General features: G+C 58.2%; 11 protein-coding genes across 25 annotated transcripts in view; 4 read left to right on the forward strand and 7 right to left on the reverse strand.

Annotated features, from left to right (window-relative positions):
- DNAH17 (dynein axonemal heavy chain 17) overlaps nucleotides 1–26,018 on the reverse strand; it is a 29,969-nt gene extending 3,951 nt beyond the window's left edge. The window contains 76 exon segments of the mRNA XM_030461906.1: nucleotides 89–316; nucleotides 440–567; nucleotides 687–835; nucleotides 943–1,136; nucleotides 1,328–1,450; nucleotides 1,624–1,794; nucleotides 1,921–2,061; nucleotides 2,194–2,358; nucleotides 2,477–2,681; nucleotides 3,153–3,275; nucleotides 3,388–3,623; nucleotides 3,738–3,930; nucleotides 4,021–4,136; nucleotides 4,418–4,625; nucleotides 4,811–5,028; nucleotides 5,107–5,202; nucleotides 5,312–5,476; nucleotides 5,641–5,874; nucleotides 6,154–6,315; nucleotides 6,768–7,034; nucleotides 7,409–7,600; nucleotides 7,715–7,879; nucleotides 7,989–8,150; nucleotides 8,328–8,419; nucleotides 8,569–8,716; nucleotides 8,845–8,947; nucleotides 9,144–9,309; nucleotides 9,393–9,600; nucleotides 10,185–10,358; nucleotides 10,489–10,771; nucleotides 10,868–11,016; nucleotides 11,103–11,230; nucleotides 11,494–11,626; nucleotides 11,883–12,020; nucleotides 12,144–12,371; nucleotides 12,844–12,982; nucleotides 13,076–13,233; nucleotides 13,649–13,753; nucleotides 14,144–14,300; nucleotides 14,406–14,566; nucleotides 14,824–14,955; nucleotides 15,093–15,200; nucleotides 15,294–15,419; nucleotides 15,619–15,771; nucleotides 15,997–16,123; nucleotides 16,286–16,377; nucleotides 16,457–16,804; nucleotides 17,033–17,155; nucleotides 17,349–17,518; nucleotides 17,521–17,596; nucleotides 17,905–18,057; nucleotides 18,281–18,367; nucleotides 18,462–18,578; nucleotides 18,658–18,880; nucleotides 19,086–19,255; nucleotides 19,345–19,614; nucleotides 19,689–19,871; nucleotides 20,037–20,180; nucleotides 20,542–20,682; nucleotides 20,786–20,889; nucleotides 21,127–21,235; nucleotides 21,562–21,708; nucleotides 21,845–21,859; nucleotides 21,861–22,041; nucleotides 22,166–22,193; nucleotides 22,196–22,421; nucleotides 22,581–22,697; nucleotides 22,920–23,087; nucleotides 23,198–23,281; nucleotides 23,361–23,513; nucleotides 23,759–23,884; nucleotides 24,015–24,100; nucleotides 24,178–24,277; nucleotides 24,353–24,574; nucleotides 24,797–24,955; nucleotides 25,674–26,018. Of these exon segments, the coding sequence (XP_030317766.1) occupies nucleotides 89–316; nucleotides 440–567; nucleotides 687–835; nucleotides 943–1,136; nucleotides 1,328–1,450; nucleotides 1,624–1,794; nucleotides 1,921–2,061; nucleotides 2,194–2,358; nucleotides 2,477–2,681; nucleotides 3,153–3,275; nucleotides 3,388–3,623; nucleotides 3,738–3,930; nucleotides 4,021–4,136; nucleotides 4,418–4,625; nucleotides 4,811–5,028; nucleotides 5,107–5,202; nucleotides 5,312–5,476; nucleotides 5,641–5,874; nucleotides 6,154–6,315; nucleotides 6,768–7,034; nucleotides 7,409–7,600; nucleotides 7,715–7,879; nucleotides 7,989–8,150; nucleotides 8,328–8,419; nucleotides 8,569–8,716; nucleotides 8,845–8,947; nucleotides 9,144–9,309; nucleotides 9,393–9,600; nucleotides 10,185–10,358; nucleotides 10,489–10,771; nucleotides 10,868–11,016; nucleotides 11,103–11,230; nucleotides 11,494–11,626; nucleotides 11,883–12,020; nucleotides 12,144–12,371; nucleotides 12,844–12,982; nucleotides 13,076–13,233; nucleotides 13,649–13,753; nucleotides 14,144–14,300; nucleotides 14,406–14,566; nucleotides 14,824–14,955; nucleotides 15,093–15,200; nucleotides 15,294–15,419; nucleotides 15,619–15,771; nucleotides 15,997–16,123; nucleotides 16,286–16,377; nucleotides 16,457–16,804; nucleotides 17,033–17,155; nucleotides 17,349–17,518; nucleotides 17,521–17,596; nucleotides 17,905–18,057; nucleotides 18,281–18,367; nucleotides 18,462–18,578; nucleotides 18,658–18,880; nucleotides 19,086–19,255; nucleotides 19,345–19,614; nucleotides 19,689–19,871; nucleotides 20,037–20,180; nucleotides 20,542–20,682; nucleotides 20,786–20,889; nucleotides 21,127–21,235; nucleotides 21,562–21,708; nucleotides 21,845–21,859; nucleotides 21,861–22,041; nucleotides 22,166–22,193; nucleotides 22,196–22,421; nucleotides 22,581–22,697; nucleotides 22,920–23,087; nucleotides 23,198–23,281; nucleotides 23,361–23,513; nucleotides 23,759–23,884; nucleotides 24,015–24,100; nucleotides 24,178–24,277; nucleotides 24,353–24,574; nucleotides 24,797–24,955; nucleotides 25,674–26,018 (12,024 nt within the window).
- A 699-nt stretch (nucleotides 26,019–26,717) lies between these two features.
- Nucleotides 26,718–38,681, reverse strand: CYTH1 (cytohesin 1). Its single transcript, XM_030461910.1, is given in 14 exon segments — nucleotides 26,718–27,942; nucleotides 28,198–28,352; nucleotides 28,484–28,555; nucleotides 28,816–28,892; nucleotides 31,581–31,692; nucleotides 31,781–31,929; nucleotides 32,000–32,112; nucleotides 32,237–32,317; nucleotides 32,620–32,681; nucleotides 32,683–32,739; nucleotides 32,975–33,041; nucleotides 33,641–33,705; nucleotides 34,377–34,459; nucleotides 38,442–38,681. Coding segments are annotated over 14 exon segments (1,245 nt in total). The 5' UTR covers nucleotides 38,515–38,681; the 3' UTR covers nucleotides 26,718–27,863.
- A 3,897-nt stretch (nucleotides 38,682–42,578) lies between these two features.
- Nucleotides 42,579–52,492, reverse strand: USP36 (ubiquitin specific peptidase 36). Its single transcript, XM_030462053.1, has 20 exons — nucleotides 52,467–52,492; nucleotides 51,957–52,230; nucleotides 51,652–51,873; nucleotides 50,807–50,917; nucleotides 50,448–50,550; nucleotides 49,793–49,860; nucleotides 49,323–49,393; nucleotides 48,906–48,988; nucleotides 48,492–48,603; nucleotides 48,112–48,252; nucleotides 47,717–47,817; nucleotides 47,293–47,431; nucleotides 46,422–47,075; nucleotides 45,642–45,769; nucleotides 44,566–45,090; nucleotides 44,143–44,309; nucleotides 43,627–43,782; nucleotides 43,398–43,513; nucleotides 43,172–43,304; nucleotides 42,579–43,096 (listed from the first exon to the last, which is right to left on the reverse strand). The coding sequence occupies exons 1-19, from the start codon at nucleotides 52,467–52,469 to the stop codon at nucleotides 43,173–43,175; spliced, it is 3,306 nt and encodes a 1,101-aa protein (XP_030317913.1). The 5' UTR covers nucleotides 52,470–52,492; the 3' UTR covers nucleotides 42,579–43,096; nucleotide 43,172.
- A 402-nt stretch (nucleotides 52,493–52,894) lies between these two features.
- Nucleotides 52,895–61,560, reverse strand: TIMP2 (TIMP metallopeptidase inhibitor 2). The gene is made up of 5 exons (XM_008494557.2): nucleotides 61,175–61,560; nucleotides 55,485–55,585; nucleotides 55,298–55,406; nucleotides 54,853–54,977; nucleotides 52,895–54,515 (listed from the first exon to the last, which is right to left on the reverse strand). Exons 1-5 carry the CDS (start codon nucleotides 61,299–61,301, stop codon nucleotides 54,315–54,317), a joined length of 663 nt encoding a protein of 220 aa, XP_008492779.2. The 5' UTR covers nucleotides 61,302–61,560; the 3' UTR covers nucleotides 52,895–54,314.
- A 2,792-nt stretch (nucleotides 61,561–64,352) lies between these two features.
- Nucleotides 64,353–68,943, reverse strand: CANT1 (calcium activated nucleotidase 1). 5 transcript variants are annotated; one of them, XM_030461836.1, is made up of 4 exons: nucleotides 68,867–68,943; nucleotides 66,075–66,714; nucleotides 65,655–65,858; nucleotides 64,353–65,197 (listed from the first exon to the last, which is right to left on the reverse strand). In XM_030461836.1, exons 2-4 carry the CDS (start codon nucleotides 66,691–66,693, stop codon nucleotides 64,827–64,829), a joined length of 1,194 nt encoding a protein of 397 aa, XP_030317696.1. In that variant the 5' UTR covers nucleotides 66,694–66,714; nucleotides 68,867–68,943; the 3' UTR covers nucleotides 64,353–64,826. The 5 variants fall into 5 exon arrangements, with proteins under 5 accessions (XP_030317696.1, XP_030317697.1, XP_030317698.1 ...); XM_030461837.1 differs by lacking the exon at nucleotides 68,867–68,943 and adding an exon at nucleotides 68,598–68,672; XM_030461838.1 differs by lacking the exon at nucleotides 68,867–68,943 and adding an exon at nucleotides 68,506–68,560.
- C1QTNF1 (C1q and TNF related 1) lies at nucleotides 68,742–73,398 on the forward strand. Its single transcript, XM_030461840.1, has 4 exons — nucleotides 68,742–69,103; nucleotides 71,217–71,387; nucleotides 71,507–71,646; nucleotides 72,048–73,398. Exons 1-4 carry the CDS (start codon nucleotides 68,757–68,759, stop codon nucleotides 72,596–72,598), a joined length of 1,209 nt encoding a protein of 402 aa, XP_030317700.1. The 5' UTR covers nucleotides 68,742–68,756; the 3' UTR covers nucleotides 72,599–73,398.
- Nucleotides 73,399–74,320: 922 nt separating this feature from the next.
- ENGASE (endo-beta-N-acetylglucosaminidase) lies at nucleotides 74,321–79,373 on the forward strand. Its single transcript, XM_030462105.1, has 15 exons — nucleotides 74,321–74,427; nucleotides 74,641–74,717; nucleotides 74,851–75,052; nucleotides 75,355–75,503; nucleotides 75,590–75,747; nucleotides 75,858–76,006; nucleotides 76,189–76,354; nucleotides 76,485–76,588; nucleotides 76,796–76,904; nucleotides 76,984–77,156; nucleotides 77,366–77,517; nucleotides 77,604–77,706; nucleotides 77,801–77,915; nucleotides 78,030–78,436; nucleotides 78,605–79,373. The coding sequence occupies exons 1-14, from the start codon at nucleotides 74,321–74,323 to the stop codon at nucleotides 78,432–78,434; spliced, it is 2,169 nt and encodes a 722-aa protein (XP_030317965.1). The 3' UTR covers nucleotides 78,435–78,436; nucleotides 78,605–79,373.
- Nucleotides 79,374–80,711: 1,338 nt separating this feature from the next.
- RBFOX3 (RNA binding fox-1 homolog 3) lies at nucleotides 80,712–183,886 on the reverse strand. Of its 10 annotated transcripts, none has more exons than XM_030461727.1 (12): nucleotides 183,769–183,886; nucleotides 152,909–153,009; nucleotides 87,607–87,858; nucleotides 86,854–86,991; nucleotides 86,358–86,411; nucleotides 84,760–84,820; nucleotides 84,595–84,648; nucleotides 84,301–84,433; nucleotides 83,729–83,768; nucleotides 83,065–83,126; nucleotides 82,689–82,767; nucleotides 81,446–81,853 (listed from the first exon to the last, which is right to left on the reverse strand). In XM_030461727.1, exons 3-12 carry the CDS (start codon nucleotides 87,823–87,825, stop codon nucleotides 81,809–81,811), a joined length of 885 nt encoding a protein of 294 aa, XP_030317587.1. In that variant the 5' UTR covers nucleotides 87,826–87,858; nucleotides 152,909–153,009; nucleotides 183,769–183,886; the 3' UTR covers nucleotides 81,446–81,808. The 10 variants fall into 10 exon arrangements, with proteins under 10 accessions (XP_030317582.1, XP_030317587.1, XP_030317584.1 ...); XM_030461724.1 differs by lacking the exons at nucleotides 152,909–153,009; nucleotides 183,769–183,886 and adding exons at nucleotides 106,417–106,730; nucleotides 108,770–108,814; XM_030461726.1 differs by lacking the exons at nucleotides 152,909–153,009; nucleotides 183,769–183,886 and adding exons at nucleotides 106,413–106,730; nucleotides 108,770–108,814.
- ENPP7 (ectonucleotide pyrophosphatase/phosphodiesterase 7) lies at nucleotides 118,089–212,286 on the forward strand. Its single transcript, XM_030462106.1, has 8 exons — nucleotides 118,089–118,166; nucleotides 131,396–131,873; nucleotides 206,675–206,872; nucleotides 208,614–208,759; nucleotides 209,531–210,151; nucleotides 210,755–211,170; nucleotides 211,357–211,462; nucleotides 212,083–212,286. The coding sequence occupies exons 1-8, from the start codon at nucleotides 118,089–118,091 to the stop codon at nucleotides 212,284–212,286; spliced, it is 2,247 nt and encodes a 748-aa protein (XP_030317966.1).
- A 5,258-nt stretch (nucleotides 212,287–217,544) lies between these two features.
- CBX2 (chromobox 2) lies at nucleotides 217,545–221,521 on the forward strand. Its single transcript, XM_030461936.1, has 5 exons — nucleotides 217,545–217,616; nucleotides 217,709–217,752; nucleotides 218,253–218,318; nucleotides 219,673–219,742; nucleotides 220,208–221,521. The coding sequence occupies exons 1-5, from the start codon at nucleotides 217,545–217,547 to the stop codon at nucleotides 221,519–221,521; spliced, it is 1,566 nt and encodes a 521-aa protein (XP_030317796.1).
- A 7,036-nt stretch (nucleotides 221,522–228,557) lies between these two features.
- On the reverse strand, nucleotides 228,558–231,339 carry CBX8 (chromobox 8). Of its 2 annotated transcripts, none has more exons than XM_030461831.1 (5): nucleotides 231,218–231,339; nucleotides 230,756–230,799; nucleotides 230,467–230,532; nucleotides 230,302–230,368; nucleotides 228,558–230,141 (listed from the first exon to the last, which is right to left on the reverse strand). In XM_030461831.1, exons 1-5 carry the CDS (start codon nucleotides 231,284–231,286, stop codon nucleotides 229,305–229,307), a joined length of 1,083 nt encoding a protein of 360 aa, XP_030317691.1. In that variant the 5' UTR covers nucleotides 231,287–231,339; the 3' UTR covers nucleotides 228,558–229,304. The 2 variants fall into 2 exon arrangements, with proteins under 2 accessions (XP_030317691.1, XP_030317690.1); XM_030461830.1 differs by having other exon boundaries at nucleotides 230,302–230,392.
- Between the last annotated feature and the right edge of the window lie 17,309 nt (nucleotides 231,340–248,648).

A 248,648-nucleotide genomic window follows, 5' to 3' on the forward strand; every position in this document is an offset into this window, starting at 1 on the left:
CATGGCTCTCAGCTGCTCCTTAAAGGAACATCAACAGCTGATAGCAAAGCAGTGAAGGTTCTCCCCTCGGCATGGAGGTGGAGGGTACCTGGTTGAAGAGGTCGAGGGCTTTGTGTAGGTTGGCATACATGCCCGTTGGTGGCTCGTTGGTGATTTTGATGGAGTCTTCCAGCAGTCCCTGGGGGATGATGTGTGAGTCGGGGCTGGGGGCTGGCTCGGCGCTCATGAAAACCCGGTAGTCAGCATGGCTGCCCAAGCTGTGCTGCTCCAGTGTCTTCTCCAGCTTTGGCAGCCACCGGGCCACCAGGTGGATGTTCTGCAAAAGGAACCACTCCTCTGGTACAGCCTTGGGAGTCATGCATCCCCCCCCCAAATTCCTGCTGCAGGTGTCCAGTGGGGCTGAGCACTCTGTAGGGCACCCCAGTGCCCCCCAACCCACCTGCAGGATAACCCAGTGCCCCTTCCTGGCTGCCAGCTCCAGGGCCCGTTCTGCCACAACCTCCTGGCCCTGTCCCAGTGACACGTTGTGGATCTTCCCATTGTCGATGGTGAAGTTCAGCTTTCTGCCTGGGGAGGGGAGAAACCACTGTGGCATGAGACACCTTTTTTGTTGGCACTGGTAGGCACATGGGGCTGTGCCACTCCCCTGAGGTCTGGTGCTGGCTGAGGAGGGGGCTGCAGCTCACCCAGGGCCTCCACATCTTTTAGCGGGTCAACACCAGGGGAGAGAATGAAGAACATGGGTATGGAGGGGCTGCTCTCCTTGTACACTTCAGAGAGATCAATGCTCCTTCCTTCCACATACTTGCTCCCCATTTTCTCTTCCACAAAGTTCCTATGGAAAAAAATAAAACCATACTGTGAGCTGTGAACAAATGTGGTCACTGGGTGCAGCTGGTGTGGTGACACCATGGGGCTCTTGCCAGCAGATGGCCATGGCACCTGATGGCATAGGTCATCCTGTCCGGCCGCATGCACCGCAGCATGCACAGCTTCTGCAGGGCAGTCTTGTTCTTCCATTCTTTGGGGAACACCTCCTTCTCTGGCACCTCAGACTCCACAAACTTTTTCCATCTCTTTGCTGAGCCCTCAATGTCACCATCCAAATTCTTGAACTCATCCATTTCTGAGAGCACCTTCAGGTTCAACAGAGAAGGGTGATATCACCCCTGGGCTCTGCTCGCCTTCAGGGACCCCAAGGCTGCCAGACCTGGTGGGTCTCATCAGCTGCAGGGGACAGGAGGGCTTCGCTGCAGGTGATACCAGAACCCACCATGCTGGGGCTCTGCTGGCATCACCTCGGCAGTGTGTGACCACATGGACCAACCTGGATGGCTCCCCAGCCCTGGGACTGCAGGAAGTCCACGGGGGATGTGACGCCGGACTTGGATGGGAAGCGCAGAAGAAAGTCCAGCTCCACCGGGTCCACTTCTTTCTTGATTGCCAGGACCTGGTGAGCCAAGAGCAGAGTGTCACAGGTGCCCTGGCATCTGGCAGGGCTGCAAGCTGGGTGAGAAGCTACCAAGCACCCAGAGCAGCCAGAAGGAAGTAACCTGAGTAACCCAACATGGACTTGCGTTCAGTATTTTACAACAGAAGCCCCCAAACATTTGCAAACATTACCTGGAAGACAACTTGGGCAATGAAAATGAGTTTGTCTCTCTCAAAGAGGCCCCGTGTGGTGTACATATAGACCGAGTAGGTGATCTCATCTGTCAGGTTGATCACCCTTTGCTTGATGTCATCGTCGGGGGTTGTGCGCTGGATGGCTGTCTCAAAGACCCCGTTGAACGCCTGAGGAAAGGGCAGCTCAGCTCCAGGTGTTTTGTGGGCAGTGTAAATGAGGCAACACTGAATCGCCAAGATCCCCCAGCCCCGTCCTGCCCGTACAAACCAATTCCCTCCTTGCTCCACATTTACCTTGAGAGAGAACTGGTAGATGGGGTCAATCTTGTTGAGGTCACTCAAGATGAAGTACAGCAGGGACGCTCGCTCTGCCGCTGGCCGGTAGTTTTCTCTGGCAATGTTTATTTCACCTTCGGTGACTTTAGCTTCTTTCACCTTGACACACAGGGCATGGGGTTACCCAGCATCCTGCCCCACGCCCAAGCAGCACCCAACCTCCTGCTGAGAGCCTGGTTCAGGAGCTCTCCTGCTGCCTGTAGCACTGCAGTGCTGGAGCTGCTCACTTACTTTTTCCTCAATTTCTATGGCTGTGCGCTTCGTGGTTTCCAGGTTCTCCACCAGTGCTGTGTCCTCCAGGAAACTGCCCCCAGCAGCAGACAGCCGAGCAAGCAGGGAGTCCTCCAGCTCCTTCAGGTGAATCTTGAACTCATTCTGGCTCTTGGTGAGGTTTGCCTACAACACCAGTGCCCCAGAGACATGTGTTGTTCAGATCTCACTGCTCCTGCCAGCAAAGCCACCAGAGCTCCCCAGAGCTCCTCTGCCACTGCCTCACCAGCAGACAGGTCCATACCTTCAGGGTCTCCAGGTCTGGCCGCTCTTTGGCCACCACAGCAGCCAGGAGCTGGTCCTCCAGTCCCTCCCGGGTCACCAAGAAATTGATCAGCGTGCACTGAGCCTGCACCTCTGGCTTGTAATGAGGGTTGGAGTATTTGGTGTGCAGGATCAGGAGGAAGCGTGGGTTATATTCCACTTCTTTATCTCCTATCCTGATGTACCTGTTTGGTTAATTAAACAAATTAATTTCTGCACACTTGGCAGTCACTTGTCACAGACAGAACCCCTCATCCCCGGTGCTGTATTTGAGGTGTATTTTCCCGGTCGGGAAAAGGCACAGCAAGGGCAGGAGTACCCAAAGGCCCCAGCTGGGGAGCAGGAGGAGCTGGAGGCTGCTGCAGCAGTGTCTGCCAAGAACCCTCTGGTTTGTCACGCCTTGTGGCAGATGCACCAGGGAATGGTCCTAAATCACTCAGTGAACTCGACTCAGCAGACAAGAACAGTCCAAGAAGTTCAACATCAACTATGAGTGTTCCCACTGGGAAATACCAGAGAAAGCTGAGGGATGTGGCCAGGGGAAGGATCAGATCCCAGCTGCTCTTGTGCAAAGGGACATAAATGGACATTTCAGGGCAGTGGTGGTAGCTCAGAGCAGCTGAAACTCCTTGGGTCCAGGGATAGGGTGTGCTGACCTGCCCTTCTTGGTGGTGTTCCTGCCCAGCAAGTGATCCAGCACTGGCTCCACTGTCTCACCAACATCCTCTATCAGTAGTGTCTGTCCATCAGAAACCGCCCGCTCAATGATGTCCAGGTAGCTGCAGCCGAGAGGGGAGGGGGTGTTCTGGCTCTGACAGGAGATGTGGGTGCCCTCGGAAAGGGAGATCAGTCCAGCCCAAGCCTGCAGCCACCCCGCAGCACCTAACCTACCCCTTCTGGCCCAGGCGGATGGCCTGCAGCTCCTTCCCGTATTTGTTCTTGATCCACTTGATGCCCTGGAGCTGGGCGTCTACCACCAGGGGCCAGCGCTGGGTGTTGCAGAGGATGGTGGCATTCTCGATGGAGGTGCGGTCGCTGGGCAGACCCTGGTTACTCCAGGCAGCCACGTCGGCATCATCGGTGAGGAGGCTGAGGGGGTCCAGCTCCGGCGTGATGGGGATGGGCACCTGCAGGGAGGGGCTGGTGGGCAATGGTCCACGGAGGAGCTGGAGCCCCTCTGTGCTGGCAGGACTTGGGGGGAAGGAGCCCAGGCACCCTAGGACAGGACCGTGGCCACTCACTTCCAGCTGGCCAAGGAAGGGGACCCAGAACTTCTCCAGCAGCTCCACCCGGTACTTCTTGGTAAAGTAGCCAACATAGGACACGAAGGCACAGACCAGCAGCACATCCCCACACAGTGTCTTCTCCTGCTCTCTGAACATCTCCACCGACTCAGCCCAGCGGACGTTTTCGGACGCCAGACCCCCAATGAGCCTAGGGGGGGTCAGAGGAGATGCTGGTGCCTGATGCTGTGCAGGGGGGACTCAGGACTCCTGCCCAGAGGACTGTCACCAAACACAGTACCTGTTTGCCAGAGTGATGACTCTGTTGGTTGCATCTGCCTCCTGCTGACATTTGAGTTTTTCAGATGTAGCTTTCTCAAATTCCGCAGTGAGAGCTGCCAGGTTGGTGTTCAGGTCCTTTAAAAGACAAGACAGAGCCATTGCCTCCCTCAGGCAGTGGGGTCCTGCGAGGCCAGGAGAGCCCTGCAGCCCCCAGAGCTTCTCTGCAGCCCCTCTGGCCACGGAGTGTCTCTTGTACTTGGGCTCTGGGTTATATGAATTACAAGAACTGTTCATTTTTGGGTTATGCCTGTGACCCACAGCCAAATGGCCAGTGGCTGGTGGGGCTGGGGTGGCAGCCAGGGCACACAGCAGCTGGCTCCAGCAGCCCACCCTGCCCGGGGAGAACACACACTTACAGCAACTTTCTGCTTAATCTGACTGAGTTTTTCTTGTGCCTCTGCCAGCTCAGCGTTGGCCTCCTCCAGCGCCAGCCTCTTGGGCTCCACGTCGCAGTACACCTCGTAGAAGCGGACGATGTTGAGGCACCAGGAGCAAAGTCCTGCAGCAGCTGCAGACTGGGTCTTGATAAACTCAGGATTAAAACTGGGGTCTGACTGGTAGGGTCTGGAATGGGAGAAGGTGACACCATGCTGCCCTGTCCTGCTCCTCCCAGGGCTCAGAGGCTGGGTAGGAGAGCAAAGCAAACGCCTGAACCCTGTTCCTGCTCCAGGACCCCGCTGTGCTCACTGGTGAGGGTCTCTCCAGGACCTTCTGCCCAGCACAGGACCAGGGGCCAGACATAAACTCACTGGAAGGCCTTGAGGCAAGCCTCAGGGATGTGCTCCTTGTCAAAGTTCTTCAAGGCATCAAGGAAACTGTCTACTTTCCCCATCATGACTTTTGCTGCCTTCCAGCTCCTGTCCTTCGGGATGATGCCCTTGGGGGCCGTGAGGACCATCACAGCAGCAGTCACATTCACCACTGTTTCAGGAGGGGACCCAAAGGACTTCAGCTCCGTCAGGTTTTTCTGGGAAAGGATAGAGGAGCTGCTGAGCATTGCCCCATTGCCAGCCAGGGACCAGCTTCCCACCAAGGGGTCACTCACCTTGTTGAGTGTGTCAAGGGCTTCCTGGGCAGCTACGAGTGCTGGCTCAGCTTTTGCCAGGTCGGTCTCGCAGGCTTGCTGCTTCTCAGTCACCATCTGGAGTGGGAGGGGACAGGACTGGTGAATGGCTGAAGCCAACACAGCTTGTGCTGCCCGGTCTCATGTTAGCCCTTGGCATGGTGGGCACCAGCTCAGCACCACGCACCTTGTTGATGGCCTGGACCTTCAGCTCCTCTTCATCAGCAATGGCTTTCTCCTTGCTGACCTTCTCTGTCTCAACACCCACCACATGGATCAGTTTATCTGCATCCTCATTCTTCTGCTTCAGTTCTACCTCCTGGATTGCCAGCTTGGCCTTCAGATCATCCACCTTGATGGTGAGAGAAATGGAGAGGATCAGAGTGTTGCTCCTGCCCAGCCTCACAGTGGCAGTTCGAGGACCTGTGGCCACCCCGAAGGACACACATCCTCTTGTTGCCCCCCCTGTCAGCCCCATGGTGGGCACGGTGCACAAGTGATGCTGTGGGCAGGCACCTGTGATGTTGTGCTCTGCAGCTTCGTCAGCCCCTTCTCCAGCCTCTCAATCTTGGCAGTGAGCTCGTTCCGTTTTTGCAACAGCAGATTTTGGTAGAGCTTTATCTGCTCCAGGAAGGTCTTTGGTGTGGTGTAATTGTAGCGTCTCTCCACAGCCAGGTAAGTCTTGGACATCTCCTTAACACTCATATGAACGTAGGACATGAATTTGCTGATGGAGACCTTGACCTCGGGCTGCATCAGGAACACAGACAGTCAACTGCGGTGCCATGAGGACACAGTGCCAGTGCTGGGGCAGAGCTGAGGTTCATCCCCACAGGAACGGTGTGGGGCTGCAGCCCCAGCCCCAGCTCACTGCCCCGGGGTCACGCCAGACCCCCTCCCTGGGCACGTTGCAGAAGGGACAGCAGCAGCAGTGAGGGTCATTCCCAGAGGCAGCCTCGTTTCCCCCATCCCTGGGGACAGAGGGCTGTGGATGGGGACAGTGTGCAGTGATCCAGAGTCCCAGCTCACCTCAATGTCTGCTGTTTCCTCCAGGAACCTGCTGCTAACAGACACGAGTGCATCCTCTGGCCACTCGTGGAACCAATCGATGGCTGTGCAGTTGACCACGGCAGGGAACCTCCTCGCCCGTACCCGCAGGGTTGAGCCCACGGGGGAGAAGCAGAGGATGACCTAGGGCAGAGCAGCATGGTGAGCATCCTTGCTGCTGGCAGCAAGAGCATCCCTGCAGGCCCCTCACTGCTGCTGAGTTCTGCTTGAGAGCAGGACTTGGCCCAAGTATGGGGAGATGGTCCATGGTTGTGTACCCTGTGGCTCTGGATTGTCCCCTTGGTGGCAGTGGCTGAGAAGGGTGCCCATGTGGCTGTCCAGTGAGCAACTAGCACAATTCAGCCCCAGCTCACAGCCATGGAGGCTGCCCACCCCCTGCCCAAAGGAGGTGAAGAGGTGGGTGAAGAGATGCAGCCCTGGGCTGAGGAATCACCCAAGGAGCCTTTGTAAATATTTGTCACTCAAACTTATCACTGTTGTAATGAAACCAGGGTGTTCTATGTTCTGTCTGCAAATACCTTTTGGATCAGGCAAGTCAGGAGCAGTGACCAATCCCCCTCCTGGGGAACACTCACCTTGAGCTGACGCCTGACTTTTTCTATAAATAATTTCCAGCAGTTTTCTCTTGTATCTGGCAATCCAAGGAACTTCACTTGGGGCCTCATGGCACTGATAATGTCTTCCAGCTCATCATCCTGAAAAAGCCCTGGCACCTCCCCAGATGCCAAGAAGTCGTTGATTATGACCAGGAATGATTCTTCAGCCACCTGGGAGTCCGTCATCAGGAACACGGTGGGGATGTTCTTCACAGCTGCCTTCATGTACTGGGAGGCAAGGTCCAGCTGGGGCAGAAGAAGAGAAACCATCACCTCCCCTTCATCCACCCCCCCAGAGCTGCTTACAAAGTGACCCATCTGGCACAGCCTAGTGCCCCTTGGCTGCCCTGGGAAGCCAGGAGGGTGCCCTTGGGAAGCAGCTCTTGGTCCAGCTGCTCTGGGGCTGCTGTCCCCTGGCTGGGGAGATTCTTCAGCTCCTCAGGGCAGGACTGGTGGGTGTTAAGAAGCACTCTGAGAAGCCCACATTGTGCACAGACACAGCCATGAGGGCCCAGCAGAGCCCCATGTGCCCACCACAGGCACCGGGGCCACCGCAGGGTTTGGTACTGTTCTCTGTTTGCAGGACCTGTCCTGGGGGCCCGGAGGAAAGCTGCTCTCACCTTCAGGTCTGGAATGCTGTAGCCTTTCCTCAGCGTAATCTGAAACACGTTCAGGCTGCTGATGAAGGCTGCCAGCCGTGCCAAGCTCTGCTTCCCACTGCCACCCACCCCCACCAGCAGCGCGTTGCCCCGTGGAGACTCCAAGATCCGATTAATTCTGCAAACATGAGACACTGCATCTTCGAAGAGCACCTGAGGAAAACAGGAGGGGAAGCTTTGATGTTCTGAACCACAGCAGGAAAGGCAGTGAATGGCCCATGATGTACAAACGCAAACGAGGGCGATGCCGCAGCCGCGGGCACTCACCAGGTTCATGGCTGCATTCATTTCATTGTAGCCGTCCAAGGCTTCCCCCAGCAGCTTGTTCAGGGCTGGCCAGCTTGGCACTGGCAGGTACTTGGGGTCCCCTATGCCATGGGCGAAGTGGCAGTAGATGTTTGGCTTGGCAAAGATCAGGTCTTCGCCGAGTTCCTGGGAGAGGCAGGAGCAGTTGTGGGGCACCCGGCGGGTACCCCTCCCTGTGCCACGGAGCTCAGTCTGGCAGGGCTGGGGCACTCCTGCATTTTCCAGCACAACTTACAGCAAAGAACTTTTTGCAGGTGTCCACCAGAATCTTCACAAAGCTGTTTTGATCGTTTTCATCGATGAGCTTATCCCCATACACCCTCTCAGCTTCATGGAGCCAGAGACGCACCAAGTCCACGGGAGTTTTCAGGCATTCAGGGGTGGAGAACAACAGGCCCTGGCAAACACAGGAATTCCTCAGAGCTTTCTTATACTACTGCTGAGAGCTGAAGTTAAAAAAGTTGGGTTTGGGAAGAGGTTGTGGTACTTTGCAGGGACATTGTGCACTGCAAGGATGCATGATGAAAGAGAAAGAGGAATGAGGATGTCTTAGAGAAAACAGCACTCCCACTACCTGGAATATGTTGGAGAGGTCCCGGAGGTTGAAGAGGTAGTGGAACTTGATGGCTGTTGGCAAGAAGGTGGAGGCAACCTTCTGGTGGAGGGCTGTGGGCAGGAAAAGAAGGTGAGTTGGTGGGCAAGTGTCAGAGACCACAGCATCCTCCAGAGAGACCCCTGTGCTGGGCTTACTCTCCCCTCCCTGAGCTTCTCAGCAGGTGGGACAGGGCTGAGGTTTTAGTTGGACCATTTCTCACCCAGTGCTGCTGCAATCAGCTGGGGCTGCAGCTTCTGCACAGGCGCTGGCATCTTCTGCAGGTCCAGGTGCTGGGCCAGGATGGTGCTGTACACCCTCTGCAGGGCCTCCTGGCCTGGGAAGCTCATGGCAAACACACAGAAGTGGCGCTGCAGAAAGGGGCAAAAATTCAGGCAAGAGCATCTTTGCCTTCGGGGCCTGATGGTCTCACTCCATCCCACCCATCTGGGCTCTGGTCCCAGGAGAGCAAACCCTCTGGGACACTGCTGCTGCCTACCTGCAGCCTGGGGTCAATGGTGAAAGACCCTGCGGTGGGGTTCATGCAGGCCACGTACTGGCAGTTGTGGATGTCCTTCAGGGTCAGCTTGTTCCTGTCGTACCTGTGCGGGGACAAGCACTGTGACGTGTTCCTGGGGATGGGATGCCGGGCTGTGCCCCATAGAGCTCCACTGGGAGGACACAGGAGTGGGGATCCCCCTTTCCCAGTGCTTGGCAGAGCCTGGCACTGATCTCAGTGATGCTGCATGGGTCCTTCCCATGCCAGCCCTGCAGCGGGGCTGCTGGCTGGGCACCTACCAGTGCCCGTGGTCCATGTGCTGCCGGATGAGCGTATGTGGTGCCACAGTGCCGTACTTGTCCACCTCTGGCATGTTCATGTCATCAATGAAGTAGATCAGCCTCTTGTTCCCGGGCGGGCCGTAGTTCCTCCCCGATTTCTTCTCCAGGGGCTTCTCGAGGACAGCTGGGGCGAGAGGAGAGGGTGGGCAGTGAGGCAGCATCATGGGGCTGTGGGGCACAGCCAGGGACAGCTTGGGACAGCCTTACCCTGCAACATGGCTGAGGTGGTGTAGAAGTTAAAGGGCACGAACTGCAGGAGGTATTCATCCGTGCTGAGCGCTTCCAGCTTGTCCCGCATCAAGACAGATTTTCCCGTCCCCGTGTTCCCCACCAGCATCACGGGCCTCTGCTTCTCCATCAGCAGGTCCATGAAGTATCGGATACGAATGGTCTCCATCGTGTGCACCATGGAGGCCTGGGGAAATCACAGCATCAGTCCTGGAGCTCCACCCTCACTGCCAGGGGCAGTGTGCAGGCACAGGTGGGATGTCCTGTCAGAACCAGTGCCAGCTGGTTCAAGGGAAGATGCTCTCTGGTCCCTCTCTAAAGAAAAGGTCTGAGGTGATTGGTTATTCTAATGACTTTATGACCACAAATGAGACCTGTCAAGAAAGTGAGTTATTAAAACAGAACAAAAGTGACAATGTCTTGGTATCTGCTCAGTCAATGCACTGGCCAAACCCAACCTCTCTCTTTCCTTGACATCTTTGACACCACTGCCCTCCCTCAAGACAGCATTTCAGGACATGCAAATAGAGGTGTAAAGTACGTTTCTGCTTTCAGGCAATGGTTACAATTATTTCATGAGAATCTACAAAGCCACAGGCTAATCTGAAATGACAAAAGCAGCTCTGCACCTTGCAGCTCTAGCTGAGGTTTCTGTGGAGTCAGGCAGGACCACAGGGTCTGATGGGTGCTTCTGGGGCTTGGCCAGTGTTCTCAGGGAAGGGCCATGGGGTAATAAACACAAGAAACAAAAACAGGGCCTGTGGGAAATACCTGTAAAGGGACATCAGGATCGAGTTCGAATTTTGGCACTTTTTCAGTCCAGGGCATGAATTTCTTCGTTTCTGGGTCAATGTAATAGTCAAAAACTGTCCCCTGAGCAGGAAACTTGACGTTTTTGAACTCGCCCACCCACCACTTGCTGAACTCCAGGCGGTAATCCATGAGCTGGGAGGAACCAAACAGAGAATAACTCAGAAACTAACTCAGGTCGTTGTTTTAGTGTTTTGGGCAGGACTGGAGCTGGGCAAGAGCTCAGGCAGGGACAGGTGTCGGGTGATTGGTCCCCCAGCCCTACCTGGTCCTGGAACATGGCCCCACCGAAGGCCCAGGTGCAGGCAAAGACAAAGTAGAGTTCATAGAGCTCCCGGGGAGAGTCTGGTGGGACGGTCTGGGGTGTCAGGAGGCACTCCAGCAAGTACAGCACTGTCTGTACCACCGTCACCTCAGGGACTGGAGTGATTTTCTTGAACCCAGACTTGACCTTCTCCAGGCACACTGGCAGGTAGCTCTCAAACAGGATGGTCAGATGGGCCTTCTCGGACTGCACTGTCCTCTTCTCGATCCAGCTGGTCACAATGCTGGGGGGGGTGCAGGCTGTGGGTGAGTGAGGGGGGCCCCAACACTCATCCTGTCCCATCCCACTACACCCCACCCATCTCCCTTCCCAGGCTCACGGGTTCCAGCCCAGGTCCGAGGGGTTGATGTAGAGGATCCCTGCCCGGGACACAGTGGCCGGCGTGGCAGTCCGCAGGTGGCTGATCTCAAAGAGGAGCCGCATGGTGGGGTTGAGGGGGATGCGCTCGTTGCTGGCCAAGGTGAGAACCTGGGGGAAGCAGCCCATCACTGGGGGATGCCCTGGTCTTGGGACCCAGGCATGAACACAAGTTGCTGGGGTGTGATGGCACCTACCTTATTGTCATCCATGACCGTGTTCAGGGACTCGATCCACATAGGGTCAATGTCTCCATCCAGGATGATCCACTTGGGCCCCTTATGTGTGATGTTGGCCAGATCACGCATCGCTGTAGAAAACAGACCTGCCACACAGAGACACATGGGTTTATCCTTGCCACTCATGGCTCATTTGCTGAGGGACATGTGGGACTGGATGTTTCCCTGAAACATGTTCCTCCTCTCTCACACTCTGGTGGAAAGCCCTAAGGAAAGGTCTTCCTTTTCCACCACTACATCACAGAGTGTTTGTACATCCATGTTATATGGAGGTATTTGTCTACATGCCAGCTGCTGCTCCAGGGCAGTTTGAGCCAGGTCACCCCATGCACAAATGCTGGTGTCTCACCATCCCTCCACTCTCGTGTGGATGGATGAATAACTCCAAAGAGCTCATCACAGGTCACAGCCTTTGGGTCAAGGTCCACAGTGACGGGCCTCTTCTTCATGTTTATGTACGTCTTGTTGAGTGACCTCAGCACCTGCAGAGATGGAGACAGTGTGACTGGAGCTGCTGCCCCTACAAGGGCTCCTGTAGCCTTTGGCAACCCTTTTCATGGCTGTGGACACAGGTCATGCCTCCCCCGTACCCTGCTGCAGCTGCTGGTGCAGCCAGGGTCTGCATGGTGGCTCAAGGCCAGTGGCAACATCCACACCAAGAGGCCGGGGAAGGCCAAGGGACATGCTTGGCTGGGGGCAGGAAGGAACCTGCAACCTTGGGGATGGTTTGACCTCTACCTGAGACTTGCCACAGCCAGCATTGCCGACGATGAAGACGGAATGTCTCACTTGCAGCAGCTCCTCCAGCTGCACCACCTTCAGCACGAAGCTCTCCTCTGCCTGCAGCTTCAGCTGCAGCACCGACTGACGAATGATCTGAGGGAGGGAGCAGCTGCTGGTAGGCAGCTAGCACAGCCTCACCGAGACACACAGAGGTGCCACATGGACCCTGTCAGGGTGGGGATGTCACCAGTGCTGGCACCGTGCATGGGCTCACACCTCCTCAAAGTTGAGGTCCCTCTTCCGGGGGACATCCAGGGCTGGGAACAGGTCTCCAATCAGACCCATGAAGACAGGCAAGTCATCTGTCACAATCTTGGGAATGTTGAAGTCTCGTAAAGCTCTCATCAGAATTTGGTCCTCAGCACGGTCAGGGTCCCCTCTCTTCAGGGAGCCAGCTACCACCAGTACGGACTTGATAGCCCGCAGCCCCCAGTCATAGTGGTCCTGCCAATAGGCAGCAAAGTGTTACAGTTCCACTTTTGTAGGGGAGAAAAGCTTTAAACACCACCACAGAGGAACACCCTGCCCATAGCCCCACACCCAGGTTCCCCTGGTTCTCCACACACATGAACACATGGGCAGGACAAGCCCCAGACAGCCGTGGGGTGAGGGGCAGGACACTGGCTGCCTTTCAGCAGTGTCTGCTGAGGTAGATGGCAGCTGGATGCTCCCATCTTAGCTGGCTCAGCTCTGTTCTGTTCTGTTCTGATCTGTTCTGAACTTCCTGATTTTCTCCAGAGGGCAGAAACAAAGGATGCACCCGTGTGGAAGGTGAATTTGCCCAGCCATAGCCCTGAACTAGGCAGCACATCAGCCAGCATGTTCCTACCATCAATCCTACTGAGGTTTGACCCTGAGGTTTGAAATCCACATGGACTCTTCCAACCTAAAGAACCGTGTAATGCTCTTAAATTACCTGTTTAGACAGTAGCTCTTTGCAGAGTGTGTACAAAGTAATGAACTTCCTCGCTAGAAGCTTGGCACCAAGAAAACCTTCTGCGACAAGCATGATTTCACAGATCAGTTCAAAATCAGGGACCACCATGGCACAAGGTCTGGAGACGAGCAGCAGCAGGTTAGCAGAGCTGAGCACAGACATCCACAAACCCCCACACTGACTGACTGACTGACTGACTGCCCACAGGTACCTGAACAGAGCTTTCAGATTCTCAGGCAGCTCTGTCCGCCCGGCATAGCCCGGGTTCATGGTAATGAAGAGCCCAACTGATGGGACCAGAACGATCTCCTCTCCAAGGAAATTAAATCTTTCCTTCTTGGCACGAATTGCATCTTGAATACTTTTCACCTGGGAATGGGGAGGTGTGGGTGCTGGCAGCCCAGCAGCTCCCTGCCCACCTGCAGAAGGCGAGCTTGGAGGGTTGGTCATGCCACCAGCAATGCTAAAAATGACATGGCCAGGGAGCAGTGCAGCAATCCCTGTGTTCAGAGCTGCCTCATCAGTGTCTTCCCAGGCACTGTGACTCCCTATCCCTGGGGTGGCAGACCTAGTGGGGGGTGGTGGGACACAGCTGGGCTGTGACATCTTACATACATGCCCAATGCCTCCATGCTGCCATGTTTCCCCTCCCAGCATGACTGGAAAGAGCTGCAAACTGGCCCCTCGAATGTTGGGTTTAACTCAGACAATACCCACTATGAGAATGGAAACTCGGAGGTTTGTCCAGGACCCACAGCACAAAGCCACTGCTGTCTGTACATACCTGCACAGCAATCACAGACAAAACCTCCACTGCGATGCGATTGAATTCATCAAAACAGCCCCAGGCACCGGTCTGAGCAAGGCCCTTGTAGATGTTGCCACAGGACTGGAGAGAAAGTGCCAGAGGTGGACTTCAGACACTGAGATTTGACCAAGGGGCTGCAGCATGGGGATTTGAAAGCCCAGGTGCTGGGACCTGCTCCTGCTTTTATGGCTCAGGAAATGCTCCACAGCCCCCCTCAGACTCCCTCAGGCTTCCAGGGACCTGATCTGGATGGAGCCGTGGTGGGAGAGAGTGGGGTGGGATGTCAACAGGAGCTGGACCTACAGGTTTCTTGCCAGCTGCTGAGCCAGAGAGGGGAGAGCATCTCCAGGGCTCCAGCTCCAGACACTGCTGCTGAGTGTGGGGGGACATCACAGGGCTGTCCTCCAAAAGAGGGTCCTGGTTGTCCTGGCAGACACCCCATGGCTCTCACCCTGGTGTCCCATCCCCTACCTTGTAGTCCATCTGCTCAGAGCAGTTGAAGACATAGACCATTATTCCCACTGCCCGGCCCAGGTCCTTGGTGGTCTCCGTCTTCCCGGTGCCCGCGGGGCCGGCGGGGGCCCCTCCCATGTAGAGGTGGAGGGACTGTGTCAGGGTGATGTAGCACCTGTGGGAGGGGTGGGAAGGGCTGAGCGGTGCCGACAGCACCGAGGGACCCACCATGCCCACCACAGCTCTGTGGCTGGGAACTGGGGGGGGTCCCAGTGCATACCGGTCAGTCAGGGGGGTGATGACGAGGCGGGGGGTGTTCCCCAGGTACTCGTACGAGTACTGGAGCTGAGCATCACAGATGTTGGCATAGCAGTGCTGCTTCTCCTCGTCCCAGCGGTGCCGGAGCTGGGACTGCCAGGTGAAGGCCTGGGCGCTCTCCACCTGTGGGCAGTGGCTGTCAGGGGTGGGCAGGGACCAGGGATGCCCTCCTCCCCCCCCACTGGCATCTGGCTCCTACCCCTCCTGGACCTGTCTGCCCCTGGCCACGCTGTCACCTCCCTGCCTCTCTGACACCCCAGGTGTGCTTTCCTCACACAGCTGGGATAGTTTGAAAATAATGGAGAGCAATAAAATAACAGGAAATCTTTGATCAGAAGTACCAAGAAATAAAGCAGTAAAGATGTCCTTCTGTTGAATACCTTTGCAAGGATCATTTTGGCCACAACGTCCCTGGCGTGTACATCAATGGTACAGATTGTCATGATCTTCATCCTGTCGCCAGGAGTCAGGGTCCCAATGAGCAGTGAAATTAGTGCATTTAGCTGATTAATCTGAGGAAGAAACAAAGTGATGAACAGAAAAATGATGTTGTACTTCCCATCTCCTGGAGACCTCTGGGAACAGACCTCTCCTCTTGGGAGTCACGGGACCATGGCACAGCTCCAGGTCAGCTCCCAGGGATGCCAACCTGCTTTTTGTTGTAATCCTTCAGTGCATTCTCATAGCCCTCCTCCAGCCTTGAGAAGGCAATGCCCACTTCTGTGGTCCACCAGATCTGGGAGCATGTTAGAGCCACCTGCAGCAAAGCACAGGGACAAGATGGGGCCATAAAGGGACTGTGCTGCCCCTGTGGCTGCCCAGAGCTCTCTGCCCCCTGGGGATCTCCCACCTGTGCCGGGTAGTCAAACACCCACTGCTCCCGTGGCTTCTCCTCGTAGGTGCCCACAGCCTCGGGGATGAGGTGCCGCAGGGTGGAGCGCATGCAGCCCAGCACACGGTTCAGCCAAACCTCGACCTGCAGGGACACATACAGCTCACCCTGAGCTCCCAGACCATGTCCTCATTGCTCCCTGCACCTTGGAACAAGCTGAAGAGAAGGCCCCAGCACAGGACCCGTGGTTGTGCTTTAAGCCCTCTGCCAATGCACACCAGGCATGAGGCTCCCCCCTGCCCACTCGGCCCCTTGTATGGTGGCTCCACAGAGCAGGGCTGACCTGGCCAGACAAGTCACAGTCTCTGTCCAGGGCCACGTATTCCTCGTCACTACTGAACATCCCCAGGGCAACCTTCAGGGGCTTTTTGTCCCGGCTCATCTTGAATTCCAGTCTGGCCAGGCTGTCAAACAGCTTGGGCAGGTGACGGGACACCTGAGGACAGCGGCAGAACAGGGGGTCAGGGACCCACCTCTGGTGCAGGGGGCAATCACTACATGGATCAGCTCCCACACAGCCCTCAGAGTGCCACATCCCTGGTGATGGGGCACCAGGGACCCTGTTCTGTTCATTAGGATGAAAATTATTTAAAAACTGCTGTAACAAGCTAGGACACAGGAGAGGCAGGACTTGCCTCCACACTCTGCACTCAACTCATACCTCAACTGGCTCATTCCCATTTGATAAAATATCAAGCAGGTCTGCAGAGGAAACAAAGTAGAACCTGGGAAAGGCCAGCCTTTTGGTCTCGAGGTATTCAGCCAAAGCCTTCTCACAGACTGCCAGTCTAAGAGGGAACAAAGGAGAAAGCCTGCTGTTAAACCACACATATTGATTTTCACTCTCTGCACTCACTGCCATGCTGAGCAGATGCCACTTTGGAGAAATCCCTCTCCCTCCTGTCCCAGAGCAGCTGGTGAAGATCTCTCCACAGCAGCTCCACCCTCACCTGCTCTGCAGTGCTTCCAGCTTGTCATACAGACCAGGCTTGTTCGTAGCCTCAACCACATTGGGAGTTTCTACCATATCAGACATTAATTCCTGCAAGAGGAAAAATGCTCCAGCTCTACCCAAACCACCAGTGAGCTCTCAGGGTCCTGGGGGGTGATGGGCTTCGCACTTTGAAATCTTGATCGATAGCATCAAACTTCTTTGATTCCTCTGGCAGCTGATTGCGGATGTCTTCAGAGCCAATGAAGATGCTTTCCAGGTGACTCCATGTCCTCTGCACCTCAAACCAGATGCTGATAACAGAGTCGGTGGTAGACAGCTTCTGCTGCCAGCTTGACACCTCCTGAAGGAAGAAGGACAGGTACTTGGAGGTCATCAGGTTCTGCAGCTGCACTTGGTTTTCCTCCAAGGTCTCGATGAGCGTCTCGTCCGACTTGAGGAGCATGATGCCTGTCCTGGTGTGGGTCTCGTACTCAAACTGCATTGTCTCCCAGGTGGTGTCCAGGGTGCTCAGCACCTGCAGATGGGGCACAAGAAACAAGCTGGACTCTGCAGTGCCGAGTGCCAGACCCCACAGAAAGGCACAGCAGCACCAGGAATGGCTGCTCTGGGGCAGGAGCTCCAGGAGTGCCATACTGTGCATGGGCTCCAGCCCCTGGGAGCAGGAACATGAACACTAACAGCCGCAGAGCCGTGTCAGAGCAGGGCTCTCAACAAAGCAGGGTAAAAACAGAGTCTCACTTACCTTCTCCATCCCCAGCTCTTTTGTGGCTTTGTCCACGATGTCACGAACCTCATCCTCAAAGTTGTGCAGGTTCAGCTGCAGCAGATCCGCGAGGGTTGTGTCCTCAGACATGGTGAAGTTCACCTGGAGCAGAACCAACACCGTCAGGGCACGGTCTCTCCTCTGTGGAGAGGCAGCCCTAACGAGCTCATCAACATCCATGCTGAAAGACCCTACAACAATATTTGTGTATGGGCAGCTCTTAAACCAGGCTGCATGGTGGATGCAACTCTTGGGACCCTCCTGGGCCAGGGAAGGGTGGGAGGGCTGGGAGCACCTTGGTTGCCTCCATGAGCTCCTGCCAGTGCCGGTCCCTGATGGCTGGGTTCTGCAGCTCATTCACGGAGCGCAGGGATGTGATCATGTTCTTCACAGTGCTGTCCAGTCCAGAGAATGCATCCCAGCTCTGCATCTTTTTGTCCAAGCTCCGAATATCTTTAGCAAATTCTTACAATCAATATCCATCTGCTCCACATTGATATCCTTCCACTTGGTGGTCTTCCAATCGTCAATGGTTGCATTAACCTGAATTGGGGAACACATTTTCACAGCACGTCATCAGCAGCTCTGTTCCTGCCCAGCTCTTCATACCCCATACACCTGCCATGCCTCCCGCATGGTCACCAGGATGTTACCCATTGTAATGGTGAGGCTTACACTGGAGACTGTGGTTTTATACTTCATTTTTGTACCACTTCTTGAGAAGTACTGGTAAGGAGGTTGCTTTTATACATATGCATAAAAATATATTAAAAAGGAGACCTGCTCTACTGCTGTGACAACTGTCCCACATCTCACCCCACCCCTCATGGCAGCAAGACCATGACAATTACCAGGACGATCATGTCCCAGAGGGTCTTCAGCAGGAGCACATCCCTACGACATGCTTTGAGCTGTTTGTATGCTGGGACTGACACCTCAAACAGCCCGGCTGAGGTGGACAGGGCGGACATCTCATTTTCCATGGCCGTGACGCGCTTTTGTTGCTGGCAGGCAGAAAAAGAAAAGGTCTCAGACAGGAACCATGTGCCAGGGACTTGTCTCTTACCCCAGAGATGGCTCCATCCCTGCTGCAGTGTGGTGGGGATGGGAGAGTCAGAGGTCTCCAGACCCTCCCTGTGGGGCTGGGAGCTGGAGGGGCTTCCCCTGCCTGGCACCCAGCAGCACCCAGGGGGCAGCCTGGGGCTGCCCAGGCACCAGCACACGTACCTTGTTCAAGGACCTGTAGGGAGCTGGGTCACTGTAGGAAAAAGGGGCTTTTTCACGGAACTTCTCCCGGAAGATGTGCTGCTGGAGCTGTGTGTGAGGCTGGGGTCAGGGGCCAGCCAGGGAGGGCAGCTGGGAAGCTGCTGGCTCACCCCACCCCATCCCCAAACCCCAGGGAGGGCACCTCAAAGTCCTGGCACTTCCTGCAGATGGTGTTGACCTCGTTGGCTATCAGGGGAGCTGCAGTGTTCTTGGCATGCAGGGAGAGCTTCTTGGTGCCATCCCAGAGATCAGGGAGGTCCTGTGGCCCACAGAACATGGCATCAGCTTCCTGACCCCAAGAACCCCGTGCCTGGTCCCCCATCCCCCAGGCATCTCACATGAAGCTGCTGGTGGATCTCCTCTGGCATCTCCTCTCCATAAGTGCTGAGCAGGGCAACCGTCTCCTTCAGGGGCTCAAACATGGTATCAGTCATTTCCTGCCTCTCCTTGACCTGGTTCAGGTAGCCCATCACCTCCACCAGCCCATCACAGTCTCCCTCCTCCAGAGGTTTACTGAAGCTAGCGTTTGCCTCTTGGATGAAATTCTGCAGGTCCTGGAGGCTGGGAGAGAGGTGATGGCACTCACCTGGCATCCCCAACCAGGCTCATGGCCACCCTGTGCTTTTTTGGGGCTTGTTCTGTAGGGAATGGTCCCCTGGGACTCTCCCCACACACCTGCACCCCAAGAGATGGCTCCATCCCTCTCTCCAGCCCTGCCCTGGCACAGCGGTGCCATTGCCACAGTCCAGCTGGGCACAGCCCCTACCTGGTGGTGACATGATTGAAGAGGTACTGCTGGAGCACCAGGGCCCTGTTCCTGATGGCAGCTGACAGTGCCTGCTTGAAAGGGCGGCAGTCGCTCCGCAGCCAGCCCCCAAACACCTTGGTGTTGGAGAACCTCGACACCTCCTTGCCCATTTCCATGTATGTGTCAATCTAGGGGTGAGAGCTGGTCACAACCTGTGGCCAGAACCTCCCTGGGCACTTGGGGTCCTCCTGGGCATTGCCAAGCATCCACCCCATACCTCTGTCTGAAATTGCTGAAGGGATGGGGTCCCAGGGGCCAGGGGCTCCTCCTCTGGCTGTGGCTGTGGCTGTGGCTCCGGCTCCTCGGGGCTGGGGACATGGCCCAGGGTGAGAAATTGCTGCAGGAACTCCTCAGGATCCTGCAGCCACAGCTCAGATTGCTCCTCAAAGTCATCACTGAACTCCTTGCCGTCCACCATGGCACTGACCACCAGCGACACCACCTTCTCCCGCATCTTGCTCAGCTCCTCGTGTTCCTCTAGGGTGGTCTGAAGGGACAGTCTGAGCTTGGGGGGCCCAGCTGAGCTGGGAGATGCCACCCACCATGGACCCACCCACCAACCTTGTAGCTGAGTTTCCCTTCCAGCAGCCGAGGTATGCATGCTGCAGACTTGTAGGTATCGTGGAAGAGGCTCTCAATCAGCTTCAAGAAGCTGTCATCCTCTGTCACCTCCAGTGAAGGCTGAAACTGCACTCTGCCATCACGCAGCTCCATGCGCACCTCAAACAATGGGGCCTCAGCCACCTGAAATGGGTCAGTGCCCCATGTGCAGCTCCACCTCCCATGTTCCCTCGGTCCCCAGCTCCCGTGGCAGGGACGAGGGGGGATGCTGGCTTCTCTGGTGCTCAGGTGTGCTGAGGAGCACTGGAACGGGCACATCTGGCCATCAAAAAGCAAACATGGACCTACGTTAGGGGACATGTTGTTGAGGAGCAGCTCCAGAGATTTGTGGATGAGTTTGAAGAATGCATCCAGCACGATGCCATCCAAGTATTCCACATAGTCCAGCCATATCTGTGATAACATATCAGCCTGCAAGAGACTTGCGTTCTCCTGCAAGCAGAAGAAAACAAACAATACTTGTCAATAAATACCCAGCTCCTAACACTGCAGGTGAGCTCCTTCCTGCTCATGGCCCCTGTGTGTTGTCCTGCCTGGCTGTCACCTAAACCCCACATCCTTCCCTCCTCCCAGCTGTACAGCACCAGAAACTGCCCTGGGAGGGCAGTAGGTTTTTGGGTAAGCTTTTATGGACCTTCTCTGGAGCCTTATTGCAGCAGAGACCAGGGGAGCAAGATCAGCACTCCCCATTACCAAAGGGACACCTCGGAGCTTGGGGCATCACCACACACCAGTGCCAGACATGATCCCCATTAATCCAGCTCCAGCTGAGGTGTCCTGGAAGGTGTCTTACATTCACCATCTTGTGGATCTTTACTCCCACGGCTGTGATGGATGAATAGCGGGTTTTTAAGTTGTTTGCCTTCCCATCCAGGTCCAAGAGTGCTGTCTCCTTCTTGTCCTTCCTTTCAAACATGGGAGCAGCTGTGCATTTCTGCAGGGAGGAGACCATGGGGCTTCCCTGCTGTCCTGGGCAAGGGTAAATCCCCACCAGAGGCTCCCTGGAAAGGCCCTCATGAAGCCCCAGCAGAACCTACCTCCATCAGCTGGGTGATGTGTTTCACGTTTGACTTGGCTTTCTGGACCCTGCTGTGCAAGTCGCCCAGGGTATCTCTCATCTCTTGGATATACTCCATGACGCCTGGTGGGGAGGAAACGTGTCCAAGCTTAACAGATCACACAGACACCTCCAAGGAGCTGTGGTGGGGACACTTGGGGGCCCTTCCGTGGGTGGGGGCAGACCCTGCCCACTCCTCATGCCTGTGGGGCAGGGGTCTTCATTCCAGGTGCCGTGGCTGTTGGGACCTGCAGCCAGGTGATGGATGGGAGGTGGGACCAAGGGAAACCCTGGGCTGAAGCAGCTGTGGGGGGTTCCTACCTTCATGGCACCAGTAGAGGCTCTCCTCAGCACATGCCAGTTGGTTGTCCACAGCCTCCAGTTCCCCGGCCACCAGCGGCAGCTCCACCGGCAGCAGCTTCTTCTTCACCTGGGGTTGGGAGATCCCTGGTGAGCGTTGGGGGCACCCTGCTCCAGATGTGGAGACCAGATGTGCACACTGGGTACTGGATTTACAGAGAAAGGGGGTACCCCCACCACTGATATGGAGCTTGGGGGACAGGAGGAAGCCGGTGTGGTGGTGGCAGCAGCTTGGCTCAGCCAAGGTACCCGCAGGCATCTGGGGTGCCGGTGATGTGCCCAGTGTGCCCCAAAACCCATAGGTTGCAGGACCCACTTCAAAAGAGTCTCTGCCCTTGGGGGCCCCAAGCCTGGGTGGGTGAAAAGCAGCCAGGTTGTCTCCCTTTTTCAACCTGCCTTATTGTACCAGCCAACAATGAGGTTCAGGTTGTCCACAAAGTTTTGGAAAGTCTCATTTTGAGCAAAGAGGCTCTCAGCACTGTCGGGGATATCCTTCTGCTGCTGGAAGTTCATGTACTTCACCTCCCGCAGAACGGCCACAAGCTGTGAGACATGATGGCAGGTGAGCATCTTGCTAGTGACACCTGGAACGTCTCACCTCTGGGAAAGCTGAGTGTACCCACAGGAGAGGGTCACTGCATTCCCCTGCCCCCGGCTGGCCACCAGCCCCAGCACAGACCTGTTTGCTGAAGTTTGACGCCGAGGAGGGAGGATTTGGGGTCCCTGCGTATGAGGGGCTGCTCCAAGCTGAAGTAGCAGTCCCTGCCAGCACCACCTGCCCATGCCCCGTAGATCTCCTGACGGTAACCTTGCAGCAGCTCCATCATCTCCTCGTACTTTTTGGACACCAGTTTTGCTTCATCACTGACCATGACCCTGTGAGGGTGACAAGAAAGAAGCAGCTGCTGTGGCAGAACACAGGAGGAGACACACACAGGGAGAGCCCCTTCCCTGGCTGCTGCCCAGTGTCCCCGAGGGGTGACTGCTGACCCACACGTACGGGTGGTTGATGGCGAACAAGTCCTTGTGTGCACCTGCAGCTGGTGCTGCAGATCCAGAGCCCACTGCAGCCGCCCAGCCACCGGTGGCATGTTTTTGCTGGTGGTCAGGCCCTCCTTGCACTGTGTCTGAGCATCGTACAGCACCTCTGCTTTCTCCAGCTCAGTGCTGAACATTCCCAGCATGGCTGAGTAGCAGGAGGAAATCTCAGCCTTCACCAAAGGTCGCTCCAGCAGGGAGCCAAACATGTGCACCAGCTGTGGGAGAAAGAGGAGCTCATTCATGAGCATGACCCAGGGACACCCCCAGGGCCACTGCCAGGTGGGTGCCCCATGCCTGCTGCCAGCCTCTGGTACTCAGGTGAGGACACCCCATGTCCATGGACAAGACCCATAGAGCCTGGGGGACATGTATACCTCCAGAGCAGCTACCAGGCAGCTGCAGCTATGAAAACCCTGGGAGAAGATGGTGGCCAGCCACCTGTCCATGTCCTGCATCTTCTTCTGGAACTCTGCAAAGTCTTTGTTCAATTGCTGCCAATAAGAACAAAATGATTTAAGCTGGTGCAGCCTCTGTGCTTCCTTTCCAAATCCTTCCTGAACAATCTGCTGAGCTCCAAGTCTCATGGGCTGCCCAGAGGCAAGCACATGTGCTGCCATGGGACAGCTTTACACGCAGTTTCTTGCCTGTTCTGGCAAGAGATTTTGTGGTTTTCATGAGCAAATGTCCACACCTCTGCACCAGCATTCACTCACCTCTTCTGCGGGGTCTAAGGGATCGTATTTGCAGTCACCAAAACCTGCAATGAGTTGAGAGACCTCTTCGTAGACCTGAAACACTTGGCTCCCAAGGATGTTTCCTCTTACTCCTCCCAACTCTGCCTTTTCCAGCTTCTGAAACTCCATTGCTGTCTCATAGATCTCCTGGAGAGCACAAACCATCATCTCACCAATCTCTGCTGGGTGCCAAGCCCCAGTGTACCCAGGGCAGGGGGAACCCACATGGGCCCTGCCCCAAAACACTGGGCTGTCACCTCAATCACTCTGAGTCTGCGCAAGAACAAGTCCACTCTCCAAAAGGCGAGGGCTGGGGGGATCTCAGAGATCTGTGGTTCCTCCTGAGGTGGAGAGGGGCTGTCAGCCAGTGCAGACAGCATGGATGGGGCTGGGGGGACCCCTACAACACCCTGTACCCACCGGGAACAGCGTGGACATAAGATTGGAGCAGTAAGTGCTGTAGGACTCAAGAAGCTTCTCTATGGTGGAAATGGCCAGTTTGATTCCCTCGAGGGTCTCGTCAATTTCTCCTTGCAGATTCATCATGTCCTTGGTGCTCAGGAAGGCACGGGTCTAGGACAGGCAGATGCAGAGCCAGTGGGCAGTGGAAGTGTGGGGGATGCTCCTCTTCCATCCACCCTCTGGCCCCATGGGATCACTGGGGATCTGCAGCCCCCCTGCCCCAGTTCCCCCAGCCCTAAAGGGAAACTCTGCTGAGCCCCTGCCTGGAGCGTCCCTTTGTCATTCCACACTGCCCTGTGTCCCCCCATGCCAACGCTCCAACTGTGCTGGAGCAACCGCCAGCTCTGGGGCTCTACCATCTCAATCAGGAGGTTGCCAATCTCCTGCAGGATGACGAGGATGCGGGCAGGAGAGCTGTAGTGCTGGCAGTGAGTGGCGAGGAGGCGGATGGTGCACAGTGTCTCCTCCAGGAAGGGCTGCAGCTGGGGGGGCAGAGACTCATTGGTACCGGCAACAGTGCTGGCTGCGGCCGTGCAAGTGCTGGGCAGAGATGGGGTAGATCTGCACGAGGGGCCCTGGTGGTGCACAGGTATTTTGCCATACATAACTTACCTCAGAGTAATCCACTTGTTCCACCTCTCCCAGCAAGATCTGAAGCGGCTGCAGGTGGAGGCAGATGTCCTTGGCTTCCTCCAGGCCTTGGCCATGGGAGAGACAATGCTGTGGATGAGGTGGTCCCAGAGGAGAAGGGAGAGGCATCTGCCCCCCATCTTACCGGCATCAACATCCCTGAATATCCTCTGGAGCTCGGGCCAGTAGCAGCTGTCAGCCTTCTCCAACATCTTGGCCAGCGCTGTCACTCGGGGCAAGAGCAGCTGGCAGGGGAGAGGTGACAGGATCAGCACTGGGGCTCAGCACTGGGGACAGGTGGCCACTGGCTGAGGCAGTACCTGGTCTTTCATGCACTGCAGGTTGACCTTCCTGGTCTGCCAGAACTCAAACTCAGTCCTGGGCAGGGGGTGCAGCCCCTCCAGCAGCAGCTGCTCTGAGTCCTTGCTCAGGATGTCCCTGATCTGGTGAGACCACTCAATAACAATGGTCTCCATGGTGTGTAGCACCGAACCGTCCACAGGCCCTGTTGAGCTGAAGGGCAGAGAGGTTATGGCCCAGCACTGGGACTGGCCCTGAGCAACTCCAGGGGAGCCCCATGTCCCTGTTTGGGGCCTGTCAGGAGCCTCTCAAAGCTGCTCCTCTCCTGAGGGATGGCTGTGCCCAGGGACTGGGGCCGTGTCCCAGCTCCTGTCCCTCCCAGAGGGACTCATGTCTCTCTCTGGGCCCCTGCCAGGCTCTGCTGGCACCGGCAGCACCCACCAGGGCACGGCGCTGCTGGAGACATCCTGGTCCAGACTCTCCGGCAAGGGGAGCCACTGCGTTTTCCCTCCCATCACAAACATCTCATTCTTTAGCCACTGGGCTCGTTGCACCATGTCCTCCACCACCACCCTGGGCCAGTCCTCCACGTTGTCCTCGCTCCGGAGCTGGGGGAAGATGACCTAGAGGAGAGGTCTGAGTCGGGCTCTGGGCCGGGCTCTCCCCTTGCCGAGGAGCGCGCAGCCGCCCGGGTTTGCACGGTCCAAAGCACGGTCTCCGCCCGCAACCGCAGCTCGGGCAGACACCGGTGGGTTTTGCTGATGTTTTTATCCTCAGCGCACCCCACAGTCTCCCGTGGGTCTCCAGCTCTGGTGGGCTGGGAAATTCTGGGGGCAGCACAGTGCGGGTGCCCGCGGGGCCAGGGCTGGTGCAAGAGCAGAAGCCCCGAGCACCGTGGAAGAGGCATCACAGGAGTTCCTGGGGCCTGACTCATCTGTCGGGTGCCCTGGGCCGTTCCCTGAGAGGGGACAGTTATGGTAAGTTTGAGAGAAATCCACTCAGACACTTCCCAGCCGCGGAGAAGGGCGGAAATCTGCTGAGTTTTTAAAACCGCAGGGAGGAAGGGAACTGGGAGAAAACCAGGTTTGTCACCTGCACCCAGCTCCACGTCCTGGTGGGGCTTGGTCACCCATCGGCACAGCTGGGTGGGCAGCCAGAGCCACCATGGGCCGGGACAAGCACCCGGAGCAATTTTTCTTCAATGAACCTAACTTGCTTTCTTTTTGAGCCCACCTAAGGTATCTCCCCAGCAGCCTGCAGGGGGTGTCCGGACACCACCGGGATGCGAAGGGAGAACGGCTCCTCCCCCCTGCCCCGAGCCCGCCCGTGTGGGCAACCCACCTCCTCTAACACGATGTTGAGATGTTCCAGCGGTGAGGAGTCGAAGTCCCCCACCATCAGCATGCTCCGGCAGTTTTCCTGGGTGATCTCCTCCTCCTTCTTCTTCACAAAGCAGATGCCCTTGCCCTTGAGGGTGTCCGGGAAGTCGGTAGTTAACAGGAGCTTCCCGGAGGGGTCCAGCCTCAGCACCAGCTGCTCCTCACTCCGCTGCTTGAAGAACCTGTCCAGCTCGGCCATGGCCTCAATGTTGTCCATAAACTCGCTCCACTTATCTGCCCGGACCCGCAGCAGCACCGTGGCAAAGCTCTCCAAGAAGCTGAGCCTCTCGTCCGGCCCAGACGCCATCCCGCGACACCAGCCTCAGCCACAGCTCCCCAGACCTGGGGGGGTGGGCTCAGTAAAGCCCCGCTCATCCCGGGACCGTGCAGATCCTCCCCCCCCCTCACTGCCCCCTCCCCACAACCTTCCCTCTCCACGCTGCAGCATCCCAGGGAGCTGCCCCATCCCTGCCTGCTCCCATCACCACCCCACCTCCATTGCCCCCCAGCTTGCCCCATCCTTGCCTGGCCCTGCCTCGTTGCACCCTCAGCCCCCTCCAGCAAACTCAAGGCACTGTCAACAGCCCAACCGACACCAGCCCCAACCGGTACCAGCTGCACCCAACCGACACCAGCCCCAACCGGTACCAGCTGCACCCAACTGACACCAGCCCCAACTGCCTCTCACCTGGGGGGCTGCCCCTCCTGCCCCTAAACCCATCCCTGCCCATTGCTCCTCAGTGAGGGCTGTTTGCAAAATCCCCCAGGCCCAGCTACCAGAGGAGAGCCCAGGGGTGCCCCATCACCCACACCATCCCCGGCCCCTCACACCACTGCAGTGTGTGCTGCTATGCATGGTCCAGCCCCCAGATCCCTGTGGGTAGGCAGCTGCCCCCCCATCCAGCCAAGCTTGGTGCCAGCCCTGAGAAACATCAATCTGGTTGCAAAGCCAGGGGCAGGGGGCTCCTGCCCATCCCAAGCCTCACACACAACACAGGAGGCTGAGCGCAGTTCAGTGTTTATTTGCTGCAGATCCTCAGCACTAGATTACAAGGGCCGTGGCAAACCAAACAAAACGAAACAAAAAGGTTAGAATAAAAAATCCTGCCACCCCCGCCCTCCAGAGAGGCCTCTGCACAGAACAACCCAACATACAAAATAATCTAAAAGGAGAAAACTATACAGGAGTATTTACATCTCTGATAAATAGACTAATACTGATCCAGGTGCCTCTCTCTAGACTGTCCATGGTGCTCGGGGAACAGGACAAGACACAGGTGTTTGCAAGGCAGAGGCAAGGGGGCTGCAGCCCCTGGCCCAGCTGAACCCCTCAGGAGCAGCTGTCCCTGGGCACATCCTACCAGCCACCAGGGGAACAACTCTCCCCTGCCCCTCACCACAGGGATAGCACTGAAGGGACATGACAGGGGCAATGCCACCTGCTGCTGCTGGACTGGGGTCCTCATCCGAGCTCTAGCACCCCATGGCTGGGCAAGGACATGTCCATCCCCCATGTGGCACCACTGTGACAGTGACAGCTTCCTGCGCCCACAGGGGAAGGCCCAAGGCAGCAGCATGGGGACACCCAGGACAGATCCAGGCCCGCTACAACGAGGGCCAGGAGTCACAGAATCACAGAGTCCTGTCCCCACGGGCTCCCTCTGGAGCTGTCACCCCTCACACTGATGCCTGCAGCACCCCAAAACCTCCAGTCGATACCCACCAGCCATCCACCTTCTTGACAGGACACCCAAGTGCTCCAGGACACGGGTGCTGGGGAGAGACACAGACGCTGCATGCCTGTGCGTGGGATCAGGGCAATGATGGTGTCTCCATGGTGCCCAGGGAGGGGTGAAGGGCATGCACACTACCCATCCTGCAGCCAAGCCCGGGGCAGGACAAGGCTCCGTGCACACAAGGGTGTCTGTGTCCCAGCTCCACACTGTCCTGGAGATGAGGCAGTGACAGGGGCACAGAGCCACCACAATGCCTGTGCTCCCTCCCTCCCCCCAAGGTGAAGAAACTGCGAAGCTGAAGCTGAGTCCTGGTCCCCTGGGGTAGGCAGCAATGCAGCCCCAGCCCTGCAGTCCTCCCAGAGGGGAGGTACTGGGGCTGTTGGGGTCATGCCAGCCCCCAGGGCCAGCAGACCCAGCTAGTGTCTCTTGGTGGAGGACACCTTCTTCTTCCTGGCAGCCAGCATCTCATAGAAAGGGTCCCGGCTGATGGCTGCCCTGGTGGAGGAAACAAGGGCTCAGGTTAGTCTCACAGCCAGGCAAAACCTGCTGTAGGGGGGTCTGTCCTGCCTAGCAGGGCTTCAGGCAGCTCCCTCTATGCCCCTGAGAAAGCCTGCTTCCCCCTATCATTGCAGGGTGCCCTGGGAAGCATTGCCCGCCTTAAGCACAGTAGGACAGGTCCCCACCGCACCCCTGCCCAGTTCCACACCCCCTCTGCCCAGCATCCTGCCACCTGCTCCTCCCAGAACTCACTTGATGCACTTGATCCACTCCTCCTTCTCCTCGGGTGTGGGGGCTGAGATGCGGTACACTGTGTGGTTCCCCTCCACCACCCGCCCATCCGCCTCTGTCTTGCAGGCCTTGATCACCTGGTCCTTGTTGTCAGGGATGTAGAGCTCGAAGCAGTTCTGGGAGAGAGGAGACCCTTCAGAAGCAGGCCCCACCTCCAAAGGGGACTCCAGGCTGGGTGGGACAAGGCAGAGCAGCGAGGCTGCAGGTTCCCCACCCCACACATAGCAGGCAGGGATAGAGCACTCACAGGCTTCTTGGAGTCCTCTACCTCACGGATGCTCAGGTTCTCCAGGGGGATGATGCCACGGGGCTCTTTATCCTGGTGAGGAAAAGAAGAGGTTTTAGCTGCAGGCTGGACCCCTCTGAACCACCCCCCCCGTGTCCCTCCAGGCAGGGCTGGATTCTGGCAACACCCCTCTGTGCAGACTGGTGCTGCCTGGGCCCACAGCCACCAGCACCCCAGCATGACAGTAGGCAGGGTGCCAGCCCTGCTCCGGGATGCTGTGCCCAGTCTGTGCCAGGCTGGATCCAGCCCCCTCCCTGCTGCAGCTCCATGCACCCTGAGCAAAGGCCACTCACCGTCGTGTACTCGAAGTAGTAAAGGCAGTTGTCAGTCAGGATGAACCAGCGTCGCTTCCACGTCTTCACCCTGCCTCCTGGGAGCAGAGAGGGACAGGTTGGGCACAGCCCCAGTGCAGCAGAGCCAGAGCACACGGCACATGGAGGCTATGGCAGAGCTGGAGCCCAGACGGACACAAAGACAGCAGCACCGGCACCGGGCACAAGCAGAGCCAGGCAGGGGGTGGGCAGCAGCAGGCAGCACGCACCAGGCAGGGCGCGAGCAGCAGCGGGAAGCAGACGGATGAAGATGGAGGTGGAAGGTGCCAGGGGTGCCAGGCCAGGAGCGCTGCACCCCTTCCCAACCAAAACATGGATTTAGTGTGGCTGGAGGATGCTGCAGCCAGGCAGCTCCTAGGGGGATGTGGGGATTTGCTCCTCACAACAGCCATGGTCCTGCTGCATCCTGGTCAGCACAGCCCAGTGATGGGGCAAGGCTCAAGCCCAGGACCATGGCTCACAGACTTTTGGTTGGAAGGAGCATCATAACTGCCCCCACAGAGAGAAGCTGCTCTCTGGGCTCAGGGACCACTCACCCCCAGGCTCAGCTCCCCATCCACTGTACTGGTGTGCTGCAGTTATGGCAGAGGTGCTGGAAGTGCCAGTGTGGGATGAGCACCCAGGCTGAGCTGCCTGGGCTGGCATGGACATGAGGATACATGGTGTGTACCAGGGGCTGTGCCCATCTGCCCCCATGCCAGCTGTCTGCACACCCCAGTCCCTGCCCAGAGCCAGGCTAGGGCCAGCACTTCCTCCAAAAAGCTCCTCAGCCTCCCTCCAGCCAAGCCCACCCCAAAACCCAGGGCTTATCCCTTTCTGGCACTCCCCAGGGCCACCTCCTCCCCCAGGGCTGTGGGTGGCTAAAAGGCCACATGCCAGGGCAGGGAGATGTGGCACAGGGAGTGCAGAACGAGCCAAAAGTTTTGGGTCTGCAGAGCCACACAGGACCAAGGGCCAGTGCAGTCCTGGGGTGAGCGCTGACACCCCCAGCTCCTTGGGGCTGCAGGTGCTGGAGCCACGGTTGGGGCTCCATGGGATTGTCATGAGCTACCCAGCATAGCACAGGACACCACACAGACATCTCCTGCCTGCTCCCATCCAGCTCCAGGCACTCAGCACCCCCCACCCCCTGTGCATGGGCTGGGGTCCCTCCTGAAGACACCTCAAATAGACCCTCTATGGCTTGGCTGAGCTACCTGAGAACATGGTGAAGCACAGACTGGCAGGTGGCCCAGCGGCTGTGGCCTCATCCCTCTGTCCCTGGGCCATGGGTGCACCAGGGCAGCAGAGGGGGCCGGCAGGTCTCGGGGAGCATTTGGCTTTGGCAGGGCTGGTACCTAACACCTCTGCCCTGGGGGTGCTGGGATCGGGGCTGTTCCCTGGGCAGGCAAGGTCCCCGGGGCAGTGCAGGTGGTTAGCAGCAGCAGCAATGAGACTAATCACCAGCAATTAAAAACGAAAAGGAAACAAACAAAGCCCCAGCGGCGTGAGCACAGCAGGGAGAGGGGTACATACCTCCTGGAGTTGGGGGCAAGGAAAGGAAGAGCCAAAATCATGGAAACATACAAAATGAGGGAGAAAAGAAAATTAAAAAAAAAAAAAAAAAAAAGGAAAAAATAAAAATAAAAAGAGGAAACCCCCAAAGAACCCCCCTCGCCCCGCGTGGGTCAGTGGGGCAGGGCTGCAGCAGGGAAGCTGTGAGGGGCTGGGCTGGCAGCACCGCCATGGGGGCAACCTGCCCTGGCTCACTGTGGCTCTGTGGGATGGATCTCCTTGGCTGGGGAAGCACAAGACTTGCCTACCCCCCACCATGGCCTCCCTGGGGGGTCCCTCCCTGCCCCGAGTAGTTGGCAGGTATGACCTGCTGGGTGCTGGGCTCACTCAGGGTCAGGAGAGGCAGGTCTGGGGCTGTCCCCCAACTCCCCCTGCCCCTGAGACAGGGGACAGATTACTCAATGCCAGAACCAGGCTCTGCACTGGTCACAGCACAGTGGGGGGAATGAGACCCCTCTGCCATGCCGAGGGGGTGGCAAACGGCAGAAAAACCCTTTGGTGAGAGGACAGAGAGCAGACCCCCACAAGAGCCCCGGGGACAGGCCCCCACCAGACCCTGCTCCTGCCATCACCCTGCTGTTCCCCCTCATTTAACCCGGGCAAAGGATTCCCCAGAGCTGCTGAGAGGAGAAGCCACAGGAGCCAGGGTGCGGGGGGCTCCTGGCTGGAGCCGGGCGGTGCAGCGGGGATGCCATGCACGCTGCCTGCATGTGGAGCCAGGATGGGGAGGTGATGATGCTGTGGGGGGTGAGGCAGGGACTGGGCTGTGGCATGAAGGGGGGATGCACGCAGCCTGGGGCAGCTTGCCGCTCGCTCCTGGGGACCTGCTCCAACAAGGCCCTGCTGTGTCTCGGTGACAAGAAGGGCCTCATGCTCTCTGTGCTCCAACCCCTGTACCAGCTCTGCACTCTGGGGCTCGTCCAGCCGAGAGGCATAGTCCCCTGGGATGCCCACCTGGCTGCACTGCAGAGCCTTGTGAGCTCCAGGTTCACTCCTGCCACCCAGCCCAGGGAAGATGGAGAACTGCTGGATGTATGGACACCTTCCCCATGGGGGCAGTGCCCTTGTCTGCAGGCTCCTGCCCCTCCACAGGGCCACGCTTCAAGGAGCAGACCAGCAGGCGAGGTACTTGCACCCACAACCCAGCTCCTCCCCAGGTGGCCAGCACTCACCTAGCTTCAGGAGCCAGCCCTCCCGGTCGGGGTTGAAGAATGTGTGTGTGAGGTCATTGCCATCGTCCTCGGGGATTTTGAAGGGTTCGTTCTTGATGCTCTCATAGAGATTCTGGTTGAACGATACACAGTGTCAGCTCTGCTCCACCCAGGAGCCCTGCCATGGGACCGGATCCACGGCCCAGCCCCGCGGTGCTCACCCGTAGCAGCTCCTCGGGCAGATCCCCCCCATCGTTGATGCCGCGGTTCATGGCGATGAAGCGCTCTGCTGTGGGCTTGTCCTTGACATTGGGGTTGTGCAGGCTGGTGTTCAGCATGATGATAGCAAAGGAGAGCACGTAGCAGGTGTCTGCAGGAGCAGAGGGGAAGTCAGGGATGAGGCAAGAGGGCTGGGGAGAGGGGCCAGGGCCGGTGCTCACCTGTGGACTGGAAGACGCCGGGGTTGCACTGGCAGTACCGCTGGGCGAAGGCCTCCATCATCCGGTCGATCTTCTGTGCCTCCCCAGGCAGACGGAAGCTCCACAGGAACTGCCTGCAAAGAGCAAGGCCTTGCACTGCTCCATGCATCCTCCAGCCCCCCTGGGGTGACTGCAGCCCCCGCCAGACCCCCGCCTGTCCCCACGGACAGGAGCCAGCTCCCAGCCCCCCGGGCTCACCGCAGGGCCTGCACCAGGTTGAGGTCAGTGAACTCGTGCAGCTCCACGAAGGCATGCAGGACTTGGATGTTGAACTCGTCCCTGTGGGAACAAAGCCAAAGCACGAGGGATGCATGATCAGCAAGTCCTGTGACTGCCGAGCAGCCCCACACCTCCTGCCCTGCTCCAGACTCTGATTGCTTGTAGAGGGAAACTTGCAGCTACCCCTGGGCTGGAGCCCTGGGCTGCTTTGCACACAGCGGCCCCTGTCAAGTACCAGCCACGGACTGAACAGCCCCACTGGCCTGGCACCCCATGTGCCCCACAGAGCTGTTCTGGGAGCTCAAAGAGCTACAGCACTGCATCCCTCAGGGGATGACCTGAGCCCACCCAGGCCAGCGTACCTCTCGCCCAAGTAGTCACCGATGGCTGTCTTGTTGAGGCCCTCTCCCTTGTACAGGAACTGGGGCGATGTCCTCACACGTGTTCTTCAGCAGGTCGTTCTCAATCAGGAACTGGATGCCCTGGAGGGTTGCAAGGGGCAGCTCTGGCTTTGCTGCTGACCCCACCCGCCTGCCCACTGCCCCCGCAGCCCCTGCCCTGGCTGCTGACTCTGCCCAGGCCCTGGTAGGCAGCCAGGAGCCTGACAGCAGGGTGGCAGAGCCCAGCATGACCCCAGAAGTGCTGACAAATGCCCCCTGAATGCAGCTCTGCCAGGAGCCTGCTGCCCCGGTCTCTGCCTGGGCCACCCCATGTTACCTTCTTAGGATCCATGTTGAACTTCTTCCTGCCCATCGCGACCTGCTTATTCCTCTGCATGTTTTTCCTGTGAGACACAAAGCAGCTCTGAGCACCCAGGAGGGACCAAATGGAGACCAGCAGCTTGGACTCGTCCAGGCCCCCTGCACTGAACCTGCAGAGGGTGCAGCTGGCACATTGCCCCATGGCGGGTGGCTGCGGGCAGCCTGCCGGGGTCACCCTGTGCAGAAGGGGAGGTCAACACTGCAAGGGGGGAGGCCAGGGCAAACTGGGTGCTCTGGGAAGAGCAGCCTTCAGGCCCCAGCTGGGCCAGCGTGAGGATGACAGACTTCATGCCCCACTGGCTGACTGGAAATGATGCTGGGAGTCAGCTCCCATCAGCTGCTGGGACCCCCTAATCCCAGGCTGGCACTGCCTGCGCCAGTTCAGAATAACAAACTCTGGGCTGTTGCTGCGGCCAGACAGAGGGGCTGAGGCTTGGAAAAACAGGACCCTTGGGGCAGCAGTTCACACCAGGAACCTGCTACTGCTCAAGGAATTCAGAGTGCCTGGGAAAACCATCAACACCCACAGGGGCTGCAGCTTTTGGGTTCTCACGGCTCCCACCTGCAGCCTTTCTCCAGGGAGGGGGCTCAGGGCAGGGCCTGGGGTGACAGCAGCACTCACCTCTCCTCTGTGGAACCAAGGTTCTCGATCTCATTCGTCACTTCTGCTATCTCATCTTTCAGACGCTGAAAGGAGAGAGGACTCTGAGACAGGGGGTTCCTCCCTCCCAAGCCCCCAGCCCTGACCACAAAGGGTCCAATGACCCCTGGTGCCATTCCCCCTGGGGCGGCCACTCCTTCTTTCCCACCCCGGGTGCTGCCCTGGGGCTGAACCAGCTCTAGGGGGCAGTGGCACAGAGGGTGGCTGCACCCCACTGCTAATCCCCCTGCAGCATCACCACACTCCCCGTGTGCAGGAAGGAAGAGATTCAGAGGTTAACAAAATTACCCCCTAATCCCCTTAGATCATGACCAGCATATGGCTGTAATTAGCCTCTGCTGCCTTAATCAGGGATGTGACTGACGAGTGTCCCAGATGAGCACTGAACTCGCTGGTGCTGCAACCTGGCCCAGACATGGTCCTGCCTGTGTCAGACACACCCCACAGTGGCCTGGGCCCCAGGAACCAGCACAAGCGTGGCCAGAGCTCTGTGGCAAAGCCACTGCTGATGGCCCAGGGCCATGCCCCCTGCTGGGACCCCCTGCCTAACCCGGGCTATCCCCCTCTTCCAGCACTGTGTTGAGGGACCCCGGATGGGGCTGCATCACTGCCCACTCAGTGATGTGGGCAGGGAGATTGTCCCCTGCCATATCCAGGACAGGGGGACAATGAAGGCCAGTGGCCCTCAGCATCACACCTGTATGTCAGCCAGCAGCTCCTGCTTGCGGCGCCGGATGTTCTCCAGCTCCTGGCACTCCTCCGGCGTCAGGTCACTGGGCACTGAGCAGAGACACGGTCAGGTCAGTACATGTGGCCTTGGGCATCATCCCTGCCAGGCTCCCAGCTGGCAGCCTGGGGACTGTCAGGAGCTGGGACACAGAGCTGGGTGCCCAGAGGAGCCAGGCTGGTGAGCAGTGCCCCCGGCCAAGTGCCACCAACAGCATGTGAGGAATGCAAGTGCCAGGGCACCAACCCCCCAGGCAGTGGCTGCAGCGGGGGAGCGGGGCGCCGACAGCTCCTGCTGATTCAGCCCAGGGTGGCGGCAGCGAGGACCAGCGCAGCCCCTGGACCAGCTCCAGCATTCCTCCTCTCCACTGGCCCAGGCCTGCCAAGTCCCGTTTAACTCTGCTGTGCCTCAGGCAGGCTGGTGTTGGTCCCTGTCTGGTCCCTCCATGGCTGGGTGGGCTCTGCATGGACCTGGAGTCCACGGAGCTCTGCTGTGCTGTGCCAGCCCTGGAGGAAACCAGCTCCTGGTTGTCCTCACAACCCCCTCTGTGATGTCCTTCTGAGCCAGGGCCCAGAGCTGGCACACACTCGGGACAAACCTCACCTGCACAGCGTGACATCTGCACTCCTGTCACCCACAGGAGACAGGCACTCCATCATCCCCAACACCATCCTTGAAGCTCAAGCCCAGGGCCCCACAAGTTCCCCTCGCTCTGGAGCCCCACAGCTCCCAAGACATTCCTAACACTCCCCAGCGTGTGACCTCCTGCTCCGCAGCCACGCAGTTCCCATTCCCGTTCCATCTCAGCCCAAGGTCACCCTTTTGTCCAGTGGTGCTCCCAGCCCCTGCCCACAGGTCGCTCCCTCACACGCCACGCCAAGGTCACCGGTGAGAACACCACAGCACCATCCGTCCCAGCACTGTCCCCAAGGGAGGCAGCGGCAGCACCCGCCGCCCCTGCCAGGGGTGCCTGGTGGCGGAGCTGCCACCACCCTCCTCGTCCCCACACATCACGGCTACGTTCTGCATAGGCCTCACGTGCTGCCGTGGTCTCCAGGCCGTAACCTGGACTCACCAGAGCATCTCCAGCATGGCCATTTGCCCCCCGCCCAGGGACACCGTGAGCCACTGGACCGGCACCATCCTCAGCTGCGCTTCGTTCCTCCCCAACCCGCTGCCTGCTCCATGGGAGCCGTGCTTGCCCCTGGTGTGACTGTGGCCACGCAAACTGAATCTCTAAACTCAGCACTTCCCTGGCCCCACTGGGGCTCTCTGACAAACTTCCTCCTTCCCAAAAATCCCCCACTGCCAAGGTCGGCGGCAGCCTCTTCTTGCGACACCACCCCTCCAGAGGCCACGGCAACACTTCCCAATACTTTCAGCCTCTGACGCTAGGAACCATGAACCAGACAACCCACCTCGTGGCACCAGATTAAAAGTTATTTACAGTCAAAATCCCCGAGGCTTGGCCTTATCAATACGCCCCACCCCCCTTGCACACCCCAGAGCGGCTCCAGCAGGCACCCAAGTCACCCGTTGAGCCCTGGCTTGCTGCAGGAGGACCCAGCTCCATCACCAGTGCAATGCCAGGGACAAAACACCTCAACCCCTGAGCAGCACAGTGCTGCAGAATCCTCCTGCCCAGCCATGGCTGCAGGGGAGGGGAAATTCACTGCCAGGGTTGGACCTGCTGCAAAGAAAGGGCAGGGGGCTGGAGCCTACAAAGACATTGGGAGCAGCTTTGGGAGCGGGCAGGGGTCCTGGCAGACCCCAGGCAGGGCTCCCAGCAGGGCAGATGCTTCACAGAATGAGGGACTGCAGAGCAGAGGGTTCCAGTGGGTCTGTACCGGAGCCCAGGAAGGTCCTCCCTGCCTGTGAAGACAAGCACTCGTGACACTGGCCCAGCCGTGTCAGCAGCAGCCAGAGGAAGAGAAACCCCAGACGCAAGAGCTTTTCTGGGGAAGGAAAAGGGTGTGAACCCTTCCCCTGCTCTGCACCGGCTCCCACGCCGCAGTGCCGAGCAGAGCCTGATGGTTCTGTGGGCCCAATGAGCCCTCACCTCAGGCTGCAGCAACCCAGGGGACAGCAGTGCTGCCCCAGCCCCGGGGGGCTCCTGTGGCTCCTACTGCTGACAGCCAAGCCCGAGGACCCTGCACACTGCAGCAGGACAAGGGACACTGGCAGTATTTGTCCCTCTGTCCCAGGCTCCAGGCTGCCCAGTACCTGCAGCAGCCAGGGGCAGGGTTAGAGGCAGCAGCTTCCCCCCCACAGCAAAGCCCCCCATCACATACAGGGACCACACTCTCCCCCAGCTCCCTGCTACCCCACAGGTGACACACTGCTCACCCCTTCACCCTGACCCCACCAGCCTCACTGCTGCCCTCCATCCTCAGGCCCATCCTGGCCAGCCACCCCCACCAGCCCTGCCCATGCTGCCAACAGCTCCAGAGAGGTGCTGCTGTTTCGGGGTGTGGACACTTGCCCACCCTGGTGCTTCCTGGGGTGACTCAGGGCCATGCCAGGCCAGTGAGCTCCAGGGCAGCCTGGGCATCACCCTGGCCTCACCAGGAGCTGGCACCACCAAAACCCTGTTCCTGCTTTGGCATGGCCAGGGCTGCTGGAGCCCCAACTCCTCTGCTCACAGCCTGGGGGGAACTGGGGAGCCAGGGCCCTGCTCCTCATCCTCCACCCCTGGGTTGGTGAAGTTATGTGTTGGGGCCCCAGCCAGGTGGCACCAGGAGGTGGCCAGCAGAGCAGGCCCTGGGCAGGACTGGGAGGGCTGTGGGCACTACCGGTGCCTGCTGATCTCCAAGCCCATGGCAGCTCATGGGGCCAGATGGGATCAGAATGGAGATCAGGAGCAGGGCCAGAGCCATGCTGGTCCCCCTGGCAAGTTACTCCCCACTGTCTCATCCCACTGCTCTGTACAGGACTACTGCATAGCAGGGTCTGGGGGCTGTGGGGCTGCACCTGCAGCACAAGCAAACTCCCAGCATGTCCTCATCCTGGGGAGGCGGCGTGAGCCTCAGCTGCCTTGACTCAGCTAAATCCTGCTCGTCAGCATGAGATGAAGACACAGCACCAGAATGCCATCTCTGGAGAGGGGAGGGAGGGCTGTGGGGGCCTCGCCTCAGCTGCCCACAGCCCTCCCACTGGCTGTGCCACACCTGCACCTAACCGTGCCGGGGGGCAGGGGCACCGCCTTTGGGCAGATCATGGGTCAAGTCCAGGATGCTGCTACCCCCTCCCTCCATATCCTGCACCCAGGGACCCATGGGGCCCCCAGAAGCTTCCTGCCCATCTCAGTGCACCACATCCTGTTTTCACTGCGCTGCCAGAGCATCCTGGGTTGCGTCAGCCCTGCCCTTCCCCAAGGAGGAGTGGCAGGAGAAGGGGTTGGGGACAGGCGGCTCCAGACAAGAACCTCCCAGGTGGCTGGGCCAAGTGCTCAGAGCCAGCCAGGACCTTTGTCCTGACAGGGCCTTTGTCCTGCTTTGGCACAGCCCTAATCATCACCCCTGCTCAGCGAGCCTGACAGGGAACCCATGTCCACAGCCATTGCCTCATTCCCCTGTGGCTCCGTGTTCCTCCACCCCAAGGACAAAGCTCCAGCCCACAGTGCAGCTGGGCAAGCACCAATCCAGCCATGGCCACACATACCAAGCAGGTGCTGGAAGCACCGTCTGGCAGGCACCATGCCCGGTCTCCACACCATTTGCCAGGCCCGAGGTGGAGCAGAGCCCAGAGCCAAGGAGCTGACCAGAGCAGGTCTCACCTTTGTGCCCCATGGCATCACCATCCCATCCTGGCACCGGCACAGGGCCATGGCATGTGAGGCAGCCCAGTGCTCGGCCATTCTGCCGGCGCTAAGCACCCGCAGCCTATAGCTGGAGGTGCGTGGGGGAAGGAGGCGGCAAGGACCGTCTGTGCCGCTGCTGGCAGGAGCCATATGGAGCCGGAGCTCCAGGCACCGCCATGTCTGCTGTGGGGACAGGAACCCCACGGAGGGCAGAGGGGAGGGCAGGAAGTGCCTACCTGCCTTGGCGGCCACCGAGGGGCAGAGGAAGGCCTGGAAACTGGAGGCACAGAGCTCGCTGACTGTCCCCATGCTGCGGAGGTCCTGTGACAGACGCCACCAGCTCCGGTGGGGCAGGCGGGAGCAGGCAGAAATCTGGCAGGCACCGTGGGGCTCGGCGGCAGGCTCCCCGGTGCCGGGCCCCGCGGGCAGGGTGCAGGCAGGGGAGCTGGAGGAGTCCCCACTCTGTCTGGAGCCGGGGAAGGCGGCTCTGGCAGGGCAGCTCCAGCTGCAGGAGCCCACGCACCAGCCCCAGCCAATCCTCGCCGCTCCCGCACACCAGCCCGCTCCGCTCCCGGCGCTCCGGCCGGCGGCTCAAAGCCACTTAGAGGACGGGGAGTTTGGGAAGTCCCTGGCAGCCCCCCCTTCCCTGAGCCATCTGCCCCCCACAGCCCCCTTGCCCCGCGGGGGGGCGGCAGGGGGGTATTTTTAGAGCGGTTTTATCCCTCCGTATTAAAGCGTTAAGCATCGGGAGCTGGCGGTCGCGTAGCAACCAGCGCTGCACGAAGGAAGGAAGGAAGGAAGGTGCACGGAGAGACGAGACGGCTCCGGGGAGGCGTGGGGAGCAGGGGGTGCAGCCGCGGCCCCCGCTTGTGAGGCACAGGGCCCGGGCGTCGATCCCGGCACAGCCCCGACAGGCTGAGCCTGCCCCACGCCGTGCACGGGCAGGCCCGCGGAGCTCTGGGCATGTCCCGGCGGCACGGAGCTGCCTCCCGCAGCGGCAACTGGGGGGGCCCTGCCCCAGGATCCTGGTCTTGGGGACTGCTGGGGGGGAAATGCAGCCCTCCCACCGCCCAGCCCCACTGCACCTGGTGTCCCCCAGACCCACAGGCGCCGCACGAACCCAAACCGGACCGACAGCTCTTTCCCTTCAAGCAGGAGCCATCCCCCAGCACGGGGCACGGCCGTGAGTAACAAACCCCACAGAGCCTGTCGGGGCAGGAGGCAGCGTCCTGCGGACGGCCCCGCTGCCGGCTCTGGGCTGCCCGGAGCCAGCAACCTCTGCTCGCCCACACCGGCAAGGACTGGGATGTGATGAGCCAGGAGAAACCGGACCTGGGCAAGCAGTGAGGAAGGGCACCCCGGGAGCAAAGTGCCCTTAGAGGCAAGGTGGTGAGGGACAAGAAGGGGACCCCGGGTCCCAGGACTGCTGCAGGCAGGAGGGTGGGCAGAGGAGGGCAGCTCCTGGAGCTGTGAGGGCAGCCTGGCACCCTCCACTGATGTGACTGACGGGGTTTGGACACCACTTCCCCATTCCCAGGGGCTGTAGCAGTGGTTGCTACATCACTGGGAGGCATAAGGGCGGGTGAGGATGGAGCCAGACACATAGTGAGGCAAGTGCTTGCCCAAGGTCTCTGCCAGCATCTGTAGAAACCCCTGTGACAAGGGCACCCATGGGTAATCCAGATGACCTGAAGAAGGGACAGGCACATCTCCCATGCAGAGCGACCTGGACACCCAATTCAATCCTTGTACCCTGCCCGGGCCAGGTGGGGTGTTTATAAACACCCTGGGGTTATGTTAACCATAGCTCTAGCCCTTTGTCTGCCAGAAAGGGGGGGCCCAGGGACCACACCACAACAGCCCAGTGCCCAGATGGGCTGCAACAGCCTCCTGGAGACACATGGGCACTGCTGTGTCCCCGCTCCATAACTGCTGAGTATCAGCAAGGTGGCACATCATTCTCTGCTCACAAACAACTCAGGAGAACCGGCTCACTGCCTCTGCCCCATGTGGTGCTGCCTGAACCCTGCTGAGCCCAAAGCCATCTCTCTGGGGGGACCTGCAGCCTGCCAGGGGACCTGACACCCCACCCTCCAGTGGGGTCCTCCCACACCCTGTGCAGCCCGCTCGTGTCCAGGCACTGGCCATCCCACCCCAGACAGCAAGTCCCCCAGCACAAGCTGCTTTGCTGGAGGCTGCATCAGCCCCGCTTAGAGAAATCCCTTAATCCCCCATATACCAGAGCGAGCAGTAATCCTTCGGGTGCTGCAGGATTACCAGCACTACCCAATCCCCCTCACCCTGGGGCTGGGCCTGAGCCCAGCTCGGGATAAGGTGCTGTGCTGGGACCATGCTGCCTGTGGCTGCTCACCGGTGCTGCAGCTCAGTGGGGCAGGAGCAGCTGGGCCGGTTCCTCACCATGACACCGCCGCTCCACCAGGCCAGAGGCGTTTGCCCCCACACCCTCTTGCTCAGTAGCTCTGGTCCGATAGGTTTAGTCTCACTGCTGTCCCTGAGGGGAGATGCTGCGGAGGGGGTGGGAGCAGGGGGAGCCTGCATCTGTGCCACCAGCTGCTTGCTCTGGGATTTGCTCTCTGCTGAGGCAGACGGATAGAGAGGGGCCACGTATCGTGGGGCAGACACTGCTGTCAGCACAATCCCACCACCAAGAGCCTCCATGTCGGGCTTGCATCATGCTAAGGCCTCACCAGACTGTCCCCTGCAAAACCAACAAGAGCTTGAAGGCATGAGAGTTGCAGACCATGAGGCCCTTGCAATGGGGACAGTGTCTGGGTTGGGAAGGTGGCTGTGCTACCCCTTCTGCTGTCTCATGACATGGGTAGTGGGCTTTTTCTGATGCTGACAGACAACCTGGGACATTTTCTAGGTGATTCCAGGAAGCAGCAAGAGGCTGCTCACAGAATTGCTCCCTGCAGTGCCTCCTGCCCATGGTCTGTATCTGACACGCCCATGCCAGGCCACGCACCAGCACCCAGCGCTCGCACCTTATCTCGCACAGCAAAGTCCCCACTGCCAAGCACACTCTCTTCTGGGACGGAACAGCAGTCTCCTAATCAGCTGGGTTGCACAACAGTGGAAGTGGGCAGGCAGCCCGTGAGCCAGCACTGCTGGCAGCAGCGTCTTCACTGGCATGGGCAGTGCCTGTGTGACCACGGCTCCTGGGAAGAACAACCACCAGCATCGGGACCTTGGTTTCACATCTCACCCAAACTCCATCCTTCCTTCAGCAAAGTCCTCACTCAAGGAAAACCCACCTGCTGACCCCCAGGAACCTGCCTCAGAGGGCCGAGGCACAGGCAGTGCCTTCCCACCCGGTGCTGCTCCTTGGCACCGCACAGGAATGCTCTGCGGGCACAGAGGATGAAGGGAAGTGGGGAAGGAAACACGAGAGAGGGGACTTGCAGCCCCTGTGCTGCCTCTCCCACCCTGGGAGCGTGGTGCTTCCAAGCCCAGCAGACATGCTCGTGAGCCAGGGTGATTCGTGAGATGTCCAACATCTCTGCAGGTGTGCAGGCTCCCCGTGCTCAGCTCACAGCGCTGGGATTCAGCAGCTGAGCATAAACGGTGAGAGGCAAAGAGCAGACATGCAGTCCTAGAGGCTACCGGCAGGTCCCACACTGCAGGCAGCTCACGAGCAGCACAGCGGGAATCACGCTGAGCCCCCGGCAGGACCGAGGCCGCGCCTGCGACCAGAGGGGGCTGCGGGGGTGCTGCGGGCCCTGCTCCCCGCCCTGCTGCGGTTTCCTCCCGGCTCTTCCCCCGCCACCCCCTCGCCCGGCCCCGCCCGGCACACGCCGCCAAGGCCGCGGCCGCTCCGTCACCTGGGGGTGCGGGTCCCACCGCCCCCCAGCCCTGCCCGCAGCCGCCGGTCCCGGTTCGGCACCTGGGAGCGGCCCAACCCAAACCCTCCCGCTCGCCGGGGAGAGTCCCTCCCGACCCTCCTCCTCCCGGATCACGGACCTCGCCCGGCTACGTGCCCGGGACCGCCGTACCCCTCCCCGCCCGCTCGCCCGGCCCTGCCGAGGCTTCCCTTTCCCCCGGGCGCTGCCCCGGCCCGGCCCCGCACTGACCGTACGCTCCCTCCTCCTCCATCCCGCCGCTGCCGCCGCTCCGGCCCCGCCCGCCTGACGACGGCGCCGAGACCGACACGGGCGGGGACACGTGACAGGAGCGGGCGGGGCCTCCAGGGCTCCTCCCCCCGGTTCCCCCCCGGCCCGGTCGGTGCCACCCCCGCCCCGGTGTCCCGATCCGGTCCGAGCCCTTTGACAAAGCACCACGAGTTTATTGCCCGCGGTGGCGGCAGCAGCGCCCCGTCCCCGCCGGGACCCGCCACCTCCTCCCGCGGCCAGCGCGGGGCCGTGGGAGGGAGCGGGGCCCTGCCCGGGTGGGGGGGTTTAGGGAGGGGCAGCGAACGGTTCCCGCTGCGGCTGGCACCGGGGGAGGGGAAGGGAGCGGCAGAAGAGCTGGAGCAGCCCCGGGCCGTGTCCGGGACAGCAACACCAGCCCCCCGCACTCCTGGTTCTGTGGCACGGGCTGGCGCCCTCTCCCCGAGGGAGGACACGCACTGCAGGCACTTTTTGGGGGTCCCCCCGAGCCCCAGACTGGGTGGGTGAAGGGGCTGCTCCAGCCCCGGCCAGAGGCACAGTGAAGCCAGAGTCTGTACGCGGCTGGGGAGGGGTTCAGGCTCCTGCAGGGCTGGGGAGCAGAGGGAATCAGCCCCAATCCCCAGGGACACCACAGGACACCCAGGGTCCCGTGTCCCCTCCCCTCGGCAGCAGGATCCCCCAGCAGCTCCCAGGACAGCACTCCTGGACGGTCCTTCCCCGGGCACCGCTGCTCCATTTGGTGGTGGGGGGATGCAGATGTCAACCTGGGGGGAAAGGAGTGCTGTTAGTCCCTCACCAGGCAGCTGCCCCCCCCATCCTTGCCCCCTGGACTAGCTCACCTCAGAGCCGGTGGCCAAGGCTGACCACCTTAGCAGGATGTGTCACCGACCAGAAGTTGCGTTTGCTCTGCAGCTTCTGGAAGGGATTGAAGTGTCTCCTCCGCTCCTGCTTCAGCTTCCTAATCTTCTTTACCTGTGCAGAGGCAAGAATGCTCTTTGGGTCAGAACTGAGTGTCCCCACCACCTCTCCCCACCCACTCCAGCTTGGGATGCAGCCAGCACCCACCTTCCCTCTGTCAAACTCCTTGTCCCACTCATCGATGATGGTCTCGCTGCAGGCCCAGGCTGCATCTCGTATGGCATCCTGGCTGACAGCAGAGATCTCACCCTCCCAGGTCAACACTGTGGGGCAGTACAGTCAGACCAGAGCACCCCACCATGCTCTGCTGCACCTGCCTGTGCAGGCCACCCCCCCAAAGAGGGGCTGTTTGCCCACCCAGGCCAGCAGGGATCACCTTGTTTGCCATAAGCCTTGTCCAAGGAGTTCCTGAGCAGCTCCTTCACCACATTGGGCTCCTCCTGGTTCATGGGTGCTGTGCCAGCCCCACAGCCATGCTCAGGGCTGTGCCTGTCCCTGTCTTGAGCCCATCTGTCCCATGCACGTGCTGCCACTGCAGAAACAGGACGAGTGACGACACACATGCCAGAGGAGGCAGAGGCAGCTCCTGTGTTGCTCCATTTCCAACACAGATCCCACCCCAGGAGACACTGTTGAGACTAACAAGGTCCTGATGGCACAGTGTTTGGACACACTGGGGCCTGTCCTGAGCAGAGAGGAGCAGGAGGGAACCTCCACCCCAGGTGGTGGGTCCCAACCCCATCAGGCTGTACCCTCACCCAGGGTACAACCAGCAGCTCAGTGGGGACAGAGATCAGGATGAGCACCATCAGGCAGTTGGGACTGGACACTGGTGCTCCATGGGGCACACAAGAAAACAGCTCTGTCAGGGCAGAGGGGGCCATGCTCATACCTGAGGTGCTATCTGTACTGTGGATGCTGTCTGCAGACGGCTGCTCCTGGGCTGGGCTGCTGAGGCTTTCCCTCCGCTTGTGCTTGCGGTGCTCGCTGTCCCCAGCCCCAGCCTCCTTGCTCCAACGCTGCTTTGGGCTCCAGGGCTCTGTTGCAGCCCTCCTAGAGCTGGTAAAGACAGGAGGGGTCAGCTCGATCCAGCCAGACCATGGGGAGGAAGAGTCTGAGCTGCCCACAGGGCAATGGGACACAGGGACACCCACACCCCAGGGCTGTACTTGGGGTAAGGTGAATGACCCCCTGGTAACCCAGTGCTTCAGCTGGCTCCATGGCAAAGCTCATCCCACTCACAGAAAACAAGCAGCAGACCCAGGAGCCTGGCTGCAGGCAGAGCAGAGCATGGAGCCTGACCCTACTTCCTCACCTGCACAAGGACAGCATCCCAGAGCAGCGTTCTTCTGTCTCCTCCATTCTCCTCTTTTTTTTCTTCTTCTTGAGGGGGGAGATTGGTGCTGTGTCCAGGCAACTACTGGGTTCTGACACTTGCTGCTTGGGCATGATCTCCAGGTCCTGACAGCCTGGCTCCTGACAGCCACTGTTGGGCCCCTTGCCTGCTGCCTCTTTCCACAAAAGGGACTCTGAGCCCTCCTGGGTGAGATTCTTCTTCTTTTTCTTCTTGGGGGGACTGGAGATTTCATCCTTTTCTTTCATAGTCAGAGCATGAGGGCTGCCATTTGCTCTGTGATGATGCCTTCGACGCTTCTTTTTGGAAGAACCATGGGTTACCTGGCTGGGCCCTTCATCCTTGCTGCAGGGAGGATGGTGGTGTGAAGGGTGGGCAGCAGAACCATTGGTCAGGGGAGAGGCTGGGAGCTGAGGGGCTGAGTTGGAGATGAAGCTAAAGGCAGGTTTTCCAGAATTTGGCAGTTTGAGAGCAGATGAGGACAGCCTGAAGGACAGGAGAAGAGGCTGACGTGATCTGCAAGCCAGGCTAGCAGCCAGAGCTCCCTTTTTTGTCCCCATCCTGAAGTGTCTGAGCACAGGACCCAACTGCTACCACATCAGCCACAAGATCTGGATCAGATCCTGCTCTTAGAGCAGCTGCAAGTGTGCAGTGACACTGCACCTGCCCAGTGCCACATCCAGGGCACACGCTGTCCCACAGGGGATTAGGAAAGAGTGAGTGTTGCTGCAGCACATGCTGAATGTGAAGGTTACAAGGGAGACGTGAAGCCAGATCTAGATCCAGGCTGGTGCCTGGATCCCATGGGACACTAGTACGTGCTCAGAGCCTGAAAAGCTCTCTCCCACCCTATGCTAACAGTCAAACTGCCCTGCTTCTAGGATCCAGAGCAAGCTCTATGAGCCCAGGAGAACCAGCTGCCAAATCATCCTCCAAGACAGCTGTGATGCCAGACAGCTGCTTTGTGGGGAACCCCAAGGCTGCTGCTACTGGCCTTGCTACTGTGCAGGACCCTGAGAGTGACTGACACTGCTTACCTTGACTTTCCAAAAGGCCAGGGAGTAGAGACAGGGTGGGTGGTGTTCATGGGGGAGGTGTGCTCAGCAAATTGTGGGTGAGGTTGTGCATGGTGGTCACTTCTGCTCGCCTTCCGTGGGATGTTGCCCTGCAGTTATTGACATAAATAAAAACTTGGTGGTCTAAAGAAAAGAGGATTCCGTGAGCCAAGAGGAGAAAACAAAAAGGGGAGCCCAGAGAAAAGGGAGGGGAACAGACACAGACGGGGGGAGGGAAGTGAGGGGTGGTAGAAGAAGAATCAGAAGTGTTTTCAGTTAGAAGCACAAAGGAAAAAAGGAAGGAAGGAAATTAAAAGAACAGAACCCCCCATGCACCATCCCAAGCCCTGGCTGCACAGCAGCACCCAGAGGGTAAATCCCAAGGAAGCAGCAACTCCACAGCACTCCAGCTGCATGTCACCTGCTCCCACTTGCCCCAGGGGACACACAACACAGAGAAGGCTGGCGAGGCCACCTCACTGCAGGGAGTAGGGCACAGCCACCTCTCTCACCACCTGAGCAGGAAGGCAGGTGCCATTCCTCCTGCATCACTCAGGGATGTCAACAACAGCAGGGCTCTGTCCCTGCACCCCAACCCAGAGGGAGAGCAGAGCAACTTCCCATGACTGAGGGGCTCTCCCCACCCACCTCCAGCTCAGCAGGACACCCATCAGCATTAGCTCTGCTCTGGTCCCCAACACAAGCCCCAGCTCAGATGGCACAAGGCTTCTTGTCCCCTTACAAGCAGAGGCTCAGACTCACCTTTTTGGCAGAGAGTGCCAATTTCTTGGCTGGTGGTGGTGACATGGTGCTGCTCAGCTCCAGAGTGGCACTGCCCAGTGGGGATGATTTCAGCTTCACCAGCTTCTGGGTGTCTTTGGGAGCAGCCGGCTTGGTGCCGGAGCCAGCAGGTGGGTCGGTACCACAGTCTGTTTCCTGAGGAGTGCTGCCCTTTAGAGGTGCTTTGGCTGGCTTCCCCGCTGTGTCGTGTGCTGGGCTGCCAGCACAGCTGCCACAGGAGCCTCTCTCTTGGGTCTCGGCGTTCTCCCCACTGTCCCCAGGCTCCAGGCTGGATGAGGTAGGTGGCTGCTTGCTCTCCCAGGAGCTTTGCCGGGGCAGCTCTGCTTTGGCCCCACTGCTGTTGGTGGTGTCACTAAAGCCCTGAACTGCTCGGGAGGTGGGAGGCAGCTGTGGGAAGGTGAGTGGCTTCTTGGGCCTGCGGGCTGTGTCACTGGGCAGTGCTGTGGCTGCGTGGGTGGCTTTCAGGGGCAGTTTGGGTGATGGGGACCCAGAGGGTAGCTTAGGTGAAGCGGTTCCATTGAGCAGCTTTGGCCCAGTCCCAAACATGTTGCGGGCCACAGGGACCCCAATCTCTTCTGGCCCTGGCAGCTTCTTCCCTGGCAGCATGTCTGGTGTCTAGACAATGAGAGAGAGTTCAGTGAGCAGAGAATTCAAGGAGCCAAAGACAGAGCCACACTGCCCTCCCTGCCCCTCTCTGGCTCCACATGGCAACCCCTGGCTCATCAGGATCCCCCCTGCGAAGCCACAGCCCTCCTGTCCTGGCAGAGTAGGTGGAGGGGCAGCAGTGCCCCACTGGGGCGAGCACTGGCCAAGAGCAGCCCCCAGGACTCACCCGGCCCATCAGAGGTGAAGACAGGGGCCTGCTGGTCACAGGTTTCTTGACCTGATCGGAGCTGCTGCCGGTGCAGCCAGGCAGGCTGTAGGCAGCTTTGGCCACGGGCCCCTCTGAGCTCTTCCTGGGGCTGGGGATCCTGTTGGAGGCAGAGGCACAGACGTTAGCTGCAAGGGGCTGAGCAACTGGAATTCTCTTGTCAGAGACACACAAAACATGGGAGTCAGAAGGTCTGTGGAAGTGAGGGGCTCTTGATCTACAAGAAAGCCACAAGGGGCTGGGCCTCACCCCGCCACCCTCCACCAAGCCACCAAATGCACATGGGCACTGGGGCTACTTGGACCAAGCTCTTTCCTACCCCTGGAACAAGGTCACAGCCCTGGCCCAAACACTGTGAGCTGGAGGGGACACCTGGCACCCTCACCTCAGGTAGAACAGCAGGTAGGCCTGCTGGTTGAGGACCACTTTGATATTGCTGCAGCGGACCAGGTCATCATTCATCTGATACCACTGCCCATTGCTGGCCTGTGGAAGGAGAGAGAACAGGGTCAGGCTGTGTCTGAGGACCCTCCTAGCCTGAAGCATAGCAGAACAATGCCCATCAGCAGAGCTTCTCTCCCCAAAACCCTCAAGTGACCCAGGGAAGGCAAGGGTACTCTGCAAAAGTAACCTCCTGTGGTAGAGCACAGCCTGTACCCCCACTCAGTGCTCCATACCCTGCACCTCTGCTGAGCACCCTCCCTCCTGCACACTGCAGGGACCCATGAGCACCCACCAGCACCCAGCCCAGAGCAGGTGCCAAGAGTGCCCTGGGCTCACCTTCACGTAGCAGTAGTAGTGCCCTGCATGGCAGCTGTACCCTGAGTGCACCAGCACTGCATAGAGACCATACATAACAGCATCCCCGTTGTTCTGAGACATGTATGGGCGGATGTTCAACAGCTCGGGGTACCCCACGTCCTGTGGGGAGAGGACATCTCAGGAGCCTGCAGAGCAGCAGGCTTTCTTGCTTGAGCAAGAACAGCTCAGCTGCCCTGCAAATCCCATGTCTGGAGAGAAGGTGACACTGAGGAAGATGCCAGATGAGCCAAACTCCCACCACATCACTGGGGAAGGGCTGCAGAGATGGTGCAGCACACAGGGCCACCTCCCACCAAGGGCCAGGACACAGCCTCAACTCTGGACTGCTGAGCACTCACCTTTGTGATTTTGCCTCCACCAAAGTCAGCAAAGCGCTTCAGTGAGAGTGTGAGAACATTGGAGGCTCGGTGGATGGTGAAGCGTTTGCTGGCTGTCACTTTCTTTCTGCATCTGCAGAGCAAGACCTCAAGCTATTCAAGCTGTTCCACCACCCAGATGATTGCCAGCCCTACCCAAGCAGCAAACCCCAGGGAAATGGCCCTGCTGTCAGCAGGCCCTGCTCCAGGGCTCAGGGCTCTATCTGCTGACCTTCCTCACAAGAGAGGTTAGCTCAGGAGCAGCAGACTCCATCACAAGCCACGAGCCTCACAGTGGAGCCACGGAGCAGGCAGAGGATCACCCTGATATCACAGCAGGCTTTCCATCTGCTTCCCACCATCCAGCCCCTCCCTGCCCACAGCCCCCATGCTCACTTGGCACACATGTAGGCGTTCTCCCCGCCCAGCACCTCGGGCCTCACAAACAGCTCCAGCGCCCGCACAATGTTTGCGGCGTGCTGCAAGGACAGAGGAGAGGTCAGGGCAGTGCACAAAGCAGGGGAACACAGCCCACACCAGCCCTGCCCACCCTGCCACCAGCCAGCATGCTGCTGGGGACAGCTGTGCTGCCCCCCAGCACCATGGAGCCCCAACCAAGGACCTGTGGTTCACACTTGGCAACAAGCACTGCTGCCAGACAGAGAGGGCAGCACAACAACAGAGCCTGTGTCCCTCTTGCCTGAGGTGCTGTGAGACCAGTGGGTTACAGAACCTCAAGAGCAGTCAGGGTGCAGCTGTAGGAATCCCCCCCCCAGAGCAGAGCCCGTCCTGTCCCCAGCCCTGCCCTAGTACCCTGATCTCCAGTGCCAGGTCCAGGAAGGGGTCATAAGTGTCCGAGACAGTCTTGCACACCGAGCACTTCACTGCAAAAGGAAGAGCACTGAGCACATTCCACCACAACCCCTGCACCCCCAGTAGAGCACAGGCAGCTGCAGCATTTCCCCCTCTGGCTTTGGGAGGTCAGCACCATGATTCACAGCCTGGCAAAGAGGAAGGTTGGCAATTCCACCACTTGCTGGGACAGCAAGCGTTGCCAGATAGCTGCCAGTATGGGTGCCTTTGCAATGGCAATGGGCTGGGGACCCAGAGCCAACAGCTCTTTCCATCACTACAACTGGGATCAAGACCCACAGGTACCACAGTGCTGACCCACTGTGGCTTCGGATCACTCAGTCATTTTCCCAAAGATTTTTACTGCAAGGCTCTCAGGGCAACAGCAGCCCTGAGAGTTCCAGGCTCAGGACCTGGCAGCCAGCACTCACCACGGGACCGCAGGTAACCCCCAAAGATCTGGTGAACCAGTGTTGTGGCCTGGGTCTGGCGATCCAACCTGGAGAGAGCAGCATTGGGTCTCACACTGCCCCTCTGCAACAGACACCCCCAAGGGCCACCACTGTCCGCAGGACAGCTTCCCTACACACTGTGGCCAGCAGAACTTTGGGAGCAGAGGGAACCTGCAGCCTCTGAGAGTGCCAGAGCTCAAGGGGTGGCACCAGGCTTCAATCATACCTTCCTTTGGAAGGAGCAGAAACTCCTGGCCAGAGCTGGCACTGCAGACAGAGGCAACACAGGCTTCCTGGGATGGGGAGTGGGGAAGCTGCTCACCCACAGCCTCAGATCTGGGGCTGAGGTAACAAGCCTGCCTTGATTCCTTGGCAACAGGATCCAAACCCACAGCAGCCTCAGGATTTGGGGACAGAACTAGAGCTGTGCTGGGGCGGAGGTGTAAGGAGAAGGGAGAAGCCCAGAGCTGTGTCACGGAGCATTATGCCATCCACCTGAGGCCCCTAGAGCTGTCACCTCCCCCTGAATCCAACCTGGCAAACACATTCACCCCACAGTTCCCTCCTAAGGGCACAACAGACCAGCACGGGGACAGCAGGTGAGCAGTGATGGGCTACCAGAGGCCCCAGGTACCTGGCGCAGCCGTTCAGGCAGGCCCTCTGCATGGCGTCGATGGTGTAACGCAGGAACTCGTGAGCATCCTCCTGCCTGCCGAAGTGGATGTGCCGGGCAATCTCTGCAGGAGAGGGAGGAATCAGCCTCAACACGTGCTGTGACAGACACTAATGCTTCCTCCCTCCCTCGGGACAAGGATTCCAGGATTTGAGCCCACTCAACCCAGACGTCAGACTCACGCAGGCCACGGGGGAAGCCCCATGCAGCCCCCTGGCAGGCTCAGTGAGTCATTTCAAAGAACCCGCCTGCCAAGACCTGCCCTCATCTCAAAGGCTCTGCTCCTGCATTAGTCACTGCTCTCAAACAGCCATCCTTACTCTTGAGGTCTCTGATGAAGGACACTGGCTTTATTGCGTTGCCGCTGTTGGCAAAAGCCTGGATCGTGTGGTTCTGCATAACACACATCATGCAAAAGCCTCCTTGGCCACCTGGAGCAGAAGAGAACACAGGACATTGGGGACAAAGCACGAGAAGTGGAGGCAGTAGAGGAGACGGGGGATGGCTGGTCCAGCACAGCTCAGCCATTCTCAGCTCTCCCCAGGATCCCTGTGCTGCAGCAGCAGCTCTGGGACACCCAGGGCACAAAGGACACACAGCACCTCAGCTGGCACAGCCCTGCCACAGCACCAGCCCCTGCAACCTCCCCAGGTTCCACACAGATGGAAAACAGGTCACAGGCACTGTCTGGAGCAGCCCGAGGCACAGATTCCACCAGAGCCCTACGGGGGGGGGGGGGCTGTGAGCCCCATGTCCTCCCCTGGGTCACAGTTGGGAGTACGAATCCCTTTCCAAGCCACCCATAAACAGAACCCACTGCCTGCACGCAGCCTTCTGCCCTGCCCACACACAGCAGCTGTTTGGGACCCCCAGCTCAGCCCCAAGACCCTCTTGGACCCATCCTAGCCCCTGGCTATACCCAGAAGAGACAAAGCCTCCGCGGCACAAGGACACAGAGCTCAGGAAGGCTGCTAGGGCTGGGAAAAGAGAGCTGTAGGCAGGAACGACCTCCCGATGGAGGGAAGGGCAGAAAGGAGCAGGGAACGCACATCCCGACACCCGCCCAGCCCCGGGCTGAGCCGCATGCGGAGGTGCTGAGCACAGCACCGGGAGCAGGGCAGGCAGGCACCGCTGCTGCTGCCCCGCCGAGCCCCTCCCCACTCACAGCTCCGGCTGTGCTCCTTGGAGAGCAGGTAGTTGGCGAGCGGCGGGGTGTAGGTGAGGCACTGGACGGTGGAATTGAGGAAGCAGGTGTTGCCGAGGTTGTGCAGCCCGGCGCCCACCCGGTAGATCCGCTCCCACTTCATGGAGAGGCGCTCGGCCGGGAAGAGCACCTTCTGGGGGGCGGGGATGCCGTCCGCCGGGCCCCGAGGGCCATGGTCGCTGCCTAAGGGCAGAGGGGCGGTGAGGGGCGGTGAGCCGAGGGGCTACGGGCCAGGGGACCCTTCCCTCCCGGCCCTCTCTACCTACCCTGCTTGCCGGGCAACCCCTCCTGGGAGCCGCGGGGACGGCTGGAGCCCTCGGCGCCGGGGTTGAGCAGCACGTACTTGCCCCGCAGCAGCTCCAGCTGCCCGGAGAACCCGCGGCTGGCGGGCTCGAACTCGATCTTCTGCAGCAGAACCTTCTTGGCCGAGGCGGCCAGCAACCGGCCCAGCTCCGCGTCCTCCCCCGCCTCCCGCCGCCCAGCCTTCAGCGCCTCCTTCAGCCGCTCCACGATCGGCATGGCGGAACCCGGCGGCCCCGGCTGCGGGGAGGGGGCGGCCGGTTGAGCGAGGGCACCGGGGCCGTTGCGGTCCCGGTGCGGGGCCGCTCGTTGCCAGGGCAACAGGCCGCGGTGTAGGCCCGGCCCCGCCGCCGCCTCCCACCTCGCAGGCCTCAGCGGGTCCCCGCCCGCCACCGGTACGGCCGCCCGCACGCTTGAGTCCCGGCCGGTACCGGGGACGGGTCGGGAAGCGCGGGGCCCGGCCCGGCCCCACTCACCATCCGGGTCCCGCCGCCGCAAGCACGTGTCGCCGCCGCCACTAACGCCTTCCGCCGCGCGCCCTAGGGGGCGGTGCCCTCCCAGGCCCCGCCCACTGCTGCGGAGACAGAACCCCGCCCCGCCTTCAATTGGCCCCGCCCACCAACAATTGACTCCGCCCCTCGCCCAGGGGGCGGGGCCTGCAGGGTCTGTGGCGCGAATCCGCGACCCCGCCCTCCCCTAGGCGCAGGGATCCCCGGTCCCGGTCCCGATCGCGGTCCCGATCGCGGTCCCGGAGGTCCCAGGGGCTGAGAGCACCAGGGGCGAGAGACTGGAGCCGTACAGCCCAGGCAGAGGAGCGGGTTCCCCCCTGCCCCCGCCCTTCCTGGGAGCTCCTGGCGCAGCCACACGATGAGAAACAGAAATTACAGCACAGGGACCGCACAGCCGGTGGCAAAACAAGTGGGAATATTAAAACTCAAAGATAAAGACTACCAGCAGAGACAGGAGCAAATGGCACATATGATATAACCATACAGTAAGCGAACGGGAGTCGTATATGGGATTGATTAGAGTTGGGGTGGTTTTTGTTGTTTTGGGTTTTTTCTTATATTTTTTTTTTTTTTTTTACTTTCTTTTTAAAATTGTTTCTCTTTTTAATAGGTTGAAATGGCCCAGACTGGTCCAGTACGACATCTTAAACCTTACAGGGACGCACAGCATGAAAGTGCCCCCCGGAGCAGGGGAGGGAGAGATCGTTCCCGAGGCTGCGGGATGCGGGTGTTGCGGGATGCGGGTGCTGCCCGGCACACGCCAGCGCCGCTGCGGCCTGGGGATGGCTCAGAGAAAGCGGGGCCCGAGGTGTGCGGGGCTTAACATCACAGGGGGACGGGATGGGGGACGGGATCCGTCCCCAACGCCGCAGAGGGAGCAGCTGCACGGGACAGTGAGAAACACCCTGTGCCCGCACAGCCGGAGCTCCTACCGCAGTGCCCGGCCAGGGGGGTCCCCACCGAGCCCCGCTACCGGCAAAGGCTGCCAGGCCTGAGACTGTCCAGCGACAGTGGCTGCAGAAGGGTCTGGCACTGGTTCTCCATCTTTGCAGAAGGCTGTGGTGGAATCAGTCTCCCCTCTGCCACGCTGGGGAAGGCGTCGAATCCCGTGCTCACCTCCATGTCCCCAAGGGGAGGAGAGGATTTGGAGAGGGGCAGCAGCGCCCGGGTGCAGGCAGGGGCATCACCCCAGCTGTGCTAACGTGCCCCTCCGGCTTTTTGGGACAAGGCACCTGTGCGGGAGCTGTAGCCCCTGGCCCAGAGCTGGGGGCTCTGCTGAATGGTGAAGTCCCCCTGAGCTGGAGGAATGGACCCTCCCTGCATTCCAATGGGAAGGATGGGTGGTGGGTGAGGAGGGGCAGTGGGGTCCCTGGCTCCAGAGGGTGGCCGGGGACATTGCGGTGGGGAGGGCTGTCTGCGAGAGCTGCTGGGGGTCTCCCACGCTGGGGGCACTCGTAGACCAGCTACACGGAGGGGGCAGCTCCCACCACCCACGAGACTTTGATACCTTCACAGCTGCCGGGTCACCAGGGCTGGGCATGGCCTGATGGGGACACGGCCCCAGCGTGGGGGTCCCCCCACACCCTGCTCAGCCCCACCGCCAGCACAGGTAATGCCTGGCACAGCTGTGGGCTGCCAGGTGCCTGTGGCACAGCGGGTCCCCGTCCCTGCACATGCGTGGCAGGCACCGCAACCCGGGGACCCCTGCGGCCGAGCAGGTTTTCATGCTGTCTCCAGGAATTGATATCAGCGTGGACCAGTCTAACATCTCGCAGGTTTTTTTTTCTACTGGCTACTGGAATGCACTCATTTGGCTTAGGGGTCCTCAATGTCGAGAAACTCTTGCTTGGGGGGGGCCATGCCACGGTACCAGGCGCACGAGCCATCGCTCCTCTTGATGCAAGCGTAGTGCTTTGCCTGCCGCCCATCCACGTTGTTCTTCTCCATCGCCCAGTCTGTCCAGAGACACTCATCCGAGGAGGAGACAAAGCAGGGGATGGAGAGGCAGCGCGAGATCTGCACACAACAGGGAACGTCACCAACCACCCCGGGGGGAATGCTGGGGTTGAGGGGGAAGCAGTGTGGGGCAGCTGAGGGGTCCAGGCTGCCCCATCCCTGCAGGCCCTGGTGGGGATATGACCCCCAACTGAGGGATCCCAGGGTGCAGTTCCCAGATGGAGAAAGCCAGAGGCTCAGCCACCCTTCTCATGTCCCCAGGCAGTGCCATGCCCCTGCACAGCATCATCCTTGAAATTAGGGAGGGGCATCTCTCCACGCAGCCCACCCCACCTTGGGGCTGCAGACCCCTGTGAGCGTGGGGAGTGAAGGCAGCCTGTGCCGGGGGGCTGCTCACCTTGCACTCACAGCCCATCTGGTACCGCTGGTTTAGGCTCTTCTTCTGGGTGGGGGTCAGCGAGTCCCAGGTGGAGACCAGGTCGCAGAGCGTGATGTGCATCTTCCCATTGCCCTCTGACTTGCCTGGGGAGAGGCCGGACAGACCGCTCAGGGGGCCCCCCAGGACCCCACATTGACACGGGGTGCCTGGGGTCAGCAGGCTGCTGCAATCTGCCCCCCTGCACTGTTCCCCAGAGGCTCCCCCCTGCTGCCCCTATCACAGCCCAAGGCTGCTGAGCATGGCCAGGAACCTGCTGGGGACTCCACCGGGGGCTGGAGGTGGGAGAAAAAAAAGGAAGGGGGAGGGTCCCTGTGCCCAGGGAGTGGGCACACACATCTCGGACGGTGGCAGGGCCAGCACTGCCACCAATGTCCCCTCAGGACCCTCCCTCAAGGCCACTCACCTGCAATGAGATATTCCTTCTTCCCGCCGGTGTCCAGCAGCCGGCCACACACGGCAGTGGATGGAGCCGTGTAGATGAACTCGATGTCCTTGTCAGGGCCCTTAAACATCTGGGGAGCAGGAGGGAGAGTGAGTGACTGGTGCCGAGGCTGCCTTGTCCCCCCACACTGTCCCCTTCCACCCCTTACCTTGATCTGCTTGATTTCATACTGGATTCGTTTGATCGGATTCCCATATATATCATTCCCTGAATCCACCTCTTTCGCAGACACGGCCTTTGCTCGGATCACTGCAATGGAGAGGTGCTGGGGTCAGCAGGGGTGGAGAGGGACCAGAGGTGCCACCAGCACCACACAGTGCTGCCCCGGTAGGACTGTCCCACTCCTGCCTGTCACCCAGATGGCACCAGAACAGCTGAAACCTGCCAGCAGTGTCCTGGGAGCACCACAATGTTTGTCTCACTGTCATTAATTAAACTAGGCTTTGACAACTGTCCCAACCAAATGCCTGCATGGCCTGGAGGGACAGAGGGAGACCTGGAGGGTCCCCATTAGGTGCAGGGAGGTGGGGGCCACAGGGTCCCTGTCCCACCACAGAGGGATGAGCCCCAGCCCCAAGCACCTGGCCAAAGGCAGCAGCCCCCCAGCCCAGGGTGGTACCAGCACTACTGAAGTCAGGTGTCCCAGGGTGAGTGAGGCTGTGGCACCCCAGAGCCTGGGGACAGTGACACAGGGACAGCTCTGCTGTGGATGGGTCCCTGCAGTCAGGCTGCCAGCACAGCCTGGGGACACACAAACCAGCACAAGTGCAGGGCACGAGGCAGGGACCTGGGGCACCCGAGCGGGCAGAGCCAGCTCACCCTTACTCACCAGCTGGAGATGTGGCAGCCAGGTTGGTGCCGTGCTGGGCTGGTGGACACGGCTGCTCTGGGACCTGCAGCTCCCAGCCCTGCACAGCTCTCTCTGGGAGGATGGGGACTGGCTTGTGTCCCCCAGTGAAGGGTGCCAGGGTGGGAGCAGCTGGGGACACGCAGCTGGCACAGAGGATCTTGCCTTCCTGGCCAGGCAAGGGGAATCTGACCACACTCTATAAATACTGGGGGGCACGTGGGTGGGCTATTTGAGCAGAAGGTCAAGGGGGCACGGCCCCATGTAGCTATCAGGAACAACCAGCGGAGTTTACTCGGGAAGGAGAGGGTGACAGAGGCAGGGGCTGGGGAAGAGACTTCCCAAAACAGCCATCCTGGTGGATGTGGGCACCTGCTGTGAGCGGGCAGGCGGCCGCAATGCCTGCCAGTACCGGGACTGCACCAAGGGCTCAGGGCCCCGGCACACCGGCAGCGCCTCAGCAGTGCAAGGAACCCCTTGCCCTCAGCACACAGCCCCCCACCCTGGTCCCTGGCCCTGGATGCAGGAGCTCTGCTTGGCACACACCAGCTTGATCCCTGCCTACTGCCAGCACCCATTCCCTTGCCAGGGTCACCACAACCACAGGCCAGCAATGGCTCCCCAGATCCAAAGACTCCACGTCCCCACGTGTGCCAGACCCTTCTCTGCCCCACGTCTGGCTGCAGCGTAACCTGGGTGCAGCCAAGCTGGGATAGCCGTGCGCCGGCCCAGGCCCTGTGGCTCCAAGAGCGGGGAATGGTTACTGGTTCAGTGGGCTCCAGCCTTTTCCACTCACGTGCTGATGAATCACTTGACAAAAATGCAGCCCAATTCTAGGCGGATTTGTTCTGAACAGTGCGGCTTTGTGGAGGGGACGGCTGCGCTGCACTTTCCCCGCCAAGACCCCTCGGTGCAGCCAAGCTGCTCCACGGCAGCCAGGAACCGGAGCCGAGAGGAGGGCTGCCCCGGAGCAGAGCCCGGCTGAGCCCCTGTGAGCAGGAGGCAGGGACAGAGGGAACCCCTGGGTGCTTCTGGGTGCTTTCTGACAGCAACCGGCTCTCAGACCTCCCCAAATGCCAAAGGCCCCATAAGCCACGTCACCCACCACTCCTGCCACCAGCCTGCACAGCCAGCAGAGCCCAGAAGGTGTCCATGAAGGTGAGCTGAGCACCCACACGGCAGGCACAGCACCGAAGGCAATGCTGGAAATGCTCCTTTCCCAGGAAGGACCAGCTGGAGCAAGGAGTTGCACGGTGGGGTGAATCCCCCTCAGCAGGGTGGGAGCCCAACCTGTGACAAACCCTGTCACCCCTGTAACGAGAACCTCAGAGCACTCCAGGGTCAGACCCCTGCAAGGCAGTGGGTCCTCTCCCTGACCTCTGCCACCACGGTCCCACTGTCCCGGCAGGGCAGGGGCTACAACAGGGCTTTTGGCTGGCTGCTTTCTGCCTCTGCACTGGGACAAACGCCAGTGTCTGCTTTTAACTCTGCACAGAAGCTGCTGCATGAGGGGGCTGCACTGCTCACCCCAGCTGGCGACCAGCACACGACTGGCTGGGACAGACTGGGGCTGTGGATCAGCTCCAGGAGCAAAGCTAGGGCAAAAGAGAATCACCCACCCAGCACCACAAACCCACCAGGACATCTCTCAGGGCTTGCTGGTGGGATACTGTCCTTGCTGGCCCCCACCATATGGCTGCCCTATGGGGGTTTTACCCCATGTTTCTGGCTGCTGAGCAGGGGTTAACCATTGCTGCAGGAGTGGCCGTGTGCAGCCAACGGGGTGATGCTGCAAGACCCTGCAGGGAGAGATGGCAGCCTAAGGTTCAGCCTGGGAAGGAGGAAAGAAGGTCTGGAAGAAGTGACCCACCCTGGGGAGACCTGCCAAGGGGGCAAGCTGCAGCTGGGGTGGGTCCTGCCATCACCCACCCCAGCTAGGGGCAGCCACCCCATGGGCAGCATCAAGACACTTGGCCCCAAGACTCCCTCCCAGCCAGGGATGTGCTGAATGGTCACCCCTTCCTCTGCCATCCCACCCAGACCCCACCACGCAGCTGCCCGGGAAGTGCTGGTGCCTGCTGACCATGGGGGCCAGCACCAGGCTGAATGGCCAAGGAACAAAGCTCCCTTCTCCAGGGCTGCTGGCAGCAGCTGAGCCAAGGGGCTGGCTGCCAGTGCCAGTGCTGCCCACCCAGCACCAGCAGCCTGGGCGCCTGTCCCCATGTTGGGGGCAGCCCCAGGGTGGCTCCAGCCCTGCTTGTGGCCAGCAGAGATGGAGAGACAGCAAAACCATCCCCGGGTGCCTGCCAGCAGCTGTGAGGGCAGCGGAGAGAGGCACCCCACACCCCGGAACAGCAGCAGGGCAGTTTTGGGGATGTGCAGCTGAGTACCCCTGTGGGAACCCCACGGAGAGAAAAGGTGGAGGCCACAGAGGCTCCCCCCAGTGCACAGCAGCGCCCATGGGGAGGCAGCACCCAGGCCCCAGGCCCAGCTCACCACCGGCCTGTGCCGGAGCTGCGGGTTCCGCACTGCCATGGCCGCCCGCGTCATCCCGGCGCTGACGGGAGCAGGACCCAACCCAATCAGCAGCAGCCCCAGCAGTCAGCCCACGGCCCCTCCGTGACAGCAGCACGGGAAGGGCTCCAGACACCGGAGCACTGGCCACCAGCAGCTCCCCAGCCTCACCGGGGCTTGGCGGGGGCTCCCTTCCTGGAGTCAGCGCTGCCACACAATGCGAAAGCCAAAGCTGTGCCTGGAAGGGCTGAGCATCACCTCCCTCACTCTCCACATCCCCATGCTGCTCCAGGGGACACCAAACCCGCTCCAGCGGCCACCAGCCCCTGCTGCCCAGGCACAGCCCTGGTGAGGAACAGCAAATGGGGCAGCCTTGACCCCTTGTGCCCTGCAGAAAACCACTGCCCATCTCACAGGCCAGAAAACACAAGTGGAGGCAGGGTAGGTCATGCCCAGACTCCCTGTGACCCCCAGACCCCCTGGCACCCCATGCCTGAGGCAGTCACATCCACCTCCCGCTGCACCACCTGGAACTATATCCCTGCACTCCGGCTGCTCCAGGGGAAAGCCAGCTGCAGGGACACAAGAGTGGGGAGAGGGGACATGGGGAGGTGCAGATGGCTGTGGCAGGTACACCCCATGCTACATCCCATCCCCATAGTGCCAAGACACCATGCTCACCCAGTTGCCAGCACATCATTGGCCACCCCGGATGCACCCAACACCAAAGAGTGACAGCCATCACCCCCCCCCACCATTGAGAGGCCAGCATGAGCACAGGCTGCTCCACACAGGGCAGCTGGGGACGTTCCAGCAGCACCCAGATGCCCCAGGCTCTCCCTGGACTCCCTGTGACCGCAGGGATGGAACTGGCAGAGGTGCCGCCCAGCTCCAGAAGGTAATATGAGGAGCACCAAGAAGGCCAGGGATTACAGGCTGCAAGAGATAGCTCCATGCTGTGTGGGAAGAGGAGGCTGGGGAGCCCATGTCAGGATGAACCCTGCTGTCCCCACCTGGGGTCACACAAGACAAGACCAACCCAAACGAGTTGCACAGGGGACTGGGACCCGAGAGATGCTCTGGGGGGAAGCTGCCCTGGCACGACAGGCTCTGAGTGCCTTCAAGAACAGCACCTGAGGAGGGCAGCAGGTCAGCCAGCACTGCCCGGCCACACTGAGCCCTCCCAAGGATGGCAGAGACAGCCGGGGCCACCAGACAGATGGTGACTCAGCAGCTGAGTCAGGGATGAGCCAGCACCCCAGGACGGGCAATGAGTCACGAGTGCCCCAGGGAGCTGAGCCCCAGTGGAGTGTGACGGGAAGAGGCAGCCCCACTCCCGGAGCAAGCGTGGGGGATGCTGCAGTCCAGATGCACTGGCTCCAGCAGCAGCAGCTCAAAAATTCTGTGCTCCATTTTGTCCAGAAGCCTCCCTGTTCCCCAACGTGCTTGGCAGCACGCTGTGCCAAGCAGCGAGGCCAGGCAGAGCCGGGGCACACGGGGCAGCAGCCCGGGGCTGCCGGAGCTGCTCCCATGGAGAAGCCATGCCAGGAGCAGGGCTGGAATGGGCGAGGGGAGCCTGGAAATCCATCCAGAGCATCCTGGCTCAGAAGCAGGGGATGGGATAGAGCCGTCCGGAGGCTGGAGCTGCCTAAGTGTTTGGGAATGTTACCTCTCCAGCTCAGGCTGGGAACAGCCCTGCAAAGGAGAGCGTCAGGAGCTGGGGCTGGCCTGTTTGTTTAATATGTTAAAATTTAATAAGGGCATTATTCATAGAAAGAGGAATCCAGATCCCAGCGTTGCCAAGCCCTGCCTTTCAGCAGCATCCAAGCTGAACAAAGTGGGACGGGGGAGAGGAAATGCTTGGAAATAAGGAACAGACGGGAGGTGACGGGGCCCGCAGGGCTGGCTCTACCGGGCCGGGGCTGGCCCTGCGCTCCAGGCCGGTACCGTGTGGCTGCGCTCGGCGGGCCCTGGGTCCCCCCCGGGGCCGCCATCCCCCGCGCTGCCACGTACCATCGTTGTTTAACCGGGCCCACCCGTGTCACTGCGGAGAGCCCGGCCCGGCCCCGGGTTTCCGGCGGCTCTCCGCACCGCTCGGGACTGTCCAGGGCAGCGAAGCCGGGCGGGGCAGCAAGGCTCCCCCGAAGCCGCGCGGGGAGGGACAGACACACCCCGGACAGACAGACAGACAGACGGACGGACCGCGCCCGGCCGCGCATCAGCTCCCGCCGACACACCCCCGGGGCGCGGAGCCCGCACCCGTGCGGGAACTGCGGGCAGGTGCCGGGGAGAGGGGCGGCTCTGCCCGCCCCCTGCCCGCCCGACGATTCCCCCCCCCGCCCCGCCACAACTTTCCGCCCCTTCCCCCCTTCCTGAAGTTCGCGTGGGCTGGGCCAGGGGTGCAGGGCTCTGGGGGTGCTGCCGGGGCCCCGGGAGTGCCGAGCCCCATGGGGACAAAGCGCGGGGGCGGCGCTCACCTACGTCCGCGTTGCAGAAGGCCTGTTGCGGGTGGATGGGCGAGCAGCTGCAGGCGTCAGCCGGGCGGGCCCTGCCGAGCAGCAGCACGGCCAGCCAAGCCAGCAGGCTGGGCAGCGCGGCCGGCATCTTGCCGCGGGAAAAGCCGCAGCCACCGCCGGGCCCGCCCGAGCCGCCGCCGGAAAGTTTGGCTCCGGCAGCCGCGGCCCCTGCGCGGTGTCGCGGGCGCTGCTGCCGCCGCTGCTCCGCTGCCTTCTATGGGGGTGTTTTCCTCCTTCCCCGGCTGCCGCTCAGCCTCGCTTTTTAACGTGCTCCGGGGATTTGCTGCTCCTCCTCTGCATGGCGCGGGGCCAGCCCGGCTGCTCCCGCCCCTCCGCAGGATGCGGCTCCGCTCCGCGCTCTCCCCCCGGCCCGCCCCTGGGACCCGCCGCCCCCTCACCCGGGCGGCACCGGGAGGGGAAAGGCCTGGCGGGGGCAGGGCGGGACCCAGCCCCCGCCCGCTAACCTGAAGCCCGGCCTGCGCCCAGGAAGAAATGGCGAGGGGAGCGGGGGGGGCTGCAATAAAGTCCGTGCCCCAGCACTTCCTCTCCCTCCAGCTCAGCTCATCCCACCACCCGTGTCCTCGCATCTGCTCCCTCTCCCGCCCCCGTGCCAGGGACCACGGCCGCGTCATGCGTGGTCCTGCAACGTGGAACCACAGACTTGGGGCCTCTCCCCCTTGGCCTTCAACCACCAGCCACACAACTTGTCACCTAAACCCCACCTCGTCCCCAAACCCCATACCTTGTCCATCTCCTGGCTGCACCAGCGCAGAGGGTGTCAGCATGACCACACGGCAGAGTGCTGCATGCCCAAAATGTACCTGCATGCCCATGCCCAACCAGCTCCATCCATCCATCCATCCATCCACCCATCCCTCCCTCCAGTGGTGCCTTCGTGCCCGGTGGGCAGAGAGCTCAGCTCTGCCTCTGGGCAGGGACATGGTTCCTGATCACAGCTGAGCCAGGCACCGCAGGCACACATTGGCAGGGACAGACAGCACCGCAGCCACACAACCTGCTCCTGAGCTAGCCTGCTGCCACCGCACTGCCCTGCTGTGGCTGCTCACCTCCCAGGGCAGTGGCAGAGCTGTGTGCCCTTTCGGATGAGAAGGAACAGCTGAAACGTGGGCAGCTGAACCTGGTCCAAGCCCTGATTAAGCCTGCAGGGAACTGGTGGGAGGTGACCGATGATATCTGGAGATGTGGCTCCAGGTCCCCAAGTCCACTGTGGGGAACATGATTTGCAGAGGCTTGGGCAGCAGTTGCCAGGAGCCCTGCCAGCCTGGCTGCTAAGGCACCAGGTGTTTCTGCTGCTCTGACAGCACTGCAGGGCTGAGGATCTGGGGGTCCAGGGATGGTGCAGCCTGCTCCTGCTTTTGGCAAGGCAGGAGCTGATGGTTCTGCTGCCACACCACTCTCAGACCCCTGATATCCTGCATGATGGGCTCCTGCCAGATCCTGACAAAAAGGGCTGGGAAAAGGGCAGGAGGACAGGGCAGGTGGTGGGACGATCTACAGGGGCAGGGGACACAATATGGGCAGGCCCCTCTCCCCAATGGGGTGCAGAACTCCCCGCCTGGCTGAGCCCAGGAGACAAGAGGAGCCACACAGCAAGAACAGCCATGGGGACAGCCACCAGCACAGCCCCGGGTCCAAGACAGGTGCTGTGGTCAGGCCGGGAGGGCAACTGAGGCCAGGAGAGGCTCTGCCAAGCGCAGTGCAGGTGAAGGCAGAGTGGCCGACATGGCCCATGGCCAGCTGGCGCCTGGCACAGGCTGGGGACGTACCTCGGGTGCCCTGGGCCAGGTGCTGCATGGGCCCCATGGCCACGTGCAGGGGCTGAAGTCAGCTCTGCCCACGGTGCTGGGGACGGCTCGGTGCCCGGTGCAGAGCTGCCTGCAGAGGAGATGAGTGCACTGCTCACAGCCCAGCACCGCCGTGAGTCATTGTCTGGGATAAACGAAAACACGTGTCCAACCTCAGACAAGCTCCTCGCTCAGCTTGTGGAGGTGCTGGACACTGTAAACACGGGTGGGAGAGGGATGGCAGTCTGGCTGGGCTCTTGGGAGGGTCTCCATCCCTGCTAGCTTCCTGGCCACCTCATCACCAGACCCCTCCCTCCCCACAGGAGGGGGTGTCAGGTTGGGAAGGCATGGGGGCCCAATGGCCTCCTGGACCCGCAGCTCTTTGAGCCCTTGTGAATTTGTGCTGCTGCCCTGCAAACTGGGGCAAACTGGCAGAACTGGGGGCACAGCCCAGGAGCTGCAGTCCTTGTGGTTAGTGGCTGGGGGGGAGGAGGCCCCGGGGGCCTGCAGATGCCCTTGTTTCACACTCACAAGACCTGTGCAAGTTCCTCTTGGGGGGACGCAGGCTGCTGCCGTGATTTCACAACCCTGCTGGTGAGCTGGGGAAGGGCTCCCCGGCCAGCCAAGCTGGGGCTGCTGTGAATGCTTCCCAGCTGCTGCTGGCCCTGGGAAGCCAAGCTGGTGCTCCTGGATCTGCCTCTTGTGCTGAGTGCTGCAAGCCCTTGGAGCAGGAACAGCCATGCTGCCAGGAGCTTTTATCTACATCCTGGCTCTTCCCAGAGCCTACAGCTGTAGAGGGACCTCCAGGGTCTGAGCCATGCACAGCCAGGGCTGGGAGAAGACATGCAGGCAGCAAACCTCGTACCTCATCAGGGTGCTGTCTGGGAACGGCGCAGGGATAGACACAGGGATGTACCCACCCTACACCCAGCCACAGCTCTTGGCCCAATTAGTCACTGTCCCCTCGGTGAGAGGGGCAGAGGGACACCACTGCAGTCCTCTCACACATGAGACCCTTCTCAGGAAACTGCCGAGGGTCACCCATCAGCCTGGCTGTAATGTCACCCAGCTTACACGAAAAGGGAAGGAAAGCCAGTTTCTGGGGAAAAAGCCTGATGAAATCCCCCAGAGCTACGACATCATGGGCAGCCCTGACCTGCCCTGGCTGTGACACCCAGCTGTGGCCCTGTCCCTCCAGTCACCCTGACCCTGGGAAGGTCAGGAATGGGACAGGATCCAGTCAACTGCACCCTCAAGGATGCTCCTCCCCACAGGGATGCTTGTCTGCATGCCTCTGATATGTTCCCAATCAGATGCTAGGGACACGGATCAGAGGTGATCCCATGCTACAGGGACGGGTCTGGTGCTCCAGCTGGACACTCACCTCCCTGGGGGGGGTTGTGACATGGTGGGACATGAGGCAGAGCAGCAGAGCTGGGGCTCAGGCTCTTCCTCATCTACAAACCCAGAGCCCAGATGTCACCAGCGCCACAAGCACGTACAGAGTTTCTGTTGCAATTAGGGGCTGGACATTAATGACTGGAGCGAGGGGCCTTCCTGGGGAACTGGCACACAGGGACTTCGCTGCCTGCCTCCTGGTTGGGGCTCACACCACCCTGTGGTGGCTGTCCCTTACCACCAGGTGCCACTGCCGAAACACTCGCACCACGCCTGCTGCAGCAGAGCCAATGCTTTACAGGAGACACCAGGGCCAAGTACAGAGCTGGGAGTGCTGCCCGGTGTCTCTCCCCAAGCCTGGCACGGAGCCTTTGGCTACCCTTACCCCTCCAGTCCAGTGCAAAAGTCGGTTAAATAAACTCAATGCCCTCATATTTCACACTCCCAATCCTGGTCTCAGGCAGGAGGAAGCGCCCGTCCAGCGTGAAGGCCATGATGTAGCTGGCGATCTTCCCGTTGTCCTCTTCTGATTTCAGCGCCACGATGATCTGGTCGTCAGTGTCTGGGATGAACTTGAAGGAAGAGAAGCCATGGGTAGGGACCACCTCGCCCACATGTCCCACTGTCACATCCCTGAAGTCCTGGGTGGAGCTCAGCAGCAGGTTGGTGCCTCGCCGCTCATCTGCCTTCTCGTTGTAGCGCTGGTGGCTGGCGCGGCGCGGCAGGAAGAACCAGCGCTGCAGCGTGTCACTCCAGGAGGCCGACTCGTGGATCAGGTAACCTGCGGCAGGGAACGGCGTCTGATGGCACAGGGCAAACGGCAGCACCCACGGGGCTGGGGCAAGACCTCTCCCCACTCCAGAATACACTGCAGCTGGGGAGGTCACAGCCCTGCTGCAACCATTTCCACCTCCTCCTGCCCCACTGCCCCTGTAGCAGCCCCGCCAAATCCCTCCCAGAACTGGGCAGGGGGACCCTGGCAAGGCCTCCTCCTCCCGGGGGCTTGGCTGCCAGGCACAGCATGGGCTGAGCCACCCTCTAGCTGCTCGTGGCACAGAGAAGGAAGCAAACCAGCCAGGACAGGCTTTGGCCTCTCCACCGGGATCAGGGGAGGTCTCTGGCCTCCAGCATCCTCTAAATCTCATGCAGGTCCTGGTATCTCTGGGAAGGGAGATCCCATCCCCAGAACTCACAGAGACTGTGCAACAGGGGGCAACAGGAGGAACCCTCACTCATACCTGGTGGTCGGATTCCCGCTGCTGCCCTCAACGCGTTGTAGTTCGCCACCCAGTTCTCATGGCCCACGTCACCCTTGTAGCCAATGACTTTCACCCACTCGGGGTTCTCGTTCACCACCTCCCCTGTGGTCGTGGTCCACTCCTTTCCCAGTCCCCCCACATAGAGGTGCTCGTCCTTCACCGCCAGCCACTCTGCCTTGAAGCCTGCAGTGGAGAGACCAGCATGAGCTGGGGCTTGGCCAGCACAGGGACACCTGACCGACCCCACTGCCCTGGGCACAGGAGGGAGGCAGTCTGGGGATTGTTCCTCTCCTGGCTGGGCCTAGGGGGTCACAGAAAAGGTGCACCCCACCCCAGTAAATGGCAAAGACCCACGGGTTTCATGGTTCTGTGTCTGCAGGGCAGGAGAGCGGAGCTCACCTTTCCCCACTGTGCCATCCCCGTCTGGGAGGATCACCCAAGGCACCACTTTGTTGCCTTCAATCTGGTAGACAACTCCTGTCCGGTCATCCACAGTGTACAGCTTCCCATTGAATACAACCAGCTCGGAGAGCTCCATGCCCCTGCCCTTCTCAGCCAGGTGGGACTGCAGCATGCTCTCATCTTTGTCCCACTCCACTGTCACACTGTCCCCACTGTCTGACAGCACCAGGTAGCCCTTCTTCAGGTAACTGAACCAGGTGTGCTCCTCAGAGCCCCGGGACTGCGTGTCCAGGTCCGCGATGACGCCGATGCGGTAGCGCACGCCCTCGGGGTTCCTCTGGGGTGGGGACAGTGGGTAGGTGTCATTGTAGTGGTCCCCTGCCCGCAGGCTGAGCTGCCAGTTGCGAGGATGGGGAGGGACGGGCCGTGCAGGGGAGGACCGGTGCAGGCAGAAGAGCAGCAGCACAAACCCCACACAGGCTGATGACAGCACGATGGCCTTCCAGCGCAGTCGGAAGCGGGGGTCAGCACCCTTGGTCATGGACGCAAGGACAGGCAGACCACCCACGCTGATCCGGAGGGGGCTCATAGACTCATGGCAGGGCGGGACGGGCATCAGAGTGGGGGTGAGGAGAACCTGGCAGCAAAGAAGGGAGGGAGCAGGTCAGAGAGCTGGAGCCTGGTGCTTCACTGAGCTCAGGGGCAGCAGGGCACAGCCAGGAGGAAGAGGTGAGAGCCCCAGGACCCCCTGTGTTGGGATGTCTGGCTGCACAGCATCCCCACACAGACCTGGGGAAGGAGGTTCCTGTCCAGAGGTGGGGACAATGACAACCCTTGCTGCCTCTGGAGTGGCTGGCCAGCCTGGCTCAGCTTCTGTGGCCCCCGGGAAACAGCTCTACCACTGAGCATGCCCCCAGGCCCAACGGGGAAAACGGGAGACACGTGGCAGCTCCGCCCGAGCAGGATGCCAATGCCTGAGCAGGAAGCACAGCGTTCGGATCCAAGGGACACACACCCCGACCTGCCCGGCCCTGAACCCGCAGCAGCCCTCCCACCCCTGCCCACGGGCACAGCAGCTCCTCCGAGCCAGGACTCTTGCGTTGTCATCTGCATCCCCCCTGGGGTGTGTGCCCACCCGCAGGGCCGGGGGCCAGCAGTGCCCCTCTGTGTCACCTCCCTCAGCGTAGCACAGGGGACAGGGTGGCTCCTGCAGAGGGGCTGCGCAGGGAGCATCACCCGCTCTCCCTTCGTGCCACGCACCCCGGGACAGGGACCCCCATCCCGGGGCAGGGCAGAGGAGCCCCCAGCGGGGCTGTCCCCAGGGGACCGGTCACAGGCCTGGTGCTGGTCAAGGGCCGCGCTTCCCGCCGTGGCCGCGGGGCTCTCAATGTGCCTTTGAGCAGTCCCAGGTGCGAACAGAGGAGGCATTGAGCCTGGGGGGTCGCGTCCCGGGCAGGAGGGAGAGCCCCCAGCGGCGGCTGGGGCAAGGGAGCGTCCCTGAAGGGGGGCTGCTCGCCCCGGGGCCCCGATAAAGCTGGGGACAAACCCTCCGTCCTGCTGGGACCCCAGAGCATCGCCCTCAGAAGGGACCCGGGGACTCCGCTCGGTTTCCCGGCCCCCACCGCGGCTGTAGAGAACCCAGCACCCGCCCCGACCAAGGGAACCCCGGGTCAGGGACTCCCAGCTCCCCCGGACACAGGGACCCCCGATCTACCGGTGCACGGCCATGGGACCCCCAGCCACCTCGAGCACTGTCACGATTACAGGGACTCCCCGACTCTGCCGAACGCGTCCCTGGCGACCCCCAGCTCCCTTCCCCAAGGCACCGCCGGGCCCGAGCGGGGCCTCGGGGGTCCCCGGCACCCCCCGGGGTGTGTATGCCCCCGCCCCGGGGCACAGCCGCGATGCTCACGCCGGAGCAGGGGTGCTCGGGGGTCGCCGTGCTCCCGCCCAAGCCCGACGGGGACCCCCGTGCAGCAGCCCCGGCCCCACCCCGCTGTCCCCGCTGTCCCCGCTCACCGCCCGGTCGGTCGCCGCCGCCTCCCCCGCTGCCACGCGCAGCCGCCGCCGCTGCCGCCTACAGCTCCCGGGAGGCCCCGCGGGCCGCCACGGCAGCCGGCAGCGGCCAAACCACCGGCACCGGAGCGAGAACTACAGCTCCCGGCAGCCCCCCGAGAGCATCACTCGCTGCCCCCCCGCCCTCCGCGCCGCTGGGGATGCTGGAGGCTGTAGTCCGTCCGGCCCGCGGCCTGTCCCGGGCCCGGTCTGCCCCGGCCGCAGTACACCCTGCCCGCACACCGGCGGTTGGACCCCAGCGACCGGGGGACCGAGCTGGCCCTGCCGGGTGTTGCCGCCCCGCCTTGGATGTGTGTGTCCCCCTGCCCGCTGGGTACGGCCCCGGGGCAGCCCTGGTGCGGGATGGTCCCACCTCGGCTCATCAGCGCTGTCCTGGCCCCGTGTCCCCCGCCACCTGGGGTGCGGGGAGAGGGCACAGACCCTGCCCGGCAATGTGGGACATACGTTCACGTCTGGCTGCCAGTGGCCGCCCGTGAAGGCCCGTTCCGAGCTAGGGCTGCGCAGGTTTCCGTGATCGCGGGGGCGGAGAACGGCCGGCGACTGTCCCGGCGTGGGGAGGGTCGTGGCCCAACCCCTAGCCCCAACACCAACGAAGCCCCCGGCATGTGCCACCCCCGTTCCCTGAGCCCGGGCCAGCGCCGGACGTGGCGGCGGGCCCGGTGCTGGCAGGGTCCGGGAGCACAGATGGTTAACGCCGGCCGCCCCGGGCTCACATCTGGCAGTGGGAGGGCTGCTCCTCGTCCCGCTCCTCCGCTGCCTCCTCCACTTTCCAGAAAGTCTATTTCCGCCCGGGCCGAGGGAGGAGGAAAGGCTGAGGGAACGGGAGCCCCGCAGGACGGAGCGATCTGCCGCGGGCAGGCTCTGCCCCACGCCCAGGGTCTGGCCCGGTGCCCCGGGGATGCTCTAGGGTCCAACCGGCAGCGCCCCGAGGGAGCGGCCCCGCCCCAGAGGTAGGTGGGGGCGGCCCTGGCCCACAGCAGCTCCAGGAGGGCAGAGGCTGGGAGAGGGTTGGTGCTGAAGCCTGAAATGAGGGATATCCACCACGGCTCCCCCAGCCCTCTCCCCAAAAAGTCCCGGTGATCATCAAATCCAGGGCTGGGCTGCCTCCGGGCATGTCTGCGGGGGACGTAGCGGTTGCTGGGGTCCCCAGCACAAGGTCTTGCTGGTGCTGCCGGGTGCCAAGGGAGCTGGAGGGCTGTGACCTTCCTGGTGACCGCAGCTGCCCCGTGCAGCTCCCAAGCTGCTGCCCACTGGGTCTGTGCTGCTCCGAGGTGCAAAGGGCTGTGCAACCATCCCAAATGCTGCATCAAAAGGCAGGGCAGGGCTTGGCGGCCTCTCAGGTTCTCTCCAACACCCTCAGCAGGAAGGGTGAGGTGGGCATGCAGGTCTTGCTGCATCTTCACCGCTTCTCTGAGCCCCTTCATACCTCCCCCCAGCTTTTGCTCTTGTTTCATCCTGGTCTTTATCACTGCCTGGAATGTACTCCAGGATGTTTTGACTTGCAGTCTCTAGGCTTTAACAGCCACTGAATTTAAATCTCCAAACCACTCCTGGAGAGTGGCCAACCCTGACAGGAAGAACAGTATCTCCTCAGCAGGACTGTATATGCTCTTGCATATGTGGGGACCTCCTGCCCACCATGCCTGCAGGGTACAGGGGGAGATGCCTCCATTTCCACCCCTTCAACAGCCTGGCAAACGGGGTGCCTTTCTCTGTGGGAAGCTCCTGGCAAAGAATTTCTCCTCCCTGTAGAGCAGCTCTCCATAAAGCTGCGTTTTCCCCAGGGCTGAACCTGCTGCAAGTTCTGAGGGCATGTTCAGTTTGACAGTCCCAGAGCTGAGGAAAAGACACGGGTTTCCCAAAACAACAGTGGGCTGTGTGCCGTGCTGGCATAGCTGGAGGCCAAGCAAGGTGAGGAGAGCCAGTGTTGAGGCTCCCCTGGATGAGATCTACTCACAAGCCCCTATGTGGCCTTCTCCGTGCTGCTGCCCATGGATCTGCTCTGCCCATGGCGCTGAGCATGAGCAGGCACCAGGCCAGGGGAACAGGCAGGGAGGATGCAATCCCCAGAGCCCTGCCTCTGCCCAGCAGCGCCAGGGAAACGTGGGCCGAGATACAGGAAGGTAATAAAGGCGGGGGGACAGAGGTACTCGGGAAGTGCGAGAGGGGAGAGAACCTTTGCACAGGGTGTGAACAGTGGGAAAGCCCTTTGGAGCCTTTCTCCCCATCCCTCCGCCTCTTCCTGATGTGAATGTGACTCATAACCCAGGCATCCACTCTGGCCTTGAACGCCCTCCGGGCCACTTCCAGAGCACATACACACGGTTTCCAGAACCCCTGGACTCCAGGGACAACGGCAACAGCCAGTCTGGACACTGGCCCAGCCTGGCCATCACTGACTGTGAGACTTGGAGTGCAGGTGTCCACCAGACAGCAGGAAAAATCTCCTTCCCCATGGCTTGGTACCTTGGCACTGCCTTGGACCTTGCTGCTGCAGGATGCTGAGCAGCTGGGCAGTGTTTGCCCATGGCTGTCCTGGCGCCTTTGTGGACATGGGGCGAGGTGCTGTGTGCCCAGCCCCAGATATGGCTGTGATAAGGCAGGGAAGGGCAGAGGAGCTGCCCAGGCAGGGCCATGGTGCCACCAGCTACTGCAAATATTAGCTTTGGCCTCACACAGGTTGCATGCTCCCAGGAGGGTTTCTCCCGGTGGTGGGGACAGCCAGCCCACGTCCACCTCTCTGAGGAAGCAGATCTTCCCTTGCAAACCCCCAGACCAGGGCCCAGGCACAGGGATGGGGGCAGAGGGCTGGCAGCCCCCAGGGCACAGGAGCTCCTTTCAGGTGGTCTGCTCAGCACTGCATGGCCTGCAAAGGGGGGAGGGATGCAGATCCTATCCCCTGGTCAAAAGATGTATGTGCCCACACTGTGGGCTCTGCTGGGGAAGGGCTGCTTCAAGAGCAGCCTTTTGGGACTGGAAGCACAGCCACTCTGTGCCTGGGTCCTGTCCCAGGGATGTGCAGGACATAGCCAGGCTGGCACAGCAGTGTCTTGTCCCCCTCAGCTATCCCTGGCATCTCATGGGACACTGCCACAGCATGGAGTGGCTTTGGATGCACAGTGTCCTGTTGCTCTCCTGCCTGCTGTCACCCTCCCCTGCGGGGACCCAGACCAGCTCCAGCCCGCGTTGGCAGACGGACTCTGAGGAGGCACCATCCCAGCACCATGCTGCCAGGTGAGGGGACCCCAGGGCTGGAGCATTTCACAGCAGGGGAGGGGGCAGCCCTGGCACTGCAAAAGGCCCCCTCCCCCACCCGTAGCTCCCTGTTGCGCTTTGCTTTCTGCCCTCCCCAGGGCCCCATGGGAGCAGAAGTCTGGTGGTGCCCAGGAGGGGCTTCCCCCCCAGCCCCGCTGCGTCCGCTGCTGTGAGCCTGACCAGCGCTTCTACCCCCAGTACCAGCCCCTGCCTCAGATCAACATGACCATCCTGAAAGGTGAGGGCTGGCAGGGCCACAGGCTGTGTCACTGCCCAGGGCCAGACCCACAGCTTGGGCATCTTCAGCCTGGGACCCATCAGCCCACCCACATCTCCCCAGGGGCTGTTCAGAGCTGGGCTCACCATGGTGCCCACCTCACAAAAATTGGGAGGATGAAGCTGGGGCTAGTCCAGCAGCCTGCACAGACAGGGGTGGTGATCAAGAGATACCCAGGGCATGAGCTGCTCCTGCTCTGGGCAGCAGCTTTGGAGACAACAGCAGAGCTCATGGAGGAGGCAGGGGCTAGGGGGTGCCCCACCGTCTGCATCCCCTTCTGGCAGACAAAGGGGCTTCCATGGCACTGGGTTTAGAGGTGACACCACCTCTGACAACACAACTGTCCCTCCTGCTTCACTCAGGTGAGAAGGGGGACCGTGGCGAACGAGGCATGCAGGGCAAGTTTGGCAAGACGGGGATGGCTGGCAGCCGGGGTCACACAGGTCCCAAGGGACAGAAAGGCAGCGTGGGTGCCCCAGGGGAGCGCTGCAAGAGCCACTATGCTGCCTTCTCGGTGGGCCGCAAGAAACCCCTGCACAGCAATGACTATTACCAGACCCTCATCTTCGACACGGAGTTTGTCAACCTCTATGACCACTTCAACATGTTCACGGGCAAGTTTTACTGCTATGTCCCCGGGATCTACTACTTCAGCCTCAATGTGCATACCTGGAACCAGAAGGAGACATACCTGCACATCATGCACAATGGGGCGGAGGTGGTGATTCTCTACGCCCAGGTGAGTGACCGCAGCATCATGCAGAGCCAGAGCGTCATGCTGGAGCTGCAGGAGCAGGATGAGGTCTGGGTGCGGCTCTACAAGGGTGAACGTGAGAATGCTGTCTTCAGCGACGAGTACGACACTTACATCACCTTCAGCGGCCACCTCATCAAGTACAGCGGGGACCCCTAAGCACCTGCTCCTCCTCCCCTGGTGCGGGTGTGCGAGGAGCCCCTGCCACGCCCTCATCCCAGGAATGCCACCTATAATTAAGCTGTTAGGCCTTCTACATGCCACTACCCCCAGCAGCTGTCCCGGTGTGTGAATAATACCCCATCCCCAGCTCCTCCAGGCCAATCAGATGCACCTGGAGAAGTCAAAGCCATTTCCAACCCCTGCTGCATTTGTGACCCAGGCAATGAGCAGCTCATCCCCAGTGGTGCCTGCCTCTGAGCTGGTCTTGCTGGTGTGCAGGCATGTTTGTTGGCAAGCGTGAGGCAGCACAAACACCTGCAGCATGTTCCTCCCTCACCCCCCTCACACTCTGATATGCTCCCCAGGCTTCTTCTCCTGGAAAGGGACAGAGGGTTCCCAGCAGCCAGCAGGAAATGCAATAAAACCACTAAGGGCCCCTCTTCCCTCTCACAGAGCTGGGTGCCACCAGTGTGGAAGCTGCAGCACAGTGCTGGGTACCCTGGGATGATGCCTTCCCTGGGAGCATGGTGCATCAGTTCCCCTCAGCAAGTCCCCATCATGGTCCCCCCCACCGCAGCTTCTGCTTGTGCCAATGCTGCTGAGGAGGGGCTGGCCCCCCACCAGCAGCCTTGGGTGCGGGGCCTTTGGCCTCAGCTTCTTCCTCTCAGGTTACATTATCTGCTGGCCAGGCTTTTATTTTTGTAGATGCAGTAGGAGAGGGGGGGCCTGGGGGCAGCATGCTGTGCCCCCTGCTCTTTGTACAGCTTTTGGCCACATTAAATACCCCACAACTTCGAGTCCTACTCACAGTTCCAGTGTGTTCTCTTGGTTTGTGTGTGTTGGGGTCCCTGGGGTGCAGAGGCTCCCAGAGACCCAGGTGCTGGCACAGTGCTGCCGAGCTGGAGGTGGGAAGGGAAGGGAAGACTGTTTCTGGAGAGCCAGGGAGACCTGAGCTGGGCTCCATGAGGGCTGGGAGCTCCCCAGGAGCTGGGGGCAGGCCTGTCAGCCTGGGGTGGCAGCTGGGTTTACCAAGAGTCCGGTTCATCTGGCAAGTCCATGGTGACGAGGCAGGTCTGAGGTCAATCTGAGAGGCCAGTGGGTCCAGGACAGGGCTTCAGCTGGAGACCAACATACCCCAGCACAGCAAGGAGAGAGAGGGCTCAGTGCTGAGCTTAAATAGAACCCCAGCCCTGGTGGGTGGGCAGTGGGTGAGTGGGGGCCCAGGTGAAGCCGAGGCTGTCTAGAGCTAATCTGTGGGGCTGGTCCCAGGGGCCCAGCTGGGGATGGAGAGGCAGCTGCCCAGCTCGTGGCCAGCCCAGGGTCCCATCCCATCCCCTCAGGGGGGGCTGAGTCCCGTGGCAGCACCGGGGCACCGGGCAGGGCTCAGTCTGATGGTGCTGCTGGCACACGGCATGAGGGGAAGGCTGTAAGCTGCCCGGTGGGCACCAGCCAGGACGCAGCTCTGTCCCTGTCCACACCGCAGGGCCTGTTCTGGGACACATGTCCCATCCCACCACACATGTCCCATCCCAGCACACGTCCCATCCTGTACACAAGTTCTTATCCCGGGACATGTGGCCCCATCCCGGGACAGGCGGGCCCAGGCGGTGCTGGAGGCGGGCCGGGGAGGGCGGAGCTCCTCGGGCCGCGCCTCCGGGAGATCCGGGCCAGGCCCCGGTCGGAGGCACCGTCAGTGCGGGCAGCGGCGGCGGCAGCGCCATGGCGGAGGCGCCAGAGGGATCCGGGCGGCGCGGCAAGAGAGCGGGGACCGGGACCGAGGAACCGGCGGAGGCGGAGCCCGAACGGGACAGGCGGCCGCGGAGGAGGTGGGCGGCGGGCCGGGATAGGGGCAGAGATCCCGACCGCGACTGGCACTGGGGTCGAGATCGGGCCGGGATAGGGTCCGGCATGGTGTTGGGGATCGGGATGGGGACGGGGGCTCGTCGGTCGCTGGCCGCGGTGCTGGCCCGGCCCATCCCGCCGGTGGGTGCCGAGGCAGCACTGAGCCCGGCTCGGCTCTCACCCTGCTCCACGGGCAGCTTCCAGCCGGCGGCGGAGTCTCGGGGAACCACCGTCCTGCACGAAACCATCAGCACCCGTCCGCAGCCCCTGCCAGGTGAGGCACTGAAGGGAGGGCACTTTTTGTGCCCCTGGATCCCCACCGGGCTGGAGCCGGTGCCAGTGCTGGTGCCAGTTCCAAGCCTCACGGGCAGTGCTCCCCGCTGACCCTGTCCACACACTTGCCCCAGCGAGGTACTTCGACACCAAGACAACAGAGCCCATCAGCTTCTTCTTGTCTGGCCTGGAGGAGCTGCTGTCCTGGCAGCCAGACCCCAACGATGAGTTCAACGTCTCCACTGTGCCACTAGCAAAGCGCCAGCCCCCGCTCCACACCAAGAGGCCCCGGACACTAGTGTGCCATGACATGCGTGGCGGGTACCTGGAGGACAGGTATGTGCTGGGTGGAGAGATGTGACAGCAGGGCTCAGCAACTCAAGACCCAAACCTCTTCCAGTCCTAATTGATTTATTTCCCGATGGCTTGGCCACAGGCAGGCAGGGATAGAGGGGTTTGGCCCATGATGATTAGGGTGACCTTGCTTGGCCCAGCCCTAGCCAGGGTCTGCAGAGGTGGCTCAGTGCCACAGATCTGCCTGTCTCCTGGGATGTGAGTCAGGCTCCTGCCCAGCCCCGCAGCTGTCTGCCGGCGTCCTTCCTGCGTTGCCCAACCTTCTTCCCGCTTGGCCACCCCAGGTTCATCCAGGGCTCAGCCACACGTAACCCCTATGTCTTCTACCACTGGCGGTACATTGACATCTTCGTCTACTTCAGCCACCACACTGTCACCATTCCACCCGTGTGCTGGACCAATGCGGCGCACAGGAACGGCGTCCCCATGCTGGGTGAGGGCAGGGCCAGCTGCAGGACCGGGTTTTGCATGGTGGGTTTGTTGGGGCATGTGTCCACACTGCTCTCACCACCTCCCCAGGCACATTCATCACGGAGTGGATGGATGGGGGGAAGCTGTGCGAGGCATTCCTGGCCAGTGGAGAGGAGGCGTACAGCGCTGTGAGCCAGCAACTGGCCCGCATCGCCCAGCACTACCGCTTTGATGGCTGGCTGATCAACATAGAGAACCCACTGAGTGTGAGTCATGGCTGCACCCTGACCACCTCCTGCCTCCCCCATGACCCTCACCTTGCTCCATGGGGCTCCTTGCCCACCCACTGCCAACCTGTCCCTGCTCTTTCCTGTAGGCAGCAGCGGTGCAGAACCTGCCCCACTTCCTACGGCACCTCACGGCGCAGGTGCACCATGCTGTGCCGGGGGGGCTGGTGATCTGGTATGACAGTGTCCTGCAGAACGGCTCACTGACATGGCAGAACGAGCTGAACAGGCAGAACAGGTGAGGTATGGCCCTACCTGGCCCACCACCTTGCCCAGGCAGAACCAGCCTGGGTGGGGAGCATGAGCCCACCCCAAACCCAGTGCTTGGAAGTGGTCAGGGTATGGCCTGCACAGCCCAAATTGGGAATGATGTGGGAACAGCCACAAAATCTGCCCTGCCACCCTCACCCTTGTCCCCAGCGTGTTCTTTGATGCCTGTGACGGGCTGTTTACCAACTACAACTGGAAGGAGGAACACCTGGAGCGCACACGCAGGATGGCTGGGCCACGCCACGCTGATGTCTATGTTGGTGTTGATGTTTTTGCCCGTGGGGATGTGATTGGTGGTGGCTTAGACACTTACAAGGTGGGTATGCTGTAATCAAGACCCCATGGTCTTGTCCTGCCCCATCATGGGGCCAGTGGGACCTGGGGAATTGGGGACAGGGCAGATGACAAAGTGACCACCACGTGCTTCTCACCACTTATCTCTGCAGTCCCTGCGCCTGATCCGCCAGCACAGCCTCTCCGCAGCCATCTTTGCTCCTGGATGGGTCTATGAGCACCTGGGGGAGGAAAACTTCCTTCACAATGAGAACAAGTGAGGCAGATGATAGGGTGGGGGGCTGCTGGGGGGACAAAGGCCTAGAGCACCCTGGGCTGGGGAGGACTATGGCTCAGTGGGACAGGGCTGCCAGGTGACTGTGGTTGCCTGCCAGGCCTAGGCTGGCCCTGCTGTACCCCAGAGCCACGCCAGGGTAGTGGCCATAGCAGGGAGCTCTGCTCAGACACCTACCTTTTCCTTCAGGTTCTGGGCCTTGCTGGCTGAGTACCTGAACACACACAGTATCTGCACCCTGCCCCTTGCCACCTCCTTCAGCCTGGGTGCAGGCACCAGCAGGTTTCTGGATGGGAAGGTGGGTGTGGGGTGATGGCTCAGCTCTGGCCAGGCAGGGGGGTCCTTGCTCCTGGCCTCCAGCTCACCCTGTCCCATAGGAGGAAGAATCCGGGCCGTGGTACAACCTGAGTGCACAGGAGATCCAGCCCCTCTACCCGGAGCATGAGGGTTGGCTGAGCACCAGCTGCTGCTTGCAGGACGCCTGGTGTGGGGGCAGCTCCCTGAAGGTGCACGGGAAAATCCCCCCTGGCGAGGATCACGTAGCCACCCGGTGAGTTGGGGACAATCCCCTTTGCCCGCTCCTCAGGGTTGAGCTGGCCCATGCTGGCACGGCACCCGGTAGGGCTGTGCGGTCCCGGGGCCTCGCGGTGAGCAGCCGCGGGGCTCCCTGCCCGCACTGCACAGCAGACCTAACCCGATGTCTCTTTCTCTCCTCTCTCTTTCTCTCTCTGTCTCTCTGGGTGGATCTGGGGTCATCAGCCTTTTCTCTTTCCAGATGCCGGCGCCCCCCAAGCTCTTCCTGACCCTGCTCTACAAGCTGGAGGGGCCGCACGCCGAGGAGCTCTCTGTTGCGCTGGAGCTCACCACCTGGGACTCGAGTACCTGCCATGCGGACGTCACCTCCCTGCCTGGTGAGGACGCTGCCACCTCCCCTGTGCTCTCTGCAGGGAGCATCCGCTGTGGGGCACAGGACTCTCTGACCCCACTTCCTCCACAGAACCCAACGGCCGGCACCATCCCCGGTTCCTCCCGAAGCCGCCGCCCGGCCTCGCCAAGCTGCTCGCCGCTTACCACCGTGGCTCCCACGGCTGGACCAGCCGGTAAGTGCCTCGCCAGCACCCTGTGCTGGTGAGTGGGTGGGGGTACCCCAGGGCCGCCCCCAACACTGGATCTACTCCACCCTTTTGCTTTCAGGTGCTACGAGCTGGACCTGCAGAACTGCGGTCTGCGAGACCTGTCCCTCCTGGTGTCCCGCCACCAGCCCAGCCCGCAGGACACTCCCTTCACCTGCCTCCTCGGGGAGGTGCGGGTGAGTGTGTGCCGGAGGCCGTCCGGGAGCCGCTCCGGAGCTGCCGGGAGGGCGCGTGGGCACGCGGTGGGCACCGCTGCTCCCGGTGCCGATGGTCCCGTGTTCCCCTCACAGGTGCTGGACGCGGCCAGCGTGGCGGCCGCCCCGCCGGAGGTGCAGAACCTGTCGGCCTCGCAGCTCTGGTGGCAGGAGGGCCCCGGGCCGGGGCAGCTCTCGCTCAGCCTCACCCTGCGCTGGGCTTTCCCGCCCGGACGGGGCAGCTGCTTCCGTCTTCTCAGCCAGGGCGCCCGCTGCCGCCGGGACCAGACGCCGGTGCAGTTCCTAGGGCTGGCTCACGGCTGCTTGTACCGCGCCGTAGGGTTGCTGGTGCCGCGGCCGGAGGCCGGGCAATCCTGCCGGCTGGAGCTGCTGGTGGAACCGGTGCTGCGCGACGAGCTGCCCGTGGACCCCGAGCGCTGGGGCCGGCTGGTGCTGGTCTACTCCGAACCGGCCGGCGGAACCAACTGGGACGGGCGTTAAAGGTGAGCGCGGTGCAGCCCTGCGTCCGTGTCTCCCTGCTGGTGGGTGGGCTGCAGGCTGCAGGCGGGGGGCACGGCAGAGCTGGTGCTGGAGGCTGAGAGGCTGGGGCTTGCCTCTCGTCGCCCTGGCTCAACGGCTTTCTCTTCTCCTAACCCGGTGCCTGGGCTCAGCCCTCCCTGGGGGGAAACGCTGAGGGGCTGCCCAGGGACCTTCCAGCTCCTGCAGTTCTCGCTGCCTGCAAGCTGCCTGCACCCGCACCCAGGCTGGGGGCGGGAGGGGAATGCCACGAGATCACCCCCAGCACCGCATCTGCTCTCCGTGGAGACCAGCCCCGAGGAGCAGCCCAGCCCACGCAGCCGCTGTGCCCGTCCCCTGCGGACCCACCTCAGCAGAGCCCGGCCCCCTGCCCCTCCCCGGGGTTGGCAGGCGGCGGCTGCGCCCGAGCTTCTGCCGAGGAGAGAAAAATTATAGCAGCAATTATTTTCTCACAGTCTGGTGCACAAGCAATTAGCAGGCAGGGAGGCAGGAGAGCACGTTGCACAGCAGGGTCACCCAGCCCCGACCCCCCCAGCATCCACCCCAGTCCCACCAACAATGCTGGCTCCCGATCAGGAAAATTAATATGTCAGCAGTTAAGCTGCTGCTTCTCCGTTGGGGGACTCGTTCAGAAATGAATTACCTGACGGTTTGAAAAACGACAGGCGTGGTGCAGCCAGGGGAGAGCTCCTGCCACGCCAGCACCCCACTCCTTTGATACGGTGAGGCTGGGGTCCAAGTGGACCCCCCCTCATCTGCTGCAGGCTGAAGCCTCCTGCCCAGAGGTGTGCCAGGACAGCCAGGGCCACCAGGACAGCCTTGGCCCTACTCACCAGTCAAAACGTGAGTCGCCCTGGTTGAAGAAAGAAATCTTTATTAATAATTTCAATAATAATAATAATCCTTGTAATAATAATAATAATAATAATAATAATAATAATAATAATAATAATAATGTTTATTAGAATGGTCACACCTTTGAAGCATACAGGATGGGCCGGCGCCTGCCTGCGCGCCGGGGCTGGCGCAAGGGTTGCTGTAAGGAAGAAGCCAGTACAGCGATGGACGGAGCTTTGTACAGGGTGGCACGGGGCCGGGGCAGACAGGGCTATGTACACCGGGAATAGAAAAGGGGGAGCGTTGGGGGCATCTGCAGACCTATAAAGTGAGGTTTAGAGGAGTGGCGGAGCCACAAAGGGCGAGGGGCTGGGTGCGAGGCAGTCCCACGGGGACAGCCCAAGGTGGACTCCGTGTCACCTCAATGCCACCAGACACCAGACCTGTCGCACTGGCTGCTGCAGACCAATCCCGGGGCTTGGGCCAGTCCCCAGGAACGATGCCAGACTCCAGTCCTGGGCGATGCAATGGCTGGGGGCTGGCAAGGTCCCACTGTCTCAGACAGGGACAGGTGGCTGTGAGTGCATCCCATGCCACGAAGCACACAGAAGTGGGAGTGGGATTGGGGCAGTTCCCATCCTGGCTCCACACAGGGAGCTGTGAGTGATACCAGTCAGGGCTGCTCACTGTGGGATGGGAGCGCCGGGTGCGTCAGGAGATGGAGGGGATGGAGGGAAGGAAAGGAAGGGAAGGAAGGGAAGGAAGGGAAGGAAGGGAAGGAAGGGAAGGAAGGGATGGAAGGGAAGGTAGGGAAGGTAGGGAAGGAAGGGAAGGTAGAGAAGGTAGGAAAGGAAGGGAAGGAAGGGAAGGAAGGGATGGGCAAGCGAGTTGCAAGCTCCTCTTAACAAAAATTCCCTTTAAAAGGCAGAGGCTCATCCCCCTGCAACACCCAGCGCCTCAGCAAAGCGGCCACGCTGCCACCCCAGCTCTGCACAGGAGCGGAGGCCTCACACACGACACACTGGTGACCGGCAAGTGTCCGAGCTCAGGAAACACAAAGCCAGGTTCCCACCCACTCCCCAGAGCCGGTGATGCGGCAGCGTGCCGCAGTGCTCCGCTGGCACCCCCAGCGCTGCCGTGCCGGGGCTGAAAGGAAGACGTGGTGCCCTGGCCCTGGGCGGGTGGGGGTCCCTATGGATGCCCCGCGATCGGCGCTGTGCTGGCTCTCCCTCCCTGCTGCAGGGCCGAGGCAGAGAGGGCCCCTCCAGCGTGTCCGGCCGGTCCCTGCTCACCGCGGCGCTCCTCCGGGACTCGCTCACTCGGTGTGTGTGTGGACAGTATGGGACTTTCACTTGGCTGCTGCCACTTTGCTTTTTTTTTTTTAATTTTATTTTTCCTTTTTTTGTTTGGTTGTTTGTTGTTTGTTGTTGCTTTGCTTTTAGTTTTGTTTTGGGGTTTTTTTTGTCTTTTTTTTGTGGTGGATTTGTTTGTTTGGTTGGTTGGTTTATTTTTTTTGCCCTTCCTGGTCCCAGAAGGAAACAGCCACGGTTTCACTACAATAGAAACAAGAGAGGCAGGTCTTTTGGTGGAGCAGCATGAGGGGCAGCCTGGCCAAGCCACTGTCTGAGAGGGAGGTGGACACCAGCCCAGCCCCCCTCCAGCCCCACACTGCATCTCACACCTGTGCAGCCACCTGTCCCACCACAGCTCCTCCCCAGAGTGCAAAATAATAGATTCCCAGACTGGTTTGGGGTGGAAGGGGCCTTTAAAGGGCATGGGACACCTTCCACCAGACCAGGTTGCTCTAAGCCCCATCCAACCTGGTCTGGAGCACTTCCATGGATGGAGTAGTCACAGCTTCTCTGGGCAGCCTGTACCAGGGGGCTCACCACTGCAGCACAGTTGCCCCAGGGAAGTGCTACTGCCCAGGGGGGCTCTCCAGGGGGTCCTGCAAACATCTACCCTGGCTCTGCCCCTGAGTTGCACACAGCAACCCCCACAGGCTGCTGTCTCTCCCAGGGGAGCAGTGGGTCTGCCACTGGCACTATGTGTCCCCATGCCTGCAGGCAAAGCATCCCTCCCTGCCTTGCAGAAGGACAAGCCCCCTGCACCCCAAACAAAGGCAGCACCCATTGGGGGCTTGTAACCATGCTGGAGCTGCCCGGGGACCCCCTGGCCCAGCTTTGGGAGTGGGTGCTGTTGGGGACAAGGGTCCCAGGAATGCCAGGGTCAGGAGCTGCCTGGGGCCCCACAGCACTGGGCAGCACCGAGGCACAGGATTGCACGGGGGCAGGTGGACAGCACAGGAGAGGCGGGCGGTGGGATGGAGCGGCTCGAGGGAACCCCATGGCGTGGGCTGCCAAGGCCCCGCAGAGCCCAGTGGACTCCAGCCCCGGCAGCCCCGCGGTCCCTCTGGCACCCGGCCCGGCTCTGTCTGCCTGGTTTGGTTTGGTGCTAGTGAGCGCTCAGGGTTAGTGGTGGGAGGGGCTGGGTCTGTCTTGCTAGTAGGGAGTGAAGCGGCTGTACCCTCCTCGGTATAGACTAGCCTGTAACATCAAAGATGAAAAAAAAAAGCCAATCAGTATTCGAGAGAGGCAAAGAGCCCAGTTCTTCCTTTTTTTTTTTTTTTTTTTTTTTTTTGTTTGGTTGGTTGGTTGGTTTTTTTTTTTTTGTTTTGTTTTAATTTTTCTTTTTTTCTCCGTAAAATGACACCAAATTGCTTCTCCTTGTGAAGTGAGGGGTGGACAGGGCCAAGAGAGCCCAGCGCTGCCCTGGCTCAAGGACAGACAGTGCCCCAAGTGCCCCCACCATGGCACCAACACAGATGGGTCTTCTGGTGCCCATCTCATCCCTGCTGCAGCGCTGGGCTGGTTGGTACCCACCCTGCCCATCCCTGAGGGATGGAGAGGCTGCAGCCCCTTGCTAGCGGCTACCTGGGGCCAGGGGTGTCAAGGGGTGCTTGGCAGCCCAACCCCATCCCCTGCTTGGGGGTGAGTGGGTTAAAAAAATAGGAAGAAAAAGATGGTTTGGCTTTGAGAACCTGCCCACAAGTGGCATTTTTCATCTTTGATGCTGGTCGCAAGGCTAGCTAGAAGTGTGTGGGTGGGCTGATGGGTGCTCCTGTCCCTTGGCTGCATGTGGGTCCAGAAAAAGGGTCCCAGTCCCAGGCAGCTGGTGCAGGGGGCAGCCGGGGTGGGGGTTCCCTTGTCTTGCCTGCTTGTGGACAGAGCCGGGCAGGGGCTGCTCTGCTGCCTGCTCCCCTCCCACAGCCCCTGTGTGGGGGCTGCCCCATGCCCCTCACTGCCCTCACACCCCGCAGGCTCCCTGGGCTGGCTGCAGCTCATGCCAGGAAGCAAAGAAAGTCCATGGGGCTGCTCTTACCATGGTGCCGATGCTGTAGGTGGCGGCAGGGCCGATGGTGTGGTGGTAGGGGTCTGCTGCTGCATACACTCTGCCATAACTAGAAGCAAACACAGCAGTGGGTGTTAGTGACTGGGGAAAGGATCCTGTCTCCCCTCAGGGCCCCCCAGCCCTGGCCACTGCTTCCCCCTGGCAGCACCCAGGACCTTCCCACTTCTCTTGGTCACCACCCCTGCCAGAAGGAGCCGTGGGGCTCCGTTTTCAGGAGACCCTCATGGTACCTGGCTCCATCCTTGTCCCATGGGGCACAAAAGCTGGGGTGTGCCAGACCAGGGGGTGCAGGGGGAGAGGTGGGGCTCCATCCCTGAAGCCATACCCCTGGGGTAGGGGTGCTTACCTGTCGCTGTATGCTGCTGCTGCAGCTGCGGGCTGGGCGTATCTGTAGGCAGCATAGCCCCCCTGCAGCAGAGGAGAGACTGTGTCAGGGAGGGGGGCAGCATCCACCAGCAGCAGCTCGGGGGGCTGGGGTGGTTAAGCACCCCCTGGGCACTGCCCTGGGGCAGCAGTGGGACCCCATAGGGATCAGGTGCCTGTGCCACCAGGCAAGCACCAGCCTCATTACCATTCCCCAGGGGCTTCCACAAACATTAACCTTAAAAAGTCAGATTTCCAGAGGAGAGAATGTCACCTCCCTGATGGCTTTAATGAGGTGTCACATTAGATAAATCCTTCAGCTGCCCGCCTGATATATCGCCAATGGCTTCTTAAATATGGAGGTTAAATGCAGGCGTAAGACAGTGCACTGGCACTTGCCGAGGCCATACTGTGCAGTGCTGTCCCTGCGAGGGGCCTGCTGGGGGACACAGGACACATATGGCCCCACCCTGCTTGCTCTGGGAGAGTCATGCTCACATCCCCACTCACATCCCCACTCCACCTGCCATCCCCCGGGGAAAGGGCCAGCTGGGAAAGAGAGCCCAGGGTGGAGCTGCCCAATGCCACTTGTCCCCAGTGCTGGCACAGGGTCCCAGGCACAGCCCAGAGCCTGGCATGGTACTTACGTAGATCTCGGCTCCATAGAATCCATCCTGGTAGACAACCCTGCAAAGGAGGCAGAGGTGTCAGTGTCACCATCCGAGAGGGACTGGGGATGACCTGGGGGAGCAGCTACCAGCAGCACAACCAGAGGGTGTGCAGGAGCTGTCCTGGCAGCCCGGGGACACCAGGAACTGGTGGGGAACTCCAGGCAGAGAGGGCAGAGATGTGGGGATGGGTAGAAAACATGGCCAAGGACAGGGGATGCCACAGGGATGGAGGAGTCTGGGGCACAAACTGCTGGGAGCAACCGCATGGCCATGGCATGCCTGGCACCAGATCTGTGTCAGGAGGGAGAATTTCTACTGAACCAAGGGATATGGCTGAAGGCACTGTCCCTGCCTGGGGACACAGGAGACCGGCGAGGGGCCACACAGAGCGCCAGCAGCTTGTGTGGTTCCACAGAGCCTGAGGCCAGGCAGGTGCTGGGGAGCTGCAGCACATTCCCAAAATGCAAGAGCCCAGCAATGCCATTGCAGAGGGCAGCACAGCCACGCACATCCCCCTGCCCCGAGGTGCCCCCTGCCCCAGAACTCACGCGCCATAGGTGGGGATGGGTGGTGGCGGGGGGGCAGCTCGGAAGGTGTTGTAGACGGCACGTCCTCGTCCCCGTAAGTGTGCCCCTCGGTAGGCCACGGCTGTCCCCGTGGCAGGGTATGGGAACCCTGTTACTGCAGGAGGGAGGGGACAAACATGGGAGGCAGCCACCACCTGCCTCTGTACCCTGCTGGGGACAGGTCCCATGGGACGCAGGGGTGGGAGGACAGGAGCTGTGCACACAGGAGTGCAGGAGGGGGAGAGGGGATGGGAGCTGGACCCGACCCAACGTTACCTGCGTAGAACTCAGGGCCGTAGACTGCTCCCACCACTGGGTTCAGCTTCCAGCCTGCAGGCAGAGAGGCTGTGAGGCTGTGGCACCCCCATGCAGTGTCCCCCTACTCCTGACTGGGCTCCAGGGACTCCCCTGCCCAGCGCAGCTCCTCGTGCTGGACCTTACCATTTGTGTAGGGGTTGGCTGCCTTCTTGTTGGTCATGACCCTGGCCGTGGCGTTGTTCACCTGCCAAGAGAGGGGACAGAGACTCAGCACTGGTGGCAGTGGGGATGGCCATGCCTCTCAGCCACGCTCGGCACGCACCATGCTGCTGCTTCAGATGCAAAGGAGAAATAAGAGGAAGGCCTGCAGCCACCCTGCTGTGACAGTCCTGCCCTGGGTCCAGCCATGGACCTGGGTGAGGATGGTGGTTGATGTTCTGACCACTGTGGTGCCAGCTCAGGCCAAACCCTAGTGTGCTGCCACCAGGCTCAGCCACCTCTGTCCCCCCCCATGCCAGGCACTGCAGGAAAGAGGTGCCAGTGGCAGGAGCCCAGGTCACTCCTGTAAGCTCCTGCCTGGCTTTGCTGGATAACGTTCACCAAAAGGCAGGACCTGGCCACGGGGCATTGCTGTGCCCTGCCAGGCAGTGCCCTTCTCAGCACTCAGCACTACAGGGACATTTGTGTCCCATGGCTCGCAGTGATCAGCAATGTGCTGCCAACGAACGGGCAGAGCCTGATCCCTGAGCCTGGCTCAAAGAAATGCAAGCCTAGGGAGCCCTGAGCAGCATCCTTCCCCCCCTGCTGCAGGAGAGGTGGGACAGCACATGGAGCAGAGCCCAGGGAGGCTGCACAGCAGGCACAGGCACTGTGGGCAGTTAGGGTCTGCCAGACAGCTCAGTAACCAGGGAAAACACAGCCAGAGCCTGGGTGGGTCCCCCAGCTCGATCGTGTGAGCTGGACAGTCCTTGCACCAAGTGATGACCTTCCCAGCATCTGGCACACATGCTCCTGTGCCACATTCATGGACACATGCACCCACCAGGCAACCTCCCCTGGGGCATGCGGGACTAGGGTGGGCCCTAGGGCTGTCCCAAAGCATCCCTGGGCAGGGGGGATGCATACACACACGCAGCCATGGCACTAGCACACTTATCTGAGCACCTCAATCTTCCGGCCCTCTACGATGGTGCCATTCAGCTTCTCCCGTGCCCGGTCGGCATCTGTGCTAGTTTCAAAAGTTACAAACCCAAAACCCTGTGAGCAGAGGAGAAAAGGAGAAAGAAAGAGACAGAGAGAGACAGAGAGAGGGTGTGGGGACAGAGAGAGAGAGGGGGTGAATCAGGAGAGCTGGCACAGGAGGTGAGGCTGCTGCAGTGCAGAGATGGAGAGCCGGGGTCGGGGCCCCCGCTGGATCCGGGGGTCCCGGCTGAGGCCCCAGCACCACCTGCAAGCTGGGAAAAGAGCCTGGAAGAAGGGGCACAGAAAGCAGGGAAGATAAAACAGACACATCCACACACAGAGGGACACGAGCTGCCAGCACAGGGAGACAGAGAAAGTCCTCTACTCCCTCCAGTGCTTGGGGAGCACGGACCTGCATAGCCCCCCCAGCTACTGCAGGGCAGCAGGACAGGGCTACTCCAAGGCAGGGTACCCTGTGCCTGGGTCCCGCAGGCAGGAGAGGAGGGAAGAGCAGGCAAAAGAGTCCCCAAGCATCCCAGCTCCACCTGCCCCCCTCCCCAGGGCTTGCTGTAACAGCATCAGCCACTGGCAGCACCCACCTTGGAGCCCCGCTCATTGAAAATGATCTCCACGTCCAGAATCTTCCCAAATTGCTGCAAGCAGAGAGCAGAGGGATGAGGGCCTGCAGAGCCCCTGCATCTGCCCCCAGAGGCTGCCTCAGGGGACAGACTGGAGTGCCATTCAGAGAGCGGCCTGAGCACAGACCCATCCCTCCCAAGGAACCCTCAACCAGGACCCAAAATCTCCTCAGCCTGAACCCAATGAGGGCTGGAAAGGGGACATGTGGAAGGGGACAAGAGCTCTGTGTCACTGTCCCCTCCATGCATGAGCTTTGGCCCAACAGCCCAGCTGTGAACCAGGGCACAAACCCCTGCTCCTGGCCAGCAGTGGCACTAAGGCACTGTGGAACACTGCTGGTTGGGCTGTGCAGGGCAGACCCTCAGAAGGGGACAGCGCTGGGTCCCTGCAGTACCATGCAGCATTGCCTGAGCAGGGAGCAGTGGAATGCACGTGGCTGGATAGGGTTGGACTCACCCCAAACATTTGCCGCAGGTCAGGGTCCCGGAATCGGAAGGGGATGTTGGAGACGTGTAACCTCTTGGGCTGCTGCTTGTCTGTGTTGTCTGAGGAGTGTAGCTGCTGGCTGTCTGTCTGTGCCGCCTCGTCTGTCTGCTGCAGGAATCACCGCTGGCCGTCAGTCACCAGCTCTGTGTTCCCCAGTGGGGGTGCAGGCTCAGAGACTGTCCCCTCCCCTGCACTTGGCCCCAGGGACAGCCCATACCCTGCAGTCCTCAAGCTCCAGGCAGCACCTTGCAGGTTTCCCACCAGCAGAACGCAGTGCAGGGAAGGAGCCCCAGTCCCAGAAGGGGCATGGGAGGGGTTCCAGCACTCCCTGCATCACCTGCGGGGGCATACCCTGAGGAGGGTGAGTCCTGGAAAAGGGCGGGGGGTGACTCCCAGCAGAGAGCCCAACGGCATCAGGTGGCCTGGTACTGGCCTGTGTCCTCCTGGTCACTCAGTGGCATGGTGACCCAGGGCAGTGATGGCAGCACAGGGGTTGCTGGGGGCGGGGTGTGACAGACCCCGCACGGAATTGCTGCGGCCGGGCTGGGAAATGCTCCGCTCAGCACTTTCCCCAGCGCTGCATTACAAGCCCGTAATTGAAGCTATCTGGTGGGAAGGCAGCCAAGCAGGTAGATTACAAGTGATTAGAAATGACGGGAGGGGCCGCGAGGGAGGGAGGGAAAGCGCCGGCAGCCGCGGTGGGGGCACCCCGGGGGTCCTTACCGGTACCGTCTGCGTCCCTGCTATGGACTGTGTGCTGGCGTCGGTGCCCGGCTGCTCGGCGTGGCTCTGTGCTGGTGTGTAGAGGGTCATGGCGTGCTCCGGTACTGTGCTTTGCCCCGAGTAGTCCTGCGTGGGGTGCGGGTGTGGCGGCGCGTACTCTGCGGGGATCCCGTTCTGGGGGGGTGGTGGGTACTGGGCCGGGGGATAGGGCTGAGCCATCGCGTCCGGCGGAGCCGTTGCGTCCTGGTTACCCTGCCAAGACAGCGGCACCGTCCCACTCACCCACCGACGTCCCCAGGGTCGCGACCTGCCCCACGGAGGGGTCCTGGTCCCTGCAGCCAGATCCAGGGCCCCCAGCCCCACCATGCCTCTGCCTTTGGTGTCCCCCTAAAGTCTCAGACCTGCTCTCTCTGTGCTGCAGCTGCATCGCCCACAACTGAAGCCCCATTCTCTCCTACCTCGAGGCGCTGCCTGCACTGGGGCAGCCGGGGAATAGAGCCCCCCCCTTGCACATCAGCCATACTGCAGGAAAGGAAACTGGGGCAGCCTCTGGACCCCATGTGGGGCAAAGCCAAGCCAGGCTGTCAGCATTTCTCCAGGGGGTCTGCACAGCATCAGCCCCCACCAGCAGCAAACCTGGTCTCCCAGTGGCAGCAAAGGGGAGGGTGGCTGGGGAGGCAGGGAGGAGCAGCCAGGGAGAGGAAGGATGTTGATGGCTCCTCAGCAAATACCAGACAGGGATCAATTAACTGCTAAATATTTATCCCCTTTGCTCTAACGCAGCTGGCCTGGCTGCCCCGGTCAAACGAGGTGAGAGCTGTACCTGCACCAGGGGTGGTGGTGGGGTGGGGGCTGTCTGCCAGGGGAGCAGCATGGGGCTGCCAACCCACCCCTTCCCTGCCCGCCCACTACCCCCTGCCCATCCTCACAGCTCTCACACCTTGCATGCGTGTGTGCTGCACCCACCACAGCACACAGACACCCACCACAGTGCACAGCAGCAGGCCCCACCGGCAGCCCCTCGGATGCTTTACAACCCCCATGTGGCCGCCTCTTGCCCATGAAATACATCTGTGGCTCAGCCCGTGGAGACAAGCTCCTTAATTGTGTGTGCGGCCGATTTATGATGCAGAGGGACGGTGGGGGGGGGGGCTGCACTGCTGGCCACCATCCCCCAGCTGGCAGGGCTGTCGGGAAGCAGCGGAGCCACGCCGGGGGCACAGTGGGGACCACACGAGTACCTGGTGTGAATAATCCTGCTATAGATCTGCAAGTCATGGGCAGCCTCACCAGCACCGTCCCTGCTGACTCAGATGCCTGGGGACTCACCAGACACACCCGTCAGTGCAGGCCGGCGCTGCTGATGCTGCGGGACAAGGGGTCCCGTCTGAACTGGGCTGAACCAGGCAGCCGGGTCAGTGCTCCTGCTTGTGTCGCAAGTGCAAACTGGACCTGGTGCCTAGGTTGGGCAGACACCGACGGTCACTGCAGTCATGTTCCTGGCCCCCCCTGCCTGCATCCCGGATGCCAGCACCTGGCCATCCCTGCCCGTCTGCATGGAGCAGCTTGCAGCACTCCTGCGTGTTCTGCACTGGACACCCGTCCTTGCTGTCACCATAGGCAGGATCAGCCACTGTCACAGCAGGGATAGGCAGTGCTGCCCGGGAAGGACACGCCAGTGGGTAGGGGATGCAGACGGATGTTAGGGCAGGGACTATCCACCTGCCCAGGTCTTGGGCCCCACTGGCTCCTTGCCAGCCCGTCCCGACAGCCACGTTCATATCAGTTATTAATTAGGGCTGTTGGAGTGCTTGTCAGCCAGCGTATTATTTCATTCAGGGATCATTAGGTTCCCTGGTTTTGCTGCTGGCTGTCGCTGGGGCTGCTGGTGCTGCAGAGGTGCAGATCTATGGTGCCCAGAACCTCCCTCTCACCAGTACTGTCTGCTCACCCTGGGCAGGGATGGGGGCTGCCAGGGGTGAGGGCTATGGGCTGGGGGTAGAGGCAGGTTTGTCTGCAAGATGCTTGCTGGCATCATAGGGAAATGGCTGCTGCTGGGCTCTGCCCCCCATGCTGCTGGCATCTGCCCTGGTTGCCGGCTGCACGGGAGGAGCCCCATCCGAAGGCACCCTGGGCAGCCTGGACCCTCTGTTCCTCCTAGGAGGGTTTTTGTGTCCCTGGCCCCATAGCAATCCCTTTCCTTTGTCCCTCCCTGTGCCAAGTGCCTGGGAGGTCCTAGGGACCCACCCCAGTACCCCAGGGGAGGCAGCCGGGTGCTCCCAGGTTGGAGTGCTGTGGGAGTCCATGGCAGGGTGCTGGTCTGTGGGTGCTGGGGATAGGGGTCTCCAAGAGACATCCCTTGGACACACACCCCACAGGCCTACCAGTACACAGGGTATGATCCTGCACAACTCATTGTAGGGCCACTTTCTCAATCACATTAAAAGAAATTCTGATAATTAATGGCCCATGGCCCTCATTTAGTAAACAAGAAAGATTAGAGCAGTGTCTGAGACTGAGAGCAGAGCAAAGCTGGCAGTACTGAACACAGCACAGGGGGCATGAGAAGCACCCTACGACCTGTGCTGCTTAAGTGGGAAACCAGCAGGGCTGCAGCACGGCCCTGTGCCAAATCACTATGGCCTCAGGGACAGCAGCTGAGGGGCTGGGATGGGGAAAAGCAGCACTGGGATGTGCAGCACAGGCTGCTGTGTCCTGCAGGCTGGCGGGTGTCCCGCTGCCTCCTGGCTCCTTGGCAGAGCACTGCACCGAGGGGCACAGGAAGCCCCCAGGGCCAGGAGAGTCCTCTGAGACTGGCTCAGTCTCCTTGGCTGCAGGATGTCACTCCTTGAGCCCAGCCCTGCAGGGCAGAACCGGTGGGACGCCAAGGTCCCCTGCACAGTGTCCCCTGCATGGTGTCCCCAACCTGCCCGTGGCTCAGCCCAGTGCCACCAGCCCTGCGCAGCGGCTGCCACAGCAGGCAGGGGGTGGATATCATCTTTAGCTGATTAAATGTCCCTCATTAACGAGTTTCTTTAATTAATGAAGCTTTTTTTGTTTGCTCCACTTGCTTTCTCCCCACCGCACTCTGCCTCCTCAGCACAATCCAGGCCATTTCCTTTCAAGTCATTTAGCGCGTGGGGCTGGTTCCTGCCGACGCCGCACTTTGGTGATTGCGCCTGTCAGCTCGGGGCTGACGACGCCATTTTTAACATTTGCTCCTTTTTTAAGAAAATAATGCACCGGGAGCCCCTGACCTCGGAGGATGTGTCTGAGCAATTAGCCAAGAGCAAAGCACCTGCATTCCTGAGAGGGCACCTAGTGGCCGTGGGCACCCTGCAATGTGCCAGCACTCCTTGCCCAAGATCAGGGTGTGAAAGCGTAGAGTGCCCTGATTTACTGACTGCTCACGAGCAACTCACTTGCTGTGACCCTCCTCTGGCCATGAATGGACAGCGTGGTGGGCCCATGGTGGCCCTGCAAAGCCAGCAGTGAGCCATGCCCACGCTCAACCAGAGCCAGCACACATGGTGGTGATATACACCCAGCCTGCCTGGAGGCTGCTCCCCTACCCTCTGGCCACCAACCCTCTGTGCCCAGAGTTGCCTCCAAAAGCCATCTCATAATAGGGGATGTGAGAAGGGAGCCCCAAAGGCGATGAGCCCAGAGGAGTTAGCAGTGCAGGAAGCAAAGGCAATGTGGATGCACTGGCAGCCCTGGCTAGCCAGCCCAGTTCTGGTCCCCAATGCCATCTGTCCCACTGCCTCCACCGGGAGTCAGCAACCTGCCAAGGGGTACAGCCTGGGGTGGGGGTATCTACACCACCACAGCACCCACAGCAGCTACCAAGACACTCAGCAAATGACCCAGTGGCAGCTGGAGGGTCCTCACATGACCCCATGAGTCCCCCAGGCACCCAGGGCCACGCGGCTGTGCTGTCACCGTGGGCTACCACGAGGCTGTGCCCAGTGCAGCTCATCTGCGTGACAGCCACGACATCCCCGCTTCGATCTGGCCACTCGCTCATGCTAATGACTGTCAACATGCAACAGAGGCCACCGAGGGGAAGAAAATTACTCCCTGAAAAGGAATTGACTGATCCCCGTCATTTCTCAAGAAATCACTGACCTGTGAATATTTCATTACCCAAACGCGGCGCAGTCCATACCAAGCAGCGCGCCCGGCCCCGGGCAGGCACCAGCCGCAGAGCCCCCGGCTGCGGTGTCAGAGCGGGGCTGGGGATGTCCCTGTCCCCGGAAGGGACAAGCGGGGGCTGGAGGGAGATGGCGGCGGGTCCCTGCTTCCCTCTCCACACCGGGAACCATCACGGATATTCCCTCTATATCATGGGAGCATGGAAGGAGTTGTGGCGGCCGGAGGTGGCAGCCACTGTGCTGTGTCCTCCTGAAGGAGGGGGACAGCCGGATAATGGGTGCTTCAGCGGGATACATGGCACAGAGCTGGACAGGCCAGGCAGGACTCGCGCCGCAGGAGCGACGGCGAGAGAGGAGGAGGAGCAGGGGGCAGGCAGGGCCACCTGATGCCATGGGAAAACCACTGTTTTTCCGGGCTGCCACACGTTGTCCTGGCGCCTCCTGTCCCCCCCTGCACCAGGACCCTGCAAGAGGGGAGCAGCCCTAGGGTAAAGGGCCCGCTGCCCCTCAGCCCCCGCGGGCACAGCCCGGCTGCCACGGACAGGGCTGGAGGAAGGAGGCGGTAGCCATGCGATATCCCGCAGGAGGGGACGCGGTCTGGAGGGCAGCAGGGTCCGGTCCCTGCCCCTGGCTCCGCCAGCCGGAAACTTCGGAGCTGAGGCTGCATGAAATATTCATGAAGTAAATGGTGCAATTTCATCTGCATTCAGCCAACTTCATGTATATTTCAGAGTATTATGAAATGATAATGTTGTGTAACCGAGGCGAGACAGGGGTGCTGGGGGTGCTCCCAGCCACCCCACAGCCCCCCCACATCCCATCCCTGGCGCTGACATCTCGCAGGTGCCGGTGCTGTTGCACCGGGGAGGGACCGGGCTGCGTCAGCGCCGGAGATGTGACAGGATCAGGCCCACAGCGAGGGGAGGATCTCCGCTCCGGGACGCGCGGTGCTCTCCTCCCTCCCGAGCAGGGCCCGGCGGTGCCGGGGCTCACCCGCAGCTGCTCCCAGACCCAGTCGTATGCTGCTGCAGGGCAGTAGCCAGGCCACCTTCTGTCATGGCTCTTACAGACACACCAGAGCAAGACAGACCTGGCATACATGGTGTTGGCCGGGATTCCCAGCACTGCTTGGTCCCCAGTGACCACCAAAGGGTCTGGGACAGGTGAGCACGTGAGACACAACCCTGGGGTCGGGGATGGCTGGGGAGGAACTAAGTCTTCAGCAGTATTCCCTGAACCACCTGCTGCTCCTGAGTCCCTGGCACCTGCCTAGAGGCTGTGCCTGCCTGGGGACCAGTGTTACCCCATCAGCTGCCCCCGTTGGCTCCCTGGCAGCCATGGCACTTGTGTGGCACTGCCAGAGCTACCAGGAGCTGGACTGAGGCAGCTCGAGGGACAGGGATCAACAGCCACGTCCACCAGCCTCATGCCTCACCTACCAGCACCAGCCCAGACCCTGGTCCCTGGGATCCCACCCACGTCCCCCTGTCCCATGTCACTGGGGTGCTGGCACAGCCACACGTGGTGCTGGTTGGCTCCTGCACATGCTCACGCTGGCTGGCGTGGGCGCTTGGGGACCCACGGACACGCGTGTGCACCCCAATGAGCTCCTGCACGCAGCCCTCTCTAATAGGCAGTCAGGAGCATAATTTTTCCTCTAATTACATATTCAGCACTTCTGAGAAAATGAGATTTTGGTAATTCAATTGGACTGAGAAGCAGGGCTATAATAAAATGAAATTTGTAACAATCGCGCAGTTAAATTAGTTAAATGGAGAGGAAGGAGCTGTGGAAAATTGACCCCTAGATCTCCTAAAGACTAATCAGACATTTGAACCAAGTTGTGCTAACAAACCCCTGGGGTGTTGCGGCAGCAGAGCGAGGGGGAAACCAGAGACACCAGGAGGGAAGAGCTGGAAAAGAGCTGGGACCACACGGTGCTTCAGAGGGGACCCCCCCAGCTCTGGTCCCAGGGTGGGACAGAGTGGGACTGGTGGGGATGGTGCTCTGGTACAGTGATGGTACCACGCCCTCTGTGACAGCAGCCAGAACCCATGACCAGGATGGCATTGGGCCTTTGGTTGCTGGGTCCTGGAGAAGGCCTATGCCCTGCAGGCCACTGCTCCCACCAGCTAACTGACACACACCAAATCCTTGCTAGGCACTGGGACACACGAGTGCACAGAGGATGGTGGGTGCTCCCTCTTTGCCAGCATGAGAACACCAGGACAGGGACAGGGATGCCACACCGCAGCACAAGGCATCAGGCAGGCACACTGGTCAGGAGAGGGCATCCTGCAAGCTGGTAGGGCTCTGCAGCAGGTACACAGTAATTAGCCCCAATATTTATCTTGTTATTCATCTTTTTTATTTTTTCTTGTAAAAGAAAAGAAGAAAAAAGGCGAGTTTCTCATTTGCAAGTTAATTAGTCTAATTAGCTCTAATTAAGAGCTCCCCACACAATGCAGTTCACAAATAAGCTGCCACTGTCGCCTGTTCCTGCTCTTCTCTCCCCATTTTTGATTTTATACAAGAGCTATTTGAAGGCTATGGCTGGTGCTGTGGCAGGGAGACACTGAACGGGTGGGCTGGGGGGACAGAGGAGGCCCCCAGGTTGGGGGCTGCTCCTCTGGCCCCTCAGTAGGGGTTGAGCTGGCCCCACACCAGCCCCCACACATCTGCCAGAGCAGGGATGCAGCCAGACCTGCCGTGTCCCCCTGCCATGGGGCCACCAGTGGTTGCCATCATCCTGCAGCCCGTCAGCCAGCATGGCCCTACTGGCTGGGGCAGGGGCTGTGCCTGGCAGCCACAGCCACAGCAGGGATATTGAATCCACAGCTTTCCACAGCCTGGAGCCCCCTCTGCTCTGTCCCAGCTCCTTCCTCAGACATCTGGTTCCCTCCCATGCCAAGGCACCTTTCATGGTGTTCCCCAGTGCTGGCACTTTCCCAGCCCTGCACCTGCTCGCTGACACCACCTGCACCAAAGGGGCTGACGCCTTTTCTGGAGGGGCTGTGATGCCCCACGGCACCACCGCTGCCTGACAGCTCTGCCACTGAACTCCAGTGTTTGACAGACACCAGCTCTGACGATGGGGCAGCACAGCTCACACTCAGGCACTCGAGTCCCATCCAGGGCCGGGGCAGGAGCTAGCAGTAGCTCTGGCCCCGTGGGGAGCCAAGTCACCACCATGACTCTGCAGATGCCCAGAGCAGTGAGGAGCCCAGGGTGTTTGGCTCCAGCATCCTCTGTAGCCTGGCTACAAATCCTGGAGCTGGAAAATCCAGTTTCAAATGCACTTTCCCATTTCACGCTGGGCCCTGGGCACGGCTGGCTGTGGGCAGGGGGCAGCCAGAGCTGGGGAAGATGCTGTGGGCAGCCTGTGCCCACTTTCCTAATTAGCTTTCCTTCTTTGTTAAACCGTACCCTTCCACTGGCTGCCTGTAATGCTTTAAAGAATGATAGATACCAAATCTAATTTAATCTACTCATTCACCCATCACTATAGTACTAAAATAGGAATATACCTATAAAAAGAACTTCGCCAGGCAGTGTAGGCCTAAATTACAGCTATTGTGGGAAAACCAGCTTTGCAAAGATAAAATTAATGTCAGTGTTTTCAATATATTAAGGAAAAAAAAAAAAAAAGGAAATGTGGGGGGGTTTTGGGCCCTGAAGCCTGTCCTCCATGGTGCAAGCGTGGTGGCTGCTGCAGTGTGGGCACTCGGCTGGAGCTGGAGCCGCGGTGCCGGGTCTTGCATCCACACAACGGGTGAGCTGGGGGAGAAGCTGGGTCTGAAATGAACCCGCTGCTGCAACACACTACAACATGGTTTGGAATAGACTTACTCCCTAAAAATATAATATGCTAAACTTGGCAGCACTCCTTTTGGAAAGGAATTTTCCAAGCAGCCTTTTGCAGAGGTTGTTTCCTGGTGGTCCGGTGACTGCCTGGAAGAGCCTCCTGTACCACGTGTGACAGTGGGCACCAGGATGTCCCACTGAGTGATGCTGAGGGGGAAGCTCTACAGCAGTCCCAGGGCACCTACACATCCCCTATGCCATGTCCATCCCCACAGGCACAGTGCTGCCTGTGTCGGGGTCTGCACCTGCTCCAGCACAGAGCTTGGGTCCATCCCAGCTCAGCACTGTGCCTTGTCCTGGAGACATTGGCTGCTCCTTTGTAATTAAGCAAAGACACTTCTTAAGCAGTGTAGGATTCCTCTGTTAACAAACCACAGCCACCAGAGTCCCCTCTGTGCCCAGGTCCTTGCTGAGCATGAGCTGAACCTTACCAGTAAGGCCCACTGAAGGACGCAGTGCTCCTGCCTGCCTCACCAGCTGCTCTGCCCACCCACCCACCCTCCTGGTGCTCAACCTGCAGCCCCTGCTGCTACCCTAGCACACAGCAGGGCTGGGGGGGTGATGGATGCACCATGTGGAGCACCATGAACCATGGCTCCTGCAGCCAAGACCTGGCTGAGCCCCTTGCAATGCCAGAGACCCTGGGCAGCTAGATTCTCCCTGGCACTGAGTTAATGGAAGTTTTGCAAACAACTTCATTTCTGTGGCCATTTCTTCCCATTCTGGTGCTGTGGAAAATCGTGGCTGGGAAGCCATGAGGCACCAGCAAATGTCTGGGGAGCAAATACAGCAAATGCCAACCAGGTCCCTGCAGGGAGAGCATTTGCCTTGGGGAGGGTAAGGCCAGGTACTGTGCACAGAGTCAATGGTCCCCCAGATCTTGGCCCCCAGCTCCAGCGGGACATGTGTCCTGGTGCTGGAGGAGCTGGTGGCCAGGACCAGCCTTGCAGCTGTAGGGCCCATCATGTGTCCACCCCAGGTCTATGCACAGACCTGCCTCCCTGTGCATGCACACCCTGTGGGCAGGGAGCCATAACCCAGGGGGTCTGAACTGAGGCCCCCATGGTGAGAGAAGCTGGCTAGCCCAAGGTGAGCTCCAGGATGAGTAGAGGCAACATCCCTTCCTGAGTTCTTCTCCAGCACCAGCATGCTGAGGGTGTGCATGTACAACATCCAGCAGAAATTCAGGGCTTGAGCACCACATAGCTGGCAGGCCCATCTCTCCTCTCGGCAAGATGAGGGGCCTGGTGCAGCACGTACCCTGGGACCCTTCCTCACGTGACAGCTTCCAGTGACACCTCTCAGCTGGACACCTTGTCACAACAGGCACTGGGAACACCCTGTCCCCAGGCGCTGGGTGCAGAACCTCAGCAAGGGACAAGACTTGGGAAGAGGACGGAGATGTTGGCCTCCATTGCGCTCATTAGCTGGGTGAATATCCAACTCCAAATCCCTTAATAAAACCTTTCTTCCTGGCTGGCGAGCCCAGACGTGCTGCCATGGAGCAGGAGGCTTCTGGGAGAGCAGGGAGGGAGAGACACTAAACACGATGGCCAAATTAAAACAAACAGGGTGAAGGGGAACCAAGAACTGTTGGGTGCAGGGAGATGGAGGGGAAAAGCTTCTCCTACCCATGGCCCACAAACTCCGCTAGTGCACAGCCCGGCCAGGTGCTGGCAGCAGGCAGCCCACTCCTGCCCATAGCGCTGCCTCCAGCCACAGCCCTGGGAACCAAAGCTTTGCCGGAGAGCTTTGCAGCACAAGTGGCACTGCTGAACCCTTTGCGGGGACAAGGGAACCCCAAGGGACGAGGGGATTCTGGCCGGAGAAGGCATCTCCCAGGCTGGCCCCCACACACAGCAGAGGCTCCGGGCCCTGCGCTGGTCCAGAGCATCCCTGTGGTTGCTCCAGAGGGACAGCAATTCTCCCGGGGACTGGTTAAGGGGCTTGGGGATGGTTTCTGCTCGGTGTCAGACATGCCAAGGGAAGCTGAGACCAAAATCCAGCCCATCCCGGCTCCCCCAAGCCTCTGCCTGCAGGAGGGTGCAATAAATCACGCACTCGTCTGGGCCAGCCTCTGCAGCAGCCCCCGCCTGAGCCCCGGCCCCATGCACACGCTGTGGCTGCACTTGTATAACCAGCGGCAGCCCCGGCAGTGCCAGCTCCCAACCCAACATGCCGGTCGGAGCAGCCCTGCTCCTGGCTGTCCCCACCGCCACTACGGCCACAATCCTGCTGGGACACGGGCTACAGACATCCCGAAGGACTGAGTCGCTCACAGCCCTTCCCCGCCGGGCCGTGGGGGTTTCCACCCGCGCCGCCCGTCCTCGGCTGCTGGGAGAGCCGTGCAGGCCACACCGAGCGCAGTGAGGATGCTATGAATTTTTAAACTCCTGAAAGCACAAATGGAGCAGTTCGCCTGGCTGGAAGATGGGATTTCCGACGCAGCAAGGAGGCTTTTGAAGAAAATGCTGCCTGTCTCTCCCGAGCTGTGCTTCCCCCAGAACGACAAGCCTGGAAACCCGGCGCTGGGTCCAGTGCAGGACCCGAGGGCACCAGCGGGTCAGCACGCCCTGGACAGAAGTTAAGGACCAGTGTGATGGCCCAGAGACCCTCTGGCCAGGCTGCCTGGTCCTGGGGCTCCCCCAGGCCCACCATTTCCTCCCCACTGCCAGTCCCTCTGCAGCACCTGCCTACAGACAGCGAGACAAACCCGGCACACTCGACCCCGCGGCCCGGCTGCAGACACGCATGATGTGACAGCACATGCACACACATACATGCACACGTGTGTGCATGCATCAGCTCATCACCTTTCCCTCTCTCCGCAGGCTGCTGGGGCCAGGCAGGAGCCTCATTCCTTTATCCCAGCATCCATGTCCGCCTCTGCCGAGTGGCAGCAGCGCCGAGGCAGGGAAGGAGCTGGAGCCCTTGCCTGCCGCACTGCCCGCGCCTCAGCCCCGCCGCGATCCCGGACGCCTCGCAGGGAAACCGGAGACACCCCAAAAACATCGCGGCCGAGGACACAATTCGCTGGTGCCAGAGAAGCCCGGCATCCGGGGAGGAAGTGGTTAAGCTCCGACCCTCCACCGGGAGCGAACCGGCCAGAAACACGTGTGAACCGGGAAGCAAAAAAAAAAAAAAAAAAAAAAAAAAAAAAAAAAAAAAAAATCCCCCGGAGAGGATGACTTACCTGTTGGAGGTAGAGGAAGGCTGGAGGACAGGGGAGAGAGTGAGGAAGCATGCCTGAGTTGGAGACAAGGAGGCAGCCCGAGTTAGCCATGGAGCACAGCATGTGTCGACAGGTAGCCGTGAAGCTGCTCGCGGGTCCGTCCTCTTCCGCACACCGCTATCCTTCTCTTCCCGGCCGGCCCCTCGGGCTCTCCCCTCCTCGCCGTCCCTCCCGACCCCTCGGCGCTATTAGGAGGGGTTCATCGGCGGGGGCCCAGCGCGCTGGAGCAGCGCTCGCCCCGTCACTTCGGTGCCATTAGGCACTAAGCGCCCGGTCTGCAAAGGGTGTGTGTGAGCCAGAGCGGGAGCGAGAGAAAGGAAGGGGAGGAGGAAGGGAGAGAGGGCGAGGGAGCGAAATAAAAGGGGTGGGAGTTGGAGGAGGAGGGGGAGTCCCCTGTGCATTCAGACATCAAACAGAGCTCTGTATAAAATGAAGAGAATCCGTAATGACATGAGAACAGCTGATCCCGCACTTAACCCCTCCGCCACCGCCGCTCGCAGATGGCTTCCCCCGCCCCGGCAGCCCCGCCGCAGCCCCCGGCAGGATGGAGGGGGCTGAGCGGGCAGGATGGAGGGGGCCCAGCAGGGCAGAACCATCACGCCTTCCCGGCATTGGCTCTCAAGGGAAGAAGGGTCTTACCGGGAGTTTCGGTGATACACCACGGGCACCCCGGGGCCGAGCAGCCCCCGCGATGGCAGCGCCTCGGCGGGCGGCACCGGGGGTCCCCTGGCACAGAGAGCCGGACACGTGTACACGCTCCACGCTCTCCTCGGGGACACGCAGGCAGGGACGGGCAGGGAGCCATGCAGCAGCCCCAGCTCCGCCTCCCCGGAGAGGCACATACCTGCTCACGCCTGCAGCCCCGCAGCACACATGGCCCCGGCAGCCCCGCACCCACGCTACAGGGAGAGGGGAAGGGAGCCCCCCCGCCTTCCTGGCCAGAGAAGCCACGGCCGCAGTCTGGCTGCTGCCTGCACTACCCCGGCCTCAAAGCGTGAAGGCGTGTGAGCTCCTGGGACCCTATAAGCCCCATACCTGCCTGCCTGTCCCCCTTGGTACCAGGGGGCGGGGAGAACCTGGCACCCCAAGGTGACATGGAGGGACCCTACCTGCAGGTACCGGCTTCCCTAAGCTCCCCAGAATGATGGGGACCCCCTATCCCGGGCACCTCCCGGCAGGAGCAGGCCAGATCTGGCAGAGCTCCAGAGGCTTTTTGGTATTTTGGAGTGACACATCAACCCCGCGCACACCCCTGCCATAGCTGCCATGGCAATAGGCTGTGTGACAGTGCCCGCCAGGGACTGCCAGTGTGGGCACACGTGTGCTCACTTGGGTTCCTGGTCCCACCTCACGGCAGCCCCAGCACCCTTGGGTGCCACAGAGCTTGGTGCTGGCATGGGGGTCTCTGCCCTGGCCAGCAATGGAGCAGCTGGGCTGGCGTTGTGCTTGGGTACATGGGAAACAAAACCTGGGCTCAGTTCAGTTTCCATCTTGGCCAAATATGATGCACAAAGGCAGGGCTGTGCCAGCAGCTGCTGATGCTCCGTCTCTGCCGGAGCCTCCAGCACACGAACAGCCCTACTCTGAGGCTGGGATTTTCCACAGTATCCCCAGACATAGCGACATGCTGCAGTGTCCTGGTACACTCGCAGCGGTTCCTGTTGCTGCTGCAGATACTTAACAGCAGCGGCGTGTGGCAGGGACGGCCCGGAGCCACCAGGCAAAACTGGTGGGAATAAACAGCTCTGGGAAAAGCCATCCTGGACAAGTTAGGGACTAAGGGGGTGCCAGCCCCCCAGCAGGGTCCTCCTGCTCTGGAGACCATGCTCCAAAGGGACCACAAGGTGTGAAATTGGGTAGGGGACAGTGGGCTGTGGGGGGACAGGGTCCTCACTGCCATTGCCTCACAGTACCCAGATCAGAAAGAGTCTGTCAGCAACATCTGCTACAAGAGCATCCTCTGTGTCCCACTGCAACCGCTCACTCTCCATCTCCTGAGGGTTCAGCAGGGACCCGGATGCAGTGTCCTATTCTGAGCACCTCAGTGCTCAGACCCTGCAATCCTCACTCACCTTCAGCCTCCTATGTCCAGGGGTTCCCCTGGCCCCAATGCCATGAGCTCCATATCTTTGGGGCAGGATATGGGGTAGCTTTGCAAGAGCTGAGGGACAAGCATGTCCCCCCCCAGCTGCTTGGGCAGCTCTAGGAGAGGAGAGGTCCCCACCAGGCACCCACATGCACCTGAGCACTGCACTGCACCCTGACCCGGGGGGGGGACAACACCCTGGGCATCTCCATGGTCCCTGGGCAGTCTGGCTCCACCACACCCCCTGCACTGCTCTCAGGTGAGCAGGGAAGGGCATGGCCCAATGCTCTGGGCTTGCTGTGCCCAACCAAGCAAACCACGTGAGGTAGGAGCTGGTTCCAGGATGAGGTAATGTGCCCGTCCTCCCCCAGCTGAAGCCTGGCTCCGGGCAGGGTGACTCAAAGGCGCTGCTGGCTGGTGGCAGCACCGCGAGCCCTGGCACTGCCCTGAGCCAGCAGCCCACATCGCGGGAAGGTCCAGGCTGGCTTCAGCCACAGGGACGGAGAGATGCTGCTCTCCTGCAGGACAGGAGTGACATGCACACAGAGTGACATGCTGGGCAGAGACCCCAGCCCCACCAGAGCAGACCCTTTGCACCACCATCAGCGGTAGAACCTGGATAAATACCTCGACACTAGGGAACTGGGCAAGACTCTGGGCACTGAGGAGCATTTGAGTCTCCTCTCTTTCCTCCAGCCATCACCACCAGCTGCCTGGCCGCAGCGGTGTCCCCACAGCAGCAGGGAGCCCCCATGGGATGCCAGCACAGCTGTGCCGTGCCAACCCACCAGCCAGCTCCAGGGTGGGGAACACATCCCTGGCCACCCACAGCTGATCTTCCTCACCCTGCTGCTCCCAGCTGTGACACCATGCTGCAGCCCTGGCTGATGGCACCAATGGTGGCACCAGGGCAGCCCCATGGCACCCAGACCAAAGAATCCCCAGCCAGGGCTGCCCAACCCTGTGGGGCCATAGCTACAGAGGAACCCCTCCAAAACTGAAGTCTCCTGGAATGAAAGTTTATTTATCTGTTTAATTAAGATGTGTTCACCAGGCGCACAGACCCTGTTCCATCTGTCTCACTTACAGCCGTGTCCCAGTAAAATTAAACCTAATAAATATCAGACGAGGGAAAGCAAAGGGCACATGTAAGATATATGATCAAAGGCAGAAGTTGCACAGGGCTGCAGTTCTGAGCACATCTTTCTCTCTGCCCTTCGGGGCTGGGTTGGCGATGCGCTCCCATGCACAGGATGAGGCTGGCTTTCCTTCAAATCAGCACTATTTTCATTTTTTATATATTTTAAATGAAATAAATAAAATTGGGAGCTCCTTGGTTTTGTTTTCTGGAAAAGGTAGAACAACATGGCACCAGGACAGGAGCACCCTTGGCTGCTGGTCCAGACCCCAGTGAAGCACTAGAGCCTGGGCTGGGATCACTGATGGCCGTGAACCCCCTGAAGAGCTGAGGGAGCCTTCGGGATGTTCCCAGGCTGGGATGTACCTGCCATGCATGGCCAGGAGCTGGCCCAGCAGCAGAGCCCTGCCAGGAGGTGCCCAAGGCAGCCGGTGCAGCACTGGAAACTCCAGCTCCCCGGGAGATGCCAGAGCTGCTGCCACATGCTCAGCTGCCCTCCCAGGCACGCTCACCTCCACCATTTGGGAACTGTATCCGAGAGAAATCAGTGCTCTGAGGTGTGCCCAGAGCCTGGCCAGGCTCTGGCCCAGAGCTACTGGATGCCACGTCCAGCTCCCACCCCTCGTGGGATGCAGTGGGAATCCCAGAGCCTGGCCTGGCAGTCCTCTCTGGGACCCCAACCCGCATCCTCTCCCAGAAGAGAGCAATGACACAACAGCTCACAGACCCACCAGGAATGCTCCAACAGGGCATGAAACAAAACCAGAGGTGGGCTGCAAGTGCCTGGTGTTTAGCTGTGGCATTCCCCAGCATGGGCCAGACCAAGGAGCAGCCATGGGGACTGGAGAAGCTGGGTGCTCCCACCTTCCATGGGGTTAGACTTGCAGCCTCACAGCAGCCAGGCATCCACCAAGTCCTCTCCTCCCATCTAGTCCAGAATGCCACAGTATTCATTAATTAAATGCTCATTAGTAGTTAGTCATAGACATAAAGCAATTAGATGAAGGCACTGCCAGAGCTGAGCTGCGTGAAGCAAGGGGTAGGTCCCAGCTGCCCCACTGGCTTGGTGGCAGTGACCCAGAGCAGACCAGCACAGCAAGAAGGGACCAACAGAGGTGACAGACAAGAGCACCACACACTAGTGACTCTCCAGAGAGGTCCCTCATCCATGGGGCCTACTGGTACAGAGCACCCAGCACCAGCACAAACCAAAGTTGGGGAGGATGCCCCAGCTCCCTGAGCCTGCTATGCACACAGTTAAACTTCCTCCTCTTCCAATGGCTCTTGAGGGATCACTGGAGCCTCCCCCAGCTCTGAACTCCCAAAGATGCCAGAGATTGTACCCAAACCCCCTGCACTCTCCCAGGACCCTCACTGCTGCTGCAGCAGCCCCAGATCCTGCCTCTGCCCCTGCTGCCATCTCCCTGCCTGCCACAGCACCCATGAGGTCACAGGTCCCAAAGCAGGGGCACCAGTGTCACCAGCAACCACGGTATGACCTCACCTGGTGAGGTGACAAACATGCAGCAAGTATCTGGGACAGCAGCTGTGGCAGGCAGGAGGGGAGCAGAACTGCAGTGAAAGCACATGAAAGTTTAATAGGATCTCAGGAAAAGCAGCACCTCATGGAAACTTCCCTTGCCCACTGTAGGGGGTTGGGACTGGCACCTGGAGATGCTCTGACATCCAGCTGGAGCTGCTGATGCATGGAGCAGGAGAGTGGCTGGGGAAGTCCTTCTGCCCCTCGTGCCATCCCTCCCCTGCTCATCAGCAAGCACGGGAAGAGCTGGGACCCTCGGTGCTCTCCACAAAACAGAGCCTGAGTTGAGGCCATCCCGTGAGATGTTTGCCCATCATCCAGCACCAGCAAATGGTGCATGGTCATGGCCAAGAACTGGGATCACTGCAGTACACTCAGCAGCTCCCACAGGGACACGGGTGGGCAGGGCAAGGCAGGCAGGAGTTTGTCACCACCACAGCAAGAGAGCCTGGATTCTGCCCTTCAGTCAGCACAGCCCATCCTGCAGCCCTCTCACTTGACAAAATATTTACATGAAATGGCAATTAGGCTCCCTAGATTTAATGAGAATTAACGTGCAGGCAGCAGAACCGTGGCAGAACAGATGCTGCCGAGCACCTCGAGCTGGTGGGCTGGGTGGGCAGGGCCATGGCAGGTAAAATGGCTGCACCAGAGCTGCCAGAGCTACTGCCAGCACAGGGTCCAGCATAGGATGGAGGGTGACAGGGAAGGGATGAAGGGTGACAGGGAAGGGATGAAGGGTGACAGGGAAGAGATGGAGGGTGAGGAGAGAAATTAGATACTGCAGACCTGGGGAGATGAAATGCTACTTTTCCACAGCCCCCTCATTCTCTGGGAGGTCACACTTGCTGTCTGATGAAGGGTCCCTAAGAACATCCCCCCCCTGAGCTGGCACAGCTGCACGCTGGGCTGGCAGGATGCAGTGGAGCATCAACTCCCAGTGTGAGGGGTGGGATAAGAAGGTTGAGGCCCCCTGTGGGGAGGGCAGGTAGCACATCCCCAAGCAAAGGAAAGTGTGGGGGGTGCACAGCACTGCCCAGGGCTGGGACACCACCAGGAGAGGCAACACGGGTCAGTTGGGCAGAGGGGGAGTGCAGGAGATAGTCTGGAAGCCCCTGTTCAATTCTCATTATAAAGCTTTTTAAATGCACAGATAGGATATTAGCGTTTAAACAGGCTCTAGGACTCCAGGGCAAACTTTAAAAATCATAATATTTATAGAACCCTCCTTCCACTCGCCCCACATGCTCTCTATTTCGCCTGCAATTACTGCTAATTTGAAGACATTTAGCTTTGGCATCTCAGCCTGTTGCGGTGCTGATGACGGAGCTGTCTGCCACCGCATCGCTCCCCAGCACGGCCACACTCCTACCACGCAGGGAAACCAAAGCCCTCTGCTCCCTCTTGCCATGGCGACGCAGTGATACCCGCGATGCCAAGAAACGGTGCTGAGTGGCTGCACAGAGAGCAAAACCCTCACCCGACCTCTGTCCCGGCAGCACTGGGGATGCTGTGCTGGCCGGCCACATGCAACGAGAGGGACAGGAAGGGGAGACCCTCAAGTGTAGATGCACTGCCCGGGGCAAAAAACGTGTGGCAGGGAGTTTGGAGGTCCCCCGGGGACCGGCACCCCGGCACAGCCGCCTTGCACCGGCGGGAGCTCCGCGAAGCCACACGGCGCCGATGGAGCCGCAGGCGGAAACTGCAGAGCTATTTGCTTTCAGAGTCGTGGCAGCTCGTTAAGTCCCTGGGCAGAATTAAGGCCCTGGCAGGAGAAGGCCCTGAGAGCCCCGGCGGGGAGCGGCGGCTGCAGAGAGATCCCTCATGACAAAGCACCTTTCTCCTGAAAGCTGCTTCCCGAGAAACAATGAATTGGCATCACTCACCCCTGCCCCGGGGGCTCCGCTCCCCACAGCCCCCTTTCACCCCACTCTGCCCGCCCTGCTCCTTTCTCTGAAATCCACGGCCTCAATCGCAGTTCCCTGGACCACGGGATCCCCGCTGCCCATAGCCAGCTCCGGGTAGCAGGAGGGAGGGGGTGAAGGTGCTGGTGACACTGGTTAAGCCACAGTTTGTGGACTGGGATGGTGCGGGGAGTCCCCCCAGGATGGTGCACAGCCTGATGCTTAGCCCAGCTCCTGCCCCCCCGGGGAGGACGTTTAGCCTCCGGAAGGCTGCTGCCCCCCATCCCCTTCCCCTCTGCTCACTGTCCTCCGCCTCCAGCATCCCCCTGTCCATCCCCTGCAAAGAACCTGGACAGTCCCATCACCTCCCCCTCCTCCCCATCGCCGCTCAAAGCCCGTGGGATGGCTGAGGGGGGGTTTCACTGGTCTGCTGGCAGCAGCCCCCCTGGATGGCTCCACGGCGCCACTCCACGGGGAGCCCGATCCCCCTCGGAGCTTGGTCCCTGAATGACACCGCAGACCACTGTGTCTCCCAGTACAGTCCCCAGGGCAGTTCCAGAGCCCCCAAACTCACCAAGCCCAGAGGGGCTGAGGGGATATGTGTTTCTGGGCAACCTCTGGCTGTCCTGGGTGGATGGGCGAGGGGGCTGCAGCCTGCAGCCAGCACCAGGGGGTTGAGGGGAGTCAGGAGGGCCGCTCACGGGGTGCCCTAAGGAGGGAGCCCTGTCTGCACCCACTGCTGCCTGCTCCTCCCCGGTGCCAGGCCTGCCTGCAAGCCCTAGGGCAGGACCTCTCCCTGCCCGGCAGCACAACAACCACAGCACAAAACAAGCCTGACCCTGAGCAAAACCCCGGCAGAGAGGGAGGGGATCTGCCCATCCTCGGTACCTACCCAAAAATACATCATCATGTCGGCAGTGGGGTGCTAAGGAGCTCCGCGGGCTGGGCTGCTCCCCGATGGTGGGTGCTGCTGCTCCTCTTGGGTGGGCTCTCTCCCCTCGGGTGCTCGCTGCCCGGCTCCAGTGCTGACCGCCAGCGCGGCCGGTGCCCTGAGCGCTCACCTCCCTCCCCGGACCGGCGCGGTCGATCACCGCATGCTTCAGAGCCGGCTGCTGGTGTCGGACACGCTGCTGCTGGGGTGACTGGAGAGCAGGGGCTGCAGCTTGGATGTGGGGGCAGCCCTGGACACGTGGGGGGTCCAAGGGGCTTATGCACCCCAGGATAAAAAAGATTGGAAAGGGAGGGATAAAAATGAAATCCTCTCTGTCGGCAAAGGGAAGGGTGAGTCTGTGAGGGGGAGCCGGACCCACTCCCCAGCTGGATCGCCTGCCCGGGGGTCCAGCAGTTGGGGGGTCTGGCAGAGCAGCGGGTGCTGGCTGGCGGCGTGGGCTCCCGTGCTGACACTCGGAGTAGCCAATGTCCTGCCTCAGCATTTTTCAAGCTACCCTGTCAATAAGTGAACCGGCTGCTCGGGCTGTTAACCTGCAAGGTGCCAGCAGCTCTCGGCCCCTCCCGCTCGGGCAGACAGTCCCTGCACAAGCCTGCTGCCCGGCAGTGTGGGACATCGCCACTCCATGAGAAGGACACCCAAACGTCCCCACTGATGCCAGGCTGCCCCTCAACCCCCGGGAGAGAGGCTGGATGGAGACCCCACCCCTCAGGGGAGATCCATGGGACTGGCTGAGAGCCCATAGGCAAGCGAGGGGACAGCTGGCCACAGGGCAACAAGCCAGGCTCCTGCACCTCCGGTGGAAGGGGGTCCTGGGGTGGGCTGGACCTTCCCGTGGGCAGCAAGCCCCCAGCCGGCTCCAGCACAGGAAGCAGCTTGGCAGCAGGGCAGTGGTGCTCAGCAGACACTAAATCTCCCTCCTCCCAGGGCCCCACTCGGCAGGGGACAGCGAGGGGACCGTGAGCGCTGAACCAGAGGCGGGAGCAAGGGAATAAATAAGAATAAGGGAAGGTGCAGGAGCAAGAGGGGTGGCAGATCAGTCTCTGAGGCCCAGCTGGCTCTGACATCTTCAGCCCCATAATCATATTCAAAGCAGAGCCAGGCTGAGGCCATTTCTCCTCCAGCAGAGCAATAAAAGAAAGCAACACTCTCAATAATTCAGCACCAGGAGAGGGTGATAAAGCAGAGGAGCCACAACTGCAGGCAGCCGGGGAGGGGGGCTTCCCACTCCCTCTTATATCTTGGCGATCAAAACTGTCTCCTCTCTCTTTGTGCCCTGCAAACACAGCCCAGACATGGTCTGGGTCCTGCTGAACCCTGTGCTGCTGGCTGGGACCTTCTCTTGGCCTGCACTGGCTGCACAGAGAACCCCCAAGACAGAGGGGCCAAGCACAGCAGTATAACCCCCCCATCACTACACAAGTTAAAATCGGGCATGGGGGGGTGGGGTGGTACAGCATCATTCTGGAGCCAGGGCTGGGTTGGAAACACCTCCCCACCTTGGCTCCATGGCCCAGCTCTTCCCAGCACCATGTTGCCTCCTCCTGCTTCAGCATCCCCAGTCCCGAGTTCACACCAGCCCCTTGCCTTGAGGAGCCTTTGCAACCAGCATCTGTCACCCCACAGCTACATCCCAACTCTCCCATGCAAACCCAGCCATCCCTGCCTGCCCAGTAGGCACCAGGCTGGCAGGGGACACCCAGCACAGCCACCCAGCCATCACTTGCCCAAGCTGAGCCTCAGCCTGGGGAACACCATGAGCTGGAGTCACACCAGATCTGCAAGATCCTGGGGGCAAACATCCCCTGTGGTGGGCAAGGGCCCATTCAGGGCCAGGACCTGGGGCTGGTGTCACCCTGGTAAAGGCAGAGTCCCCTCAACAGGCTTCCCCAGAGATTCCTCCCAGGAGGCACACAGACAGACAGACAGACAGACAGCCATGGCAGCACACATGGACAGCTCGCAGACACGGCAGCCCTCATCCATCCTTGCCTGAGACACCCCACTCATGTCACGCCTGCGTGGGGGCTCAGCATCCTGTGGGTGCCAGGGGCTGCTGGCGGAGCAGGGGGGGAACCTTCCTCCCATCCCCCCTCCCATAGTTTTGCCCTTGCTGGACCTCAGTCATGTCCCACCTGGCCCCATTGCCCACCCCTACATGTGCAGGTTTTCCCATGCAGGTCCATCATGCTCAGAGGAACCCTGGGCCCCGAGAGCAGTGGTTCAGACTCTGCAGGGACCCAGGAGCCACTGCCCGAGACCCAGCACAGCCCCTCACCAACAGACCCCTCTGTACCTTGTGTTCAGCCCAGCTCCTCCCGCAGTGCTCACACCAGGCTCTCTAAGGAAGGATAAGAAAGAGGAGGAAGAATTAAAATCAATGAATAAAATCATCACTAACCTGCTCACAGTCAATGTGGTTTGCTCATGAACTGGCAAAATGTTTGAGTTTGAGTATCAATGTGGGCATCCTCTTCCCAGGCATACTGGGAAACCTGCCAGCACAGGACCCTCTGCTCTGCCAGCTCACCTCCAACCTGACCCAGCTCCTGCAGACAACAGGCCCCTTCCTCGGATGCTCCAGGGCTCTGCAAGTGCAGCCCTGGCCCCATACACAGCCTGCAGCTCAGTAGGGTTGGATGGAATAATGGAATCAGTGAATAATTTTGGCTGGAAAAGACCTTTAAGATCATCGAGTCCAACTGTTAACCCAGCACTGCCAAGGCCACCACTAACTCATGTCCCTCAGCACCACATCGACACAGCTTTGAGATCCCTCCAGGGAGAGGGACTCCACCCCTGCCCCAGGCAGCCTGACAACCCTTTTGGCAGCACATGCCCGGGGATGCTCCCATGTCCCTGCCCCCCAGCAGTGCCCATCTCTGTGGTGCCCTGCAGCACACGGCTCTGCTGCTGCCATCCCAGCTCCAGGCACTTCTTGGAGAAAAGAACTGAATTTCAAAGAAAACTTCCTGAAAGATGCACTTCAACTAATTGGCTTTTGCAACAGTGCCAACCCAAATGTTCATAAATCATGTCAGACCCTCAAAAATAATGAGAACAGCTTATAGATCATGAGAGTTTTTAGAGAAGAATAAGCGAGGGCTGTTGCTTTTTGGTAACTGCTTCTTTGGGGACCTGGAGGTGTTGACTCCTCCAGCAGGCAGAACAGCTCAACTTGCAAAGGAGCCGTGATGCTGCCCCAGCCTGCAGCACCCTAAGACAAGGCATCCCTGGGTGTATGGACCCTGTGCCTGGGGTCAGGGACAGACCCCAGCCACATGCCAGTGGCTCAGGGGGAGTAGGGTGGGTTCCCAGGCTCTTCTGTTAGCAAACACGGCTCCCAGCCACACAGCAGGATAATCAATTATTGTAATTCCTGCCTCGATGAATCAGATTCACGGAGGAGCACAGCTCATTAGGCTGGTGCTGACTTCCATTAGTGCTCTTATGATAAAAACCCTCCAGAAAGCTCTTGCCAGGACAGACACAAATTCTCCAGGCTTAGGGGTCTCCCCTTCCCAGGCCCCAATCCAGGACAGACTCATCTGTGGGATGTGGATGCCCTAAAAAAGTCGATTGGAAACTGCCCAGTCCCCAGCAGCATGGGGACATCCCCACTGGGCCACCAGCCTGGAAGAGTCTCCTGCTCCCAAGGTGTTCCTCGGCTTCATCAAGCAAGCACCCACCAGGATGCCCAGCTGGGAACAGCAGGAGACAGCAAAGCAGGAGCAGAGCATGTGCTACAGGTTGGGGTGTGCTGGGAGCCCTGGCAGCCCATTTGACCACGAATAACTGAATAATCTGGGAGGCACCATAGTGGGTAAAACCACCTTTCCCAAACACATTTTCCAAGGAAGGTGCCTTCAGCACTCCTTGCAGCAGCGTGGGGCTCCTCAGCAGCTGAGGATGCACCGTGCTCGCTGAGCCTGGCACCAGCCCAGACAAAAATCTCTCTGGTGGTCCCAGGCACTGCAGAGACTGGGGTGCTCAGCCAAAACTTCCCTGTCCTGCCACATGCCCCAAAGCAGAAGAAGAAAATCCCCAGCAAAGCATTGATGAGAGCAGGGTGGTAGGAGCAGCCCAGGGCTCTGGGTCACTGTTATGGGGTGGGTCATGCCCCCAACCCCACTTCTCTGGGGATGCTCCAGGCTGATGGGCTCCAGATGGAGCCCCAAGCAGCCTCACAGAGACTCAAACACAGACTGGGCAATCCCAACACAGGCCAGATCTCAAGCAAAACCCAACACAGCTAAAACCTCCTGGCTCTGACACAGGATGTCTGCAAGGGCCCCCTGGAAGTGCCACCTGTGTTACTCAGCCTGGCACCCCCATGGACCCCACACCCCAAGGACCCTCAACCTTGCTCTGCAGCCACGGGGCAGACCCTGCAGGGGCCCTGGGCTGGCTGCCCTGCTTCCCCTTGCTAGGAAACTTCACAGTAGTTTTTCAAAGTACGTTTTGTCGTCCCCCCCCCCCGCTTCCCTCTACCAAAAAGTCCTAAATTGATTTTGCTTTTAATTAAATTCATTAGCAAAGATTATCTGGCTGAGGAAAAATAATATCCTGCCCCTCCCCCAGCAGCCCTCTCTATTTATATCCCCTATATACATAAGCAGCAGCGAATATTTCTTTATGGGCCATTAAAGGTTTAATGTTTAATTTATAACCACGTTCTCTGGCGGGCGGGATGGCCAGGCACAATGTCAACACTTTTAATTAAATGAGAAGGATTTTTAATTTTTATTTTAACTAAGATGAAACACCCCTTTCCCAGCAGCTCCTGGGGGTGCAGGCAGGGTTGGGGCACAGGGCTGGCCCCTACAGCACAGCTCTCAGAGGGGTCTCACCACCTTCTTGCACTGCCTGAGCTGTGCCATGGTCCAGCCAGGAGATGTGTGGGCATTGCTCTGAGAGGCTGCAGCTCATGGTGGGACCATCACCAGCACAGCTTTAGGGCTGAGCAACCATTCAAGAGAGTTCTTGAGCCAGCAGTTCCAGTCCAGAAACTGTGGTCATTCTTGGGGACAGTGACAACACACCACACAGTGCTGACTACTGGCTCCAGCCACAGGACTCCAGGGGCATGGTGAGCGATGCTGAGCCACCCACAGCTCCTCCTGCCCAGGAAGAACTGACTCCAACTGCCCTGCTGGCATCACCAGCCCTGACTCCACTCACCAGAACACCAGACCTATGTAACAGCTGTGATACCAGCTGAAATTCTGGCTGCAACTTCTGCTCATTTCTCAGTGCATTCCAGACTCATCCCACTGGCATCCCTCTGACAGCCCCTTGTCCCACCCCACATCAGACATGGGGGCATGGAGCAAAGGGGAAGTGTGTCCAGGGCTGTGCCTCCCCGAGGGCTCTCGGTGCTCTCCTGGCAGTGGCAGCCTCAGCTCTTGGCATGGGGGAGCTCAGCCCTTCCTGCTCAGAGCCCAGAGTGGGGCGGCCCTGAGGAGGAAGGTTCCCATTAATGGAGTGTTCTGTCTTATGGGAGAGATTAAATCTCTGTACGGAGAAGCGCGAAAGAGCTGAGTCAGCAGCTGGCTGAGGGGTGGCGGGTTCAGCCATCAGCATTTGGCTCCAGGACAATACTTGAGCTCTTCACCCTCCTGCAGGCAGTGGCCAGCCCTGAGCACCCAGCGCACACCCACTCCCTGCCCTGGGATGGCTGGAGGAGCTGCAGGCAGGGACGGCACCGAGCCGACTGCCCCGTGACACCCTGACCTGCCTCCCTCCCTTCTCATCCTTGGCACCACAGGGATGGCTTGGCAGGAGGTGTCCCAGTGTGCCCACAGGGGTGTGCTAGGGGTCCAGATCTCATCCTGGGCACAGCTCTGGGCTGGCAGTGCAGGTCCCTGCACTGTGCTGGGTGCCCCTGGCAGAGCTGTGCCACGCTGGGGCTCCCATGGACATGGTCGGTGGCCAGCACGGGTCTGCTCAGGCACCTGTGACCAGCGAGGGCTGGCCACCACCGAGAGCCAGGGAACAGAGTGGTGATGGCACTGTGCCTCTCACTAAAAGCATGAGTGTCACTAAATCAATAATTCATTTACTTTAATGAGATAAGTACTTTGAAAACTAATTGCAAACCTGCTCCATTTACTCCAGCCTGTTATAGCCTTTAATGTAAATGGCAGAAACAGCACTGGATGAAGGGGAAGGGCTTTGGGTGGGAGATCGGGTGTCATCCTTCCCCCTTCTTCTAAGAAAGAGAAATATCTGCCATAAACAAGGATGCTGGAAACTGAAGGAACTGCCGAATCACCACATGGAAGCACTGACAGCAGAGTGCAGAAAGCACCTACCCCACTGGGGCCACCACTGTCCCACCAAGAAACCACTCCCAAAGCATGAGACAATTGCAGGGCAGAAAATACACCTGGTACACCAGAGCTGCTGTGACCAGCCCCCAGCAGGACCCACCACTGCTCTTCTGGTGCTGCCCATCCAGGTCCTGGGGTGGCACCTGGGACAGGGTGGCAGAGAGCGTGGGGCACCACAGAGCCCCTGCCAGGCCACACGTTGGCCACTGCACACACCGCAGGTGGCCTCGCAATGGTCCACGGCTCATTATGGAAACCAGTGCCGAATTGCTGGCACAGCATCCTCCAGAGTCAGCCAGCAGCTGCCAGCTCCTCCTGCCCATCCCTCCAGCACAGGCAGAGCCTGGCCGTGCAGGCAGGGGCACAACCGGGGAGCAGGGGGGGCAGGGGTGTCCTGCCAGCCCCCGGGCACTGTTCCTGGAAAGGAGGAAGCAGCACGGGGCAGTGCTGCAGGCGCATTCCTGAGCGGCAGCCGGGGCGGGATCTGGACGCCAAGGGCTCTCTTCTTGCTTGCTGGAGCAAATGGCAGGTCATAAAAAGGAACCGTGACAGAAGAGAAAATGTTCCAGAGTCCACAAGGACCAGTCCAGGGTAAATCCATCTGCTCAGCAATTTAGCTAGAAAATCCTTTCCAGCAGTCCGTGCTGTAGGTCCTTCACCCCCAGCTCTGGGCAGAGCCCTCCCTGCTCTGGCACCCACCAGTGGCTCACGTGGTGACCCCACGGCCACCTCGCATGGGGGACACTGAGGTAGGGGGGTCACACTGTCCCTTGCAGTGCACCCTGACCAAGCCCACGCTCCAGGGACCCTCTTGCTGCACTGATGCAACTGGTGGTGAGGGGTAACCCCAACTTTGCACCCATGGGTAGGAGGGACTTGGACAGCATCCATGCTAAGTAGCAAGCAGGGATCCAGGGCAGGCGGGAATGGACAAAGGGACCAACAGTGTCATCAGCTGTAAGGACTCTTCCTTAAGCTTCCAGCTTGCTCAGGAGGAAGCCACACCATCCCTACCCATGTCCTGGATCCACTGCACCATTTGCAGGATGCAGGAGGGCTTCTAGTAAGCCCAAATCCCACCTGGACCTCTGCAACCAGCGCTGCAGCACCTAGCCCTTGCTCCCCTAGGAGCCCACCAAGCAGCCAGCCCCCAGAGCCAAGGAGGGTTGGGATAATCCCTCCTGGCAGAGAACTCGGCACAGCTCAGTCTTTCACTGCTGCAGCAGCAGACCCAGAGATCTCCCTGCAGGCATCCCTAAGAATCCCACCCCAGCCACTCCTGTTTCACAGAAAATCAATGGCAAGCATCTCAATTAATCACACCGGGGGCAAATTGATTAGGAGCCTAAATAAGGTCAACGTGGTTGTCTGCTTATAGGGTAGGACCCCTTAATCATCATTTTATCTGCAATAGGCTGCAGAACCTGAAATCACACTGTCTTTGGGAGCACAGAGGGATTTTGCACTTATCTCCTGCAGTTTTAAGGACAGCAGAATAAGAGCCACGGCTCTGCCAGAAAGGAGCTAAATTTGGGCATGCAGCAGCCACCCGGCCACAGGGAGATGCAAGACCTGTGCAGAAGACCTGGTGGCCCACCAAGCCCAGCTGTCTCCTCTGATTCAGGGGAAGACAAAAGCAATTAAGCACTGCTGCTCTAGGAGCAGTACATTCCCTCATGACCCCAAAACCAACAGCTCATGCTGGAGATTTGATTACCCCTGTCATTATCTTAGATTGCATACCTGAAAATACTGTTAGTGGTCACAACAGCACTGAACCTTTGCAGAAACCCAGCCACAGGTCTCCTCTCAGGTGCCCTCAGCAGCTGGAAATTCCCCAGGCTGCTCCTCTGCCCCTGGCAGTGCTGTGCTCCAGGCTCTGCTGCTCAGGGGTCTTACAGCCTGACCCTGTCCTCCCTGCTGCAGTGTGAACAGGGGTTTTTATGTGGTTCCCCTGAAAGGGCCCTGCTCTCCAAGCAGCACCATGGCCTGGGGTGCTGCTGGGGTGCCAGGGCTGACGACAGACAGCAGAAGACAAATGGCTCGTGCTCACCACTGGTAGGAGCCCCACAGGAAGCTGCATTTCCAGGGGATCACTGGGAGCTCCATGGGGATGCTCCACACAAAGCCACCTGTGAGCCATGTATTGGGCTGGCAAGGGGAAAAGAACCATTTCCCTGGTCCCCATGAGCCACTGGATGCTGCCCATGGCCCCTCCAGCCCTGGCACACCCCTCACCTTGCCCACATGGCACCACCCCACCAACACACCCCTCCCTTTTGTTGTAAATACAGTTATAAATATTATAATTTGGTTTAATATTTAATATAGTCAGGTTAAATAAGCATTCCCAGCCCCATAAATAACCATTAACAGAGGGTTCTAATTGTGCTGTTGGGATCCTGCTTCATGACTTATTTAGAGGGCAGACACAATTCCCATCCTCAGCTCCCCCATACACCATAAATTAACCTGTGGCTCAACCTCTTTAGTGAGAACCTGATGGGACAAGACAAGAGGAGAAAGCTCTGTTCTGGGGGTGACCACGGCTGAGATCACTTGATAGGGAGGGATATGGTGGCCAGAGGGATGCTGTTGGGGACAGGGGGACCAGAGCCACTGGAGGAGTCATCAGGAACGTGGAGCATCCTGCAGCAGCACCTGCCAGCGGGGTGAGACCGTGGAAGAAGAGCCAAGCACATCAGGGTGTCCTCAGCTGCAGGGAGCCTGGAGCAGAGGTGGGTGACCCATGAGCAAGGGACCTGTGCTCAGCCAGCACTGCTCCCTGGATGCACCAGTGGAGGCACAACACACAGCAAGGGCGAGCAGAGGACGGGGGAGGCTTCTGTCCTAAATACAAACCTACCGTAAAATTGATTGGAAACAATAGCAAAAAAAGAACAAAAAAACCCAAAGCACCAAACCCCAGCGCGCGGGGAATTGGCCGGGGGCGAGCGTTTTGAAAGCACAGGAGAACAGAGACACGGAGGACAACTAAAGTGCAGGAAAACCTCCGTGTAAGAGTGTTTTCCCCTTAAGGGATGCGTTGATGCATTGCTTAAAAAAAAAAAAAAAAAAGGTTTGTTGTTTTTTGCACTCTGTAGCTTCATTTCATCTTGAAATGAAAAACTACAAAATAAGTGGAAAGAGCCCTCTCAGCCAAGCCTGGCCTGGCAGCCTCTGGGCTGATGTGGTGGGGATGCAAGTGCCCTCTGCTCCATGCCAGAAGGAAGGAGGAAGGAGGGTGCTGGGAAGGAGGGTGTCAGGGGAGCAGCTCTGTGTGTCCAGCTCTGAATGGACACCCTGCCGTGACCTGGGAATAGCAGGGAGACCAGCCCATGGTAAAGCCAAATGTTTACTTGCTCCCCAGAGGCCTCAGGCTGCTCCTGCTCACCTGCCTGGGGCTGCCTACTGATGTGGTCAGGATGGCCACATTCAGGGGGTTGTACCCAAAGGGCATCCTGTGCCCTCCAGCTGCACCAGGGTGGAAACACCAGGGACAGTCCTGGCACCCCCTCAAATGCCTCTGGGATGGATGCTGAGCAGGTCAGCATTGATTCCTCCAGCTGGGATCGGGTTGCCATGGAAGGAGTGGGCTGGGTCCAGGACAGAGCTGGGAGGATGCCCAGGGTTTCTATTTCATTCCCACATCAGTTTCTGCTGCTCAAGTTGGTGCGTTAATCAAAGAGAAGTGGCCAAGTATTAATGGTAACGAGGCAGCGGCTCTCACAGGGTGGGGGCATCACCTGCAGCACCAGAGCCAAGGAAGAGCCTTCTGCCCAGCTGGGGAAGGCACAGTGGATGGGTCAGACTGATGCTTTTCCCAGCCCTCCCCCCTGCTCATGATCAGCTCAGACCCTCACAGGGCTGGTGGGGAGGAACAGAGCATCCTGGGCTGCGAAGTGTGAGGAGACCCCCAGGAGGTTTCTGAGTTCCAGGGAGGGATGCAGTGGAGGACACATGTGGCACCAGGGTGACAGCCTCTCCGGAGGGGTTTTTGGTGTCCCTGGCAAATTTGCTCCAGACCCTGCTCAGCCAGGGACCCTCCCCAGCACACCTGTGTGCACAGGGTGGCTCCAGCCAGCACCAGACCTCACCCAGGGCTGCAGCTCTATGGAAAATGGTGTATTTTATCTTTATGTGTCAGGATTTATATAAAAAGGGGATAGTTCAGCTCTAAATGTAATGAGTTGGAAGAACAGCCCTCCAGTGGCTTCCTCCAGCTAGCATGGCATCAATAACATCGATTGCTAAAAATAAGTAATAGCCCTGGCCTGGGGAGCTCCTCCTCACCCGGGGGTCTAGAGCCACCCCTGCACCCAGTGGACTTGGGTCTGGTTGGGACCCCCAGCAGGGTGGGGATGGGCTCAGCCTCCAGCACTGGAGGGACAGGATGAGCAGAGGGGATAGCAGGGCACAAGCCCTGAGCTCAGGGCAGGACAGGAGACCCAGGTGAGGAGTTGGAGGAGAAGCCACCAGGAGAGGACTGGGGATGATGGGGAGAGAGGCAGAAACTTCCAGTGCCTCTGATCCCTCTCTTTTCTACCACTGTACATTTCCAGAGGGGCACAGGGACACAGGCACCTGTCTCCTCTTGGGGAGAGGAGGTGAGAGCAGCCCATCCACTGGGATACCCCAGGATCACATGGGCAGATAACCCTCTCACAGCACAGCCCTGTCCTCCTCCCATCCTGCTGAGCTTCCCAGAAAGGGGACAAAAACCAGAGAGGGAAGGAAACACTAAAACACCTGCCTGCATTTAGGGACAGAGAGTTATTTAGTCTAAGAGTCTAACTTAATAGAGAAGAAATAAAGTATTTTAAAATTAACAGTAAAAATGTCAGCCCTGATCATGAGGATACAAAACTATACAGTTATTTGAGTGCCTTCTGCAAAGTCACCCCTCCTGCACATGCCTGGAGTCACAGTGTGAACATGGCTGGGGCACCAAAAACCACTGCTCCCACCAAAGGGCAGCACCAGCTCATCCCTCCAGCTACTGCCAGCCTGGCACAAGTCTCCCCATTCCTGGGTCCTTCCCAGGCACATGTCCCTTTTGGCTGGGTGAGCAGTGGGCACCAGGCACAAACCCAGGCAGTCCCTGGTGGTTGGAGCAGCAGCACCCAGCATCTTCTGCGCTGTAAAAGCCCTTAAACCCCTCCAGAAGTGGAGGAACACACACTGTTCCTGTAAAAGTAATTTTAAACCCCCAAAGACTCCTGTCCTGCTATTGGCAGGGACTCTGCCAGGAACTGCCATTGAAAACAAATTAGTCCATGGAGCATGGTCCTCTGCAAGCGAGGTCACTGCGGCGAGCAGGCGGGCTCAGCTGCCGTGGCAAGCACCATGGTGAGCATGATGGTGAGACCAGGGCTCCTGCCACCCCCTGCCCCAGCCAAACCATCTCCTGAAGCCCCCTGGAAGCAATGTGCAGGACTCTGGGAGTGTGCATGTCCACATGGATGGGATGGGATGGGAAGGGAGGGCAGCGGGGGGAGGGCTCAGGTGTGGACGGGGCAGGGCAAGAGCAGAGTTATTTGTAAATAATCTTTAATTAATGAGGTGCCCAGTAATAGATGGCTCAATGTTATTCCAGGCAGGGACAACGGCAATCTCCATCCTTCCACTTTTCAATTACGTCTTCGGGGAGGAAAGCAGAAACTGGCTAGGGTGAATTAGAGAGACTTTTGTCGTGTTTAATATCAATTCATTTTCCAGACTGCTGACACAGCAGGATTTCACAGCTCAGAATTTATGGTTCTTTTGAGAGACATGCGCAAAAAAAAGGGAGGGAAAAATACCCTGCCATCAGCACAAAAACATAAACTACCCTGGGAAGGAGATGGAGGTCCAGGGGGAGCCCTTGGGGAACCCCTGAGGGAGCAGAGCTTAGCACAGCAGGGTCCACAACACACAGTTCCTCACTTTTGGGAAGAACACACCAGGCCAGGGTGTCCATGTCCCACCGCCTCCAGCCCCTGCCTGCAGCCCTCCTGGCTCTCATGCAGAGGTGCTGGCAATAACAGAGTTGTTATTATATAGTGTTATTCAGCCCCAAGGGGGTTTTATGCAAAATGACACACAATATAAATGACTGTTGTAAACAGAGAGTTTAATAAAGGGCTGCGTGCAAATTTACAGCCTCCCCAAGGATAATTAAAATTATTTATCTACTTACCTCGCTAGCCAACGGAGCAGTCTATTAATTATTATCTATTATACAGGGCCTGCTTTGCATGCTGCCAATGCATTGCCCACCACCTCCACCCTGCAGTGCAGCACCAGGCAGCACTAGGGCCGTGTCCCTAGATGCTGCTGGACCCCCCTGGGAGCATGGGGTGTTCATGGCATTTCCAGGACACCCCGCCTGGCTCCTTAGAGCCACAGCTCAGCACAGCCCAGCCACAGAGCCCCAGATGTGGTGTGAGATGATGCTCCCCCAGATTGACACCACGCAGCACAATGGCAGGGGTGGAGGTAGATGCCACCAGCATCCCCCAACCCATGCAGACCCTCGGGCAGTCTCTGCTGCCTTGTTCCCTGCCTTCGAGAGCACGGAAGGGACAGCGGGTACTGCATGGGCTGCCCGAGCACCGGTGTCTCGGGCAGGTTGGGAGAGGAGAAGGTCTGCCCCTAACCCCTGCCCGCCCCGCAGCCTGGCGCAGCGCTACCTGCTCCTCTCTATTTATTAGCGTGACAGAGCAATCATCGGCGCGAAGGCCCTGGGATCCCCCGGCTCCTCTCTGCACATAAAGAGACCTCAAGGGGCTCCGCTGTGCGGATACTTAACATTGTTTTATTAGCTTAATAAACCCAGCCGATGCTGCCAGAATCTCCGAGCCGGTCACAAGCTCTCCTCGCTGCAGGAGCCGGCAGAGCCACGGCAGCAAAGCTGCCAGAACGGCCCCCAGAGCCCCGCACCGGAGCTGCCCTCGGCGGGCACAGCCCCGACAGCTCCGGGGACCTGCAACTGCTTGTCAGGAGCAGAGGATCCAGCTGCTTGTGGCCACCGCGGGCACAGCGAGCTGTCAGCTCCCGCCAGCCGTGACATTAATCACCGCCGCAATTGCTCTCCCTGCCCAGCTCCCGGCGCTGCCCTCGGCACCCCAGCCCTGGTGTGTGCATTGTAGCACCCGCTGCTGCTGCTGCTGCCAGCATCGGTGCTGCTGGGATCCCCTGAAAATCACAAGGATGGGACCCTTCCCCTCAGCTGACCCAGCTCCAGGGGGTCTGAACCCCGGCACAAAGGTCCCGGCGTCAGGACAGCCCCGGGGATTGGTGGTATCAGGCACAGACGCAATGTCCTCCAGCAACAGCCCCGTCATTAGGAGCTCCAACCGCTTATTAAGCTGCTAGGTTGTTTTAATCTGCCGGGAGGGGCTAGCAGGAAGGGGCTTTGCTCCATCAGCCCTGCGGGTCCCGGCTCACGGCGGTGCCTGCTTTGCTTTGATCCACGACACTTACACTTCCAGCCTCACAATCTAATAAAAGCCGCGTGATCAAATTCCAGATCATTACTCCAGGAAAGGGACACACCTCCCCTCGGCCGGCAGCTGAAGCTTCAAACCAATTAAAATTAAAGCCATCCCGGTGCTGCCACGCGCGGGCCCCCGCGGGCCCCGGTTTGCAATAAGCAAGATGCAAAAATGTTAATGGAAACGCTTAAAGGCCATGCCGGGGGATTCCTGTAAATAAGGGCACTCGGCGAGGCGGAGGCAGCCTCTCAGGCTCAGGAGCAAGGCAGCAGCGAGACGAGGCGGCTCTGAATCAGTCTAGGACAGACTTCTCGGGGGAAAGCTCCTCCTGAAGCCCTTGGCGAGCATCCCTGCCCACACGGCCGGCTCGGAGGAGGGCGAGGGAGGGAAAGGAGAGGCTTGCAGGGTCCTTGGTTCTCCTGCCTACTCCTAGAACTGGCGGGGGGAGGGGAACAGAGCTCCCCGTCGGAGGAGGCTCGGTGACCATCACCACGCAAGGGACGAGGTCCCTCGGTGCCAGCACAGGGAATGCCAGCCGCGCTCCAAACGAGCACGCCACGGTCCGCCAGCCGCCAGCCACCCGCACCCCCCGGCACTCGCAGACACACACGTTTCAGATGTTAAATACCAGATAAAATCACCGTAACCAAGCCGGCATCGACCCCGGTGGGATAGTCGATACAGACATTTAGCACCACGGCTGGGCACCGCCGGCTTCCCGCACCGCGTCCGTCAGCATCGATGCAGGGCTGCGGGGAGGGGGCAGAGCCCGGGCAGTATCGACAGGCAGGGCTGGAGCCAGCCTCGAGCTCCAGGGCAGCTTCTGGGGGTTGCGCAGCCCCGAGCAAGCTGCTCGGACCAGGCAGCACCAACCAGAGAGGAAGGGATGTCCCCAGAGACACCTCTGGTGTACCACCGGCCCTCCCTGCCCTGCCCGGGCTCCTGGCCCTTATAGGGGTGCAGCAACATTTGGGAAGCCCCTCCCCTCACCAGTGGTCACACACTTGCCAAACGGTGCCCAAGAGTAGCCCTGGCCCCGCCGCTTCCCTCTCCCGCAGCCGCTGGCAGTCCCGTATTTATTGTTCCTTCCCTCCTAAATCACGGCTGCCGGCGGGGCTGCTCGCACTCCATTACGGAGAGAGCTCGCACCGCGCCGCAGTTCCGTTTAGCTTGCAGAAAAAGCAGCCTCAGAGGAGAAACCCACCCCGGCGCTGGGCTGGGGATGATGGACGATTACGGACCATCTGCACTTTCAGGAGGGGATGGATTTATGAGCGGCACAGACAGCTCAAAGAGTGTCCATTACTATAACTCACCGACCTCTTCAGAGATATTGCCATCAGGGCCCTGATGCTATGGCTGCACAGCCCGGGTTAAGCACTGGCAGGAAGGAAAATCAGTTCTGGGTTTTTTTTAATCCAACCTTGGCAGGGAAGGGCAGCCCGGGACCCCCGGGTGGGAAGGGTGGGGGGCTCTGCTCGTCCTGTGGTCTGCGGGAAGTGGGACCTACTCCAGGAGCTGAGGCACGGGTACAAAGCAATACCTGGAGCAGCTGCCTTGTCTCGAGGGGTCTCGATTGTGACCCATGTGGCTCTCACTCTCCTGGGTCTGTTTCCCCCCACACCATGACTTATCTATCAGGGGGTCCTGCCGTGGCTGAGGGGGTGCAGAAGCCATGCTTTCCCCATGTCCCCTTAGCAGCCAAGGACTCCCCAATCAATGTACTCTGTGCAGCAGCCAAAACCATTATTGGTTTTTTTTTACGTGACAGAAGTTGAAAAAATGGCAAATCGTTATTTAGGAGAATACAAGCAAGAAATACTCAGAAGCCAAGCCCATTGCCCCTTCCCAGGACTCCCAGCACTGGGGTCCCACAGAGGGAGGGATGGAGGATGCTCCATGTGCATCCCAGGAGTGAGCAGGATGGAAGGAGGAAGCAGATGGGATCTCAGAGCAAGGGAGGAGAGGAGGAGATACACACACGTTGAATAACAATGGTGAATTCCCCTGAGCTCTGGTGTTTTTAATGGTGGATTAGACTGTCAGGCAGCAATTAAATGGTGTAATAAAAAGCTAAGTGCTTGTATTTCAAGGTTCCTGCCTCCCGCTCAGCAGGGATGTGTGGGGCAGGGGCTGCTGCCACCTCCCACAGGGTCCAGCCTTGGGAACCAAAGGAAGAGCAGACAAACTTTTCAAGCAGTGGCTATAGCTGCCCCCGGACTCCACAGCCCCTTGGGTGGGCCTGATCCAGCCCATCCCTTCAGGAGGCAGAGGGACAATGGCAGAGCACCCCAGCACAGCTCCCACCCCAGGGCAGCCACCTCTAACCCCAACCTGCTGATGCTCACTGCTCCAAGGACCACTGATACCATTTCCTTTCTCCTCCTCCTGCCCCCAGGCTCACACCCACCGTGGAAGAAGCATTCTCCCAGGTCTGGGGGCTGCAGGCAACTCCCCCAGCTGCCCTAAGCCCCCAGTATCCCCTGGGGAAGGGAAAGCACTGTGACTCTGCCCTCACTGGGTTGTGGAGAATTTCAGAGATCGTGGGGAGATGTAACAACAACTCTGTGACGGCATTAATACCCACACAACGCCTCCTCCAACACCCCCTCCTGATCCAGTGGGGAGCTCTGTTTATTAAACACCCGCTCTGTCTGTGCTGTGTTTCTGCAGCCTCATGCAGCCCATGCTGCTTTAAGGGTGGGAACGTGGGGCGACCACCCAAGCCTGTGCCCCACAGACCCCCCTGCTCTCTATCCCTGTGCCAGGAGAGGGATGGAGCAGCCCAAGGGCACCAAGAGCTGGGATCCCCAGGGGGAAGGCACTGCAGCCCCAACTGGGCTCTGATACAGAGAAAGAATTTTAACCCCCAAAGCTCTGCTGCCCTGACTCACAGATGGAGTGATCCACCACACACAGAGATGAAGACTGTCAACAGGGGCATCACATCACAGCCTGATCCTGCCTGACTGGGCACTGCCGTGACCCTGAGTGCACCCAGCAGCCATGAAAGGTTGTAAAAAGCAGGGAAGAGGCTGCAGAAAGGAAGGTGTCCTAAACATCACTCCAAAATATGGAACTTCATCTTTGAAGACCCTCTTTACGATCACAGCCTTTGTAATTTACTACTTCTTTGTCAAACCAATATATCTGAGATATTTCATGTTGAGAAAAGCAGTAGCAGAGATTTCTCCACAGCTACACCCACCTCAGCCCCAAGTCCCAGCATTCCGACACAGCCCCATGGGAACTGCAAAACCCAGAGCTTCTTGGGACAGAGGGACAACAGGAAACCCCACAGGGAAGATCCCAAAGAACCATGGGCATTTCACTTCCAGAAATACCCCAGGGACAGACCACAGCAGCCAGGATCTTGCTTTGAAGGCATTCCATGCAGGGCTGGGGCATCCCTGCAGCTCCTTCCCTCAGCTCCATCCCAGACACACTCACAGCCCTGATCATGCTGTAGGACCATGAGTGAGACTGGCTCAGCCCATCCTCTCTCTCCCAGGGAGGCAGAAGCATCCTGGGGGATGGTTTCCCCTTCCCACCCTGCCACTCAGCTCCCCAGCCCGTCATGCAGGATGAGATGTAATGAAAACCATGTGCTTTTCTAACCTCATTGTGCATTGCGTGTTTAGGGCCCTTGCTTTATCAGTTTTTATCCCGTGTAATATTCATCACACTGGTTTATTTATGGGCCCCCTCTTCGGGAAGGTATTTTTCAGGCCTAGTGAATAAAACATAAGCCTTCGCAGCTTGTCAGAGTGAATGCGGCTCCTCTGATGTCAGCCTGACTAACGGCCTTTAGTTTTCTCCAACGACTGCACTTTGAGAGAAATTTATTTGTATTTGGGTTTGCATTGGTTGGGGAGATGTGAATTCTTTTCCCTTCAGAATAAATGAAGCTTCAGTGTTACAGCACAGGGTGGGAGCAGGATGGGCGGGTGCAGACCCTTGGTCTTGTGGGACAGCATGGGAACAAGACCCCAGCCTATAGGGCCCCTCTGCATGCAGAACCCCCCTCCTTTGGGGACCCCCTCCCCTGTAAGCCCCTGGGTGCTCCCCAGGTCATCAGCACCAAAATGCTGGCACCCATCAGGGAGAGCCCAACATCCCTGGTACTGCTGGAGCCCAAGCAGGACAGACAGCAGGAAGGCTCCTGCCACAGCCACGCTCTCAGGAACACTTGTTTGGTGTCAGAAAAGGTGATTTTGCTGCTGGCAGCTGCCCTGCCCCAGGCACCAGCGAGCAGAGCAGCCCAACCCATCCCAGCTGGTGTGATTTCCCCTCACTTGGGCCATGCCTCCAGGTCACAACTGACTCCATGTGCTGGCAGTGGGGTTTGTTCCCTCTTCCATGTGCCTGGGGACAGTGAATCCCACCATGTGCATGCAGTGATGGTGGCATTTCACACCTGGGCTGCAGATAGTGAGATGAAATGTGCCTGAGAAGCTGTCACCCTCCTTTACAGCAGAGATCATGGCAAACAGTTACAGCAAACACCAGCAACAGGCTACAAGCAGGTTACAGCCTCTGTGACCCATCAAGCATCCTCCTGCAGCAGGACCTCTGCCCACATCACACCTGAGCCTCTCCCTGCTCTGTGCATCCACACATGTAGGCAGAAATATGCCCAAAGCATCCTCCCAGGGCTGTCTCCCTGTACAGAGGCCACCAGCGTCCCTCCAAAGCCAAGGTGCCTTTACTCCCTCCCATTCACAGTGCCACATCCCCACAGACAACTGTCCCCTTGCTGGGACACAGCAGGGACACACAGTGGTCACCTCTGCACCATTGGGGCAGACTCATCCCTTTGCCAGTTGAGGAGCTCCTGGCTGTGACCCAAAACTCCTATTTAACAAATCAAACTATAAAACCCAACAGAAGCAGCCAGGAGATTTCCCTCCATCAGCTGCTAATTTATAGGGTTACTGGTGTCAGCAGTTTGAAAGAAGCAAAATTCTATCAAAGAGCCACTAAAACCCGGCGCTATGAGCTTTAAAACAATCACAAATGTTCATCTGAAAAGACTGCTTGGGATATAATTCCTTGATCTTTAATTATTAATATTCCAGGCAAACTAGTTAAATTCCACTGAAGAGAAGGAGAAGCAATCAGAGTTAAAAATTAGCTGAAGGAATATCATAAATCATTCTGGGGAGTATTTTGCAGAAGTCCCACTGGAGCTGCTTGCGCCGAAAAGGAAGAGGGGGTTTGCTGTGCTCCGGGAAACTGGGAAGGGAGGAGAGGGAACCAGCTCCACATGATGCCCCTGAGACACAGCAAAGCTGTGGAGCCTTTCCCAGAGCAATCCCAGCTCCATGGACAGACAGGGAGCGTGCAGAGTGTGCACGGCTCCATCCATCACCCACAGCTCTGACCTGGCAGCAGCTGCAGGCAGCAGCTCTCCTGCTCCAGCACACCCCATGGGGTGGCTCAGGCCAATGCACCTCCCCAGGGGGATGGCTGCCCCAGTGCCACATCAGTTCTCTTCAAACCAGTGCTTCCCTAGCTCATGATATCTGGGGACACCTCATTGGCCTTCCAGACCCCACCTGTCCCCTTCAGCACCCAATAACCCAGACTGTGGGATCCTGGGGCTCACCAGAGCCAGTGCTCAGTGTACAACTGCAGCTCCTGGGTGATGTCCAAGGGGGACATCAGGGGTCAGGTCAGCCCCAGCCCTGCCACCACCCCACCCTACCTGCACTCTGTGCAGATTCAGGGTACAAATCCATGCTTTTTTACTTTTTTTAATCTTCTGATTTACTTCCAAATATTCATCCAGAAATCCCCACAAAGCCCCTGGGCACAGCTTGGAAGAGAGGGGACAGCCAGCCCTGCTGAACCAACCTCCCACACCTTGCTGGGTTCACAGAGCAACACACTGGGGCCTCCCACTTCCCCAGCACACACCAACACTTTTCTTTCCCCTTCTTTGCAGTTTTGTTTTACTTATCTTGCAGAAAGCAAAAGAAGCCAAGGCTTCTTGCTGCTTCATCTTGATTCAGTCAGTTTTATATCTCACAAATGCATATGCAGATTGCTCCGCTTCTTTATTTGTTCATTAAGACTTCAATAAAAATGTTATAAAAATGCCTTTTTTTTTTTTTGCTGTTAATTGCAATTTCTGGTTTAATATGCAAGTTGTGCTGGCTCTCCTCAGGGACTCCCTAGGCCTCTCTGTAAATACCGCAGCCACCCCAGCCTCAGGCAGGGATCCTGCTGGGGGTTTACACAGCGATGGGAGCCCAGCCGGGACCAGCCACAGCACCTCCTCCACACCCTGCACCAGGGCAGGGCATTTGGCAAAGAGCTGCCCTCGGGGTGTATGCCTCCCCCCAGGAGGGGGCTTGGAAAGGCCCCCAGACCCTCTGCTGAAGCCCGGGAAGCTGGCAGGGATGCAGGCACCCGTTCAGCCCCTGGTTGCTAGAAGGTTTTGTGGATGGCGGTGCTGCCATTCAGCGATTCCCCAGCACTGCAGAACCCCCCACGATCACTTGCCTGGGTCTTTCAGCAACATGAGGCATTTCCCTCTGATGTCTCCCATATTCAGTGTCTGCCTCAGGCTGAAATTTTGAGGGGAGTTTTAGCAAGAACGGTTCAAGAACAAGGCTGTGGGAAAAACGCTGTTTTGACACATATAAACAAAACAAAAAACCCCAAATGTTTTACAGCCCTAATGCTCAGAAACCACCACACCTTCCTGTGGGCTGGCAAGCAGCCTGGAGCAGGGCAGGAGGAGGTGGGTGCCCCTGTTCCTGCTTCCCCAGTTCCCACACTGCACAAATGGCATCTCCGGCACATCTACCCCCCACCAAGCACTGGGGAAGGGGCCAGTAGAGGAGCTGGGACACACTGCTTGTGCTTCACTAACACAGGTGCCTCCTGACAGCAACCCACGAGGACCAAATGAAGTAAGAAGGGGCATGGCCATCAAACACAGGAAAATGAAGCTGTTAGAGACTCAGACTCACTAAGTGGCTGTGATAACACTTAATTTTAATGACACATTTAATTCATACTTAATTCCAGGGGAGCTTCAACAGAAGCCCCTATGGCATCCAGATGAAGAGCAGACAAATGGGTTGTACTTGGTGCCGACACAACCCCTGCTCAGCACACAGGGGGGATGTGTTAACAGAAAACATACCGTGATGTGCATCTCCTGCTTATTTGATAACTCATCCTCAAGGAACAAAGTCAAGGGACAAAGAACCTTCAATGGGGTTTGCAGGTCCCCACAGCATCTACACTTGCAAGTTCTCCCTGTTCTTGTGCCTGCAAAACCCACAGGTGGGAGGGGGAGCAGAGAAGCCAGGGGGGCACAAAGGGACCCAGTGCTGGAACAGCAGCAGCATTACAGCAGCGGGGTGGGTGCTCACTTGCAAAAGAAGTTTCTAGCTGCCAGTTACAGAATTCTTCAACTTCTGGAGTGAAAACAGCTCCTGCCAACGCTGCTGCAGCAGCAAAATGCAGCAAAACGAACCCAGGAATTAGCTTGGCATAACTACCTCTAACAGCCTACCAGTCAGCAGTAAAATCAACTTTCTGGTTGCTAATTCCAGATGATTGAACTGCATAAAGCTTAAGATTTCTTTATGCCATCATTTTTCACTAAAAAAAAAAAAAAAAAGAATGCTGGACTCTCATGGCAAATGCCTGTTTTGGAAGCAAGCTGTTGTTCCTGTGTATCATATTGTTCTGGTACCGCATCACAATCTATCAAAGTTGGAGTCCCCAGAGCAAAAGAAATCAAAACATCATGAATAAAGTGCAACTTTAAAACTCCAGTAGTCTGACAGTGTCAGACGAAGCCTCCTAACGTGCGGCGTTGTATTGATGCTTTCCCCTAATAAAGTCAATGCTGGCCTAGCTCCGCTGCCTACAGTGCATTTGCTCAATTAGAGGAGAACAAATAAGGCAACAAGCCAAGATGGAAGTGGTAAACACTGCACTGAGCTCGCCGGGGCTGCTGCACCCAAACCACAGGAAGCTGCGGGTCCCCACTGCTAGCCCCAGGCTGGGGCTGGGCACACTGCTGCCTCTCCCCTCAATCCTCCTACCCCAATGCTGCTGGTCTGCAGAGAAAAGCACCCACCCCAGTGGGCACAGCACCCACCGCAGGACCCCCTGGCTCAGGACAACGATGCTGTGGGTCATTATCCAGACATGGCATCAGCTCTGGGGCTGCTTCAGGAACTCCCTGAACAGGGGCCAGCATTCACGGGGATGTAACCCCCTGTGAGGGCAGCACAGGTCTGCACTGCTGTCCCTCCATCACTGCAGGAACACCCACATCCCTTTGCACCCCAGCCTCTAGAGCTGCTTTTAAGCAGGGTCCCTGCATTGCTTGGCTCCCAGAGCCCACCCGTGCTCCTGGTACCCTCCAGGTCTCCTTAGCTAGATCTCCATCTAACAATAAGATCAGAGCAGCTGAAATCCCCTGTGACAAGAGCTCCCAGCCCCACTGCTGGTGTGAGACCAGGTAGAGGTGCAGGCAGGGCATGCAGGCAGCACAGGACACCATGGGCTTTGCCAACACCGAGACCTCAGCGAGGGCAGCATGGAGCATAGAGCCACGTCCCAACCCCACAGCAGCAGAAGGGCCCAGACAGAGCACAGCCCTGGAGAGGTGCAGCACCTGCCAGGTGCCAGATCCCACTCTGCAGCATGCTGACCTCCCACCATTGGTCCTCAAGCTCTTTCTCACTGCGAGGGCCTCTCTCTCTGCCTGCCCAAGGGGGCACAAGAGCATTTCTTTTTTCTTTTTTCTTTTTTTTCTTCACATTTCAAATCTCTGTCACATCCCACTGAGCTCCTTCTCTCACTGCCAGCTCTAAATCCACAACCCCGACTGTGGGATTTCCACCCAGCCCCCGCCAGCGCAGCAGGGAGGGATTACGGTACCTCAGCTCAGCGGCACCGATAATCCTCTGCCTTATCAGTGCAGGGAGCAGCCGGCGAGGAGGATGCCTGGAGCTTGCGGGGATCCTGACACCAGCGCCAGCATCCCAGCAGTGGGAGCGAGCTCCCGCCTGGACAGAGGGGGCCGATCCTGCGGCAAACTGCTCCAGCCGCTGCACCAAAGCTGCTCCAGCTGCTGCACCAAGCCCAGCCACCAGCAAAGATCCTGTTCATAACACACCAGCCCTGTATGGGCTTCATCCCCAAGAGATCCGGACTGGAGGGGCAAGGGGACAGCCCCGGGACAAGGGGACTGAGCAAGCGCAGAGCTGCCCTCTGCATTGGTGCAATTAGCTAAATCAGTTAAAGCTCAACTCAAAGTCAGTGCTAAACACGCAGTGTTTGCTACAACAGAGCTCACTCGCCTCTGCACTCCTGTCATGCCTGCCAGGCGCTCACACTCTCCTTCCTCCTCCTCCTCCTCCCCCCCAGGACAATTCACCCCCCGCTGCCCAGCCAAGTCCCCCACCCAGCCTGCCCCATCACTGGGAGCACACAGGGCACTGGTACAGAGGAAGGATTTAATTGCATGTCAAAATTAAATCTCTTTTGATGAAGAACAATTCAACTACGGCTTTGCCTAATCAAATTAACAAAGTCTTTTTTGATTTTCAATTATCTTCTTCACTGGAACACTTTATCCCATGCTCCTGCGATATCCTTGACAAGCTCCGACTAACAATTGAGGTGCTTTGCTGTGTTTCAGCAAGGCAGAATGACCACAGAACCCCCCCCCCCCTCCACTGAGCTGGGAAAAAACTGGAGCAACATGTGGGGTTCAGCACCATTGCACCATCGCTGCAGCACAGCCTGACCCCCACCCCTCTGTCTGATGGGAGCCAGCAGGTCCCATGGGAGGGCTACACCGGGACCACCCCATTCACCCCAAACCAAGAGAGGTGGGGACAGCCAGCAGCAAGGCCAGCCCTGTCACACCGTGCCCTGCCCATGGCATGGCAGCAGGGAGAGGGGACCCGAGGAGCCCACCCAGGAGCTGGGGGCAGCCACAGCACCCTCCTCATGGAGGAGGGGAACCCATGCAGACACAAGCACCCACTCCCTCCTCAGCAGCACCCATTGATGCCTGTCTCCCCAGAACACACAAACCTGCAGCACCCATGTCTTCACCAGCCTTGAGATGCAGTGGCAGGGCTGGATCTCCCCAGAGGGCAACAGGGTAGAGGACATTCACCGCTAGACATTATCACTCAGGTGTCACACTGAAAGGTCACTTAAGGAGGGAACTGAACTAACACACGTGAAAATGTTAATGGAGGGGCTGGGGCATCCATCAAAGGCCACAGAGCCCAGCGTGACCCTGGCAGAGGCTGCACCAATGCCTGCAGTGCCAACCCCAGGGCTGCCCTCCCACCTGCGAGATGTGCCAGCACCCCAATATCACATCCTGCACCCTGGCTGGTGCCAGCTCACCTGAGCACCCCTGGACCAGCAGGGCTGTGTACATCCCATGTCCCTGGAAAAGCTCTCAGCTCCCCGCAGCTGGAGAGAGACATTAAGCTCTGTCAGCAGGGCAAAATGCATTAAAAGATGCTAATTTAATTAAAAGAAGATGACAACGGTGAAACGAGCAGGCGAAAGAGAACACCTCTGAGTAGAGAGGGGAGCACAGAGAGAAGAGCAAAGGGACATGGCCAGGCCCCATGGCAGCTGCTGAGTGTCCCCACCGGTGGGAGGAGGACAGGCCCGAAGGAGCAGCTCACCTCCTGCCCGGCTGCAGATGCTCAGCTCGCAGGCAAGCGCACAAGCCTCTTCCCCCGGATTATCCTTCCACTCGCAGCCTTCACCGCAGGGATGCTGGGTACCCTCCAGCAGTTCCTCCTCCTCCTCCTCCCTAGCACGGTTTCTGCTCCCAAACACACGCTACAGCATCTAATCCTACTGCAAGGTCCCTGGGGCAGGGAACAGGATTTTTTATTGCTACCTTCTGCTGCATTTAGACAGTGACCAAGCAGAGCCCTGCCGCCCCCCGAAGTGCCAGGGGTAAGGGAAGAGCCCCCTCCTCAGCTCCTGCCACTCGTCCCTGCCAGACGCCCCGAGTCAGCTGCAGCCCGCGGCGCTCCCTGAGCTTCCAGCGCGGCTTTAGAGCCTTTGTTTTTTGGTTGGGTTTTTTTTTTTTCGCTTTAGGAAGCTGTTTTCAAGGGAAACCATCTTAATTTTTATCGATCGTTGGTTGAGCTCTACTCCTGCCTGCGGGCTGGCAGCCGCCCTCACGCATCCCACTCCGAACACCCAACAGCGGGGGCAGCACTGCTGGGGGTGCTCCGGCCCACGGGGGAGAGGGACTCCCGGCCACGGGGTCAGTGGTCCAAGGGGGGGTCCAGCTACCGAGACAGTGTTGCCGAGTGGTTCTTGGTCACGGGGTGGGTCCCTCCGGGCCGGACTGAGGATGCCAAGCTCGTGCGGGCAGGCAGCGCATCCCGCACCGAGGGCCCCCTTCCCCCCCCCCGCGGCCATGGCCAGGGCCCTCTTCATCCCCCTCCCGCCGCCCCCATCCCGCTTCCCGCCGCGGGCAGCCGCTGCCACCTGCCGGTAGCCCGGCCCCGCCGGAGCGAGCAGCCGCAGCCCCCTGCCAGCCTCCCCCGGCTCCTCCGGTCGCCTCCCGGTTGGAGCTGCCCCTACACCCCAGGGGAACGGCCTGTCCCCTCCGCTCACAACCTGCCCCTCTCCCAGTGTCATGCACTGCTCATCACCAGCAGGTCACAGAATCCCAGACTGAGTTGGAGGGATGTTAAAGTCCACCCAGTCCCACCCCCTGCCATGGTCAGGGACACCTCCCACCGGCTCAGGGTGCTCCAAGCCTCATCCAACCTTCAACGCTGCCAGGGATGGGGCAGCCACAGCTTCTCTTGGAAACCTGGGCCAGGAGCTCAGCACCCTCACAGTGAAGAATTTCTCCTGAAGATCTCATCTGCTTCCCAGAACAGGACAAAGCACCCCAATTTAGGGCTCTGCTCACCCTTGTAGTGACCTGGACCAGTGGGCTGGGAAAAGCAGCCCCATCCTTCTTCCTGCAAGCACTGAGTACAGCAGCAAGAACACAGAAGGGCTGGAAGGACGTATGGACACTGCTCCTCCAGAACATTGGCTGCTTCCAAAGGCAGCATTTGATTCCCTCTTCATGGATGAAGGGATAGGCTCCCATTCCCAGGTCTCTCCACTTCCACTCCCTTTTGTGCATTTTCCAAAGAGAGGTTGATCACATCCTGGCAGATGCTGGGAGCAGACGCCTAATGGAGGCCATCTGCCACATTTCACAGGGAAAATTATTCAAACTCACTAGGACTTTAATTTAATCAGCTGGCACCGAAGTGGGCACGGGGCTCTCATGTGAGCAGGTGTGAGCACAAGTCGGCAAAGGCAAGTGTTTCATCTCCATCCACCAGGCCCACAGAACGGGAGCTAATGGCATTGCATGACCAGCACATCCCCTGGCATGTCCCCACCAACATGAAGTCACTCTGCTATCAAGGAGCAGGTCCATCAGGAGAGCTCCCTGGGTAACCCCAGCATTCAGGAACCATGGCAAGTGGGGAAGATCCATTGCCAGTGATGTGAGACCAGATGGGGCATCAGTTACAAGTGGAAGGAGTCTGCTGCCCTTGCTCATCCCCACCGCTGCCCCTGCAGAGCCTGAGCGCTGCTAGACCCAGGCCAGGCTGTTCAGAGGGAAAGAACAGGGGGAAGCCAGCCCTGAGGACCTGGTGGCTCCATTCAGAGCAGCACATGGAGCTCACCCACCTTTCTGTCCTGGATGAAACCTTGTTTGCCCAAACACTTCCCATATGCAATGTGACAGTGATTTACTACAGAGGGGGAAGCACCAGCCTGGCACGAGGAAAAGGGGACAGGAGGGAAGGTGCTGCCTGAGCTACATCCTCCAGAATCCCTGACTTACCCAGACCTGAGGCAACTTCCCCAAATCCAGCAGCTCTCAGTTCAGATGCTCCCGGCACACACGGTTACCCTCAACAGGAGTTAAAGGTACCTGGAGGAAGGAGGCTGACACAGAGCAGCCTCTGAAGACCCCTGGGATCTTCTCCAGTATGTGCTGTCTGTCACAGGATACGCAGGCGTCCCTACAGTCACCCCACACTTGAGTGTGCAACAAGCTCCTGCCACGGAGTAAGAGGTGACATGACAAGTGCAACATGGCACAGGGAGAGAGATGGGGGACACAGGTCCTGGAAATGGTTCATGACAGTCATTTGATTGCTGTCAGTCGAACCCATCTGTACTGCAGAGGGCAAAGCTCTCAGCAACACCCCACCAGTCTGCTCTGGAGGAAAACTCCTCCTGACCCTAAATCTGGGGCACATCTACACCCCAGCCAGTGGTTACATCCTATGCCAACACAAGGTGGGGACCATGTTATCAGCCCTCAATGGCATCACTTTCTCCTCAGCATTTCAGCATGTCCAGACTCAACAACTACAACATGTTTTACCAAGGATGAGCTCACCAGGGATGGTCCCACACAGACCCGTGGGCTGGGGCTGCCACGCTGGGCTTTCCTGCACAACCCCCCACCCAAGGGCAGCAGGAGAAGGAGCAAACCCCAACTCCCATCTCTGTGAATACTGGAAACTCCACCCACCCACCTGCTTAGAACCTTTCCAAAATGTCATGGTCCAGCTTAGCTGGAAAATCCATGGAGCCAGAATGAAATCGGGCAGAGAGGGAACAGGGATAACTTGGCAGCTGCTCACATTTAGTTTGCACCTTCTTTGGCAGTGTGGAAGGAAACAAACGACCTGTGAAGGGAACGGAGCACAGTGATTCATTACCCCTGATGTGTGATGATGGCTTAATTATTTTTCTAACTGGGGAGAGACGCGTTCTGACAGCAGGTGCAAATTAATTCTCCACTGTTTTAAGGAGTGATCGGCCCAGGACAAGCAGAAAACTGGAAAACCTAATTAAATCAGGATCTGGGTGGAATAAACGGAGCAGGGAGTTTGTTTGCATGGTGCTGATGGATGTTAACGATTGCTGGTGGAGGCACCAGGGCTCCCAGCAGGAAAGCAGGGATGTCTCAGTGTCTTCATGCGCTTGGCCAGGCTGTGACAGTCTTGGGCAAGAGGTGTCATGGTAGTCACAGCACAGCCAGGGAACACCTGAGCTCTCCTCAGGAGAGGCACACACAACTCTGCACATCTTGGAGGGAAGAGGAGCAGGACATTACCAGGCTGCCAGACAGATGTGCAGCACCAGGGACCCCCAAGTCCTCCCAGGCTTCACATCCCTCGAGGGCAATACAGCCCAGCACTGAGCCACCAGCCCGGGCAGCAGGAACAGGCAAGTGTGTCCCATTTCTGTGCAACCGGAGCAGGGACAGGTTAAACCCCTTCGGAGGAGCCAGTGCCTGGCATCCAAATCTCCAGCCCAGGCTTCCAGGAGCAAGAGGAGCCAATGAGGCTCTTCCCACGCCGGCTCCATTTCACCACCCAAAAATGCACCCACACACGGTGCCAAAACCATCCACTGCTGTGAAGGAGTGTGAAAAATAACCAACACCTGAAGGGTTTTGCCACGGGGGGGAGCAGCCCCGGACTGATCGGAACATCGTTCGCTCCGTAGTAAGGGAGGGAAGAGTTTATGTTGAGCCGTTGCCATGGAAACACTATTTCTACTTCCCTGCTGCTCCAGATGCCGGCACCCCGAGCCTGGCCACCGCTCTGTCCCACCGAGGCTCTTGGAGCCAGAGCAGAGATCGCTGCTCCCCCCACACATACCTGCCCCTGCAGCACCCGAGTCCAGCATCAGGAGGTTGACTGGGTGCCCCCTTCACCTCCTCCTCCTCCCACCCAGGGATGATGCTGCCAGAGGCGTTTGCACCGGCTCATCCCACCCCCCCGGGTGTCCCTCCCACCTCCCCCCACTCCTGTGCCTGCCTGTTTTGCCCATCACCCCCCCACACACTCCAACACACCAGCAATGCTGGGAAAAGAGCCCTAATTGCTTTTTGTTTTTCTGTTTCTCCCATCATTAAATCCCTTCTTCATCTCTAATAGTTTGGGATTATATGAAGGTTAATATGTTTCAGGTTCCACACAAGTACAGCTAATTAACAAACAGTCCCCTCAATTCCCTTTAATGCCTACACACGTAATGCGATCGCTGCAATTACCTGCTTCCCAAAGCCATTACAAACCACAGAAAATTAGCTGGAACAGGTGATAAAAACCTTCTTTTATTGGTTCATAAGAGGAGCGGATCTCCAGGCAGCAGCTCCTCACCACGCAGCTGGAAGGGACCAACACCCCTCCTCAAGCAGCCCTCCTGGGATACCTTGTGCTCCACTCAAGCACCAGATACTCAGCCCTGAGCTTCCCCTGGGTGATTCAACCCAGTCTCGATGCTCCAGACCCCAGCACTCAGCCAGCCCCATGCTCTACCAGCAAAAATGAGTCTGTAATTAAAGCAAACCCAGCCCCAGACACCAGAGCTCTGCTCCCCTGGGTACCTCTCATGTACTTGGTCACACAGGGGGATAGCAGAGAAGAAGCCAGGGCTGGCATGTTTGTCACCATCCTGAAGGAGGGCTGAGCCGCCACCCCCCCCAGGGACAGGAAGAGAACTGCTCATCATCCAGAGGGAACCTAAACCATCAGGAGAGCCCTTATGAGGAGATCACCATCCTACCAAGGAGCAGCCTCTGCAGCACCAGAAGGGACCAAGGGACAAACTCCTCAGCCCTGGCTGTCCCAGGGAGCTGTGGTGGACACACACTGCCCCATGTCTGCTTTGGGGAGACACAGAGGGAGAGAAATCCTGTGCCAAGGAACGTGGTGAGCTCTCAGCAAACAGCTCCAGTGGTCCATTAGCCCTCGTTAAAGCCCAGTACCTATCAGACCAGTTCCAATTTCCAGCAACTGGATCTTGTTGTGCCTGTGCCTGCCAGTTGAAAGAGCTCTCTAATAATCAGCATCTCCTCTGCTCCATTATTTACCCCACAGCAGTGATATCCCAGCTCACCCCAGGGGAGCATCCCACAGACCCCAGCCATGCTCAGGTCTTCTCCATCGCCTGCACCTGAGCCCCAGCCCATGCCAGTGGGTGTGTGCAGCAGCTGGCAAGGTCACCACTCAGCTCCTAAAGGCAGCTGTGAATATGAAAGTCTCAGGATGGCTCTTAGCAGATGTTTATCCATGTCACACAGCCACCAGAGCCATGCACAGTCCTGTCTGGAGGACAGCAGGGAGGCTGTGGGCCAGGGCACAATGCCCACCCAGGTGCCTGGCTCTGGGGGTCCTGCCCACCCTGCCCCATCCCAGCTGACCTTTCCACAACCACATCTTATCTCCTCAGCATCCTCCCTGAGTGGCCAGAGCACCCTCCAGTGCTGGACCTCCTATGCAAGAGCTTCTTGTAAGTGTAAATTGGGAACAGCCTCACAGCACAGGAGAAAAATCACTGTAAACAAAATCTCTGTTGCTGTGGAAACCATTAAAAATAGATTCCCCACGCTCCCCTTTTTGTGTCGGGTATTATACAGCTGGGTTCCTTCATTCCACATTATTATTACTTTTTAATTATGAATAATTTCCTCCCTTCTATAGGAAGATGGAGCAAAAAACAGAACTTTCCAAACAAGGGGCCTTTAGGATATGTTTCAATATGCAAATGAAGGCAAACATGCATTCTGGAGTGTTTACGCCACAGGGTAAAAACCTTTCTGCATTAACCCTTCCTGTGCCACCTTTTTGTCCCCGTCCCCTCAGCCTGGCAGACCAGGGTACCCACAGCTCTGCAGAAAGTTGGTTCAAGGATAAAGGCAGAGGAGCAGCAAGGACACATGGGTGACAATTTATCCCTGGGGAGCAGGGGACACAAACAACACTGCCAGCAGTCAGGTGTGGGGTCTCTTGCCAACCCTGACACGCTGGGGCAGATTGGCAAATGTCGTGTGTCCTGTCACTGTGTGACAGGGATGCTCTGATGGCTGGGACCAGCTCTGCCCTCGCAGAGGTCCCCAGTGCTCAGACACATCAGGATCAGCAGCTTCTGCAGAGCAACCTGCAAACACCAGGTCAGCATCACAAGCAGGGCAGAGCAGGGGCACACTGCCCCATGGGGATGGAGTACAACAAGTCCCTGTCTTGCTGAGATGTGGCAGAAATCCCATTCAACACCACCTGTGGCACTCCCCACCCTGATACAGGATTCAGTCTCTGAGCAAAGGAAATATCTAAAACTATTTGGAAAAAATACGGGACCTGCTCAGTTGTTCCCATTCCAGAGTGTGACTCAGACACTATTTGCAGCCCTAGCCAGCAGGAGAGGATGCTCCTCCACCAGGAAGGTGGTCAGGCCCCAGCACCACACCAGGTGCCAGCTGAGGACCTGGCAGCAAGACACCACGGGCAGCTCCTGCCTGGACCTGCCAGCAAGCGGCCGCCCACGTCCCCCAGCACACACGGGGCCAGGCGGAAGGTTCCCAAGCAGGTTGGCCCCGGCCCATGGCCCGATGGCCCTGCCCAAATTTCACGCTGCCATGGAGCAGCAGATGGACAGCCCTGGGAACCCTCCCAACACACGCTGAGCCCGCATCCTGCCCGCTCCGGCAATGTCCTGCCCGGCACCGCACGAGCCCCTGGCAGAGGTCAGACCCTGCGCCTGCCCCACGGTGCTGTGAGGGGCTGTGCAGGGACGTGGGGACCTGGTGCAAGCTAAGGAGCTGCACAAGGAACAGTGTCAAGAACGTGTCAAGGACACCCCACCCCAACACCACCTCCCTGGAGGCTCTCGGTGCAGGAGGGAACGCGACCGACTGACTGCAGGGAAGTTTCTGACAGCCCACAACACAGCAGCACAGTCTAGCGTGGAGCACTACACAAAAACCAGGCAGGAAAACCACAAACAGGACTGTCTTTGGAGTGTCTGATTTTCATAACTAAGCACAATAAGTTTTGTTGGGTTTCCTGTAGATACCCAAACAGGACAGGGCTAGAGCTGGGCTGGAGGGTGACCTGCAACTGACCTGAACCGAGGAGGGGACACCCAGGGCAGGAGGAGCCTTTCCAGGACAGGAAGAGCCCCGTGCCAGCCCATGGCATTGTTGGCTTCTCTCTCACCAAGGTTCCGAGGGCAATTTTAGCATGATGCTCCCACCCCATAGAAATCTCCATAGAAAACAGGATTCCATCTCTACAGCGACATTCCTTCTCTCAGTCCCCATTTCCAAGCTCTGTGGTGCTCCGTGTCCCCTGCTGTAACCTAAATTTTAACCTAGCCCCAAGTATCAACACTGAACATTATTACTGATTACAGCCTGGGGCCAGAAGGGCCATTAGAGCCGGTGAGCACAGTGCCCAAGGAACCCGGGCCGAAAGCGGCTGCGCTCTAATCCGCTCTTCACTCAACCTCCTGCCTCCCTGCCAGACAGATATCCAGGTTTGATCCGGAGATGTCAAGTGATGGAGAATCCCCCACAGGCTTAAGCTGTTCCAGTGGTTAATTACCTTCCCTGATAAAAATATGCACTTCGTTTCTAGTCAGAATCTGTCTAGCTCGAGCTCTCAGTGCCTGGATATTGCCATGCCTTTCCCTGCTAAGTTAGAGCTCTCTGTACCTGCTGAAATCACTTGATCACAGCCTAAAACAAACTGCCTCACAAAGCCATCTCTTAAACTCCACTTGGATGAAAAGTTCAACCTACTTAGGCTTCATCCCCCACAGCAGAGCAGCTCTTCCAGACTGTGAACCATTTCTGGAGCTCTTTTCTGCACATGTCCCATTTCACCAGTGTTTTTCCAGCATGGACACCAAGAGCAGTGCCAGCATCCCGGTGACACTGCCAGTGTCACACATGCACCTTCCCTAACCCCCTGGCTCACTGTGAAGCTTCAGGAAGAGCTGTTAATGGTCTGCAGCCCCAGTCACCCTGATGTGGGGAGGAACACTCAGCATCTCACTGCCAGGGGCAGACGGCCACCGTTTCCGAGCAGGAGGGTCCCCAGGTCCCTTCACCCAGCCAGCGAGGCTGTGCCTGGGCCAAGGGGACAGATGAAGCTGTTGCCACTTCCTCCAGGCTCAGCAGGTCCAACTCACAGCTTTGTCATGGAGAAAACAGCCCCTCAGGGAGCAAAGCCAGGGCAGTGCCAAGTGCCTTAAAAGCACCTTGGGGGGGGATGGTGGTGTCAGCAACCAGAACAGAGGAGACCCCCAAAGCAGGTCTCCCTGCAGCACCTAGTGCCAGAGGGCACCTGGCTCTCTACAACCTCCTGGTGCCACACACATTGGTGCTCACTCAAAAGGCCACCAAGGAGCACCCAGCCTCCTCTCCCTACTCTGCCAGGTGGCTCCATGGCACCAATCCCCTGGCTGGACCAGGATGCAATCTATGATGCCAACACCAGGCTGCTGGTACCAACACACTGTGGGAAGCAGCAGCAGCTCTGGGAGGGATACTGGGGGGAAGGCAGGTTCCCGAGGGAAAACCTTCAGCACACAGACCTACAGCCTGAGGAACAGCCCAGCAAACCGGGTCCATGCAGGGATCAGCTTCTGGGAACACACTCAAATCAAACCCAGGGCAGTCCCTGGCCCCGAGACCAACACCGAGAGGACAAAGTGTCAGTGGACAGGGAATACTCACAGGTTGCCTGGCTCCTGTCAGCACATCCACCCCAGTCAGAGCAGAGGGAGGGAAGGGATGCAGTGGGAATGCAGCGATGCACAGAAACCCCCAAAATCCTCCCGGGTCCAGGGCGACAGCAGCTGCCCTCCTCTCCAGCACAGGGAGACACAACTTCCCACGCTCTCTGTCAGGCAAGGTCCTGCTCCAGCCACAACTGCATCCTTATTTAATTCACAGCAATTATACTCACATTCTGCTAGACAAATAGATTTTACAAGCCCTCAGTTAAATGTGGATAATTACGGCTGCCTGCACCAGGGGACAGCCCTGCCCAGGCTCAGGAGGAAGACTCACATCCCGATTCCACTAATGCTGTAAATTAGCAGGGAACGTCCCAATGGCAGCAGAGCAATTACCCACGATTGCATCCCCCCTTCCTGTGGGCTGCTGCTCCCCCCACCCTGCATCTTCCTCCCTCGCACTACGGGTGTGTTTTCAGGCATATGCTGCTGTTAATGGGGCTTCTGTCACTTCAGCTGCTGGCAGAGATTATTTTATCTTGGGAAACCTCTCCCAGTGCCAGAGCATAGGATTTCAGTTCTAAATCATCCACAGGGGAAACTCAGGTGCAGGGGAACAGATGATGAAAGCATCAGCTTTTTGGTAACATTGGTTGTGCTGGGCAGCACCCACCCCCAAGGCTCCAACAGCAACAGACTGGGGGGACCTGGGGCAACAAGCCCCCAGCAGACCCCTGGGAACATGCCCAGACACAGAGGGGGAGTGAGGAAGGAACCACACAGACAAGAGCAGAGAGGGAGGTTTGGTGTCCAACCAGCACTGGGGGCTGATGGAGGAGCCCCAGGGCAGGGGACAGGCTCCCCCCTCACCATGACACCCAACAGGAAGCACTAACAACAGCACAGTCTGCAGAGGACATTAAATCCAAGCTCCATTTCACAGCCAGGCAAAGTGAGACAAGAAATTAAATGAAATATAAAAAAAGGCCATTGAGAGTCTGTACCATGCACAACATTCCCCCCACGGCCCCACTGACCTTTTCCATCTCCTCTCCATGCTGCTGCACTCCCACGTTAGAAGCAGAACCCACACACTCAAAATACCCCCCACCCCTCCTTGGGGGACTCTTATAAGTCTGCAGCCTTGGTCCTACCCCCCCTCATTGCTCCAACCACCCTCAGATGTGTCTGAGGAAGGAGAAACCATCTGCAGGTGTGGAGGGGAGCCCCATTGAAGGCAGCTGACAGCTTTCCCTGCCAGTACCCCACCACCACCCCAAGGCCCTCTGAAGGGGCATGCTGGGGACCTGGATGGAGACAATTCCCTCCAGGTGGTGTGGCTGTGAGGGGCTGGTCTGTGGAGAGTCACAGAATCACAGGAGAATTTGTGTTGGCAGGGATCATCCAGTCCAAATCCCCTGCTACAGGCAGGGACACTTTTCACTAGACCAGGTTGCTCCATCTCCTGCTGGAGCACCGAGGGCTCTGCCCTCTCCTGCTGGAGCACTCCTGACCCTCCTGCTGCCCGGGCCCAGTGCTTGCAGCCCCATGGAGTGGGGACCCCTGCTCCATGGCTGGCACTGCCAGCACTGGCATCCTGAGGCTCAGCAAAGCTCCTGCCAGGGAATGCTTGTGCACTTCACCACTGCTGAGAAGCTTCTGTGTTCCTGAAATATCATCTTCCCCTGGGCAGCTCCGTATGCAGGTCCCGGGACTTGCCAGAGCATTACACTGACATCTAGGTCAGAGTAAGGAACAGCTCAATGCCTCCAGGAAAATGGGTTCTCCTTTCACATCCCAGTGCCTCCTCCATACCCAGGCTTGGAGCAAGCACTGAGCAAGGGTGACCATGGAAAGCCTGGTGGGAAGCAGGCTCTGGAAGTGGAAAAGTGATTAAAAACAGAGAGAGACATGGTCTAGAGCTTAGCTGCCATTTCTGGAGTCCTCACAGCTCTTTATGGTCCCTGGAGCAGCAGCTCTGCAGGAAAAAGCACTGGCTGAATGTGAAATTCCAGGGAACCCAGGCTGGACACAGGCAGACCCCAGGACCTGGGCCAGGGCTGGCAAACCAATTCTCACCATATGGTGATGCCACGTCCAAGAACCAGCACTGAGCATGGAAGGGTCAGGTGGGGTGGGGAAGGAGACCCTGCCCTGTCATTGTGCCCCATTGTCACACTTCCCTCTGCAGCACCAGGGCACAGCAAGGCAGGACTTTGCCTGACCAAGTGTTGGGGTGGCTGCACAGCAGAAGCAGGGCACGATAGATCATAGGAATAAAACCAATCGGCAGAGCCTGGCTGTAAATCTCTGTGCTGATGGGGTTGGAGATGAGCTGGCTGGCTCTGGGGGGGTGGTGGGAGAGCATCAGAGAGCAGAGGGTGATAACAAGAACTTTGAGAGGTGCTGGATCCTGCATCCCAGCTGATGCTGAGGCCACACTGTCAGGGAGACAAAGTGGAACCGCTCAAGTGCATCACTGATTTTCAATAAAAGCAGGTGACACACTGGAAACCCAGCACTCTGCCCCATTTTCTCTTCACTGTGTCCCCATCTCCCCCTAGACCCACTTGCTCCATACCCTGGGGCTGGGATCTGGCCCAGCCCCTGCTCCCACAGGACCACTCGGTGCTGGGCTGGTTCTCCTCTGCTGATCCCGATGGATGGTTTCCAGGGCTTTGTATCACCCCCTCAGACCCAGAGGAGGCATTGCCCACAGTAGTGCTGACTGCTGGACAATGTCCCATGCTGTCCCTTTGCTGGAGGTGGGTACCCTGCTCTGCTGCAGTGACAGAACCACCCCAGCAAGGCCCCCACTGAACATGTGCACTGTCGGGGAGAACCGGGCAGTTTGGGGAAGCCCAGGCCGTGGGACAGGCAGAGGGATGGGTCAGGGGTGTGGGTGCAGGTGGGGGATAAGGGGCTGTGGGAAGGCAGGAGAGCTGGCAGGAGAGCTCAGCGTATGGCAGCACGGGCACCTCTCCCCTGGCGTGTCACCATGATTGAGTGCAGGATGCAGGCACCGTAATGGTTTCATCAACTTAGCAACTTTTTATGAGAAATTTGTTCCAATACCTTCCCTTTCCCTGGCTGCTGTCACCTTAACAGATGCCAGACCAGAAAGAATAATAATCCTGGTAGGAAACTTGGAACCACAGTAAGCAGCTTCCCAAGGAGGGGTGCAGGAGGTGGGAGAAAACATTTTTGCAGGTGCTCAGGACCACTCAGAGCTGCTCCTGTCTGGCACTGATGGTGTTGGGAGATTCACTTGTGGCCTCCTCCTCCTCCCGGCAGGAACCGCTGCGTGCAGATGTGCAGTAGTGCTGCCGAAAAGCAGATATGGACCAGAGCCCATCAACCTCATCCTCATCCATCCTGCCTCCACCTCAGCAAGCACCTAAAACGTGCCTCCTCCCTCCCAACACAAACCCTGTGCCTATTCCTCTTCCTGACACCTCTGGCTCTGCTCGGTCTTGGCTGGTGAAGCACCAACCTCCATCCCCCTCGGGCACCTGGCGATGCTCCCGAGGATCCTGCCACTCACTCCATCCTCCCACAACCTTCCCAATGAGGTCCTGCCCCACAGCACAGGAGAGGGCAGGCACAGCACAGGCGCTGCAGGACAGCAACGGTGGGGGCAGAGACCCCCAGGACATGCAGCCCCTTCCCAGGCGCAGGGGACCCATGGCACCCTTTGTCACCTCTAGTGATGATTGGTAAATTATTGCTGTGCCTGCAGCCCCCCAGCAGCCAGGGCTGGGTCTGCTGGCTTGAGGGTACAGCCGTGTGCTGCCCCAGCTGAGCAGAGTCGTGGTGATGCTTTATCCTGCATCTCTTCACTGTGGCATTTAGAGGACTTTTCCTCCTCTCGGGGAAATTAAAAACTAAGCAGCTTCATCAATCTAATGGAGGGGACAGGGATTCTTTCCTCAGTAGGTCCAGCTAAATGTTTGTCACTCAATAATAAACATGTGCAAACCATGGCCCCACCTTGCAGAAGAACCTGTCCTGAGCCAGGTCCACATGCTGCAGGGACTTCCTGGACCACTGTAGGGTTCTGCTCCCAGCACCAAGCAGAGCTGTCAGGGGAAATGGGACGGGCAGGAGAGGCAGCGATGGCAGCTTCCCCTGGGCACGGCAAGGCACCAGGAGCTGATCTGGGGATTCCCAAGGCTGTGAGTGCCAGACCTGCCCTCGTGCCTGCCTTCTCCTGCGAGGAGCTGCTGCTTTGATGTGAGTCATCGCTGGAAGACGAATTCTATTTAAAGGACGTTATTCGTAGAAAATTGAGATTTAATAACAGGGCATCAAATGAGGAGAAAATACCAAACTTCCAAGCAGCGCTAAATTTCCTTATGTTAATTTATACAGCATTCACTGCTTGAAGGAATAAAATTCACAGAGAGCTCCTCTCTCTGAGAAGGCAGTGAAGGGAGCCCTCTCCTGCTCCCTGCTCCTGTCACACTGGAGCATCTCCCAGCCTGAGGTGGGACTGGCCCCATGGCTACTGCCACTGCACGGCCAGGGAGCCACGGGCTCGGGCTCACGAGCTGCCCCACACCACTGCCACACTCCCAGGAGCCTCTGGGCTTGGTTCAGCCTGCTGGTGGGAGGGCGGGAGGAGACAGCACTGAGCTCGCTGTAAAAATAGATCAAACCCTCTGCTACGGAGCCATTTTATTAGAGCAGCACAAGCTGCCAGGCTGGGAACACCTATGCCAACACATGGGTAAGTTTTCCCAGATGAATCTGAAAAGTGAGTGAGGGGAAGAACAGCAAAGACAGCAAAGCAGACTGGTTTTCCAACCAAAAGAAAACAAGAAAAAACTGGGAGCGAAGCCCCTGGCCCTGGCCCCAGCCCACATGTGTGGGGCTGCACTGGTTGCAACCTGAGGGTTTGGCTTGTCCTAAACCTGCCCACCAGCCAGAGCACCCCCTGTGATGGCTGACAAACCTCTCCAGCCTGGCCCCCAAGTCAATCCATCACCTGATTTAATTGAGCCCACACACCCAGCACACAGCTCTGCCTCTGGGAGGGGGAAACAACTGGGCCTGGGTCCAGCTCTGGCAGAATTTTAAAAGTAATCAGTACCAGAGGTCACCTTTCTCTGGCTGCAGCCTGCTCTGCTCCTGCTGCCACCAATGCTGGATACATGGATGTGGCCAAAACACCAGAGCAGAGGTTGCAGGGCTGCTGCCCATCCCATCAGGGGTTCTTCGCAGCACAAAGAAACCCCAGACACTGAGCTGAGGGACCCATGTCTTCCCATGGGATGGGGATCCATGTCACTGCTACCCCAAGCCTGATGGAGCTTCCCTGAGTGCCAAGGAGAGGATTATTTCAGCCCAGCTCAGTGCTGGCAGCATCCAGCGCAGGCTCCCAGTATTCCCCTTTGTGCACACCACAATTGGCTCATGTTTTTAAAAGGAAAATTGGGAGCTGGAGGAAAGCAAAATAGAATACAGAAATGCCTCAGAACCAAACCTCAGAGAAAGTGTGGGAGCTTTCTGGAGAGGAGGAAAGCACTTACTATATAATTCAGTGTTTGTCATTTAATCACCGCCCCGCTCACTGCCTCCAGGAGTGGTCCGAGCTGGGAAACCCACGGCGGGGCTGGGGGGAAGTTTTGTTTCCACAGTGAGCAGGTTCCTGCCCCGGATGCCAAAATGCATCAGAAAACTCCCATCCCCTGGCCCAGTTTGCCAAGGAGAGGAGTTGAGCCCGCTCCTCTCCTCCGAAGCAGCTTACCAAGCAGCTGGCAGAAAGCCAGGGCCTTTTTAGAGAAATGTTAATGATGCCCAGGGAAGAGCTAATCATGTGTCATGGAAACAACTCTGTGCCAGTCACAGTGCTACAACGGCCCCAGCGCCATGCCAGGGGACACGGTGGCTGCAGGTGAGGGCACAACCCGGGCTGCTCTCCCTGGTGGCCTCGTGGCCACACTGTGGGTCAGCTGCTGGTGACCAGCCATGGTCCCTGTGCACAGACTCAGCACTGCAGCTCCCTGGATGGCTCCTGCTGGCAGTGGCTGATCCCTTCTGGCCCCACCAAACCAAAGGGAGAGCATCATCCACTGCCAGTGGATGGGGCAGCTGGCCCAGCCTGACACATCCAGGGACATGGCTGAGATTCCAGGAGCCTCCCAGCTCCCTCCCACAGCTGGGGGAGCTGCCACCCAAATATCACCCAAATTCCAGTATTGCAACAACCAGAACAGGGCACACCAACCTGTGCCATGGGAAACAGTCTTTGCAAAGCACATATTTGAGTTTTTCAGCATTTTTCATCAATTTGCCCCTTACTTTCTCCCCTCCCTGGCAGCCCAGCATCCCCAGGCACAGTGTGGGGCTTCCACCAACCATCCTCCTGCCACACCGAGGGCTGGCACAGGCACAACAGGAGGAACAGCTGCAGAAAACAACTGTGGCTCTGATGGCTGTGTGTTGAGTCAGTCTAAACAACATCAACAAACAAAAATCTACCTGTACTTCAGGGCAAGCTCCAAGAGTAAAGAGAAGAGGACCTGAGAGGCCACAGCCTTCAGCTGCGAGGCCAGCAGAGCTTTATTTAATGCAGGAGGAGTAAATAAAGTCCCCAGCAAGAGGAAGAAAGCTCCCAGAGAGCAGTTCCAGAAGGGAGGGCTGGTGATGAACAGAACAGGAGGAACAGAAACTGGAGCTGCAGGCTCCAGCACAGAAGCAAAACTCAAAGCATCCCATGAGATCAAACCAGAGGAAGGAAGAAACATCTACTTCAGAAACCCCCAACAATCAGCCCAATGCACAGCCCAACCTCAGTTTTTATCAGACCCATCAAGCTGCAAAGGGCAACAGCTCCAGAACCGAGCAGAACAGAGATGAGAAAGGATCTGAGGTCACGGAGGGACCCTCAGGCCCCACAACATGCAGAACAGGAGCTCAGTGAAAAACAAGGTGGAAATACAGGTGAGATGAAACATTGCCTTACCCAAGGCAGCTCAGGTAAATTGGTGTCTTCCTTCAGACCAGAGGAGTGGGAGGGCTTGGCCAGCAGCAACACCCCAAGGCACGGCACCAGCGAGCACCAGGGGAGGCATTTGCCATGCAGGGGGGGAGCAGCCTGAGCCTGGGGGGGTGGTCTGGAGACCCTGAGACCAGAGCAGCTGAAGAGCACAAAGTTCAAAATGCTGAATATCGGAGTGCATGAGAATTTCTGCTCTAACCCGGAAAAACACTCAGAGAAACATGGAGGTCCATTAGTCAGTCCTGAGCTGACTGTGAGTCACTGTCACCCGCATCTGTGACAACAGGAGCACACAGCAGAGTGTTTCCAGGCAGAGCCCGCCACGATGCTCTGCTTGGGCTGCATCCATCCCGATGGATAACTGTGGGTGACAGTGGCTGGGATGGAGGAGCAGGGGATGGAGAGCTGCTCTGGGGAGTGGACAGGAGGACAGAAGGACAGAGGAGCCCATCCTGCACAGCCCAGACAAGGCTTCTTCTCTAGGAATACACACAGAGAAGGTACGAAGGGGTAGAGGAGCTGCTCAAGCTAAATGACAGTGTTGGCATGTGTACAAATGGGTGTAAGAAGCTGCAAATAAAAGCGGGAAGAAAGGAAATTGGGAGTTTCCTGTGCACAGGGAGGCAGGGACAGGGACCATCCAGGCTGGGGACTGGGACAGTTCCAGCAACTGATAGGGTGCGGAAAGGGGCTGTGGCTTGGACCACTTGGTTCAAGGGTGTGGGCCCCATCCTAAACCACCCCCTTAAACCCTTTTTAAACTCTGTTTGGACATTCTACCATTTCCATTACCAGAGCTGAGCTGACAAGCGATGGCCCACAGCAGAGCAGTCATTTGTCCTGGCACAGTGACCACCACTGCAGGGAGCAGGCAGAGGACAGCAGGTTCCCCCACAGACATCCAGCACCACTGCCAGGGCAGAGCCCCTGCCCACCACAGCTCTGGAAAACTTCCATCCAGGTGCCTTGCTCCACACGCTGGCCAGATTGGATCCCTCACTCCGTGCAGAAATCTAGACTGCTAATCAGATGGAAAGTCTCCATCCCATAATAAACAGAGTGTACTATTTATAAACCTGAAAACATCTTTATTATTATTATTTTCCCTCAGAAAAAGAAAACCAACAAAAAAACAAAAAACAAAAAAACAAAACACCACCAAAAAGCCCCACACAAACCCTCGCACAATGCTGTTAAATACACACCCAGGACTCGCAGGTCTGCGGCGCTGGTACCGCTTCCCCAGGCAGTGCCCAGTGGAACAGATGGCAGCGTGGGCGTTAGGTACCAGCCTCCTGGCAATCTGAACATCTGTTACCGTTAGAAAATGCTAATTGCCATCAATCAGGACAGCACCTACCCACATTTACATGCAAGCACACACACAAAAAAAATTACGTCTAAATTTCTCCGAGTACAACACTTGCTGCATGTTAAGTAACCGGAGCTGCTCAGATGCTGCAGGGCAGCCCGGCACCGTGGCTGTGGGTGATGCTGCACAGCTCAGCACCCAGCAGCACCCAGGCAGCCTGTGCAGCCCTTGGGACACCAGCCCTGCCCATCCCGGGGTCCAAGGGGAAAAGGGATAGAGTCCAAGCTTCCAGATAGGGGGGGCAGGATGGGCAGGGTCCAACTGACCCCGGCTCTGCCCAGGTGAGCTCTGTCCACTGCCAATCCGCTGGGGCTGGGACCGTGACCCAAGCAGTGATGCCAGATCTGGCCCAGCACCACGCTGAGTTGCCCAGCCCCCCCTATGCCTGCTGAGAGGCTCAACAACCCCACCAGCATCCCAGGCACTTGCCAAGCAGCTCAGCCCAATCCAGCACGACCTGCCCCCCCCCCCCCCCCCCCCCCCCCCCAACAGTGCCCCCACACCCTCTCCCAGGGGGCTCAGCATCCCACAGCACTTGCAGGGCAGCCGTCAGGGGCTCCCCCCATGTGAGACCCAGCCATGTTGGCTGTGGGCATCTGGGAGATGGTGCTGGCTCTTCCCAAAGAACAAGAGAAGTGAAGAGGAGCTGGCTTGCTGCCAAGGTAAAGGAGACAGGGACAGGGGATGGAGGAGTGCCCAGGAGCACCAAAGAGCCCCACCAGCCCCACTGCCCTCTCCCTGGGGCCGAGGAGATCGGGGTGTCATGGTGCATGCCTCACCACCTTGAGCCAAGGGGCCTTGGCTCCATCCCCTGCTTCACCCCACATCCCTCCCCAGCCCTGGCTCCCTGACAAACTTCCCACTGGTATGAGCAGGTTGCAACACCACTGCTCATTCCCGTGGCTCCCACCATCCTTCAGCAGCTGAGAGAATGGCTCTGAGCTCCAAGGTCACTCAAAAACACCATCTGTCCAAGCACCACTCTGCACCCCAGGGACACCAGGAGAGATGTTATTCCAACACATCAAAGGCCACTGTGCTCCCCTTCACTGGCATCCCCCAGGGCTCGAGCAGCCACACAACAGCAAGTGGGGACCACTGCGTCCCCCCTGGAGACCCCAGTGCCTAAAGTGGGTGCAGTGATGGGGTGTGACCCACCTTGCATGGGGGGGGCAGCCACAGGAGAACCACCACAGCCCCCGGGTACTGCCTGCTCCGGGCCCCCTCCTCCCAGCATTACCTGGGGACTGTTTCTGGGGAGCTGAAGTCCCCTGTGCTCAGGCTCTGAAGTCACACTTGTCTCTGCTTGTGCTACTTCTCCTGCACTTCAGAGCATCACAACACAGGCACTATCTTTATCCAGACAGTTGTCCCCCACACGCTGGGTCCCAGATGTACTTTCATGCTAGGCACTTTCTCAGCCCCGTTTTCTCACCAGGAACGCTCAGTGTGGCGCGGGGGGGACTCTGACTCACACCCAGCCCAGCCAAGAAATAAATATTTAATTTGAGTTGATTTGCAAACTCAGTACTGGGGAGCACATCCCCATGCTTGGGCACTGAGGCCACCTCTGCCAAGGAGTAGGAGAAGCACCCAGCTGCTTCCCCTGGTAGCTGGCATCTTCGTGTCTATTTCCCACATTCACCCCCAAATCCCTATGGCTCTATCCTGGCTCCATGAGGCCCCTGGCAGTTGTGCTGATGGCAGAGATGGGCATCGCCCCCACACTGCAGTGGGGTCACCCACCAGCTGCCCACCCCTCAGTGGCACCAGGACCCCACACCAGCCCTGGTCCCACAGCAAGCCCTGCTGTGCTACAAGATCCTTTCCATATGGGAGCAGCCACCGGAGCTGCCAGCTCCCAGCTCCAGCACTTGCTGCTACATCTGGAAACTCTTCTCACCCTTAATTGTTCTTAATGCTTTAACACGCGGAGTGACTAATAAGACACTAATTGGACAGTGATAGCAGCGAGAGCCGGAGTGGGGCTCACGGCTGGCAGTGCCCTCTGTGCTGAGCCCCTCCACTGCCAGTGAGCTGCCAGGGTCATAAATCACTGCAAACCCCAGAGCTTCTCCTTCCCAGCGTGGTGGGAAACCGCTCCCAGCAGCAGGAGAGCAAAGAGCTGTGGATCCGAGCTTGGTCTCCTGCTCCTTGGGAGGAACAGCTGAGGGGCATCCCCCCACCCCAGGGGGATTTATGGCAGCAGATGCAGAGCACAGGAGCGTTTGGGAGTCCCCCACATTCCGCAGAGCTGACAGTGATGGCCCCCCCACTGCGGGGGCTGCCCGGTCCTGGGGAGCTCCCGTGGGGCTGCCAGCCCTGCCTGCACCTCTGCCGGCAGCACTGCGCTGGCTGGAGCTGCTCAGCAGCAGGAAATAGGCACAAATCTTGTTACACACTGGCTAAGCCTCCCTGGGCATGTTTTCTATAAATCTCTTGGAATTTATTATATGATAACTAGCCTGGAAAAGCTAAATTAAATCCACAGCCAAGAAACTGACTTTCAAGTGTGACCTAATTTACTTGCTCAGAGGGAGAGAGGGAGGGAGCAGGGATCCCAGTGCCAGTCATCCCTGAGATGACCTCCCCATGCAACTGTACCCCCCCTGTCCTCCCCCTCACCGTGACTTTGGGGATGGAGCTGCACAGCCTTTCATGTCTGAGCAGATCTAGCACTCCCACACTCTGGAACAAAAGCACCTCGAGGGCTCCCCTGTCAGATGTTTCTCCATTGCTCATCTTCAAGCCCTCCTTCAAGGAGTGCTCTCCTCCTGGGGGGGGGGGAGCTGCAGCAGATTTGGGGATGTTGGACAGCAGTGTCCATACTGTCTGAATGAGCCTTGTGTGTGGCCTCAGCACCTTTGTTTGCATGTCATGGTCAGCAACCCACAGCCTCCATGCCAGGCTCCAGTGATGGAGACAGCTCTTGGGTAGGGAGGTTTAAAGGCAGAGGAGACAATCTGAATGTTGAAGAGGCTTGATGGCCTGAACATGAGCAAACCCACCTCTCCCTGGGCACCCCGGGCAGGTGCACCAGCCCAGCCACATGAAGTGTGTTTCCCTGGGATGGGCATCTCCATCACAGCTGGGGTGACAACCCTGCCCCTGCAGAAAGCAGCACAGCCCCAGAGCACTGAAAGGTCCCTGAGGGAACTACCAGTGCTCCCACTCAGGACAGGATGCAGGGAACAGACCGGCTCCCACACATCACAGCACTGTGAGGCACAGCACCCCTCTTACCCTGCCCGGCAGAGGCCAGGCAGGACCGTGCCCCCCCTGCCCACCCGCTGGGCTCATGCCCCTTGGCAGAAGCACAGTGCAGGCAGCACCATCTGGGCCCACAGCAAGGGTGAGGTGGGCAGAGGGGGCCCGTGGTGCTCTGGCAGCCCCAGGGGGGGCTCGGGGCTGGCACACGGGCGCGGGCTGTTGTTCGGGAACGGAGTGCACCAGCAGCGCGGCGTGTGGGCAGCTTGCATAATGGTGCCAGCCCACACTACGCCTGCTCCTTCCCAGCATGATCAGCCCCTTGCTTTCATGAGCAATAACATCCACCCAAAGTTTTCTAAAAGACAAAAAAAAAAAAAAAAAAAAAAAAAAAAAAAAAAAAAAAGCTTCAAGGTGATCCACAGAGCTCAGCCGCCTTTGCTGCCTTCAAACTGATTAATGCAGCAGGGGAATCCATCTGCACAGCCTCTTCACTGAGCCGAGGCTTCGCTAATCCCCCGCTCAGGACGACCTCTGCCCCAGCTGAGGGACAGCGATTCGCGAGCCCTGCTCCCGAGGTGACTGTCCCCGAGCTGGCACTTGGGACTGGAGCTCAGCAAAGGAGCTGGCGTGTGGCAGACGGTGCCGCGTGACCTGTCCCCGAGCAGTGCCTGTCCCCGGACATCGTGTCAGAGGCACGGCTGTGACAGCAGTGCTGTGACAGCGCTGCCGCAGCCCCTCCGAGAGCCGACTGCACCCGTGGGTGTTGGTGGTGCCAGGAGGAAATGGGGACGATGGCTCGTCTGGAGGAGAAAGTCATGCTGCCTTTGCTGGGTGTCACTGGTGCAAGCTCCCGGTGCCGGCTGGTGTCAGCACCAGGCAGGATTTCGGTCCCTGTAACGCGACCTGACGGGGATGGGTTCAACCCAGACCAACGGGAGCTGCGCACACAGCTGTGGTGGGGTCTTGCAGCACAGTTTGTGCCCAGAGCTGGGTCTTGTCAGGTCCAGTTGTGCTGTGAGCACAGGGCTGTGTGTGCACCGTGCTCGCACGCAGCCCATGTTGGGCAACCACCGAGCTCCCGCATGCTCTGGGAGCTCCCCACTCCTGTGGTGAGCAGGGGGGAGACGGCTGGAGCGATCCCCGTGGAGCAGGACCAGACTCCTTCACCCCAGTCCCATGAGGACTTGAGCAGTTGTGGATTCTCCCCACGATGACCCCTTTGCTAGGTCCCCTCATGCATAACCTGGACACCAGACTCCTGTGCCAACACGGGGTGGAGGCAAAGGATCTGCTCCCAGTGCTGGTGCAAAGCTCACAGGGGGCTGAACAGCAGGCAGCTGCCTGGAGCCCGTGGAAAGCATCATCATCATCCTCTATCAAAAAAACATCCCCATGTCTGTCCCCCCCCTTTGCCCCCCATCCACACACAGGCTGCTTGGTTGTAGTGACATACCTGGGGGCCAGAAGCAGGTACCCGGTGCTGTGGTCACTCACGCTCACCCCTTGGAGCCACCAGGAAAAGCTGTTGGGGTCTCACAGCAGCAGCTCCTCAGCCTGAAAGAGAGAGAAGAGGCTCCAGTCCCATCCCTGTGTGGGCACTGCTGCCAAGAACGGAGGAGGATGGCAAAGCCGGGCGCCTCAGAGCACCACAGCTCCCAGGGACCTGTGTGCTGCTTGTGCCACTCTAATCAGTGCAATTCTCTCTCAGCTGGAGAGAAGCTCTGGAGCATGGCCTGTCCATCCAACATGCACACAGGCAGCCTGGCAGGACCCTGACCCCAGCACAGCCCCCCTTGGGAGCCAGGCTTGGCTGCAAGAGGAGCATGGCAGGCCCCCAGTTCTAGGGTCCCCAGCATCCCCATCTTTGTATAGATGCAGGATGCTGAAGCTGGTCCTTCCTCATCAGGGAGCAGGAGCTCTCAGTGGAGCACACAGGAGGGAGATAAGGGTAAAATACCCCTCGACCCACCTGTGTCCCCCTGAAGGCTCCTTGAAGGCAGCCTGCAATCCCACAGCAGATCTGGTTTGGTTTTCCCTCAACCCAGGTTGAATAGAACATAATTTAACTGCTTGTCCCCCATTGTAATGGGACTTTTTTTTTTGCCTGCTCCCCCCTCAGGCAGCCCATCCATCACAGCTCTGAGGGGCAACATCCACCCCATGACCTCCATGAGTTACGATGCCTGTGCTGCGCGGCGGGATGGGCTCAGCACGGCGGCTCCACGCCGGGAGCTGAGATTTATCCCCTCGGTGGAATAGGGGGCAGAGGCCGGGAGATAAGTCACAGCAAAGCTGCAGGAGCGTCTCTCAAGGTCCCCCAAGGTTGGCTCATTAAAAACCAAGGAGAAGAGAAAAGGAAAAAAAAAAAAAAAAAAAAGAAAAAAGAATGCCTGCAGTGTTGTGGCTCATGAATCCCCCTCCTACCTTCAAACCAGCCAAAACCAAGAGAAAAGGAGCCGGGAGTCCCAGGTGGGGTCTGCACCAAGCTGCTGGCTGGGGCTGTGCAAAGCCCCCAGTATCCCTCAAACACCATCCCAGGAGAGTCCCAATGAAAGAAGTAGCCTGGTCCCACCATGCCAATGCCAACTCCCAGTGTTGTGGCAGCCCTGTTGAAGGGGCTGGGGAGCCAGCAAGCAGCTGATGAACAGCTCCCAGAGGGGCTGGGATGATGGCCAGGGGAAAGCACGGAGGAAGATGGGAAGAGGGGTCCCAAACACTTCTGAGAACTGCCTCTGCAGCTCCCTGGCCTCCGAGGGCAGGAGATACCCAGGGTGTTGAGTGGGCCTGCTGCTGCAGCTGTCCCCATAGCACAGAAAGCAGCTCCGAGTTCAGCCGTGGGCCTCTGCCACGGGACCCTAGCACACAGACACCCAGCAGGGAGCAGGCACCACCCCCGCCACCAAATCCATCATTTGGGGAGAGACCACAGAAACCCTCTGAAGAATGGTGAGCAGCACAGGAACTCCCCAGCCTCCCCAGGCTTGCTGGAATTCCCCTTCTGCCTCATTAGTCCTGCTCATTAGACTCTGTTCCTGATTAGCACACAGAGCTGGAGCACAGCTCAGTACCACTCTACAGTCCCCAGTCCCCTGCAGTGTCACTCTGTCACTGCCAGATCCCTGTAACCCCCCAGCCCAAGGGCCCCCTTACTGTCCCCCCATCCCGAGGGCAGCTGCCGGCACAGCCCCGCTCCTCTCTGCCACGGGTTCTTTCTGTGTCATCAGGAGCCTGGAACTGCGAGTTCAGGGGGACTCGGCTGTCCCACCTCCTGGCGGCCTTTTCATCACATACATGTCTCCCCTTTGCTCCCACCAGCTGAAGCACCCTTGGGAACACCCCAGGTTCCCCTCCAAACATCTTATTTCCAACACAAACTCATTCAGCCAAAGCTTCCACTTCAGGGCATCCCTAAAACCGGCCCCCCTAATCCCCCCGGTCCCGTGCCCATGCAGCAGGCACAGAACACCATAAACACAGGGAAAACCCAGCGGTGTCCCTACATCATCCCCTTCCGTTTTTAAAAGCAAACCTCTGCGTGTGCGGGGACTGGGCTGGTGTGGGATCGGCGTGCCCGGCAGCAGCCAGCCCTGCTCCTGCAGCATCTCCCCCCCCGCACCCCTCCCGCAAACAGCCCAACCCCTGGGGGCGGGAAAGCGGATTGCGATCCCACAGGGCAGCTCCCGCAGGAGCCACTGGGCTTTTACTGCACAATAAATAAATAAATAAATAAATCGCGATTACATCTACAAGCCAACCCCTGGAAGGCTGAAAGGTTTTATCAAAGCCAGCAGCACCCCTGGGAGGAGACAGAGAGATAAGGGCAGCTGCCCGCAGTATCTGCAATGCCAAGGCCATCCCAGCGGCTGCTAGGGGGGGTAGGATTTGGGTTGTGCTCACTCATTTTCGGGAGGCTGAGCCTGGGGATGCTCCCAGGAGGATGCTCAGCCCCAGCCCAGGGCGCTCTGTCGGATGGCAGTGGGGTGATGGAGAAACTCCCCGGCTCGGGGCAGTGCCGGAGGGGACGGGCAGGGGTGGGGGGCCTGTGAGGGTGAATCCCCGCAGTGATTATCCCCTTGGCTGAGGAGCAGGAACTCAGCAGAAAACGCAGTGAAGCAGCACTGGCAGCCTGTGCAGCCCGAGATACGGCTCCGTCTCCAGCCGTGATCAGGAGCTATTTCCCACTTATCTGTGCCCAGGACGGTATCTGCGCAGCCGAACACAGCGCTGGGTAATGGGATTTTGATGCCGAACAGAACTTGTTCAGTTTTTTTCTCTGAGTCTCACTTACGTCACGCCTGGAGGTATCCACGGCCATAGAGGTGACACAGAGGAAGGCTAAAGAGTTTCAACTCCTGCGCTGAGGGAGCAGCCTCACCTTTAGCTGCAAAACAGCAGAATTAAAGCAATCTAATATGAGCTGCCTGCTTCATGCCCCCACTCCAGTGCAGTCCTGGGAAGAAGAGGGAGAACAGCAGGTCCCTTCCGCAGCATCCCCACCCTCCCCACACACCCTGGCACAGTCCCCACTCCCAGACCCCCATGGGTGCGGGCAGAGCCCTCTGGCCCCTGGGGGCTGCAGCCAGCCTGGCTGGGGGAAGCCAGCGCCCCACGGTGTCACCCAGCCCCGGGCTCTACTGTCACCTGCATCCTGCGCCACAGGGACCACCCACATGCAGCAGCAGCAGCAGCCTGACTTTGGTGATAGAGCCACCCCCGCAGCTGCATCAGGGAAAGGGGAGGAAGGCTTGTCACCTCCCTGCCACCCTCCTCCTCGTCTGAGCGCGAGGAAGGTCCCACGCGCCCCCGCTGCCGGGAAAGTCTCTGCCTGCCACAGCCAAAACCGAAGGGACGGGAACCACCTCCGCCAGGCGCGGGTGACACCTCACCCGTGGGAACACTACTGGCACAGTGGCAGGGCTGTCACCACCCGCCACGGCACAAACGGGGCGAAGGGTGCTGCAGAAAATACCAGACTCCCAGCACCTGCAAGAGGCAGCAGGGAGAGGGAAATCTGGCCAAGGCCAGGCAGGCCAAGGTGCTCCCATGGGGTGCCTGGTGCTCACACCATGCACTGCAGTCACCAAAGAGCCCTGAATCTGCCAGCCAGTGCAGGCTGCATGAGCTGGAAGGAAAAGGCTCATGAGGAGGAGGCAACGTGAGGTGTTTGGGGAGCAGGATGTGTCCCACACTCAGCATCGACATTTTTCTAACACAGCTCCACATCCTCAGCTAGTGGAGAGCCCCGCTGTAGTCCAGGAGCTTTGCTGTTAGATAAAAGAGCTGGGAAAGTGAAAGCCAGGAGGAGAAAGAGAAACCATCTTGTACAAAAGGATGGAAAACCCTGAGGAGCACTGCTGGAGCCGTGGGGCAGGGGATGGAGGGGACCAAGGCACGACCCCCCCAGGCTTCACTGCTCTGCTGACCTCCTGCAATTGTGTTTCCACCAAGCCCTCTGGCAGAGGCAGATGTCCCAAAGTCCTGTTACCCTGACGGTGACAGCCAGCAGCAAACCTACACTCTGGGGCAGGTGACAGCCCAGCCCCGCTCCTGCTCGCCCCAGGAGCGCCTGCAGGGAGGGACAGGGTGTCAGGACGGCGGCTGCAGCCTGTTTTCTCCACAAGTGCATTAAGCATTCTGCACAGCACTTTTGTTGTAAATCACTTCCTATTCAGGCTCACTGCTGAGGGTCTCTGAAGGTCGATTTTCCATGGTTATGACAACAAAAACTAAAATTGGGTCAAACCTGAAAGGTATTATCTTCCTCCAAGCTGCTAAATGCACAATAGTAATGAGGTTGGTTAAGCAATTCACCCACAGCCTGCATTATTTGCTCTGAAGATGTATTAACCAGTTAAATGAGCGTGATAAGGCAGCTCTGCTTATTTCTCCCACCAGATGCACAGAAGATCTGAGGTTCCGGGTCTCCATATCCCAGCTAATAACCGAGACCACAGACTCGCCGACAAAGGCAGCCGGCACCGCGCCGCTCCGGGCCGGGCTCTGCCCAGCCTGACCCGCCAGAACACAAAGGGAACTTTAAAGGCATCCAGCGGCTGGAAACCATTTGAAAAAATAATTATCCTTCCTTCCCCCCCTTTCTCTTTCTTCTTCTTAAACGCTCTCCCCCATCCAACCTCCTGATGAAAGCGAACGAGCCCACTGCTCGCCCTGGCAGAGGCAAGTTCACCAGCAGCCAGTCTCCAGGACTGGGGTTTATTCCCAGTAAATGCTCACAGCCAACCCAGAGGCTCAGTGGCTTCTCCTGCTGCTGCTGGGGCATGGGAGCAGGGGTCAAAACCCACCCACCCAGCAGCTGGTACCTAATGAGTGCTGGGAACCATTCATGTCCATGCCAATGTCATTCCCACTGTGGTGGGTGAGGGGCAGCCAGGCAGGGGCTGTCCCAGGGCACCTGCCCCAGGAGCCTTCACCCCAGGAGAACGTTTGTTTTTGTGGGATTTCTGCTGTTTTTCCAAAAACAAACACCCATTAATGTAAATATAACTGATGTAAACAAGCGTGACCCTAAAATCCATGTGCAGCTGGATGTAAGGGGGAGAAGGAGGGAGGGAGGAGAAACACTTTAATTAGTCCCTAAGATGAACGAGATGGAAAAACTCAAACTGCAGGGCAAGCATCTGGTCCCACTGCAGACAGGGACTGCCCTGGGCACAAGGTTGTGTTCTGCAGCTCCCACACTGGCTGCCCCACAGCACCAGCACACCTGGGGCAGAACCACACCACATCCATGCCTGGGGAGATGGCAGAACTGCCAGTCCCAGGCACTGCAGCCCTAAAGCCCCAAGCTGGGTACATCACAGTCCTGCCCTGCTCTGCCCCAGTTCCAGGATACTTGGACAACATCTCAGCTCTCTTGCCCATCTCCAGGAAGGGCTGAGCAGCCCTCCTGAAGCTGGGTACCCACAGCCCTTGGTCCCATGGTCCTGCTGGCACAATTGGGAAGCAGGCACAGGAGCCACGGTGCCATTTGTGAAGCACACGGAGGAAGCACAGAGAAAGCCTCTCCTGGTGATCCAGCTGGTGCTTTGCCAGGAGGAAGTAGCTGCATGGAGAAATGCCAGCACTTTCCAGCATGAAAGGATGAAGGTATTCCTGGAGTGGGATTTGTGTCAACAGAAGATTGGGGACCAGCACTAAGACCTCCACCAGCCACCTCCCAAGTGACAGAAATACATCTGTGGAATGGTACCTGGGAACAAGGTGGAGATAGACCATGGAGCTCCAGGAGAAGGGCTGGTTTGTGAAGCTGGTGAGGTCAATCTGAGAGGCAAGAGCAGTTCTGCACAGCAGCCACCCACACCAGGAGCTCTTCCAGGCACTTCCAGACCTCCACCACAAGCCGCTGGTGCACCAGGCAGCTCATCAGGATCATCAGGTTTGAAGCCAAACACAGAGAAAACGGGATAAACCAGAAAGACAAATTTGGTGCTCCTCTCTTAGAAAGTCTGCACAGGATATCCTGCTGAGAGCAGAGCAGGGAGGTAGAAGGCACCATAAGGCCACAACACCACTGCACAGAGGAGCTAAGATTTGAGCAAGAGGAGACCCTGCTGCCTCTGCTGGCCTCTGGACTGGTATCACCATGGGGGAGCTGTGGGCAGCACCAGGCTCCCTCACTGCCCACCACAGCACCAGCCCAGGGGGACAAGGAGAAGGAAGAGGGAACCAACAGGGAAGCAAGGACCTGAGCCAGCCCCCAGTACTGCAGGTCAGAGCAGCCTGATAATCCCCACAATCGTTCCCAATTCCAGCAGCCTGCCCATTGGCAGAGCCCTGCCTGACCCTGCCTGCACACACCCACTGGGCTCCCAAGGTGGCACTACCAGTGGATGTGTTCATCAGATCCGTCCTGCTCCTCCTCCTCTCCCTAAAAATCTTAAGCCCTGTCCCACACCTGTGGCAGCCCAGGACAGGGCTCCAGTCTCACAACTCCAGGCCAGCCAGATCCTGAGGTACCATCTTCGATCCCAAACCTGGAGAGCAAATACATGACATGGCTACTCCCAGAGCAACACCAACCACCCGCCCTGCTCTGCCATGAGCTGCAGCAGCTTTCTGGGTTCACCCTCCAGCTGCAACCCTGATGCAGCACGATCAGCCCCACCAGCACAAGGCAGGTGCATCACATTCATGCTGTGGAGGCTCCTTGGTGGTGAAGGCTCCGGGACAGGTGGGTGAGATGATGGAAGCCCCCAGGACCCAGCCAAGTACTCCACACCTCACCAACCCTCCCAGCTGCCACACAGCTCCTGGCGCTGCCTCTGGAGCTGCTGCTGCAGCGCACGCGTCCTCCCCCCTGCCCTTTCCAACACCACCAGCGAGGGGAGGGAGTTAGAAATGCCAGGAGAAGCATTTCTCCTTTTGAGAAGCTGGATCATCTGAAGACTGGCAACAGCCCAGAGTGAGACAAGCCCCAGATTTATGACCCAAGTGGACAAAGAGACAGAAGAGCTTTAGTGAACCTGGTTAAGACCCCATGGGAAAGCAACAGTGAGAGATTAGAGTGACCCAGCAACGCCCACCACTGCGTGGGAATCACCAAAGTGACACAAGAAAGGAGCCCAAGGACTCCCAGGACCCACGGAGGGGGCTGCTGAGGGCCTGGGGCCAACAGGACTCACACCAGGACACTGGAAGCCTGCTTGGGGACCAGGCAGATGCTGGGATGGCAAAGCATCACTGCTGGAGCACCTCGCACTGCCTGCAGCATTGATCCAGCCTCCCCCTCCTCCTCCTGGGTTTCTTCCTCTCCTTCCCCTCTTTGTCATTCCTCTCAGCTCACGCCTCTTCTCTGCTCTCAGCAGTAATCCAGACCCTGACACCCCAGCAACTGCTCAGTGCTCCCCAGCTGCTGCTGACCAGGGTTTTAATGGGGCTGATCCCCACCTCCGCAGCTGCCAGCGCAGCTCTTCCCCCTCTCCCTCCTCTGCACCTACCGAGGCTCTGCAGGGATGATCCAGGAGCACCCCCCACCTCCACGCCAGGATCTGCTCTCGCCTCACACCTGGGCTCTCAGCTGACCCAGAGACCCCTCAGGAGCCCCGGGACCACCAGGGCTTCCAGCGCTCCAGGGCCACCGGGGCTTCCCAGCACCAGTGAGCGCAGCCAAGGGCAGAGATGCAGCAGAGCTGAAGGGGCTGCAGGCTGACAGCTCACTGTGTGGTCCTCAGGGATGCAGAAGGGACAACTTGGTGTCAGACTGACACTTCCCAGAGCGTGGTGGCACAGGGCTCTGTCTCGGAGATGGGCAGCACCCTGGTCTCCCACTGCCCACACACTGCCCCCAAGGGAGGAGGGGAGCAAGGACAGCAGAAGGCCACGGTGACAGCAGGAGATGAGCACAGGACACGGGGGGAGGTTGGATGCTCAGCCTGGAGGAGGCGCTGGGACACCGGGGGGGCTACGGGGAGGACAGAGCTAGAGCAGCAGCAGGGAGGGCAGTGGGTCTCCTTCTGCAATCTCCTGTTTCCCCATTGAATCCTGCCAGCCCCATCAGCAAAGCAATCATGGAGGCAAGGAGCTGTTCCAGAGCCTAACCCCTAGCAGCCACCATCCAGGGAAGGCAAAGCCAAGGCCGTGCCAACTGCTGGCACACAGCAGCAGCCGGTGCCCTGCCCAGCACCACCGCAACCCCAGCTGCGGGGAGGAGAAACCCGCGACCAAGGCACCAGGTCTCGCCCCGCGGCCGCCAGCCCGGTCCGACACCTGGCTGCCAGGCTGCAGGTCCCTGCCTCCCGTCCTTTAATTAACATTCCACATGTAAAGTTGGGATTGTAATTACTGGAACTGATTAACAGGCCGAAGGTATCCCGTCTCCGAGGGAGCAGATTAGCAGAGGCTCTCCGGAGCTCCTGTTCTCACCTCGGCACTGTCAGCGCATTTTAAGCAGGGGCCCGATGCCCCCGCAGCCGCAGAATAATGGCCAGGACGTGTGGTGGCTCCATCCCTGCTGCTCTTCCCACACTCCCACCTCCGCAGGACCAGGAGGGGACCGGGACCTCCTCTGCCCGCGCAAAGAGCTCACGCCTTCCCCACGAAACGCTCTCCTTATCGAGTTACTAAAAAAAATTAAGTGGCCAGAGTATTGTTCCCTTGCCCTGGCTACTTGTCACCTGAGGATGCATGTCACCAGCCTGCTCCCACCCCGGGGGTCTGCAGAGCTGTGGGACCACCACTTTTGGGATGTGAAAAGGTAGAAGATCATCCCACCTGCCCAGCTCACCCCTTTCTCTGGACCTTGCCTGGCAGCACCGTGATCCACCTGGGCTGTGCCAAGGGCAGCCGCCAGCCCACCGCAGCTCCAGTAATTACAAGCAGATAAGGCTATCAGCTGTAATTAACCACCATCCACAGGCAGGCCATGCGGCTACAGAGACTTTCTTTGCCTTCTTTTCCCCAAGACTGCAAAATAAATTATCCTGCAAAGTTAGCAGAGGCTGAGCTATGGAAACAATTAAACAAAAATTAAATCTAATTCATTTATACTCTGAGCACAAAGTGGATAATGTGGGGGTTTTCTTCTCTCTCCTCTCTTTGCCTTGGTGTTACAGAGGACTATTATGGGAAATTAATCACAGGGAAAAGCAATGAACGTGATCTATTGCTCTTTAAAAGTGCACTGTAGTGATTATATAAAAATCTATTAGAGAGGCCAGGAAATAGAAGAGTGACACCATTTCAAAGGAAAAAGGAGACAGGGCTGGTGGCAAAGAGACTGATTCTCCAACAGACAGATCCGTGACAGGGTGATGAGCAGGAGGAGGTCAGGCCCCAGTGCAGACCATGGCCAGCCCCAGGGATCACTTTGGGGGACACAGTCAGAGCCCAGGGCTGCACTGGATCCATCACCCAACCACACTGCTCTTCTGCCCCTTCTGCCACCCCACGCAGCCACAGCATCACATCACCCCCACCTAGCTCAGGGGGACCCTAGCACTGCCCCCGCCTGAGGGGTCCCCACAAAAGTGACCCCCATCATTAATGATGATTGCAAGAGCAGAGCCTCATTGCACCAGCAGTAAAGATGGCGAGACCCTGCCCTGCAGCCCCCAGCCCCTGCTCTGCTGTTTAACAGCTGCGATAAAACCTTCGCCCAGGCAGATTCCACCATAAATCCCACTCGCAGCAGGGCCAGCCCCGGGCCAGCCCGGTGCTTTAATGACACCATCAATCCCCAAGGAACCCGAAGAGGAGTGAAGGATGTGGAATGCAGCTGAGCCCCCTGATCCCATGGTGAGGGGCTGACCCTGAGCCCCTCAGGGAGCCAACGGGGGGGCTGGGTCCACAGTGACCTGGGACGGGACTGGGCACCTCTCCAAGGGGCCCCAGTGGGTGCTGAGGCTGCGGTGAAGCTGTAATGAGCTGATCACCTCTGGGTGCACAATGGGCAACCCAGCACCAACAGAGAATCCCCAGGGTCATCACCCCTGAACCAGCACTCACGAACTCTTCACTTCCACAATAACGCAGGCAAAAGCCTTTATGCCAATTTATCAGAGAACCACAGAATCACAGAACGTCAGGTTGGAAGGGAGCTCAAGGAAATTCAGCAACACAGTCTCTCCTCCCCACCAGGCGGACGATAAGTCAAACACACTGCTCTCCCTCCAATGCATCTTTTCAATGATTTGGAAAAAAAAATAGTGAGAAGGAAAAAAAAAACCTCAACACAAAAAAAACAACCAAACCCTTTGATCTCAGCAGCCCATTTGTTTAGCCCATGCCAGGATTTAATTGAGAAGGGGTGTCCTTGAATAAATATGGAGATGCCCTCGCTCCCTGGGATGTCTGCTGTGAGTTGAGGTTTTCTGCTCATCCAGGGATATTCTGGGACAATGCAGTCCCAGGGATTCTGCTGCATGTTGCCCATCCAGCTCCTGCCCTTCTTGTCACCAGGAACCCTGGCAGTGAGCAGGCCTGAGGGATGGGTGGTCCCACGGCTGGGGACACTGCTGTCCCCAAACCTGGCATGGGGGGTAGCTGGGGAGCCAGCTCCCCGCCAAGCCTGCAGGGACATGCAGATGCTGGGACAGCCACACACCTGGTGGGGACAGGGACCTGGTTTTCCTTGGCACTAGTAAAGGTGTTGCAGGTGGGACGCAGCATCCAGAGAAGCCAAGTTACAGCACAACAGAAGGTGAAGTGCAGGCTGTCCCCAAAAGCTGGCATTTGTGCCGAGGGTGGCAGGACTGTCCCCTGGCAAACACCTGCCAGGCTTGGCAAGAGCAGAGGAGCCCCTGCTCCCCCTTCTCCTGGGGGCTGGATGAAAGGGAAGGGGGAGCAGGGCCAGAGGTTGTCCTCAGGGTCACTGGGCAGAAGTGATTCCCAGGGAAGGGAATTAATGGTGACAAAGGGGAGCTCCAGGAGAGGAGATGGAATTCCCAGCTCATTAAAACACTGGCATCCTTCAGCCCATGGCAACAGCAGCTTCTCATCTCTTCATCTGTTAAAGTCCTTGTCCTCCCCCTCCCCAGGAGACCTGCACTCAGCTCTGCATCCAGCCCACAGCCAGCCCACCATCACGCCACCATCATTCCGATGTCATTCCACCATCATTCCACTAGCTCATCCCACTGACACTTCATTAGCCCATCCACCCCATCCCCACTACTGGCACATGCTGGCACAGTGCTGTGGGGTGCCATGATGGGGGACACTGGGTCCCCCACAGGGTGCTGGGGCAGTGGCTGTGCCTGCAGAACACAGGGGGCTGAGCCATCCCTGGCCTCCACTGGCTGAGCTGTGGCTACCAGCGAGCTGATTAAAGCAATTAGGATTTTAAATAGCAACATCAGAGTGGCTCATCAGCAGTGGAGAGGCAGGCAAAGGACGAGTCTGAGGAGCCTATTTAGGGATGGCAGTTGGCTGAGGATTCTAAGTGAGGCCTCGAGGCTCTCTTGACACACAAGGACTCCAGCTGCCTAGTGCAGGGGGGGTCCTGGGGACCCCACAGATCCCACAACATCCCTAGCATCCACCCAGGGGGTGCCATGGGGACAGCCCTATGTCCACGGCCAGCTCTGTCCCCTGTGTCACAGCCCAGTGGGGGACAACACCCTGAGCATCCAATGCTTCCCTGGCAGGGATGTGGCACACCAAGGAGCACCCAGCTGCCCACTCCTCCCTTTCCTGAAGCTTGTTGTTTATTCTCTCTAATAAAGGCTCTGGGAAGAGAACGTGGCAGGAATTCAGCAGTGCTCCTCAGGAGGCAGCTCTGCACACCAGTAACCAAAAAGTACCTTTTGTGACAGATAAAGCTCAACAACACTCCCAGTTGCCTTCCTGGGCTCCCAGTTGTCTCTGCCAGAGTTTTGAGGCAGCCTGGTGGGAAATGGGTGATTTCAGCACACGCAGATCTCCAGTCACCAAGGAACCTGGACACAAATACAGATGCAGGAACTGCACAAACAGCCACAAAATGCTCAGTACCCTTCCCTCTGCTCTCCCATTCCCTGTGCTCATGTTTGCTCCTGGATGACTCTGGGGTAATGGGAGCATCAGGGATGCCTGCAAGGAGCTTCCCATCGTACCCGATGGGCAGTGCTGCCCAGGACTGGGCTGCTGCTCCAGACTCCCCAGCCCACACCAACCCAACTGCTTCCAGATGGGGGAAAAAAAGGAAAAAAGAAAAGGGCAGGAGAGGGGAGGGCAGGAGCTGCAGCCTGAGCACAAGCCACTTCTCGACTTTCTTGCAAGCTCCAAGATGCTGTAGGAGGGTACTGGCACAGGCATATTACATTTATTTATAGGCATTTCTGTGGCACTCAATTAAACGCTGTGGTGGAGATATTGCAGCATGAAGAGTATTTAGAGCTGTTTGACACCTCTTAGTCGGCAAAAGCCCATCTGATTCCTGCAGGGAATTGGGAAAGTGTACATAGCAAGGGCAAGAGCAAGGAAGAGCTGCCCTTCCCAACCCCATCCCCACCTGTAAAGAGAGATGGAATCGCTGCACTCCTGGCAGTACATCATGAGCCTCACAGGATGCTCTGCTGCTCTTAGGTCAGTAGGGGAGGGACAACTGTCCTGCAGGACAAATGTCCCCATCCTGCCCAGCTCCCCATGGCAGGACAGACAGCCCCCAGCAGACAGCTCCTGCCCGTCCTGATCCCCAGCATCCCCTGGTTCTTCCCATACCCTATCAAGGGCTGGAACCTGCCCACAGAAGGACATGGAAATTCCCAATGGAATTTCCCTTTCACAGCCTTCCCCAGGTTTCTATTAACGGCTCTGCAAAACCTCACTGCAACCTGTCAGGATGGAGAAGGGCTGAGCCAGTAAATCTCCAGATCCCAGGCAAGCCATCGGGGGAGAGAGTTCAAAGGAAAGGCTGACAAGAGCACGCCAAGGTGAGCTCTAATTGCACCACTGAAAATTCACCAGCGGCATTTTCACCCTCTGATCTCTTCACTCCCCTCTCCCTGCAGTGCCCATCCTGCCCCACGCAGCTCCCAGGCGTGGGGACAAGACGTGTGACAGCCTGGCCAGCCTCAGGTGACAGTGGAAGTGCGTGGGGCCAGACCACAGATGAGGGGCAATAACCCAGCCCCTATGATGCCCTCAATGGGGTTGCTGCCATCCCCAAGAAGCCCTTTCCCACAGGCTCTCCCCTGGCATCCCTCCAGGATCAGGAACCCCCAGCCCACCAGCAGAGGGGATGTGGCTCCACCCAAGCACGTTCAGGAGCCCACTGTGGCCACAAGCACCACACCAGGGCAGGCCAGGGGGCAGTGGGTGCAGGGGCTGGCACACGGGGCTGCTCCTCTGCACCCTGGCTCGTGTCACGTGCAAATGGATGCAATTAAGTTGATACTGCAGCGGGGCTGTAATTGCTGTTTCCTTAGCTTGGCAACCCGACCCCGGAAACCCCCATTATACTAATCACTGTCAAACGAACACAATCGCAGAACACATAAAAACCTGGTGTACTTCATGGTGAAATATAACACCGCAGAAGGCTGAGCCGTGCTATAAATCTGCTCAGCACTTAACGCTGCCTGCTAAATGGCCCCGCTTAATTATAGCTCTATAAACATGACTTTATAGCAATATCAATACAGTCAAAAATCAATCCAACTGATGGACAAATGGACAGACACACATCCTGCTGCCCCGGGGCCGGGACCCTGACACTCCCCTGGCTCCCTGGTGAGCCAGGCTTGGCCAGGACACCTATGGATGTGCTGCTCCCAGGGGACTCGCACCCACCCTGGGCACCCCATGGCTCTGCTGGACACCCTTCCCAAGCTGCCTTCACCCAGTGCTGCTGCCAGAGCTGCAGACACGGCATTAGCATTACAACCCACACTGATCTTTGTCAATTATGCTACAGTATTTGAGCTCTAACCAGCTTTAAATTGAATCAGGACGAAATCATCAGTATAAAAAGAGCCCGCACCAGCCTTTCAATTCCAGCACTGGGAAAAAAAAAGTTATACATCTCATAATGGCCTTCTACCCCATAATGAACAGGAAAAATAAATTAGATTCCCAGCTAAGGGTATATTTATACAATTTCATTATGTGCCCATGAGCAAGTCTGGTTTTCACCAAGATAAAAATGAGCTCTCAGCTATGCTTGTACTAAATAAATGGAGTGATTTAACAGCTTAACAAGAAGCATGGCAAAGGGGTTCAGGAACAATGTCAAAAATGGAAAATAAAAATAATAAAAATTAAAATGCTAGTGCTTCTTCAACCATGCAAGTGCTGCTGGGCCAGACTCCACCCGCTGCCCAAACCCAGCAGCTCCTGGAATGCTCTGGGCTCGGGAGACCAGAGATGGCAGCACCAAGACTGCCAGCACATCCCTAGGCTGCCAGGATGCAGCATCCCGCCCTGCTCGGATCCACCTTCCTGACACCTTGCTCATTTTCTGCCTGCCCAGGGTACAAGTGATCCTCAGGAGCCAAAACCAAACCATTGGGTCCCTCTCCCTGGTGCTGCTGGTGGGCAGGGCACAGCTCCCACCACCCCGGCCAGTGCCAGGCTCATGTATGCTGGCTGCCTGCAGCACCAGTGAGGAATTCTGTGGGATTGGAAAGGGATTTTTGCAGCCTGGAAGCAGCTTCTGGACTCTGCAATGCTCAATCCAGGCAAGGCTCCTCTCCTGTGGCTCCTCTCCCGTGCTGCCTGGCAGTGCCATGGGGTGGCCACTGCCCCCATGCCTGGCTGCCAGCACTGACCTGCTGGTGGTCTGTGAGGGTCCAACATGCTCACCATGGGGAAGAGGCTCTGAGGACACTGGGAGCTCACCAGGAGCTCTCCTCACCTGCTCAGCTCTGCAGTGGGTTTGCAGGTGGTGCCACATGGCTGTGGCAAGGCAGCTCTGGCTCCATCACCTGCCATATCCAGTCCCCTCTCCTCCAGTACTGCTGCAGACCCTGGGTCCCTTCCAGCCACCATCACCAAACCCAGAGGGAAATTCCCAAACCCATTCCTCTGAGCTCAGCCAGTTTAACCAACCTCCCGTTACCTAACTCAGATGCAAGCCAAAACCTGAGCTCACTTTTCCTGCCCCTGTTCCAGCCCTTCTGCTCGAGGTGGCTGCAGCATTGTGTCCCCCATGAGCACACACAACCAGGAAGGACCCAGCCAAGCTGCCTGTGGACATGGGCAGAGCTTGGAGGAGCTCCTCGCCCTTCCCAAGGTTATCTCTCCTGGTGAAGGCTCTTCCATCCCACCTTCTGCCACTCCTGAAAAGATCATGTCAGCTCCCCCCGGGCCCCCACCCCAGACCACACATCCATCTGGGCTCAGCATCGTGTGTCTTCTGCAGCACAGCCAGGCTGATCCTAAATCCATAACCCACACTTGAATAGCTCATCCATTTAATGGCAGAGAGCTGCCAGCAGGCAAATCTGTCCTCTCAGCAGCAGCAAAACCAGAGCTAAGCAGTTGCCTTTTTTTTTTTTCCTTTTTTTTTTTTTTTTTTCCTTTTTTAATTAAATTGTGAGGCCACATGGTCCATCGGAGTGATCTGGAGAGCAGGAGCCATCTCCGAGGCAGAGCTGGCTGCCTTGGCTGCCGATCACAGCTCTCCTGCCACAAGGTGACATTTCCCCCTCCATCCTCCCTACTCCAGGGAGCCAGGAGGATTAATAGTTCAACAGGGCTCTAGAAATGTGTGTGCCGAGAGTTATGAGCCTGACTCATAATAGGAGTTCCCTCCCCTGCTACAGAGATTAATCGCCGGTGCAAACGCAAACACCGTTTGGGTTCAACTGTCCCAAAATGCAGCACGGGAGAGGCAGAGGAGATGGGGCTGTGCCACACACGATGCTGCTGGGGCCTCCTGCCTGCACCTTTCCCTCCCGTATCATGGAAAAACACATTTGCTGTGGAAAGAATCAGTTCAAAGCTGCCAAGCACTGCAGGCAAGCAAGGCACGAGCCCTGGGGCCTGCCCGTGCTTCACCGTATCAGGGAGAATCACTGGGCAGCCCTGGAGAACAGAATCACAGAACTGTCACAGCTGGAAAAAGACTCTAAGATCACCATGTCCGATCATGAGCCCTGCACGAACGCTCAGCTCCAGCCCTCCACACCAGGGGAACCCACCCCCCATGGGCACAGGATGGTTATCAGCACACTCATCCTTAAAATCTTAACAAATGCAGCCAGAGCCCCAAAACAGCTCCAGAGAAGCTCTCCCCCTTGGATGGGAGAAGCCCCCAGGCCCAGACATGCCCTAGAGCAGCCCTGCTGTGCACCCACTGCATCCCCAGCTGCTGGCTCCAAGGCCAGGATGGGGATCCCCAGACAATTTGTCATACACTGAGCTACCCAGTCCCAACCAGAGCAGACTCCCAGGTTGCTGGAATCCTTTACAACCCCTTGAAGGATCAGGAAATGATCCTTTCAATTCAAGAGAAGGAGAGGGATCTCAGCTCAATAGTAATTAGAGGGAACGGCAGCTTTTAAGCAGTCAAAGCTCATGTTACCACCGAGACACAAGAATGATCTAATCAGACACCAGGGTCAGATAACCAGAAAGATAAATCCTTAAGGAGATTACAAGAGTGTATCTGCCCAGAGCCAAGCTGCCTGCCCTGCCTGCAGCCACTGAGCACAGGGGAGATGAGGGCAGGGGTCTGATGGCAATCACATGGCAGTGCAGGGACCTGCATGGGGACCAAGAGGTGGTGGCAGAACCTGCCCTCATCTCCAGAAGGTGCTCAGCCTTCCTCTCAGGAAGGAGGAGGAGGAGGGTTCCCCCATCTCCCTGCTGGTGCCAGCGATGGGCAGCACTGTGATTTCAGCTGTTTCCCCCCAGGCCCCACCACTGCAGCCTCCCACACGGGGTCAGGGGGGGCTGGCAGAGGGGTCCCCCCACAGTGCCAGTGCAGAAGAAGGATTTGCTTTCCCCAGCTGAATCCCCCTCAGCCCTCCTGCTAGTCCCCCCTGCCCCTCTGCATATTTAATCTGCTCCTCACCCCAAACCAAGGAGGATGCAAGTTCAGTGGGGCTGGATGCTGCAGATTAGATTGCATCTGTCTGGGTATAAATAATTTACTGCTTGATGGTCAGAGTGAATTTAATTAGTTCTTGTTCTCCTGATAGAATCAGCCCACTGCTGCTAAAGCATTTCACTCCGAATTAGCCTGAAAAGGACTAACAAGGCAGTGCTAATTTTACACACACGACATCCCCCGCAGTCTCTGGGAATGCAGCTCCCCAGGGCCCCGTGTGCTGCCGTCCCGTGTGGGAGCAAACCAGGGTGGGCAGAGGTGGGCACTGCCTGGCAAACAAGCCCCTCTCATTCTCATTGTGCTCTGTCCCAGCTTCCAGCTCCAGGCGGACCTGGGGAAGGGGTGAGGAAGGAGAGAGCATGAGCAGGGAGTGGATGCTGTGCCCGGGCAGGGGGTGCTGCCAGCCCAGCACCCGGGGTCAGGCCAGGCCGCTGGCTGCAGGCTCATCACTGCCTTGGAAAAACACAAACACACATCAGTGCTCCGGGCTGACACGCACCCGGTCACCTGGAAGGGAGAGAAGAGAAGGGAACAGCGGGGTCAGCTGCGGCCACGGTCCTCAGGCATGGCAAACAGGCACAGAGCTTCCCAGTCCCAGCAGCCCCCCGGCCCTTGGCTGCACCTCCAGCCCCAAGAAACAGCTCCAGACCCCCTGTGCACCAGGACCCCCCCGTGCTCAGCACCCCATCCCAGAACTGAGCTGTCCTGGTGGAGCTGGTGCAGCCCAAGGAACCGAAAGCAGCAGAAACGCTGCAGCCCCCGCAGGGATCCTGCTCCCAGCTGCCTGCAAACACATCAAAAAGCTGTCTCAGCCCCCAAAAGCTCGCTGGAGCTGGGCTGGCAGCGAGGGACACAGGGACACTGTTAGCTGATGCAGCAGGTGAGGATGTGGAGCCCACGGGAGGGATGCAGGGGTCTGTGATGCACTGCTGGGTGTTTCCCCTTTGCTCTTTATTAGCCCCTGGCTTCTCCTCTGAGGACAGAGTCTCTCTGACCGCAATGCTTTACTGGTCCTGCCTCTCTCCTCTGACCTACCTTGTCTCCTACAGGATTTATGCTCCACATTAGCAGTCTCCCAGAGCCACTTCCCACCTTGCTGGAGTGAAGTGGCACTGCAGCCATGCCGAGCCCCACCAGGAACCCCAAACCCCACAAACAACCCCTGGGTGATGCCTGCCCCAGGCACAACCCCCTCCGCAGACATTAACCTGGGATATAACTGCCCAAAGGTGAAATTTTAGGGTCTTCCAGCAGCAGGGATGCTCCCGGCTGTGCCAGAAAGAAAGGAAATGGGGGCACTGGGTGCTCTGGCTGATTCATGCCTGGAAAGGAGGGAGCAGAGGAGCAGCTACATCCCAAAATCACTCTCAGCAGCTCCAGGATGGCCATGCTCCCACCCAGTGAACTCGCAGGCTCATTTGCTCCACTCTGCTCCTAATTGCAGGGCTCTGGCTCCAAGCTTCTAATCCAAGGTGCAGCATCTCGCTTGGTAAATCAAGCAGCCAGCAGCTTTGGGGACCTGTCAGAATCCTGTAAGCAGAACCCCCAGACCTCTCCTTGTACCCCAACAAGCAGTTGTGGGGCCATCAGCACAGACAGGGGCTGCAGCAGCATCATGCAGGCAGGGCCAGGGACCCCAGGGCTCATTGGGCAGCACCATCCCTCCCTCCTTGAGCTCATCCTCCAGGACCAGCACAGCCCCAGAGCCACTCTGCCCCTGCCAGGAACCTGCCTGAATGATCTTGCCCCAGGCTGACAACTCCTCTTCATCACAGTGCCAGAGCCTTCCTCTGAGGCCATGCATCTCAAGCAGGACAGCACCATAAATACTGCATAGGAGGTGTTTCTAATCTAGTTATAGGTTCAGACTTTCATGCTCTTCCATCAGAGAGCCTTGGATTGAAATTGAAGTGTATTAGTATAATTTTATCAGGTTTTATTAAGCCTAGGGTCTTACGGTTTTGATATATAGTTTTAATTAAGTTTTAAGTCAAAGAATGCAGTCGCTCATATTTTATCTTGCCCTGTCATATCAGAGGGAGGCAGTTAATCAGCACGTACAAAAACTTCCCATCACCAGTGATGAACGTTCATGAACTTTGCCTGCAGAGATCATCTCCCTTCCATCACTCATGGCTGACCTGACCCCAGGCCCCACCTCCATGGCCAGCACTCCTGCCTCTGGAAAAGCCTCTGGACAAAGGGGGGGAGATGCAAGGTGGCCCCGAGGCAGCTGGCACTGGGGGCTGCTCCCAGCCAGGCTCTGAGGCAGCAGCTGCCCCTGCCAGCGGGACAGCAGGCACTGGACCATGGGCAGGTCCAGCAGTGCCAGCCTAGAAACAGACCCAGGGCCATGCTCTGGATGAGCCTGGTACCCACCCTCCCACCCCCACCCACAGCAGATGGGCAAACCCAGTGTGCCAGGCTGTGCCCAGACCCTGCCATGTCCACCCCACAGCCAGACCCTGCAGGACATCGGAGCTTCCCAGGAGCATCCTCACCAGCTGGGCACACTTCTCTAAAAAGAGCAGTCTGGAAACACGAGGTCAGTGCCTCTTGGCCAGGGAGGGCAGCAGATGGCACTGCAGCTGGCACTGCCCCTGCCCTCACCCCCCCCGGCTGCTCCCCAGGGACCTGAGGCTACAGTGACAGCAGATCCTTGGGAAAGGCTCACAGGTCCTTGGGAAAGGCTGATTCATGGTGGCTGGAAGGAGCAAGGCAGAGCAGAGCCTTCCCTCCCACTGCTCCATGTGGGTCCCCACACACCCCCCAGCTGGGAGCCAGCACAAACCCAGTGCATCCCTCAGCAGCACCAGCCCAAGCAGCAGAACTGACGGGACAGGAGCTTGGGGGACACACACACCCATACATGTGCCAAGCTGCCCCTCAGCTGGGGTCAGAGGACCCCGGATGGAGACAGCATCAGGACAGAAACATTGCATGTCCTGGCACTTCTCATGCAAGAAGCAGAAGAGCTGAGCACAGCCCTGCCTCTCCATGTTGAGGTGCTTAAAAATTTATCATCGAACTTGCAGAAACGAACTCAATTAAAAACCATTTTAACGGTATCACATTAAAAAAAATAACTCTCATATGTCCCACGTCAAGGCTCCCACCTGTAGGAGCAGCAGAACCCTCCCAGCACAGCACCACACCAGGAGCCCAGCGACAGGGTTTGAGGGAAAAGCCAACGGAGCCACGAAGGCAGCGAGCACAAACCACAGAGCCCAGCACAGTCCTGCTCCTGGTTTGCTCCCAGGAGGGGGTAAGAGACCACAGGAGCTCCCGTGTGATCTGCTCCAGCACTCTACTGCTTCCCTGGACAACCACGTCCACTCCTGGGGAACAGCCCAGCAGCACATGGCTGCAACACCAGCAGTGACTTCTTATGGAAGTGGAGGGAGGCAATGCCAGGAGGAGCAGGAGTGGTTATGCTCATCAGCTGCAAGACTGATAGACTCAGGGGGATGGGAAGAGAATTTCACATTTCCTTCCTTTTCCTTTGTGAAAAAATAGAGATTTGGGGTTGGGTTTGAATTTCATTCAGAAGAAATTTTTTTTTTCTTTTTAAGAAAGCAGTCAGATTGCTCAGACATTGGGAATGTCCCCACATTCCCAGGAAACAGGGATTTGAGACAAAGAGTTAACAGCACAGCACCAGCCTTGGGCCAGGCTCCCAGGACGGTGGCCTTCCCAGGAAGTATTTTTTTTAATTTTTATATTAAAAAAAAAAAAACCAAAAAAAAAACCAACAAAGCAAACTCAGGTGCTTTGCTGGAACAGAGGAGCTCCTTCCCCTCCAGCTCAGTTCTGTTTCCTCCCTTCTGCTGCCCTGGTCCCCTCCCTCAGCCCCTCACCAAACAGGCAGGAGCATCCTGCCTGCATCCCGCCACCAGCGCCTTGGTGCAGCCAGGGGGGGCCGTGGGCGCCTGTGCCGAGGCTGCGGAAAAATTTTATCCGGGCAGCGAGAGAGCCGGGGAGAGCACGGCAGAGAGCAGTGCGTGTATTTATATCCCTCCCCACACAGCATCCCTTTGTACAGGCAGGGAGCGCGGGCAGGAAGGGCTGTCAGTTCAGCAGTGTGTTACAAGTGTTTGATATGGAGATTTTGGCAGTGGGAATGGATGTACCTCACTGAGAGGCTGATGGAAAATGACAGCTTCTGGAAAACGAAGCACTCCGAGATTAAAAAAACAAATAAATAAATAACTAAATAAAAGTACAAACAAAAGGGAAGATAAGCCTTCCGCTTGGCAAGTCCAAAACAGGTTTCTCCTCTCCACCAGCCCATGAGCATCTCCCCACTGCAGCCACAGGGTGCAGGCTGGGTGCAGGCAGCACACCAACCCCACCAGCTCAGCTCAGCTGCTGCAGGCTCCACAGCCACACAGCCCACAGAGCCACACACAGCCACCTCAGCCCACTGCCCCATTTCCATCCCATTCCCAGGACTGAGCCTTTCACCACTGAGGTGAGGAGGAGGAGGATGCCCGGTGAGCACAGCTGTTGGCCCAGGGAGATGCTCTGCTCCCACCACCACAGGGTGTGGAAGTGGGGGACACATTGCAGACAGAGCCCCTGCCACGGTGCCACATAGGGGGATGGACACAGAGATCTGGATGAAGAGGAACTCCAGCACCCATCAGGGAGTCTCCACCAGCAGACACAGCTGGAAAAAGCCCAGCCGAGGCTGAAGGAGTGGATGGGATCCCAGCACTGGACAGGTTCAGACCTACGGGGGTGTGTGTGTGTGTGTACCCATCACCCACTTCATATCAACCTGCTCCAGCATCCTGTGAGCATAAGGGCTCTGCTTGAACCCCCTCAGGACTGCAACTCCTGGGCTGCTCCTCAGCATCTTTGCAGCAGATCCAGAGAGGACCAGGATGCCCATAAACCCCATCTGCCCAAACCCCACCAGACACACAAATGCTAAGTCACATCCCAGGACAGATACAGCTCCAGACACTCGAGACATTGCATGAGGGCTACAGCAGTAGGAAAGAGCTGTACTCAACCCTGAGCTGGGACAGTCAGAAGCATCCCCATACATCCATGGCTCCCCAGCACGGAGCAGTCACAGGAGCAACAGAATATCTACAGACTTTGAAGGCTGCAACAAGATCTTGCCCATGAAGCACCCATCAGATTCGGACACTGCAGGGAAGAGCAAAACCCTCACAAGGCCACACGCTCTGCAGAGATCCTCATTATGTCCAGGATCAAAACACAGTGCCCAGCTGGCCTGTTCCTCATGGAGCGGAATCCAGAGCCCTCTGAACCAGGCTCAGACCATGGGGCTCCTCCAGCTCTAAGTGTCCTCTTCACCAAGACCCCCCCACTGACCCCAGGGTAACTGAGCAGGAGCCTGAGCACCCTCAGCTGCCTGCAGCCCCCCAGACCAGTGCTGGGCAGCTCCTCCTCATGCCATGGGATCTACACGAGTCCCCATGATCCCCACACATCAGCCCCCCCTTTTTTCTGGCTTCAGATCTCCACAGCACCACGGTGTGTGCAGAACCGAGCGCCCCGCAGGAGAGCTCACTTTCTAATTACACAGATAACAGCAAATCATGACAACAGACCACCGTGGGGAACAGCAGGACCTGCTGCTCTACGGGCAGCAGGAGCTCTGGGCCTTCGCGACGGATCCTCCGCCTGCTTCACACTGACTGCCCGCAGCAGTTCCCCCTGCAGCCATCCCAGGGGAAAAAACAGCAGGAGGGGAGAGGGGAGCTGCTGGGGGATGGTGAGGTTCCCGTCACCTGCTTCCCACCACAGCCGCTCTCCCCAGGCACTGCAGCAGGCTCAGGTGAGAATTCCCACCTGCACTCCCAAAGAGGCAGATTGGGAGGGGAATGTGCTCAGAGAAGGATGAGCCACACCCCGGGCAGCTGCCTGCCCTGCAAACCTCGCTAAGAAGCATGGAGAGCAGTTGGGGCAGAGGGACACAGAGCCGGCACACCTTGTCCCCAGCAAGGGACACCCTGTCCTGCCACTCCCTGATGGTCCCAGTGCCCACTGCACCCCGAGGGAAACTTCTGAGGGGAGCAGGGAGGGGAGCCCCGCACCCCCCGGGGCTGGCAGGGAGCCAGGGAGCCCGGGCAGGCTGAGTCACCGGCTGTGCCAGCGCTGGCTGTCATTGCTGCCATCACCGCGCTGGGTGGGCAGCCACACCGGGAAGGGATGAGCAGGGCTGCGGGGAGGGTGTCCCCAGAGGAACAAGGAAAACAAACCCAAGGGATATTCACAGAGCTCCCCCCTGGCCATGGAGCAAGTACATCCACGAAGGCACCGAACCACCTCACAGGATGATCCCAGGTACCGAGCACCCTCCCACAAATTCTCCACGAGGTGCAAGGCTTCGGTACGTGTGTGCGCATGTGTTTTCATCCCTGTCTTTAAATGAGGTCTTTGCTGAGAATTTACAATTCCCCCATGGCCTCAATCTTGCCAAGATTGCTTTTTTAACACTGTTGGGCTTTAATTCTAATAAGCCTCCTCTTTATTACGGAACCAGGTCACATTGCCTTGACACTGCAAGAAAATCTTTCATCGGGAAAGAAAACGGAGAAGGGAAAAGAGAAATAAAGAAAGAGAGGGAGGAAGAAAGGGGAGATAAACAAATAAAAGCTGCTCACTTCATCCGGGGGACTCGGTGAACAGGGCAAACAGCCACAGGGCAGCAGCGGGGCTGCTGGGGAGAGATGCCTTCCCCCCGCGCCGCTCGCACCCCCCAACGCGCAGAATTATTTCTGGTGCAGCTTCACCTCCCACGCACCCTCCCACCCTCCACTGCTTAAAACCGCCGAGAGGAGCAGGAGGGGAAGCTTGACAAAACTTTGACAGACAGAATGAGGACAGGGTTCAGCCCTGCCCTGGACAGATGGCCGGGATCACCAGGGCTGCTCAGTACCTGGCTGGCACCGCGGGGACAGGAAGCAGCACAGGGGATGGGAAGGGCAGAGCCAAGCACCCGCAAGACCCAGCTGCCCCTGCCAGCAGAAACCAAAGCCTTTTGCTTGTGGTGGAGGCATGGCTTCTCCTTCCTATCCCACCCCACCACTCCAATATCGATTCTCCCCTCTGGAGGTTGCCCATCCTCTGGCATCCCTCCCCACGGCCAGCCAAAGGGGTTGCTGTCTCCTCAGAACCCTGCTTTCTTAGGTTTGCCTGGCTCGAGAGGTGTTACCATAAAGCATCTCCTATTACTGTCCTATGTCATGGCCACTGCCATGGGAATGGGCTGGTCTGACACCCCACCTCAGCTCCCTGTGCCTGCACCTGCAGCCTCCTGGTGCAGGATGAGGCAAGGGCTCCTTTGGGGCTCATTAGACCCCCAGCAGCTCCCAGACAACCCAGCCCTGTTAGCCCAAAAGCAGAGCAAGCAGGGCCCCCAGGCCACTGGTCCCTCATCCCAGCCCCTCTTGCTACTTTCCTCTTCCATCAGATCAGGACAAGTCCAGGAGGTGACCAGAGTCACACCAGCACAAAGCCACCTGTGTCCTCCACGCCATGGAGTCAAACCCCAACATGGGAGGCTCCAGCACCAGTGCTGGTGAGAGGGCAGGGAACAGCTCCCTAGCAGCCAGGTTTTCACCATCCTAAACAAGGAGCCAGAGCCCCAGGGCTGGTTCTGGAGGCCACAGATCCGGACAGGTCCTGTTCCACCTACAGGGCAGAGGCTGCTGAGCTCCCCGAGGTCTCTTTCCCAAACCCACCCTTTCCAACTCTTCCCGCTGGGGTGGTTGCTCAGCATGAGCTTTACTAAACCAAACAGCTCAAGCACAGGAGCTGCAAAGGAAGAGCTGGAAGAGCCAGGGTCAGCAAAGGATGAGGCTCCTGAAGCGCAGCCTCTCCCCCCAGCAGAGCACAGCCAGGATTATGGGGTGGGGGGCGAAAATGGGGGGGGGGACAAGCCTGCTCCAAATGGAGATGTTTTAATTCTCAGCACTAGCAGCTGCACTTAAGGCAAGAGAGGCAGGGAAGCCATGCACAGGAGTAACCATGGCAACTTCACGGAAGTTAAATAAAAACTTCTTTAAAAAAAGATAACGAGGTCCCTGAATCATGCTTTATCAGCTATGTTGCTATAAAGATCGAGATACAGCTAGCTCAGGATTCCTAATTACTTCTGCAATATACTGTAGATAGCTTTATTTTTAAAAAAATCTGGCTCTGTGGATAATTATTTAGGCCGCTCTCCATACCCAGATTTGCATATTCCATAAAGCACCTTCCCAGGCAGATCCAGCTCCCCCGAGCAATGCCAGCCTGCTCACTGCTCCGGGGGCTCCTGCACCCCACCCCCAGCCCTGCTCTGCCATGGGGGGCCCCAGGAGAGCCCCAACGTTTTGGTGGCAGCCCTGGGACACTGCCAGCACGTCCTCCTGCCGCGGCAGGATTCTCCAGAGCCTGAGGATGGCAGCGGAGCATCCCATGGCCCCGACAGCAGCTCGGCTGCCGCAGCGCTGCCTGCAGAGCCCCTCGGACACACATCAACACCCAGAGATGCACAGAGCCCCGCAGCCCCCTCCTCACACCTGCCTGGGGGGGCTCCAGCACCAGGGCTGTGACATCCCACCCTTGGGGTCACCTTAGGGCCCTGAACACAGCTGAAAGCAGCGCTTGTGCCCAGTTCCACCAGCAGCTCACACCAGTTTGGTGCTACAGCAGAAACTCCTTCCCTGCCCAGAAACCAAACCACAAGCTGTGAGACACCCCTAAGCATTTATTTATTTATTTATTTATTTCTCTCCTACAAAACAGCCTCTCAAACAACCCCAGAAACTCCTGGAGAGTGAACAGACCTTCCCAGCCCACAAACAGACACCCCGAAGCCCCTGACCCATCACCAAAAGCTCTTTGGAGAAGTTTCACTGAAATCCACTGTTTCCATCAGCCACAGCAAAGGTGTCTGAGGGAGGTTCTGCCAAAGCCAAGAGGTCTGCTCAGCACTGCTGGTGACCCAAACCTGCAGACATTGGACACCAGGACTGCCACCACTCCCTAAGAAAAAGGCACTGAGCACTGCCCAAGTCCAGACAGGAATGCAAACCCAAATTCCCCAGCACAGTGCTGGGAATGGATCACACGTTATCCTGTTTCCATCCTGACTCTGGTTACAGGCTTAAAATTAATTTTTTATTGTTACTGGACAATTTACAACAACAACATCACATTGCAGATGAGGATGCCAGGAGTTCTGCTACAGAGAAGGCTGCCCCATGTGCAGGTTAAATGGTGATTTGGGTTCCTTATTTTCACAGATTATGTTAAGACTAAGTGAATTATATGTATTATTTACTATGTTTTTGAACTCATTTATTTTAAGCTGATTCTGAATGGAAATTATAATTCAATTAAAATGTGGAGGGAAACTCAGCATTTTGAAGCAGATTATTAAGCAAAGCTACATTAAACACATTGGAAGCATAAATATCTAAGAACAAGTTCTATATTTAAAAGTGGATTTATTCAGCAAAGGAAGGATAAGCTGCAGTCCAGGAACTGAAGAACCAGTTATCAAGGTCGAGATTTTATCAGCAGGTCTCAGCTTCTCAGATCTGTGTTTTACCCAGAGCTTGATTAAGAGTTCAGAAATCTGGAAAACTCTCCCTTTTTCTCCAGCTCCCTGCTTTAGAATTAATTGTTTATCGATCCGACAAGAGGAAAATATTCTCCCCCGGCCATGGAGGAGGTGAGCCTGTTGTCAAAAGTTGTTTTATCACTTCCATAAATTCTGGTTGCAATGACTTCCCCTGGTTCAATAACCCCGCCAGGCACGTGCCCCACTCACCAGCTCAGGAGAGAACCCAAGCAAGAGACAGAGCCAAGAAATCTCCAACCCACCCAGACTGCCCACAGCTGTCCCACTCCAACCCCAGTGAGTTCAGGCCCTCATATATTGAAATTCCATGTTTTTTCTGCCTGGGCAGAGATGTGCAGCCAGGAGGGCCCCACTGCAGACTCCATCCCACCTGGGAATGGGCTGAAGGCCACCCAAGCCACTGGCAAGATGAGTGAGGGGGAGGGAAGCTGGGGGGGGGGGAACATGTACCTGCTGGATAATGAAACATAAAAAGGCATCCCGCACTTGTGTGCTCATTTCTACCCATTAGAAATTCAATCTTGTCTAGTCTGGAAGACACAATGATGACTGGAGCAGCCGCGTGCGGGCTGAGCAAAGGCAGAGAGCAGGCTTGAGATTGGTTTATTAAAAATAAAGTTTCCAAAAAAAAAATTAATCTCAATAACTAATGAAATAACAGAGAAGAAAATTTTGCTTCCTCATCTAGTATCTCAGCCTGTCAATTAATTTGCAACAACACACATCCCAAAATACCTCAGACAATTCCAGCAGAAAGCCCTGGAACATCGCTGACTGAACCGCACTGCAAAGGACCAGAGAGGGAAAAGCAGCTGCTCCTGGCAGCCCCGAGCACCCAGCCCAGCCAGGGGAGCAGCAACAACCTGGGGGGGAGAAGGCACCCAAGCTCTGGGTGCTGTCTGGCTGCAGGGGCTCCCTGAGGGTCCCAGAAGCTGTGAATCCCCCCAGAGCAGCTGCGACAGGAAAGAGCTGGGGAGGGCAGAGGGTCGCCAGGGACTCTGGGCTGATCTGTGGAGGTTTGTCAGCTCACAGGCTGGAAAATACATCTCTTTTCCACTCCATTGTACTCATCACTGATGAGGAAAAGACCTCAAGAGCCATGGGAAAGCAAACTGCTCTGCAGGTCACCTTCCAAACCAGCTGAGCACCAACTCCCTTGGAGCCTCAGGAAAGGCACCTCGTTCTCCTGTAGTTTCTTATTCCAGATGTGCAAAAAGGGAGAGATGCTGCCAATAAACCTGCCCCTCCCTGGTACCTCTGCAGGCTGGGGAGATGCTTAAGGAGCTCTGGCTGCACCACAGCCAAACCACCTCCAGCTCAACCCCCCTCCACTGAGCTCAGCTTCGCACCTCACCACGGGCTCCCCTTCCTTCTCCACAGTTGTCTGAAAAGAGCAAATCATTCACAGGAACTAATTATTCAGTGTACTCTCACCCCATATGACTGTAAATTAAAAGAGAACTCAAATAAATTAAGGAACTTCCCTCATGCCTTTTATTATCTCAATAACCTTCAGAGGCATTTATCTACTGTCAGCTGATCCATTTGAAAAATTGTGACGAAAAAGTAATTTAGTAAATGCACACACTTAAAAACTTTCATTTATAGACAGAATGAGCAAACACTGTCTGTGCTGGATGAGCTGCTTGAGACGTGAGCCTGGTGGGGACACTTGTGTCCCCCTCCAAACACTACAGCCCAGCCAGCGTGTGCTCCTACCCCACTCCTGCATTTCCAGTGGCTGGGAAGAGCTGGGAATCCCTCTCGGGCATTGTGGCTGAAAGGACAGGGAGGAAAAGCACCAGCAGCAGCTTGAGGGGACGGCTGCAGCCCTGGCAATGCTGGAGGAGCTTCTTGTCCAGAGGCAGCATTACAAGGAGCAAGGCTCAGCATCCCAAAACACCCAAACCCATCAGCATGGACAGCTTCCCTTTGTCCTTAGAAGCAGCAGGAAGGGATGGAGGTTACAGCACCTGTGGCCAAGAACTGCTGTGGCCATGAGAGACCCCAGCCTCATGGGCCTGCCAGCACTGCCTCATGACAAGGGGGCTCCCACAGGAGATTCTGGTCAGTGATGGCTCCTTCCATGCCTCCAGTTCCTAAACTGCCAGGAATGAGCAAGAGTCACGACTGCTGTGCTGGGGGTTTCCCAGTCCCATCCTGGATCCTCTGCCCCTCTGTTAGGTACGTGGGGTTGGGCTTCTGGCCACAGCAGCTCACGAGCCAGCTGGCCTGCTATATCCAGGCCTCTCATCACCAGTGCTCCACAACCACCTCCTCAGCTTGCTACAGAACATCTCCGTCCCTGTGAGATGACCCCACAGCCATGCCCCAAAAGCAAACACCTTAACCATGGCCAAGGTTTACCTAACACTGCAGCAGGGCATCTGTGTGCCCTTGTGCCAAGGCTTTCTGTGGTGCTGCACAACCTCACAGTTCACTTCAAAAGGAGAAGCAGGGGGAAAAAATAAGAAAAAAAAACCCCAAGCCCCCTGTATTTTCTGTGAAATATCCCACAAAGCCTCACCTCAGCTCCTCGAAGCCAATTACAAGTTCTCAAGGACTGGCCAGATATGGGCAGCCCTGCCAGCCCCAACATGCTGCAATCATCTCTCCACAGAAATTATCAGCTCCAGGCTCTTTCTCCATCTATTATCCAGAAAAAAATAGCTTTCATTTCTTGCTTTGTGCAGCTTTATCACGCCTCAACCATTTTAGCCTGCAAGCAGGAAGCTCTTTGAGGAAGAAGCTGCCTTCTGCCTTCCTCAGCACCCAGCACAGCAAAGGCCTCCAGCCCGGCTCCAGCCTTTGGGCACTGCTGGAATGCAAACAACACCAGGGCAAAGGAATTCACAGAGGGAGCTCTGCGGGACGAACCATGAGCCCCAGACACCCCGGAGAACCGGGCAGAATTAGTGGAAAAAACGGCAAGGTCTTCCACAACCTCACAACCTCCCGCAGTGACCCCCAGGACAGAAACCGGCGGCAGAAGCCACCCTGCCCCAGGCCAGGCTCCCGCGGAGGCAGCCAGCGAGTCCCAAACCTTCATGAAAGGCAACCGAAAATAGCCGGCGTTGTTAATGTCATGCTCACTAGAGTGAGAAGCCGAGAAATCCCTCTGCTTCCCGGCTCCCCCCATCCCTCCCCCTGCGCACGCACAACCGAGCCCGCCCAGCACTCCCCAGGCAGGGGCTGGGATGCTCCTCGCCCCCTGGGCCCTGCCAGACCGCTGCCTGTCCCCACGCTGCGCCTGCTCAGCACCCCCGGGCCCCTGCACCACGTTTGCGCACTCCAGGCACTTGCCTCCGAGCGCTGGAGGGGACGCGGAGCACGGGGGACAGCGTGGGACAATGCCACCCGCGGCGCGAATAACCGAAGTGGCTCCCGAAGGCCCCTTCCATGCATCCATCCCGCCCTCCCCACGCAGTAGCCCTTAACGCACCGGCACAGCGTCCTGCGATGAAATTCCTAAAGGCAGGCAGGAATTCTGGAGAGGAAAAGCCCCCGGGAAGGTGCCCGGCTCTGCCCGGTGGCAGCGGGGCCGTGCTCTCCCCTCGCAGCATCACCCGCTCCCCGAGGCCGGCCCGAGCAGAGCAGAGCCGAGCCTTAGCCTCCTCCTCATCATCATCACCATTATCCTCCTCCTCCACTCCATTAATCCAGACTCCACCCCGGCCAACTTTTTTCTTACAATTTACCTTCACCTGGAGGGTGTGATTTTAATTAGCGTAACATTCCTGCTAGCAACAGCACCTAATTAAGACATCCGTTAAGATCCTATAACGCAAACTTAATGAGAAGTTGTGCCAGGATCCCTTCGCAAGCAAATCAAACGCTGCTGCCTCCAGACGCGGTTACCGGGCAGGCTCCGTTACCGGACCCAGGATCAGGCTCCCCTTGGCGGAACCGAAACTCCATCCCAGAGCTCAGGGGAGAGGACGCTGCCATCCCGGCTCACCCCGCGCCCACTTCCCCCGGGAAGCTGGGCCTCCCGGTGCACTGAGTCCCCCTCGCGGTCTCCGCTCCCGGTGGATCCCCCCTCCAGGCTCGCCCCGGCGGAACGTCGCCGCTCCCTCCCACTGAGACCCCGGAGTAGGACCGGGAAGAGCCCCCCCCCCGCAGCCTCCCTGCTCCCCTTGCCGGTGCCACGGCCGGTGAGTTGGGGGGGGTGGGCTGTAGGAATGCCGCGGTGTCGCCGCCCCCGGTGACTCACACGCTCAGAGGTCCCCACCGCCGCAGCGGAGGCGAAGGGCAGCCGCGGGTTCCCGTCCGCCGAACGGCATCTCCCGAACAGTGGCCACCGGAGCCGGGGCTCTACCGGGCCGGGCCGAGCTCACCGGGCACGCTCTCGCTTTACCGGGCAGCCTCACACGCGGCTGCGCCCGCGCCGCCGCCCCCGGAGCCTCCGAGCGAGCGCGCGCTCCCGCCCCCCGCCGCCACCGCCGAACACTGCGGGGGGGCACGTGCGGCCGCCCCCGCCCCGCCCCGCCAGTGCCGCCCCCCGCCCGGGATCCCCTCCCCCTGCAGCCCCCTCCCTCCAGTGGTCAGGGGCGGGGGTTGCACCCGAGACCGGATCGCACCCCCCGTTCCGGCAGCGCGCTCGGAGAGGGGGCCCAGCGCACGCCCCCACCTCCCGTCCGGACAAAGAGGCGGCTTTGCCCTCCTCGTTTCTCTCCCCAAAATGAACGTTACCGCACGAGGAGGGGGCTGAGCCCGCTGCGGCTCTGAGGGGGGTCGAGCAGCTCCCCCCCAAGGGCTTCTCTCCTTTTTCCCCTCTGTTCAGCCCGTGCAGACCCGCGGAAGGGCAAGGACGAGACCCCTCCCCACCCTAGCGGACCCCCCACCCCGAGCAGGCCACTGATGCTACTGCAGAGCAGGATGCACGGGGGTGGGTGGTGGGATGCCCAAGCCCCACTGGGATGCCCGGGTGGGATGTGCAAGCCCCAGGGAATGCCCAGGCCCGGGTGGGATGGATGCCCAGGCTCACTTGAGCCCTAGGGCAGGAGGTTTCCGTTCCTCGTTGCAAACGTGGGAAAGGCTTAAGGCTGCGCAGGGAACCCTCGGGATGCAGGTTCGCAGCGACCCTGATACACTCAAGCTCTGTGCATGTCTCAGCCCCTCACCCTTCCTTCTCTTTAAATCTAATTTAAGGATCTCTGGGCAGCAATCCGGGCGTTCCCACAGCGGCTGGAAGCACTAGTCCTTCCTCGAGCGTTATGCAAGAGCAAGTCTCTGGCGTTCCCGGCTCTCCCCCCTTTCCCCTGCTGTTTACCTCCCCCCCGGGCAGCGGCTGAGCACGGAGCAGACCTGCATTGGCAGAGTTTGCAGCCCACAGGCTGGCAGGGGTCCTGCTCGGCCCTTTCTCTTGGCTCGCTGCGTTAGGTGCCATCGCACTGAAACACCCACGGGCGGGGGCTGCCCCGGCAGCGCGGACCCTTTGTGCCAAGCTGTGGACGGGCAAGCCTGAGCTCCCCCTGAGCCCCCTCCCCAGCCCGGGGGATGTTACACAGCACAGCAGCAGCAGCAAATGGCTCCTTACAGATCCGCCGGAGTTACTGGATGGGGCTCAGCGCTTTTTTCGGGCTAAACTGATCTCTGCTCGTGGTTCCAAACAGTTCAGCCCGTGGTGACCCCTCCATAAGTTGCGTTTCCTGAGAACTACCTGGAATACCCGCGGTCTGCTTAGGCCAGTGTTTAGTCCCCATGAATTTACCATAGGGGCCATCTAGGAGATCTTCTCACTGCCCTGCAAACAGGCACCGCTCCCCCCGCCCCCGGCCCCTCCTCACGCAGCTTTCCTTTCCTTTCCTCCCCGGGGCCTTCGAGAAGCATTCGGGAGAAAAATCATCGGGGTTGATCCATAACGGGGATGAGGGCTGCAAAACGCACCGAATGCACCTCAGATATCCCAACATCCATTTTGTATGATAAACGTCTATATTTTTAGCCCTCTGGGATGCAGCAAGCGCCCGAGCCCGAGCCTCGCCGCCCTGTCAGCGCGGCTGCAGCCCTTGTTCTCACGACCTGCCAGACAAAGGCAGCGCGCAGCCAGGATGGCTCCTTGCTATGCCCCGCTGTGCTGTTTTCTCACGGTTCATTGAGGCTGAAGATGCTTTAGGCAGCAGATTTGGAGAACGAGGAAACCGGGAACACGGGAGAGCTTAAGCTCTGCAAAAATCTTCTCTGCATTTCAAGCCTTCCAGCCGGGTCCCTGTTGACATCTGTTCCTAGAAATGCAAACCGGTACCCGCTCCGGAGGTGCAGCCTTGCAAGCCGGGAGGTGTGCGGAGGGGAGGGAGAGATGGGAGGGATTGCTAGGCAACCCCGCGCTGCCCAGAAGGAAAAGGAGAAGGAAAAGGCCTGAGCCGAGCAGTGCGCAAGGAAACACCGAGAGAGGAACCCACCGGGGGAACATACCCAGGGGCTGCCAGGAGGGCGAGCAGCCGAACCCGGCATGGGAGAGGAGGAGGAGTAGCAGACTCCTCTGTAGCAGAGGGGGGATAACAGCAGAGAATGAGTGAGAGAGACAGGGGAGGGAAGAGAAAGAAAAAGCACAAATCACCAGACCCCTGCCTGTCAGCAAGGCCATGACGTGAGCCAGAGGGAACAAGGATTAATCTGCAAAAAAAAATGTTTTTTCTTGTTTTTTCATTGCTTATTTCACAGTCTATTTGCCATTCTAGGCTTTGTTTGGAGGCAGTCAGAATTGCTAAATTACTGCTGCTTTTTTGGTTTTACCCTTAACAATGAGGAGGTTTTTCGTCTCCTAACTGAGGCTGGACTGTAGAGATGGCAAGACTTGTTGCAGCCATTTCTTGGGTTTATCCTGAAAGCAGGTGCTGTAAAAATGGGACTCAGTGAACTCCCAGCCCCTGGGAGTCCTCTTAGTCCCCAGGGCTGAGTTCCTTGTGCCTGTTAGTCCTGCAGAGCCCCAGTATGGACAATGCCAGGCAGCCAGTCCCAGATCAGCAGAAATTCCCTCTGCAAGGCAACGGGTGCCATCAGTACAGGGAAGACACAGGAGACGAGGCTGCAGCCCTCTCAGGTCCTCCACAACCACTTGGAGACTCTGGAACTCGAGGTGCCAAAAAGAGGTCCAGCCCTTAAGGGGCCCATAAAGGGGATGGTGGTAGCATGGTCAGCACCCAGGACATGGTGCCAGCTGGAGCTTTCTCCAGAGAACTGCCAGGACCCCAGGTCCCTGCATTGTCCTTGGGGCTGCGATGGAGATGTTGGGATGACATGGCAGGACCCAGATTTTTTTTTTTTCTTTTTTTTTTTTGGCCAGTGCCAGATGTCCTGAGCCAAATAACCTGGAGCCAAGTATGTGAGACCCAGTGAGGAGCTGACCACACATCAGAAGCACACCCAGCCTGCAGAGCACTCTGCAGCACTGGAGAGAGGGAAAGCAGAGCCATGGTAATGGGCTCTGAAATAATGCTTTTAAAAATATAATTTACGATTGAGTTCATAGTGAAGTTATGCAACATAATGAGCAAATCTAAAACATAATTGTCACTGCACATTAACAGCAAAACCCAGAGCCTCTATTACACTAACAAACTTATTAAATCAGTGTACATTGCATTGCATCACTCAATTACTAACACAATGCCAGGATCAGTAGAACAATCTGATATCCATTACGGGGCAGAAGGGGTGAGGGCTGCCCGCAGCGCTGTGTGCTCCCAAACAGCCAATGCATTCGTCTCTTTGATCTAACACTGTATCTGTTGGGGGGTTTGCAAATACTTCCCCTGTTCCAGGAGGAGGGAGAGAGCCTGACACCATTCCTGTGCCCAGCCTTGGGTCCCTGCCCAGGAGCAGAGGCTCTGCCGACCCCACCTCTGGGATTTCCTCAGCACCGGGAGAGGAGCTCAGCAGTTTTAGTGAGGCTCAGAGCTGGACAACACCCTGCACAAAGGCAGCTCTTGGATTCATCTGTCAGGTTGCTGCCACTCTCCGAGGAGCCAGCGTCGGAGCTGCAGGTCTGTGCCCGCAGCAGAGCCGGCTGGGAGCTCTGAGCTCATATCTGGCTGCTGGAGCAGGGCCTCACGGCAGCACACACTGCCAAGGAAGGGCATTTGCTCCTGCAGCAAGACAGGACATGCCAAGGCTGGCAGGAGCTTCACCCTGCAGCACCCAGGCTCTTGCCTCCCGTTTTTGGACTGCCTGAAATCCCCACGCCAACGAAGCTCTGTCCTGCCCAGGCTGTGCAAGGTGCCACAGGGTGAGAGTGAGTAACCCCGGGAAGATGTCCGTGGAAACATCCACAGCAAAGTGTGCCTTACACCTTGGTGAAGTGTTTTCACACAGCCCTAATTATGCAAATTAATCATAGGTAAAGCAGGTCCTTTTTTGCTTATTTATTTTGCACTTTTGCACAGCAGCGGCGGGAGAGAAGAGCTGCTCCATTTCAGTTGAGAGAAATATTTGGTAACATGTTGCATGATCAGACCTCCCTGTGTTCTTTTTCAGATTAAATTCTGAATTGATTTGCTGGTATCATACTGCTCATAGCTCTCAATATGTCACAGTGGCTAATGAACCATGCCAGGGACACATTTATAACCCACTATTAGCTGCTTCCATCAGGAAGATCTTTTTTTTTTTCTTTTCCTCCTCTTTGCTCTGAGGTTTGAAAACTCAAAAACGAAAACCAAACACCCAAAAAAACTTCAACCCAAATCTTCAAATCCCCCTCAGCAAACAGCACTGCTGAAAGCCAAGCATGTGGGTGATTTTCTTCCCTTCCCCCTTAGGACCTGGCTCTCAACTGGACACAGAAAAGGCCCTGGACAAGTCACCCAAACTCTGCTGAACATGGAGTAGGTCCTTCCCCTTCCCCAGACCATCACTCCCTGGGCACACAAGCTTAAGCCATCTTTAGACAAAGCTGAACTGCTCTCATCTGCAAAACCTGCCTCAAACAGCATCCCTCAGCCAAGCCACCAGGAGCTGGATCGGAGAGGAAGGGGCTCCCCACACCATCCCCTCGTCTTCGGCTGAAGCTGGGATCCTACCCCAAAGGAAGGGAGCAGGAAGGGGCCAAGGGCTACTGGCAGCAGCTGTGGCCATGGTGGTCAAGATGGCACATGTGGTCAACATGGAACCAAGTACCCTTTGCTCCAAACAGAGCGCTTCAGGATGGCAGACAGCTCTGTTGGGGAAACAAGAGCTAATTACATTTACTGGGATCAGTGAAGGGGAAATTATTTCACATTCTGCATGGAATTTAATATCTGAAAGCATGAATGGCCTTGTTTCATCACAGATCGGTTCCTTCCCAACACTGGAGTTTACATTTCACAGCCAGACCCAGCACTGAGGGATGGGCAGGGAGAGGGGAGGACCCTACCTGCCAGGAACTGCACTGCCAGAGCCGGAGAGAAACAAACAGCGGGAGAACAGAGCAGTGCTGGAGCCCAGGCTGCATCCTGGGGTGCTCCCAACAGAGCAGCAGCTTTGCTATCCCGAGGAGAGCAGAGTCCCAAGGGGCAGTGCCCTCTGCTCACACCCACAGCCGCTCCCTCTGGGGAGTATCCACCCGGGGCCTGCAGCTCATGGCCTCGCCTGGTGCTGCCCAATCCCAAACTTGCAACATCTTAAATCCTCTGTCTGAAAAGGACCCGGGGCTGGGCACACCAGGATCCAGGCACAGGGTTAGGGTTAGTGCTTCCAAACCTTCAGCTTGGCCAGGCATCCCCCTGGCACTGCTTCCCAGCTTACCCTCCCCAAAGCAACCACTTTTAAAAGGCAGGAGCTTCTGTGTCCCTGTCCCAGACCCTCGGCAGAGCCAGTGTCACTTTTGGGAGGAGCAGAGGAGCCACGGGGCTGCCACGGGCAGCACCAGCACCTCTCTGGACTGCAGATGTACCAGCCCAGCACTGCAAACCCCAAATCTCCTGCCCTTCTGGCTGCTGGTTTCCTTCTCCTCTTTCTGCCCTGACAATGTCTCTCGCTCTCTCTCACACATGAAAGTGATTACAAGTAGTAACAATTTTGGTTCTGTATCTATGTCACCAATACCTTCAGCTAATTCCTGTAACTGCCAGCATGGAAGCACTAATACCTCTGCAAAAGACAAAGCAATTATTTCTAAACATAGCTCCTTTTCCCTGCGCTGTCACCACCCAAATCACCAGAACCCTGCTCCATTGTCTACATCTGCCTCTAACTAGCAAGGGAAAAAACAATTTTTTTTCTTAAAAAACTCACATGCAGGGCCAAAAAGCAAATGGGAGCTCTCTGCACCCTTACCTCCCCCAGCCTGCACCCAGGCAGAGCTGAGTCAACGTGGGGAGTGATGTGAGTCCTTGACACAGCTGGAGGGAGGCAGAGACATCCCAGGGACAACCCAGGATGGGAACACGGCCCTAACGAGGGCTGAGCTTCTCCAGTGCCTCTGTGGGGTGAGCTCTGGGGCTGCACCTCACCCCACAGCACTTGTCCCTGCAGCAAACATCATCTGGATGATGGGGATCCCACTGGGGGCCTCTTGAAGAGGTGCCCATTTTCAGAGGAGGTTCAAGGGACAGGCTGAGCACAGGGGCCAGGAGCTGCTTCTCCCATGGGCCCCAGTGCCTCAGCCATGGTTCAGCCACCCAAGTTCTCTTCTGTAGAGGAAGCCACTGCTCTTCCCCAGGTGACAGGAATGTGCCACCACTTGACCCAGACACAGGCTCATCATCGGTGCTCCCAGCATCTGTCTGGATGGATGGAGACACAGTGTCTGCCTCGGGACCCTCTGCAGCACTAGACCTTATTAGCCTATGGGTCTGCTCAAAAGAAATTAAAATGAGCCATAAAATGACAAGTAAAGTGAAATCAGGAATGGGAAGAGCGGGGAGAATGCAAATCATGTCTTTAGCACCTGTACAGAGCTTGCAAGCGCCTGTTCCCCACCGGAGCAGCACAGCCACTGAGGAGGGGCCACCCCAAGATGGGACCATGAGGGTCACCTGCCTCTGTCCCCTCCCCCAGGTCTCCACTCTATGGAACCGTGAGGGGTTCCAGGCCCTTGAACACCACATGGAACCCTCAGCCCTGAAGGTCCTTCAGGTCCACATAAAGACCCCAGAGCCAGGGGATCAGCCCCTGCTGCCGGGCAGGCACAGCCCCCCCAGCCCAGCTCCCAAAGGACACAGATGGGGGGAGAAGCAGCCCCCGAGTTAATGAGCAGACCCAGGGTCCCCCAAGGGCAGGATGAGCCGGTACCTGGGGGCAGCAGCACACCGGGTGACCTACATACCCAGAACTGGGGAATGTTTAACCAGCTCTTTTCGATGGATTGTGCAGGAAAAACCTCCAGGCTCTTGCAGGCAGCACAAGGCGGGTAACGAAGCCTCCATCCCCAGAGACTTGCCCTGCTGCCTGCCCACAGCATGCAGAGGGTTTAAAGGAACAGCTGGATACACAGGAGCAGGAGCTTCCCCCCTGCTCCTGGCTACTGCCTGGATGTTCTTCAACACCCCAAATCGAGAGGGGTTTGGGATGAAGAGATCTTTCAAGGCCATCCAGTCCAACCCCCCTGCAGTAGGCAGGGACATCTCCAAGCAGATCAGCGTGGAATGGACATGGAATATTTCCAGGGATGGGGCATCAACCAACCACCTCTCTAGACAACCTGGACCAGTGTCTCACCACCCTCAGAATAAAAAATTTCTTCCCTGCTCTGCAGGAAAGCATCAGGGATGCTCCTGAGCCACTCGCACCACAATCCAGTCCTAGGTGATTGTCCCCCCACCCCAAGTAAGCAGGGGGTGCTGCAGGGTGCAGTTGTGCTGTCTGGATGCACCATACCCCCATTCCCCTCCCCAGTCCCTCGGCTGGGAGAGCAGCATCCCAGGGGAGGAGGTGCTGGCCAAGGCACACGGGGGAGAGGCTGGCTTCTTCTAACTGCCCTTAACCATATTTCCATAATATTTAATATCCAACCTACAGGAGCACCTCCAGTAATTAACAGCTAAGTTTTAATTAAACATTGATTAGCAACTAATTAGTCTAATGATTAGTCACCTGAAGGAGACAAAGCAAAATACTGGGGCTGCCAAGAGAGGAGCAGGAGAAGGAAAATGATGAAAGATGAGAGGCAGCCTAAATTCCTCCTCTGCTCCCCTCTGGGCCAAGCGTTTGCTCTTATTTTGGTCCTTTACAAACGATTCCATCGGTGTGAATTTCCTTAATAGATAGAGTCTGATAGAGCCTCAGGTGAGTGATGTGGAGGGGACCAGTTTTTGTCACCTTTCCCATCAGATCCCAGCCTGTAAATTCAGCTAAAGAGCCTTTCCCCTGCTATAGAGGCTTGGACTCTGTTGCTGTAATGAAATTACAGGGATTCAATGCCTTTGGTCCTGCAGCATCCCCACGAGAACGCGGCAGAGGTGGGCAGCACACGAGCAGCAGCAGCACTTCCCGTGCCAGCAACAGCCTCACCCCCCTCGGACACCTTCAGCCTCTCTGACACCCTCAGACCCCACCATGAACTTCACTCTGGGCTCCTCCTGCCTGGTGGAGGGGTCTCCCCCCACCGCTCCCCTCTCCCGACGCACTGCTATGAGCAAGGCTCTGTCCGACCGAGCTGACGGGACAGCCCCTGGGCTCTGGGATGGTGAAGGGGACCCCCCCCGGCAGAGCTTCCCTTGGGCTCCCCTGTCCCACCCGGCACGGCCCCCACGGCTTTGAACTTACAAGGAACCGCAGAGTCGGGCCGGGTCCTGAAAAGCAGCTTCAGCTTCTCCGCTTGCCGAGGAGGAGCTGAGCAGGCTTTTTTTCTTTTTTTCTTTTTTTTTTTTTTTTTCCCTTCGTCCGGAGCAGGTGATGCCTCCCCGGGTGATGCCTCCGCGGCTCCCACACGCACACGGCTCCGCTCCCGGTTGCGGGGAGCTGCCCGCCCGGCCCCCCCTCTGCTCCAGGCACTGGCCGGGGCGCTGCTGCTCGGAGGATGTTTATTATTTTGCCGTTCCCTTTTTGTGAAATAATCCTATTTATCTACATTATTTATGCATCAGAAGAAACCACTTCTGGCTAAGGGTTGTGAAAGCACTTAGAGCCCAGCGCTCCCCTGAGCTCTCACCCCCCCGGCTCCCTCCCCAGCGCCGAGAGCTCCCCGGGCAGCAGAGCCCCAGCCCCGGCCAAGCATACCAGCACCCCACTTCCCTCTCTTCTCCTACCCCAAGTTTCTTCACCCTCTGACAGTTTGAGCCTTTTTGAGTAGTTGGGGTTCCTTTTTTTCTCCTTTTCACTCCCTCCTCCCCGGCTTTTCCCTGGAGTTTCACTAGAAGATGAAACAGCCCTGCAGATGAATGTAGGGGAGCTGCAAACAGCACTACGGGCAGAGAAGAACCTGCTGTAGGCCGAGCTGATCCCGGGAAAGGCTGGAGTGGGGAGCCCGACGGCAAGAAAACCCCCCCGGATGTAACGCGAAGGCTGGAAACGCACATCCCGGGATGTCGGGGGAACAAGAGACATTCAGGAGCCACGCATGTGTCCCCAAGCAGCCATGGGACACACAGCCCAGCGGGACCTGAGCAAGATCCCCTGAGCCCGGGGAGGTGGGACCCGTAACGGGGACAGGAAGGGTTAAACTCCGGACCTTCATCCCCTGCCTCCCACCACCACCACCCGCTGGCAGAGCCGCAGGTTTATCGATCGCTTCACACATCTCCTCGGGCTGGGATCGGTACAAATCGATGGGGTGAGGTCGGGGGGAGGCAGCTGAGTGGATACCGACACCCTCCTCCTCCTCCTCTCGCTGGAATGGCGCCGCTGGGAACCCCCGCAGCTTCCCCAGCACTGTCATGCGAGTACCCCCAGGCTCCTCCATCTCCCGGGAGAGCTGGAGGAGAAGCAGAGACCAGCGGACAAAGGCCGGGCAGCTGCCTGCTCCTGGAGGGAGGGACAGTGCTGGGATACCCGAGGGGATTGCTCCTGCTGGGACTGACAACCCTTGCACCCCGGGGGACCTGGAAGACCCCCCCCAACGGTGTCGGGAAGGGCCCCCGCCCCCTGCATACCCCCCGGTTTTCCCATCCTGCCCACACTCGCCCACGATCCCAGAGACACGCAGATCACAGGCTCTGCTGAGCTCTGTTAGCAGCAGACAGCAGCTCTGTCTGCGGCTGTTTCATGCCTCTCTACAAAGCAATCTGCCACTTGGGCTCCTCTGTTCTTCCCTCTTATGCAACTGCACAAAATGTAGAGGAAAAAACATCCCCCAGATGCTAATTTATCTGAGGAGCTGAAGCAGGTTTGCACAAGGCGGCAGTTCCAGCGGGAGAAAAACAAAAGGAAAGAGTCTGAAAAGCTGCTTCAGAAACCTGCTTTCTCTCCCGGGGACTCCTGCTTTCCCCTGCTCCTCGGGAGGGGGGGTTCCTGCCTCTATCCCTGCCCCCCACACCCCTTCTCCTGCCCCACAGTACAGCCCCAGCCCACCAGCAGCCCCTCGCCAACGCTGCTCTCCTTAAGTGAGGACCTTGGGCAATTGGAGACTTAGTGGTGCAAAACACAGTGCAACAGCAGCCCAGGCTGCTAGGATTGATTTCTTGTTTTGTTTTAAGTGCAGCTAATCTAATAGTTAATTTATTTAAATTGATAGGGCAGAGAGAAATTACATTTCTATCTTCTCCGAAGAGATTTTGCTGTGTCTGATGACCCAGGCAAGCTGAGAAGTCGGGCAAAGGGCTCCAACATGCCTTGGTATAGCTGCCTGGAGCAGCTTGTCATATTTTGCAATTCATTACTGCCATTTTAGCAAACAACTAGTATAGATTTTTTTGCTACAACAGCTCTTAACCTGTTAGTCCTGTGTTAGCTGCTACCAGCCTTAACCACTTACAGTACAGCTTTCCCTCCAGAAAACTGACCCTCCCAAAACCAGCAGACCAGGATGGGCTGGGGCTCCCCAGCCACTCCTGAGGTGGGCAGCCCAGCCGGGGGGCTTGTACCCCCATCACAAGCTGTAACCGAAGCGCTGCCGGGGCCGTGTTCCACCAACACTGGGAACCATCAGCTGGAGCATCACTCTGCAGCTGGGAGGAGGGAGCGCTCTGGGACTGCACATTTTGCTCCCTGCCTCTGGGAATTGTCTCTACAGGCTCCTTGGCTGTGCCGGAGCACATGAGCTCTCCTTGCACAAGCTCCAGCACAAACCTCCAAGGGTTTTCCCAGCATGGGAAAAGAGCTCAGGAGAAGCAGAGATTATGGGCTTGGCCCAAAGCTACAGCTCTTTCCCTGGGAGGAGTTTGGAAGTGTTGGGGTAGAGCCAGCACCCCATTCCCACCCTGCTGCAGCCTCTCACGTCCCAGCTGTCTCTTCCTCCCCACAATAAGTCCAATAAAGAGTAAATCACTGCTGTTCCCAGCTCTTCTGATTCATCCTGATGAAGACCTTCACCAGACAGTCAGCAGGTGAAGGGATGCATCCTGCAGAGTCCCAGGGAAGGGGGCAGGCTCTGTGGGGAGGCTGCAGGGGAGACCCATCCCTCTGGGTCCCCCCCCTGCAAGCTTGAACTATGATCCCAATAAGAGGCAATAAATGAGGGTGGCTGGTGGCAGGCAAAGCCCTCGGTGGGGGCTCTCCGGCGGCTCTGCTCGGAGGGAGAGACACTCAGCCCCTGCCCTGCACCCCAGCAGAGCCTCCCTGGACTCTCTCAGCCCTTGGCTTTCCGTGAGAGCCATCCCCGTGCCAGATCCACAGCAAACACTGCTCGGGATTTCGTGCCTGCTGCAGGCAATCCCACTGCTGCCACTGCGGCGGCAGGGAGAGCACTTTGTAGATTTGATTACGCCATAAGAGGCATCAGAAATGCAACTTGTTGCCTATTTCCCAGAGTAATTAATTTCATCTGTATTGAACAAATGACATAATTTGAGGATTTCTGGGTTATGGATTAAGTAAAGACCAGATGAGAGCATCCTCATTGGCTTGGAGATTAATTACCAGCTCGAGGTGAAGCCAGCTCCTCCTCTGCAGGATTGCTTTGCTGGTGCATTTTTAACTCACGCTGCAGCTCTGCCCCCGGGTCAAGACTCCTCCCCACTCCAGGGTCCCTGGGGGTGCCAGTGAATAAAGCAAAGCTCTAAGGCTTCCTTGAGCCTTCCTGCTCCCCTGCCCGGGCTCATTGCCTGTTCTGGCCAAGCGACAGGCAAACATGCAAAGGCTCATTCCCAGCACAGCCCCGGGACCCTCCCCAGTGTGTCTGAATTCCCGGTCCTTATACATCACAAGTCACATCACTCAAAAACTAAAAACCCTGGGAGATGGACTGGAGAAATGCAAGGGACGGGGGTGATGGAAGGGTGGCTGAGGGACTTCACACCCCAGGGGAAGAGTCAGGACTCCGGATGTGCCAGGCAGGATCTCTGGGAGCAACAAGGACAGCAAAGACCTCAGCAGAGCTCTGGGGCAGCTGGGTGCTCCCTCATCCCATCCTGATTCCTGCACAGCACCTATGCTTTGCTTTTGTAACAATGCCAGATGGGTTGTCAGTGCAACCTGCTGCTCCTGCCCCAGGAGACATCCTGCCCAGGTCCATCTCAGCATCACAGAAAGGACCTTTGAGATCACCAGGTCCAACCATACACCACATTAAAAAAAACACCCCCAAAAAACTGACCACTACAACACAAAAAAACCAACCCCGAATCCTCCAAAGTATGCCCAAACCTCCTTCTTCCCCATTTCCCTCTTCCTGCCCTGCTCCTGGGGCACAGGTTAAAGGCAGGGATCTCCCCACACACACGCTTCAAAACTCCCTGAAATTGTTCTGAGTGGGCTCAGAAAACCAGGGCTCCATGCAGCATTTATTCATGAGCCAGGCATTTTATTTAACATGCCTGACGATGCAGGATCAAAGATCCAGAGCAGCACCTAATTAATTATTTTTCTCTTCTTCTCTACCATCCCCTAGTTGAGCATTGAGGCCCAGAATGTAAAAGCTTCCCTTCCAATGACTCCGCATAATGAGATGGATTTGGGCTCCAGCAAATTTGTGCAGTTTTATGGAGTATTATATGAAAATGCTGTGAAATTAAGTTCTGTCTTCACTATCACGCCATGGCCATCAGAGCGCTTTTATGTACGGCACTGAGACTAAAAGATGGGAAAGTGAGTCCTGACTGCAGTAATGTGGCAAACGGGGAGAGGGAGGAGCCGTGCAATGGAGATGACATGGTGGAGGGTGAGGCTGGGGGAGATAATGAAGGAAACAAGAAAGCGATGAAGATGAGAGTTGCAAGGTGAGAGCCTGGAACTGGAGCAGCTGGGAGGCTCTGGGGGTAGGGAGAGGTGGGGAGGAACTGGGGAGGCACAGGGAAGGGTCCCTTCTCCCAGTTTTCCCCTGCAAAACCCTCCAGCAGCCCCTCTGGGGGCAGGAGAGGGGTGAACATTGATACCCTGGGGGGGCCAGGGCAGAGCCCAAAGGGAGGGGTCTATTCATGCCCCAGCCCAGCACATTCAGCAGTGTCAGGACACGTCTGCAAATGCCACATTGGTAGAACTACTGAGTCTGAGGCAAAAGAGAGCACATTCCTTCCCAAGCCATGTCCCTTCACTGCCTGCCAATCCCTCCTGTTCTTCCTCCCTGCTCCATCTCTTCCCATCCCCATCTTCCCCACCAGCCCTGCCCCCCCTGCATTTACCCCTGAGTGATCTATTTTTTTTCCCTTGGCAACTTTACAACCCGCTTCCTTGTCTGACAGCAATTAAGTAGATGCTTCACTTCCAATCCCATGGCCCATAAACATTGGAAAAAGAAAATGTTATAAAGAAGAAAACAATCAAATCTGCACACAGATGCAGGCACACATGTACAGACAGACAGAGGGACAAAAACAGGGAACAGGGTGAGGCTGGGGTAGTCTGAGCCCCTTCAGCTGTGCAGAGGCTGAAGACCCCTCAGCCCCACCGCAGGGACCCCAAATCCCCACCTCTGGGATTTGATGTAAGGCAGCAGCACATGAGTTGCCTCCATCAGTCCTCACAGCCCATCAGCCTAAGCCCTTCTGTTTCCACAGCCAGCTCCTGCCCCATCGTTTGCCCTGCAGGGCTCTGGCACCCACACAGAAATAAAATGGAGAAAAGAAAAAAACCACAAAAAACACACGAGAGAAGAAGGGGGGGGGAAAAAAAAAAAAAAAAAAAAAAAAAAAGCACCCCCATGATGTATGGGATTTTTTAGTGCCTGACAGGCCCCGAGCCTCTGGGGACTGGCATTGACAAATGGCACCTTTCAGTTCACTGTGCACATCTTCACTTTGCTGGGCTGGCCAGTGGCCAATATGGTAAACTATGGCCCCAGCACCATGGGGCTGCCCAGAGCCCCACTGCTTCCCAAGCTGCTCCCAGATCCACACAGTGAGAGATGAACAACCCACTGGGAACAAGGAGGTAACCTGAGCAGACACACTTCCCAATTTCCATTAGAGCTGCAGTGGGGCGTTGTGGGTTTGGGAGCACCAGGGAGTGTGGGATGAGACTCCTTGGGCACACCGGGAGCACCATCCCACACAGCTGCCCCTGGAAAGGAACTCAGATACTGGTGTGGAGGAGAACACAGCTTGGCTGTAACAAGCTCCTTCTCCAATCCCAGAGGAGCTTAAGCAAAAACTAAGAAGAAACCAGCAACCTGTCAGCAGAGAGCACAAAATCCAGGCGATTACTGAAAAGCTTGGCCATGGCTGCAAAGCCCATGGCTGCCAACAGCATCCCCAAGCTATTAAGAGAAAAATCAAGATGTGGACAGAATTAGATTGGCCATAGGTGAAAAATGGCTCAATTATTTCCAGTGCCAGAGCCATAGAAGGACATTTCCCTCTGTTCCTGATCCACAACCTCCCACTAATTAGCGGGCCTAGCAGAGAGAAAAATGCTCCAAGCTCCAGAAAGAGCAAGAGCCGGAGACCCGAGGCCCAGCACTCATTTGTATGCACTGGGTAAGGCGGGCAGGGAGCACTGCCCAGGGCAGCTGGCACTGCTCTGACTGGGACTGCCCACAGGAGATGCTGGGGGTAATGCTGGTCCCTGGGGAGGGCAGACTGGTGAGCAGAGCCAACCCTTCCAACTGCCTTGGTGACAAGGACCGGCCTGTCTCAGGAGCCCACGCTGGCTCCTTTCCCTGCTCAGCCCCTGGCTCCGTGTCCTTGCCGTGCCGGGGTGGAGGAGGAGGCAGCAGGGATCCAGCACTTCTTGGTGAACAGGCTGGAGGGCAAGGACACACTGGAGGATAAGGACAGCCGTAAGCACCAGCTCCTGAGCCTGTCCTCTCTCTCTTTATGCGGGGACCTTTTAAAACAACCCATACATAAAGCCAAAAAAAAAAAAAAAAAAAAAAGTTACCAGGAGGCCCTGCCCCCTCCCTGACAAACTTGGGAACATGCTGTCATCAAGAAAAATGATGCTGGCAAGAGAGAAACCCGCTGGGGTTGCTGGCAATTTACCAGGCTCCAGCCCCGATGAGTGTTTATCAATAATTTCAGGATCTGGCTGTCGCAGCCGCTGACGGGAGCGCGGGCAGGAGGGTGTCAGCACTGCCACGGGCAGGGAGGGGAAGGGAAATCAATTAACAGCTCCTCAGGAACAGGGATTTGCCCGCATTACAGGGGAAGGGCTGTAACAGGGAAACACTTAAATGGCCCTCGGTGACACAAAGGCACATCCCAAGCTAGGGCTGGCTAATGCCATGGCCAGATAAGCACTGGGCAGGGCCCAGGGGGTTTAACCCTCCCACCCCAGGGGAGGATGGGGGAGCTCAGGCTGGATGCAGCCCCCTCTCCCCCACCCTCAGCAGCCCAGTGCCCCTCAGGCCTGCAGCATCACACTGGATCCCAGCTAATGAATCCTTCTCCCATTAACTTGCCTAATTGCTCTCTGAACCAGGGGCCAGGGGGCCCTGCAGTGCCACAAGTTCCAAGTGCCAAGTGCCCAAGTTCCAAGGGTAATTAAGCACTGTGGGAAGAAGAAAAAAAAAAAAAAAAAAAAAAAAGAAATCTTCTTCATCTATGTTTGAAATCTTTGCTTGGTTGTTTCGTTCACTACTCCCTATTTATGAGTGAATATCCATTTCCTATCACTCATCTTTATACCACTCCTGAATTTACAGAACTCTTCTATCACCTCTATTGTTCCTTTTCTAACCAAGAAAGTCCTAATTTATTAGGCTCTCCTCACACAGAAGCTGTTCTATGCCTTTGATCAGCCTTGTCATCCTTTTCTTTACCTTTTCTAGTTCAACTACCTCCTTTTCTGACTGGGACACCCAAATGGCACACAGCATTTGCACTGCAACAAGGCACAGAGCTGATGCCTGGTTTGTGTGGAGCCTCTTTCCTAATAACTGCTAACAAGCAATTTGCTTCATCTGACTGACACTGGGCACTGAGATGATATTTTCATAGAAGCACCCACAGCAACTGCAAGGTCTCTTTTTCTGAGTAGGAAATATTAAATCAAAGGCCAGCTTTGTCTTCCTGTAGTTAAGGACATGTTCTCATCTGTGTTATGGGACTCAGCAACATTCATTTGCCATCCTTCCACCCAGCTGGGAGACTCTCCCACAACTCTGCCCCACCAGACTGAGAGTTTCAACTCTCCCAGCAGTTACTAATAAGGGACAGCAAAATTGCTGGTGGGTGCAGGCAGCCAGGGGGCTCAATACACAGCTCTCCTGGGCGGGGAACACAGCTGCAGGTACATCCTCGTGTCCCCCACCCAACACATTTTATTAACCTACTTCCTTTGTTCTGGCAGTGAGATCTGGCAGCTCAGCTCACACGAGGGCAATGAGAACAGAAGTGTAAGAGAACAGGAGCCTTGGTTGGTTGTTTTGCCACCCTGCAGTGGTGTTCTTTGCACGGCTTTTTCCTGCCATTTTCTGGTTTTCCTCTCTCTGAGATGGAAGAGCAGAGGGAAGGAAAAGCTGAGGCGTCCCGAGGACATTTGGCCAGAAGCACCAAAACCAGCAGAGCCTTTCCAGCTGGGCGCCCACCCTGCCTGCCCACAGCCCCACCCCGGGGGGCGACAAGGGGGGATTTACACCTCTGTGCACCTACTGACCGAACCGGGCCGATCCATAGCGAACAACGCCGGGAGCGCGCAGCAGCCCCGGGCACCGCCGCGCTTCAGCACCGCGGACAGCGCCGGGTGGGCGGGGCCAACGCCAGACCACGCCCCCCAGAAACGCCCACCGCCAGCTGGACCCCAGGGCTGGGCACGACCCCCGGCCAGAGCCGGCCCCCCCCTGAGCCCCGGCAGGGCCCCTGTCCCTGGAGCCAGCTCCCCGCGACCTCCCCCCCATCCTTAGGCACCCTGCCCCCCCACAGCTGGAGCCCCAAAGCCTGCCCAGCACAGCCCCCCGGCACCGGTCCTCCCGTGGCACCCACTGAGGGAAGAGCCACCCGGCACCACGTGCCAGCCCACGGCAGGGAATGCTGTGGATGTGCAGCCAGATGCCTTCAGGCAGGAGGAGAACGTGCTCACCATCCCACACATCTGCCTCCGAGACAAACATTCACCCTTTCTGGCTTCCTCAAGCTCCTAAAACCCTTCCTCCTGTCTTTGAGAGATGTTGAGCAGTGCCAGCAGTGGGAAGCATCCCTCAGGCTGCCCACCCAGGGACCAGCCATCAAGCTGCTGTGGGGAATTCTGCTCCCAGCAGCTGGCCCAGCATCCTGACTGGGACCAGCCTAGAGGTGCCCAGCCTGCTCTCCCTCTGCTAAGCTTCAGATCTCCCTTCTGAAAGGAACATATCTTAATTAATATTAATACCCTGCATCATGTCAGATCTTCTCATGTACTTACACTCCCTCCCTAAGCACCTTCCCCTCTCCCAGCAGCAAGGCTGGGCCTGTCCCACTCGGTCATCCTGAACCACGGTCCTGCTGCAGCTGTAATGTGCTGGTGACACTGTTATATTTATGGGCATTTCAAGAGAAAGAAAAAGGCTACTGGCTGTTCATATGTTCTTGTTGTATTATTTAAGAGAAGCCATTTGAGAGCACAGGAGCAGCAGTGTCTGCTCCCAAAAGGAGGAAAAATAATGGAGGGGAATATTTGCGAAAAGCTCAGTTAAGTAAATATTTTATACCAAATAATGTTATGGCTTTTGAATGATGCATGCAAGAGAGTTGAAAGGAGGTGAGGCAGAGAGGAGGCAACACACGTGTGGTGAGCATGAAGGTGTTCATGGGGAGAAGCAAAGGAGAGATCAGAGACCTGGCTGGTGGCTGCTGGCAGGGCAGGGCTGTTCCAGCTGCTGGGCCCACAGCATCATCTGGCTGCAAGGAAGTTAGTGACCCTTACAGGGAGATGGTTCACAGCAGGAACCATGCAAAGGCAGGGTGCAGAACAGGTTGTCCCCCAGGAGGCTCACTGCCCTCTTGGAGTGTTAGGAACCATGGCTTTGCTTGGGAGAAAAATCAGACCTGCAAGGAGGGTAAGGACCAAGGGGCAAAGAACTGAGAGGCAGAGGGATTGCCCTGACCCAGGAGAATGAGTCAGGCAGGGAAAGCAGAAGGCAAGCCAGTCAGAGGGAGAGGGCAGGGCTGGTGACTGAGAGGAGGAGAGCAGGGCCAGGGGGAAAAGGGACAGCTCTCTAAGCAGAGGAATTCTTCTGGCAGGCAGAAGCACAGCGTGAGCATCTGGCAAAGAAAGGAGTAAAATACCATTAAGTGTAATAAGAAATGTACTTAATCAATGAGCTCTGCAGCTGAGGATCAATGGGAGGCAGACACAGCCATTAGCTGAGAAAGCTGAGAAAGAGCCCCAGGCTCTGAGGGAGCGGTCGATGCCAGGTTTAACCCAGCAGCAGAGGAAGGGTCCCAGGTGGAGAGCAGAGCCAGGCTGCAGCCATGAGACAGGGCTGGCCCTGCTCTGCTTCTCACCAGTGAGCAAAAGGAGAAGCCCAGGCCATGGCCTCCTGAAAAGCCTGGTGCTGAGCCCCGAGAAGTACCACGGTCTCTGGACCATCTGTGAGTATTTAGCAACAGTGATAAAAATGCAAGAGAGAATGGGATGGCTACTAGCAGGGAAGAGAAGGGGTTTGAGCCCCTCTGTGTCATGGGTGCAGAGAGCAAGAGCCAGAATTTGAGCCCTGAGCCTCACCAAAGGCTGCAGAGAACTCCAAGGGTTGGTCCTTGTTGTGGGACTCAGCCCAGGAGACTGCAGGGGTCTGTGGGTGCTCTGGGGAGAGAAGATCAGGAGATATACAAAGCCCACACCCTGACTGCCAGCTGCCTCCTCTGGGAGGGGGTGGCTGTGAAGCCATTTTCCTCATGCCTCTCCTCTCCTTGAGCACTGGGCTGGATTGCTCCCCAGGGGCCACCACATGGTAGAAGCACAAACTCGATGATGAAGAGGTCACCCTCCCAAGGAGGTGTTGCACCACCCCGGGTAAACAGAGCTGCCGCTGAGTCAGGGCTTGCCCAGGCCCCAACCTTGAGAGATGCCCCAGTGCCCCCCTTGACCCAGCGTGTTTGGAGCCCGCCCGGGCGGTGCCGGCGCTTGGCTGAGTCACTGCACACGGGGCTTCCTCAGGAGAGAGGCTTGATTTTCAAGCCATGAGCAAATTCAGCGCTCGGGAAGGCAGACAGCCCCAGGCAGAGAGTGGGCACAGCCTCAGCGTCTTGCTGGCTTCGCCCTGGCACCAGGACCCTGCCATGCTGCTGCCCAGGGCTCCATCACACCCAGCTCCTGGAGCTGGCCTGACCCCAGTGCTGTGCTCCAGCTCCGAGGTCCCCTCACCTTCCCCAGAGGCCCCTGGTCCCTCCCTTCCCACACCTGCTGCAACCTGACGGCCAGAGCCAGCAGAAAGAAGCCACACGGATCGGGGCTGGGGGGGGGAGCCCTCGGGGACACATCAGTATGAGGTCCCCAGGGCATTACAGCCTGGGGTTATGCTTAAGGCAGGATTTCTCTATATGTCTGTGAAGAGGAGGAGAAAAGCACTTGTCCCCTGAGGTCCCTCCCCGGGGGTGATCTCCCTTCTCCCACCGGGGCTGCAATCATATCCCCAATCCCAGGAAGCTGCCTCGCCCGGGGCTGGGTCCAGTGCCAGGTGCCACGGCCCCAGCTGGGTCCTCCTCAGGCTTTCCCGGCTCAGCAAGGCGGGTGGTGTGATGTGGGGGACCCCCTGCAGCCCCCACCATGCTCTTACAGCCCTCTGACAAGTGGGTCCAGCTCCGCAGCCACACGCGTGGTGACACCGCAGCTCCCATGCCCACCCCCCCCAGCCCCGGGGTGCTCAGAGGCACAGAGGGAGCAGTTTCACACCCAAATTCTGGGTACAGGCCCTGCCGGAGGAGCCCCTGCAGCAACCAAAGCTGCTTTTCCAACCTCCTCTCACTTTTCCACAGCCTTTACGAGCTGTTTGGCTGGAGCATCTTCCTCCCTCCATCTGCCTCAGGGTTCTGGCCAAGTCCTGGCTGCTCCTGGCTTTTCATTCCATGCACACACGGTCACGGCTGCTCCACACCGGCCTCTGAAGCCTTTATCAGCATTTGCTTCTTCTTCACCCCAGCTCCCTGGCCATGGAATGAGGCAGCCCAGACACCCACAGCCAGCACTGATTCCCTTGGACCACAGAGGGGGAACAAACCCAGGTACCTGCTCTGCCTGGGAACCACCTCCTCCCCAAGGGCTGCCCTCACCTATGCAGCTGCACTCTGCTGGGAGCAGGGCAGGGGCTGCTCCCCACCCAACAACCCCCCCCAAACCTCTCAGGTTCCTCCAGCCCCCAGTAGCTCCACCCAACACTGAGTAGCTCTCTGTATGCCTCTGCAGCCACTCTGGACCCACTCAGTGGCAGAGCTCCTGCCCTGCTCACCAGAGCAGTGTTATGACTTTGACCAGGAGGTCCTGGCACTAAGATAGCTTATGATGTTGAGGATCTCATCTCAGCTCTTGGTGCTGGGACAATCACATGCTGAGTGCCACACACCAATGCCCCAGCCATGGGGACAGCACAAGGCACCTACAGCACAGAGCTACTCCGGGCAAGACAGTGAGAGAGCAACAGAAAAACACCCACTTGCTACACCACATGCAAGCACAGCATTGCCAGCCTGCAGTGATCCTGTCCTTCAGCAACCCCACAACCATCGGGCAAGGGGTCTCCCTGCAGCTCAGCCTTTTTTCAGGTGAATCAGACAGCCAGAAACCCTGCACACATCCATCCTACCTGTCCTGCAGTAGCTCTGGCTCAGCCCCAGCTTGCTGCCATCCCAACACTTCCTCTCTCTATGCTCAGGCATGGAGGGCTTTTATACAGTGCCCCCACCCTCCCTTTCCAGCCCCTCACCTGCAGAGTCCCACCCAGCCTCAGCTGACCCACCTGAGGAAGCAGCTCAGGCCATGCTGGTAATGGATCCTTGCAGAGCCAAATGACCCCTCATGTGGCACAAACTGTGACATTCCTGACTGAAATTCAATTTGCATCCCTGAAAAATTTGCAATTTTATTTTCCCTTAGGAAAAAAAAAAAAAAAGCTGCCCATGACACAATAGCCCTGGAGCAGCCACAGCCCCTCAGACACATCAGCTGGCAGGATAAGTGCCTGAAGTGCTGCTGGTGCAAGATCAACAGCATCAGCCTGTTCAGCTGGGGATGGATGCTCTCCCCGGGCAGGGTGACCAAAGGTGATGTTCTTTATCAGCAGAGAATGCTGATAACAAGATAGTTCCTTGAGCAAACTGCAATGCTGGGGCTGGCAGAGTGGGCTGCCTGGCCAACAGCTCTTCTCCTGCTGCTCTCCACTCTCTGGACACACAAATACTGGCATGGACAAGCAGGACCCCAGCAGAACAACCCCTGGCCAAGCCGAGGCTGCCCTGACATCCCAGTCACACCAGCAGCCTCTGGCTTTGCTGTGCCCAGCAAAGAGCTCTGGCTCCCAGCAGAGCTCACACCTCCACCCCAGCAGGATTCACCCCGCTCCTTGCAGGGGCCTTTCCTCTTGAGCTGCTGTCAGCCCAACACCCCCAAGCCCTCTGTTAGCAGATGCAGGAGTAGTAGATCACTCAAGGCTCAGAGTGGGCTCCATCCCACCACAGCATGGATGAACCATAGCATGTGTGTGAGAGTCACCTTCCCAGCTCACTCCTGGGAGAGAAATGCCAAGAAATTCCCCAGACAGGGCTTGGGAAACCAGCAGGGACATGGCTCTGCTCAGCAAGGGAAGGGAATAGCTTGGCAATTAGGGAGCAAAGCATATAGGAATAAATCTGGAACCTGAACAGAAGAAGATCAGCAAAGATACAAAGGTTGAGAGTTCAGACCCTGGGGAGCCAAGTCCACCTCTGTCAGATAAAGCTACAAAAGCCTGGAACTCAGTTTTGCTGATAAATGAGTTGTCAGCAATGATTAAAGTCATAAAAGCAGCAAATTCCGATAAAATGGGACACTGATACTGTGAAGCTCAGCAACACACAATAAGATGAGTGTCACTGCAAGGAGCAGCAGAACTCAGGTAGTGGGATCTGGGCTGATGGGACATGGGGGCTTCAGACCCTCTGGAGCATCTTTGGGGGTTACTGGCACTGCTAGGATTCAGGCAGGAGCCTTCTCCCCCAGCACGTACAGAAACACACTCAAGGACATCAAGGAAAACCAAACTCTTTTCTGAGCCACTGAACACCTCTCTCGAGGTGGATGAGGAGCCCTGGTAGTGGGGATGAGCTGCCTTTTGAAGTTGAATTACTGACCCAGGAGCAGGGCACCAAAAGCCAGGAGTGTGTCAGTGACCTGGGCTCCAGGGAACCCCCGCAGGGGAAGGACAGTGGTGGGGGCACGGGGTGGTAGACTCCTCACAGCCTCCTGCCACCTGCCCATGGGCAGCACCTTCCCATCCTCTACAGGAGGGAATACTTCCCATACCTGACAGTGCTGACGGAGGAGGCAGATCTTGGGTTGTACCCAGAAGGAAATCTAAGGTAATCTACATCGACTAGACAAAAAAACAGAGAGGCTCATTCTGATATGAAGTGATCAACAACTTTCAGATTAGATAAAAACTGAACTTAGTCCCATCCCGTGTGTTATAAAGTGACCTCTCTGGATGCCTGGGCTGTTGCATTTCGAGGACATGATGTTCATCTCCCTGGCACTCCTATTTGCTGCCCTCCCTTTAGCAAGAGGCATCCCCCTGCAGCAGGTATCCACCCGCAGCAAACTCCTCCTGGTGTCTTTCGATGGCTTTCGATGGAACTACGACCAGGACGTGGACACCCCCAACCTGGACACCATGGCTGTGGAGGGGGTGAAGGCTCAGTACATGACTCCCACCTTCATCACCATCACCAGCCCCTGCCACTTCACACTGCTGACCGGTGAGTTCCCAGTGTCCCGCAGCCAGAGACACCACAGGCCTCAGCAGCACCAAAAAAAGCTCACAAAATAGGCATATTTTGGAAATGCAGCAAGAGACAAAGCAGTAATTGCAGAAAGTGATGAGACCTGAAGATTCATTTATGGGAGGTAAATAACTCCTGATATGGTAGGAATGATGGCACCACCACCTCGAGGAGGTCACCCCACCAGGGCTCATCCCCGAGTCCTGCTCTAACCACAGCTCAGGTCAGCTCGTTCATACATTTCACTCCTGCTGCATTCCATCTGCAGCTGAAGCTGTTGCTGGACCTATGGTCTCTATAGGTCTCCTGATTTCCTGATGGCACTTTTGCTCATCCAGTCCCATTGCAGAGGCTGGGATCTCCTCTCCTTGTTCATTCCTGCAGCCTCCAGACACCCCTTCTGTGTTTTGAGCCATTTCCTCCTCTTTCATTATGGGAAAGCCTATAGTTAAATTTACTTGCACTTCCCAATCTACTGGAGTCACAAAACAGATTAAAGTACAGCTCATGAGGCTTCATTTACTTCACTCAGTAGTGCTAAGCTCTGGCACAAGTTAGTTTCACACTACTGTGTTCTCCCTTTGTTTTTATTAGCCCAGCTGCCTTGTTTATTTTACACAGGTGCTGGATATTGATGGCCTCTAATCTGTGCATATATTTGAGTACAACACTTCCTGCAGTGTTGCAAACACACAAATACGATTACAAAGGCACAAATATAGAATAATCTCCCACAATATTCTCCTAATCAGTCAGTGAGAGACAAGACAGTAGCTGCAGGAAGGGGCAGAGCTGAACCTGGATTTATCAAAGGTAAATAGCACCAGACCATAGCTCCCTTCAATAAGATAAATTATTTTTTAAACAAGGGAGATGCACTAAATTTAATCATTCTGGACTTCAGTAATATATCTGACACAGTGCCACCCAGGAAATCATCAGTTAAGATGAGGATGAGGAAGCTTAGTGCAAAATCCAGCATGGTGAAAGGATGGGCAGGTGATGCTGAGAGGAGGTTGTCAAGCTGGAGGGAAGGCAACAGGGGAATTCCTGAAGAATCGATTTTGGAGCCAAACTTATTTAAGATTTTCATTAATAACCTTGGCATAAAAGAGTGGAACACACTAATAAAATCTGCAGAGGAGAGCAGGCAGGGAGGAAGTGTCAAGACAGGAGAGGACGGGGACGTGGTACAGAAGTAACTGAGCAGCCTTCAGGACCAGAATAACAGAAAGAGCAGGAAATGCAATACTACTAAGTGCAAATCCTTTGTTTCTAATGGGAATTTCTGTTGCATGCTGACCTCACTGGCTGTGAACAACAGAGAAAGCAGAGCACCACGGGATAAAGGTGTTTTAAGGCAGGATAGCAGTACACCCCACCTGCACTGAGAGGAGTGGGAGGAATTGCAGGAGGCTCTGGCACCTCCAGGGGGAGGGTGCCCCAGATTAGGGTCTGGGGGAGACCCCCTGGGGTCAAACCCCCCCCGTGAGGGGCAGCCACTCCCCAGCATCTTGTTCCCTGTCCTGGAAACCCCACTTGACAGGGAGCAGGAGGAGGAAGGAGGCAAACCAGAGGTGATGGGAGGGCTGGGATGGGATGTGAGGGGCAGAAGCTCCTCGCTGACCCTTAGCCCACCCATTGCCCAGCACAAGACTGAGACCCCCCCTCCAGCCACAGCCCAGCTCACCCCTGTCTCCTCCACCTCTCATGGCAGGGCGATACCTGGAGAACCATGGGGTGATTCACAACATGTGGTTTGACACCAAGACAGGGGTAAAGCTGCCCTACTACAGCACGCAAGGTGTGGACAGCTGGTGGGACAATGGCAGCCTGCCCATCTGGATCACTGCCCAGAGACAGGTAAGTGCAGCATCCCCCCTGCACCCATGGACCCTGCCTGGCTGGGTAGGAAAAGCTACAGGCAAGCCACGATCTCTAGTGGCCATGAGCTAACATCCTCCCTGAAAACGACAGGCTAATTAGAACTGAAAAAAAAAAAAATCCCCAGACACAGGCAGGAATAATTATGATCATTCTATTAAAAATAGCAAAAAATAATAGATGCATTTCAGCTTTATTAAGACATTAATAGAACAGGTTCTCCTTTTCTTCATCTGGTTCACTAGGGAACATCACAAGCCTGAGGTTTCATACCTTCCAAGACACAAAGCTCCTTTCCACAGCCACATCCAGGACCTGAGTGTGGCAGTGTCAGGAGCTGGTCCCCTCCTCACTGGGAAGTGCAGCAAGCCTTTCCTGGAACCCAGTAAGACCTTGCATCTGGCTTTGAGACAGGACCTGAGACCTGTATTTTGGCCTGTATTTACCTGTCAAATCATCCCCACTGACCTTAAGGTGGGTGACTGGAGTGAAACACGCCTTTGTGTCTCAGTGGTCAGGAGCTGGAGGGGCCACGCAAGGTACAGACAGGTCACTGCTCCCAAAGTTATACCTAGTGTTACTGTGCTGCGAAGGACAGTGCTCTCAATTAATCACTTATAATTGGCAATAAGCATCATTAGAGGCAGAGGTAGACATTAAGGGGCTGAAGGAACTAGCTGCATCAGTAGGTGGTTGCACTGACATGAGGAGATTCTGCCAAGTGAGTTTATGCAATGTCTCCACTAACAGGGCTTAAAGACAGGCTCGATCCATTTCCCTGGAGGAAGAGCAAAATATCAAGGGGAAGAAGTGAACATGAAGCTGGTGGAGCCCCCCCTGTTCTACTACAGCAATGAAACCAACTGGAGAGAGAGCATTGACACCGTCATGAAATGGTTCACAGTGAACAACCTCGACTTCATCGCTCTCTACTTCGGGGAGCCAGACTCAGCAGGACACAAGTTTGGCCCTGAATCCAAGCAGAGGAAAAACATGATTAAGCAGGTGGACAGAACTGTGGGTTACTTGAGGCAGCAGATCAGGGAAAGTGGCCTGCAATCAAACCTCAACCTCATCATCACATCTGACCACGGGATGGAGACTGTCATAAAGACCAACGAGATTCACATCAAAGAAGTGGAGAACTTCACATTCAAAGACATCGCATTCGAACTCTTAGATTATGGACCAAATGGTCTCCTGGTGCCAAAAGAAGGAAAATTAGAGCATGTGTATTCAGTCCTGAAGAATGCCCACCCAAACTTACACGTGTACAAGAAAGAAGAGTTCCCAAAGAGATTCCACTATGCCAACCATTCCCGGATCACCCCGCTCATACTGTACAGCGATCCAGGATATGTGATCCATGGGGTAAGGTATATGCTCAGACCTGTCTTACTGTCTTTTGGGAATCTTCCTTTCTTTTCGTCTCCTCATGGCACCCCAGTTCTGACCCAGCTTTATGCTTTCATATTGATGAGTTACCCTCCAACCACAGAAATCCCAGCCTTGTATAAAGACCAACTCTGCTGTTCAGACAAAAAAATTGGGCCCAAAAGTTTTGGAGCAGGACTTGCATGAGCCCAGAGTACCAGCTGCAGGATCCTCTGCTAGCCTGGCATTACAGGAAGGCCTAAAGTCAAGGGCAGCAGGCAGCTCCCCAGGGTGAAGCCCTCAGTACAACATTTGGATGCCTTGGTGTTCAGGGAGAGAACTTGCAAGGTGTAATTGCTTGGTAGCTGTGTATGGGCAGCGCCCTTCAGCTTCTGCAAAGTTTAACAGTATCAGCTCGACCTCAAAGTCACAGAACAGACCGCTGAGCACTGTGGCAGCAAAAAATGGCTCTGGGAGCCCCGTGCAACAGAGCCGGAGGCACCCAAGCAGTGCTGCAGCTTCCGTGCTGCACCACCACCTCCCAAGACCGTGCTGGGGGGACTAAAGGGTTTGGGCACTCACACCTTCTATCCCTTTCAGAGATACAAGGTCCAGCTTAACAAAGGGGAACACGGCTTCGACAACGAGAACATGAACATGAAAACCATCTTCCGTGCCGTGGGGCCAGCCTTCAAGCAGGGGCTGGTGGTCGAGCCCTTCGAAAGCATCAATGTCTACGCCCTCCTCTGCGAGCTGCTGGGCATCATCCCCGAGCCCCACGACGGCTCCCTGGAGGTCATGAAGCCCATGCTGCGTGAGTCTGCGGGCACCGGGAGAGGGCACCGGGAGCGGGCGCCGCCGGGTCTGCTCGAGATTCCCGCGGGGACAGCGACATCTGGTGGCATCGGGGGCTCCCGCCACCTCCCGGGGGCTCCGTGTCACCGGCCCCGTCCGTGCCTCCATCCCGGCCCCATCGCAGCACGCTGCCGTTTGCTGTGCCCGCCCCCGCGGCCCCGGTAACCGGGCGGGTTTCTCGTTAAATGCACCGAAACGTCCTGGCCGCCTCAGCAGAGGGAGGCTCAGGACCCCGCATTCCCCGCACGGATAGACACCCCCCCGCAGAGGGGGAAGGGGCTGCGGGTCTCCCGGGCTGGGTTCAGTTCCCCCCCCTCAACACTGAACTCTCCCTCTCGGCACTGCAGGTTCAAGCGCTCCTCTCCCCGCTGCCAAGAAGCTGGAGGTGGTGCTGGGAATTGCTCTGGTTCTGAGCTTCTGGGGAGGAATCCACTAACCCCACCCCCCCGCCAGGTAACTGACCCCCAAAGCCGTCCAGAACCCCTCTGAAGGGCAGCCACATGCCCTGTTTGGTCACTCTGGGTTTTGTCCAGCTCTGGAGCTGCACTTTGCCCCTGCGGGGTTCAGCAGAACCTGAGCACCCCAAGCAGCGGGGTTGGGTGCACAAGGCCCTCATACAAAGCCAAACTTCTCTCTACAGGACTAAGCTCAGGACCCCTCAGCCCAGCCGGGCCTTAGGGGACAGAGAGCAGAACCCCCGAGCCCCCAGCGTTAGTGTGGCTGCTGCCCCGGCCCCATCCCAGATGCTGAAGTACTTCTCCCCAGCCCTGTGCCTCATCTCTGGGGCTCAATAAATATCTGTTGCCATAGAGACTCGGTTCTGCCTTCGCCGCATCACCCAACGAGATGAAACAAGAGACGCACACGCTCCACCCGGGAAAACAGGAAGAAAATGTTTTGGCTTGAAACCCTGCTGGGGGTGGGGGTCAGACCGGTAGCAAACAACGGGGAGGCTCCAAAAGGGGAGCCACGAGCCAGCGCTGCAAACTAATAGTAAGAATATTATTAATAATAATTATAGAATAGCAGTTTTTCCAGGGAGCCTGCTGGTGACCTTGTGACTCCTCGTGCAGGACAGCAGCACTGTGCTTGTTTTACAGCCAGAAGCACCGGGCTTGGCTGGGGGCTGGTCTGTCCGAGCCCCGGTGGTCACACTGAGCTCGCAGCCCATCACCGGGTGTCCCCTGTGGCCGGTACAGAGCAGGATGCTTGTAGAGCTGGACCCAGCCTGGTTCCCAGACTACGTGGAGTTTCTAGTGAGCAACGTCCGGCTGTGAATCCTTCCCTAACGACTGACTTTTGCCTCAGATGTCAAAGGGAATTAGTTCAGCCCCTGATCCCATAGACAGCATGTCAGGGAGATGGGGCTTAATCAGAGGAGGAAAATACCGCTCTGGCTGAAGGCTGAGCCCTGCTAGGAAGATTTCCATTGCCCCTGAGATCAGACCGTTTGTCGTTAGGTATGCCCTGGAGAAATTCTTTTCACTCCAAGGGAGAGGGGGGGGCCAGAAAAAAGAAAGCACTCAACACTGTGCTTCTTCAGTCACACTGTATTCACATTACAGAACATCCTCTGAAGTCCGACTCTGAGTACCGCGGGAACCGGGAGGAACCCCCTCCCTGGCCCTGCTTCTTCATCCTCCCCCTGATCCCCTCTCCCCAGACACCCACACACGGGTCCGGGACTGGCCCTTGCTCCTGTCCCAGCCTTCGCCGCGTGTCTGGTAGTCCCGGAGCAGTACCGGTAGCCGGCGAGCGGTGGCTCCCGAGCCGCGCTCACCGTCCGGTGCCCCCCCGGGGGGTGAACCTGGGACCCACCTCTGACAGTCGCCAAGGCCGGAGCGCTGCCCAGCACCCGGCACGCATCGCAGCTCCGGCTACACCAGGACACGCGGGGCTGCGCCAGGAGATGATGCCCTGGAGATCCATGTTACAGACTCACTTAAACCTTCCGGTCCTTTCCTCCCCTCTAACACAGTCCCGCAATGAGGGATGCTTCAAAGCTCTGGGATGAGGCAGATTCTCGCTCACCCCACCCCTACCCCCCGTGGGTGTGAGAAGATTTAACCCCACAGACACGCACATCACTGACAGTCCGAACCAGCCACTGTCCCCTGGACAGGATCCAGACCAGCCTTTCCCCCAACAAACCCCGGAATCCAGAAGACACTGACAAATTTTGTGCCTTTCTTCAAGCCTTTCCCAGCCCCTCCCGTTGCAGCTCGCACCTCGTCCGCTTTCACCACGCGATGTTTCCAGCAGACGTTCACCCCACAGACAAAGCCCTGCGTGGCCTTGCCAAAAAACCCGGCACTGGTTCGTGCTGGTGGCTGCAGCAGCTTCCCCACGCTCAGCCCAGCTCCCTGCTCTGCCCCTGCTACATCTCCCCCCGCCGTCCCTCCCAGACCCACTAATTCATCCCCCCGCCCCCCTCCCGGGCTGGGGGTCACACAGCAGGCAGGGCCCCGCTGGGTATTGCATCCCAATTTGCTATGCATTTCCACACCATTTGCTTCCCTTTCTTTTTCCTGCACTAGAAAGACGCTTGCTGCCCAGGGGTCCCCACCGCTCCAAGATGGTAACAGCACAACAAACATATACATACACGTATTTATTTATGGCATACACACAGTCCGCAGGAAAACCGCTGCCTCTTCAAGTGCCCGCTCTGGGGGGATGACACGTGTTCCTACAACTCCCGCACACGGCCATAGAACACGAGGTGCTCGCTGGCCACCCCACCCCGCAAGATGCACAGCTCCAAACCCCACCGCACTCGGCTGCGGTGCCCAAATGATATGCAGATCTCTGTGCTTCAATTGGCTGATGCCTTGGGAAAACAACCACCATTTGCCCACAACAAATATGGCTCCCGTGGCCCAGCCGCTCCCCAGCCTGGCCCCAGCCTCATCCTTGGAAGTCAGGAATATTACACGGGCTTGGCACCCCCTCAAGAACCCCCCAGCCAGGAGACATCTGAGCCCGCAGCGCCAGGGGAAGCACCGGGCACCCTGACAGTGCTGGGTCCAGGCACAATGACAGGGACCAGGCTCCCTGCAGAACATCCACAGCCCTCACCCCCACCTTGTGCCCCCTCATCCAGGGGTCTTTGCTTTGTGGAACCCTCGGCAGCAACCACATCAATCATCACTGGTACCCAGCCCGGCCCTGCCCCACTCACGCCTGAAGCTCTGCTCACATGACAGCTCCAAACCCTTGGACCCATCAGAAGTGCCACGGATTTCATTGGGAAAGGTCTAGTCTTGGGGTGACCACCTTCCTCTGACAGCAAACCCACAGCCTGACAGCCCCCCACTACCGATACAACAGCATTCCTGGGATGTCTGACATAGTTGGGAAGAGCTACAAAATTATGTCCCACCAGATTAGTTCAGGAGTCGGAGCCTCATTTTTAAGATGCCAAAGGCTTTCTCAGTGGCTGCTGAGTTCATTGTCACTTAGCTCGGCTGGAGCTGGGGAATGTGGCAGCCAAGACATTTACTGCAAGTTCCCAAGTTCCTCCAAAAAGGTGAAGTCTCAGTCAGGGGATAGGGAATGCTGAACCCAGGCCCAAAGGGGGCAGCAGCGGGTGGGCACCCCCTCCAGCCTCTGCAGCTCTGCCCAGCAAATCGCTGTCCCTCGGACAGTCCCCCCCATCCGACTCAGCAGAAAAGGAACATTCAGGACCTGCCACTTCCCAGTTTTCTCTTCCTAATGGCAGCCCTGCTTGCTCTCACCACCCCTGCCTTTCCTGGGGGAGCTGGGGGCAGCAGCAGCTGGGCAAGGCTAAAAGGCACCCAGGAGCCGGGTTTTGGGGGGGGGGGTTTTGGTGTTTTCTTTGTTGGTTTGTTGGGGTTTTTTATCACTAAAACATCCCGAAATGCCAAAGAAAAAAATGGACAAAGCTGGGCCAGCACCCCCAGCACCGGGAAGGGGCAGACAGCTACACTTCCAGAATGCTAATTTTGCTATTGCTCAGGCCGAGAAAAAATGCTCCTACTTACAAGGTAAAAAACTCGCAAGATTTTAACATATAAACAAATACAGGATTTTAAAAATAATTATTTGCTTCTTGCTGTTGCAGATCTTCAAAGCTAAAAGTTCAGATGTTTTTACTGCTAATGATTTGTTTTCTTCCCTTTTCTGACAGAGGAAAAAAAAAAAAAAAAAGTGAGATTTTTCATTTAAAGACATCAAATAATGGGCAACCTGCAATCAGCCTGAGAAAGCTGCCAGCCCAGAGCAGGGGGCAGCAAGGGTGTGTGCTTTGTGCTCCTGGAAACACCCGCCCTGCCCTGGCCATCACACACAGCTTGCAAACTACACAAAACAACCTGCAGCTCCAGACTGGGGCAAACTGGCAGAAAGGAAGGAGGAGCCCTCTGCAGACCAGGATTTAAATCTCTGTGAGTCTGAGATGTCATGTCCAGGGAGCCCTTTCTCCCCTCAACAGGCCAAGGGGACTCAGCTCCCCATCGAGGCAGAGGCAGGAGAAGCAGAAACGCAGGAGCCTTGGGGTTGCACAGAGATAAGGAAACGTGGGACATTTCAATTTCTCGGGGCTGGCCACCGGGGCTCAGGGACAAAGTCACAGGCACCACACATCATCCCCACTGAGACCCCAATGCCGAGGGCTGATCCCGCTTCGTATCCCGGTCTCTCCCAGCTCGGCAAGCAGGGAACAGAGCACCCCACTCCCCCCGGCCTCTCCTCCTTCGTTCCAGGAGGGCAGAGAGCCGCAATCCTGACCCTGCCTCCTAGCGAGAACCTCAAGAACCCCAGCACCGAGGGGCGGGAGGGGAGAACAGCCCACCCGGCCTTCCCCGAATCTGGGCTCCTTTCCCTGGGGTGCCAGGGAGCCGGATCCCGGTGGCCGGGAGAGCCCCAGGCACAGTTGGTCCCTGTGCGCGGAGATGGAGAGGGGCACACCGCTGGGTTTCTGGTTTGGGTTTCTTTTGTTTTGTTTTGTTTTTTTACTAAAATTTAAGATGTGCTGCACACAAAGAGCAGAGCTGATGAAAGGTAAATTAACTCTAAAGAAATAAAAAAGTGCGGTGCTGGGATACATTCCTGTGTCACCTTGAGTTATTAAAAAAAAACCAACAGCAACAAAAAAACCCACCAAAAATAAACCAAATCAAAACCCTTCTAAACAGTTCTTTTCCTGGCCAGCGCACAACCACAGCAATTGTAAAAAGAAAACAATTAAACGTGATAGCAGTCAACCAAGGACGATTACCAGTATGAACCCAACACCCCAGACACAGCCGCTGTCCTACCGACCCCAAGCCAGTCCCGCTCTGCTAACCAAGTAGCTGTCTCCACCTTCCATCATGCAGGGGCTCCCCAGCAGCCAGGTCATCGCCTGCAGCGGGGACAGCCCAACGCGCCAACCTGGAGCTCAAAACGCTTTTGCAAACCCAGCATCGCTTACCGGAGACGGCACAGCCCGGGGCTGGCGCCAGGCCCCGTGCGCAGGACCCCCCATGGCCCGTCCTGGTCCCGCTCACTCCCCGCGCTCTGCGGGGCTACGGAAATTCATTTCCCTCTGGCTCCCGCACAGTTAATCGCAGGCTCCGGGCCCGCGGTTGTGAACTCCCTGAGGTGCTGACTCATCTTCTTCCATGCCTGTAAAGCACCATATTTCATTGCTCCACGCCCACCGCGCACAACCGCCGTGGAGTAGCTCCTCACGCCGCTTTGCACGCCCCGATGCCGTGCGGTGCCGCGGCGTGGGCCGGACCGCGGCGTGGCCGGTACCGCACCTAGTTCGTTAGCCAAACCGTTCGTTAGCACGGCCCGGTGGCGGGGAAAGGATTTTGGGCCAGGCCGTACCTGGCTCCCAGCCTGCGAACAGGCACCGCGCGATGGTTGCGGCCACCGCCGACGCCCTCCCAGGAAATGCGCTTTATTCCACTAAACCCAACCATGGCAGAGCCACACAAGTGCTGCCGCCACCCGCTCCGACCCGGCAGGGGCCGGGGGGGCTGCGCGGGACCTGCCCCCGGCCCGCGCCCTCCCCGCTGCTTTGTCCGCGGGAGGGACCTCGGCTTTGCAGCCGGAGACCGGACCTCTGCAGCCAAGACCGGGCAGGGGATACCCCCCTATGCTCCGCGGTGCCGATCCCCCGCGCTGTTATGCCGCCCCCGCCGTGCCCAGGGGAACAAAGCCCCTGCCGGGCTGTCCCCATTGTCCCCTCTCCGGCCGGGCAGTGGCCGCCCCCCGCGCGGGCAGGAAGGGGAGGGGTCGCGCACAGACAATGCCTCTCCCCCCCCTCACCCCCACCGCCGGTCCGCCCCGCCCTCCGCTCCCCATTGGCCAACGGGGAATTTGGGGAGCCCCCCCCCCCCCCTCCCCCTCCTCCTCCTCCTCCTCTGGCCCGTTCCCCCCCCCCTCCTCCCGCCGGGGGCGCGCACGCCGCATTGTGCCGGGGGGCGCGCGGGGATGGGGGGGCGGGGGCGCGCGCAGCCGCCGTCGGGGGCGCGCCTGGGGGCTCCCCTTGTGAGTGCGTGTGCGTGCGTGCGGGGCCGGGGCCATGGAGGAGCTGAGCAGCGTGGGAGAGCAGGTCTTCGCCGCGGAGTGCATCCTCAGCAAGCGGCTCCGCAAGGTGGGACCCGCCGCCCCCCCCCGCCGCCCCCCTCTCTCCCGACCTCCCCCCTCGGCAGCCGCTAACGCGGTTTTCCCCGTCTCTCTCCGCAGGGCAAGCTGGAGTACCTGGTCAAGTGGCGAGGCTGGTCCTCCAAGTGAGCGGGGCTGCGGTGCGCGGTGCTGTGCGCGGAACGGTGCGCGGCCGCGGGGGTACCGCCCGCCCGGTCGCTTTTGTTCGGGTCGCGCCGCTCCTTTTGTTTACAAATAAGCGCGGCCGCGGCCCGGCCCTCCCCGCTGCCGCGTGGGGCTTCGCTCCCCCATCCCCCCTAGACCGGGAACCTAGACCCTAGACACCCCCCGGCGGGCCGGCACCGGCCCCACACCCCCTCGATGAAACCGGAGCTTCCCCGGGATGCGCGGAACATTCCGCGGCGGCGTGGCCGCCCCCTCACCTATCTGCCCCCTCCCCCGGCCCGTTCTTCCCTACCCGCTTCACCGGGGGTACCGGCCCCCGGTGCAGGGATGCCCCGGTCTGCGCTGGTCCAGCGCCGCGTGCCCACGAGGGGCCCGTTTGGTTTGGGATGAACTCCCGGTACCGGGGGCGGTGGGGAGCACCGGCCCCCCGCTCTCGCCCAGTCCGTGTCTTCTGTTGCAGGCACAACAGCTGGGAACCCGAGGAGAACATCCTTGATCCAAGACTCCTCCTCGCTTTCCAAAAGAAGTGAGCAAACGATAAATATTTCTTACCGAACGATAAAGTCAATTAACTTCTAATTGGCTGCGCGTGCGGGGGAAGTTGTGGAAACAACAGGCTAAAGGTGGCCGTGCCTTTTATGGCCCAGACCTTTTGTTCACGTCCTGAAATCACAGACCAGGTCCATCCACCTTGGACACGTTTCTCCCCGGGCTGGGTAAACATGGAGGGTTCATGGCCCAGTCCACAATCCGGTTTGGCTCTGGTTCCACACCAGGAGCACGGCAGTGAGTTGGCTCTCATCAGCCGTCCCCTAGCTGGGCTCTTGCTGTGCTTGGGGGGGGAATGCAGGTCCCAGAGGGGAGACTGCACCTGGGACTGCAAAAACAGTGATCTTGGAAGGCCCCAAAATGTACATTGGGAGGGCACGGCTATGAGAGGGTGAGGAGGTAATGGGTGGGATAAAATGGTGTCCAATGTCGGGGCTGCTGCCCGGAGCTGAGTGGAGCACAGCGATTGTTTCACAGCTATTGTACACCAGGAACCACACATAGAGGTGAAAAAGTAGCCAGCTGGCTACAGCAAGAATAGCACTGCCAAGTATTTTGGGTCCATATTAATAAAAATTACTAAAGTTTATGACAGGATTTAATTATAACTTGTTTCTGGATCTTTTTTCTTTTTTCTTTTTTTTTTTAGGGATGGAACCTAGTGGCTAGCACAAGCAGTGTGGTGTTTAATTAGCTGTGTGTATTACACCTTAATGCTCCTATTTAAACAAAGAAATGCAGAATAGTATAGTGACCTGAAAACACTCACCTTGGGCTCTGTGTGGCCGCTGGCCTGGGCCACCACATCCACATCAGGAGATGCAGAAGACATGAAATGAGCCCAGCAAAGGAGAGAACTATCTTTGCTTTCCCATCTGCTCCAGTAAATCAGGGCAGATGCCTGCTGCTGAGCCAGCTGACCACCCCAACCTCCAGACAGCTGTCCTTGGTCTCAGCCCACAATTTTTCAAACCTTTTCCTCACTCTGTAGTTCTTTTCTCTTGCATTGCCTCCATGGCCCGAGTCTTCCAGTGACCTGTGGCCAGTCCCACAGGAAAACAGTCCAGGTGCCACATGGGGAAGGTTGAAAAGCACCATGTTCTGGGTTTCTGTACAGTTCTTGGGGCTTTTCAGCATGGTTTCAAGTAAGTGATCAAGCTCAGATCCTGTAAGATTGTCACCATGTCAGTAAGGGCTAAGGACACGTCCCAGCTGATGCTCAGAGATAACAGCATCCCAAGCAATTAATGGCATAAGAAAGGGAGGAACCAGGATGATCGTGGATGTTTCTTGCTTCCCTGAAAACACTGTCCTACTCATTGCTTTTTCAGGGAACACGAAAAAGAAGTGCAGAATCGGAAGAGGGGGAAGCGGCCCAGGGGCAGACCCAGGAAACACGTGGTGAGTCCTAGTGGTGGAAATCCACAACTGGGACAGCACTGGGGAGGCTCTGGCTGTGGAAGGCAGCAGTCAGCTTCTGTCTGCCAGTGAGGTGCAGTGGGTGCTCACCCTCCAGAGGATGGCAAGGACACAGTGATGCTGCAGACCCCATGTTAGGGGCTTTGAAGATTGTGGTGGTGGGTGGGTTGATGGGAGGACATCTCTTCATCACTGCTTTTGGCAGGAGAAAACAGTTCCCTAGCACCAGGGTCCTGCCTGCCATTTAAGCCTGGTTGGTTTTGTGTTGTACACTCCTTAACTCATTTTATGGCAGAGGATGAGCAGATCAACTGAAGTGGAGTGGAGAATGAGCCTGCTTGTGTCTGAGGCCCTTGGCCAGGCAACAGTGAAGGATTTGCAGTGGCCAGAATCATTCTTTGGTGACCTGTGTTAACTCTTTCCCTGCCTCTCTCCATTGCTTCACAGGAACCAGAGATGCCTGCAAAAACTAAGTCAAGTAGCTCTTCCTCCTCCACATCCTCCTCTTCCTCCTCCTCTGATGAAGAGGATGAAAGTGACCTGGAAGCAAAGAGAGGTCCCCGCAGCAGAGAGACTCACCCAGTACCCCAGAAGAAAGCTCAGATCTTGGTGGCAAAGCCTGACATGAAAGATGCTTCCAGGAAGAAGCGTGGGCGAAAACCTCTTCCCCCAGAGCAGAAAGCAGCTCGAAGGACAGTGAACCTGACAAAGGTGCTGAAAACATCCCGGAAAGAGGTTGGTGGCAGCAGCAAGCTGCTGGGAAAGCTGCAGCCCCAGCACAGCACACAGGGCTCAGGCATGGCCTTGCTGAAGGACCCACCAGGAGCCTTGGCTGGGCTCAGCACAGGGGGTTCATCTGCAGAGAACCTGCCCAACATGATGAAAAGTGGTTCAACCAGCCCCAGCCGGGCCATCAGCTGGCAGAGCTCCATCGTGCACTACATGAACAGGATGTCCCAAAGCCAGAACTCGGCAGAGACCTCGCCCCTGGGCAGGCTGGCACTGAAGGCCCAGGCATCCGGCAAGAGCAGCTTAGGGTTGGACTTAAAAATGAGGAACCAGAAAGGATCTGGGGAGCTTGGGCTCAGCATGCCGGGACCCAAGGCTGCCAAAGCTCCCGGCAGCGGCGCTGGAGGGGACCAGAAATCAGGGTTTCCTGCAGGAGGCCAAGTGATGCACAATGGCAGCAAGACACCAGCAAGCTCGTCTGGGGCCAGCAACCAGCCAGCCTCCAACCAGGAGCTGAACCTCCAAGCCCTGAACTTGCAGAGCGTCAAAAATGGTCCGAGTGGGGCCAGCGGGAGCAGCCTCCCTCGCCACCTCTGCAGCACCCTGGCCAAAGGTGGTGGCACAGCCCCCAGCGGGAAGGGCAGCGCAGTGGGCGCCGGGGTGAACACTGCTGGCACTGGTACTCTCTCAGGGGGGGACGGCAGCAAGAGTGAGAAGCACCGAGCAGGGGACAGGGACTTGGCCAAAACCAGCACGCAGGAGGGGCACACAGCCGTGGAGAACCGCAAGCCGGCCACGCTTTCCGAAATGAGCACAGGCGAGGAGACCAGCTCGGATTCGGACCGGGATTCGGCATCCTTCCCAGGCGTGGGTCAGAACATGTCTGTCTCTATCCAGACCAGCCAGGACTGGAAGCCCACCCGCAGCCTGATTGAGCACGTCTTTGTCACTGATGTCACCGCTAACCTGATCACTGTGACGGTCAAGGAGTCCCCCACCAGCGTTGGGTTTTTCAACCTACGGCAATACTGAGCCCAGGAGCATGAGAGGAGGGAGAGGGTCCTTCATCTTCTCCCTCAGCTTTGCCCAGCTCTTCCATCAGGTTTTTCTTTCTTCAAGTGAACTCAGAGACCTCATGAGACCTGCTGGGACTCATGTCCAGAGAGGCTTGAGAAAGCCACAGTGAAACCTGCTCAGAACTGCCAGCAGGCCAGTGGATCCCTCCTAGCTTCTCTCCATCTTCTCCAGAGCTGCTGTCCCAAGTGGAAGTGGCAGATGTCATTCTCTGGGCACAGGGGCACCTGGTGCTGCTGGGGGTGACAGGCTGGCAAATTTTGAGCCAGGCTTCACTGTACATGGGTTTCTTTGCTTTACAGCTTGAAATGGCAGATTACGAGGTCTGTGGCTCTCTGGCAGCAGGGAGAGGCTGTGGAGCTGCCATGGGCCAGGCTTATCCTCAAGAGAGGGAAAGCAGATCCTTTTCTTTCCTCTGGGCTCCCTGTCAATCCATCCGTGAGACACTGGGAGTCAAAAATCAATCCAAATGCAACCGCCCCTGCACCCAGTCCTTGGGGGTTTGGGGTGGCTGTACATGGGGGCTTTCAGGGTATGCTCAGCCCAGCCACCCCCCTGGGCGAGGTCACTTCCAATGATGGTGAAGTCCATGACATTTTCGTTGTGGTTTCCAGATGATAGGGAAATATTGTTTACATTTTTTATTAAGGAAAAATCCTTTTTTCTTTTTTTCTTTTTTTTCTTTTTTCTTTTTTTTTTGTCTTTTGAGGGAGGGGAACAAACCCAGTCTAGAGCAGACTGAATCCCAGATGCTATTGGTGATATGGGCTTCAAAGGTGCCTCTTTCAGAGCAGGGGGCAGTTGGCAGCAGGCATCTCCTTATCACCCAGAGAGGAGGACTTTCCCAAGGCTGGGAGTCAGCAGGAGCCACTGGCTTCTTCACAGTGACTTGATCTTTGGAGGAAAGTAAAGCCTAAATTGCCATGCAGCCTGGGGAGCCCCAGCACCTCTGCCTTGTCCCGGCATCACCAGCCTCTTCCCCCTCTACAGGCTCCAGGTGTTCATTGGGACCCAGCTGGGGAGTATATTTTTAAGTCTTGCCAAACACATGAACCCTTCCCACAGCAGGTAGGTTGGGACTGGGACTGCCCAGTGTCTGCCAGATCAGTGCTGGAGTTCAGGTAAAAAAAGCAGGGCCTGGGCAGAGCCAGGGCTGAGCCAACACCCCCTGGGTTTGACTCATGCTGAGCATCCCAAGGAGCAAAGGGGTTGGTGGCAGCCACTTGCCTTCATCCAGCCATCCTGGGTCCGCAGCTGGGTGTTCATTTTGGCTTGTAATTGCAAATGGCTTTTTTACAGAGGTCTTTTTCCCCGGCAAGATTAGCAGCAGTAGTTCAGGCAGAGTTTAGTAGCTTTCGAGGTCATTTTAGTTCTGTCAGTGCTGAACTCCCTCCTCAGAGGAGATGGAAAGCAGTGTGGCAGGTCTCAGTGTGTGGCTCAGTGTCCCCAAGGGCTGTCCTGCCCATCTCCAGGGGAGCTGCTGGCTTTGTGTGTGAACAGGCACAGCTTCAGAGGTCACCCTTGCTGGGTGACACCCTGGCACCAGGATGAGCATCAGTGCAAAGATTAATGGACCAAACTTGGGGCACAAGTGCTGCTGAGCCCGTCGAAGCATCAGCCCATGATTCTCAGGGGAAATGCAAAGCCAGCACCAGCTGCATGTGCTGCCTGGCTGGCCAAGGACTGTGGTTGTTCTCAAGTGGTGGCTGCAGCATCTACCAGAGGCTCCTGCTCTCCAGAGAAGCTCTCCCATTGCCTTGGCATTTGACCCCAGCTGTCCTGGGGCTCGGAGTTTGGTGGTTGGAGTTTGTTGTTCTGGAGCTGAGCACAGTGTTCTGCATGAGCTGGTAGCAAGCCAGGGTGAGTGGAAGCACATCCACATCTTGCAGAAGGACCTGTGCAGGCTTCTCAGAGCTCCAGCTCTGCCCAGGTGCAGCCAAGCAGCCTTGGGTGTCAGCCCTGCTCTGCTGCGTCGTTCTGCCAGGCAAAGGGCTGAAGGGAGAGGAGAGAGTGTTGTCCATGGAGGAGGTTCCCAAGGAGAGATTCTTTCGAGCTCCATGATGCCAAAACTTTACAGTCTGTGCTGTTTACCTTCTAGTCTTGAACTTTGCCAAATGAGCCATCGTTGCTCTGAGCAGTCTGAGGAAGCCTCAGCCTTTGTCCACAGAAACAAGTGCTCCAGGCATGGTCTCTGCTGGGTGTGCATTTGTGCTGGGGATATGGGTGTTTAGGGATAAGAACCAAGGAATCCAGGAGCACTGGGGTAATGCTTTTTCCCACACCAAATGTTTGCTACTTGGCCTTTGCAAATCCAGACTGAATGACAATGTGCCTTCCGGGCCGTCCTTATCTCAGCTTTGTCTGCGACATCGGTCCCACAACAGGTTTGTGCCTATGCAAGCTGGGTGGTCACAGGGTCCTAGGGACAGCCATGACAGTGACAGGGAGAGGTCTCCTGTTCCCCAGCAGGACACTCAGCTGTCAAGGAGAACCCTGCCACAGCGATGAAGGATGCCCACCAGAACCAGCCCAGCAGGGATGCTCGTGCTTGGAGCAATAGGATGTGGGGCTGGTGTCTCCGAGGTGGAAAAAGCATCTGAGGATGCTCCAAGAAGATGTTGGGCACCAAGCATTCACAGAGGGTGCAGGAGACAAGATGTGACCACAGGTGCTGTGTTTTGTGATGGTGGGTGCTGTACTTGCTGTGCACTGGCTCCAAGACTGCTGCTCCATCCAGGGTCCTGTCAAAACTCACGTATTTCTTCATAGTGGGGGCTTGCTCTTGCTCCTGGCCAGGTGAAAGGTTGCTGGGTCTGAACCTGTACCCAGGGGAAGATGTATCCCAGTGGTGATGCCTTTCCTCCACGGCCCACTCTTCCTGGCTGCATCCCCTCCTCCCGGTAGCAGCTGGACTCTGCTGTCACCACTTTGCTCTTGTGCCTTTTGCTCACCAGCTGGTCCGATTCCAAAGGTCTAAGGATGGTGAAAATTATAATCCAGAAATTTTACTGACCTTCAGCTCCTCCTGCTTCTTTGCCAGCCCATTCCCCACCCCGCATTTCTGGATCGTGTTGGAGCAGAGGGTTCCTGTTGGGGTTTGCCTCTGAAAGGCACATTATGTGAGTGATTTACTGTAATCATTTGTGGATGGGGGCTGAAAGCAGGCACAGACCCTGTTTACCCATCAGTACGATTAGTATTCAAGGTCTACTTTTTTTTTCCCCTCTCCTTTTTTTTTTTTTTTTAAGTTTGCTGCTATGGGTCAGGGTGTTCAGCCATGTGTCAAACAGCCAATTAAACGTTTGTCACTTGTCATTTTCTAAGGGCTTTCCGATGTGGAAAGTCCTGCAGTATTTGTATTTTGAATGGATATTTTCTCCAGGCATAATCTGGTTAAGCAGACTTGTTGTTTTCCATTGGACTGGAAGAGGTGGCCAATTCAGCCATCTTCTGAGAAACTTAGTCTATTTTTATATATATTTTGTACCAAAAAAGCCCTGGAATTCGTGGAGGGTTGGGGATGGTTCAGGAGCTTCAGTTTGCGTTGTTTCTGTGCTGGGTGTGAAGGGCTCTGGAGCCAGAGAGGTTTTTTTCCTGAAAGAAGCTGAGGGATGGGTGAAAACAAACAATTGTTCTTGTAACTTTTGCCAGTCACCGGTCTGATTTGTATGTTTTAATTAAAGAGAGAGCCAAACCGTTCCTGTATGACACTTATAATTGCTTTAAACTACAGCTGTTTGTTTGCTTTTATTTTGAGAGAACAAAAGTTGGAGATGTTATTACCCTGGGAAAGCGCAAGGGCTTTGTCGAGCAGGACAAGCTCCCGGCCACAGTCCCCGCTCCCGGGGCCCCCAGCACCCTCCGGCACCTCGCCGGGTGTTTCCCAGGGCTCCTGGACACTAATGCTAGTGCTGAGCCCCCCCCTCTGGGCTGCTTTTAATTTATTTGCAGGAAGACTCTAGGAGATGGTTACGTCGGGTGGGTGTTTTGTTTTGGTTTGGTTTATATAACTTTTCCATTATTCTTTTTTAGGATATCAATAAATATTTTTTTAAACTTTTCAGCCTGGTGTAGTCACTGCTCTGGGAGTCTGACACCCCTCCCCAGCTCCGAGTACCGCCTGGGTGTGTCTCCCACCCCCCGGGCTGCCGCTGCCCTGTGAAACCGCCTCACCCCCCCGCCCATCTCCGAAGCGCGGTGCTCCTGCCGCTGCCCGAGAGCCGAGGGGAACCGGAGCCCAGCAACCACCTCCCACTCCTCTCCCCGAGGGTCCGGGCCGTTCCGCGGCCCGCCCCGAGCCCCCGTTCCTACCGCGCGGATGTATCTGATCCTCGGGCTCCTCTGCGGCTGAAGCTGCGCCTGCCCGGGTTGGGGGTCCCAGGTGGTTCCTTTCTGCGCTGACCGCCCCCACCTGCGGGCCGAGACCCGCCCGGGGGCTGGGCTGGCCTGGGAGGGCTCTGGGCGGCAGCGGAACAGCCACCCCCCCACTGCGGCGTGGCCGGGGCAAGCGACCCGCGGGTCTCTGCCGTCGGGGCTGCCGTCGGGAGGGAGCAGAGCCCAGGGAGGGGCGCGCAGCCGCCCCGGCACTCAGTGGGGGAGGGAGGAATGGCTCCTGCGGGACGGGTCCGGGGGCTCCATCAGCCCGTGCCCCCCACCACCGCTACCACCCCCTTCCCTCTGCGTCCGCCCCGCCGGGGGCCCCGCCGCGGCCCGTGTGAAAGGGCCCCCCCGCTGGGCTAGGGGAGAAAGGCGCCATTGTGCGTCTCTTTCTCCCGCTCCTCCTCGCCTCGCATTTTCCGCGCCTAGGCGCTGACAGCTCCCATAATGCGGGGCCGCGCCTGTCACCGGCCGAGCGCGGAAAGGAGGTTAATGAGGACACAGCTCAAAAAAGGACCAACACCCACCCCCATCCCGCGCTCCCCTCCGCCTGCGCGGCGGGGGCAAATTTGAATACAAAGGCCGGGATCGGCATCAGGGGCAGCCGCCGCGCCCCAAGCTCCGGCCCACCCCCCCGCCGCGCTGCCCGCCCCGTCGGAAGCGCTGAGCGGCCCGAGGCCCGGCCGCTACCTGGTACCTTCCCCGGGGCCGTTCCTCAGAGCCAAACCGCACATGGCGCCCACCGCCTCCCCCTCCGACACTGGGGGGTCCCGCTCGACGGCACCTGCGCCCGGGGGCACCCCGGACTTCCCACTCCTCGTTGGCTCCGTCCCCGGCTCCTGGCTCCTGCCCACCCATGCAGAGGAGGATGTGGGGCCGCCTAACCCTCCAGGGCCCCACAGCCTACCCCGGGCTGAGCACTCCCTGGCCCCCCTTGCCCAGGGCCATAAAGGGAAGACAGAGACGTTTCTATTTACAAAGTATATATTTAAACTGACATAAAAAGCAGGTCTCATACAGACATTCACAGCTGGCAGAAGACAACGTAGTTAAGCATCACTTCCGAGACTGAGATTTAGCCAAATCAGTTTTGTACAAGTCTTAGATTTAAATAGTTCACGCGCACACACCCTCAGGCACACACACTCAGTATATATGTCACTATGTACATACACACATATACACCCACATGTACGTTTTGCTCCATATATGTGTGGCTGGACACACACATGTCCCGGCGTGGCTCAGGGCTCTTCTGCAAAGGAAGGAACCATCCAGCCCTGGCACAGGGGCAGCAGGAAGACAGGCAGCTCAATGCCATCACCATCCCTCCAACAACACGTGTGGCCTGTGTGGGCTGCCCCTGGCACTGCCACCAGCACATTGGTTCTTCACACAAACCAAGTTAAAATCTCAATTTTACAAAATATGCCTTAAAAAACCCCAAACAAACAAAGAAAAAAAAATAATCCAGAACTTGCAGCCATGTCTCCCTTTGTACAGTCAATACAGCATCTCCCCTGCTAGACCAGCGGAGAGGGCTCCAAAAAAAAGGATGGGGAAGGAGACTGAGTAAGGGGAAGCCATGGGTGGGCCCAAGAGTGGGGGCTGCTCCTTGCCCCAGCCCCTTTCCCCACTGTTAGCCCCCCTGTGCTTTTGCCCCGAGCCAGGAGCCATCACGAGCACAGCTGGGGCAGCCAGCGATGGCCAAAGGGAAAGAGGGGACCTGGCCCAGCCCCATGCACTGACAGGCAAATTTGTGCTTTCCAACCCAGAGAGATGCTCAGACCAAGGCTTTGGGACAGGGACACTGCTCCACTGCAATCAGAATCACAACACAGGGGAAGGACACACTCCCCACCTGGGTCAGGCTGCAACCCCGTTTCCCCGCCCTCCATGGCTGCTGCACTTTGTCCAGAGCCATGAAACCCTCCTGGCTGTGCCCTGCCCCAGCCCAGGGAGAGTAACTGCAGGGTCCTGCCAAGCCAGGAGAAATAACACAGGGAAATAAACCCCAAAAAGCCCCCCCTCCCCCCAAGTCTGCAGGGCTGCTCGTGCACAGGAATATCTCACCTCTTGGCTATTGTTTAACTAGCATAAGGGAAATATTTATTGTCTCTGAATGCATAAAGGTGGCTCTGGGACTTGTCAGAGAGATGTGGCTATTACAGAACACTTTATCTGGAGCCTTCCAACAGCCTCAATTGAACTGTGTTGGGGGGGGATAAAATAAAATTCACTTTCTATAGCAGTATAAAGCATCTAAATATGGGCAGTGACATGCTGCCCTCCCAAACCTCTCTGGCATTTCAGGAATGTAAACAGAGGGGGTTCTTGTTGTTTGTTTTTTTCTTTTTAGGTTGTTTTGTTTTGTTTTTTTAAGTGGATGCGGGAACAGAATCAAGCAACCAGACAAAATGAAAACAGATTCTCAGCTCAGTCCCATCTCCCACAACTGCTACGACAACTCTATTAAAGTGCATTTCAGTATCACCCCTCTCAGGAACCTTACACACACAAACCTCCTCTTCCTCCACAAGAAAAGGTAATTCAAGTTCATACTTTGCTAGAACAGTTTTAGCCTTTATATGGATTTATGCTTTTCCCCACCCCGACTTTGTGGCAATAATTTTTTTTTTTTTTTTTAGACTGGAAACATCCCCTCCCCAACAACACTGGAAATTCAAGTGCTTACTTCAACTGTCAATGGCAACAGTTCTGGATACAGCACACTTGATTGTACAAGCAACACCTTCTATCACAATCAAGAAAACAGGGCACTTTGCCCTCTGAGGGAGTAACACTTCCCCTTCCACCATCCACAGCATCATATGAAAAATAATAGTTAAAAAAAAAAACCAAAAACCCAGAAGATAATTAGCTATGAACATTGTTCGTTATGTACACCAGCTCCTGCAACAGATGCATGAACTCCGTTAGTTCTCAGTTTTATTGTCCTTTCTAAGAGCAACTGAGCAGTCACTGTTGTCTGCATTTAAATAAAACAACTCAGAGTTGAAATATATATATATAGATATATATATATATAAGCATTTTTTCTTAAATAACATATTTACATCTAATAGAAAATATAACTCTAGAGATAATCTTTCCAACGAAATGTAAGACATGGGGGAAAAAAAAGAGTTAATGAATTTAGGACAGTTTCTAAATCCTCTCCAGGACAAAAAAACCCAAAAAAAAACAAAACAAAAAAAGAAACAGAAAAAAAAAAAAAAAAACAGGAAAAAAAAAGAAGAAAATAAAAAAAAAAAAGAAAAGGAAAAAAAAAGGCCCACCAAGCTCTAACCAAGCTTTTGTCTGGATCTGATGGAAGAAAACCCCAGCACCACTGCCAAGAAACTCATCGCTTCTCTTTAAAGAATCCTTGGTCCGTGCTGCTCTCCTTGATGGTGACGGTCAAAAAGTTAGAGGTCACATCAGTTACCACCACCTTCTCCAGGTTGTTGAGAGAGGGGCTCCAGGACTCCTCCTCGGGGTCCCCCAGAATCCTGGAGACAGGGATCCTGGCGATGAGGGAGGGCCGCCCCGCCTGACCCCCCACGCCGTCGCGGTACAGGCTGCCCACGCCGGGGCTCACCGCGCCGTGCAGGAGCTTGGGCCCGCCCGGGTCCAGCCCCTCCTGCCCCTTGGCATCCAGAAAGTCCGCCCGGTGCTTGGCCAGCCGGGGAGGGTAGGTCTCGGTGGGTCCCAGCTTGGCACCCACCTCAGCTCGGTTGGGGCCGGGCAGGGTGCCGGGGAGGTCGGGGTCCTGCCGCCTGGCCAGCTGGATGACGCTGTGTCCCGAGCCGAACTTGGCCGTCCCTGCTGCCACCTCCTCCATCTTCCTGGCTTTCAGGTAGTCCCCCACCTTGTCCCCCGGCTCCCCCAGTTTCCTCTTGGAAGCATCCAGAGTCTCTGTCAGGTCCTTGTAAAGCTCCTTCCTGGGTTTTGGGCCTCTCTTTTTTGGGGTTTCTCCCGGTTTCTCCTCCACACGGATCACCCGGTCCCGGATACTGTCTCCCTTGGGGATGCTGGTGCTGGAGCTGCCCTGAGGAGCCAGGGCTATGTTCCTCAGTCCTTCCCTAGCCCGGGATGTGGAGCCCAGCTCCTGGGGGGACCTGCCAGGATACGGCACCCGGATTCCCCTGGAAGAGTCACTGCGGAATTCGTAGGTTTTGGCTTTTGCTTTTGCCTGGGCCTGCAAAGAAGATAAATCAGTGACTTTATTATCCTGCCATCCGGCTGCATAATTACAACTTACAAGAGGAGAGGCCGCCTTTGCAGGGGAGCATCCTCCACGGGGGCCAGCCAGGCAGCCCAGGCCAGCACCAGCACACGCGGAGCTCCAGTCTCCTTACCTTTAGCAGGAAGGTTTTGGGCTTGGGGCCTCGCTTTTTGGGCCCATATAGCTCCATTTCTCGCTCCCTAGAGGTGTTAAAAAAACCAAAGCTTCAATTCAGCATAGCTACAAGACAGCAACGTATTTACAAGCGCAGTGGCTTCTGCTAGCAAAGGCCTTGTACCTTTCCTCAAAGGCTGCGAGCAGCCGAGCGTCCAGGATGTTTTCCTCGGGTTCCCAAGTGCTGTACCTGGGGGGGCACAGAGAGAGGGAAGGGCATGAGGAGCCAGGAAAAATAAATTAAAAATGATAATAATAATAATAATAAAAATTAAAAAAAAACACGGGGCATAAAGGCAGGGACCCAAGTTTTGCTTCGACTACAAAGGGGGTGCAAAGCTGCAGAGAGCCAGCTCCCCGCAGCCCCCCACAGCCCCCTGTCTGCAGAGCCCCTGGACAAGCAACCGACTTACTTCTGAGACCAGCCCTTCCATTTTACGAGATATTCCATGCGCCCCTGCAGATGCAAAGAGGAAAAAATAAATATGCATGGAGGGGAACGGCGATAACCGCCCGCAACAAAGATCCACCCGCGGCTCCACGCATGCAGCAAACACGCGTCCGCGGCTCGTGTCAAAAACACGCTGGGGGAGGGGGGAGGGAGAAGGGGAAGCGGGGAAGGAGGGGAGATGCTATTAAAAAAAATTATTAATAATTGAAAAAAATAATTGGCGGGGGGTAAGCAACGGGGGCGGCAGCGGCAGAGCACGGGGACCGCCCGGGCATGCGGCGGGGAGAAAGAGCCGCCCCCAGCGGGCGCCCAGCCGCAACCGGGCCGGGGCCGCCGCAGCGGTGGGGCCGGGGAGGGGGGGCGGGGGTGGGGGTCGCGCAGACCCCGATGAGGAGGCGCAGCGCCGGCGGGGGGGAGCACCTACTTTGCGGATGCGGCGCTTGAGCAGGGCCTCGGCCGCGAAGACGCGCTCCCCGACGGCCGAGAGCTCCATGTTTACGCGGCCGCTCGCAGCACACAGGCGGCAGCCGCCAGCGCAGCCCAGACCATAATACTCCGCCCGCTGACGTCACGCCGCGGCCCCCCCCACCTCCCCGCACCCCCCCGCACTTGTTGCTGACGGAGCCGGGTGGAATATTCCGTCCGGGGCCGCATTGGCTCCCGCCGCCGCTCCGCCCTCCCCGACGTGCGCCGCGTCCTGATGAGCGCGGGGGGCGGGTCCGGAGGGGGGGACGAGATGGGGGAAGGACGGGGAAGGAGGAGCGGGGGGACACGCCCTGCCGCGCCCCTCCACGCCCCCCCACACCACCCCCTGATCCGGAGCGGAGGGGCGGCCGCAGTGTTGGGGGGAGAATGAATTTGGGCGGGGGGAAGAGAAGAGCACAAAGGCACCCCGGGAGAGCAGCGCAGCGCGGGGGTGATGCCGCCGACCACCGCCCCCAGACCCGGGGACGGGGAGGGTCGACCCCCGCTGGCACCTGGATAGGGTGGGCCGGGGACCCACAGGTCCTCCTGCGGAGGCCAGTGCTGCGACAAAGGGATCTGTGTCTCCGTTGTGGCGACCGAGCACGGAGGCCTCCGGTGTCCGCGCACCGGCAGCTCCTCCAGGGTTCGGGAGGGTGACCTCGGGGACTGCGGGATTTGGTCCCTTCTCCCCCCGCGTGACCTGTCAAAAAGGGGCGCGAAGCCGCAGATGGCACCGTGGGGATGCCAAGCGGTACTGGGACCTCCCCGGCCCCCACCCCGATTCTGTCCATGATCCGTCGCCTTCTCCCGCAGAGAATCCGTCCCCGAGGCAGCCACAGGAGACCGAGACACGCGTGTCGGGGAGGCGAGTGGCGAGGGAGGGGTTTATCCTGCAGGGCGCCGTCGGGTGGGCACCAGAGATAAACAGCGACCCCGTCACGACGAGTGAAGCAGTTCCCGAGACCGAGGGTTACCCGCGAGTGGGGCTTCCGGTGGTCCGGTCCACTCGGATCTGCCCCCTTTCCACAGTGCGGATGGTCCCGGGAATCTCACTGTGCCTCGTCTCCAGTAAACGAGACCGGAGATCCGCTCTGGCTGCTCTTGGTCTCCGGGAGGGCACCTGGCCCGCCATGGCGGAGACGACGAGGTCAGCGTGGATGTGAGACCAACCCCCGTGCAGAGTTCTTGCCTTTCCCCTAGAACTGGGACACCTTCCGGGAGAAGCCACGGGTACCACAGGACCGACAGCTGGCACCGGAGAGCACCGGGACTGTTACAGTCCCGGGCATCGTTGTCTCCCGTGGGTCCTGTCCGCCGGCACGGAGCCCTGTCCCATCCCTCCGCCCGTGACCGCGGCCACGCGGACAACGTGCTCCCTCCGCGGCTCCCGCGGGCTCCCACCCTCACGCCTCCAACCCCGCGGGTTTTGCAAGAGTGGCCCTACGCGGCCATCGGGGAACGCGGAGGGGCTGGGATGGGGCAGAACACCCCCCGCTCCATCTCGTCCCCGGGCGAACGCCGTTTCGGGGAGTTTTTCGTTAATGTCGAATTTATCTTTATTAATTAAGGCTCGTGAAGCAGCGACGACGCGGCGGCCCGAATGCCGCTCCCGGAACGGTGCCCTGCAGAATAGAGACCCGGGGGGAGTGGGTGCAGACCCGATCGAGGGGCACGGAACTGGGGGTTGCGGGCCGGATCGTCTCCCCCGCCGCGACAATGTCGCCGACTCCGGCTCGCTCCGCTGCTCGGGGCTCTCGGGACAAGAGTCCTCGGGGCCCCTCCCCATGGCACCGGCGTGCTGCAGCCCGGGGCACCGGGAATTTGCCCCCTCCTGCGCTGCCGGTGTCCCCGATGTAGGTGGAAAGCAGGGTCCTGGGGGCAAGCCTCCCTCCACCGGAGCCCTGAGGGGCCACGGAGCTCCCGGCTGAGCCGCCGCCACTGCCCCGTCGCCTGCGCGGAGCCCCATCGTCACGCATGGGGCGGAGAGGGAAGAGGCCTCGGCTCCGGCTGCCTCCTCCGCAGGCATCAGCGGGGAGAAACGCTCCGTCCTCCGCCGGGACCCACGCGGGACGGGGCTAGGTTCCCGGGTTTGCCGCTGCGGAGTTGGGGGAGCGGGGGGGCGGGGTAGGCAGGGACAAGGAGAGACGCAAACAAGAACGGCGCGGGAAAAGCAGAGGGGAGCGACCACCGCTGCGGGGGGAGGTGCGCGGCCAGAGCCCCCGGGCCGTGGGCGAGCCAGGGCCAGGACTACAGCCGCTCCTGGGGATCTTGGCCCGGAAAGAAATGAGGAACAGAGCCGCACCGGTGCCGCGGGACGAGACAGCGGCGTGCGGGACAGTCTCTGCCTCTCCGGGGAAGTCCCTCCCGCTGCCGGAGGGGGCACGGAGAAGCGCTCGCTCGGGGCCGGCAGCTCTGCGGGACCCCCTGCCCTCCCCGACCAGCCGGGCCACCGGGAGCCGAAACGGAGCCTGGACACGGGCCGTTTCCACGCTTCGAGGTCAACGGCAGAAGGTTCCTGGGGTCCGCACGGGCTCTCGGCCGGGGGAGACCGCTCGCCCCCATGCCCTAGCCGCCCTCGACCCTGCCCCGGGGTCCCGGAACTCGACGGCGAATCGAGGACGGTTGCGGTCCGGCGCGCACGCATGCGGCCATGGCAGACCCCGTTTCCACGCATTTGCCCCCAAATCCTCCCCTCGGCCGTCGTATCTCCGCTCTCCCAGCCCGCACTCGTGCAATGAGCTCCTCGGGACTCAGAGGGCCGCCCCGCGGCATAATGCCCGGGTCCCCCCTCGTTTCTCCCTGTGCGGGGCGTTCCAGGGTTGCGAGCTTTGTAACGAATCCTGGGGGCTGCTGCCCTATCCAGGCCCGCGTGTGGGAGCAGATGGGTGAACACGCGTGTCCAAGCGAGGCTGAGGCGGGGGCGCCGGCGGGGCGGGCGGCAGCTGGCTCTAACCCAACCGCCCGCACGATCGATTCCAGAGCCTCAGATGGGCTCTTGTCCGCCGTTTCCCTGCGCTCTGGTGACCGTTGTGCTCCACCCCACAGACACACGCACTCGGGACGACCATAAGCCGGTCCAGTTCCCCGTCCGGCTCGTTTTCCCGAGTGGCCGAGGATGGTGGTGCCGGTCGGAGACCCGGCTGCTCCAAGGTCGCGATCCTTTCTCCCCCCTCCTCTTCCACGCGTATTCCCAACATGCGTGGATACATACCTATCTCCACACCCTCTGGGAAGCCGGCTCCGGACTCCCGCTCCACCACACAGCTCGGTTCCCGGGTCCTGCCCGCCCGGTCCCGATCCCGATCCCGAACTAAGTGGGAAAACGATTCCCTGTGCCCGTGGCTTAGTGGACCAGGGACGAGCCGCGAGGAAAATCCACGCTCCCCTTGGGCCGGTGTCAGGCTGTCCCGGAGAGGCGGGTGCTTCCCCGGGGACCCCACGGACCCAACGTTCCCCCGCTCTGCCCCGGGCTGGGGGATGCCCGGCCCCCCACCCGCTTCCATTTCGTTTCCGAGCAGCTCTGGACGAAGCGGGAAAGCGGAGACCGGCCCCGGGACGCGGCACCTGCAAGCCATGCGGGAGGAGGCGGCGGCCGGGGCAGGACCATACCCCCCCCCCCCGGGACCGTGGATGATCTCGAAAACGGGGCCGTACACGGAGCCGCAGGCAGACGCGGGATCGGTGCCAAAGGGAACGGCTTCTCTCATTTCCCACCGTTTTCACCGGGCCATCCCCCCCGTGGCGCCGAGGGGGCGGCCGCTGTCCAGCGCACGGAGGTCCCCGGAGATCTCAGGGGTTTTCCAGGCAGCGGTGGCCCAGCGAGGCTGCTCCTTGCCGTTCCCACCAGCTCAGGTATTCCCATGCATGGAAGTTTTCCTTTTCGATGTGTTTGACATCGAATTACGGCCTGGACAGAGCCTCCCCGAAGCCGCTGGCGGCCACGGCAAGCAGGGGGAGGAAGCGTGCCCCGGTGGGTACGGCTTAGGCACGACAGACCTCGGGGGGCCACGGGGCACGGCTGCTGCTCCTTTCTCTAGAACCGGGGGCAGCTGAAGGCGGACGGTGCGGGCAGCGTGTGCCAGGAGGGTGAGGACCTGGGGCACTCCCCCATGTCAGGCAGCTCCCCTCGCTACAGCCGCCGGGTGGGTGCAGAGCCGTCTTCGCTTACCCGCAGCCCCGCCCGTCCCGCAGATTTCCCCTGTCTGCCACTGGCGCGGGCCGAGCCCCCCGCCCGTTTAGGTGCCAGGCGCGGCTCTCGCTCTGATGTCGGGACGGAGTCGCCGCGACAGGACTCGGTGCCCTGCGGGACACATCCACGGAGTATCCACGTCGGGGGACCTCCTAGACAGGGTGCTGGACCACACTAAGCACCCTGGCTCGGGCCAGGGTAGTGGGATCCCGGGCAGGAGCGCTTCTCTCCGCCCCGTTGGTCGTTATCCCCTGGTTACTAGGGCTTCCTCCAGCCGGCGCCGGTACTCATCCCCACGGTACCGCCCGGCAACGCGACGCTGCCCTACACGGCCCCGGCGGGCCGATTAATTCCAGGTGCTTTCCATAGGTGGCACCGTCCTACTGGAAATGGCGGCTGCGGCAGCTGAGCAACGGGCGCCACTCCCGCCACCCCCGGGAGGCACTGCCACCCCCTCCGTCCCACGGAGCCCCCCCTGCACCGCGGGCTGCAGCAGGGCTACGCGCCCGGGGCGCTGTGCCAGGCACCGCGTGGTGCGCAGGGGGTGCCTCCTTTCCACGGTCACGACGGGGGACAGCAGCCGCGGTCCCCACCCCGGAGCACACACCCGCAAACCGTCGGAGAGTCTGCCGCGGCGACATTGCGCGTGGGAGCCACCTCACGCGTGTCCTCGCAGCCACTGCTGCGCGCTCCTCATTAGGACCGGGGGGGAAGGCGTGCCCGGAGCACACCCCTTGCTCCGGTGAGACTCATCGGGGGTTCCCCGCCCGTCTCTCCCTTCCTGCGGGGAGCGCCCACGGCAAAGCACCGACTCCCCGTTCGCGGGCGTACTGACACACACCGGGAGCCGCTCGTTGCCCCCGGACGAAAGGACACCCCCTGCAGCCGCGCAGCTCCGCAGGTCGCACCGAACCCCCGGTGCGAGGAGAGTGCTGCTCCCGGGGGCGGGGCGGCCGGGGGGCGGGGGGTGGCCGCTTTATCGCCTCGCTCCAGGCTGCGAGAGCTCTGCACAAAAGACCTTTTGTTTCCGGGGTTTCTGAGTTTGCTGATTATTTGTCGGAACATAACTATGAGCTGTGTGCAAAGGGGGGCGAGGGAGGAACCGACACGAGCGCTCCATGGGGCGGGGAAACGTGAACGCTTTGGGATATCCCCTCCGAAACAGTCCCCGTCTAGCCGGCGCGGCTCCGTCCCGCCTGCGTTGCTGCTGACACGTCGGTGCAGCAAGGACGGTAGAAGGACGAATCCACTTCCTCGCTGCTGTGGCTACGGGAAAGCCACGAGTGGGCAGAGACCACCCGACGGCCCCACTGGGGCGAGAGGGGCCGCGCTGCCCGTCCCGCGGTCCCGCCGGGGGAGATTTCATCTGGGATGTGACAGATGACCGGGGGATTGGGGGGCTACTGGAACGACCCTTCGTTGCTGTGCGGCCATCCCTGCCCGCCTTCCCACCCGGGAGCGGCCCCGACAGTCCGCTTTTAACAAAAGCAATTAGAGGTGAAACGGGGCCCATTAGCATTCCACCTAATGACCAGCAGTGGCTTCCCCCGAGTCTTGCGAGGGGAATCTGCGGTGGGCCCCGGCTCGGTCTCCGCCCCGTCCGCCCTCCCTGGCCCCGCCCACCCCGCACAAGGTAAATGCTGTATTTAGGTTCATGCCCTTATATGGCGATGCGCGCGGCGCCCCGCGGACGGCGCGCACCATATAAGGAAGCGGTGGCAGAGCCCGGGGTGAGCTGGTGAGCACTTATTGGCCCGTCGGTATCACAGCAACCGTCTCTCACGAGGGGCACGGCCCCCACGACCCCCCCCACAGCTGCCCCCGGGGGCGTGGGGACAGAGCTGGCACCCCCTGTTCCCATGGGTGACCCCCGACGGGACCCCCCGCTCCACTGTGCCTTCCCACCCCCCTAAGTGTGCCCCCTCCCCGACCCCCGGTGTTGCCCCGTTGCTCCTTTCCGCCCCGGGTGTCCTGGCCGAGTTGCCCAGCCGTGGGCACCGACGGCATCGCGGGGCAGTGGCGTGACTGCCTGTCACGGTCACGGAGGAGACCGGGTCTGTCCCAGCCGCGGCGGAGCTCTCGGTGGGGAAGGGGCGGAGGAGAGGCTCGGCCGGGTCCCCGACGGTCCTGGGGCCGGGAGAGGCGGTGGGACGGGGTAGCCCCCCTGCTCCGCTCCACCGAACGGAGACACGGGACCGTGGAGCTGCGCGGAAAGAGGAGACCCGATGCGGGGCTTACAGACCGGGGGCTTTGCTGTGCCCTACCGCACCCCGGTGGAGGGGAACCCCGCAGGACATGCTCGGGGCTGCGCCGGTCGGGGGCGTCCCGGGAGTCACCGGCGACCTCCACGGTTTCCGCGCAGGCGAACCCCCCCTGTGGCGAAACGTTTTCCCGTGTCCCACCGGGATGAACGAGCAAGTCAGCCCTCCCAGAGACCCCGCCGCTGCTCCCTCGTGGGGGGAACACCCCAGTCTGTCTCCCACGCTCGCGGTTTCTGGACGTTCTCTCGATCCGCGGACACACGCGAAATGCACCAGTGGGGAGAGAAACACCAGCTGCGGGAGGGAGAGACAGCGCGGGCGCTGGTTGACCACCCACGCGCGTCCTCTCCCGCCCCGTGGACAGGCGCTGGGAGTCCACCGCCGTGGCGGGCGGGGGGCGGCGGTGCGGTGCTGCAGGGTCGAGTTTTCGTTGGGGCTGTGCCGCGGAGCCGCTGCCGTGACCGAGCCGCGTGGTTATTTTCTTTTATTTTCTATTTAAACCGAGCGCAAAAACGGGGGCTGCAGCAGCGGCTGAGGCGGGCTCCGGGGGGTGACCGGCCCGCCCCTCCACCGCACCGCCCTCGGGCTCGGAGCCACCTCTGCCCTCCGCCTCGGCGGGCACCGGGTGGGGGCTGCCCGCACGTGTCGCCGCGGCGGGCCGGGAGTGATCGGGGCGGGTTCCCCCCCCGTCCCCCGCCGCGCCGCAGGTGAGGCTCCCCGCGGGGAGGCTCCGCACCGGCTGCCCAGCCCCGCCTCGTCGTGGGCTTCGTTGCGGTCCCGCCGCCCCGCGGGGCTGCCGGCCCCGCACCGCCTGTCCCGGGGCTCCTCAGGAGAGGGGCGGCGGCCGGCAGGGAGGGCTGCGCTGCTTCTTGCCGTCCCCGTCTCCCCCCCCCACCCCATGGCAGGATTCAGCGGGCTCCGCCGAGCAGCCATTTTCTGCAGCTGCGTCTCCACCGGAGCTCTGCTGGGCGGTGGGGCCGGGCGGCGGAACAGCTCGGGGGGGGTCCCCTGCCCCGCTGCCTGCCGCCAGCACGGACGCCCCGAGCCCGGCCGGGTGGTGCCGGGGGCTGGCCGAGCAGCGCTGTAGGGCTTGCCGTGACAATCCCACCCTTTCCCCGCCATTTTGTTACCGTGCTGGCGTTTTCCCAAAGCAGAAACAGAACGGGAACCTTGGGAACGGGTCCCCGTTGTGCCGGGGCGGGTGACCCCCCTCTGCCGGGGGTCTCGCTCCCCTCCACCCCCGCGGCGCCGCACCCGGCAGTGGGGCAGGTCCCGGGACGCACGGTCGCAGCCGCCTCCTTCCCACAGGGATCGTCCCCGGCTCCCCTTCACGACCCTCGAATACAGCAGCCGCGGGTCATGGCTGTCGGGGTCCACGCAGGACGCGGTTATGCGGGGCTGGCAGCGGTCTGTGGGCTGCTGTCACGAGCCAAAGAACCCCGGCGCGGCCATCAGAATGCCTTCCCGATGGGCCGAGGACGCGGTGCTGGTCGCCTCTCACCTCCCACCCTACTGACAGCGCAAGTGCCCCGACGGCTGGGGGAGTCCGTCCCGTCGGGGACGGTCGGCCCCACGGTCGGGTATCCCTGCACAGCGCCCGTCAGCCTTGCCCGGTCCCGGTGGCGGTACAAAACTCCCTGCGGAACCAGCCCAGGCGCCCTCGCGGGAAGCCCGTGGGGAAGTTTCGGGTAGCGTGTGGCCCACGCGAGGCCATGGGGTCAGTGGGTTGGGCATCACGGCCAGGGGATGGCGCGGATGGGAAGGGAGGCGGCCGGTACCAGCGGCGGGGCCGTGCCGGGGGCGCAGGAGCCGGGAGGGCGGGACGGCAGCTGCCCCGACGGAGGGGGGCCCAGTCCCTCCACCTGCGCGGGGGTTAATGAACGCGGGCGACAGACACCAACCAGGGGACACGGTGGGGTGGGATAGTGTCCCGCGCCCCACGGCTGTGGTCCCAGGCTGAGGGGGGAGGCTTGGCTGTACACGGGACACGGGAGCGTGGCAGCGGGTGAAGAATCCCCGTGCTAGCGGGAGCAGAGTACGAAGGGGTTCCGGTCCGGTCCGGTTTTCCAGAGCCGAGCGGCGGCGGAAGGAGAAGGGAGCGGGGAAGGAGGGGGCTCCTGCAGTGCTGCAATGCAGCGCGTTGCCGAGAGCCGAGCCCGCCGGCCCGACAGCGCTCCGCCGCCCCGCCATTGCTGCATTGCGGGTGTGAGCACCGATCCGGGCCGGGCTGAACCGGGTCGGGCATCCCCTGTTCCGCCGGGCTGCCCCCCATCTTAAGAGCGCCGTGCTCTGCTTCTCCCCCACTTTCTCGTCCCCGTTTCGTTTTCCTCCCGCTCTTGCCAGGACACCGGCGGGATGTCTCCTCCCGTGGCGGGACGCAGCCAGCCGGTGGCCCCGGGACCTCCCGCCCGCCCTGTGTTTGCCGAGGAGGAGGTCTCATCCTGCTGCCGGCACTGGACGCCCACGGGACACGCCAATAGCCACAATGTTCTTGCGGCTTCTTTTCCCCTGATACCGGGACCGCTGCGAAGCCCCTGGTGCTGTATCGACCGCTAGCGGGTCCCTAGTGTCTGACTTGCTCCACTCCAGGTTCTCCCGGGGGTAATTCCCCCCTCCCCACCTATACCTCCCACTTTCGCAGTCGTCTGAGACGATGCTTCCCCCCTGTCCCCTCCCCCCTGTCCCGCTACGTGTCCTGGAGAGAAGAATCTCACACAAGTCAGAGCTGGTAACGATACAGACCCAGCAGGGCAAGGCGGGGCACAGGGGTGCATAAAATACTGTGCTGCAGGGAGAGGGGGTGTTTTAGGACCAGGGTAGAGCAGTGTAATCCCCCGCTGCCCGTCCCTATTCCGCAGGACGCGGGTTACACCCCCGGGGCTGACTGGCAGCAGATCTCAGGGCGATGCCGAGCAGCCCCGATTTTTATCCTCCCACCTGGATTTTTTTTCCTGACGCGGTGGAAATGGCACCGCGTTACAGCTGCTGCTGGTGCGGACTCCAGCCGCTGGATCCTGCTGAGCCTTCGTTTACTAGATTAAATCTCAGCCGAGCCCCGGGATTTCTTCCCTGTGTAGAGGCTTAACGGTCTGATCAAAATGTCTTTTACCTTCCTGTTGAGACCCCGGGCAGCCCCTCACCACCTGCGGCTTCCCGGGCTCCCCACGCCCTCGCGGAATCATCCCTGCCTCTTCCCCGACTCCTCTCCAATATTTCAGTGTCTCTTTGAGCTACCGGAGACTGTTACACGTGAGAGCGGGCTCACCAGTGCCACACACCGAGGCAGTACCGCCAGCCTGCTCTGCCTCGAATTTTCCCTGCCAACACCCGGCATTCTCCTGGTTGGCAGTACTGTCCCTGCCTCTGCCCCTGTCCCCAGCCCCTCAACCAAACGGCTGCCGGGCTGGTTGTCCCATCCCCTTTTGTGATTCGGCATCTCTCGGGACGCAATCCTAGACTTTCGGTTCCGTTTCCAGTCCCTTTCCCCGTCCCTTTAGGGAGCCAGCTCGCACGGAACACCTCGGCTGGAAGCCCTCAACAGCCCACGTCCTCCAGGGGACTTTAATTCCTGGCCTTTCCGTGCCATTTCCCTCCTTGGCGTTACTCTCCCCAAGCACACGGGGTGTTGCAGATTCCCAGTTACGGGGAAACGGAGGTGCACAAGGCAAAAATGCCTTCCTAGGGAAAGAAAAAAAGAATTAAGCCTGTTAGTCCGAACCCAGAAAAGTCAGCTCCACGGACAAGACTTATTTGTCACACACTCAGGCGAGAGATGGAAGGAATTCCTGTGATAATGCTCGTCTCTGCTCAGCCGTTGCTGCTGAACCACAAATTGCTGCTTGCAGCACGGACCATGGAAATGTGATACAGGAGATTAGGTGTCTTCTGGTTGGGTCTCTCTGCACTGCGTTTGCTTGGAGTTATTTCTGAGTCCTGAGAGTTAAAGCATCTTCAAGAAGTGAAGCATCAAACACTGGAAAAGTGGGTTTGCTGCAGGTGGCAGAGGCACAAAAATGAAAAACGTCAGGAGAGCAGATATCGTGGTGAGAGTGGAGAGTTTTTCAAAGGGGAGAGGGACACCCAGAGAGAGGGCTCTTTCTACTTCGGGTTAAAAATGGCTCAGGGTCAGGTTGAGCCCTTCAGCTCAAGATAAGGCATCATTCCAGCAGCCAGCTGGGGTGAGGCAAGGCACCTCCGGCGTTTGACCACTGCAGCGTCTTCACCGCACAGCCCACAATGTATCTCCCTGTTCTATCTGCTGCTGGTGACTTCACGTGCCAGAAGGACACGGGCAGAGGAAGGATAGTGTCAGTGTCACGGCTGGACCCGGCGTGCACAGAGGGCAGCGGCAGTAAATATATTCCTGATGTTAAAATGACAGCCTGGATTGCACCGCGCTGCAAATGAATGGTACATCCAGGGACAACGTTTCATCCTTCCTTTTTTCAAGCCATTTGGAATTACTAATATATGTGGAAAATAACGCTTAATGGCATACATAAAAATTACTGTTTATTTTGTGCTGTGAGATTCTTCGGTGGTTCCCTGCCACCGAGCAAAAGCTTCCCTCTCCAAAGATGATCTTTGATGTTTAAAAGGACCTGATGCCTTTTCTTTTTTTTTTTTTCCCCCCTCCTTTCTTTTCTTCTTTTCCCCCCTCCCTCCAATTATAGGATATTTTCTTTTTCCTCCCTGTGCCTGGGAGCTCTGAGCAGCTCCACAAGCAGTGCCTCGCGGAGTTCATTCCCCACCACGGCATCACGGTGGGAACAGGAATCCTCCCCTCGGGAAGCAGGAGATGGAGAAATGCCCGTGTGGATCCCCAGGAATTCAGTGCCCAGAGAGGAAGGAGAGGGCAACCCCCCTCCCATCATCTGCTGAAATCACCATGCCCAGGCTCACACAAAGGGCATTTTCCAGCTTTCCCCGCTGCTCTCTCCCGCGCCGAGGCCAACCGGGATAGAGGTGCCCGTTCCTGCCCGTTCCTGCCCACCGCTGCCCGCCCTGGCCTCTCCAGCCACCCCCCCTCCCGGTGCATTTTGCCGCCCCCTTTCCCAGCATGCCGTTTGGGGGGGGTTAACCCTTGCCGCATGGCAAAGCCCACGCCTGCAGCCGAGCGTGGCCATTTTAGCCCGCAAACTCGCCTCCCCGCCCCACTGACGGCCCCTCCGCTCCTTGCTTCCTCCTCCCCCCCCCCCCGCCCCGGATCTCTGCCCCCCCTGCCCCAAGGCCACTTTCTTACTGTCTAAAGCAGCTGGGGACAGATCCTGCCTCGGGGCGATGCCCAGGCGGGGTGACACAACACCTGGGAGCATCACCCCGGTACCACCCGGCCACCGCCGGGACACTGCGGGCACTGAGCAGGAGGGAAAGACCGAGTTCCAATTTCCACCCTGGCCTCTGCTGTTCACAATTCGGAGCAGCTCGTGATCAGCAGTTTTCCATCTTCAGCTTCATCTTTTGGAGTTGGAGTCAACCCGGTTTTCTGATTCTTGTCCTTTTGTGTCAGCAAAAGGGCAGAGTGACCCAGTGCCCTCCTCTGGGCAAAACCCCGGCCAGGGACAGGTTGGTCCTGCTGGAAGATCTGGGCTGCAGCTCATTCCACGGCTGTTACCAAATGCCAGCATTCCCTGTGCTGGAAGTCCTGGTCTCATCCCCACTGCAGGTGGAGCAGGAAATGGGGCTTTACTTCACCACAACAAGAACTTTTTGCTCAGCAGTCTTTATATCCAACATTAAATACTCATTAAAGCTTCCATCTCCTCAGACTGCCTGTTATTGCATTTTATTATAATATCTAAGTATTTTTAATTTATTTTATCTTTTCTGCCCTGGCTACCTCAGCACAACAGCAGGAGTTCCTCAGGATTTAGGATGTTCCCTTCCTTACCTTCCTCTAAGCAGTTCTGACTGAGAACATATCCCACAGAGGCCAAGTCGACACCATTTAAGCCCCTGGAAAACAGGCATGTGGCTATATCCCCCTCCCCAGTTCCTCCATGGGACATAGAGCCTGTAATACCAGCAGAATTCTCTGTCAGTGACTCAGCTGGGTCAGGATCTGTCATCCCAACTTGTCCCTTCCAAAACACTTCTGGTGTTTGATGGAGATCCTGGGGTCTGCTGGGGATGGTACAAGGCCTGGTGTGCTGAAACCACAACTCCTGGGATTCAGGGTGCTTCCTGCCAGGCTGCACTATTGCACAGTGTGTTTTATAACCCTGCTGGGTGGGCAAAAATAAATCTTCATGTTTGCAGTTTGCTTTAAACTACATCAAGGTGTCAGATGAACTGACGGCTCCCTCTGAGAAACGATTTCAGGAGGTGCTGGTAAATTGCTCCCAGGTGAGCCTGGGATCTCAGCCTGTGACAGGAGATACTGGCAGGTCCTGGCCCAAGGGGGGAGACCCTGGCAACCTCCAGCCCCCACCTCAAACCTCTGTCACTACAGACATCCTTGTGTCCCTCCTGTTTGCACACAAAGGTCCATCACATGGTAATGACCCTTCAGCTGCTACCCCCCCAGGGCCCTCTTTCCTTTCTGTCCCTCCCCAGATGGCTGCACAGTGCCTGACTGCAGCCACCATGGCACCTCTCCCATGGCACCCAGGCCTGGCCCCTTTCCCTGTCACTTTCTGTGGCAGCCAGGGTGTCCCCTCAGGAGCACAGTGAGGGAGTTCAGGAACTGATCCTCCATCTCCTCCATCCAACATCTCAATCCCACAGCCACTCCTCACTGCACTGGCTCTGCATAAGGCCAGGCTATGCTGCAGAGCCATGTTTGGGTCAGGTATTGCTGGTGGCAGCCACCTTGTGAACACATGAGCTGCTTCATTTTGCCTTCAGTGGGGTCCTCCTCTGCTCAGGGTGCAGGCTGGAGCTTTTCCACACACCAGGGACCCTCTAGAGATGCTCACTGAGGCTCTGGGAGAGCCTGGAGATGACACTTGGGCTGTGCCAACACTTTTTGGAGCCTTTTTCCTCTTGTGGTGAGAACATAAACAGAGCAGTGTCTTTGCAATTGTCTCCTCCCGACACAGATCTCACACGAATCTGTGATGAATCCAAATGATCTTATCTGTGCAGGAGACAGAGGATTTCCTACCACCAGACATTTTCAGCTGTTCAAACCAGAGGCAGCCCTGTGGGATGGAGTAGGTAGGCAAAGGGCTGGGGCTGGGGCAGAACCAGGAGAAGCACCCTTCACCCCCCCTGACCTAGCAGTGCCCTGGCCTCATCCTCTCACTGCTGCTCCCCTGGAGAAAGCGGCACCAGCACCACCAAAGATCCAGCAAAAAGCCTCGGCACCAAGCTCTGCTGCTGGACCAGGCCCATCAGATACAGTTTTAGTTAAAATGCTTTATAGTAGCCAACACGTGCAAGGCCAAAGCATCCAGCTCCCACTGTGCTTAAGGGGATGGGCCTGGAAAAACACAGCCTGAACAGCATTTTGGGTTGGTTCCCCCCACCCTGATGTGACCATGAATGCTTTACCTTGTTGCTGGCTGCTCCAGTGGGGGAGAGCTGCTGAGCTCACTGCATTCAGCAAAGTCACACAACCAGCTCCTGACATTGCACAGCAAAATAAGACAAGAATGGGAAAAAGAAAGAAACAAAAAGCATGCAGTGGCTGCCTGGAGGAGCTGCCCCCACCAACAGATGAGCAAAAGCACCAAGTGCCCCAATTGCCTGGGAAATCCTCCACTTCCCACTGCATGCAGCCACTCACACCTCCTGCCCTTCTCTGGGGAGGAGCTGCTTTCTCATTCCCACTCTGGACCTGGAAGTCTCTCAGTCCCCATGAGGCTCTTTCTTACTCTGATTAAAAAGATGTCAGCTCCATCCCATGTGTTTATTTAATGCTCTTCTCCTTTAACACCCTCACCCCAGGGATGTAACCTCTTCTACGGTTCCACAAGGCCCATCTTTGCTGGCTGCTCTAGAGACATTGCCTGGGGACAGTGTATCTGTCACCTCCCATGGGGCAGGGACCACACCAATGCCTTCTGAGACTGCCCAGGGCCACCACAATCGCTGCTGATGCAGCTCAATGAGCTGGATTTAGTCGCAGTGCTGGTGCAGACACTGGTACCACCAACAGAAATCAGTAAAACACAAACAGAAATTCACGTTTCAAATCATCAAGTGTTTGTCTGGAATAAATCCAAACCTAGCAGAGGTTAACGCATTCCTGGGAAATACATTAAACACAGCACATGCCAGTCTTCCTAATGGAGTGTGGTGACGTTCCACCTCATCCTGGATCACTCTGATAACCATTGCAAGTCAGAGTGGACTTCGCATTAATTTGCTCAGTAACAAGCATTTAGGTTTGATGCACTTCATCCAGATGGAGAGCAGTATGAATAAGTAATGCACATCCTAAACACTTCATCCTACTCAGCCAATTGGCAGGAGGCAAGGGGTGGGTGTATCTTTTAAACCAGTAACTACTGATCACACCTTTCCCTGCACAGGAAGCTGCCAGAGTCATGATAAACATGATCAAACTATTCAACTAAGAAATATCTGGCTCTGTGGTTTCCGGGAAATGGTGCCTCAAACAAACCACAGCTACTGCCAGCAGAGACAACATTTTAGGTGCTACTCTGGCTCCTGGGGTGGTGGTGGGCAAAGGGAAAGGAAGCTCAGAAAGCACACAGGAGCATCAAAGTTGTCTCCCGAAAAACTGGCAACACAAACCAATCCATTTTCAAAACTCTTGGTAAGCAATGAGAACCTGCAAAGTTATTAACTGCCAGGAGCCTCCACACCTACAGACCAGAGCCCGATGCTGCTGCCCTGTCTCATGGCAGCAATGCTCAGGTTTTGGCCTGAAGCCTGCAAGCCCACCTTTAAAAGACACACCTTACTATTTGGGAGAAACCCCGCTGGTTTCATCTACCTCTGTCTGGCTAAGGAAGTTGCAGAGCCTGCCCCAGAGTGAGCTGCCTGCCCAGCCCTGCTCCTGGACTGGCTCCTGCCGCTGTCTGTCGAGCAGCACTTCCCCTTTCATAAATCACATTTTGCATTCTGAGCATGCGTCTCCTCTTCCATGCCATTTTTGTTTTCAGATAACCATTACCTTAATTAATCAAGGGAAATGTATCATCTCAGACTGCTCTGCCAGCTAAGCCTGAGATCGCAGGGAAACACTTCCCACCAAACCATCCCTGGACATCCCCCTGGCACAGGCTGGGGCTCACCTGCCCTCCACCACCCAGGGCCATCATTGCCTCCTCACACAGCCCCAGTGACACGTCAAGTTGATTAAAACCCTCTTAAAGTTCTGCACAGCTAACAGGCAAACTGTTGATTTTAATCACAGTTCACCTCTTTCCACTTGCTCTCCATGCCCATCCAACCAGATTTTGGGGTGGCCATGCAGCAGGTGACAATCACAGGCACTAAACATATCACAGAGGTTTCCATTAAGTGTGTAACATCAGCTACAACAAGCGCTGAAACAAGCTGCCAGGACTGACTTTGCTCACACTAACAGGTTTACCCAGATATCTGGATGGAGCCATCTTTCTGGTGGGAGCTCCCAGAAGCCATTACCACAGCCACATCAGCACAGTGGGCAGCACATCTGAGCTACACCAGACCAAAACCAACACCTGCCACAATGCTGCCCACAGCTGAGATGGTTCCACAGCCTCCACAACTGTCCCAGCTGAGAAAATGGTACCCATTCACTCAGTGGTTGCTTTTTCCTCTAATTTAGCCCAAACTGCCTCAAAAAAGCACTCTGGCTCTGGCATGAGAACATCTATAGCAAGACTTGGGCTGAAAGAGCTAATGCTGAGATTCCCATTGAGATCAAGCCCCAGAAGGTGATACCTGGCTGGGTGCTGCTCCACTGCTCTGCAGATGCCAGGTAACCCTCAGGATTTACAAATAAACAGTAGCCAAGCTGTCTTTGGAGATCTATTCAAATAAAATGAAGACTAAGTGGCCCCAAAAGTGGGCAGAATGGGACAGAGGGGTTTATTTTTTCTCTGGGAACAGCACAGCCACAAGCCTGGACAGACACACTCTGTGCCACAGCAGGAACCACGGGCTGAGCACGGGGCAACTCACCCGTGGCTGCAGGTAGCTCCAGTGTCACCACAAGGTCCCCCTTACCCAAATCAGTGAGTGATGCTTCTCACCAGCTAGAGGCTCTTGTCCAGACACATAAATGCACCATCAATGACAATATTTCAACTAAGATCTTTCCTGGAAGAGAAACCAACTTCAAGAAAGGCCCGAGTCAAGAAAGGCTGGCAAGAAACCTTTTTTGGCAAGTGGGCCAGTTTGACAAGCACAAGAATCAGAGTCTGTGAGCACTTGCCTCTGCTTGAGAACATCCTGGGGGACCCTGTGGGTAGCAGGGACTGAGCACAGCATCACAGCCACATGCAGCCAGGCTCCATGGGCACACTATTAGGTTGTCACCTTCCTGTGAACCATTTGGTAAAAAATTAGCTCTGCACTGTATTTTCTGTGGACTTCAGCAATTGTTAATCTAGTTCAGAAATTAGTCTGCAGGCTTTTTTTTTTTTTTTTTTTCTGGGATTTGGATCATCTTTCTTCCTAGTGAAGTTCAACCTCTCATCTTTACTATCTTCTCCCCAGTGCTAGGGCTAACATCACTGGAGGGGCAGCTGCAGGCTGCATCCACCCATCCATCTATCTCAGCCACCTTCCTTGCCTGTGCTCCCCAGAGCTTTTTAAGTTGCCCACCACAGACCTCATGCAGTCCCTTTTTCCTGGGAGATGCCCAGCCCAGCCTCGGAATCTCAGGGAGAGGGAAACACTGAACCTCCAGCTCCTTGCAGCACCTGGGCACCGCAGGAGAGAACTATACTCAACAGAGCTGATTTTAACCTGCCCGCACAGGGCTGCTCTCTGCACCCTCCGCAGGCAGTAACAAATGCACTCTGAATCCTGGTAGT

The sequence above is a fragment of the Calypte anna genome, chromosome 18 (genome assembly GCF_003957555.1).
Source record: "Calypte anna isolate BGI_N300 chromosome 18, bCalAnn1_v1.p, whole genome shotgun sequence".
In the NCBI taxonomy this organism is placed as follows: Eukaryota; Metazoa; Chordata; class Aves; order Apodiformes; family Trochilidae; genus Calypte; species Calypte anna.

What these genes read in the sequence shown, in the direction of transcription:
- USP36 (XM_030462053.1), bottom strand. An exon ending in TGGCCTTTTGGAAAGTCAAG is followed by an intron (nt 45,091 to 45,641) that starts GTAAGCAGTGTC and finishes CCTGTCCTTCAG; the next exon opens with GCTGTCCTCATCTGCTCTCA. An exon ending in GGGATGCTGTCCTTGTGCAG is followed by an intron (nt 44,310 to 44,565) that starts GTGAGGAAGTAG and finishes TGTCTTTACCAG; the next exon opens with CTCTAGGAGGGCTGCAACAG.
- TIMP2 (XM_008494557.2), bottom strand. Translation starts at nt 61,301, where the DNA reads ATGCCGGCCGCGCTGCCCAGCCTGCTGGCTTGGCTGGCCGTGCTGCTG. An exon ending in ATGAAATCAAGCAGATCAAG is followed by an intron (nt 55,407 to 55,484) that starts GTAAGGGGTGGA and finishes CCTGCTCCCCAG; the next exon opens with ATGTTTAAGGGCCCTGACAA. An exon ending in AGATGGGCTGTGAGTGCAAG is followed by an intron (nt 54,516 to 54,852) that starts GTGAGCAGCCCC and finishes TGTTGTGTGCAG; the next exon opens with ATCTCGCGCTGCCTCTCCAT.
- CANT1 (XM_030461836.1), bottom strand. Translation starts at nt 66,693, where the DNA reads ATGCCCGTCCCGCCCTGCCATGAGTCTATGAGCCCCCTCCGGATCAGC. An exon ending in GGATGGCACAGTGGGGAAAG is followed by an intron (nt 65,859 to 66,074) that starts GTGAGCTCCGCT and finishes TCTCCACTGCAG; the next exon opens with GCTTCAAGGCAGAGTGGCTG. An exon ending in AGCGGGAATCCGACCACCAG is followed by an intron (nt 65,198 to 65,654) that starts GTATGAGTGAGG and finishes TCCCTGCCGCAG; the next exon opens with GTTACCTGATCCACGAGTCG.
- C1QTNF1 (XM_030461840.1), top strand. Translation starts at nt 68,757, where the DNA reads ATGTGCCACCCCCGTTCCCTGAGCCCGGGCCAGCGCCGGACGTGGCGG. An exon ending in TCCCAGCACCATGCTGCCAG is followed by an intron (nt 71,388 to 71,506) that starts GTGAGGGGACCC and finishes TGCCCTCCCCAG; the next exon opens with GGCCCCATGGGAGCAGAAGT. An exon ending in CAACATGACCATCCTGAAAG is followed by an intron (nt 71,647 to 72,047) that starts GTGAGGGCTGGC and finishes TGCTTCACTCAG; the next exon opens with GTGAGAAGGGGGACCGTGGC.
- ENGASE (XM_030462105.1), top strand. Translation starts at nt 74,321, where the DNA reads ATGGCGGAGGCGCCAGAGGGATCCGGGCGGCGCGGCAAGAGAGCGGGG. An exon ending in GTGGCTTAGACACTTACAAG is followed by an intron (nt 76,355 to 76,484) that starts GTGGGTATGCTG and finishes TTATCTCTGCAG; the next exon opens with TCCCTGCGCCTGATCCGCCA. An exon ending in TCCCACGGCTGGACCAGCCG is followed by an intron (nt 77,707 to 77,800) that starts GTAAGTGCCTCG and finishes TTTTGCTTTCAG; the next exon opens with GTGCTACGAGCTGGACCTGC.
- RBFOX3 (XM_030461730.1), bottom strand. Translation starts at nt 98,919, where the DNA reads ATGCTGTGCTCCATGGCTAACTCGGGCTGCCTCCTTGTCTCCAACTCA. An exon ending in CGGCCCTGAGTTCTACGCAG is followed by an intron (nt 84,434 to 84,594) that starts GTAACGTTGGGT and finishes TCCCTCCTGCAG; the next exon opens with TAACAGGGTTCCCATACCCT. An exon ending in TCTATGGAGCCGAGATCTAC is followed by an intron (nt 83,127 to 83,728) that starts GTAAGTACCATG and finishes CCTCTGCTGCAG; the next exon opens with GGGGGCTATGCTGCCTACAG.
- ENPP7 (XM_030462106.1), top strand. Translation starts at nt 118,089, where the DNA reads ATGGTCCTCTGCAAGCGAGGTCACTGCGGCGAGCAGGCGGGCTCAGCT. An exon ending in CCACTTCACACTGCTGACCG is followed by an intron (nt 206,873 to 208,613) that starts GTGAGTTCCCAG and finishes CTCTCATGGCAG; the next exon opens with GGCGATACCTGGAGAACCAT. An exon ending in CAGGATATGTGATCCATGGG is followed by an intron (nt 210,152 to 210,754) that starts GTAAGGTATATG and finishes TATCCCTTTCAG; the next exon opens with AGATACAAGGTCCAGCTTAA.
- CBX2 (XM_030461936.1), top strand. Translation starts at nt 217,545, where the DNA reads ATGGAGGAGCTGAGCAGCGTGGGAGAGCAGGTCTTCGCCGCGGAGTGC. An exon ending in TCAGCAAGCGGCTCCGCAAG is followed by an intron (nt 217,617 to 217,708) that starts GTGGGACCCGCC and finishes CTCTCTCCGCAG; the next exon opens with GGCAAGCTGGAGTACCTGGT. An exon ending in GCAGACCCAGGAAACACGTG is followed by an intron (nt 219,743 to 220,207) that starts GTGAGTCCTAGT and finishes ATTGCTTCACAG; the next exon opens with GAACCAGAGATGCCTGCAAA.
- CBX8 (XM_030461830.1), bottom strand. Translation starts at nt 231,286, where the DNA reads ATGGAGCTCTCGGCCGTCGGGGAGCGCGTCTTCGCGGCCGAGGCCCTG. An exon ending in TCAAGCGCCGCATCCGCAAA is followed by an intron (nt 230,800 to 231,217) that starts GTAGGTGCTCCC and finishes TTGCATCTGCAG; the next exon opens with GGGCGCATGGAATATCTCGT. An exon ending in TGGAAGGGCTGGTCTCAGAA is followed by an intron (nt 230,533 to 230,755) that starts GTAAGTCGGTTG and finishes GTGCCCCCCCAG; the next exon opens with GTACAGCACTTGGGAACCCG.